At 39.6% G+C, this 221,119-nt stretch overlaps 6 protein-coding genes across 12 annotated transcripts; 5 read left to right on the forward strand and 1 right to left on the reverse strand.

The window, feature by feature from the left end:
- The first annotated feature begins 6,295 nt into the window (after nucleotides 1-6,295).
- atp2a2b (ATPase sarcoplasmic/endoplasmic reticulum Ca2+ transporting 2b) lies at nucleotides 6,296-33,976 on the forward strand. Its single transcript, XM_053339402.1, has 23 exons — nucleotides 6,296-6,875; nucleotides 7,342-7,359; nucleotides 7,498-7,580; nucleotides 10,255-10,359; nucleotides 13,930-14,068; nucleotides 20,741-20,821; nucleotides 21,887-21,972; nucleotides 22,438-22,593; nucleotides 23,823-23,964; nucleotides 24,261-24,427; nucleotides 27,794-27,882; nucleotides 28,096-28,198; nucleotides 28,318-28,449; nucleotides 28,607-28,726; nucleotides 28,848-29,066; nucleotides 29,272-29,395; nucleotides 29,536-29,747; nucleotides 29,981-30,201; nucleotides 30,751-30,953; nucleotides 31,065-31,150; nucleotides 31,325-31,458; nucleotides 31,872-31,989; nucleotides 32,161-33,976. Exons 1-23 carry the CDS (start codon nucleotides 6,758-6,760, stop codon nucleotides 32,428-32,430), a joined length of 3,126 nt encoding a protein of 1,041 aa, XP_053195377.1. The 5' UTR covers nucleotides 6,296-6,757; the 3' UTR covers nucleotides 32,431-33,976.
- Nucleotides 33,977-37,275: 3,299 nt separating this feature from the next.
- bcr (BCR activator of RhoGEF and GTPase) lies at nucleotides 37,276-122,871 on the forward strand. 7 transcript variants are annotated; one of them, XM_053339646.1, is made up of 25 exons: nucleotides 37,276-37,674; nucleotides 37,852-38,464; nucleotides 38,495-38,968; nucleotides 86,858-87,042; nucleotides 92,962-93,066; nucleotides 94,035-94,220; nucleotides 100,167-100,274; nucleotides 102,602-102,662; nucleotides 102,778-102,830; nucleotides 103,510-103,650; nucleotides 110,789-110,910; nucleotides 111,200-111,365; nucleotides 111,530-111,649; nucleotides 112,032-112,107; nucleotides 112,294-112,398; nucleotides 112,846-112,920; nucleotides 113,322-113,419; nucleotides 115,496-115,627; nucleotides 118,521-118,580; nucleotides 118,901-119,010; nucleotides 119,919-120,058; nucleotides 120,904-121,038; nucleotides 121,231-121,336; nucleotides 122,461-122,623; nucleotides 122,782-122,871. In XM_053339646.1, the coding sequence occupies exons 1-25, from the start codon at nucleotides 37,345-37,347 to the stop codon at nucleotides 122,869-122,871; spliced, it is 3,954 nt and encodes a 1,317-aa protein (XP_053195621.1). In that variant the 5' UTR covers nucleotides 37,276-37,344. The 7 variants fall into 7 exon arrangements, with proteins under 7 accessions (XP_053195621.1, XP_053195620.1, XP_053195622.1 ...); XM_053339645.1 differs by having other exon boundaries at nucleotides 37,276-37,628; nucleotides 37,770-38,485; nucleotides 38,519-38,968; XM_053339647.1 differs by having other exon boundaries at nucleotides 37,276-37,628; nucleotides 37,770-38,461; nucleotides 38,531-38,968.
- A 9,281-nt stretch (nucleotides 122,872-132,152) lies between these two features.
- On the forward strand, nucleotides 132,153-136,188 carry adora2ab (adenosine A2a receptor b). The gene is made up of 4 exons (XM_053340095.1): nucleotides 132,153-132,352; nucleotides 132,516-132,647; nucleotides 134,205-134,308; nucleotides 135,206-136,188. Exons 1-4 carry the CDS (start codon nucleotides 132,153-132,155, stop codon nucleotides 136,186-136,188), a joined length of 1,419 nt encoding a protein of 472 aa, XP_053196070.1.
- Nucleotides 136,189-139,282: 3,094 nt separating this feature from the next.
- Nucleotides 139,283-142,025, forward strand: snrpd3l (small nuclear ribonucleoprotein D3 polypeptide, like). Its single transcript, XM_053340448.1, has 4 exons — nucleotides 139,283-139,390; nucleotides 140,138-140,278; nucleotides 140,837-141,029; nucleotides 141,823-142,025. Exons 2-4 carry the CDS (start codon nucleotides 140,153-140,155, stop codon nucleotides 141,885-141,887), a joined length of 384 nt encoding a protein of 127 aa, XP_053196423.1. The 5' UTR covers nucleotides 139,283-139,390; nucleotides 140,138-140,152; the 3' UTR covers nucleotides 141,888-142,025.
- Nucleotides 142,026-143,213: 1,188 nt separating this feature from the next.
- LOC128380574 (calcium/calmodulin-dependent protein kinase kinase 2) lies at nucleotides 143,214-159,880 on the forward strand. The gene is made up of 18 exons (XM_053340441.1): nucleotides 143,214-143,260; nucleotides 147,997-148,301; nucleotides 148,727-149,056; nucleotides 150,563-150,610; nucleotides 151,513-151,566; nucleotides 154,079-154,130; nucleotides 154,296-154,429; nucleotides 154,629-154,665; nucleotides 154,845-154,866; nucleotides 154,998-155,086; nucleotides 156,252-156,451; nucleotides 156,670-156,723; nucleotides 156,829-156,902; nucleotides 157,069-157,156; nucleotides 157,630-157,761; nucleotides 158,411-158,514; nucleotides 158,717-158,770; nucleotides 159,572-159,880. The coding sequence occupies exons 2-18, from the start codon at nucleotides 148,071-148,073 to the stop codon at nucleotides 159,642-159,644; spliced, it is 1,776 nt and encodes a 591-aa protein (XP_053196416.1). The 5' UTR covers nucleotides 143,214-143,260; nucleotides 147,997-148,070; the 3' UTR covers nucleotides 159,645-159,880.
- Nucleotides 159,881-174,050: 14,170 nt separating this feature from the next.
- On the reverse strand, nucleotides 174,051-213,566 carry nsmfa (NMDA receptor synaptonuclear signaling and neuronal migration factor a). The gene is given in 16 exon segments (XM_053340442.1): nucleotides 174,051-174,148; nucleotides 175,077-175,152; nucleotides 179,390-179,492; nucleotides 180,151-180,230; nucleotides 180,422-180,492; nucleotides 181,482-181,515; nucleotides 181,607-181,690; nucleotides 182,119-182,252; nucleotides 186,747-186,836; nucleotides 189,899-189,951; nucleotides 194,301-194,369; nucleotides 198,109-198,181; nucleotides 200,099-200,548; nucleotides 200,612-200,992; nucleotides 201,285-201,346; nucleotides 213,496-213,566. Coding segments are annotated over 16 exon segments (1,929 nt in total).
- Nucleotides 213,567-221,119: the final 7,553 nt, after the last annotated feature.

Here is a 221,119-nt window from a genome sequence, read left to right on the forward strand (position 1 = left end):
TTTGCCTGAATGTGTATTCCATTGTTGTTTCAATAAAAATAAAACAAAAAATAAATTGAATCAAGGCAAGGCTGTAACACTATAGCCTACTATGGAAACAAAAAACAGAAAGTTTGACGGACTGTCAATTTATTTATTTTATTGAGAAAATTCCACATCCATAAATCAAAGTTCTAGTTTTGACCTTTTAACCTTTCATGATTCTATAGAAAGTAAGAGTCTGTCCAATTTATGAATAATAAGAAAGACAGTTAGAATGCTACAAGAATTGTTTTGAGGAAATCTGATTTTATTGCCTAACTTTTCTGTTATAATCTATTCTGTCCATGTATTTATTTATTTATTAGGCCTATTATCATATTTATATATATTTATTATATGTATTTATTATATGTAGTGTTACCATGTTGACTATATCAACCAACAGTGAAGTCACACCCTTTATGTTAACTTTATTTCATTATGATGCCTAACTGTTTTCTGTTATTATATTACATGTTTAAAGTGACGCTTTCAACAAATAAAATGAAGTGGAATAATAATAATAATAATAATAATAATAATAATAATCAAGCTGTACCGTGGACAAGATGCAAAATTGTAATGACCTCTTTTGATTATAGCGTTGTCACTATGATCTTTTTTTTAATGGGGTTTTGATCTTTAATGATCTCTTTTAATGTTGGCAAATCATTAATCTAAAACTGGTTTTGTACATGTTGGCAAACTGAACTACAGGACCGACGTATCACAGCCAAATTAAGTTTACATATAATTTAGAGATGCATCAACATGCAGTCATATTTTTGTCCACTTGAGTGCAGCAAAAGTACACAACTAGAAGACTCATCCAGTCAATCCAAAATATTTTTACTGTAGAAAACACAAAGAAGTTTCATTTTAGGTAATATACTTTGTGATCTTGTCCGATTCTCATAAAAAAAAACCTGTATAGTTTTATTCATGAAAAATGATCTTATATCCTTCTATCTAGTTGTAACTCTGATTAAATATTTCTCAAGTCTAAGGCTGCAGAGACAGGCAGCTGAGCTTTTATCTGACTTTATCATTTTTCAAATGGGCTTGACTACAATCATTGGTGGTAAAAGCTCAATACTCTTACTCTTTGTGTTTGATCAATCACCATATCATCATCATACCACGAACACTTGAACTCTTCATACAGTGCAAGCAGACATGATGTTAATCGAATCTGTGCCTTCCTTCATTATTTTTAGACTATAATAACTCATTTACAGTAGCCACTTATTACAGTGTGCTGTGACTCAGGAGCTACATGCATGTGAATCCATAGGAAGTTAAATGAGAGTGGCAAAGAAGTTTAGCACTTTCAGAGCGAGGTGTCTGTCTTATTCAAGGACAGCACAGACAACAAGGAGGGATACTGGTTGCCAAACACACAAACCTTTAACCTTCTCATCATGGGATGTCCTCAGTATTAACATTTCCACTTGTTCATAGCACCTTATAAGGTAGTCAACCACTTTTCTGCTGTAAATCCAGTGCCAAACATAGGCATGCAATGGGAAAAGGGTCTTTGTTGCTTATTGTACTTGAGGATGGTTGGTAGTGTGGGTGGAAAGGATGGACTAGCATACAGCGTTGATTTTTCAGAATTTATTTAGACTGTCCACAGAAAGGGGAAACAGGAACAATTGAATGAGGTTCATCATCTGCAAATAATTAGTGCAAAAAATCTGCACAGGCTACAAAACACTGGCATTTTTCTGGAGAGGGAAAACAGACCAACCATTCTGCTGTCTTCCAAAGCCTTTTATTCCCTGTCACCTGCTGTTTGTGGCCAATCGGGAGGGTCTCCGGAATCAGTCGACCTTGACCCAGGCGGCATTGATCTCCCCTCGTTTGGAGCTCAGTTGTATTCAATTGTATTTTGGCAAAAATACATGAATCTAATTTAAATCCTCGAGAGGCATAGTCAAAAAAATTTAATGAAGTTAATAAACAAATAAACATTCCTTTCTTTGGAACTGACTAACATAACAGCAGAAAAGCAAACCCACATACATTTTAAAGTTTACGGTCAGGCAGGAAATAAAAGTCTGTGAGCATTACTCAAACATCACTACTTCATGGCTGATATAAATGTTGGTCAGATGAGTGAGATGAATGCACCCTTTCCTCTCAGCACACCAACATTGACTCATTTACATATTGGATGGTAAAGATGGTAAACTCCATGACATTACCATAATCCCATATCACACAAGATATGGGCCCATTTTTTCCTACAAATTCAGATATTACTGCATTTGGTGAAACAAGGATTTTTTTTAATAGTCTTCATACTGTACTGCAGCTGATAAGGTTTTGCTGGATGATCAGAATAGACATATTGTATTTTTAATTAAATGATCATGTCACTGCTTTACCTACCCATCTCTATATACAGTAGTTGGCAAGCAAATAGGGGCATAAGGTAGCATTTTATCCTAATCACCATGCATTTTCTTGTTGGCCAACAAAACCTACACCTACACCACAGACCACACCTTTCTGCAAAGCTCACACTCACCTGTACTCCTACACAGTGTGAGCTGGCCACAGTCTTTGCTCACAAGAGAGCAGCCACCGCAGAACCTTCATCAGACTGAACTGGAACAACTCGCTGCCTTTGTACTGCCTCCACATATAACAAAAATAATTAATTAAAAACTCTCCTCGCTGTCAGCAGAGAAATTCACAGCTGAGTTATATAAGCTGTTGCTGAACACCACATATTTTTTTAAAGTTTAAAGGCAGTGGGGTAGCAAATTGGCTAATAATGACATAAGTTGCATACGAATGATTAATTCAGTGTGAATAGTCATTCTTAACAAATACATGTGTACAAATACATATGTATTTAATGCATGAAGCAACAATGCTGCAATTCTGCCAAATAATGACTGAATTAAAGCTTGAAAGAAGCGTAAGTTTTGCATATTTTAAGGCTTCAACTAGCACTGAACTGGAGACTACCTAGTGGTTACTGTTCATACTGTTTTAGACACTGATCAATTTTCAGCATTGCATGAAATGAGAAGCTCAAGTTGAATTAGCAAAATAAGACTTTGCTCAATTTTGTCGGTGGCCAAATTCCAAAATTAGTTAAACTTAGGGGTGGCTTTAAATGACTTAAGGATGGATTTAGATACTTAGGTATTTTTTACCCCCCACCATAAAAAGTGATTATGAGTCTAACTATAAGTAGACAATCAGATGCATCAATGAAGATCTGAAACACTTGTCAATGCTCCTCCAACAAACAATGTTTGGAGTCAAAAGGAAACTCAGGCCTATATTTACTGGAGGTGGAGTCCTGTAATTACTCTGTTAATGCAATAAGAGAATCTGCATCCTATATATTTACCCCCCCCCCACCCCCTTCATTATGCTTCAGTTACAACAGAAGAGGCCTTGACATTGCCTCTGTTTTGATGAGGTCATGTATTGTTACCTAAGGGGCATTGCAATAGCTACTTTTAGACCAGCAACAGTTAATTTTCTGTTTATGTGACAGCTTATAAAATGTGTGGAGTTTTTTAGATTTACAAACCTTTTTCATTATGTGTTGTAAAAAATACCGTATATTCTCACTTTTTAAGCAGTCAAATTTACGTTTTCGTCACTAAAATTTTAGTTTATGTTCTGCAATTCTATGTTATTACACCGAGGATCATTTATTTCAACATTTTGGAAGGTTTCCATGTGATAAGACTTTTTTTTTTTAAATCGCAGATTTAGTAGGCAGTCTTGTGTTAGTCAGTGTTATGTGCAACAATTTATATGGATACTTTGAGATTTGGTTCCAACCAATGTATCAGGAAAATGAAATGAACTACTACTTCAACTATATCATAGTAATGTTCTCGTTCATTGCACTTCTTCATTCTTATCTCATGATGTTGTGTGTCTAAATAGTTTCAGTTGAAATGTTCTCAAGCTTACCCAGCTGATTTAGTCTTTCCTTGTCAATGAGCAGGAGTCTGACAGTGGCAGCACACATTAATCAAAGTGTCTGAAAATAACTTGTCTCTCAGATAGACAGCAGATAGTGTAGGCTGCAAAAGACAGGAACCATCCATAGACTGTATCTCACACTGGCGCTATCTCACAGTGTTTATGTATTTTAACTGTTTAAATAATTGTTTTGGTTCCTTATCAGCTCTGTATTAAATTATTTATTTAATGTTCTATGTAGTCTTCAAAACCATCTGCAAAAAAGATAGACATGTCACTGCCCAATTTGACACTGTGGTATCATTTCAAAGACAAAATTTAGGACTGCTTAAAAAGATAAACTGTTTCTGACTCTGTGATAAAAGGCGTAGGAGCAAACGATAAGGTCGACTGTGTTGTATCACTGGCACTGCTGCTCTGTCAGTCTAACAGACAATGGGATTCTTCCCAGACAAGACAGATAATAAAACTGGTGTGTACAGTATTGCCAGGTCTCATGCTGGCAGCAGAGGAGAGCAGGGATTTATTAACATAAATGTAAAAATGTATCCTCATTTACATACCACTCACAGCCTCCATAGTTTGTTGTCAATGTAGGAAGTAGTTGATGCAATTTTAAGAATTTATAGCCTAATTAGACTTATTGTGTGGAAAACCAATTAAAGAATTGATATTGTTTTTTGTTTTAAAAAGATGTTATTAGAAATATTTATATATCTTAAAACATGTCTTAAGGGGATCTTCATATCTTTCAAGAACATCTATTCACAGGATGTAGTGCCTTCTTTGACCTTGTTATACAGTGCTTATCTTTAAATTTTTAAATTTACCGAAATGTGTAGAATATCACCATTATACCACCACCATAACACCATCATTTCCTACAAGTTATGACATAATTGGTTTGATGGGTATCTGAAATGCATGCAGAATATCACAAAAAAAAAGGGATCTGAATCTGAATCCGGTGTATTACCAAGTATGTTTGCACAAGTAAGTAATTTGTCTTGAGTGGTGTGTGGTACATAACACAAATATATACAAAAGCATGTAGTCCTACATAATGCATTCATTTTCATTCATCTCAACCACTGTTTTCCAGTCAGGTATTCTCAGTGTTTGTGAACTCAACCAACTATATATCACTTTATTTTTATCCAGTTCTTTGACAGTATTCCTAAAATCAGCAATTCCACAATTATTTCACTTGAAAAAACTATAAATTAAGGTCTCCTATATGTCGAACATCTCAATTATAGATTGGTTTAATTTACAGATGTTCAGTGATATTGAATGTTCTGCCATCTCATATTTTAAACAGAACAGCTGCACAATTTAAGAAAGCTGGTTTGTTTATTATCTCTGCAATGTTATAATGGATTAACTTAATTAACTGTCCACTAATAGACTGATTAGTCATTTCAATTTGATTTAATTACTTTGTGTACTTCTATATACCGATGTCTGCTAGTGTGTGCAGTCATATCTTTTGTCTTTTTTTCCATATCTCTCTCTCTCTCTCTGTTCTCTTTAATTAAATAAATGAACTGTAATATTTTAAAGTTACTGAGATAAAGATGTGTAATTACATTACCGTTACTTATGAAAATGTTGATGACAAAGGGGGGTTGCATCTGAAGTCAGGCCTTTTAAGAGTTGTTTCCTCATTTAAAAAAAGAATCTAACATGTTACTGAATACATACATTGCTGTTTTTAATTCTTTGAAAACTAGATAGATGAATTGTGTCACAGTACCAATATCTTTATTTTATATTCCAAAATCTACATGAATTGACGGATACATACAGAGAGATAAAGAGAAATACATTTTGCTTTATAAGAAGTTATCTTCCTTATATATCACGTCAGTGTCCATGAAAAACACCTGAACTTAGATTTTGGTGGGCTTAATGGGTACACTACAAAGCTTTTTCATGTAAAATTAGCAAACTAATCAAAATGTAATTCAAATGCAATACGTTACATTACTTTGATTAAGTAATTGAAACTGTTACATTACATATTACATTTCAAAAAGGGGTAACTAATAATGCGTAACGTAATTATATTTCCAGAATAATCTTCCCAACCCTAATGGTAATGTAGATGGCAGCACACACACACACACACACACACACACACACACACACACACACACTAATGACATATCCATGATACACACATACACACATCCATGACGCCCACCGACGTCGTTGGTTGGTCGAGAGAGAAGAAAGAGAGAGAGAGGAGGATTTCCGGTGTCTCCAACCAATGAGCTGATTCCACATGCGGACACTGAACGCCGCATTCGACGCAGCGGACAGACTCGACTGGTGATTCCGCGACACACAAGCAGAGCAGGCAAATGAGTTTAAATTATCTGTTTGGGCAGATTTATTCAGGATAAAAAGCAGAGCTGGACATCTATAACATTACTTGAGACTGCCATGTTGATATGAATTATTCGTTCGCAGATCTTTCGGGAACGCGGAGCACAGCCGGCGAGTTCAAGCAGAGCAGGGGGAGCACAACTAGCCTGTTAGCTTTGTTAGCTGTCCGTTAGCTCAGGAGCCGCTGATTCGTCCACTCTGTCCTATGTTAAAGCTAATTTACCCAGTAACAGTCAACACTTTGGGGTCCTGCTGAACTGTTTTCAAGTATTTTTTAAATCTATATCCCAATACCCAAAAGGAGGGAAGACAGAACCCTGTGACAGGTTGAGGGTTGGGAGCAGCAGGGCAAAACCGAGCGGTGTCCTCAAGTGGCCGTGTCACCATGGATAACGCACACACGAAGACGGTTGAAGAAGTTTACAGCTTTTTTAACGTCAATGAAAGCACGGGTCTGAGTTTAGAGGCAGTGAAGAAGCAGCGGGAACGATATGGACCAAACGGTAAGGAGCCCGTTAGCGTCAAGTTTTATCAAAAAAAGAAGTGCACTCTCTCTGGTGCCATGTATGGCCCGTGACTCCCGGTGTCATGTCGAAGTCTGCCCCCCTTCTGGTAAAATTGGGTTTCTCATGGCACCACATCCGCGGTTGGAGTTAGGTTATGGTTAGCTGGTTGGGTGTTACGGTAAACTTGGGTTAAGGTTTAGCCGCTCAGAAGACGACTGGTTGGGGTTTTATGGAGAAGACTTCGACATTACACCGGCTTGTAACGGGCGACATGCTTTAACACAGAGGTGGGCTGTTTGACGTCACGGTCCGCATGTTGAAATACTGGAAGAGGCATCACTTGTGTTGCTCAATGAAACATTACATCATCATCCATATATGTAATATTTTATTATTGTATATAAAAAGATCTAAACTAACGACGTGTCCATTTCTCTTTATTTGGTGTGATTTGGATCTGCAGAATTGCCAGCTGAGGAGGGTGAGTAGATCTTTGTTTATGAATGCAAGCAAAGAGTCACTTCTAGATGTTTAAAATCTGATTTTGCAAGGAAAGGAAAAGCTTGGCTTGCCTTTGTATGTATTTATTTGTTTTTGAATGAAATCTTTTGTTTTCAAGGTAAATCCCTGTGGGAGCTGGTGGTTGAGCAGTTTGAAGATTTGCTTGTGAGGATCCTTTTGCTCGCTGCCTGCATATCTTTTGTAAGTATAACACGTGTTTTGTCAACTATACAGGTGAAATTGTTTAGTGCCAAATATGGCTGACTTGGTAAAACAAATTCGACAGCTTGTATCTCACATGTGCACAGCCCACTGCCATGCCTCCTTTTACTGTTTTGTTATCAACATTAGTAGTAGTAAAAGTCTGAGCTGGTTGCGAAGATAAAATTGAGTAAAGTACATTAATGCCAGATTAGAGCCTGCTATTCAACATAGGGCTCGACAGTTTTTTCTCCAACTCTTTTTATTTGGATTTTCCAACAGAATGTTATACAGTGGTAACAGACAATGTGAAATAATGCATTAGAAAAACAGACAGGAGTGGATGACACAGTCACACTTACAGATGTAAGATGTAAAAATCCCAGGAAAGGGTTCCATGTATCTTGAGATATCATGGTAGAGACACTAGGTGAATACCTACATTTTTAAAGTTTTAGATTGTTAAGAACTTCTTGACCCAACAGTTGAATATCACAATATCTTTGATGAAATTGTGATAATATTGTAGAGATGACTATTTGTGTTTCAGAAAACATTTACAAAATGAGCTTTTTACTAAGTAATCACTATTAATATGGATATAATGACTAAGTGGGTAAATATAAATAATAAAAGAACTAGAACAGTGTGAGAAAGTTGCATCAAATGCAGCTTTTAAAACCAGGAAAAGACAATATATTCTGATGACAAAATCTTGTCTCATGAAATGGTGTTGATATAATATCGATATATTGCCCAGCTCTAATTTAATTTTGAGGGTAAAATAAAATGGTAAAACTTGGCAATCTGCCACTTGATCATTTCCTGTGTCTCTACCACTATCTTTTATTTTGGCCTTTTTAGTGATGAATACTGAGGGGGTTTTTTCTCAGCGCAGCTCCGTCACACTACAATGTGTATATAGTCCTTTTTGATTGATTCAGTGCAGATCACAGCTAAGCAAGAATGCTTTTCAAAGTGGAGAAGAAAGGAGCCCAGAATCTGTCTGACACAACCCAGACAAACATTTCTCATGATTCTTCCTTAAGTTGTTATTATATATTGGCGCTTACATGCGTTTGCTCTTGAAGCAAATCATAAGTCATTGCAGCTTCTTTGAGCCTGTGATGTTCCCTAGAGATCATGTTAACACATCAATAGTCAAGAATTCCTCCGTTAAAATGAAGCGCTGACATGTTAATGGAGCAACATGTTTGATTGTGTGGCATGTTGTTGACATGAACGACATACTTTGAATTTAAGAGTGAGACACCTGAGAAGTGCATATGTCTCTCTGATGTTGGAATTCCCTAGTGTTAATGTGCAATTACATACTGGCAATGACTACAACTCCTTTAATGAGTCTTAACACTACATTGATGTCCAGCATACATGTCGTCATCGTGATGACAGTGAGTGACAAGCCCCGGGGGAGTTTTATGTTGTACTCAGTGTTGGGTTCACTGTCCTGTGGCCCTGTATCTACTCCAGGATTGGCTGTTGGCCCACTGGCTGAAAATGTCATCAGTCACCACGGGATTGAGATGACAGCCAGCTATGGTTACAAAGCTTTTAAATCACCAGCTGTAGTGTGCTGCACTCTCACTGAAGCACATGCAGACACATTTATATTTATATCGGCATGACAACATTTTGACAACTAAGTTAAGTACAATTATTTGTTGGACTTGGCAATAAGTCGGGTAAGGAACTAAAAGATGCAACATAAACAACTTTGTGTGATATATGCTTAGAATTGAATTAGAAGTTTCACTGGCCTCGTTTAAATAGGTTGGAGTAGGAGATAGGGAGTTTCATTTGACACACTTCGCTCCTGGCACAGATTATAAAAGAGGAGAAGGTGGTTACTACGCTCACAATCTCTCTGACATGACTCTCTAACACACTTGGCCCAGTTTCTGCAATACTGGCAGAAGCTGGTTTGATTTTATTATTAATTATTAAAAGATTATTGGATTCTTTAAATGGCACAACTTCATCTACTAGCAAGCTATCAATGTCTATCCTGTGCAATAAAAACAATATATATATATATTAATAATTAATAATTTAAACAACTCTGCATTGCATTATGTGAACTACAGAATTACTAAAAAATAAACAATCCTTCAGAATAGCATTTTCCAGTGAATGCACAGTTGCCAGGGAAAATTTAATCAATATATAAAGTTATGTAATATATTTTGAATAAAAGGTCACTTAATTCTGGGAAATAATGTGAGACAAACTACACTTGGATAACTATTTGTCCCAGACTACTAAATACACAATTAACTGAAAATAGCCTTGACCTTTATTCCTTGCGATTGTTCCCTTCATGTTGATGACTTCAAGTAGTAGGCCAGCTGATATTATCTATGACCTATTGAGCTGAAAACATGTATTTTATTCAGTAGCCTTAGTATGCTTCCATGGAAATTGAACATCACAACTTCAAAGTCAAGCCTGTAAACATTTACCTTACTGAGGAGAGCAGTGTGTAAACAACCCATGGTGTGGTTATCCAGCATGCAGCAGTATTAATTTTATCTTCTTTGTTGGGAGGGGTGCATTTAATGTTATCACATTTAATATGTTCCCTCGGGTGCCTCATGCTTTAATATTGATATTTGCTGTGTATTAATGATTTTTTTGTCTTTTGTTTTGTGTGTAGGTGCTGGCCTGGTTTGAGGAGGGAGAGGAGACCGTTACAGCCTTTGTGGAGCCTTTTGTTATCCTGCTTATTCTCATAGCGAATGCTATTGTTGGAGTCTGGCAGGTAAATACGCATTAATTTCATAAAAGCTACAACATTAAAGACTGTATGGTTGTTGTAATCAAATGTGTGTTGGTAGTGATCCAAATTGTGGAATAAGGAGTCATAATTCAGTTTTATTATGAAAGTTTGAACCTCACCGTTTCCCATTCAGGTCAAGGATACAGTTCATATCCTATTGGACCCTCAGGGCAAAAACACACCAATCTCCTACATTTCTCTTCTCTAAATCAGTCTGGGGCCCTGGTCTGCTCCACTTAATCCTTACTTGATTATATTCTGGTCCTCATCCATTGACCTCCTTTTCCAGGGAACCCTTTGTTTTTACCCACTGAGTGAGCACGAAAACATTTAGTCTTTAGTTCTAGAGAAGAGAGAAAACAAATTCAATTCAAGATTTTATTTATTCTTGTAGGGGTAATTATATGCAGCTGCCCACCAACCAGATCAACAGATAGAAACAGTTGATAAGAAAGACAGTTATTTGATTATAAAATGCAGTTATTTGACATGGTGCATGCTGAAGAGATATTTTTATGTCCCTGTGTGTTTATACGTGTCTTGAGTCCTGGCTTTCCCCCATGATTTACAGTGTCAGGTCCTTTGAGAGGCGGTATTGATTTGTCAACATATACCTTAATTATAGGCAGGAAGCAAACACTGCAAGAGTGAATGGATGTACACAGAGAAAAACTAATTACTTTTTTTTTTCCACTGACGCGCTCTCCAATCAAATTCAGAATGGACCAACAAACAGCATGTTACCTTGGAGTCTGTTATGATAGATAGATGGACTGACTCCTTGCACCTGCCCTGTGGATGACTGGGTTAGATTAATACATATAAAAACAATACAGAAAAAAACCCACACATCTTAACTATTCTTTGATGTTTCTGTTGGAAGTGATGCGATCATTTCTTAATTTGGTGTGGTTTTATAAAAGGGTAATGTGGATCTTTAGATGATGCTACACAGTATAAGTGAAGCCAGATTTAAGTGGTAAAGTGTTTGTAATAATATGTGGTTTACATTCATCTTCTAGCTCAGGAAGCAACATGTCAACTCTGTAAATCAAATGATCAGATATTTTCCTGATCCCTACTTTGTATGTGTGTATTTTGGCACATGAGTATCTTTAGGGAGTAAAAATAATGATGATTTAAGGTTTGACGCTGTGGTTAATGTCTAGTCTACTTGATTAGAACTATGGAAAGATCATGGTTTGGGTTAAAATGATCACTGGAGACAAGTTTTCAAATTCCTTAAAGATATGCAACCTTTACTGTCATGGCAACGGTGAACACCACGATTAATTAACATGAGCAAGATTAGGTCGATTAGAGTTTCTAAATGTGGGTTTCGATTATTTTTGGATTAATTGCCCAGCCCTACTACCTTGCATTGAGTAATACCTGTGATTTTTTTTTTTTTTAAATTCTTGTTGCTTTGACATATCCCCGTATGGGTTTGCTGTAGAGTTTATAGTCAGGAGAAGTAAATCATAATTTGATGAAATAACTTACCCAAGATGCATATTAAAAGCAGGTGTGAACGGCGCATATTTTTCTAACATGTGGTCACATGTGTTTCTACTTATGCAAGTGTCTTTTACGATAAATGTCTAATATAGTAATCATCGTAAATCATGCCACAGTACTTGGTTAAAGCAGACATCTGTACTTGAGAGGTTGGGTGGGTCTCAACTCGATTATCTTGTAAAGTAATCTTGTTGAAGGCAGCCTGCTGTCGGGTTGGGTATGTTAGGTTTTATCCGATACTGTTGCCAAACCGGAACTTTTTTTTTTTTGTTGGCATAGACGCCTTTATTTATCAGTAGACCGACAGGAAACATGGGAGAGAGAGGGGGGTATGACATGCAGCAAAGGACCGCCGATCGGGATTTGAACCGGGGTCGGCTGCGTATATGGCATGCACTCTAACCACTCGACCACCTGTGCACCCAAACCGGAACTTTTGAAACGGTGCCGGTGCTTAAATGGTGCCCGAACTGGTGCTTAAAGAATGGAAAACATACATACCTTGTCCAAAAACGGTGCCTTTTTATTTTTAAGGCATTTTGTGAAGTGCAAGTTCAACAGAATATTAATTTAAATTCCTACATAATATAAATACAACTAAGACTAGGAAATAAATTAACCAATATAAAATAAAATTCACAACAGACTGTTATAATCATAATAAAAACAGCAGTGTATCAAAACTAGCAGCAATACAGAACACAGAGAACATGCAAAAAATGTGTTTGGTCTAATAAGCAGCAGCACAGAGCTATCAGGACGCTTTGCTCTCACACAAACACAAGCATGTGCAGACACACTCTAGCGTGCACTCTTACTGGCTCGCTGCAGATTCTGGGAGATTGTGTCTCATTTGTGGGAGTCAGGGTGAAAAACTGACGTCACGTGTAGCGCCGGCACGGCAATAGTGCTAAGGGTGGTAATTAAAGATTCAATCTACTTTGCTCTTCGGTCTGGTTACTACTGTTTACGTCAGCACCTGTGCCATTATGGTACCGAATATCAGTACCCATCCCTAGCCTGCTGAGTCTAGAGCAAATGTGGAGTTCTTAAGTGGCTGGTTGTTTGTCTTTGTTTATGCAAACAGAGCCATATGATTGATGTAGCAATGGAGGACGTTGTGCGGTCTGCTTTCTCTGCTGTTGGTTATACCTGTTTTTCTAACTGTGCTCTGAGCTCAGAGTACTTTTCACAACAAATGATGTTTTGTGTTAACCTTATAAACCCTCACCTTTTACAGGCAGCCATTTTAACGGCTGTGTGTCCCTGTTGTTACCCCATACAAAAGACCATGATGTCCCAGGGTTATGTGTCCCATCTTGCCATGTCCTGTTGACTGCTGCCTGCTCGCTGCCGCTAAAACTGTCTAATCTGAGAGCAATCAGTCAGACGAGGGAAAGTCAACACTAAGAGAACAAAAAGGGAAGGAAATGAGCTGGAAAAAGGAAGGGAAAAGTCTGAGAAATCCAAGAATGGTGTAATTTGTATCAGATACACTGTTAGTTATACCAGTACTTACTAAGTAACCTGTTCATATATTTAAAGTGTATTTTTTCACATCTGAAACCCAAGACAAAGGGCCACTGGTGATGTGCACTTGTTTTTTTGTATTCTTCATTTTTCACCTAGCTTATTGACAATAAAGCCAATTCCTTGAACTCAATGTAATAATTCACACTCAGTTTATTTTAAATAAATGTGCTTTAACCCTAACAGAATATCTCATCCAGGTCCTGTGTTTTGTTAGGAATTTACTAATTTTACAAAATATGCAATACATTTAGGCAGGCTGTATATACTGTACATCATCTACTTTATGCATATAAATTAACTTGTCACTTTTTAAACTATTTAATACTCTTAGTATGCTGTTTACAATGAAATGTGTCCTTATTTGTCTTTCTGCAGATTCTTGTGTTGTATTTGTATAAGTACATTGAGAACCATTAACTGGAGTCCTTGTATGCATAAATGTACAAACTAAACAATACAGATGATTCTCATCTTTAACTTTTTCCTATTTCTACTTTTTAGGAGCGAAATGCCGAAAATGCCATCGAAGCACTTAAGGAGTACGAGCCAGAGATGGGGAAGGTGTACCGCCAGGACAGAAAGAGTGTCCAGAGAATCAAGGCCAGGGACATCATGCCAGGAGACATTGTGGAGGTGGCAGGTAAGAGGAGAAATATTAGGTATACCTTCAGACTGGATCAATTCTGATACTCAGAATGTTCTCACCAGCTCGTAATAGATAGATAGATTCTCTTTGTTTCTCTACCATCTTCTACTTCTTTCCATGCAAAATGTTTAAAGGAGTCAAGACTATCAGCTACTTTGCCAAAGCGTTTAGCACGGTATCTAATTCACGGCATCCAGAAATTTAAATTTTAATCCTGTCTGCTCTTCCTGTGCTTATCAAACAGAGGACAGTGCCAGTGTTATTTGGTTGGTCTGTCTCAGTATCTGTCTGGCTGATAAAACTTGGCTGGGTTTAATTGAGCAAGGTTTCATTCCATTAGTCACGGATGTGCAGCATATATGTGTTGTACCAGTGTTTTAAAAAAAATCTATAATATACAATATATGTGATGGATGGTTGTAGTACATCATCTAGATATATTCAATGCCACATGTGTTAAACAGTTTGGGGGTAGGAGTTGAGGATGTTAAGACTTCAGTATTTCAATCAGCCCGGAGCAATCATGATAAATGCTACCTGTTCAGTGGGACAGGCCCTATTGATGAGACTGTAAGAACACGGATAGTATTCGTCATCAATTCTATAAACATCATCAGCACTGTTTTGATGTACATTTTACACAGTTTCAAACACGCACACACACACACAGCTGATCCCTCATCCTGTTCATCCCCCTCAACGACGCCAGCAAAATTATTGTAGCGAGTAAGTAAAGCAGTTATGCAATCCAAGAGAAGATGTTCAATCTGTTCCTGAAACATCATCTTTTCTTGGCTAACCTCGACTTTGATAGGGCTACATATGGTTTTGCTTTTTTTTCATCACTCCTCTTTTCTCTTTGTTGTTTTGTGTTTGTGTAGTAATCAGTCTATTTCAGTTCATCTCTTTCTGTCCTGTATGTTTCTTCTTGCCTGTTTCCTGTTTTCTTACTTTCATTTGTCCTCTCTCTTAATTATGTACCATCTCCTTTTGAAGATGTATTGTTTTCCCAAGAGAAGTTCAGAGGCGGAGAGTCACTGAAAAGATTCCTTTAGTGTGTTTTTTGTGTTTTATAATCTTCCCAGAAGCTAAAAGAAAGTGTCACAGTTCCTCCCAGCATCAACACTGTACCACACTGTGGCAACATTTTACTTCAACTTGTACTCGTATAATTAACTGTTTCAGTCTATCATGAGTCAGCTAAAATGATCAGCAGCATCAGTGCAGTCAAAACCATGATCAGCACTTACATAATTGCCTGGCACTGCATCATGGCTTATGGAGACAAATGCTTTGTATTGCAGGTAGGGAAATGTCTGTTTTGTGAAACAGTGTCTAAAATTAGGATGTGTTGAAAAAGATTAAAACAGGAAAATTGAAATCTACAGTTTGTGAGTGAATGTACAAAATCTACAATATAGCAAACTGAAGTGAGCACTTACAGTTAAGCATCATAAAATACAGTATACTGATGATACAGCAAAATGTAATGACTGCATGAATCTCCTGCAATGAAGGCATTGACATCAGCATGATTTAACATTACAGCATTATTGATGTGGTCGTTATCCATAATGACCCAGAATCAACTAATGTGAGCACTTTCAACTGAAGTAATAACAACTGTAAAGCGCTGAATACCAGAGAAAACGATGGAAATACACTGGAAATAACTCTTAATTGTTCTATTCCTGACAAAGACTGATATGCTGTATCTTATGAATGTTTCAGATTGTTTATGAATCAAACCAAAAAAGATCATTTGTGCTTGGTAAAATCATGCATTTCTGTGAGATCTTTTTTGCCAAAAAGACTTTTTTGCCAAAAAGACTTTTTGGGCAGGCTAAATTTACTCAAATTAAAGGATCTTTAAAAAAAAAAAAAAATAGTATATTTTGGGTCCAACAAAATTGCAATAATTTGAACCAGGGTTTGAAAAGTATTGGAAGTATCAATGAAATCATAATAGGAAGAATACCAAACCCCTTACTGTAAGCTCCTAACATCAGCTTCTGATGATGCTCAGTTTTTCATGTTTTAGCTAGTTTTTGTTGCCACGGCTATTGTCTTATTCAGAGTTGCATATATTATTCAACTTGCCAACTTTAATGTTTTAGTGGGAACCAAACAAGCCGGTGTGCATGCTTTACGTACACAGTTACATCCATGTGATTTTAGCATGAATATAGTCCTAACCCTAATAGATGGACCTCTGAGCATCACATAAGCAATCAAGGGTCAATTTGGTCCACAGGGATACGTTGTAGAGTATAGCCACAGTAAACTTTCTATAAGACCTGTCTTAGTTTAATTTCTTCAAAAAGCTGTGTGCGCATGTGGTTATGTTCACAAACACAAGTTGTCGGGAAGCCTAAGAGTCATCAGGCGAGTAGCAGTGTGTGGGTTGATGACAAATCAGTGTAATGCCAGCCCTGGTCAGACCAAGCATATGGTTTATATCCTTTGAGGAATTTTAGATCCCTAGCTGCGTTGGTTACAAACTCGGATGCTCCATCACTACAATTGTTGGAAGTTCTTAGTGTGAGTGAATTACTGAAGTTATGTGTCTTACTCTGTGTTGATAATATGCCCCCCCCCCATCTTTATATACACAGTGGAGGTAATTCCAACCTCTTCATTTAATCAGATCTTACAACAAAACAAAACACTGCTGTGTCAAATAACCAGAAGACGTCCACGCTCCTGTCTCCCAGGCTCGCGTAGACCTTCTTATGAAACTTGTTTTTCCCTCAGTGTTTGCTTACTTGTCACAGTTCAATTTATCGGCCGTGTTGTGTAAACAGTTTATTTGCTGCAGTATGAACAGAGTATCATTGAACACAGTTTGCTTTTGTCTTGTGACAACTGCCTCTTTTTGGCAACGGTGGCATTGATCTGTGTTAGTCATGGAGTCACTAACTGCAGTCACCTGTCAGAGGGAATATTTTTAGATGAGATGGTGGCCATTGGTGCATAGTTATTGTTCACTTTGAATGTAGCTATAATTCACGTATTTATACATTACAGCAGCACCGTTGGTGTAGTTTTTGTGTTAAATGAGCACAGGACGCAGAGTGTGTACAGGACACTTCACTTCATCTGTCAAAAAGGTTTCACAGCATTTCTGGATATCTTCAGTCAGGCTTTCAGTTTCTGGCTTATGTCGCCCACATCGTAATGACTCACTGTCCCCCATTCAAGCCATTCATACACTATTTGGTCTCATGAGTAATTCAGAATTTCATTTAAAACCCCAAGTGGTTTTATTTACTGCCAGCACTCCACTTAGGAAAGAAACATTTGCTTGATTCTTTGCTTTCTTTCACATTGCTATTCTTGTACGTCGCAATTCCTTATTGGGGCAAGAGGTGCTAAATCTGTTGCCTAAGCGATGACCTTGAACCATGCAATGCACAGCCTGTGCATAAGGAATAGATAGCACGTCCTTCCTTTTCCGCTTTCTTTTGTCCTCTCAGAGTAACGCTCGCTGGCTGTATGTATCTCGGATGTATATTTGTGATCACCTCTGTTCTTCCTGGCTTCTGGTGTTATCTTAACCACAATCTGAGGAAAGTGTTCACCGTTAATGTTGGGATGTCTGGGGAGGTGGGGGATGACGGCAAGACAGGATGTAACGTTTAGAAAGGGTACAGATTGATTTAGATAAATAATTTGTGCTCCAGATGGCCACTCTCTCCTCTCTTGTGTTTAAAGAGTGTACGATAGTCTGTCTATTGTCATCACCTCAAGCTATTAGTCTGTGCCTGTCCTCCGCTGCCTATCTAATCCACTTGTCTATGTTCTGTGCTCCCCCCCCCCCCCCGCCTTTCACTTTTTAAACGTATATCCCTTATTGGAACACACTGAAATCATATGGAGTGCCCTCTGCCACATGTTGCTTTGTAAAGGTTTGTTGCGATCTTTCTATTCATAAGAGGAGTGGAAGAGTCCTTCAAGGGTTGGAGGACTTGTGGAAGGTCCCTGAAGACTGTAAGCCTACGTGCTAACTTGACAGGAAGTATCGGTCACTGGGGGAGAAAATATACAACCCCCTTAAGACCTCTGAAGTTTCACTGGACCCACAGCGATGTATAGCTGGGTGTTATGTAAAAGCATTTGTACGATAACTTAAATATAACATTTTAAATGCAGTGTGATACTCCATGTTTTGATGTTGTCATTACCTGCAGGTCACATTTCCTTAGATTCTCACATGAGTGGAGATTTATACAGTCACACAGGACAGAGGTTTCAGAAGGGATTCAGGACATTGTTAGGATGAGGGCGACAAAAGTAGCGACTCTGAGTATGAGTATGAAAATGACTCGGGGAGTGTGTTATCACTCTAGTGTACGCTGCCTGACATTTGTGCCTCACTCCAGGGAGGCAGATAACTCCGATAAAAACCCTTTGTTCACATGGGAGGTGGAAAGGTCCCTATCCCAGAGGCTGGCCACTTGTTCCCAGACAATTATAAGAGCTAAAAAGAGCATATTCGGTAAGAAGGAAGGAAACATAATGTAACCCATAAGTTGAAACGGCTGCAAAGTTTGGGCCACTGCAGCAAATGTCTGAAGATAATTGCAAAAATAAATGTATTTATTGTGACATGTAGTAACATTTATTCACTGTAACAGTAATTCAGAGGCTTTGATAATTGCATCTTATATTAATCTATGGAGTCTTTGTTGACCAATGCATGAAAAGTCCTTTTATAGACTTCTAATTGCCTTGTTTGTCATCATGGTGAACGTAATGTACTTAAGTGAAGATGATCAACATGCTTGTTATTGTTAAGGGTTTAATTTTCAAAGCCTTAATGAACAGATCAATCTTCTTTCTCATTGCTTGTCAAAGTGGGTTATTCTACTGGCTGTGCCCTTATTCCCAGTATACACCACCAGTTGTTAAGTGGGGGCTATTTAAAGTGACTTTTTGTATGTATCTTTAATATTTCAAACGACTGCAGTTCCTCATCTTTGTGTCTTTTTTTTTTTGGGAGTTATCTCTCCTCTGTTGGGGGGGGGGGGTCTAGTTTGAAGGCAGGCAGGTAATGATAAAGTGGTTTTGACATCTCTAGTCAAGTAGAGGACCAAATTTGGTAGTGGAGCTGGTACGGTCTAGAAGCATCATCACTCAACATTAACTCAACATTACCATGTTACAGTAATAATATTGAGTTTTTAGAAATGATAGGTGCAGTGTTACTTTTTATAAGCTATTTATTTGAGTTGAATGTCCTGACTTAAGCCTCTGTGTTGATGGCTAAAAGCTGTGACAAACCCATGAGAATGGTGGGAATGAATGAAAGAGCCTGTACGCAAGGACACGTCATACTGTTTCTATTTTAGTCCACATGACGTGGAGCGGGTTCTCCTCGCTTAAAACACAAGTTTTTTGTTTTTTTTATATAATTCCCCTTCCCCCTCAAATCCAGCAGCACATGTTTGCAACTGATCAAAATAGTTTTCCCATTTTTGGACGTGTGTTTTGCAGGACTCATCTAATCCCTCTTCCCATTTTCTTCCTCCTCCCCCCTCTCTTGTCTTCCTCTGTGCTCTGAAGGGCACTGCAGAGGCCCAAGGGTTAGTTTACATGTGTGTCACCACTCTGCTGTCCATAGAGGGATCTCTTAAGAGCCTCTGGGTCAAAACTTGATATTGCTTTTACCTTCACCCTTTTTTCTTTTTTTAAGTTGTGAGATGTCTTACTGTAAGCTTGGAAGTAATATTTCACTTTGGTACAACAGTGGCATTTTTCCATTATACTTCAGAATTTCATTAAAATGTCAGCCATCCATTTTGGCAGCTATGGGGACCTGTAGCTGACCCATTGTATTACTTGACTAGTATAGTATAATATGGTAACAACATGATAATAAATGTGCTGACCCTAACACTTTAAAAACAGGTTTAAAAAAAAAAAAAGTAATTTATTAAGGATTTGACCTTTTTTAAGACATAATATATTGCGTGTTTGTATTTCCAGTCCCTTAGAAATTCTTTGTAATGGAAAGCTCAAAGAAAAACAGCACTTGAAAGCTGATGTGCAGTGCATCTGATGGTAGTGCGAGGTCTAACATTGTTCATCTTTAAACTGCAAAGCCAAAATGCATGTGAAACCATACAAAGGAGTCCAACTGTTTGATTCCCTTTTTAAGCAAAGCTAATAAACGTCAGCGACTTTAATTGTACTTATCCACTTTAGGCAGAGGAAACACTTGTTTGGAATTTGGTGTCTATTTACATTTTACATTTGTTTTACTGGGGATTGCTGAAAGGCTTGGGTTAGTGGAAAGAATGAGAAATGATCTATTTGCGTCCTGTGCGGGAGACGAGTGGAACATTAATAATGTTTGAACGCATGACTCTCCCGCAGCCTCTCGCACACAAATAACTTGGGTTTGATTATTTTACTTCTCCCGAGGAGAATGGGATGGGATAACATGGCAGATGATTGTGTTTCCGAGACTCGAGTGTGTGTGTGGGGGGTTATTTTTGTTTGTTTATTGAATGGCTGAATTTAGTCTTATCCAATCTGAGCTCCACTCCTTTGCTTTTATCACTTGTCAGAGTGTTTGTACATGTTTTATCCTTAATCCAGTTATACAAGCTGTCCATCCACTGTGACAGGGTGCTCAAGTATCTACTTTGTTTCTATCCACAGTTGGAGATAAAGTGCCTGCGGACATCAGGCTGACCTCGATCAAGTCGACCACGCTGAGGGTAGACCAATCAATTCTTACAGGTAAAACTATTCATAATTTATCTGGAGCGTTTTATCTGTGTGAGCTTGTATTGATTCATGTTTCTGCCTCTCTGCATCCTCATTCATTACATAGTTGTACATTTTGTATTTTTAAATAATACAAGTTTTCCTGTCTAGCTGACACATAATATATAAACAGGCATTACTTGTGCATCAGTTCTTCGCCTTCCACTGCAACAGACTCGAGACCCTTTTCCAGCCGAGGCACAGCAGAATAAGTAATTTCAGCCTCCCTTTGACGCACATGTCCTCATTACACCCCGCAGTCATGGCTGCACAATTAATACAAAACAAAAAGAAGCATGATGAGGATGAAAGGGAAGGTAAATGGTTGGGGCAGTGGATGGATTATTGGACACTGAGATATAGCTATGGAAAAGATAAGGAGGGGAGAATATTGGAGGATAGATAATGCAGGAGAGAGGAGGTTTATTCAAGGCCTTGAATCTCTTGTCTTGCACAACTGCCTTAATTGGTAGCAAATTCCATGGGATATTTTAGTGTTTCAGCTATTTTTCTCCCCTCTCCTCTTCCCCATTCATGGCCATACCGCTTGTCAAATGCTCACTGCCTTACTATATCAGAACAGCACAGACCTTGCACAGTTGATTACACACTCAGACACACACACACACACACAGTGCAACCCCACCATCAGATGTGGGGTTTGAAAGGCAGTGGCGGCGGCGGCGCAGCATTTGGTAATTGTCAGGCTGGCTCAGTCAGCTGCAAAGCCTTTTCCACACATCTGCCCAAAGTGTCAACCAAGCATCAGCTGGTAAAGCCAACCCTTTTAAGTTTTTGAGAGTTTGTCCTTATTTGAATCGAGGGTCTAAAGACAGAGGATGTCCTTAGACATTTTGTACAGCATTACCCTTGTGTTGGTGTACAGATTGTAAAGCCCACTGAGGCACATTTGTGATGTTGAACTAGACAAATAAGATTGGCTTGATTTCACTAAACAACTGCTTTTGCTCTGCTGTGTAGAAACTCTACCAATTCTTCCCTCACTCATGTTTTTTTTGTTTGTTTATTCTTCTACAGGAGAGTCTGTATCTGTGATCAAACACACAGACCCGGTGCCTGACCCACGTGCTGTCAACCAGGACAAGAAAAACATGCTCTTCTCTGTGAGTGACTCACAAGACCATTTTAGGCTGCTCGGTGTTACTTTACAATTTAAAAAAAATATCCTCACCCCTTTTCATCTTCTCTGTGTATCTGACTATACCTAGAAAAGGTATCATCCCTCTTTTTCTATTTTAGAGTGACAGTGCATTTGGAAATTTTACAATAACAGTGCCTGAACAGCTCAAGAATGCTCAGCAGTTTGTAAATGTAACTACCTGAAAGGATTTACATTATGTGCACATTCATATACAATAAGTGTTGACGTAACATTGCCACGGTAGCCTTAATGGTTTCTAAAAGTGGATTATTTCTGCATGTTGACTCTTGAATCTTCTGTGTCTGTTGCTGGGATGACACGCAACTCAAAATAGTCGTCAAACCAGTTTTTTTCTCCCCTTTTACCAGAAGCCTAATGCATAATTTGTTTGGTTTTCTGATGTTTACTTTTCTCCGCTTCTCCTCAGGGCACCAACATTGCAGCAGGTAAGGCTGTTGGTGTGGTGGTGGCTACAGGTGGCAACACGGAGATTGGCAAGATCAGAGATGAGATGGCAGCAACAGAACAGGAGCGAACACCACTGCAGCAAAAACTGGATGAGTTTGGACAGCAACTATCTAAGGTGCTGTCTCATTGTTTTTTGCCTTTTAACTTAATTATAAGATGTCAGTAAAACAGGCGCTATGTTATCAAAATCTACAGTGCTGGTTACAGACATAATTGATTGACTGATATGATCTTCAAAGTCTGTGTAAACTAAGAATAAATATGTGTTCTGAGTTTGACATACCACAGAAACGTATGTTGTTAACCACCCTGCCAAATGTGAATGATTAAAAAAATCGCCAAATATATGAAATTAGGCTTCAAAGTTGTGTAAAAAGCAGACTCTTTGTCTGCTCCCAAATGCTGTGGGCGTGTCCGTCGAGTTCGCTGAAACCCCGCCCCTACCAAGTGTCACCTGTCAATCAAAGTTACCACCTCTACCCGAAACATGGGGTCTGTTCGAAACCGCATACTTTCCTACTACTCATACTAACTCTGACGTCATTTGAAGTATGTAGTGTGTTTCAATGGCGTAATATGAGATTTAGAGTGTGTGAGAAGTTCCCGGATGGTTTACTAGATTCACCAGAAATGCGGAGTATGCATCAAGAGCTGACTACTCACACTCACATTACCCAAGATGCAACGTAACGTAAAACCCCAAAATACAAACGTCACAGATCACCACCTCGGTGGTCTCACCTGAAAAGGTTAGAAATGTGGATAAAGTGGTATATTTACAGAGTTAGAGCTAAAATGAAATCGGCGTCAGCCTGATGATTTCAGCTTGGGTAGGGACGAAATGCATTGTGGGTTATCGTGTAGTTTACTACAGTGTAAACCGTCTGCTTACTATCTGGTCGTTTAGTGTGCAGTGTGTAGTATAGAAGTATGTAGTATGTAGTATGTAGTATGCGGTTTCGAACACAGCCGTGGACACTACGTTTGAGAGCTTTCTGCTGCTAACTCAGCAGCTAGCTCGGCGGCTAATTCAGCTAACTGGCTACCTGTAGACTGTAGTAGTGGTACTAGTAGTAGTGTGCTCTGAATGTATTTATACCTCTACAGCAGCAGGGGCAGGTCACGCAGTGGTGATTTTCAGACCCGCCCACTAAATCCTGAACACAGAAATCTTGAAACACAGTTTGTGAAGCCTAGCTCCACAATTCAAATCTAAATGGTTGAAATGCTTTTTACACCTTTTTTTAGAAATACATTTATGACCTATTTAATGTGTTTAGAAGAAAATGTCTGAATTCACTTTACACGTTCTTTAAATTTAACACTAATATTGTATAATTGAAGGTTATTACTCTGATCTGCATTGCCGTGTGGATCATCAATATCGGACATTTCAATGATCCTGTCCATGGAGGCTCCTGGATCCGTGGAGCTGTCTACTACTTCAAGATCGCTGTGGCTCTGGCAGTTGCTGCTATCCCAGAAGGTGAGCCAAAGAGTTAAACAAATGCAGCCATGCGACATGTTAATTCCTCTGAGGCTCCCTTGCTGAGATATTATTCAGACTGCTGGAACTGTTGGTTGAAAAATATATTATATATTATGAGCAGTTTTTCAGTATTTTAGTGATAAAGGGACAAAGGATAATATTTTCATCACTTGAGTAAAAGACTATAAATAGAAATGTCTCCTTTCCTTTCTGTAACCGTTTATCACCTCTCCTACATGTCTTAATCCTCTTTTTTTTTGCCCCTCTGTGCTTCTGTTGCTGTTTCCCTCCAGGTCTGCCTGCTGTCATCACTACTTGCCTGGCTTTGGGAACAAGGCGCATGGCCAAGAAGAATGCCATTGTCCGCAGTTTACCCTCTGTGGAGACCCTCGGCTGTACATCTGTCATCTGCTCCGACAAGACCGGCACGTTGACCACCAATCAGATGTCTGTGTGCAGGGTAAGAGCAGCAGAGAGAGAGAGGGGAAAACATTAAGCTCTTTTTAATAATTACCTGAAAGGGAGATTGTGGATTTCATTTCATCATTTATTCATAAATCTTATATTGACACACACAACCTCATAGAGATGTATAGTAATCGCTTATGCCGGCTTTGCATGGAATAACAGTAATAGACATCTGCAGTTCAAAGCTGTGAAGCAGAGAAGACTCAAAGCTTAAAATGAAGGTAATATACACCTTTCCACAAAACAGACAAAACAATAATTCATCATGTAAACAATTATTTACTTTTTTTTCATTACTTCATCAATGTCATTTTAGTCCAAACGTAATTGATGTTTGAACCACAAAGAGCTGTGAGACTGGTCCGCTTTCTATTAAAACAATTGTATTGCACTATGCTGTTAAGATTTTCAAAACATAGATCTAATTTAACAGCATGAGTCAATTCACCGTGAATACATTATCCTATATTTACCCCATTATTTCACATATTTACCTTGTTGATTTTCAGAGAAGTGATTTTTAATCAGCTCGTTAACCTTCAACAGGCATGTCTGAGTTGGCTCAAATGAAACTGGCCTCGTTGGCTTATTGAACAACATTCACAATGGCGTTGTAGTAACCAGCATAAATGTTAGCATGCAGTTTGTAGAGTAGACGGAAAGAGATAGTTTATACTTAGTAAGCTCTCTCACCTCACAGTCCTAAGTATTAATTATACAAACAATAATCATTAAAGAAATTATGTGTCAGGCAAAAACTTATTGACCTATGCTTGGGAATTCTACATGTAAAGTGCATGTCATTACCCTTCATGCATCCATTATGCTGGCCTTCTTTACATGTGTAAGCAGTGTTAAGAAGACCTCAGACTACTGGGCTGCTGATAATTAGTCCATTTTGCAGAATACTATGTAAAATCCCTGCCAGCAAAGTGTGATAAATGAACCCAGGATGTGCTCGGTGTGTCCCACTGGAAGAGTTCATTGATTTACAGTTAATTGCAAATGGGGTGTCTAAAGTGAGTGAAGTTGTTTTGGGGAACTATTTAAGTAGCACACCATAATATTTAAACAGAATCAATGTACCCAAACGAACCTGTGGAGCTGAAGCAGGGTCCTAAACTCATTTTTCAAGTCCCAAAAACTCTGATGAACTAAAACTATTCAAGTGATGATGTGAATCTGAGTATTGCATACCCTTAGTGTCGACACAACTTGTCACGAATGCTGTGTATAGCTGTCTACATCCTCTCCAGGGAAACGGAGCAGTGAGCACGGATGAGGGCTGCACTGTATTTGGAGCTGGTAATTTCAAACGAGAAGACAAATGGGAGAAAAGTACAAAAATAAATACAATAAAAAAAAACAGTTGCCATACATGGAAAGAGCTTGGGCTCCCTACTTTCCTGACCTCTGAGAACCTCTCAAGTGTAAACTTTTCAAGGCTGACAGCAGGGATTTATTGAGCACGGAGCTCTGCTGACATTGAGTGTCTAATAACAGATAATGAAGGATTTAATAGTACACAGACTGCGATTAAATAAGATTCATTTTGTGTGTTTATTTTAGCTTTAGGCTATTTAAACTATTATCTATTTACAGTCTATTTTAGTTTAACAAAGTATGCATGATCTCTCAGCTCCTTTTGTTCTCATCAGTCTCTTCTTTGATACCATGACCAGAGGCATTATGTTTTTGAGTTGTGTCCGAATCTGTCCGTTTCATTCTTGTGAATCTCCTTTGAGGGAATTCCTTCAAATTTGGACTTAACAATGAACTGATTAGATTTTGGTGGTCAAAGATAATTCAATAATTCAAACGCTAATATGTAGCCTTCACACAAATGTTTAATATGATAAAATGAAGTGATTACATTTTAAATCTAAAAGGTCAACTTTACTGTAAGATCATGTTCTGCCAAAAAAAAAAACCCCTTCTGGCCATTCTTCAACACCGTAACTGATGAACAGAAGGGGAGATTGTGACCATATTTCACATTTGGTAAGATACTGAATTGATTACACTCATTTTGGGTGCTCACCTTGAAGTTAAATTAAATTCTTTCAAAATCTTGACTATAAATATTACTTAAGTCTGCACAAACATCAATATAAACTGCAACTTGACTATTTAGGCTTACAACCAGAAGGCAGTATTTCTACTTTTACATCTGTGTAATAATTTCTCCCTCCATCTTTCTCACTGCTTTATCCTCTGCACTTTATCTTGCTGCTCTTCTGTTTCCCTCCCTCTTTCTTCCCCTCCTCATTCCACTCTCCTCCCCCCTCTTGTTCCGGCAGCTTGCTGATCAGTATGCAGTAGTTAGTCACTTGCAGCAGAACCAGCAGTAGAGTTGCATAACTGACCTTGTCTTGAGAGATTCTGTCTCCTTCCTAGTGTCTTTCTCTTTTTTTTTTGTTCTCTCGCTCATCCTGCACAATTTGAAAGTGAAAATTGTGTTGAACTTGTTTGAAAAGCCTCACGGGATCCCACAGGATGCCATTAGCAGCTGTTTGATAGTCACTGTCAGGGAAACTTTTGCGTGATGCATCTGCAACATCCAGGCTACCCCTGTCCAAATAGGGCAGTACTAAAATTAGTTGCCCCTCAGTGACTTAATGTTTTTATTCAGCTCCTTGGGTTTTTGGGTAGCACCGCCATTGACATCACTGCTTTTTGTAGCCTGACTGGTGCCTGAGGGTACTGCAACCATAATGCCGGCTCATCATTTTATTCAGACATTTCTATTTTCATCCCTTGTTCATCTCTTTCCTACCACTCTCAAATTTGGGCAAATGTATTCGCTTTTGTTCTGATTTGGTCCTTGTGGTGGATTTCTCTCTCTCTGTCTTGTAAAACTTGCCTCTTATCTTTGGGGGGAATAAAATTTAATATGGATGTTTTTTTGTGCTAAATGAGCAAATTCCTGCTACTGTACTTCCAGTTTACAAAACAAATTGATGGCGAATAAACCATACACCATAAGCTGTCTCGTTACCCAAAGGTTTGGATACACAAGGTCAAACAGTTTCCTCCTTATCCAGAGTGTATTCATGTTGTGTGACGGCACACACAGGAATTCTGCGTCTGCCTTGCTGTAAGATGACATTTATGGACTCTTCCCACCGGAGTGCTCATTGTCTGCTTTGGCTCAGCATTTCAACATTGTGTGCTGTTCTATGTTCAAGTAGACTCATCACATGAAGGTTGATTTCCTGCAGATGTTGGTGTGCTGCTGCCACCTGCTGGATGTCTTAGTTAGCTTCTAGCTTCATTATATTCATTGTTGCTCCCGATAGATGTGGCCTATGACTGTGAAGGGATAATAATTTGTCTCTATGGTGTTTGTGTTTTCTAGATGTTTATCATTGACCAAGCAGAAGGGGATCATTGTTCCTTGAAGGAATTCACTGTTACTGGCTCTACGTATGCTCCAGATGGAGAAGTGTGAGTATTCAGTGTGTGTGTAAAATGAAAAAAACAAATCTAAAATGAACAAAATGAAGTTTCATACCACTTGGAAAGAAATCCCTCTAAGCTAATGTGAACATGTATCTTTAGTGCTAGGTGGTTTTTTTGACATGTTGACGCCCTGTTTGTAATGGCTTCTGCACCCTTGGCTCGCTAATTGTTTCCTGTCTGCCTCTGTGTTTTCTTTAGGTTCCATGATGGCAAAGGAGTCAAATGTTCCCAGTATGACGCCTTGGTGGAGCTGGCCTCTATCTGCGCTCTCTGTAATGATTCCTCATTGGACTATAACGAGGTTGGAAGTGAATCTTGTTTGCATGTTAACTGGCACATAACCCCTCAGCACCAATTTGCGTTTATGTGTGTATTTCATTTTCTCTTTGTGTTTTTTTTTTTTTTTTTTTTTTTGTCCAGACTAAAGGTGTGTATGAGAAGGTGGGAGAGGCCACAGAGACGGCTCTCACATGCCTGGTGGAGAAGATGAACGTGTTTGATACAGATGTTAAAGGCCTGTCCAAGATCGAGAGGGCCAACGCCTGCAATTCTGTACGTAACTTTCACTTCCTCAAAGACAATTCCTTTCAATACAAACAGGATTTTATGCACTTTATTTGAATGGGATAAAAACTAAATGCAGAAAGACTAATACAACTGTTTTAGAGAAGAAAGTGCTCATTGCAGTTGTGTTTTATCATATCTTTAGGTGATCAAGCAGCTGATGAAGAAAGAGTTTACCTTGGAATTCTCCAGAGACAGGAAGTCCATGTCTGTGTACTGTACCCCTAACAAAGCCCGCTCTTCTGTCGGCAAGATGTTTGTAAAGGTAAGGCATTAACATAGAACACTATTGCTGCCTTGTTGACCAGTTTTTTTCCTAAGTTTGGTTTTATCCTGCTACTCTGATCAAACCTGCATTTCAACTGTCTTGTCTGTGCTTGCTTCAGGGTGCCCCCGAGGGAGTGATTGACAGGTGCACGCACATTCGTGTTGGCAGTAACAAGGTGCCCTTGACCCCTGGCATCAAGGAAAAAGTCATGTCCGTGATCCGGGAGTACGGAACTGGCAGGGACACCCTGCGTTGTCTGGCCCTGGCCACCCGAGACAACCCCATGAACAAGGACGACCTGGTGTTGGAGGACTCCACCCGCTTTATTGAGTATGAGGTGAGAGCTGGGTGGGATTGATATAGTTATTGGTGTAGTATCTGGATTCCCCTAAAGCTTTATTCTCCTAGATTTTTGTTTTCCAGGTTCCTTAATCTGGCATGATTTTGTTATTTTTGTTAGTCAGTGTTTCACATGACATTTTACAGTTATACATGAGAACAAGAATCATAATACTGCATCTACTTTCTTTTTTATCATGTAGACTGATCTGACATTCGTCGGCTGCGTGGGCATGCTGGATCCCCCCAGGGCAGAGGTGGCAGCTTCTATCAGGCTCTGCCGACTTGCAGGCATCCGAGTAATTATGATCACCGGCGACAACAAGGGTACGTAAAGAGAGTAAACTGGACTGGCACAAATCGATCTAATAACATTCTATCACTACACACACAAGGTCAAATATAGTTCAGAATTTAATTTCTGGAAGCTTTGAAAAGTTAATAACGTGCTCTCATTTGTATTATAGGGACCGCTGTGGCGATCTGCAGACGTATTGGTATTTTTGGAGAGGACGATGATGTGTCCAGCATGGCTTACACTGGCCGAGAGTTTGATGATCTGTCACCTGCTGTACAAAGAGATGCTGTGATCAAGGCCCGCTGCTTTGCTCGTGTCGAGCCTTCCCATAAATCCAAGATTGTGGAATTTCTGCAGTCCTATGATGAGATTACAGCTATGGTAAGAAGAAAAGCCCTTTTTAATATCAAGTTGTTTTCAGGGCCTGTTAGTATCATGTGTCATTGTCACACTTTCCAGTTGTTAATTAGCTTTTTTGTTAAAAGAAATGATAGCCGATAAGATTGGATTATTTCCAAGTGGAAACTTTATCATACATTTTAAATCACTGAAAGTCATAATGAATTTTGATATTATTTCTAATTTCCTGCCCTGGTTTTCACCCTTCCCCCCAGACTGGTGACGGAGTAAACGATGCTCCCGCTCTAAAGAAGGCTGAGATTGGTATCGCCATGGGCTCAGGCACAGCTGTGGCAAAGACGGCCTCTGAGATGGTGCTAGCTGATGACAACTTTTCCACTATTGTAGCTGCCGTAGAGGAAGGCAGAGCTATTTATAACAATATGAAACAGTTCATCAGATACCTCATCTCCTCTAATGTGGGCGAAGTTGTCTGGTAAGTTTTAAATGTGCTCATGTTAGAGAATTTTCCATCTTTAGTTGACCCTAAAGATCTGGACCTTGATGTCACAGTTAAAACCACACTTTCATCTTGGCAGAGAGACATACTGTCTCTCTCCTTAAGACAGTGAGAGCAACTGTCTGTGGTGTTTTGGGTCATTTTAACTGTCTGACTCCCTAACCCCACAGATGGGTAATTGTTTCCTTGTTTGTGGAATAATCAACCAGTAGGCTAATTCCATTACTGTAGATGCATTGAGTATGACCATTTTTGGGAATAGAGTATTCGTAGTACTATCTGTGAAGGCTTAAAGACTCTCCATGGAGGACAGTTTCCTCAGAATCGTGGTGTCATCATGCATCAGAGGGGGGAATTGATAATACTTGGATTCTACTTGGCCAAGCTTCAATAAACATTTTCAGTGTAAGAAGTCTTGGACTCCTGTACACTTTTCTCTACTGCTGAGGTTAACCACTGACAAACAAATTCTCCATGACAACTTACATAAACACTATTTGATTTCCATGCTCCTTTTGTGTGCAGCATCTTCCTGACTGCAGCTCTGGGGTTCCCTGAAGCTCTCATCCCTGTTCAGCTGCTCTGGGTCAACCTGGTGACCGACGGTTTGCCCGCCACCGCTTTAGGCTTCAACCCTCCAGACTTGGACATCATGAACAAGCCTCCACGCAACGCTCGCGAGCCCCTCATCTCTGGATGGCTCTTCTTCAGATACCTAGCCATTGGATGTAAGAGAGGAAATAGTGTATTTGATTGTTGAGGGAGTTGTGTGTTCACAACGTGTTGTGTGCCGTTTGTGACACTATTTTTTTTATTTATTTTTTTACTTGTGTCACCAGGTTATGTGGGTGCTGCCACTGTTGGTGCTGCTGCCTGGTGGTTTGTTGCTGCTGAAGATGGTCCAAGGATCACCTTTTACCAGCTGGTATGAACAACAGGCAGATGACTACTATCATGTTCATTTAGTGCACAAACTTTCAGGCTTTTTTCCAAATAGTATATGACTGAATCATATTTTTACTACACACAAAAATGCAACATTATAATATCCATTCTGTACAATAATTGTTGTTTTTGTTTTTTTTACCACTCCCTACAGAGCCACTTCCTGCAGTGTGGTCCAGAGAATCCAGACTTCGAGGGTATGGACTGTAGGATCTTTGAGTCTCCTTACCCCATGACCATGGCCCTGTCGGTGCTGGTCACCATTGAGATGTGCAATGCCCTGAACAGGTTAGTTGGTGGCGTCCTCACAGCTGTGCAAATAATTGCCAATAAATACAAGGCATTTATACACATTTACAAGTGAATTTCATGCTTCAGAGACACAAGCGGCTCAGGCGAAAATACAGCTGATGCATAAAGATAAAGGAGGGAAAAGAGCTGCGTGTGAGCCAGCGGACACTGGCAGCCAAATGCTGTGTACATTGGCTGCGACCAACTCCAGATCTTTACATTTCCTGCTGTTATTTATTGTATGTGTGGCCCTTAATATATCTCCACTAGCGCTTTCACACGCAAACCCTGTGTTTTTCTGTAAAATGTAATGAGTCATGAACTCATGTTAAAATGTATCTAAGCAAGTATCTAACATATTTAAATATGTGAGATTTTAATAAACACGTCCACTTGTCCTTGTTGCTCAGTGTGTCAGAGAACCAGTCCCTGCTGCGTATGCCTCCCTGGGAGAATGTATGGCTGCTGGGAGCCATCTGCCTCTCCATGTCCCTTCACTTCCTCATCCTCTACGTGGAACCTCTTCCGGTAAGAAATATGCCGTTTAGTTCCCTGCAGCGATACCGTGGGGTTGGGACATGCAGGATAAAAAGAGGGTCATTGTGACATGAACATGAAGCTGAATAGGAGATTCAGCCTGATTTCAGTACTAGACTGTGCACCATATAACGTGACTTCTATCTTTTGCCTTTCTCACAGATCATCTTTCAGATCACCCCTCTCAATCTGACACAGTGGCTGATGGTGCTAAAGATCTCTCTTCCCGTCATCCTGCTGGATGAGATTCTCAAGTTTGCTGCCAGGAACTACCTGGAGCCGGGTAAAGACCTGGAGAAGCCTGCCAACTCCAAAGGCTGTGCCCTGTCTGCATGCATGGAGGGCATCTCCTGGCCCTTCGTGGCTGTTTCCCTCCCCTTGCTCCTCTGGATCTACAGCTCCGACACTAACATGGCCGACATGTGGTCCTGACTGACTTGAGCACAACCTCGACTTTCCAATTTGCATTCCTCCCCCCACCCCCCACCACCACCATCACTTCCCCATCCTCCATCCCCCATCCTCTCCCCTCTTCCCTCTCTGCCTTCCTTCATGTGCATAGCTAGCGTGTGTGCGCGTTTGTAGATTTAGCGTGTGTGCTTGTGTGTGCCTACTGTGAGTGTGAGAGTGTGTGTGTGTGCGTGTGTGTGTACGAGAAGGACCAACTGTAACACATGAAACGTAACAAATACTATCAAATGTTAACATTGAGAAGTCACCTGTTTTGAGTTGGGATCAGATTTGTGAACGGGTGAGGCTTTAAATGCGAGTGTTAGAAGACCATCACTCCCATAGCTGTGGACTTTGTTGCTGGTTTGAAAGAAAATATACTGTTGCCATTATTTTTTTTTTGTTATGTCAATATTGCCTTTAAGGTTTCTATTTTTTAATTATTTGGGAAATATCAGTTGTATTATGTCACTACAGTAACAAAAGCAAATTGTTTTGTTTAGCTTCCCTATTCATGGCAGGAAAATCTTAAGATATCAGAAATCCATTGATCTGTACAGAGATTGAACACTATTTTATGCAACTTTTTTTTTTTTAAATGGCTTTGTAAATTGTTTGACCAGCGTGGCTTAGACATACCGCCTTTCTAATGTTTACCATTGTGTCTTCAGTATAAACTCAGAACTCTTTCAGAGAGGAGAAGCTCCGTGTGGCAGACGAGGACTGGGGGAAAGGTTTGGGAGTGAACATTTGAATGCTCCGCTTTAAACAAAACGGGGAGGGGAAAAAAAATTATCAAAAAGCCGCATGTCCTGTGACCAAGCATGAACTGTATGTGGTTTCTCATTTCTAATTTAATTATGTATTGCCCCCCCCTCCCTTTCCCATGTCAGAATTTAAATTAACGTCATGGAATTTTTTTTTTTTTTTTTTTTTTTACTATTATGATTTGAAATAAGCCAGTTTTTCTGCACTGGGCAGAGCACAGCTACCTCAATATGATAAAGAAAGATCGTTTAGTTTTTTGCTCATCTCTAGATGCTTTTCCCTCACGGCTTCCCACAGTCTTGCTAAAGCGTAACATCTGAGGTGTGCCCCTATTTGCTTGTGCAGAAAACCGAGAACAAAAATCTCCCCCTCCCTCTAACATTTTTAAGGATTTATTTTGTTTGTATTGATTGTTGACATTTATTAACTTTATTTGTTGTTTTGCTTTAGAGACAGAACTGTTCGGGGATGATGTATTTTAATTACCATCTCCACAGCGTTTGATTCAAAGGACAGTTATTAAAATCGTTACAAAAAAATACTAATACAGCAAGTACTCCAAAATGAACTTGGATTGCAAATAAAACACCCAAAATATTGTTTTTTTTTTTACTTCAAGAAAAAAATACACTCTTGAACCCTTTGAATCAAAGTGTTTCTGTCTTTATTTATTACAACTGAGGCCGATGGTTAACATGATTCATATCCAGTGTTTTCTGTATGTGCACGTAATACTTGAATATAAATCATTTCAGACATATTGAATGCTTCAGTTTCCTTGGCGCAACATGACGGTGCAGGAGATATTCATGACACAGTGACACAAGTGAAGTGTATATTTAACTCTGGCGGGCTTTCATGTTTCGAGGTGTTAGTTTGTGCTGGGCGCACCACACATACAGTCAACTGCACTAACTTTAAGCATCATTCTGAATGGAAGTGTCCCCTGTGTAAAGCATGCTTTTTAGGGGTAGAAGCCTGGGTTTGTTTGCACTGTGTGTTTGTGATCACTTGACAACAACTGTGTGCTTTCTTCCTCAATGCCTTCCATTGGCTCCCCTGTCACTAGAGTGAGTACCCATTTGCATTTTCACACTCTTCACTACAGTAGAAGCTAAAAAAACAAGATGTGGAGATTCCACAATTAAATTAAGAAACATTTTGGGAAATGATGTCCAGGTAACTTTGTAGGCTTTACGGTCATTTTAGAGAAGTTGTAAATTGTTCCATTAGAGGTATGCAAGGGAGTGATCATGTGAGACCAAACTAGAGAAACATAGCATTCATATTGACCACATGCCACTATTGTGAATGTCACCGTGTGCTGTTCCTTTCACCGCTCTGACACTTGCTTATATCCACAAGTCCTACTGTTGAAAATATGGGTTTAAAAAAAGGACAATTTAATGATTTTAATGTCTTTGAATTGTGAAATGTTGTTCTAACGTACCTATTTTCTCCTTTCCAGGTTGGCTCTCATAAACACTTGGCATAACTTTCAGAGTGGGCTCAGAGGCTGGAGTCCTCTTACCGTCCAGCATGTGTGCTCACTCTTAACATCACACACCTCAGACATGATGACCAGCAGTGTGTGTATCCATGCACAGACAAGAACAACAACAACAACAACAAAAAAAGACATGTTTTAACAGTAAATATATGACCAAATACATATGGGTACACTTAAAAAAAAAAAAAGGTGGTTGGGCTTTGCTCCATGCGCCATAACACACCACCACACACACTTTTTAACACACTTATACCTCTGTGTGCAGACGCTATATCAACATGACACTATTCCAGTTTTGTGTGCAGGGAAGTTCAACACCCTCGACGTTCCTTCTTGCATGAAGAACTTGTTTCTGACTTTCCATGGTAGCTCGTCACGTAGAGAAATCTTTAAAAAAACACTGGGTTGATTGGTCTTAGCTGTACATCAATGTACAAATATCATGCATGCGTTTCAGCTGTATGTAGGCTTTGCGATTTGTATTTATAGATTCTAATGTATAATACTCAAATGATGGTTTTAAGATGGATATATCGTAAATATTGGGGAAATCACTGTTTTTATTGTAACGGTTTGGGTAATTTGCACAATATTAGACATGGAGAAATGACTCATGCTGAACTTGACTGCTCTACTTGAGTTAGATTTTTTTTTTTACTTAAACTTTGCCATTTTTGTTAACTACTATACTCTAATCACGGATCCATTTTCTTTCTGGTGAATTAGTCCTTTTACAATTAGGACAACGGACTCGTAACAATAATCCTGCAATACAACAGTGTTCTCCTGTTTTCTTATTGCCTCTGCATTACTCTTATTATTCTTCTTATTATGTATCTTTATCAACTGCTGTAAAACTGTGATCTAATGTGAGGGGGCCTTTGCAGCCTCCTCAGTGACACCTAGTCGAAGAACAATATTAACCATATGTAAAAAGATGATCATTATTGAAGACTAATAATGATTGTACATGCATTACTGAGGTTGTGATTTCAGGTAAATAAAAAATATAGTATTTGAACTGTGTCTTCATTTCATTGACTTAAGTTTGAAGGGAGCGATTCTTCTTGCATGGTCTTCCTGTATTTCCACCATTAGTCATTTATAGGATTTAAAAAAAAACAAAAAACACTTGTCTAAAGGTTTAGTAACGCTTTACAATGAAACCCTTAAATATTCACTTTCAAGGTTGCCGTCTGTAGTATTTTCAGTAGATGCAGTATAATGTTCCTCCACTGGGTGGCAGCATTGAGTTAAAGATGCCAAGACCAAGCTTTGTCGCACCTGTCTGAAAGGTAGACATAAGCTTTTTAAAGGGACCAAATAGGAGTAATTTGCTTGTAATAACTTTATTAATAATTGTTGTAAAGAATTTAGTAGCTTATTGTGTTTTAAGATATTTGGGGGCATATTTTCTGGCTTAATGCTTCAGTAAGAGTTAGTAAAACATATGTGGGTTATATGCTGTCTGAAAGTGCACAAGAGAAACAGTAATGCAACCATAGCACAATTTTTAAAAAGCAATTTTTTGTGTCATGTTTTCCTAGTTTTAACAAGCTTTTGTTGGCTTAGGCTACATGAAATAAATATGGTAGCCTATAATATATATCCTGGAGCTTCTCTCGTAAAACACTCAAACTTTTAAGTATGGAAATTTTAAAAAGAAGAAAAGAAACCCAGACTAATATTCAGGTGAGGGGTGACTGCATCCTTGCTCTGTCTCTTTAACCAGCAGGATCACTGTCACTCTGGTCCCTCCCATTCTTGCAGCCCCTTCAGTGTAGCTGGCCTGAGATGGGAGCGCACACAGCCGCACCATCACGGCCGAGGAGACGGGAGAAATCTGGAAAACAACATTTAGAAAAAAAAGCAACAATACCGAGTACGTGCCATGGGGGGGAAATGGGATTACGAAACAAATCGTTGACTTCTACCGGATCCCAACTGCTTAATCACGTCCTCTGAAAAACTCAGATGCTGCCGTCGCTTGTGTTTTGCGCTTTTTATCCATTCTCCTTGAGCGCTGCTGGTACAAAGGCGCTTGGTCCGGAGCAGCAGCAGCAGCAGCACTACCTGGGATTACTGCCGTATGAATGGACAAGAGTGAAAACACCAGCTACTATGTACAAAGCTTGACTGGTCGACACAGACAGTGAGTAAATCGAGGAGGATTTAAGCACTTTTCTTTTCCTCCCTGGGAGCCAGATCACCTCGTGAACACAGATGCTGTCATTGTAGGCTGAGATTTTTCTTTTTATTGTTATGAATTTGAAAGTGGCCTTTTCTGGAATAATGCATGAGAAAAACGAGCTCAATTATAGCATTTTATCCCTTTTTTCGTCTCACTCATTCCCAGCGAGTCCTCTGACTGAGCAGCCGGTTTCTCTTGTTGAGAATGGGATGTATTGTTGCGACTGCGCAACCCACGACAAGTGTCAGCAATTAGACTGTGTGTTTCTTAACGGGTTACCTAAAGGCCTGTTGTAAACAGCCACTGTTTTCTAATTGTAGATTCCCTTTGTTGATAAAGGCTTTGGTGAACTGGACAATAAAGGGACAAACTGTGCGCATTACCCCCCCTGAACTGGGGTTGGTCTCAAATATAAATTGGGCACAATATGGTGGAGCCGGTGGGATTCATTGAAGCGTGGAAAGCACAGTTCCCTGAGTCAGAGCCCCCCAAGATGGAGCTGCGGTCAGTTGGTGGTATTGAGCAAGAGCTGGAAAAGTGTAAAGCATCCATCAGACGCCTGGAGCAAGAGGTGAACAAGGAGCGCTTCCGCATGATCTATTTGCAGACCCTCCTGGCTAAGGAGAGGAAAAGCTATGACAAGCAGCGGTGGGGCTTCAGGAAGACCCCCCTGAACGAGGGGGTGGACCCTGCAGCCCCACAGGGTGCAGAGTCCCAGTCCCAGCAGCCACATATGCAGGAGACTGGTGGAGTTGGAGTAATAGTGGGAGGATGTGGTGGAGGTTACGCTGGTGTAAGTGGGGGTGTTGGGGACAGGAACCGTTATCAGCCACTTGGAGATGGAACCGGCAGGTCCAAACCTAGGCCTCCGCCTGCCAGGAAATCAGCCTCCCACGGAGATGGCCTGGAATCAGCCTTTGAGGTACCTCAGCAGGCTGAGTCAACATCCTGTGACAACCTCGATGGCCTCTCACCATCCAAGCAGAGAGGAGGCATCACTGTTTCACCCCGCAGACCCAACCTCCCACCCCCAGACAAAGAACTGCCCTCTGACCCAAAGGACAAGCTGGGGATGGGACTTGGTGTGGCAGCTCTTAGGTCCAACTTTGAGAGGATCAAGCGGGCCAACTCTCACTCTGCTGGTGATGTAGCTAAGGGCCAGGAGAAGCCACTGCCACCACCGCCCTTCTACACCAACATGGAATTTCACCATGAGAGAGGTCTGGTCAGGGTTAATGACCGCGACGTTTCCGACAAGATCAGCACCCTGGGCAGCCAGGCCATGCAGATGGAGCGAAAGAGATCTCTGCACTCCCTCCCAGGTAACCTGGCAACGGTAGCAGGAGAGCTCCGTGCCAGGCCAGTGTATAGAGGGCGCTCTACCGAGAGCACCTGTGGCTATGATGCAGAATATGAAGATGGAGATCCCAACCAGCGTCATTCAGGGAGGGCTAATGGGGGCAAACCTCCACCCCCACCTTGGCAGCCCTCCGAGTTCCAGGCATATTCCAGTGTCTATGTCGGCGGGGTGATGATGGGTGAAGGTGGTGGCGGAGATGGGAGAAGTGGTGGCGGAGGTGGTAGTGGAGTCACAATGAGAGACCACGGGGGAGGTGATGACCACCTCCTGACCTGGCCACGCCGTTCCTACTCCCCGGGGAGCTTTGAGGACGTTGGTGGAGGTGGCGGATACACGCCAGACTGCAGCTCCAACGAGAACCTGACGTCCAGTGAGGAGGACTTCTCCTCAGGCCAGTCCAGCCATGTCTCACCCAGCCCCACTACAGCCTTCCGCCGGCCCTTCAGGGAGAAGAGCCGCTCACCTTCCCAGAACTCCCAGAACTCCCAGCACTCCTTCGACAGCAGCAGCCCTCCGACGCCGCAGTCCCAGAAGCGTCACCACCGGCAGCAGGGAGGCCATGTGGTCATGTCTGAGGCCACTATTGTGAGTGTCCGCAAGACTGGTCAAATCTGGCCACCTGCTGCCCATCATGACCTTGTGCCCCATGGGAGAACATCACATGACAACAGTTTCCATGGAGACCACCTAGGTGAGTGGTGGCTGCTATATCTTAGCTTTGTTGTGCTGGAAAGCTGGTGGGCTGGAGTGCAAAGGACATTTCAGAGCCCACACAGAAACTGAGTATGCTTGGTTACGTGTAGCGAAAGGAAAAATGAATGAAAGCCTGAGTGAATGAGTGTTATTTACTCATCCAGGAATTATGTTGGTATCTATTATTGTGCATTTTTGTACTCCTCTTCACTTCATATGAATTTCCTTTTTAAAACCACAAACAATGCATCCAAGTGTTGATTTGATTGATAGAGAAATGAATGAGCGTGATTGTGTGTGTCTGCATGCAAACACACAGGACTGTGTGTTCTTTTGATGACTTTGTGTGGGAGACAGATAAAATATCCACCTTTGCTTATTCCTGTAATAAGTCAGTTGGGTGGGTGAATAAATGTGTTCAGTCTAGGTTGAATCTGCGGGTCTTTCTCAGACGACTCCTGCAGCTCAAAGTATGGAATTCTAATCACTGGGGTCTGTCTGGCTGCCTGTCTGTCTTTCTGACAGAGTAACAGACAATTCACCTGTATCTCAAGCTAAAACTCTTCACCAGCTCAGCACAGATCAGAACAAAGAAAGAAGCCCAATCTAATCTCTCCAAACAATTAGCCGCAGTATCCCTAACCACAAAATTACAGCCTTGAAGCCATGGCACCTGTAATAGAACAACTGTTAGCAGATAGATGTGCAGCCTGGAGCTACAGACACAGGCACCTGCTAACTCAGCTACCAGTCTGAAGCACAACAGTGGTGTGTGTTGCTTTGAGGAGCACATTAAAAGGCCTTAGTTTACTACTCCCCAGTAAAATTGCCATTGTAGATGTTGTGCCAGCATACTACACTGCACGAATGGTTCAAATATTTAACACAATGTTCACCAAAGTGTGTTAAGCTGCAGTAGTGCACATTTTGGTGTGTTTTCTCTATGGTTTTCTGCTGTGCAAGTAATAGTGTTTTAGTGGCCCTCTGTAGTGTAACAGCTTTGGGACTGGCACCCCACTGAACCAGACAGGCAGCAGGATGCTGGCATCTCATTGCTGCCCTAGTGCCAGGATAAAGTGGAACGAGAGAAAGAGGTAAGCAGGTAGATAGTGAAAGGGAGAGAAAGATAAAGAGAGGGAATGTATGAAAGCAGAAAATGAGTTCTGGCACAGAAGCAATCTTTATTTGTAAATGTGCTAGCCGCAATAATGTTACAGTTAATTTAAGTAATGCAAAGGCCTAGTATCATTAATATATGATTTTACAATAATGATTCAGTACTGAAGACATCACTGTCATCATTCTGGGTTGCATTACTGCCTGAAACCCGATGCTGCTCATTGCCTAAATATCTTGGATGGAGGACAGGCCTCTGTGCATCTATAATTCATTTATTTGAATTGAGCCACTGACACAGTGGCCTCGGTGGAATCGGCTAAAATGTTTTTTCCAGACAGGATGCAATTCTCGAAGTACAGGATCACATCCTGTACGGAAAAGCACCTCAGACATATTTGCAGTGAAAGTGAATCTAAAAAGGGACGTTTCCCCTCTTAATTACCACCCCCTCCCTTGTGACAAGTAATAGGCAAACATTTAGAACAATGCTAACATTGCAAACTCAGAAAGCAGGGACGCAGCAAATGGCTAGCTAATTCCCCAGCTGCTATGTTTGGGATTATCGCTGAACTGTCTGCTCTCTTTGTTTTAACATCTTTTCCACAACAATGAGCCCTGTAGGGAGTTAGGGGAGCCGGAAGAGCATGGACGGAGATAGAGGATGGGGGATGTGTTTGCAGACGGCGATGCATTTAGTGGGATAATCTGGAATTTGAGCATAAGAAGTGAAATGTTGGTTAGATGCACCCCGCAGAGTAGTCCTGTTTTCTATTTGGGGTTTAAGCTTAGGGGCAGAAAGGCGTAATGTTGACAGAGAAGGTGATGATAATGAGTTTCACATTGTTTTTGGGTTAGAACAGAGAGGATAGGAAGGGGAGTAAGAGGGTTTTTTGGTGGGCGGCTGACAATGATAATAATGAAGAGTTGGACAGTGTTGTGAGGAAGACTGAGGCAGGCAGAGTGCGAGGCAGAGCTGTCGTTTCTCGCTTCATTGGTCAGGGATGCGGGGGCTGCAGAGAGGCACAGATGGGAAGAACTCTCCTGTTGCGTAACAGAAACACCACAGACTCACACAGAGACACACACACACTCAATGTTTACTCTTATACCTTGAGGCTGCTTCGCCTTTAGAAATAGGTGTGCATGTATGTGTTCCTGCATTGCAACTTGAACTGATGTTCAGACTAAGTAGCAGTAGAGAGATGTTTCCTGCCAGTGCCTGACTTGAGTCTGGAGACGCAAGTGTCTCATGTTCAGATCTATTCGGATCTGTTCTGATCTATTGTGATTTGTTTTGACCTCTTCCTCTTTGTGTTCCTCTCTTCTCCATGCCTCCTGCATGCCAATGACAGTAGTAATTGCTTCATGGTGTGTTCCGTTTATTTAATGGAGGGGGTTTTCAGGATGAAAGGATGATCTCCATGCTGAGCAGAGATCAGCAGGTCTTTGTGACTATGATAGAAAACAGAGAATGAAAGATTAAAAAAAAAAGATATTTCCCTCGAGTCATCCAGTGGGAAAGCGGAGACGCCTGGCAAGTTAAAGCCGGTCTCATAAATAGGAGCAAAACATGTTTGGAGGCAAAACCTTCAGCTGCCAACATTTCATTTTTGAACTCTGTTGAACAAACACGAGTGCAGCATTGTTACATTAAATATTTGATCATTCATGCTGAGTTACATGACTGACAAGTCTCTTTTGCATCACCATGCCTCAATATTTCAGCTCTTTTGCATGTAAACCCTTAAAATAAGAAAGAAAAAGGGACAAAAGTTCAGAGTCTGTCCAGAAAATTAAAACAATGAAACCAACCGAACAATCAAAATAATACCCAAACACAGGACTGTTGGAAGAGTTATCATATCAGATTTGAACAGTGAATGATCATCATGGAGAACTAAATGATAAAGCTTTAATCTTAGGTTTAGCGGTGTTAGCAGGCCTGCCCAGAGTCATACCCCAAACATACCAGCTGCTTGACGTTTAAGTAAGGTTGGTTCATTGAATAAAGAGTACTTTCACTACCTTCTGTAATGAAATAGGTGGTAACTGAAAATGGCATACACTTTTTCCATTGATTCATTTGAAGTGAAATCTGCTGTGAATACCTGTGGGTTAGCGTCTGAGGGTGGGGATGCCATAGCAGGACAGGCATCAGAAAGCTTCAATGGTTGTATTGTCCACACCCTTCACCTCCCTTCAGGGTCCTGTAGGCGGTTACATTTTTTTAGGCAGGAACAACCTCTCATACTAACCCCTCTCTCTCAACTCTCTCGTCTCATTATCAGGGTGTCTGCATGTATCAGCAAATTAAATGTAAGACTTTTAAAGACTAAATTAATTAAACAGGGTCATGGTTAAAACAGCTACATTTGTTTGGCTTTTAGATGCAAAGGTTAAATTAGCCACAGATTCAACAGTATATAATTGACTGTTAGCATTTCCAAGGACCTTTAACCACTTGCACCAGCTCTTCATACATTCAAACTCATCCTAGCTATAAGTGTTATCTAAAGCAGAGATTTACACATCACAAAAATAATATCGGTTACTTCACACAAACTAGTTCTAACATAAGGATAAGTTGTCACAAAATATTTAAACCCACTAACTGCAAGGTATAACTGTTAGTTCGTTCACATAACTGACCAAACTAAAGTTAGCTTGCTAATGTGACCTGTTTACCATGAAGAGTAAAAGAGATAATATGGAATAATTGTCAACACACTTGACAATTGATAAAAGTTTTTTTTTTTAAATAACTGTATAAAAAGGGAAGATTTTAAGTTACATTTCAAAAAAATAGAATACCTCAAATTACCAAACGTGACCTAATACCATTAGCTACGTTAGCTTAATCTGATATCTCCCCATTCTCCCTAAACTGCATGGATGCTACAAACTCTGACAACACGCATTCCCCCATCAATATATTGACCCTGGTAAGACTATTATTTTTGAAAGTTATGTTGCAGCTTCTTATGCTACAATGACTTTGTGTTCATTAAAGCTACAGATATTTCCAACTGATTTAAACAAACACAACATATTCCTTAAATTTTTAGCTACAACTCAATTTAGTAAATCCTGAGTTTGTAAGTAGCTAGTGGCCACAAAAACTTCAGAAAGACTTCATGCAATGACTACATCATTGATTTTAAAACAGCTGGTTTTTAACTTATGCATTTTTTGACATGTAAAATATCAAATCACAGCTTGCTGGGGAGAGCAAGTGTATTATAGTATGTGCTGAAATAGATGAAAAACAGTTGCTGAGGAAAAAGCTTGGTGACCCTGATTGACCTCTCCAATTCAATCTAATGATGTCATCCGCTCTGTGTATGTTTCCAAGTACTTTTAAAAATATATTTGTTGTTTAACGTCATGACGTAAAACGCACTCGCTCTTACCTTCTAGAAAATCAGAGTTTGGGTTAGGGTTAGGGTTAGGGTTAGGGTTAGGGTTAGGGTTAGGGTTAGGGTTAGGGTTAGGGTTGGGTTAGGGTTAGGGTTAGGGTTAGGGTTAGGGTTAGGGTGTGTGTGTGTGTGTGTGTGTGTGTGTGTGTGTGTGTGTGTGTGTGTGTGTGTGTGTGTGTGTGTGTGTGTGTGTGTGTGTGTGTGTGTGTGTGTACACAATGCAATGTCTGTCTCAAGGGATTTTCTCAGCAAACGCAAATCCAGTAACAAGCGGGCGATCAGTGTAGATGACAGACTGTCGCTGAGATGCCAGAGTGTGAGCAGGCAGCCAGAGAGGATCTGAGACTGTGTATGTTTCTTCCTCTCTGAGCCTTTGTGTGCAGCTGTGTCCTTTGCACGTGATTCGCAGCATGTATCTCCATGTGTATGTGTGAGGGAAGACGGGGGGCAGAAGATGAAAAAGAACGATGGGTAGAGGCGGCTCACGAGACACTGAGAGAGATTTTGTCACTGGTAACTGCGGCCAACCCTGCATGCTTTACAGTAGTCCAGCATGGCACAATGACCCCCTTTTCACACTGAGGGAGGGTTGGGGGGGGGGGGGGGTGACTTCAGCTCTTAAAAAGGCTCGTTCAGTCTGTGCTGTCGAGTGAGCTTGGCAGTGAAAGCCTCGGTTACCTCAGCCGGCACACAGGAGCTGCAGGCTTACAGTCGTTGCCCTAAGAGGTGGAAAGGAGAGGAGGGAAGCATGGGAGGATAAGAAGAGGTGGAGGGTGGGGGTGGGCTGGTGAGCGGATCTGCCTTTCTTGCCAGCTGGGTGCTCAGCTCAGCTTTTCATTGGGCTAGTGCAACCTGCTCGGACCAATTATGCAGGCACAAAACGGCCTCTTTGTTCCCTTTGTTGGGATCAGTTATGGAGGAAGAAAACTTCCTTTCTGAGGAAAAAGTGAATGTTGGTTTAAAGCTTGTTCATTCATTCAAAAATTGAGTTCGTCAGCTTGTCTGCAGTTTTGGTGAAGCACTTAAGTCTTTTATATAAAAACATTTAACTGCATTCTGTTAGTAGACCAAATGTAAGGGGTTTTAACCTTTATTCAACACCCTTTCTATCACCAACACTGATCACAGAACAGCAGTTCTTTGTCTATATTATATCTGGACAGTGTAAAAGCACGTAGTAATACTGCTGTGTGTACTGTTTTATTTAGCTCCAGCTTTGATATAAGATTACAACATGCTCCTTGCAACAAGACTACTTTGTTAGTATTTAGTTTATTGACTTAATCATGACCAGAAAATCTAAAGTACAACTTTTGGTGGTCAAATAATTGTGTCACTATGAATAAAACTTTTAAGCTATGTGTTGAAAAAGTGAATAATCAAAATAATTCAAATATAAACACATGTTAGAGTGTGTAGTTAACATTATGAGCATGACATTACATTTTCTCTAGTGGTGTCCCGTGTTTCTGAAGTCCAGCCTGGCATTGAGGCTTGTGTGACGTTGCTGGGTTGGCAGCAGGCACAGGAGGGTGGAGCAGCTCCAGCAGCTCTCCAGTGAGAGTCAAACTGCCTGGCTTGGGTTTGTGTGGCAGAAGCCGCCAAATCAGTCCACCACTCAACTGCGCTCCTCTCTCTCTCTCTCTCTCTCTCTCTCTCTCTCTCTCTCTCTCTCTCTCTCTGTCTCTGTCTCTCTGTGTGTGTGTGTGTTTGATATTGGTGGAAAAAACTTTGTTAAAGACGGGGAGTGTTTGTGTGAGTGTGTCCACTCTCCATTACTTTAAGGCCTATAGGGCAAATATCAGACATCCAGGCTACGTGAGGGTGAATGGAAGCAGATTGGGTGATCATCTCTGTACACTGCTGACAGACATGCAGACACAAACACACATAAACACAAACTCACAACCCTCCAAAGGGTACTTTTCCTTGCTTCTGTTTATTTCTTCTTCTTTGTGTGTGTGCTTGTATATTTCCAATGCCAAGCATCCAGCCGCAATCTTTCCTCTGGTGACCGACAGCTCTTGTGAGGAAAAAGAAAAACTTGGAAAATCCCTTACATTAATTCTAGTGACTTGTTTCCCATACATAACTGCCTTCCCTTTTGAACAGCGGCCATCTTGGCTCCCTTTAACATAGCTTGTGTTGTCACAGTCGTCGAGCTTGTCATCTAGATTGGCCACAGTACAGGAAAAACTGCACTAGTTAGCGTCCACCACTAACCGCTCACCACAGGCCGTTGGCTTCATTGTGTAAGTGCTGTGTGTGTGTATGTAGTGTGTTTTCTGATGCTCTATGTATCCTAGGTTAGCTACACGGGTCGTTAATCACGGCCAGCTCTCTCCAAGGGTTAAGGCTGGGGGGTGGGATGGAAAGAAAAATCTGGTTTATGGTTTCAGGTTGAGACCACAAGGCAAAATGGCGACTAAATGAATATTCTAATGACCCAGAAAGCCCCCAGAGCTGTGCAGAGCTGCTTTATTCATCCAGATTTACTGGTTTGCTAGTCTAGACATTAAAGGGGCACTCCACCTATTTTACTAGTCACAGGGAGCACCACACAGCCTATGAAAACAGTCCTCTGTGGCTCTGGAGGAGCTTTGTCAAGTCTGAGAAAATGACTCATGTCACATCACATGAAAACCTCAGCTTGAAGTTGAAGACTACAAATTTTGGTGGGTGTGGATGTTGAAAGATGTGGGCCTCAGTCAGGTGGATCTAGCCAAATAGACCATCAAGTTGCATCATGGGAAGTGTAGGTACTAGTGTTTGTGGATCTTTTGACCCATATTTGTGACTACAGGTCAGGATATCTCAGTCTCTTGTGAGTCCCCCAACTTTTGCTGGTCACTGCTCACTGAAATGTATTATATTGTGGTTCATGTTGCTGCTTTCTGATTGAAAACATTGTGTTTAATAAGCCATAAAGCCATATTTTTAGACATGATCTTAGCCTAAGGGAGGATGAAAAATAACTGTCATACTGCAGAAAAATATCAAAATATGTACTACTGGACTAAAAGAGGTACATGTATACAAAACACCCAAGGAATAAACATTGTAAATCCCAGTGAGAGCTGCTTTTTCAACATTCTCTCTTAGCATGAACTCTGATTGACATCAGTCTTGTGGCACATATGTCTCACACATGTACAATGGAAAGCGTAGTGATATTCTTCTCCAGATCAGAGGGCTACTCAAACCTGTTTAGGTTGCAAACATGTAAGCCTTGTGGTAATCAGATTACCCGTATTTTTTATCTCCCTAACGTAACACATGATACTGCACTCATTGTAGCACTAATGCATAATGTCCCATATATTACGCACAGGATTATCATCACTCACCATCACTCAGCCAGCGCTGGCATGTATATGTTTAACTCACTTTTTTTGCTCAGAACAAAATAGCATCAGGATATACAAAAAAATATACTTCCTTCAGCCAAAAACCGTGTAGACATTTAGACTGATTACTTCCGCATAACAACACACAGATATTTCAGGCTTTTGGAAAATTAACATGTATCAAATGGAGCTTTTCTCTTATTTAATGAGGCATTCACTCTCTTATTTCCCACCTCATTTCTCCTTTTTCTCTCCATCTCTCCCTTCTTTTGCCCATTTCCCCTCTTAGTTCCCCCCTCTCTCTCCTTCCCTCTATCTTTGCCCCATTCAAACAGCTGTTTCTAGTTTTCTTTGCTCGGAGCCAATTAGAGGTGCATCACCTTCCCATCTTTGTTTCTGTGGGTTTTTTCGAGCAAGGGGAAAAGGCGGGAGAGATCAAAGTCTTGACCCCCCCCTGCAGTAGAGTACAGGCTCTCTCTGTAATTGTCCAATAGGGGTTTAACTGATGAATGCCTATAAAACAACACAATCAATGCCAAATGTCAGCAGCAGGCTTCCTTGTTACAGAGTATAGACTGCCGGATCTATTCCCCTGCGCCTGCACCACGGATTCGCTTCGTTTCAGTCTTTTCGTTTTCTCCTTTTACCTCCAGCTATTACTCTATGTATGCATGTCTTCTTTATTCTGTCTTTCAATATGTGTAGCTGTAGTGTTTGTATGTGGACAGACAGTTAAAAGCTTGCAATCTTCGGAAAATGGGTTTAGTTGACTATAATGGAGTTAACCTCAGATTACTGTCATTAAAGGATTGTGGGTCACTGTGGCTAAGCTATATGTAGGATGTAGTATTCCCTGTCTTGGTTGTTCTTGAATGTCCTTGAAATCAGGCGGTCTTTTGGATCTTTGCTCACTTGCTCACTCAAAAGAGTAAGATATGGAGGCTGATCATGGATGCATGTCCTTACAGATATACAGTGTAGAGAAATGTCTAATTGAAAATCTTTATTATTATTTATGTCATATAATTAAATTAAAAAAGATTATATAAAGATTATACTACGTGTATCTTGTCTTGCCTTCGTCCTGTATCATGATTTTAATCAAACATTGGAAAAACTTGATAAATGTGGCCTTTGAATGAACCCAGCTTCTAGAGGTTGAAGCAGAGATGTATAGTGAGCTAGGTGCAGATGCAGGACAAAATCCTTATGGAGACCTTGATGGTCAAAACATTGCCTCATTAAGTACGTTGGAGCTTGTAATATCCAGTGTGCGGACTGCCTCTGTTTTTCTTTGCTGGAAGAGAAGCACAGGAGTCATCAGCGTGCTCCTGCAGGGACAGAAAAATGCCTGAAGTCATTTCCACAGCAGAGCTGAAAAGCTGGAGAAGAGGGAGGAAGCGCTGCAGACCTTATTAGCTTTTTGTAGCTGCAGATGATGAAGAGCTATAGGAGACACCTTGTCCTCCTGGCCTCTGTTATACAGCAGGCATGCACACACATATTGTATACACTTTCAGACTCTCTGTTTCTATCAGACAAACACATACTGTGTATTTTGCCTAGACTTTGGTCAGGGTTCAGCAGCATTGTATTGCATCTGAAGTCCTTTTGTATTCCTTATCCTATCCAGTTTGCTTTCAACATGCGTAAGTAACTAAAGCCAAATCTCCTTTTGTTGGCTGGATAGGCTGAAACACAGATTTGCAAAATTCACTACCTGTAGCTACAGTCTTATAGGGGATTAGCAGCACAGAGTATGAAATGTTCATTAAATATCTGTATTACTTACTGGAATAACAGGTGTAGCCTGCTAACTTTTAGACAGTTTTCACAAGCTTCTTGCTTGAAAATACTGGAGTTCCAGATTCGTATTATAAGTGCACAAGTTTAACTGGGAGATCCAGCTAGATCTTTCCATTTGAGAAGACTTGCCACTCTGTTGGTCTTGTTAAACTACAAAAATCACATCGTCAACTTGATTATAAAATGCAAAGTGATATTTATTTCTTTAAAAAAGCTTCTTGCTGCCTGCAGAGAGCTCATTAACCAGACAAAAGAAGTTGGCCTCTCTGCAAGTTTGATACAGCATGAACCATAATTAGTTACAGCTGATATAATCTGCTGCCGGTGGCGTTTATTATTTTAACCGGAAAAAGTGACGACCTCAAGCTGGCTATGAATAAAAGGCCTGCTACCTGAGTGATTTGCAAAGCATTGGAGCGTAGTGAATCTGAGTATTTTAGAGGTACCAACTCCAAAGGGGAACTCACTATTGTAACTCAACCCTAGTTTGGATGCAGTGGAGAGGTGAGAGAAGCCGACACACACAACAAAGAACTCATTACAGCCAGCCACTCCTCCTTCTACCTTTACTGTTTCACTCTGGGCCTCCCTCCTCTCTCTTTCTGTGAATGTGTGTGTGTCCTTCTTTTTCCCTTCCCTCAGGCTCTTTGTTATTGGACTGTGTTTGCACTGGGCAGCTGGATGGGTTTGCTCAATAAATGGCAGTTGTTAAGAGCTGCTCAGGCTATTAGAGGTGGAGGTGTGTGTGGTTGTGAGGTTTTAGGGAGCCGACCCGCTGTGTGAGTGAGTTCGAGAGAGACACAGAGGTAGAGAGCCTGCGTGAAGGAGGAATGAGGTAGCTATGCTGTAAAAATAACACATTATCAAACTAATGAGGAAAGTGGCTGGCTGTGGATAAGAGTTGGAGCCGGCTGTGCTGTGGAGCATGGCCAGAGGAAACAGCTGGAGTGAAGAAGAACCGCACTGTAGAAGTCCATGCATTTGTCCGTCACAACGCATCTTTTGTCATTCTTTGGCTAATGAGTCAAGACTTTACTACACTTTTTGTGTAATGCTGAGGAACACAAGATTCGGTTGTGTTAAAAAATGACACTTTTGTAAGGGTGTGAATGACAGCATGGGTCAGTGAAAATGATTAAGAGCTTTGTATCCATGTTTTCTGGAAAATCTATGGAAACAGACTTGGTCCAAGAGAAAGAGGAGTGACAATGATAAATAGGACCCCAATTGAATTGAATATGGTTTCAAGATAGATACTATAAATGATGTTTGAAGGCAGTGTGCAGACATGAGGGGAGGAGGGAGGAGGCAGGACAATGTTGTAGCCCCATCGATTTTGAGAAGGAGCAGAAGAGACATTTGTTAAATGTCAGAAAACATGGGAAATAAAAGCATTTTACCACATTTGAAGAGAAGTTTGACTTTCAGTCATTTCATCTCTGCGCCGCTGACTGCCTTTATTGTCTGTTATTTGCTAAGCCGCTAGTTGCAGAGGGAGCGGATAACTGTAGGCTCCTGGGGAAGATCAGATTTCATATAGCGATCTGCCCCTCCTCCCCTTCCTCCATCTCTTCCCTGAATGCCCTTCGGTAACATCCCTCCTTCTGTGATATCTCTTTTATGTCACTTTATATCCTTTCTCTGCCCCCTCCCCTCCTCTCCTGACCATTCCTCTGTCTCTGTCTGCCTCTTTCACTCAGTGCTGTTTAGCCTGGATAGAACTATACAGCATAAAGGCTGATTTTAAGCCCAATTTGCCCACGACAACTGATTTTCAAGTTCATTTAGAGGCTGAACTTGTCTACAAAATACAAGACACATCGCCATAGACGGTCGGCAAACGTTATCTGTAGGATTTGAATTTGTTGCCACTCAGTCCGGTATCATGCCAGCCTGAAGCAATCATGATTATATCAACATTATAACTCAGTCCTGGTAAAAATCAAAATGTTATCTTGTAGTTTGAACTGAAATGTGAATGGAAATCACTAATCTGCAAAAATCTGTCATTAAATGTGCGATTCCGAGTCCTTTCACAGTCAGTTAGACATTTAAAAGCCTTTTTATCCCCCAGCTGTATTGTCCCTTTCTGTTTGTCTCTTTCAGTCCATTGTTAGCCCCTTTTTCTCCTCTGACAGGCGGTAGAATCCAAGCCAGTAGCTCTGGGGCTGATTCACCTCCTACAAACCTACCCGGGAGCCAAATGGAGACAAGAAATCTAACTCTCCAGCTTTTCCAGCTCGCCCCTCGCCCCCAGCAAAGCACTTAAACACACACACAGACACACTGTCAAGTTACAGATCATTTACATAACTCTCAATGGTGCAGAGGCTCAACATGGCTTAAGAACTAGCCTGCTTAGTTACCTGTTGTGGCAGTCATGCAATTTTCTGGTTAGGTCCCAATCTGTAACTCTTCCATAGAAAGCTTGTACAAATAACCCTGACTACAAGATAAAAAGGCCATTCTGTAAGCGTGTGATGTTTGCTCTGGGCTGATACTCTGTTGAAGACGGCTGGTGATTTGACTTAAACACAAATATATGCTTATGTTACTAACACATCAAAAATGCCACCAAGAGCGTCAGCCACTCAGGTATGTAAAATGTCCAAAACACTTTAAACTCTACAGTTGACAGGGATCTTGGTTCACCTTACATTAACTTTAAACCTAACAGAACAAAATGGATCAAGCTGTTTATGAATGTAGGAGGAAGAGAATAAGAAGTGATTCCGCATGTGCTTCTTTGTTGTGGGATTTGGAGCTTCCTGTGTAGTGTCCACATGGTCTCCACATGGTCAAAACAGTCTCATTTTACTAAGCTTTTTTCTCCGTTTTCTGCTTCTTTCTTTCATTCTTTGTCAGCTCTGTTTCCTCTTTTTTTCCTTTTTCTCTGAGTGCTCCAGTTTTACATATCTTCCTGTGTCATTGTCACTGCAGCTCTCATTCATTTGGCCCACTTTATGGACCTATAAATGGCAGAGTATGCTCAGGGCAAAGCGGTAGTGATTGGCTCAGAGTGACAACTCAAGAAGTATTTTCTCTGTCACATCTTTAAGGAGAGCATACAGTGTCTTGCCTTGTCCAATTTGCTTTGTGTGTGTGTGGACTGTCCAGCATTGTAAAGCCTGAGGAAGGTTATAGACATTAGACTTCAGACTGAGCGCAGGCAGCCTCCTCAGTCCTCACCTGCACATTTAAATAATCTACACATTTCCCCAAAGTAAGCATTTCTAATTACTGCTCTGCACTGTTACTGTATGTCTCCATTGTATCACTTCTCCTCCACTGCCTCCAACACATGAATACACAAAAATGCTAACATGGATATTTAGGAACAAACTTAGCTCTACTTGTGTATGAGATGATGAGTACACACCCAACTGACTGTTGAATTTTGATGAAGGGGGAACATTTGCACGCATGCGTTCACCAGCCTGCCTCCCTGCCTAATGCCTTTCTCTGTCATTCATTATTGATAGTGCAGCCCACTTGTTGCAGAACTAGAAACTGACTGTCACTGGGTGTCATATTGCCACCTCCCCACCTTGTGAGCAACAACTCTTTGTGGGTCACATTAACACTGCAGCAAGCCTACTATGTCAACACAACCTCAATCATACTCAGACAAACATGCATATGTATTCACAGTCACACACACACACCCTAATCTGATGGGTAAAGCGATATCTACACAGAGAAATGAAAATGTTGGTAGCAAGCTGAGAAATGCTGACTTTCTCTCCCAGAGCTGCTCAGCACGACAGCATGGTGTGATCCTGCAGCAGAAACATCTCATCAACAAACAGCGCTGACTTTTTACCTTCTAAAGTCGAGGTATTCAAAGTGCTCAGTATATGGAAATGAAAAAGGAGATCACGTAGAATAGCCTAAATGTGCGTGATCTGGTTAAAGACATAGTTTGTGGATACTAAAGTTTTTGGGGAATTTTACAGTTTTTTCCATTTTCCCAGAGTCAGAAACTAATAAATACCTTCAGACAGACTTTGTATGTATTGGTGTTGTTTGAAATATGTCAAACAGCAAGGGCAGGCTATCTTCGCTCAATTGTTTAGTTTCTATGGGATCAAATAACATAATCGTGGTCCCACAGTCATCCAGGGATTGTGTGAAACCAAACATGTAAACTATGAGGTGGGGGCAGAGGCTTTTTCAAAGCTTTCTCTGAGGAGAGGCCCACAGTCTCAGACTTGGAAATCCCTTTTCTACAGTAAAGTCTGCACGATTTTTAAACTGTAACAAATATGCCACAATTGTCCCAAAGCAGTTTCAGATGAAAGTTTTAAACATGTTAACTTGTTGAGTGAGTGTCTTTGAGCGTTTCACCCCTTGATCCAGGTAATTGGGGGTTATTTAAATTCCAAGTTGTATTGCCAGTTCCTTTTTCTTTGCATTAAGTGTTTGCCAGTGTTAAGTATACATTGTGGCTGTCCACCTCAGAGTGTGGATTGGAAGCTTAGTTTTGATTTGAAAATTAGCTTGGAATTCTCAAGCATACTTTAGATCAATAATATAGTATCGTAATGTATTTCAGTCACATTTCAGCTGTAGTTTTACAGATTTTGAAAGAAAGAAATAGACAAGTCTATTAATTTGGAAGGCCTTTCTAAACCTTACAATGGAAATACTGATATACATCACCAAAGCTTAGGAGAATATTAAACTAAAACGTCCATGTGTCTGTATGGGATGTTAAAATGGTATTCAGTCAGTTCTTACCTTCACAATTGATCATGTTAACAATTTATAAAATGTGATATTTACCAAGCAAACAGGGGATCCTGTTCTTCCAGTGGAGTCTTAACAACTTGACATTCACCACAGAGGAGAGAGAAACACTGTAGCAGCTGAGTTGTGGCTCTGCCTATGCTGCAAAACACAAGCTTGAAAGTAAAGCTATGCTGTAAATGTGCTTTTGTGTGCTTTTCTTTTCTTTTTATTTTACATACATGGGTTCCACTTTGGATTTATCTCTGACTCTGAACTTTAGAAATAGTCTTGTAGCTGTACAACTCATCTTCCCTGAACAGTCTTGTATAAGCATCTTCTAGTAGCAGCAGATGATGATGAACAGTGTACACAGCAGTGTAAACAACACTACAGTCGGCCAGGATGTATATGCTTAGTCACATGGTTCCATCTGAAAATTAGGTCAGTCACCTATCATGTGAAGCAGAGGTGAACTAATTGACTAGGTCTGGGTTTTTTTGTATATTTTGCCTCATCACAAAAATAATCCAGTATAGTTTAATCTAACACTCTGTTGCTTTTACCTTGATGTTTTATTTTAGAAGTTATAAGTTTCTGTTTGAACAAGTGAGAAGAAGTGAAACCAATCTGATGTCCATAGAAAGCATCACGGTCACCATGTGAATATACTCAAAGGGATAAAGAGCAGCCGCAGTGCTGTGACAAATGATTGACATGGCGTTGTCCCCGCCCCCTCTCTGCAGTGGATTGGACGGTGGCCAGAGGACAAGGTGTCTCAAAGGAATCCCTGTGTCACCAGAGAAGGCCTGGCATAGCACACACACACTGCAGATAACCTCACACCCAAGATATTTACTCTAGACACACAATTCCTCTTGCTTCAGGCCTGGTCATGGGATCTTGACTCAAATGCAGTGAAAGAGGATTCTGCTCTTTAGATGCTGGTAGTACAAACACACCTAATGTAAACAGCACACCTCAGCGGAAATGCTGTTCTTTCTGTGAACACGTCATCTCTCATATGCACCGTGTTAGAGGCCACAGAGTGATTCCTATCCCTGCTGTGAGTGTGTGTCTATGCGTTGGCATACAAGTGTTCTTCTATGTTTTCTATTTGTTTGTCTGCCTTGAGAGTGACCTTGTGTTGAAAGCAGAAAGTGACCTACACGAGAACCTGCAGTGCCTATTGTCTGCTTTCCAGGCCACAGGAGAGTGGGATAATTTTATTACAGTTGCACCACGCCAAGAGATATTCATAAATCTATTGATTACTTAAGTGAATCCATGGTGAGGACGCCCATCAGAAGATCTCTATAAAGCTATCAGCAAAAGATGGCTGAGCTTTTGTCTGTGGATGTCATGTTGCCTGCTGCTGGTGACTGAGACTGTCCTCTGCTCAGACAAGCAGCTCTGCAGACAGTATTACAGCTCTGCAGGTGAGCTGAGCTGCAGAAAAGAAATTACTTCATGGAAATAAGGGGTTCATGAAATAAGAAGTAAAGATGTTTGCATACCATTTTTCCTTCCCAATACCTATTTTGATACCTGAGTACTGATCCTTTGCCACTGCATAAAAATATATATGTACTACCACTACTACTACTGTATACTACCAAGCATGTATGGATGTGATATGATTGCTGTCGTTCACATGATGCATCTTCAAATGCTTCATTAAAGATATTTAAGATTGCTGGTGTTGAAATTTGCAATACTAGTGCCAACCCTCAAAACTAAAGCCTTGCATACTATACATGATATATTTTTCCTGGTGGGACTTTCCAGTATAAAATATTGCCAAATTATTAATATTTTCCTAACAGCTACCATTACAATATTTACCAGAGATCAATTGTTCTTCATAAAACAGTAGTTTCCAGCAGTCTACCCAGCAAGTAGAAAGCATGTAGACTGCTGTTTTGGAGCAGTGAAGAAGAATTGATTTTGGGGGAAGCTTGTGTTTTTTCTGGGTGTAAAACTACTTTAAAGTTTATTAACAAACACAATTCTCAACTCATGAAGACTTTTATACTTTTAACCACTTAACACACGCCCCTGTTTTTTATGCTGTTAGCCTAAACGACATGCCCAAGTTGTGAGCAGCACAGATCCCATATAGTTTGAGACTCAGAGATGTGTCTGGTATCATTGGAAAGGAAACACTCTCAGGATTCTTGTAAAAGTGTCTGTGTGATTCTGTGACTTACTGACAAAGAGTGGCAGAGGTTACAATGATGGGGTTGTTTACTCGCCCATAGGTTTGCCTTTACAATGACATGTGTAGGCCTACAGACATTCAGGGACCTCTGAGCAGGATATAGACACAATGCCAGACATGATAGCTTAGTGTCATAAACACCGATTGGCTTGTGTGTGGTGTGGTCAGAAGCAGGAGAGGCTCACGGCTATGGCTCACGGTCGTAAACATCTAGTCACGTGTACTCTGAGATGGACGTGCAGGTCAGGAAATGACGTAAACGGACCGTATATGGTTTGTTATTTGTGTTATTACGTTACGCGTTGGACTAAATACATGGACATATTGAGGAAAGTATTCCGGTTTTATGGAAACGGATTTCATATTTCACAAGAATGGATACTTGGCGAGCTGTACAGAAAGTCCTGAGTCATAAGATGAACGTTGTGGATAAAGGGAAGACTTTGAAGGTATGTAGCATTATAGCTTTTCTTACTTAGCTCAGGGGCTAGTCGAGCTAATCGCTAATACTATTACGGCTGTGAGCAACCATATAAGTCGTGAGTGGTCTTGAATGAATCAGGACAATCTAAGCTTTCCAACGATGTACGGCATGAATATATATGTTTAAGGGTTGGTGTTTAAAACATTCAGAAGAACTTGTGGCTACCTCCTAACATCCGTCCCGTCCCATAGACGGAACAGCGTGCGTTAAGTGGTTAACTTAGACTTGGTCTGCAGTCATGAATCAGTGACTCGATTTATTTCAACATTAGGAGGTCTATTTATTTACTTTTGTTAATTCTGACTAGCTTCTGCTATGTTTACCCCTGTAGCATGTGTTAACCCAACTAGCTGTAGAAGCTGCTGCACAGGTTCTTCATTGTCGTTTGTCTTATCAGCATAATCACCTGCAGTGCATTCATGGTACCTTTCTTTTGTCTTGTGGCAGTTGAAAATACAAGACAAAAGCTCTGCAAATTTTCCTCAAGCACTTGAATGAATAGTTCAATAATAATTTGCAGGTGCTTCAGTCAGGAGAGTGATCTCTGGGGTGGTTGTGTCTGGTTGTTTAAATCCAGCACAAAAAAGCATCCAGCTACCTGCCATCTTTGCTCTGTCTTCTGAACAGAGAAGGCTCCCAGAAACCAAACAGATGGCTTGACTGTGAGAAGGAGACATAGTTCTCGGCACAGTGGAAACTTTCAGTGTTTTACACTGACACAATTAACTGTAATGAATTGAATTAGCCTGCCAAGGTAGCAATGGCGTTGGTGAGAAACACAACACAGAGAAAATCACATTCACCTCTGGCATCTCTCCTCCAGGCCTCTGTTGTTCCAGTGGGAGAAACAGCTGTGTTAGTTTTATTGTGTGTGTGTGTGTGTGTGTGTGTGTGTGTGTGTGTGTGCGTGTGTGTGTTTGGATGAGGGCTCAAGCAAGATTTTGGATCAGAACATTAATGTGCACATATGTGTATGTTTCAAAGATATTGTGACTGTCCAAACCTTCATACAGCTGCTGCTGAATCCACAGGGGTGTCTCCCTATCTCACACGCTTAGTGTAAACAAATGTCTTGTGACTGATAATTGTATAATTGACACTTATCGCTTCACAGTTACCACGGTTACACACCATACATTAGGTCTAGAAGACATTCTGATCTCAAAGGGCGCTCTCTGTCCTATAGACACCAAAGTCTGCTTAATTCTGCTGTAATTCTCCCATTTCGATTAGATAGGAAGCAAACTTCCACTCACATTATTCACACAAATCTGACAGCTGGACTGTTTGTGCAGTCTGTGTTTATTCACCACAAATAGCCCACTTACCAACTGTACAGACATTAGCTCCAGCTAGCTCACAACATGTGCCTTAGTGTGTGTGTGTTTGTGTGTTTGTGTGACAGCTCTGATCTCTAAACTCAACAAGAACTTAAGTCATTTTCCTCCAGGCTACTCTCCTGTTTTAAATTTGCCTCTGTATGGTAATGATTGGATGTCATAAAGCTTCAATCATATCCACACAGATTTTTCAGTCAATTTACAGCAGATGCATTTTTGCATCAATTCACACCATCCAGCATAAATTTGGTTCCATTCAGTCCCACATGTTTTTCCTTTGACTTTACAAACAGTCTGCACCAATAAATGAAGTCCTTTTCAACATTGTAAAACTAGAAAGTGTTTTCACAGTGAGTTTGTGTTGTCCTATCAGCAGGATTATTATTTAATGGCTAAAGTAGGGAGCTTGTGACCAGAGGATTGTTCTTGGTGTGTGTGTGTGTGTGTGTGTGTGTGTGTGTAGCCTTGTTTCACACACATTCATCCAAGGCTCTGCTGAGACTGTATACTGTTGGCAAATGATGAAGTTTGTGTTTGTTCATCAGTCAATAAGCTCCAGGTTCAGGTTGTTCCCAGCAAACATGTAAACATGGATTATAGGGGAGACTTTGGAAGAAGTAGAAGTCTTTTCTCACTCTGTACTGTGTGTGTGTGTGTGTGTGTGTGTGCCTGCCTGCGTGTGCACTTCAGTGGAAAGGAAATGTTTTTGTTAGCATTGTATATCTATCGAATTGCCCTCCAGTCGATGCCGTTTGCCCTGCTGTCAGTTGGCCTGTCAGTCAGTCTGATAATAGGCCAGTCAGAGGAAAGCAATGCTGGAGTACTGACAGTCAGTCACAGAGGAAAAAAGACAGAGTTCTTCAATGTCATTTAGGACAAATCACATGCTCACTGATTAGAAAAATGCACACATCCACACATGCTGGAAACTATTGTGATGCATCTGTATTGTAAAGAGGAAGTGGACAACAGCCTGGCTCTGTCTCGACTCAAGATTGAAAAACTAAAGTTGACTGTTTCAAGAAATATTGCAAGAGAATTATAGTCTTTCTCTTGACAGCTGGTGGTTGATCATAGTTACTAAATCTCAGCCGCCTGTGAGTGCGTCTGTGTGTGTTAAAGACTTTTGACTGCAAGATGATTTGTGGGCCATCTGAGAATACTGTGAGAACACTGATTTAAAAAAATGAGTATATATTAAAATAATTGCAGTGTAGTTTACGTTTTATGTCTTTATAATGTACTGTAGTTTTTTGGCTGGAATACAAAAGACAATTTAAAGTGCACAAGCTTGTAATAGATGAACCTATTCGCCTTTCTTTGTCTCCCTCCTTACCCAGATGCTTCTCTTCTTTTCTGTATATTTCTCTCTGTCACTGTACTTTTAAATTCATGTCTCAGTTGAAGCTCTTATGTAAGTGAATTAGCAGGCAATGTAGCATTTCCTTTTTCATGTGCTGTGTTGGCAATCAGGGGACTAGTTGGCTTATGTCATCTCTCTCTAGCTGAGGAGGAAGATTTAAACATGAAGCTTAGTGACAAATCTGGAAAGCTTTCATGCTACTTCTGTTTGTCTGTGGCAGTGCTTTGGTCTGAATCTTTGAACATTTTTCCACTGTTTCATCATCAAGGTAAACAATGAATTTAGATATAGTCACTATATGACTAAAAGTAAGCATGTATAGTATGTGCCCATATATATCTATTTTGTACTTTGGTCTTTTTTTATGGTTTGGACCCCTTAGTTCCAATAAAAGGATAATATGTCCAACCTCATGAAGTCTCTTGTGGTTGGATAATGTGTGCTCATGTCTCAAACTAAAAGACACAGTAAAATGATTAAGTATTAAGCATTGAAGAAAAATCCACTTACTGCAGCACTTTTAAGAATAACACCTTTGAAACATATCAATCAATCAGACTGAATTGCTGGTGTGTTTTAGAACAGCAGAGGTTAAACTGAATGCACTAGTGGCTATATCCAGGTTAAAGGGTGTTATCTTGTTCAGGTGAATAGACTGGTATTGACCGTGGGCCATTTTCTGTTGCCATTTTAGTCTCAAGGCCAGACCTCTTGAGAAAAAGAGCTTTCTGCCAGTAAAAAGCCATTATCTCCTCCTTCCATAAAACAAAAGTGCCATCTCACTGCTTCGGCTTATTTTTAACTCACTTTAAAAGTGGAAACAGGGCATGATTTGAAGGAAGATGATAAGCAGAAATTGTAAAGGAATTCTAGGTTATGAAAATATTTTCAAATATTGGGGGGCAAACAAACATGTTAGAAAGGATCAAGCACATTAAATTTGCAGGCAATTTATAAGGCAGCAGATACGGACTAATATTAGCATTCATTTATAGTTGTCTACTGCAAAATGTATGGCCAATATTCATTTTCTGACTGTCTGTCTTTTAGTCTCCTCCAACTCTTGAGGCAAGGCATATATTTTGCTTGTAAGATGCTGAAACCTCCATAATGCCATCATTTGTACTCTTCCCAGTATTTGGTCCTGGGCAGGTTGTGCACCCTGGATTTTTTTAGAGCTTTTTGACTAAAACCAGGTTGAAAATCAGAGTATGAGAGTGATGACACAGAATCAAAACAGTAAGGTTGCAGGCCAACCAAAACAATGTACTGAAAGACACTATAAAGCTCTATAGAGCTGAGAGTTGCAGAATTGGACAAATGACTCCTTTAACATTACAAATTTGATTTTTTTTATTGTAACACTACAGATTATAACAACTTTTCTCAGATTTTTTTGTTTCATGCTTAGTGTCTAAATTCTGGTATTTTATGAAGAGGTAGTTAGCTAATAAAAAAGCTAGCTTGACTAGGTGGCAGGTTTTCCAGTGAGTAGATCCCTTTTGTAGTTAACTACTATAGCTAATCCATTTCTATTTTAATATTGTATAGACTCTCGTTTTAAATTACTTATGTAAGCAGAGCAGAAGCAAAATAGAATATGTGGCTCGTGGATTCATAATCTGTGACCTTGTAGTACAAAATGGGAAGTCGCCCATTACATTTTTTATTGCCAAGAATATGTGGCCAAAGATTTTCAATATGAAATTGTCTGTCTTAAAATATAGTCTTCCCCAATATTGAGTCACATCATCCAGTAAACCACTCCTGTGTGTGTGTGTGTGTGTGTGTGTGTGTGTGTGTGTGTGTGTGTGTGTGTGAGAGAGTGAAAGGGGTGACTCATTTTGAAATAAATTACGGTTTTGTAATGGGTAACACACAGTGGACTGGCTTAGTCTCCATAGCAATGGTGGCTGAGAATTATGGGTAATGTAGCCTTTCTGCTACCTAAAACTGACCAAAAATAGTCTGTAGGCATGGATTTGTAATTTGAGGGCAAGGATAATGAATCTGAGAGCACAGTTTATAAACCATGTGCACAGATTTCTAAAGCGAAAGTATACATTTTGTCTACACTTGGATCTTTTTTTTCTCAGTTGACCCCAGAGGGGCTCGGTATAAATGTTCTGGTTTCACAGTGAAAAGCTGGACCAGTGCAGCAAATAATGAAATATGGTATATACCAGTATATGAATGAGTATGACTAGATTTATCACTAGATATAATGAATTTCATGGAGAAAGCCAACAGTGCTAGTCTGGCCAATATACACTTTGTGCATTACTTTTGATATGTTTTCTATGTGTGTTTATTTATGGTTGAGACTGGGCGATAATAGAAATGCTTCTGCTAATGTTTTGTCAGACGCAGGCAGCGCTGCTATATTTTGACACTGAAGTCACAGTCACTCAGTTTGTTTTTGCAAGGCTGATTCACTGGTCTTAGGCAGAACATCTGACTAGGGGACAGCAGGGGTGGGACATCACATATAAGTGTGTGTGTGTGTGTGTGTGTCTTCTTGCACGTCTTCATCTGCATTCACTGCGACTCTTACCTTTCTTGTATTTCACACAGCACTTTGAAATAACTTAAACAGCAACAACCTCCCTCCTATGCCCACCCCCCTTATCAATCTGGTAGTGTAATTTCAAGATATGGAACATCAGCTGAGAAATAGTAAAATGGGGAAAAACACACTTTTAAATAAACTCAATGGATGAGTAATGAAAGCTCACAGACATAAGATCTACCGCCTCAAGAACAAGTGCTATGAAGTGTTTTCAGACTGGAGCACAACATAAGCAGAGTCAATCCTGCTCTGGTGGCAAAGCATGTTAAAGCATATTCAAGACGTGCCTTTTGGTGACTTAAAAGAAACAAGCCTGGGTCCCATATGGTTGTTAAAGAAACAATCTGGATAATGCAGGTACTAATTTTCATCCCAGTCACATCTGTTGGAGTGCAGTAGTGGACCTATTCATATTCCTCTTGATGATAAAATCCCATCTTGTCCTGTTAAAGTGCTCTTTTATTGACTTTTCTGTCAAGTTCAAGCGAGCTTTAGTGTACAACAATGAAGCTCCAGCTGCAACTTCAATTAGCTGCTTTTATGAAAACATATCAAATACAGAAGCATCAAACATGCAGATTGCAAGAAAGTTAATAAATAAAGGAAATAAGAAAATTGAGCTGAGTTGAGAACTGTAGTAGTTGTAAAAAAAAAGATATGCAACTATTTAAACATAATATTGAAAAAGAGATTTATCTTTATCTGAAAGAACACTGAAACAGGTTTTTCTCTCTGTAATCCTTTTTTTCTGTTCATACTGACTATTAGAAGATCCTCTCCAAATGTGTAATCTATATAAGTGATGGGCTCCCAAAAAAAGTCCAGTCTTTGTTTTAAGAAAAAAATTATCAGTTTATCAGTTTATATGAGCCTTCAGCCATCTGAGCTAGTCAAATAAAGTGGAAATCTTCCATAGTTAGTCTTTTTTAAGTTAAAAAAGCTCTTTGTATCGCATTTTGGTAGCTGAAGCTTTATATGATCTTCCAATAAACTTATCTTAAACCTATCTTTTAAGCCTGAGTTGTTAAACAGAGATAATAATCCTTCATGCTAAATTTATCGCTTTCTAAAATGGACACGACCCTTACAGGGCCGAATGCAGCTGATAACAGCTGGCCTGAGAATGCAACAAGGTTATCACAGAGTTGACAAAGTTGTACATTTTACAGGCCTCAGAGAGAGAGAGAGAGAGAGAGTGTGTATATGTGTCTACATGTGTGATAAAAGAACATTTGTGGACCACAGACAGCTTGACAGCCCCCCCCCGATCACCATGAGACCTAAAGTGCTGTGTTATTGATGACTTCAATTAGAGACCCCGAAAAAGCACTCGCCCTGCCTCACTGTACCTGTTTATTATTTTCTCCTCCACATCATTTTTTTTCATGGGTTTTATACTCAAAGCTCTCAGGTCATTCCCAGGGTACACAGATAAATGCAAAATATTGCTGAGTAAGCAGAAAACCAACCAGTCTTGATTGGGCTAAAGTGACAGTTTTATTTTGAGCAAGGACTGTGAAGAGGATATCTGTTTAACCTTCATGAGAACAGATTTTTGACTGTGTGCCACCATCTGGGTATTAATTTAGCATTGAAACAATTAGTCAATCCATCATTTATCAAGCAATAATGAAACTGATCATTAGTTACAGCTGTAGATCATTTCCAGCAACTGATGCTGCAGTGATTAGAGAGATAGAAGAGGGGAAAGGGCACAGCGGACAGAGAGAAAGAGATACCGAGAAGATGAACTGAAGCACATGCTGCTCTCCGACGCCCCTCCCTATCTCTGCCAACACACACACACAAACACACACACACACATGGCTTTCTCCTCTTTTTCTCTTTCTCTCTCTTTCTCACACTCACACACCTATAGCCTGACACAGTTATGGGAGACTTGCTGATCAATCCGGATGTTTCTGGTATGCAATTGGAGTATCATTGGTCCACTAACGGTAAAAAGTGGGTCACTCAAGGGTCTTGTCCCATTTTTTTGGGAGCTATTATTTGTTCTCACTCGAGTGTGGCGTGACCCCCGCTGTCCTTTGTGTCACTTTTCAATGGATAATAGTTTCCCTCTCTTTCTCTCTCTCTCTCTCTGTCTCTCTCGCTCTCTCTCTCTCTGTCTCTCTCTCTCTCTCTCTCTCCTTCCCTCTCAGTCCGCCCTTGACCGCGGGTTGACTCAGTATTGCCTCAGGCTCATTGCCAAGAGCTCACAGTTCAGTGCTAAAAGGTTACTTACTTGGGCCAGTGCAGGTGATGAGGGTGTGAGATCATTCAGAGGTTTGCTGTAGCTGAGTCCACTGACTGTTGATTTACGCGTGTTCATTCTCCAATTTTACTGCCAAATAGTAGTAAGCAAGAAAGATGGAGTTTTTTTATAATGAAGATAAAAACCTTTATTTACTCAAGCATTGAATCAAAGTACAATTTTTCAAAAATACAAGTTACTTCACTTTGTATTTCTAATCCAGTCTGACAGCCATAATGACATGTTACTTTCCAGATTAAAGATATCCTCCAGACAGGTTTGCAGATGTATATTAAACATTCTACTTTAATTGGTGTCTGTTTTCCTTTTTAAGGTCTATTCTCAGTATTTATGTACTGAAGGCTTTAACTTTCCACATCACACTTGTGTAAATTAAATGTTGGACCAGAATTGGCTCCAAACTAGTTGTGATGTCACAAATCATGCTCGTTAGTACACATCTTAAAGTCAGATTTTCAGTGAGCACAGAGAAATCAGCCTTCTTTCATTTTCTAAAAATATGATGCAATTTTGTAAGTGTAACTATCTACCAGTATATTGAATCCATCTAATTATATAATGCTAATAATCTAACAGCCATTCAATACTTTTAACAATCAGAATTATTTTGCATTTTTACATTTTGGTATGGTCACTTTTAGTTAAGTAAAGAATGTACATACTTATTTAACCACTGGATACTTAATGTGTATGGTTGACAAGAAAGATGCTTCCATGTAGCAAGACTACAAGTCTACAGTCATACTCGTGGCTCTGTGAGGCTGTATTTAGGCACAGTGGTGCTTTAAACTAAATGTAAACATACATGCTTACACTGACATTGCTCACATGTTGAAGTTTAGCAGGTAGCCTGTAATGTTTACCATGATTGCCATCTTAAAATGCAGCTCAGGGAATGTAATTGGTTTTGCTGGTATGTCATAAAGTGTCAGAATATGCAGGGGAAGAATTTGTTGATTTAACTGTGTGCCAGCTAAACACAGATGTACAGTTGTCAGTTCTCATTCCGATTAAAATGGATGCCTTTCTAGTGAGCTGGTCTGATGGAAGCTCTTTTGTGGCTTGCTGATCTGTTGTTCTGTAAATCTTTTTGTCCTGCCGTGGAGTCGTGGAAACTGTTTATCTTCTCTTTGTATCACTCCGAGACAGAAGCGTTACTCACAAAAACCGCAAGTGTAAATATTGCATGTCCTTACACTTCTGTCACTAATTTGGGTTAATTGTTTCCATGCACACAGTTGAACTGCAGCTTCCACATATTTCTTCTTCTTCTTCTTCTTCTTCTTCTTCTTCTTCTTCTTCTTCTTCTTCTTCTTCTTCTTCTTCTTCTTCTTCTTCTTCTTCTTCTTCTTCTTCTTCTTCTTCTTCTTCTTCTTCTTCTTCTTCTTCTTCTTCTTCTTCTTCTTCTTCTTCTTCTTCTTCTTCTTCTTCTTCTTCTTCCCCCTCCCAGTCACACATTCTGTGAGCTGGATTTGGGTCACATTGACTTGGGTGTGTTTGTGTGTATGTGTGTTTAAGGGGCCCTGGCCTCTGTATCCCACTGATATCTCAACAGTAGCACAGTGCTATCAGTTTCTGCTTATTGTCAGCGAGGCAGTTCTCCAGTAGCGCTACATGAAGGCTGCTTTTGTTGGCTGATAGGAGATAATTCTTTAGGAACACACACACACACACACACACACACACACACACACACACACACACACACACACACACACACACACACACATAAATGACACTCTGAGGAATAAGTCATCAAGGAGTGTCTGTGGTTTTGGGCTCACATGCCTGCTTTTCTGGAAGAATATTTACCTGCAAACTGAACCAAACCCTTCATTTTTTTTTTGGGCTTTCCATCATGAAAAATTAATGTAGAGCAGTCTGCCTTTGTTTGCTTCTGTTGGTGCGTCTACCTTATTTAATGACTACTGGAAGCCACCTCAGTCAGTTTGATGTAGTGACTTTGTGTCTGGTGATTAAGATGTGTGTCTTCAGTCTTGATGTGTGTGTATTTCTATCGTGCATAGTGGTCTAACTGTCTAAATTGCTCTACATTGTCCACATGGTTGTCATTGAGTTATGTTGCTCCTTCTTTCTTATTATAATGAAGTGTTGCCTTATAGATTTTGGTGTAAACACATGTTAACATCAGCAGTTTTGTAATAGATTCACTAGAGCACAAGCACGCAGTTTACTTGGTGGCGTTTTATTTTTTGAGGGGAGTCAATAATTGTAACCAATTCTATCAGAACATTTTAGACAGCATGTACTAACAGGGAAAATAAAACTCAATTACAACTCCCCCCTAATCTCAAACCCAAACCCAGACAGAGAGAGGAGACTGACAAGAGCTACATGAAAATAATCATCCTAAAACTATTCCAACACCCAGAAAGCAGACAGATCAAATGTGTTTGTGTGGCTGGAGTTGTGGTTCATGGTTGACTGTGTGTGTGTGTGTGTGTGTGTGTGTGTGTGTGTGTGTGTGTAGGAGTAATATTAACACAGTACATATTGTGTGACTCATTGTATCTGTCTGGTGACGGTTTATCTTATTCATTTCAGCAGCGGTTAATAACTACAGCTACAGCTACAGATGGAAGTTGTTGTTTATGATTTGGATATTTTAAAGGGCAAATTGTCTTTTTCACAGTGTTCATATCCTCTCTTATTAATTTAATGAATTTCTTTCTCCACAAGACAATGACATAGTTTCTTAGGGCTAAACCTGCATGGTCTCTTATGGTTCAGGCACACTGAATCCGTTGATGGATGTTAAGTCGACATATCCCATTCATTTTCTATGGAGAGCATTGGCATACATCAGCTGTGCGGTGCATGATTGATATGACACGGCAAGTTGATGGACTGACCGCCGTATCAGACATTTGCATAATCACAACTCGGCCTCAACTTTATGCAAATGAGGTTCATCTAGCACAACACCAACAGCTCACGAGTAACTCAGAATAAACTGCCAAACTAGACGTATGTATCAAGATGCTGTTACTGTATTGCTTATTTCTCACCTCAAATGTTTACAGTAATGTGTTTTTTTAGTGTATTATTTAGCTGTACAATAAAATAGTTTATAACACTGCATCACACCATGTTAACATCACCTTACTGGCAGTGCCTGACTCACCAGTGGGAGTTTTGAATGATCTAGTGTATCTAGATCCATGGCTGCCAGATTCTGTGTGCCTGCACTATTACAAGTTGGCCTCCTATTTACTGTAAATTGTTCACATTCAATCTCAGTTATATCTTTTGTTGCATCAACTAGACAGTTCCTAGGATTTATTGTTTGGTGTGCTCATTAAAAAATACACAAACATACAGTGTGTGTGACAGACTGAAGACACTGAATACTCGTGTGGAGGACATACAGTACAAAGTAAAAACAATCAAAGATCTAAATAGCAAGTTAAATGTGTGTGTGTTTTCTTGTGTGTTTTCTTGTTCCTTGACGGTGTAATGCGATTCATAACATATTCCACTCGGCACTGCAAGTGTCTAGAGACAGCAGCATTGCTTACCACCTAGAGAGCCTCATCTGTGTGTGTGTGTGTGTGTGTTGTGGGTGTGGGTGTGTGTGCTGACTGTGTTTATTCCAGCAGCATGCTGATGTGAACGCTCATTGGAACAGAACAACATGGCTGACAACAGCTTAGTAACCTAGAGGACAACACATACTAACAAACACATACCTACAGTCACACATGCTGAGGTACTGCAGCAAATTTACAGAGAAACAAGATGCAGACATTCACGCACAAACTCCTGCCATCTACCCTCTTCCTCTTCCGTCTCCTTCCTCTTTTCCATCGTTCAGATGCTCCAGCAGGCAGATTAGTGGAGCGCACAACGCCCACAAGGGAATAGTTGCATTTGTGGCTCTGCAGAGCAGATCTGAGAACCTCTGGGAGACTCATGCTTTAATTTGATTTTTGTTCTTGAGGTCGTAGCTCTATTTCAAGCAGATTCACAGTTTATTTTGCTTGTATGACAGTTGGGGATCTGCGTGTATACAGTACAAACTGTGCATCACAAATCCTGGAAAAACAACTGAACAAAGTTAAATTGAAAAAAATATATAAGCACTGTCTTTTTGTATTTAGTTTAGTTATTTGTATGTCTGTGTTAGATAACAAAAGTGTCAAAATCTATCATTGAAAGCTTGTTCACTCATTTTTTGATCATATATTTCCAGACTTAAATCATAATTTTGCTAATTTTAGGATATTTTTTAAGGGAAAGTTCTTCCATGACTACTTCTGATGCATTTGAGAAGTTTGGCTGGCTTTTAAAGAATAAACCAAAAAGGGATTTGTAGAAAAACATGTCTATATATCTGAAAAACAACTGTTTGGTAAAAATGTGCTCCATAAGTGTTTTGTCCTTGCGCTGCCTCTTTATTGTCTGAGCATGAACTGAAATCAGCAGACCTAATAGTGTCAGTAAGGGTTAGTTAGGGTTAGCTCAGTGTGCTTCTTCTGTGATTTTAAGTCTAAATAAGCTCCCACTGTGTTTGGAGACCTGTCAGATGCATTTGACAGCCTCCATCCTTTCTTGAGTGAGCTGTGAGAGTGTGTTCGGTCAGAAGGTACAAGATGTCAAGTACAAAAGTAAAAGTACAAATAAAAGAGTGAATGCTGTAAACAGTTAATAGGCTCTTGTGCTGGTGCTCCAAGATTATAGTTGAAAGTAACATTTGAAGAATAATTTCTGCATCAGACAAAATAAAATGATGAATCAGAGAGTCAGATTCTCAGACAGATCTTTCGTATAGCCCCAAGCAGAGAAGACACTGTAGTGGTGTTAGCTTCTCTTCTTTTTATGTTGTATCCCCCTGTCTCTGTGTGTAATCTGTTTTTTTTATTTATTTTTTTGCATCAGCACGTGTTAGTGTGTAGCTGTTATATGTTTGCCTCTGTGTCATGCATGTATACTATATATATCTTAAATGGTTATCTGTGATTGGATTTCATCATGGCTGAAAAATACAGTCATAAGATGATGAGCTAAAGTTATCTCTTTTAAGGCTTAGCATATCACTAAAGGAAAAATGTCCATCTTAAAGCTTTTAGAATCACATAGTTCATGAAGATGGGCAGATGAATTTCGGCTGTGACAGGGTTTTATAAGAGATTTTAGTAGGAAAAAGTCATCCCACTATGTCACCCCCCCCCCCCCCTCTGCCAATTAACCTTGTTTTTAATTCCTAAAGTGTATATAACACATTCTGAATCACCATCCATCCATTTGTGCATCTGTCCATCCATCCGTTCCTTATACGTGAACCAGTCATATTCTCTTCAGTGTGAGCTTTACCCTCTCGCTCAAGTGCTGCTAAAAACAACATGAGGTTGAGCTGAGTCCAGCTTCTCTTTAATTAACAGCTGGCTAGTCTAATCATAGTAATGTGATGCTGTGCTTCGGTTGCATAATGACTTTCCTATCACCATCGTCATCATCATTATCATTCACTCTCACACACACACACACACACACACACACACACACACACACACACACACACACACACACACACACACACACACACACACACACACACACACACACACACAGCGGTAAGGCAGGACAAGCAGAAAGCCCTGTACTTTAAAGATCTTGATTACTAATGAACTAATAGTCACATTTTTTGCATTTAAAGACAGAAGCTGCTTTTAACATGTGATGTGTATTTGGAGAGTGAGAAACACACACAGCAACCACACAGCATTGGAATGTGATCCTATCTGCCAGACCACTTCCAGGGTTGATCTGGATCACATTATGACCAGGATATCAGTCTGATTCTGCCAGAAATAAATGTAAAGTGTGTGTGTGTGTGTGTGTGTGTGTGTGTGTGTGTGTGTGTGTGTGTGTGTGTGTGTGTGTGTTTATATGGGTGAGTAATTATCAGCACACAGGGTTTCTGCATCACAGCTCTGCTTGCTGAAATCATGTACTAAATACAATCAGTTGCCAGTTTGATTAGGCACACCTCTCTAAAATAAACACAGTCTGATACCACTGCCCTAAAATAAATTCTGTATTTAAGGAGGTTGTATTAGTTATATTTGTTAGTTTGTTTGTTTTTTCATACCTTTTATAATATCAGTTGTCTATGTTAATCATGGTGAAAGGTCCAAAACTTGAGGGGAAAGTATATAAAAATGCTCCTTGTAAGTGAAAAGTTTCAGCCTGCTCTGAACACTTAGGGCCTGATTTACTAAGATCTCAAATAGTGGGTACTAAATTGTGTGCACGGTGCAATATATTGCGCGTTTCGTTTGCGTGTGTTTTGCAGGTGATCTACTAAGAATAACTGCGTAAATGAAAACAGGTGCAACAGGGTGGAGACAGCAGTATTTAAATGAGGGTTTTGCGTATCTTAATGGAGAGTTTGGACGAGCAGAAAGCTGCAAGTGCAAAAGAAATGTGATCAGGCTCTAGTGGAAGAGGTTAACTAATATATTGAGTTATAACAAAAACAAATATTACCAGAAAAAACGACATATGGGAGATTATTTGTGACGAAGTTGATGCTGTTAGTAAAACCAAAAATATTCCACTCCAAAATATTAATGCAGGTGGAAAAACTCCATCCTGTGTGTATTCTGTCATTGTGCCTCCGTCTCCTCCTCTCCACAGTGACAAAAGTCATCTGAGCGCAGTGAGCAGTCGGTTAATACCTGCCCTTCAAAGGTTTTATTTATAGACGCAGTTTCCATCAGAAAAATTACCTTCAGGTTTGGTAAATCACAATCCACATGCTAAATAACATATTTGCATTTTCTCCTCCCTGTATTTTGCACACTGGGGTTGAAACGCCCCATATTACATATTCATTATGGCAAACGTACTAAATGGACAGCGCGTACTATCTTGCACAGTTGCAAGACGCAAACCTTAGTGCGCTGCGTTAGTAGATCAGCTTGTACATTTTTTGCAGGTGATGTCAAGTTTGCACACGTTTTTGCACACGCAGACCTTTAGTATCAGGCCCTTAATTGCAAAGTTACCTCTACTTCTTCCTTGTGATGACGTCAGACTGTCCAGTGATGCCCACAAATGCTCCATAGTCTTTGTTGCTTAGGCTATTCCACCCGTTACCACATATTTCAGATCAGATTCAGGCTGAAAAATCTATAGATGTATTTGAAAAGTTTTTATTTCAAGTAAGAGTAAGAAAAATAAATAGAATTTGGCTAGTCCGAACTGAGTCTGCTCATTGGAAAGGGAGAGCTTAAAGAGACAGGCAGAGGCTGAACTGCAGGACTGCATAAAGGGCCAGTATAAGATAAATAGGGAGGTTTTTGAACTGTAAATCATGCAAAGATATTCCAGTGGAGTTGCAGAATATAAACATAGACCTGGAAATGTGCAGGATATGTCCCCTTTTAAAGCTAAATCAAGTGTTCCCAGGCAGAAAGTGTTTGGACTCAAGGGCAGCGGGACATTTTGGGCTTTAGTTAAGAAGCAACATTTTTAGTTTGCTTCACTGCATAGCTGGACTGCTCAACATGAGAGCACATACACACACATACACATACACTCATTGAGTGGTGAGACAGGCCTGATTCATGATCACACACACGCCTCACAGGGACGATGACAAAAATGACTCTTTTGTTCTTCCACTGTCGTTCCATACACTGTCTGTCTTTCTTTTGGGTCATACAGAGTGTAATGTTCTGTATGTACTGTGCATTAATGAGGAAGTTTGTATCTGTCGTTGGGCTAGCACAAAACATGTACATCTTTCCCATGTGTGTGTATGTGTGTGCAGAGTATTGTTGTACACAAATATGCTTCACTGTTGATAGATGGCATTCATGTGTCCTTGTGATGCATTCTGCACTGTATGAGGTCATGTTAGCGCAGATGCGCACATGTGTGTGTGTGTGTGTGTGTGTGTGTGGCTCCCCTGCTTTGTCCTTGGTATGTAATAAGCATGTGGGACTGCGGCTCTTTGCACATCTGTCTGGTGGTCGAGAAAGCGTGCAGTGCTGCTGTGCACCATTTCCAAGAGCAGCTGCCCCACCCCCCACCTGCTCTGCCCTCCCAGTCACTACACACACACACATACACACACACAGACACACACACCAAAGGAGGTCGTTTCCACAGAGTTTGAGGACGCCCACACTCCATGGGGAAATCTGCCTTTGTCTGAATGAGTACAAGGGACCTGATGTGCTTTCATCATCATCTGTAACACACTCATATCCTGATATGTATTTTTAGTTTGGCTTCAGTTCTGCTTTTATTGCTTTTCTTCACTTTTCTTCCATCAGATGTGTCTGTCTCTTGGTCCCAAAAGGTTACTTTACTTCCTTGGGTCCTGTTGGAGACTTTTATTCAGGCTTCTGGGTTTTAATGCCAGGCTTGATACCCCCTTAAGGGCCTGTAACTCAATTAAATCTCTCAGTGAGGATTTCTTTTATCAGTCTTAGATGAATAGAAGTATGAAGTATTTGCTACACCACTAGAACAAACCAACAATGAACTCATCCTACTTGCAGGTATTGTGTGTGTATCCAAAGACTGACATATCATATTCCTCTGTGCTGTAGACCTCTTTTGTCATCCAGAAACTATGAAAAAATCATCAATGAGCCACACTGAGCACTGGGTGACATGCTCCTTCAATGGTTATGGTAGTTTGTTTAGTAACGGCTCCAAAGACTAAACAGCGATCAAATTTTCAGTCTTAGGAAAGTAGTTCTGTGTAAGGCAGACGCCACTGCGAATCCGCAGGAATGTGGTTCAGTTTATAGAGCTTCACTAGCTTCTTGTGCTACATATCACAACTTGAAGATTTCTTCAGCAAGTCGAATGGTTAAAAACCGATATACTAAGTACATAACAGCATTACATAATTTTTTTAAATGTACTATTCCTGGCTTGACAGATACTCTGCAAGACATGCTATTGAGAAAAGTTATGTCATAGGGGGGTATTTTTGTAATTTCATTGTGATTTTGAATGAATTTCCTTACAACTGCAACAGATCTGAGACACTGCTCTTGAATAGTTACATGTAGAACCATGAGTTTGCATCTTATCACAAAGTATTGTTTAGTCGAGTAAAACCAATATTTGCTTTCTTGCCTGCAGGAATGGAAGCTCTGAAAGAACTTATATGGTCGACTGCTCTCTCATAATGTACTGTAGTTCAATGACAGCCGTGGGCGTACACCCGTGGCCCTACAACCTGCGGTGCCACGCTCTCCTCTGCTTGTAGTGTCTGGTTACATAAGCAGACTAATGTTACCCTAGCAGGCCGTGTAACTGGCACCTCAATATCTGTCATCGCTCCGGAGGGAGAGAGGCTGGAGGCGAAAGAGGAGTCGAGGCAGAAGAGAGCAATGAAATGATTAGTAGAAAGTTTGAGATGTGAGAATAGGAGCTTCGAGAAAGAGAAGAGTTGTGAATTGAAAAGGTAAAAGAGAGAAGTGAGTCTATAAAGAACAGAATGATGATGATGATGTTTTGTTTAGCAGACTTTGTTTTACACAGTTTTGAGTGGCAGTCAGCTGCCCTCGTGGACATGTTTGTAGTTTCCAGTGACAGCTCACAGCCTTGATCTGACTCAGTTGAAGATCCTCTCCTGAATCTCTCAATTTACCATCCAGTAGAAAAACACAGAAGAGGCATTAATCCTCCGATCCATGTCTGGCATGCACTCCAGGCCCGTTTTCGCTGTGTTTCCTTTCTAAACACATTCTTTTAACCCAAATTGAATATATCATCCCTCCCTTGAGGCGCCAGAGAAGAAAGACTCTGCCTCCCTCGCTGTCTCTCTCTAAGTTTGCAGTTAATGCTTCTGAGAGCCTCCTATCTCGTCTCATCTCTCTGTTTCCCTCTCGTTCACTTTCTGTCATCCTTTTATTTTATTTTTTTTTTTAGTTTGTTTGCTTCTGTCACTTTTTCTGTCTCAATTTATGCTCAGATTAGCACTGGACATCATGTAATAAACAACATGTTTCAGATTTTTCCACAACTGCGCATAGAGTATCAGAAAATACCACTATGACCACTCAAAAAAACCTGCTGTAAGCATGGTGAAACATCAGTCTTCTTACGTCTCCTCTTACACACTTTATTCAGGAAATTCAATGCGGCTAGAGCAATTTATCTCTATTTTGATAATGTTTAGTAAAGCATCCGATCATTTGATTACATTACGTGGATAGATGGATAGTTGATGGCAGGTTGGATTGATGGAAAGTGATGCTCTTCTCTTTAAGGAATCTACTACTGTAGTGTTAACTGGGCACTTTCCCAAAGAGTATGTGCTTTTTATATCAATGCGTTTATTACATAACATACTGCTCTACTCTAGTTCTGTGTTGGTAGGAGTGTGTTTTATTTCAAGTTGTCATGTATGTACTGTATGTGTGTGTACTTGCCAAATAGAGCTTTTCTTTCTTTCTTCTTTTTCTTTGTTTTTCTATATTAGCTTGTGTTTGTTTGTAGGTGTTAACTAACCAGATGACATTGGGTTATTATGAGTCGTGTCCTTGCAGCACAGCCATGGAGGCCAGTGTGTCTGTGCGTGTTTCCAGAGGGAACCAGATAAAGAACACACACACACACACACACATACACACACACACACACACACACACACTCGCACAGGTCTACCCAGAGCTTCCTGTGTCTCTCTGCTAGGTCCTGTTGCCAAGGAGACCAGGGCCTGGGCTGAACACATACAATAAATACCTGGGAGTGGGAGTTAGGGGTGGAGAGGAGAGTGGAGGAGAGGAGAGGAAAAGAGAGAAGAGAAAAGTGGAGGGGAGGAGAGGGGAGGAGGTTGCTTCATTCAGACATCCCTGTTTATCATATCACTATGAAGCCATAAACAGACTAGCAATGCCATGCAGTTGTCTTGGCCATTTGCCATTGTTGGTTTTAACATCAATCCATCAAATTTCCTTTGTAAGACTTGAGGGGGAAAAATGTTGTATAATATAATAGACAGGCTGGATAGAGCTGCAGTGGTTCTTCACGACACTGATGAGATCCAGCATGTAATCCTGCATTGAGGAGAATCAAATAGCAAACTGGCTCCTCATGACTAAAAGTCCCAGAGGAAACTGTGGCAAGCTGAGCCCATCACCTTCAAGAGACAGCAGCCAGACAGCCAGAGGAATAGAGATAATTGAAATGACTGTCTGTGTAGGCACTGAATCTGTGTTTTTTTCACTCTCCTAATTATTCACTGTCCTCATTTTGTGATAATGTGTGTGTACGCATGCAAAGAAAGAGAGGATTGTGAAAGTGTGGATATGTTCTAGTATCTCATGAGTGTGTATTTGATCAGGCATTGTGTGGGGGCGAGGCATTTACAGTATGGTGTGTGTGTGTGTGTGTGTGTGTGTGTGTGTGTGTGTGTGTGTGTGCGTGTGTGTGTGTGGAGGTTTTTAGAGCCATTATGGGAATATTTGAGTGCTGGGTTCAGGTAATTGATGCTGGGACGCTTAACACTGGCAGACAGTCAGACTGGCGCAGTGCCAATGTAAAGAGGAGGGGGCGGGGGGGGCAGAAAAAAGGAGGAGGAGAAGATTAGAGAGGAACAGATACAGGCCACAGAAATTCCATGGCAACCAGATTGGGTGAGAAGTACATTAAAAGGATGATAAAATGACAGCTTACCTTATGGTGGAATGTAATTTAGCAGTTTTTTTCCCTCTTGTTCTCTATTACAAATGTAGCACGCTTGTTAGTACATTTCAGTTTTAGTCAGACTTTTTTCTTCACAGAGCTGCTTATATAGATTTTTAAGAAACACATCTAAGAGTTGGTAGTTTGTTTAAGAAGTGTCCATGAGCAAATATTAGCATTTTTCGGGCTGTTTGCTAATTTGAACAAATAATAAATTAAATAGATATTCACTGATGCTTAGTTTTTTCTGGTTATGCTTCCTCAGCAGCATCAATAAAAGTATGTTCTGTAGCCTGACAGGTTACCTAATCAGAAATGAAATGCTCTTCCTGTTGGCTGTGGTAACCCAGGCAACAGTTCCCCTGGAGACGAGCTTTGGCAAATCTCTACGGTCCGTTTAGCAAAGTCCTAATGCGTGTCCCCTGAACAGCTCCGGCATAAAGCAGCAGTTTATTGCCCTGAGCAGCGATGATGCTGAGGCTTGTGTTTGACCAGAGATTAGGCAGATTGAGGCCTTTTGTGCTGGTTCTGCTGTTTGTCGATGATAAGCGCCAATGCAGGCCGTAGTGTCTGAGCCGGGAGCGGTAAGAGAGGGGACGGGGTTGAGGTAAATTGAAGGGAGCCTTTTTTAGTTTGTTTTCAGGTTGGATCAGGCATAGATCTTTATTCGATGTTTTTCAAGGAAATGAGAAGTTGCGTTTTCAGCTTGTTAGCGGGTCATCCACATCATACACAAGTAACTTCTGTGGATATGTCCTACTGTACCAGTGAGCTTAAAGGATATGTTCACACTTTTTCAAGTCTATTTTAAAACAACAGTCAGGTGCCTAATGAATGAATCTGCTCACTGTAATCACTGCTCCTGTTCACACTGATCACTAGACAGTTCCCTCCAAGTGATGAAGGACAGAATTCACTGTAAAAAGTCCCTCTTTGTGTCTCGACAGTGTTTTTCTGTTCAGCTGCAGTGGAAGGATAGTAACAAAAAGAGGGAATTTGGTGCTAAAAGGATTTACTTTAAAAGATATTGACTTGATTTGACAGCTAAATCCTAATACCTTCACATATACCCTGTATAAATATTTGCAGGGTAGGAGGGCTGTGCATTTTATCTCTCATGACTTACATTACATTAAGAGCAGTATGAACAGGAGGAATGATCAAAGCAAGAAAAAACTGTTTCAGTGTTCATTTTGGCACCTGAATTTGTTTTTAGACAGATTTGAAAAATTGTGATTTTGCACTTACCATATTAATGATGAATCTGAATACCTGTAAACTATTTGTATTGACTAAATGAAACTAACTGCAGTGTATTAGACTGTAGACTGGCATAAATGCAGTTGTTTGGCAGAAAGGCCTAGCAGGGGTCTGATGGTTTGAGTCTCACCACCAGCAGCAGCAGCAGCAGTAGCAGCAGCAGCAGGAGGAGGAGGAGGAGGAGGAGGGAGAGAAGAAGGAGGAGGAAGGGGAGGACAACATTACCTGCATTACAGGACTCTTGGGAATGTTGTGCCTCAAAGATGAAATAATGCCAGGAACTCACACTCCCTGAATGCTAACTTGATTGGATGCAGTTTCAAACTGCATGGGTGGATAAACATTTGAGCTATGTGCACTTTTTCTTCACCATTTTTTTTAAATAAAAGAGTTTATTTCTTAATCCGGAGAGAAAGTGTTGGCACATCATGCAGATGGGCTATACATGACACTTCACCTCTTTACACTGTATTATGCTGAGACAGCATGCTCCTCAGATTTAAAAAAAAATAAGTGATTACATTGATATTTAGTAAGTCTGATTCTGACAGTGTCAGCCTCCAGCTGACTGACTGTGGTTTGGCATCTTGTGCTGCCAGACTTTGTTTCCATTGTTCCATTGTAAAGCTCTGCACCACCTAAACGGTACATACCATAATGCTATAACCATAAAACTCACAACCCCTGCACATTATAGTAAGTTACACATGAGCGCACACAGCAAACAGCTCTTGAATTGCTTCTTCTTGGCTTCTAACGAAGCATACTGTTGTGATCTTTTGTTTTGCTGCTTTTCCCATTCATGTTGCCAAAGTTACTGACAAAAGTAATAGTTGTAGTCACTGTAGTGTTCGTCATCTCTTTTTTTAGAAGTGTCAATAGTAATTAGACCCCTGCTGAACATCTGCCTGTCAGACACATAATCTGTCTTCATTTCTTGCCTGTCAGAGATTATTGGTCATTAATTCATATTTGCCAGCTGTCAACAGACACTAGTGTCTCAAAGCAGGTAAGAGCAGTGCAGTCTTCACTCATCAGTGATACATTTCAAATGTCACCTTTTGTGGAACAATCATCAGTATGATTTACTTCAGTTTTTGTATCAGACTGGCTGAAATGTACCAAGATCATCTATCAGCTGAGACGCTCTCAGACTTTGTCCTTTCATTTGATTTAAGTTGTATATTTTTATTTACAGTAGGGCTACAACTAAAGATAGTACTCATCATTGATTAATCTACTGATTATTTTCTCAATTCTTTGTTATTTTCTGTTCAGTGTCTGAAAACACCAGCAGCTATAATTCACAGGCTCACACATATTTCACGACTGATTGGTTGGTCAGTCAGGTGTGTTAAGCCTTGTTGGTCCAGTTGAGTGAAAGGAGCAGAGCATGTTTTGGGGACTAGTGTTACTCTCAGACTCTCTCATGACCTCAAGACAATACAACATCTTTAAACGGAGGTATGTGTTGCCAATAGCAGATAATGCTCAGTGTGCATTTTCTAGCAGATGGTTTTATTGATTGAGGTTTAGTAATTGGATTTAACCCACCCCCCCCCCCCCCCCCCCCCAGGTATGGATACACAAACACACCACATGAAGACACATAGTAACAAAACCCACCTGACCTTTGATCCTGCTCCTCGCATTAACCTCTGACCTTTTTCCTCTGCTGTAGGCCTTGAGCGCCTCCAGCAACAGACGCATGAAAACATTTGATTGTGTGATAGTATTTTGTTATACTGTATATTCATATCTTGTTTCACAATATGTAAAAAGACAGATGTGCAAAACTGGCCTTAATAAAATCATCATGATTTTTAAGGCCAGTTTTTGGCCAATTGGTTAAACTGTTTCAGTCAAACTTTAGACTATTGGCTAAAAGATGCTAAAAAGTACCTCAAGCTGAACATCTTCATCCATGATTAAGACAATTTGGGCATGCGTAATTAGCATTTGTTGGTGACGTTCACTCTATTTTTATCGAGCACAAGAGAGCATTTAAAACCCACACATTACTTATGACGGGCCGCAGAATGTTTTGCAGATAGTCATGGAGATTTAAGTGCCAGCTTCACTGTAGCTAAATTAATGAGTCTGCTCTCCGCCCACACAGAAACACACGCAATCGCTGTGGTGCTCATGATGCATTAAGCAGAGTGTCAGAGGGCTGAGCTCTGCCCTCGAGATTTACCGTCGCGGTGAGATCGCAGACTGGCTCCTGCAAAGGCCAACTCGGAAAGGAAATGGGAGAAAAGCAGACAGGCGCAACAAGAGACCAAGAGATGCCTTGGAAAGATAGTATTCAGGGAGAAGAGAGAGAGCAGGAGAAAGAAAGCTCTCCTGTTGTGTAATGTGAAAGAGTGGAGTGGCAATAAGAATGTGTTATTATCTTGATTAGCTTCCATAGATGCAAAGAGCAAAGCAACATACAGTACATGCAGTAAATATGACCACTTTAAGACCAATCATCCACCCGTCTTCACTAAAATTCCCAAAGTGTACTATTTGCTGACTTAACCCAAAAGCCAAGCATCTTCTATTTTTCATTACACATTACCGTCTTTGCTTGTAGAAACCGCAGTATAATGAGCGCAGACCGTGTTCCCGAGCCATGCTGGTAATTTAGCACGCTGTATTATTAATCAGAGTCTCTGTGTGATTTTGCAGCAATTTGAACGCTTATTTCCCCCATAATGCTTCAGGGGTCGGGGTAATGAGTCTCCTTCCTAATGACTTTGGTAGTTGACAGGGGAAGACACGACAGGCTCTTTATGGAATCAAAGGTTTGTCTGGCAGGATGAGTGTAGAGTAGTGTGTGAGTGTGTGTGTGTGTGTGTGTGTGTGTGTGTGTGTGTGGGCATGGGTCCACCGAGACAGGAGAGCCTTCTCCTCGAAAGTATTGTGTGATCAAAGCATCAGCAGCAGGAAGGAGAGTGAATATGAAAAATTGTAGCTAGACTGAAGCAGAGAGGAGAGACGGAGGATGTAGGATGCAGCACAGAGGGACGCTGACAGAACACACAACGCAACATATGGCTGTTTGTCATTCTGTCAGACAAATTTGTGACAGGCCATGTGATTAGTAGTGCAATTGTCTTTATGTCCGTGTCTTTATTTCTGTCTGTGATTATGTTTATTTCTGTGTTCTCATTTCTATACCTGTCTGCCTGTCAACCTTTATCTCTGTCTTCTGTCCTATTCCCTGTTTGTATACTTTCCCATATTTTATATACTTGACTTATGACTCATAGTTCAGTATCTCCTGGCAGCAAACTCTTGAAACTGTAAGGATGAGGCTCAAGAAATTCAACATTTAAGTGTCTAAAGGTGCTTCTTTTTTGAATACACAAAATGTATAATTTTGATTAATTGGTTATAAGTAATTGAAGACACCGGAATTGGAAAAAATCCATAACCCAAAAAAATAAGTGTCTGCACTAGGTTGACTGCTTTAGGGTGGCAGTGGTAGGGGGTACAGTTAAGAGACTCGACAGCCACACTTTTCTTTGTTCTCTATTTAGAAGTGGCTGAGATTGACACTAAAATGAGAATAGCTTGTCCAATTTAAAGGTCAGTTGAAGTGAGTCTGGTCAGGTGAGGCTAACCCCCTTCAATTTGCCAGCAGTTGGGGAAACTTTTCTTAGTCTTGAGAGGCTGCAGTATTGATTAACACGCTGTTATCTGTACTGTACATTTACTGCCAGATTTACAATTTACTGCAAACCCTTTCCTCTGCTCATTTTTGTACCACTCACTCAACTTGCTAAACACTATGCACACTCATTTCATGTTTAGTGTCTTGTAGCCAAGTGCGTCATCAGCGCTAGGACCTGGTTAGCACTCATGCTAACACGAGCAAACACTTAAAAGGATAAAGATATTTTTGTTTTCTAAACATTTAACCACTTTTTTTCTATCATATTAGAATTGAAACTGGGAATTGATAAAAACCAGTAACAATTAGCTAGGAATTTAAAAGTGTTTCAGTCTTAGTGCCACAGTTGAAACAATCTGATCAGCGCTAGCAGCCTGGCTGTCAGTGTTTCTCTGTGGCAGAAATTTATGACATGGATGGATTGTATTGCATCTGTTCCCACGAGCAGTTTAGGAAACCACACAAAACCACACAAATATTTAAAAATATAAAAACAGCTCATGGCACAAACTGTAGCATTGTGATCCCACACAGTAAACAAGGCACCACAAATATCCTTGTTCCTCTGCTCATCTCTCTGTTCTGTTTTCCACCAATGACATGATTTCAGGCTATGCTCTTTCCTCTGTTGCTTTTTTTCCCTTCCATCTACTGTTTTGCCTCTCATCCATCCATCAAGAGACAAAGGGGTGATTACCTCACCGCAGGGGGCGCTGTTTGTTTTTTTTTTTCATTGTTTTTGTTGTGTCTTGATGCCTGATTTGGCGAGTGTCCCGGCTTTATAACTGAAACCTACTGTTGCTGAGGGAAACATGAACACTGAGGCAAAGAGATTACCTCCAGGAAACAAAAAGGTTTATTATGATTTCTCAACTCAAGTAATGTTAATATTTCAAGGAAGTGGGTACGAGGAATTCACTAGTAAGTAGGCATCAGGTAGATTACTGGTTTGATTGGTGTATGATAAATAAACTGCAATTGGGAAATGAGATGAAGAAAGTTGAGTGTGTGTGGTCCACTTGGGTCCTCTTGGTCTTCTCTAAAGAGCAGCAACAAGAAAATAGCTTTTTATGTAGCCAAATACACATTTTAGATGTTGAATGTGGAATCCAAGGCAGTCGTATCTTTTACAATGATTCTGCAAAGAATGCCTTTAAGATTAATCTTTATCCTGTGAGAGTCATTTGCTTCTCCAATGTAGTCGTTCTGTGGTTTCTATGAGGGATGCAAAGTGGCCACTGTGTGACCTCAAATGAAAGCTGTTTTCTGAGTATAGCTGAAAGATTGTCATGCCTAAATTGCAGATATTCTGGACTTTAAGAATAGATACCACCCATGCAATTTATGGCACTATGTCTGCCCCTAATGACAAGATACCGACATTTATCAAATTAACTGCTGTCAAGTGCCTGTGCTGTCGCGGGAGGATTACCACAGAAACGCTGTGTTCAAGTTCATTTGACGGCATGTCTGTCCCCCCCAGCGATGCTGTAGCTAAGGCTTCACTTTAATTTCCACAGCTTTCCACTATCACTCGTCTACCAGCCCCCCTCTCCTCTGTGCTAAATTGTCTCTAAATTGGATATTCATGCGATGGAGAAACTCAAGGGAAAGGGTGCCCTCTCTCCCTCTTCTCCTCTCTTCCATCATAGTTTACAGTACAGTACTGCATATGTATTTGACACCATTTTAGAGGGACAGAAATGAAAATTACAGCATAATTCAGATATTAAATTGCCAGAGCTTACATACACATGTAGACTACATCTTATTTATCTCCAGAATCCAGACCTGGCCTATTCAATAAGCTTAGCCGTACTGGCCCACTGTAGGCTGCATCAGTCAGATTAAAACACACTATTCGATCTCTGATTACATTCTCCTGTCAACAAATACCTTAAGAAAGAGGGCTGTAATGTTGTAATGTAACATTAGGACCCTATGAGGCTGAGGGATAAGTAAGTAAGACTGAGTAAGGTAAGTGTGAATGTATTTGTAAGTGTGTGTGTGTGTGTGTGTGTGTGTGTGTGTGTGTGTGTGTGTGTGTGTGTTTTAGAAGAGAAAGAGCCAGAGGTGGGGTTATATAGGCAGTGTTAGGATGACAGGCTAATAAAGGCGTCAGCAGCCAGGGCAAATTTATGACGGCCGGGCTGAGTGGAAAGAGAGATGGGGGGATGGAGAGACAGCTCTTACCATCCAGGATATCTTATGCCCCCTTGGAGAGTCACTCCTTCTGTCTCTACAATTTCATGGCTCTCAGTCTGTCGCATTGTCTCTGTCCTGTCGCTCTTTATTGTTATTTATCTTTTCCTTTCTTATTGTAGTAGTCTTCATGATTATTTCTGTCCTAACAGTGGTTTGTTTCCTCCCCTCTCTCTCTCTCTCTTTCTCTCTTTCTCTCTCTCTCTCTTCTTTCCTCCGGCGCCACACAGAGCACTGAAGGGCTTCAGGCAACAATTGTTTCCTTTGTCTGTAGGCCACAGCGCTCTTTATCTCAATTTAACTCAGACAAGCCTTTTAATTTCTCATATGTGTTAGCAAGAGTGAAGCAAATAGATAGTTAGCTCAGTCAAGCTATTGCATTTTTGTGCTGCAACAATGCTGTGTGTCGAGACTTTGTATCTGAGCTGAGAGCAAGAAAAAGAAAAGATAGTCCAAATCAATCTTATTAGAGAGGTACGAGACTTGAGAGAGAATAAACTTGACTAGCATTAGACAAAGACACTGAGAGGGTGAAAAAGAGTGGGTTGAGCGCCCTATTAAAATGACCTCTTATCATAGTAACACTTACTGTATACAGACTGTATGCTAAAGACAACTAATAGGGTGATGAACACACATCATAGAAGATCTTTTTCACAGGTCTCCTTCAGGGTATAGTTACATATTTTTCAATACTATAGTTAGTTTGATACTGTCAAGTGTCTATTCCAATATGGGAAAGATACTGTACTGCACTTCTTTTGACACCTCATATACATATACAGGAAAGGAAGGAGGGAGGAAGGGAGGAAGAAGGAACGAAGGGAGGGAGGAGTTATCCAGTTTCAGTCTCATCAGGCTTGAGTGTTATACAAATAAAAACAACACACCCAGATGAACAATCCATTCTTGTCCAGATATGTCTGGCTCCAAAACATATCTGAGTGATGCATCATGTGCAACATACAGAAGAAGTTGCAAACAGCTCCCATGTGTAGTATTTGAAGCCTATGTCTTATATTATACAGGACGTCCCATCAACAGACCAGTGTCACATGACACCCAGATACCCTGATACCCCTACCCTGCCCTGCCCTGCTTGTGATACTGTTATGGAAAGACCCATGTGTTGCCATGGCAGCGGCGCACCAGCTATTCCCAGCATGATTGCAATTTCCACCTGCAGCAGGAAAAAGACCTGTTCCCCTCCCATACACTGTTTCCATATAAACATTTTTACAGGAATGTGTGTGCGCATGTATGTTTGTGTGGGGTTTTTTGTCTGTGGTTTGAATCAGAGTTTGGTTGTTTCGTTTTTCCAATAGCTTCAGGAGGAAATCAATGGTCGTACATTTTTTTCTTTTCGGGGGGGGGGGTTTCTGTATGTGCCTATGCTGCTCTCCAGGTATTTGTATTAGCCTTTCTGTCATATCTGCAGTTTATTCTTTTCCTGAGGGGGAATTGTACAGGAGACAAGAGAGGAGAGGGAAAGTGAAGCAGGAAGAGGAAGATGCTCATCTGTGAGCAGCATGAGGATGAAGAGGCCAGCTGTGAATCTGTGGAAACACAAGCGATCTGTTAACAAGAAGGCGAGAAAGAAGAGAAGAGATAAAGACAGAGGCGGTTAGATGTATGAGATACACGGGTCATCCAGACAAAGAGCGTGAGAGAGAGAGAGAGAGAGACTGACTCGGGGCAGGGTTAGGAGCAGCGTCTGGGCCGAGATGAGGTCAGACGTGGACAGACTGTAGCCTACTGTTTGACCACCACAGGCTACGGTGACCCATTAACAGACTTGTAAAGTGCACATACATTACAGGTAGTAATATACTAATACATAGCAATGGTCTTAACCAATCTGATGTATTAATAGCTTTATTATTTTGAGTCCATTATTTATTTTTAAAAGAAAACATCTGGATTGCCTTTGTAAGAAGCAGATAGGCTGGAATTATTTAAAATGTTGCTTTTGTACCCTAGAGAGACATAGCCTACATTCCCCAGAAGACCTTCTGTTTAGTCAGAGTCAGAGCTGCTGTGATTCATTTGGCATTTCATGTTTCCTGCTTTAATCTACCGTTAACACATTATTATTCATGGTTTTAGGTCTTTGACTATGCCCCCTTTTAACCAAGAGGTGGTTACGGCCTAAAACATGTTGTCTGGATACTCAGTATTGTTGGCCTCAGGGCTGTGTGCACACTTAAAGCTTTCCCTACACACACACACACACACACACATATGCATGCACACACCCTCAGTATGTTTCTAGTGACAACATTTTTCCAAAGCCAGGTGGTAGGAATATTAAAATGAGTTATTTTAGTGATCTAGAGAAACAGCTAAAAAAAATCCCGGCCCGAAAAACAGAAACATGCCAGGATGGTATTCATTCAGTTCCCACTTGGTGTTTTTCCCATCCACACCCTGTATTTTTAGACAAGTAATGAATCAGCTCAGCATATTCTTCTTCTTCTGAATTATATGAAGTTTTTGTTGTTAACAAACTGCAAAAACATTTTATTTCAAACCGACATAATGACATACATTTTACCTCAATGATAGTACAGTGAAATCTGGTCAGTGTACTGCCAGTTATGGGAGCATACAGCAAATAACAGAAAGAAAAATACAATGAATATCATGTGTCCAACAGTTACAGTACAAGACTATAAGATACACCCACAGAAGGAACACATGAGTTATGAAATATATGAGAATGCAGGGTTTGCAAAGTAACAGCAGCAGCGCATATGAGATTTTAAAAAGTGAATGAAGAATCGGTTGTACACTACTCAGTTTGGTTTGCTGCATGGTTTGGCATTGTGGGAAGAGGCTGTTTGCACACAAACACACACACACTCACACAGTCTCTATGTTGCCTGGCAGGATGCCGTTGGTCAAAGCAGTCGCAGTGGGCAGCGTTCGCCCACAGGCAGTAGCGAGTACACGGAGCAAGTGGTGGGTGGGCTGAAGGTCAGATCAGCCCTGGACACACTGGCATTGTTCTTTCTGTCTCATTCTCTCTTTTTTTCCCCTTCACTTTATGACCTGTGACTTGAAAAGCATATGTCTGTGTATATGCGAGTGTAAGCTAGAAAAAAATCATAAAACACAATGAAAGGCACAAGAAAGGTATAAGTACTATAAATGCTACTTAAATGTGTTTTAAAGCTACAGAGTGCTTATTATTTATGTGACCTGGAGAGTATTCAGTGTGTGCATGTTTGTGTTTTTCTCTGGAAAGAGCTGTGGCATGTTATTAGTGTGAGTCAGCACAGAAGAGGCCTGGCCAGCTCTCTGAGAGCTCTGTTGAATGTAGAGAAGTGGGTGGAGATGAGCAAAAGGTCTTCTTAGACACTCAGAGATGCATGATGTCTTCCTCTCAGCTGTTACACACCAGATTCCCCGAACTGCTGACTGTACTCTCTCCTCCTGGAAGCTGAACCTTTTGAACTCCAAAGCATTTAAAGTGGAACCACAAAAAGTCACACCATGAGCTTCCTTGCTGAGTGTGACATCATTAAACAAGGCATCCAGATTGTAGTTTGTTTGCATCCATCTCTCTGACCTTTATTTCTTGTTCTTTGTGTCTCTCCCACCTCTTTTTGTAAAGGGCAGCACACATAATCATCAAAATCACGTTGTGGTGGCTGAACTCTTAATTTCCCACAGAGAAAGTGATAGCGCCCACCGCGGAAGCAGTTCAGAAGGAGATTGCAGGAAATTTCCCTTGAGATGCTGTGCTCAGTGTTCAAATTATTTGAACCTTGACCCAGTTTATAGTTGGGCCATTTCAAGTGCTTCCTCCCGAGCTTTTATGTTTTTGTATAAATGCATGAACAAAGATGCAGGGGAAACTAATTTTGTGTGCCCCAGTTTCCGAAACTGCATTAATTAGTGTTAGAAATTAACTCTGCAAAACATGACAACCTGCTGTGAATATGAGGCCCATCAGCAAATGTAACACACAATTCCACCAGCATGCATTACAAAGGCACAGGTAACATGAAAAGGATTTTGGTCAGGTTAAAGCTTACTAAAGTTATGTTTTACAAAAGATATTAAATTATGGTGTTATGAGATTGTTTGGCAACACCAAGTGGCAGTGCATCTCGCAACATTTGCCTTTGACTTAATACTAAATGCAGGGCTGACAGCTTCACTAGAAGCACAACGTTGATCATTTGGAGGTAAAGATGTCTAGATAGATGTCTGCATTAAAAGTGGTGCTGAAATGAAATAACTGAAATGCAGTTGAAATAATTACTAGACATCTAAATAACACTTTCCCACTTCTTTTTAAAAAAACTGGAATGTGCTTTCTTTCTCCACTACAAACTCTCTTACATAAACCTCAAAAACATAGAAAAATCTAAAATATACTGACACAAGGTTTGCTTCTTTTCAATCACAGATGGTCATTTCACCGGGACCCCTCCCTCATATGGGTACGATGCAGACCGTGCAGAAGAACAGCGGAGGCACCACGACATCCTACCTTACATCGATGACTCACCGTCATCTTCACCGCACCTCAGCTCCAAGAGCCGCAGCAGTCGGGACACCCTCTCCTCTGGATCTTTGGAGTCCTCCAAATCGGTCAGTACACCACCTCACAATCTCCTACTGCTCGTATGAACAGATATATAATGATACAGTGGTGAAACCACGAACTCTTCATCAAACTTCCCTTAACTGTCTTTTTTTCACTAATGTAAGATACAAACATAACACCATATGAATTTACAATTCTAGAAACATGGGTGAAATCACTCTTCTATGGCAATAGGTGCCAATACTTCCTTTGACCTCAATACAGAGCAGGAAGTGGGCTAATCTATTCTCAGAGCAATCCCGCCTCATCAAAAAGCTGTAAATTGATGAGAAATCAAATCTGCCATTTGAGAGGATTGGTAAAGGACAATATCTCCTGTCTCATAACCTCCAAAGCCATCATCCGGTGAAGAAACTCATCCCCCTTAAGAGACTGGCTTTGTCTCGTCCATGGTATTAGGCAGAATTACCTATTACCTCCATCACCCCATTGCTACATTCATCCTCTTACCCTCTGCTCTTTCTTTCTTGTCTGCGGAGAGAAAACCCAGCGATCTATGACGTCTGGTGCTCTTTAGAGGTTACCATGGAGAGGATACACACATGCACGTGCGCACACAAGCACGTACACAAGCCCGGAGACAGCAAAGATGAACAAATAACGCAATCTATTTTAAGCTGCCTTTCTTTTTTTCATCTCTTTTCTACAATTCATATTTATTTGTATTTTAGGAGGTCTCGTCATCATAGTGAGGATTTGTTGTTAGCAGATGAACATTCCAGGGCCAAATGTTCCATTAGGATAGAGGGGTATCGTGGGAGAAAGTAATAGGCTAATACTGCCCCTCTCCAGTGTGCCCTTGGAGGAAGTAATCGCATCAGTGGTCATGAAGCAATATCAGCAACGACGCCCCCCTCATTCTTTGCTCACTGTCTGAGCCAGCGAGATGTGTGTCTGTCAATCTGATTGATGGCTTGATTCTTCCAATAAATGATGAGTCCCCCGTCTGCATCCAACCTTTGACCTGCAAGCTTGGACCTCTACATTTATACACTTACACATATGCACACACACACACACACACACACACACACACACACCCTTCACGGCTGCTTGAGGTTGCCTCCTCTGAAGCACACATATGCTTGATTTTCATGCATAAAAGAGATTGAAGAGGATTTGCTGTGTAAACTTTCATGTTTAGTGTCAGAATCCCTGAGCAAACCTGAAGCTATGGGTGTGTGTTTGTTAAATGTGTGTTTAGGGTTGGCAGCGGCAGTGCCAAATCGTTAGTTAAATATATTATGCAGCCATACAACAAATATCCATCAACAAATCCTATGAGCAGCAAGACATGCTTTCAATAACTGTCATGAAAATAGAGTTACCATCGTCCTTGATTTGCCCTTGGCCAGTCCTTCTTCAAACAACATCCCAGTCTGCTTCTCTAATTGATGAGTCACAGCCCAGACAGGCTCTGATTGGCTCGGCAGGAGCTGATGGTTTTATGATGTCATTATGATGAGTCATCACCATCAGCAAATACTGCTGATTTAATTTTCCACAGTGTCTCTCGTTCACTTATAATCGGACTGTTGGCTGCACTGCAGAGGGAAAAGACGGGGGTCACTGATCAGAAGTCTGCTGACGCATGAGGGCTATTTCTAAACATTTTCAGTTGTTTTGCCAAAAACACTGATGACATCTTTCACAAATACCGCGTCATATCTTGGTACGTACTTGTAGGTCAGTCAAGGACAATTACAGCTTATTTTTATTGGATTCTTTTTCCATACAAAGTTTGCTCAACCAAGACAAACGAAATTCCTGTAAACTTTCTTGGACAGAGGAAGATGACAGGAAATGCAGTAGAGAGATAGAGAGATTGGGAATGACATGCAATAAACAGTCTTTAACTGGATTCAAACCAGGGTCCTTGCAGTTGATGATCAGTTCCTTTACCAAATTGGCCAGATTTCCTCTTAATTCATAAACCTTTGTTCTTCTCCTCACTGTATACTGTATGATAAAAACTAATTTCTTCATTCTCTTATCTTATCTGACATAACACCCTGAGGCCAGGACCTGAGGGAGAGATCACTTCTTCTCCTGCTCAGGACTAAATCTCTAGATGGCCAACTTGAGTGGATTAGGAGGCTTGGAAAGATTAAAATCTCCCCTTGTTATAATGCATCACATCTGTAATGAACACGACTCGTTTTCTTGCAGTTATAGTCCCAGCGTAATGTGGCATCGCTCACATCATTATCTAGAAAACCACTACAAACACCAACTCTGTCAGTGTCTGTCACGTCTTGCTGAAGTGCATTTTGAGTAAAGAGAAGTAATTCTGCATGTCTTCCTCCCGCAGCATAGGATAATTCTGAGACGTCTCCATTACACAGCAGACACGTGGAGATAGGAAGCAATCTCATTAGGCATTTCAGAAAAGCGAGGGATGGCAGAACAGGATGCTAAACATATTAGGATGTGAAAAATGAAAATTGAAAAGGGTTAATAAAGTGTGGAACAGGCCACGCATTGCCGTTCACTTCTTTCCTTCCCTCTTGAGTGTTTATATGAGCTGACAGTCTCCTGCACTCCAAAAGGGAACGAGAGACAGAAATGGAGAATAATGTCATTACAATTGCTGCTGCCCTGCTTCTATCTGTGCCTCCTGAGCTACATCTACGCGCTTGTCAAATAAACACTGTTTGTATTGATTCTCATGCATCTCCCATGAACATTATCCGTGCATAAGCAAATCAGAATTCCTAAATTACGTTAGGTAGAACCGCCGCTAAGCAGTGTGTGTGAGCAGGAGGAGGATTGGTTTAAGTGTGAGTTTAATAGGAAAATATTAGCTTTTGTTGCACATGCCGTTCACAAAAACATAGACACAAACCCAAATATACCCCAAGCAAGGCAAATGTGTTTTATTTTTACTTTATGATGACCAAACATGTAAAGCAGACACCCCTTCAGTCTGAACCCAGAGATGGGCTCATTAGCTGCCAGGGCGATGAATAAAAGATGATATGTCTGGAGATGTGGGTACATCCTAGGGGAGGCGTCTGGGGTCTGTAACGATGAACAAACACTTTAAGGATCCCGTCTGCCCTCTACTAGTTCAGTAACACGTGGTTGGATGTTTCAAGTTCCCTGCTTGTGATTTTTCTTTGAATGTTCATGATGCATCAGATGGACTCTGGTGTTTCCCATGTTCTCTTACCAGCAGGCATGTTCTGGGTATGTGGATACTTGTAGCTCAGCAAGGCTTTACATTCATTTTTCATTCATTCACAAACGTTCAGGGGGCTCAATTCCTGCCCCAGGCTTTCCCTTTTACCTCAGTGGAGACAGACAGATTCAAATCCACTACAATGCAATTTAATGCATTTAAGGACAATCCTATATCACAGTTATATTACCAATTTACTTTTTAATACCTTCTACTTCAAACTTTTTTATTCACAAAGAGAAGACTTTCCCACTTTTGGTTGTCTTAGAATCTATACATAATAACCAATTAGAGCTTTTTCAAGAGACGCTGATACAGCTCAGATCCCCAGACAGCTCTGCATGATGCATAATACATGTCTGTCACAATCATTTCCTTTACCCTTCACTTAAGAAAGAGACACAAAGAAAGAGAGACTGAAAGACATAAGGGAAGAGAGAAGGTAATGTATATTTACAGTAGAAACAAACTTTTGAAGTCAAGAAAAAAAGTCCAATAATGAAGAGAGTGCATATAATCAATCATGATTTCTACAAACTTAATGAATCAACTTTGTCTCATTCAAAGCTTTTACACAAGTACATACAAGTGTGTTAAAGGCTAAGATGCTAAGAAACTGGAGCAAAGTGCAACATACTGTAGTGCCTTTAAATCCTGGTGACACCTGTGTCATTCATTGCATTACATAAACTGGTCAGACCAGCACAGAGCTGCCACCATAAAGGATTAATGGTTATTGATTTTAAATAGAAATGCAACCACATTTATACAGCAGCACTGTATAAATGCCTTGCAGCTTTTAACAGTTTGCAATACATGCATCCAAGTTACTGTTAATTAAATCAAACTTTCTTGTGCGCTGGATGTTTTTGTCACTTTTTTAAATGATGTTTTTCTGTGGCTAACTGATTTACTAATCAATAGAAATGCATGCCAAACCAAAGTACGTCTAGCCCTGCGGTAACTGTGCTGATAATGGACTCCTAGGTAATGGAGTCCATAATAATTCTGGATCATTTCATAATCTTCTGGGCTATAGCAGTCCCCTGAGATCTAGGTTAGCATCTGCTTATGCGGTGGCCATGGAAACGGTTTTCAGACCCATTTACCCCTCCATTTAAATAAATGCATGTACACCCACAGAGATCCAAGTGCTCGCAGCACATGTTGAAATGCAGCTAACATGAATACTGTGCATCATTTTAGCTTGCATATTTATGCACACGTGAGCTCTGATGTGTAGATATAATATGTAGAATTACTGTACAGGTGGCTTGACATATAGAAACAGATAAAGTCAGAAGTTGTGCTGAAATAAATAGTCAATTAATTAATTAGTCAACACAGAAGGACAATTTTGATAATCTATTAAGTGTTTAAGTCATTTATATGGGCAAAACAGGCTATCTGATGAAGTAACCTTAGGCTCTGGGAAACTGTAATGCTTACACTTTAGGCTAAATGTTCAATGAATTGATTTGGGAAAAAAACAGATGAAACCTTCAACCAATCATTTATTTGAAATCTGACGCATAACTGTAGGAATATGGCAAATATACACCAAAATAATAAAATACACTTAGATTGTCTGGCTGTTATCATGTCTACCAGATGGATTTTATCCTGTGGCCCCCTGTACCTGTACAAATACACACACAATATTTTCTGTGTCACTGAGGTCTGTGAAGCCAGGTAGCTTAAGTCCAGCAGGCTGATTCAGCTGAAGTTACAGCAACCAGACCTGAATGTGCTTTTCCTTAGATCACTTTGCCATCCTTGTGTACTTGATCTTGACCTTCATTTAGTCTCTCTTTTACACCTACAACCCATATGATTGCTGTATAAACATAGAAGGTAGCATTAGCATGTGTTTGTAGAATTTCCATACAGGCAAGGGAGGCTTAACAATTTGTTAGATGCTCTTGGTTCAGGAATCTTCTGGCTTCTGTTCACACTGCCAATGCACAGAATGAATCCCAGTATTTTTTCACTATTTTCTAGATCTATAAAGCTTTTCTTTGTTTTATGTCCCTCTTTCTCTCCTTCCTTTGGCCAGTCTCTTCTCACCGTGACCCTCACTCATGTTTCTCTCATCTCACATACATCATACAACATGTAGCTGTTGTTTTTGGGTAGCTGCTTACTACTACACTCTCAAAAATGTAGTCCTACCCTCTTGTTCTCCTCTTCATCATGTCATATCTTTTACTCTTCCTTTCCTGACCTCTTTCTATTCTTGTTCTCTCTCTTCTCTCCTCCTCGTAGCCTGAGGGACAGGATGCTTCCACGTCCCAACCTGAGCTCAGTGTGTGTGCACTTGCGCATTGTCTCACACACACATATTTTTACGCCAACCTTTGTCCCATGGGAGACCCTGCCTGTTTGAGTTATTTCAGAGTTTGTGGTTAAACAAGACAGCCTGAGGAATCTCTTTCTCTGCCTCTCTGTTTTCTTTCATGTCCATACTCCTCCTTTGACTGGGCAGAAGGGAATGAGGAGTTAACCAGGGAGGATTTCTAGGAAGTACATGTGTACCTTGGAGATCCTTTTACCAGCTGATATTGTATATACTTTTAAAAAATCAAATTGTATGCCTTACAGTGTGAAAATAAAGAACAGGCATGCACAAGATTGAATTTATTTATTTATATATTTATTATTTATGCATCTTTATTTGATATTGATGTAACTTCATTAATGAATGTCTGTGTTTTTGTTGCAGACTGAATGTGACCTGGAAAAAGGTTTGGAGATGAGGAAGTGGGTCCTGTCTGGGATTTTGGCCAGCGAGGAAACATACCTCAGCCACCTGGAAGCACTGCTTCTGGTGAGAACTCATATGCACGCACACACACACACGCATGCACTTCTGCCATTGTGTTATGATACATTGTTTACTTGTTAAATTTGGTGCCACGGATATATCTACTGTATCTAAATGAAAATAAAACATGCTAATAAGATGGATCCTTTCCTGGCTTTGATAATACAAAAACGACAATGTACAAGTTATAAATAGCCAAATAAAAAACTAATTGCAACAAAGAAAGATACATAAAACGTTCCAGGGTTGAGTTGTATGGTTCGACAGGATCATAAGGAAATAGAAAGTTGCCAGCCTTTCTCTAATTGTCAGGGTTTGCCATACTGTTTTTACCATGCAATATCCCAGGGCTGTATGAGCAATCTTTCAAAGCAAAACCATGTGTTTTCTAAGCCACTATGGCTTAAAGTGGAAATTACTGGATAATAGCACATTAAATTTCCCTTAATTTCCCAAGAATTTTTTGTGTTTAAAGCTATTTAATTATATGTAATTTAAAGCTACCCTAATCCAATTTTTTATACTAACAGTGGAATAAATGATTAAGCGTAATGTGAAAGGTGTCGCTCTTCATGTGAAACCCAGAGAGAATGATCACTCGCCTGCAGTTCCCCTCAGCTCTGTGGAGCATATTAGCATCTTTGAACTCATTGTGTTGATTTCACAGCCACTAACTTTACAGTTTTGGTTCAGTCCTGCAGCTCTCTTCAACCTAATTTCCAGCAGACGCAGGCGGCTGTTTTCAGTGAAAGATATAAACCGACAGTATGCTAAGCTATGTTGGCTGCTAATGTTATGCTCTTAATTAGATTATATGCTAATAGTTCTCAAGCTTTCTTTAAAGATACATATCAGATTTCGTATCAGTAAAAATGGGCCCAACCTTTTTAGTAATTTACTAATAGGTGCTCACAGAGATGCACTGCAAAGCATGTTTCACACCTGTTGTCTCCACTGTTCGTCCCTCTCAGCCCATGAAGCCTTTGAAGGCTGCAGCTACAACATCGCAGCCTGTGCTCACTGTGGCCCAGATAGAAACCATCTTCTTCAAAGTGCCTGAGCTATATGAGGTCCACAAGGAGTTCTACGACGGACTTCTGCCCCGCGTCCAGCAGTGGAGCCACCACCAGAGAGTGGGGGATCTCTTCCAGAAACTGGTAAGGAAAAAGAAAGAGATACGTCAAGAGGTTTGGGGCTTGTGTGTGTGTGTGTGTGTGTGTGTGTGTGTGTGTGTGTGTGTGTGTGTGTGTGTGTGCCTGATGATTTTTCCTAATCCAAGTGACAACACTGAGCACCCTACAATGTTGGAAGTACTAGAAAAGACATTCAGGGTCTCATTTTTCCTGACCTGTGAATGCAGTGACCCAAAGCAACCCCACTGTGTCAAAGTGACATTATTCATAGTAATGTGCCTCAAACTGGGAAGCTTCCAGAAGAAGAATCCTTCAATGTAACTCAATAAACCAATAAAAAAAATGTAGATTAGATTTTTGCATTGATGCCCTTCTTTATCATTTTAAATTTAGACAAATTGAATCTGAATCAAGCCACTCGCTCTCTGTCTGTCCTCTCTAGTAGTTTCGGCCAAGGATGTAAGGGCCAAATGTACACTGGGTCTACTTAATCATTTTCACAATGGGTCAATTAACCCACAATGAATCAGTTGTTAATTCTCTTCGAAATGCTTCTCTTCTCCCACTGCCTCACTCTCCGTGTTCTCTCTCTCTCTCCCCCTCAGACTCACTCATGCTCGAGCGCACACACGCTTACACACACACACACACACACACACACACATGCACGCACACATAGAGGGAGGTGCAGGCGTGTTTCACAATGCCGCCTTTCTGCCTCAGGCAGCTGAGGCCATCACTGCTCTGTGTGCTTTGTGTCTCAAAAGAAGCTGCTATAAATAGGAGCCTCTCTCTTTCTGTTGGCCTGTCTTCCCCTCTCTCTTTCCCTCTCACACACATTCACCAAAATCCATGTTTTTATCAAGTAGTTTGTTTAAAAGGTCATCTATGATTTTTTGGTGTAGTAGTAGAGTATGGTCACATTAGCATCCACTCCTCTGTGTTGTAGGTGATAAATAGATATTGATTGATTGTAGACTATGAACAGTGTATGAGAGCTACGCTGCACATTATAGACTTCACTATTGGCCCACCTTGCAATTTTGGAGGGCAAAGTTTAAAGGATGATGTTGGGGATTTTCTATATTTTTGTTAACGTCAACAAATCTCATGTAGAGTGAAACCAACGATGAACTCCACTTCCAAATATTGTGTGTGTATCCAAAGCCTGATGTATTGTATTCCTCTGTGCCGTAGACCTCTGTTGTTGTCCAAAAACTATTAAAAACACATCACTGAGCCACACTGCTTCACTGTGTGACGTGTTCCTTCACCCCAAAGGCAAAGGTTACTGGGTTTGTTTAGAAACGGCTCCAAAGAGTAATAACAGTGGTCACATTTTCAGTCTCCGGAGAGTAGTCCTGTGTACGGCAGACTACTCATGACTTTGTACTGAAATTCTTTGAGAAAGTCAAGAGGTTGTGATACAATATGTAGCACAACAAGCTAGCAAAGCTCTGTAAACGGAGCCACGTTCATATCTGCCAAATTCTTTCCTGGGACTGAAAATGTTATTGCTGTTCTTACTCTTTGGAGCCATTTCTAAACAAACTATGGTAACCCTTGACTTTGGGGCTAAGGAACATGTCACCCAGTGCAGCAGTGTGGCTTATATCTGGCTTTTGATACACACACAATACTTAGAAGTAGGTATCAAATGAAATCAACGCAAATCAAATCTGTTTATTGTCATTTTTATCATATATTTCTGCAAGGCATGATAAAACATAACTTAAGCAACACTTAAAAAACAGACATTTCAGTTCAAGTTTGGCTCTGTATATGAGATTTGTTGGCAATAAGAAAAACTGAAAATCACAAACCTTATCCTTCAACAAAGGTGAACTTTCACCTACAAGTCTACCAGAGCCAGACAAGAGATCACACCAAAACAGGAAACACATTCTTGAGTTTTTCAGCCGTATGGTCTTCAACTTGGAGATGGAGCAAATATTCACCTAGACTATTGTTAGTGTGACCACATACCTTTACCTAATTTCTTTGTCTGTTCTCAACTGTGACTGAAAGAGCATTACGTCAGCCTGTTTTTTCACACTGTATTTTTTTTATCAATCTCGATAGTCTGGAGTCTGCTTGTCTTTGTCACTCTTCCTCTCCAGCAGGTGCACACACACACACACACACACACACACACACACACACACGAACACACACACGAACACACACACACACACAGTTTCTGGCCCATTCCCTCCCTCCAGACAGTAGTTAATAAAAGTCAAGAGGAGAAGACGCTGAGCCTACAAAAAAAAAAAAAAGGGAAAAATGCTACATGACAGCCGTTCCGTTAGGAGGTGGAGAGGGAGGGAGGAAGAGATTAGATGAGAGTGGAGGAGGTGAAGCAGGCGAGGAAAGAGGGGGAGGGAGGTTTTAGATAGAAGGAGAGAGGATGAGAGCCGAGTAGGGATGGCAAGTAGATTTAGGCAACTCTGATAGAGCTGTCTCACCATTACTCTGAAATCTGTGAGGGGAGCAGACGGGCTTAGGAATCATAAAACATCAGAACAAGGAAGGCGAGGGATGGGAATGAAAAGAGGAAGAGGCAAAGCGTCAGTGGCAGGTTATGAGCATGAGTGTTTGAAGGCTGAAAATAAGGCTAAATCACACTCGTGCTTCTGCTCCGCCTGAACACACACTTCATACACTGCAGCAAAGTGAAGGTTTTACACCGTGAAGACAGACAATCAGACACAGCAGAAAAGTTTTTTATGGGGTAAACTGATAAACTGGCTTTGAATGTTTCTCCTCTGATTCTGTAAATGTATACAGTAGAAGAAGAATACCCTCCCAAATTGTTCTTTGCTCTGCTGAAGTTTGTCTGAGGTTGCGTGTAGTGAATGTATGTGAGAAGATAAGCAACATCTGCATTTCATATGGGAAAGTATGGATTCTTTTATTATCTTAACAGACTATTTTCTGCATTTTCGTTGACTTACTGACAAATTCTCTTTGTTGCTTCATTGCTTGCTAACACAAACCTCTTGCTGGGCTGTGTTCAGGTTCTTGGTCGAGTTTACCTAATTTCATCACAACTATAACAAAATCAGCTTTTAGCTAAATCCAGGGTGAGAAATAAACGACGCAGACGCCAATTCATTAATTTGTTAAATTTTAGATCTGCAACACCTTATCTAAGTTGTTCCTCAAAAGGTTTAAGAGTTGAATGGAGGTGCTTCATTTAATCATCAACACAATCATCAACATAGCCGATAGGTGTGGTGGAAATCTAACCACAGCTGGTTTGATCAAACCACAGCTGAGATCATTATCTGATTCAGTGATTGCTCCATCAGCAGAAAATTAATCTGCAACTATTTTGATAATAATAATAATAATAATAGATAATAAAATATGAGGATTTTCTGCTTTTCTTTGCCATATGTAAAAGTAAACAAAAGTTGACCAATACAGTACAAGCTCATCAGAAGAGGGGTCTTAAAGAGACAGGTGCTACAATGACCTGTTTCAGATAGAGGCAGAACTGAGGGGCTGCATAAAGGTCCAGTATACGTTTTTTATTTAACTTTTCTAATTCTGTCAAGTCATATAATTATCATCAAGTGATGCTTCGTCCTTCTGTAAGAACATATTTCAGTCTGTTGGAACTACCTTATAAACCAAGTGGCTAAATCCAGCCTTCTCGTATAATGGCCGTGGTCTGTCATGAGGCTGTTTCCTTAATGTTGTTTTCCGCTGTGGATTACACACATACTCTCATGCAGGACAAATCCCAAACTGAGAAATCCAAACGCCCAAGCAGTTTCTTTCATCACCCAAAGCCATTTTCTGCTGTGATACTGTAGCTGCAGCCGTACACTCAGTAAGCCTTCACGCCGTTGTCTGCAGCTCTGTGGATGTGGCTGGCAGACATTCGGGTTCTCTGTTCTCGCCGCAGTGAAACTGTCACGCTCTGAATGGCCTCCACTGTGGCGCAGATTGTGTGGCCCAGGGCAGGACACAGGATTGCAGGATTGTGAAAATTGCCTTATTCCTCCTCGCTTTCTTCCACCTTACCTTTTCTTCCTGGTGTGCAGATGTATGTGTAAAGCACAATACTGTAGAGCCATTTACAAACTACCTTTGCTGCCTGAAATCCATCACTGTGCACTTAAACACACAAGTAAGGAAATCCATCCATTTGTCAGGAAATGGAGGTTCTAATTTCACTCTTGTGTTTTCGCTGTGTTTTTTCATTCATGGTGACGTGCAGCCTTAAAACTGTAGCTGTTTTTTGGACAAACATACATACAATGAAACTGGTGGTGATAATATAATCAGTGCAAACTATGTTTAAAGAACTTGTGACCCCCCACCCCGTGACACTAAAGATCAGGTCATGTCAGGAAGGTCAGAGTCATGGCTAAATATAGGATGTACGACGATGAATGAGCTCTGTTTGAGACAGCAGTAGTTTAATGGTGTACAGATGTGAGTTTTAAAGTGGCTTACACAAGGTGACAATTTACAAATCAACCATCCCAAAAGCTTTGAAGAATCTACAGTTAGATAAAAGACTTGGTGTCTAGAAGTTTTAAAGGATCATTTGGGTGCATATTTGGCATAATTTTATCACCCACTGGGTAAGAGACTCGAGCATGATGATCATACAGATTTTAAGCAAAAAACTCTCAGGTTAGCCAAATCTTATGCCTGACTGCTCACATTTCTTGCCCGGTCAGACTTTGATCTCAGAAATGACTTTGGTACCGATAGAAACGATAACCACAGTTAAAATAAACTGGAATGATCCTTTAAGCCTCTGAAACAGACAAAAGAGCTCTGCCCAAGGTATGAGTTACAGGCGTGTTTGGTATTCTTTTCAGAAGTGTGTGTGTGTGTGTGTGTGTGTGTGTGTGTGTGTGTCTGTGTGTGTGTGTCTGTGTGTGTCTGTGAGACACTTTCGATATTACACAAAGCCCTTCTGCACTGTCTTTCTCCTGCTTTTGCTTTTGTTCAGGAGAATTGATTGTTCTTTTGTCGAGATAGATCGCAGCGCTGGCAGGCAGGCAGAGTTTTGGTGTCGTTTTATTCAGCCATCCAGCTCCATAAATGTGTTTTCATAGCCTCCGTTACACCAATCATTAATTACTCACCCCGGTACAGTGCAGGGGGCTCACTGGTCGCTATGGCAACAACCCGGGTGTGTGGAGCACCGTGGTTACGTGCTGTTGTTGTGACGGTGATCTGTGTCTTTGGTTTGCTGTTTGTTTCTTCCAGCAGTCTGCAAGTCATACACAGTGTCTCAAACATGTGTTTCGAGGATTTTTCACTTGTTGCAATTTAGGTTTTTGCAAAGTTAGACAGAGAAGATCAAAGTGGGCTCGTCTATTATACATATTTGTCTATTTGTGACTTCAGGGTGTGAAGTGGCTCCTTTTGTGCTCTCCATCATTTTTACACAATCGACACTTACAGTAGACAAATGTATTTTACCAGACTACTCTCTGTTGTTGTGTCTCCATCTGTATGACTGTGTGCATCTAGTGTTGTGTTTTTTAATGTTTCTTTCATTAGTTTGTTGTGTTTACATGCCAAAAAAATAAGACTTGACAACTACAGTAACAACCTTGTTAAGACTGCTCCCCTTCGCACGCTGCAGTCACTCTGTCATTTAGAAATGAAGTGGTTTTGGTGAAGAAAAGGAAGTAGTGAAGAGGACTGACAAGTGTGTTTGGATTTGTCTTTGTGTGTCTGAGCATCTGACTGAAAGACTGTTTTGTGGGTTTCATTGCCTTAGTGTTTCTGTTTGAGAGCACAGAGCAATGAGGTTTGCCAGCTATTTATTTCTCCCTTATAGAAACCTTGAGCTTGACAAATTTAAATATTTTTATTTGGATTTAGAGGATGGATTGCAGGCTGAATAATCTCTTCACTTACAGTACAAACATTTCATTAAAATGTGACCCTCACATCACTTCTCTGTTTCCCCCTGTTCTCCCTCTCCTTCAGGCCAGCCAGTTAGGAGTTTACCGGGCGTTCGTAGACAACTACGAGCTGGCCGTGGAGACAGCAGAGAAGTGCTGCCAGGCTAACACGCAGTTTGCTGAAATCTCTGAGGTAAGTAGAGGAAGGAAAAGAATGGATGACGATGCCAAGCAGGGACTCTAACATGTGGTTGTATTGAAAGCTATAAATGTGGGGGAAGGGATGAACAAAGGCAAGACCAGAAGTTTAAAAAAGTGTAGAAATGTCAGGAATTAGAGGTAAAGATAATCCCACTGCTTTATTTTCTGTTAGATTCTTGTATTTTTCCTTTAAGTGGTTTAATATTTGACATTGACACATTTTCAAAACATTGGTTGATTCTGTTTTTTCTCAACATGAAAGCAACATCTGTCATCGAAAAAGTTGTATTACTGTTATTAGTTGAGGTATTAATACACTGTTCCTCTTTTAGATATAAAGTGATTATCAACAGAGCCTCTTCTGGCTTAGTCATGTTATATTACTCAGCAATGAGCTTCTCTTGTGTTGCTTAGTTAGAAGAAAAGCACACGTTCTCTTTTTATATGTCAGGAAATCCAAGAGAAGGCACATAACCAAACATTTAACTGATTCCTCTTGATTTACACTTGTTACTCAATCTTCATATTCATTCAGTATTCATCCACACACACACACACACACACACACACACACAGTGCAGTAGACATTGCTTTGCGCTTGTAGGCAAAAGTTACTGGTTTAGTTTCTGTCTTAATGTCAAAGCTGTGGCGAAGGTTGAAGCTGTGATCACTGAGTTATGGGGTCGTTTTACCAGTGTGTAAAATCAGTCAGTCAGACACTTAACCCCCACATACCAGCAAATTATCCAATTTGCACAACTTGTCCTTTTTTCTTTGATGTATGGAGCAATGCTGCATCTAATTAAGATAAAAGGAAGTTAATGTTCAGTCAAACATTTATCACAGGAGCCAATTTTCACCAAAACATTGTACTGAATTGTTTGTTGAACCATGTGCAAATGTGCCTTCTCCAAATGTAATAAAGCAACATTCATGCTATTGAAAAACACCAATCTCTGTCTGATTGGTTGAAGAAATAATTAATTTAACATAATCCACTCTCACTGACTGTGATTGTCCTGCATTCATTCAGCATTTATTTTTCTTTACAGTACATTAGTGAGTAATGTGGTAGCTCTGATGAGTACAATTTCAGGAGAGTGTTAACATAAAACAGTTGGCCTTATGTTGTGCTGTTGCCACATGCAGCTGGATAGTTTGTGAGAGAATGGCCTAGTCACACAAAATGGCAAAGAAGATGACAGCACAGTGTTAAATTATGTGTGATTATGGAAAGGAACAGTTTCCATGAGGTGTTGCATACAGAGAGTCTATTTTGCACCTGTTTAACAGTTTTACCCTTGATGTACTTCACTTGCAAAATGCTTTCCCATTTTCACCCACACAGCTTTTATCATTTCCCTGCATTTAAATTTCAATGTTCTGCTGAATATATATCTGTACAAATGCAACCAGAGGCAATTTTGTGGGTATGTGGGTATCCCTGACCGTGTGTACTTTTCTGCCTGTTTCAGATGTGTTTATCAGGTAAATGATTGGTGTTTCCAGTCGTTTTGGCTTAAAGAACCCACTGCTTGGTCTTAGTCTCATCCCTGACCAGGAAATATGAGCTTGGTATCACCTTCACAGACTATGGATGAGTCTTGACAGCTTAATACATTTATACATTTATCTTTTCCCCAAACACAGATTTCCAACAGCCTCGACGGCTCAGAACAATTTCCTTTATCGTAGAACAAACTAGATTTGAAAACGCTCGTCCTCATGACTCAAATGTCGTTGTGGAAACTATTTCTGAGGTTAATGTAGCAAGATTGACCCATGTTTAGTGGCTTAAACTTGGGTCAGCCAAGTATAACATGGATGGGAATTGTGGAAGCTCTGACAGTTTTACAGCTTCCCTCATACATTTTGGGATTTCTTTCAGTTCCTCTGGTGGCCATGAAAATGAGTTCAGACAGAGCCTTTAAAAATAATTTTGCATCGCTATAACTATAAACCGTTGTGGGATATCTTCTTCTTCTATTTGCATGTAAGCATGTGGTGGTTTTTGATGAGGCTACCAGTTAGTGTTGAAGCTGGTGTCTACATGCAGGATGGGGAATTCATCATCGAGGGTTGTTAATGGCCTACGTAATGATGCATGACTCCCAGCCATCTGAGCAAGATGATGGGGGGAAAAGCTGCTGAGGATGGCATAATTAATTTGAAATTGGGTGACCTCAGAGCTGTAGTAAGGATAATAACCTTATCATGCATTCATATTACTGTAACTGTGCTAAAGTGGTTCCTAAAGGTGTTTTCTTGAAAAGGGTTTTCCCGCCTCACTGTCTGCTTCTGAATTGTGCCTCCACACAGAACCTGAGGGTGAGGAGCCCCAAGGACTGTAAGGACCAGACGGCCAAGAACTCTCTAGAAGGTCAGTTGCTTTATTTTGGGTTTTACTTAATTCTATTCTAATATTAAAATGTAATATAAATACATATAAAATATTATATTCATTCTGTCTGATTGCTCTTCTTTCTGATTTATAGCTCTCCTATATAAACCAGTGGACAGAGTGACACGCAGTACATTGGTGCTTCATGTAAGTAAGAGAGAGCCCTGAGGCAGCGACCCTCTTTAATAACGTCACATCACAATTGTGTTCTGTTGTGTTTTGGTAATTGTCTCTATTGCTCACACATTAACATGAGAAACCATGACATGAACAAACAAAACACAACCTTCAGTTTGTTTGCTGACATTTTGAGACTAAAAGTATGTTGTACTAATTTGTTTTGTCGCCATCTTCAGTACCCAGCTTAATCCCCTATAAAGATAGTGAAAATAAATGGTGATCATTATTAGATACTGTATATAACAGATTTCAGATTAGATATATGACTTTTAATGTAATCATTGGATGTCTTTGATGACTTTGGAAAGAGAGAGAGATGCAGAAAGGCATAAACTTTTTGCCTTTATTTATCACTGCACTGTTAGTTTTGTGTTTAGTAGAGGTGGCATGGCTCAAAACTTCACTTTATATTTCACTTTTTCATTTACTGTTAGGATTCAGGGCTTTGTTCATTGCACATATGCAAAAGCAATAACCTTGAGCACACCATGAAAGAGCTAAATAAGAAAAGAGCAGCACAGCATGTTTGAATGACATTATGCACTCTGAGGTAACTGTTGTATTTGCATGTCTTTGTGTGCATAAATGTACCTGGAGATGTTTGCTTTTGAAAGTGAACGTTCCTGTGTCTCCTGCTGTACTCTAGGACTTGCTCAAACACACGCCCACCAGCCACCCGGACCATCCGCTCCTGCAGGACGCCTTGCGAATCTCCCAGAACTTTCTGTCCAGCATCAACGAGGAGACCACGCCCCGACGCCAGTCCATGACTGTCAAGAAGGGAGAGGTGAGTGTTCAAAGACTTGTAACAGGCTATGATGTATATGAGTCACACTGCAGGCCTGGTTGTATCCCCCACTGGCAGTAACTCAGTGTATATTGATTCACTGGTCAAAAACAAGTAAGTTTGGAGTTATTTGAGAGTTAAGCAGCTGATAGAAATGAAAGTTTTTGCATTAAATTAATTTCTGGTCGCATTGCTATGAAATCAATCAAATACCAAGGCATCAATATGTGATTCATTCAGACAATACTGTATGTCACAAAATCAGTACTATTGCTTTCATACATTTTGGCTATTTTCTGAATTTGCAACTTTGAACCCAACACTAGCAATTCTGCAGTAGGAAATATTTTTGTAGGTTTTAACCCTACAGGTTTAGATTACATTTTGAGCTCAATTAAACTCCAAATGAGCTTCGAAATAATCTATTTCCTCCTCTTTTGCACAGACTGGTGATAGTAGAAATGTAGGTTCCAATCTATATAGTTCTGTTGTACATCGTTCAGCATGATGATGTCATGACCCCGCCCTCCAAATGGCCTTGAAGTCACTGTCAAATGAGTGTACAGCGGTACAGGGAGGAGGCCACCAATCTGCAGCCTAAAGCAGAGCCCACGCCCTTATATGGTCATACCAGGGTTGGCTAGTTGAGGTTGATTCTCCATTTGCTCTGTGTCTCTCCTGAGGTTTTTCCCATCTCCCACTAATGCAAACACACACACACACACACACACACACACACACAACCTAACCCCTGCTGTCTCTCTCATCCCCGGAGATGACTTGACACACATGAATGGATGCCTCTTGATTGATAGCTTGCGTGACACTACCGCACATAATGCCTTGTAATGAGCCACTGGTCCGCTCTGACTGGCAGATTCAGAGTTAATTATTCATAAATGGAGGGTGGGAGAGAGTGGGCAATAAGGCTATGTCGGCTCCTCCCTCTGCTCACAGGGGGGTCATTACCGCACCCTTTCCATACACACACACACACACACACACACACACACACACACTTTTCTACTCTCTGTTCCATTCGCTCTTTCTTTCTTTTGCCGTTGTTTGCCTTTGAACATATACACACACATACTTTCCTGCTCCTCCTCCCTTCCTATTCCCGCAGGCCCCCAATTCCATCCCAGTCTGTCCAGACTACCACACCAGTCATCAAATATTTATGATGGATACATGAAAGCAGCTCATGGAAATCAATGGGGTTCATTATATTGTTCTGTTGATAGGATATATAATACGCCTGAGGTTTTTTGTCTGCCTTTCACTGACTCAGTCACTGAAAATCTGTTGTTAACCGGAGAAAAGGTTTTGCGGGACAAATGTCTCAGTAAGAATAATACAACACTTTTTAAAGCTGTTTTAATACCTATAATAACATGAATTTATCAAATAATTGTAGTTACCTGGTTTAAATCACCAACTCAGCACATCTTCACCCTCCTGAATTGAACTTGTGCTTTGACCTGTCCACATTGTCACTATTACAATGTTGATAACTAAACTTTTCTTTGTCTGTATAGATGCAAAGAGGGTGTAAGACCTCTGATAACAGTGAAAGCTGATGTTAGTAAAGGTGTTTCTTTTTTATTCTCCTTTGTCCATGGGTTCATATATTTTCCAGTTAATAAGCATTCATTTTGACTTTCCTTTTTGTAAATTTACAACTGCTAATAATTATTAGACTGCACATAGAGCTATGTAGTAGCTGTTAAAACAATGAGTCCATAAACACTGATAATTGCAGTTACATTTTACATTACACTCTTGCAACACGCCAGGCAGAAATTTTCAATACATCTATTTAGGATGATAATTTGTGTCTAATATGGTTTTCCACAAAAAAGGGTCAATTATCTTTATTATCTAAAATATCTTAAAATGACACCTATATCTTCTCCCTCATTTAAAATCCCAGAATATATGGATACGCAAATATATGTTCACTGTAGAGTCAATTCTTAGTGTATGTGTACTGGATGTTTCAAGTATCCACATCAGTAGTTTTGATATTACAAATCATGCTTGTAGGCACACAGCTTTTTGGTGAGCACAGAGAATGTTTGCCTCATAGGGAAGATGAATGTGAAAACAGCCTTCTAGTGTCAAACTTTTAAAATGCGCAGATTCCTGATTCCTCCACCTTTCCATTTAATTGTAATTATGTTTATTTGATTTAAGGAGGCAAAAACAATCAAGTAGCACTAGTGACAGAAGAAGAAGAAAAAGGCCACAGTGCACAGTGCATTTATGATGTGTGGCTTGAAATCTCTGAATTCTCACTCTTGCTTTAACATGCATACAGTAACCTGTGGTTTGTTCAGTGGAGGCACGCAGCAGCAGAAGAGTACAAGTGGCCCCCAGAGGCCCTGGCCTGGCCAGATGGGGGGGATGGGGGGAGCACAAACAGAGGCTGCTTAATTAAAAGGCGCTGTCTAAATCTCAATTCACCTCCTCGTTCTGCTTTGTTTGCCTTTGGGAAAGATATGCACATGATGAAGATGATGATGATGTGTGTGTGTGTCTGTGTGTGTCTGTGTCTCTGGTATAAGTGCACACACTCATCAACACCTCTTTCATCTGTCTGTGCGTCTCTCTCTCACTCTATCGTTACACAAACACGTCCCAGTATACACACAGTTTTACACACACCCAGTAAGCACAGAGATGCCCCTTCAAGCATGTACTACATTCTAAAAATAAACATGGATCTTTTGTATATTCATGCGATTGCTCACGCGCACGCTTTCAGTGAGGCTCCTCCACGAGATGGTCAATATTTAATCTGCATGTGCTGTCAGCGTGCTCTGCATTGCCTCGTTCTCTCTCTCTACGTTGGTGCTGCAGATGCTCCAGTCAGCTATTACGATAAATACAAAAAGTCACCGTAGCTGTTCGATATTATGAAAATGTCATCTGATGCGCTGAGACAGCTGCTTTGTTAAGTATGTTTTTCCCCCAGTAGCAGAGCAAAGCAGCAACATAAGCACATTTATAAATTCATCAGATCATTGTTTTACAAAAGGAGCCTTAACTGGAATATGTGTCTGCAAAGATTAAACTCTAGACCCTAAACAAGAAAAAGAAACATTTGCAGACATTCAGAGAGTAAACTTTCCATTCAGTATTAAATGAATAAAACACACAAGAACAGCATTATTTAATCTATTATCAGTGTTTTTCAGTCTTGATCCTAGGGCACCCCTGCCCTGTATGTTTGAGATGCGTCTCTCTTCCAACAAACCTGATTCAAATGATCAGCTCGTCATCAAGCTCTGCAGAAGCCTGATAACAAGCCATTCATTCGAATCAGGTGTATTAAGCTAAATTCACACCGTAGGCCTTAATGCTCAATTCCGATTTATTGCTCAAATCCGATTTTTTTGTTTGGCTGTTATTACACTTTTAAATGTGGCCTCCTGAAGTGACCTGCATGCTCAGTTGGTCATTAATGATGTCACGCACAGAACGGTGTTTACGGAAGCGAACATGACAACAGCAACAGCCGGTAAAGGTACTGGAAGTCTCATTTGTGGTCTAATGTTAAAAACAGTGTGTGGCGGCAAATTTGTGAGCGGGTGATGATGAGACCTGACTGTTCAGATTGCGCTCACATTCAAAAAAATCCGATATGTATCTGATTCAGTACCACATTTGAAAGTGGCCTGAATCGGATTTGAAAATGTCAGATTCAGTGCGACTTGTGCTATTCACATTGTCAGAACCAAATCAGATATGGGTCACATTTGAGCGAACAAATCGGATTCAGGTCACTTTTATCTGCAGTGTGAACGTAGCCTTAGAGCCAAGAAACAACATGCAGGACGGGATGCCCCAAGATCAGGATTTAAAAAGACTGTGTTAGATGAATTGCTGTAGATCAAAGATTTTCTTCTTTTCAATTTCTGATTCAAAAAAATTAATACGATTTCATTAATGCTGATGATTTAATAGGGACTAAAACCTTTGTTCCAGATTGCTAATAGCAGGCTTGAATGTACAGGTTAAACAGACGCTTATGTGTCCCAGTGTTGTGTTATCCCCCCCACATGATTCACATTCACTCGCACACAGTCAGAAGCCTGTAAATCCTCGATCTGGCTGTTATCCCTCCTTTTATCTTATCTCTTTATCATGAGATCAATGGACTAGAGGATTACCCGTGAGGCGTGATGGGCAGTGTACTTCCTCAGTCCAGTTTGAGACAAATCTCATAGCTCCTGCTTAACACGAAAGAGTGTCATCACTTTTCTGCTGAACCTTCCTGAGTAGGTGGACAGTTAAAGTGCTTTGTGGATAGTATACCTAATCTACTGTTGTATGTTTTGTTTGGTTATTCAATCAATAATCCAGTCCAGTGTATGTATTTGCTCGTTATGATTATCACAGGAGATACTAGCTGTGAAAACCAGTTGACTTGCACACTAGAATTCGTACTGTCCTCTCTGGTAGATGTCCATAGAGAAAAAAATGCTTAAAAAGTAAAAATTGCAACATCAATGCAAAAATCAACCCTTATTTTAAGGTTTATTAATAATCTGCTAAGAACTGGATGCACTAATTGGCATGAGGAAAGACATCATAAGCAGGAGAATTTGGTTCCATATCTATTTTTCCTAGTTTACTTATGATAGTTTAATCCTTGTTTATATATGCTATAATCTGCATGTAATTGGCAATGGATTAAATGCTCTTTAAACCTCAAATCCATGACCATATAACAGATATGTGATATAAGGATCAGACTGACGGTGTGTTGTGTTCATGTATAGCTTCACAGTATGACTCCAGTATTCTTCATTCTTCTCTATACAGTTTAATGATGTGTTTGAGGAACATGCTAAAAATGAAGAGCAGCATTGTGACCCGTGTCTCGTTCTGATTATTGTACACGTCCTATATATAGACCGATGTGACAGCGTGAAGACAGCCAGAAGCAAGGGAAGATGGAGCTTTTCTTTTATATTCTTCTCAGAAAATATCCTCAAGGGATTATAAATTACATGTGGGATGACTTCATAGATGTGGCATCAAGGTACCCAAAAATAAAGGATGGAGACTGAATGATGAACGTGTAAACTTAATGATGAGCAGTTTCAAAATATATGTAGTCTGTGTTACAGCACAAAATGGATCAGGAAGTTATATCTGGACAATGGTGAAGAGGGAAGGAATGAGATGTTTTGTGTTGACTGATAGATCTTTGTTGCCACTAGAGACAAATGCCAAAAAGACACAAAGCAACCCCATCTGGAAGTTATCTATCGCTAGCCGTCACCATCGCATGCTTCATTATCTAGCTAGAAACTAATAATTACATCCACTATTGGGAATTCAACTTTTATTAGATCCTTATTTGTGTCACATGGTTTGGTGTCTATAGTGAGAAACAGTGGCATTACATCACTTCCATCGGTAGCTACCCTGTCTCTCTTTCTCTGGCTTCTTCTTCTCTCAGTTCCCTCTCTCACTTTCCTGCTCTTATTTCTCTCTAGCTTTTCGTCACCCTCCCTCCTTTCACCCTCTTTATTGTAAGCAGTGATACAGCATGGTCCTCCTCTTTACCAGCAGATGTCCGGTCAGATTTTGTGAGCACATCAGTCTCTCCAACAGTAGCATCAGCTCCACTTCAGCATGGTCTGGTGGTGACAGTGACTGTGTGTTCTTGATGGAGGGGGGAGGAAAAGGAGAGTCACACCAAGATAGGGATGGGATTGGTTCTGAGCAGACATGATGTCACGCTTGAAGGCTTTTTACTGGCAGGGTGTCGTGTGATTGACCGGGTCTGGAGAAGGGGGTGCTAGTGTGAAGCAATATGAAAGTGAGAGAGAAGCTGTAAGAAGCTAAGGTGTCTTGATGAGAAAAACAGAAATAGTAAAATGTGCATTTAAGTTTTTCAAACCTACTTTCTGATTTGCTTGGTTCGGTGAGCAGCAGTGCATGGACCATTATGTCTGCATGTCGGTAATGGCATAGCTTATTAGCTCTCATTCTTCCTGTCAATGTTTCTTACTGGAAGAAAATATTCATCCCAAGTTTTGTCAGCTGACAGAACTTCGATAAGTCACATTCTAATGTTTTAACTTTAGTTAAATTGGATTACATGCATTTCTGCCTATTGTATATTTGCAAAGGTTTGAATACACTGAATGTGTCTGTTAAAAAAATCTGATTATTACCCCTAAAACAATTGATGTAATCAAGAAAAATAACAATTACTGGTGGAGGAAATCAGCTGGAAACTTGCAGAATGATCAAAACTGAGCACTTACAACACACGTTTACAAAAAGGATGAGCATAAAGGCACAACTGAATTAATATTTGCAAGTTTTCCTGCTGATCTCAAATACAGAAATCCATTTTATTCTCTCCTCTTTTTTTGCAGTAGTCACAAGTAAAGCTAACATTACACACATGATGAGGTGGACGGTTTACTACTGACTTGTGGTTTGACATCTGTCTGCTGCCTGTGTTGTCCACACTTGTAAATGTCTTCTCTTACTTGGAAAATTACATCACTGCCCCCTTTTGGTATATGACAGTATTACATACCTCATTACATAGTCTGACATCAGTGACTAGTCCCAGTAGCTCCTAATATCACTGTTCATTTCCTGCATAGCTCATTCATTCATTCCTTTGTGACCAGAAAATGGATGATTGTTCCTCTCCCGGAATATGAAAAAAATAATTTACTTGGCAATCAGTACAAATGATGCATCCACACGTTTGGATAATTGCAGGTTTCTTATGTAATGAACATCATTATGTTGGGTGTTAAACCTTTGTTTGGGTGCAAGGTGTGTTTTGATGATGATGGAGCTGCAAGTAAAAGCTTTGTCTTGCTGATTTTTTTTTTTAACCACGACTCACAGAAATGGCCTTGAAACTGATTATTACCAAGCAGCCCCCCCCCCTCTAATATTACAGAATGTATATTGAATTTTCATTTGAGAACAATGTCAATGCTTATTCCATTGGCCAAAAAATCCTAAACAGCAACAGTTTTCTGTTACATACTGTAGATCTGTCTGTCACCTGAGCTAATTGCACACAGTTTGGTTATTGACATGATCAGCTTCATGTCACTAATATACCTAATCACTGTTGTTGTCCCTGCAGAATCGGCAGCTGTTGAGAGATAGTTTCATGGTAGAGTTGGTGGAGGGAGCCAGGAAGCTGCGGCATGTCTTCCTCTTCAGTGACCTGCTGCTCTGCGCCAAACTGAAGAAACAGATCGGAGGGTAAGAATTGAACGATGAGTGTGGTGAATTATTGCAACTTGTAAAATCAGATTAAATTCCTTTAAAATATTAATGCCATTTTTATTCTTTTCTCCATTAGCACAATGAACCTTTCCGTGTTCTCTAATAACAGATGACTCTCAGATAAAGAATTCTTGGCTTTTGGTTTTTTCTTACTTAACTTTATATTTTTCTCCCCTTTCCTCTGCCCCCCCCCTTTCCCCCAACTCATCATCTTTATCCTCCTTTATTACTCCACTTCCTCCTTTACATCCCTCTTCCTCTGCAGTAAAAACCAACAGTATGACAGTAAGTGGTACATCCCCCTAACCGAGCTGACCTTCCAGGGCCCCGAAGAGGCCGAACCACTTACTATCCCCCAGGTCCCTGATGAAGAGCTGGATGCCATGAAGGTTAAGATCTCACACCTTCGCAGTGAGATCCAGAGAGAGAAGGTAATGTGGATACACACCGGTGCAAATTAGATTTAGATTTACTATAACTGTGACAAGATCCTTTATATCATTTGAAGCATAAAAATGTAGTGATTTGCTTCAAGGTTTCCCACAGAAACATGTATAGTTGCTTTTGAATCATGTTTTCACACCTGTGATTTCAGAGAGCCAACAAGGGTTCTAAAGTCATCGACCGTCTCAGGAAGAAGCTGTCTGAGCAGGAGTCTCTGCTCCTCCTCATGTCTCCAAGCACGCCCCTCCGACTCTACAACAAGAACGGCAAGGTGATGACATTCTCCAACTCTTTTTCTTCAATCAGATTTTTTATCATAATTTCTGCCCCCTCCTCCTCTTCCTCATCCTCCTCTCACTGCTCCTTTTGTGCTCTTCTTCTCCACATTTGATCTTTTCTCCCAACCACCTCTCCTCATTTTGCTTCTTTTTTTGTTCTCCTCCAGCTTCATACCCAGCACAATATTCCCCGATCTTCCATAAAATTAATTCACCTTGATCTGTCTCATGCACAGACTTCCTCGTAGCACTGTATATGATGTTTTACATCTGTGAAAGCAGGTGGAATGAGAAAACGCCACAGAACAGTCAGATTTGTTTCATTCAGCTTCTGAAATAATAGTCATTTTTTGTATCTGTGTGTTTGTGTTTCAGAGTTACAGTTTTCTGATTTCATCTGACTATGAACGTGCAGAGTGGAAGGAGATAATTAAGGAACACCAGAAGAAATGTACGTGTCTCAGAGTCAAAACCAAATATTATTGATCACACATACATTGATAACTTTACTTATCCAGGAAACTTTTGATGGAGTAACAGATCCAAGTTGTTTATCATTTGTTATTCTCATTATCAGTTTCAATAAGATAGATGCTCCTTTTGATAAGCACTAATTGTTCTCATAACTTCCCTTTAGGTTTGAAAACTTCCTCCTTGACTTCTATGGAGCTGCAGATGTTGACCAGCTCCTGTTTAAAACTGCAGACTGTCCACCACATTCCACTTAGTGTCAATAAAGAGGGTAAGATACTTATTTTTGTATTCGAAAGTATTTGTTTTTAGCCCTCATGCAGATGCTGTTTACACTTGAAGTTTTCTGAAACTGTCAAATGAATGATTTTGTAGATTCTGCTGTGTTACATTATAAAGTATTTGTTGCAGAAGTGTAGCTACGCTTTCATGCTTTCTTGGCTTCTTGGCTCCTTACTTGAGTCCATGTCTTGGATGGAAGCTTTGTTGTAAACTATGAAGAAGTTAAAAAAAATATTAAAAGCCTGTCAAAAGAAATGGTTATGATTAATAATTGTGGGTGAGATGAGGATAAAAAGTACAGAGAGGTTTAAGCCAAATGTTTTACACTGTATGATTCTGCTCCAAAACAAACAGAGATCTGCATGTTTTTCTAATCCCTCCTCACTCTCTTTCTTTTTTTTTTCTCTGCCTGCTGACTGTTTGACTGTTTTTCCAGAGGATGAATCCCCCGGTCTCTACGGGTTCCTGAATGTAATCGTCCACTCTGCCTCCGGCCTCAAACAGAGCTTGAGTGAGTCACTTTCAGCCTCTATGCAAGCATCCAAAAATACAGATAATCAGACAAAACGAGCTGAAAGTTTTATACTACTGAGAAAACTCAACTGTCGCATGATTATGGAGCAGTGGAAAGACAGTTTTGTGTGTTTATTTTGTTGTTGTAGTTGTTGTCATGGTGGAATGGAAAGAAATGCAGGAATTCTTTGTTTCCTTCATAAATTACGTTCATTTTTAGAACAAAGTTTCACCCGCTGGTTTGTTCTATTCACCACTTTTCACAATATGAAAATATACTGTTGAAGCGTTTGACACAGTGATTCTGAGTCATTTTGCTATTTCAGTTGCTAACGTAATTCACAAAGAACACCTCAACAGCCTTGTGACTTTCTGTTCCAACCCTTTCTTCTCTGTCAGATCTCTACTGCACATTGGAGGTGGACTCCTTTGGTTTCTTTTCAAATAAAGCCAAGACGAGAGTATATCGATATACCACTGAACCCAAATGGAATGAGGTAAGAGATCAGTCCAATACATGCTTATATTACTGCCTGGCCAAAAAAAAGGTCACACAATCTAATATTTCGTTGGACCACCTTTAGCTTTGATTATGGCACGCTGTGGCATTGTTTCGGTAAGATTCTGCAATGTCACAAGATTTATTTCCGTCCAGTGTTGCATACATTTTTCACCAAGATCTTATTGATGATGGGAGAGTCGAACCACTGCGCAAAGCCTTCTCCAGCACATCCCAAAGATTCTCAATGGGGTGAAGGTCTGGATTCTGTGGTGGACAAGCCATGTGTGAAAATGATGTCTCATGCTCCCTGAACCACTATTTCACAATTTGAGCCAGATGAATCATGGCATTGTCATCTTGAAATATTCCTGTGCATTAAACATAGCCCTGAGTTCTACTGTTGTTCTACTGTTCGCACAATGTGAAGGGAACTCAAGGGATTGGAACTGAACAGCTGTGTAGCCTTAAGAAAACCACTAATCAGTGAGGCTAATCGGGAAAAAAGGCTTCAATTTGCTAGGGAGCATAAAGATTGGACTCTGGAGCAATGGAAGAAGGTCATGTGGTCTGATGAGTCCAGATTGACCCTGTCCCAGAGTGATGGGCGCAGGGTAAGACGAGAGGCAGATGAAGTGATGCACCCATCATGCCTAGTGTCTACTGTACAAGCCTGTTGGGGCAGTGCTATGATCTGGGGTTGCTGCAGTTGGTCAGGTCTAGGTTCAGCAACATTATGTGCCCAAAGAATGAGGTCAGCTGACTACCTGAATATACTGAATGACCAGGTTATTCCATCAATGGAATTTTTCTTCCCTGATGGTACGGGCATATTCCAAGATGACAATGCCAGGATTCATCAGGCTCAAATTATGAAAGAGTGGTTCAGGGAGCATGAGACATCATTTTCACACGTGGCTTGTCCACCACAGAGTCCAGACCTTAACCCCATTGAGAATCTTTGGGATGTGCTGGAGAAGGCTTTGCGCAGTGGTTCAACTCTCCCATCATCTATACAAGATCTTGGTGAAAAATGAGTGCAACACTGGACGGAAATAAATCTTGTTACATTGCAGAAGCTTATCGAAACAATGCCACAGTGAATGCATGCCGTAATCAAAGCTAAAGGCAGTCCAACAAAAAATTTTTGCACATATCCCCAGTGCCTGGATCAGTTATAGGTTGATGCTGAAATTCTGGACATTTTAAACATGTTTTATTAATCACACATGACACCGGCTTTTTGAATGAAGACAGTCAAATTGGTATCTGCGCAGTTTAGTTCTTAAGCTGTTGAATCAAATTGACATTGACAGATGATTATAAATAAATGTACACTGTGCAAATGTCAACAAACATATCAAATACAATATAACAAAGGGCCTTTCTTTGTTGTTTTTTGTGTGTGGAAGACCAATTCACAAAGACGTCCATGACAGCATCTCGGTCATGTATCCTATCTGACATCTGCTTCTGTAATCACTTTCAGCTTTCCATCTTTGGGTAATGTAAATATGAATGTAAAAGAAAAAAAACACTCAGAGCATCTGCAGCCCCTGTAAACGTACAGCCAACACACAAACATGTATGCATTAATGACACAGCTGGATGTCGGAGGTTATCAGTACAGAGGAACAAGAGCTTTGAGACACAATCAGTAGATAATTCATCTGCAGAGCAATTTTTCTATCGTGGGCCCAAAGACTCTTTGAGGATTCTGCTCAGCAAAGTGGAAATAATATCAGTTAATGAGGAGCTGCTGGTGATGACTCACATCTGTCCAAATGTTAAGTGAACCAACACAATGTGGGCCTCGGAACGATGTGCAGACCATATGCAGAGTGCTCCCTTACATAATTACAGGGAATGTTGGTCAGCTCTGTTTTATGTGGTTAGATGTATGCAGACAAAATATAGTGGGTTTTCACATTTTTCTTGGTCTATAATTTCTCTGTTTCTCATCATCTTTGTCATTCTTGTTCTGCCTTTATTTTTGTCATTGTTTTTCAGTCAATGCAAGCTTTGATGTTTTTACCTTTCTTTGCAACAAAAAGTTGTTTTTTTTCCTCCTCAGGAGTTTGAGATTGAGCTGGAGGGCTCTCAGACCCTGAGGCTCCTCTGCTATGAGAAGTGTTACAACAAGACCAAGCAGAACAAAGAGGATGGAGAGAGCACAGACCGCATCATGGGGAAAGGACAGATCCCGGTATGACATCACCCCCCTTTCAGCAGACCCACCGTGACTCATTACTGATAGGCGGTTATGTCACCACCACTGCTATGAAGCATGAAATCCATATTGTTGCTCAATGAATGGACTTAAACAGAGCATGACGTTGCAAGTGGCTGGATTAGATGAATTACCTTAATATGTAATGGATGGGTAGAGGTCGGTTGAATTGATAGAAATGGTTGTTCAGAACATGGGTGTGTAATTTAAATAATTTTTTTAAATGGTCACTCTGCTCCGTTAGGATTTACAATGAAGCAAAAGAATGAGCAGCATCTCTGACAGAATGACAAAAAACCCTTGGAGCAATCATAGTGCTGCCACGTTTAACTGTTTAAAACATTCGTCACACTCTGAGGTCTATAATGGTTATTGAATAACAGCGTCCTGCACAGGTGGAATTTGCATCGATGAAATTAAGTGCTCTGCCTATAAAAATACCAAAATCCTGAGCAACACTCCTGAAAAAAACCAACAACTCAGACACTGTCCTGACAGTCTGGCCATGAGACTGACTGATTCCAAGTTGATAGCAGATCTAAATAGCAGGTATTTAGGTTGACACGACGACACCAAACTGCAAGATAAGCCAGATGTCACTCAGGAGATAAACAGAGAGAAAGATACAGCAGGGAGAGAAAAAAAGATTTGGAAACATGAGTCACTGCTTTGATTCACTGGCACTAAATTCCTTCTGTACTCACTCCTCCACCCACAAACAGGTCAAGTATGTGTGTGTCAGTGTACACGTGTGCGATTGGACACAGCTGAACACTGGTGTCTGGGTATTTGAAAGATGTGTAACGGGTTATTTTCTTGCTTTCTTCACCAAACTTTCGGACAATAGGACAAGTCTCTATGTGTGTGCACTCTGCCAAAACAGCGAATTATAGTCACATGCTCCACCTAGTGGTTCCCTTCATAATCCTGAGATATGATCGCTTCTTGACTGATGATGTCATTCAAAACAAACCATCCAGAGTGGTGAGAAAGTTGCTCAGCAGGGTTGTAAATCTAAGGGCGAGAAATTGCTGCTCCTGTCTTCAGCACGGGCCTCAGATTACTGCTCAGTTTTATTGTTTTACCAACCATTTACTTGCCAGAGCAGCTGGTAGCCAAACATACCACCCATTTGTTGGTAATTTACTATTAACCTACTTAAAAATGTCTCTGACACATGTAAATATAATATAGTAGTGCATTTAAAATGTTTACTTATTCATTTGCTTTGTCAACATCTGCTGTATGTGCTTATTGTTGACTTATGAATATGTGGCTCTAATAGAAACCTACACACCCACTGTATGACTGTGAAGGTATGCAGGAAATTGAAAATGAAATGTATTTGAGTCCGTAAATCATTATACTAACAACAAAAAACAGTAACTCCCAGCAAAACAGTACAGCAAAGTTAAGATATAGTAAAGTATGCAATGCAAAATGATTGCTGTTACTGGCTGAAAGGTTTGGACAGGACACTTTTTACAATTCGGAATCAATTTATTCTCTGTGAACAAAACTTGTAACTTGTTCATTATTTCTTCTTTTACGCAACTCACTAATCATACATATCACAAGTCATATTAGATGTTTTCAGGTACTAAATAATTTTTAACTAAACATTGCAGGCCTCATCAGCTATTTGCAGAACTGCATAGTATTTATGTGTTTATCATATTATTGTTATTTATTCTTTCATTAGTGCCCCGGCTCATACTTTCATTTCAGCTTTTAATATGGTGTAGTGTTACAGATCTGTGATTTATTGAAAATAGTTTTGTTGGGAAACAGCACAGACTTCGCTAAACCTTTCACCACTAAAGGTTTGAGAAGATAAAACTGCATTTGATCACAAAAAAACAAATATGAGCTTTTAAAACATTTTTATCAGAAAGCAAGTGGAGCCCTTATGACTTTGCTGTTTTTTAGTGGGATGTATTCTTTCTAGATAAATGGCTCAAACCAAAGAGTGCTCTCAGCAGTGAAAGATTCAGTTATGGGAACCATGATTAAGCTTTGCACGCAACCAGATGGGGTTTAGTCTAGGTAAACATACAGCATACGATATAGTATATTGCGTGTGTTTATTTCCTCACGTTAGATATGTGTGTGTGTGTGTGTGTACTCAGCTTTTATTGCCCCAGATGGCCGTGGCCCTGTCAGATCTGAATGTGTGTGTGTGTGTTTGTGTGTGCATGCATATTTGGGTGTGAATTTAGTCCCTCTAAACAAATTGTATTTGTGTCATCATGTTTCTAAAAATACAACAAAACCACCTTTAAAACATTCCACTGTCATAGAGGGAAGATTTGTACTGTTGATGCACTTATAATTTAATGCACTGTGATGTTGACATAGCTGAGCAGTACATAAGTAGGGCGAGAGTATGTAGAGACAGTTTAATCTCAACAAAGCAAATAAACATTAAAAATTCATGTAACTACAGTGGTTCATGAGAAAATAGATTGTGTCTTGGCAAATCATATAAAACATTCTTTTGTCGTCTTTAATTTTTCGATCTACATGTATCTGGATCTGTATCAAAATCTAATTCCACTGCCAAAAATGTTATTGAAATTTGTTTGCAAGAATTTTTTTGTATATATCCTTCTACCACCAAGCATACAAGTAACTGAAAGTAAAGCAAACCTTTTTGATTGATGTAGCCAGTTAACACTCTTATACCAGCATGAGCTCAAACATTATAACACATCAAACACTGCAACTTACACTTCAAAAAGAGTTTAAAATGCTGAGTCAGGAGACCTTTTTCACACATGTGCCATGGTTTTGGATATACAGGAATATCATAGTTCAAATAAAGTGTCACTATGAAATGTATTAAAACTTTTCTCGTCTCCTCACTCAGCTTGACCCTCAGACTCTTCAAGGCAAAGACTGGCAGAGAACAGTTATTCCCATGAACGGGGTGAGTGGATCACATCGACTTTCTACTTTATACTATTAGTTTGATGCAGTCTTTTTCTGTTAAGCAGTTGTCAAATCTGAAAGTACTCATATTATTAGGTGTCAGAGTCAGTGATGATACAACCTCATATCATAGTAGCACTTACCAGTAAGGGATCAACGATGTCTCCAGGAGGTGGTGCAGCAGTGCAGTATACATCTGGTTTTAACATGGCAGGATTTCCTCAAGATCTCAGAAAGCCATTGTAGATTGCAGGCTTGTAGATCGGCTTCTTGCTCTGTAAACCTGCATAACTTTAAGTCCTTTTTTCCGCATATCAGATCGAGGTCAAACTATCCATGAAGTTCACCAGCCGAGAGTTCAGCCTGAAGAGGATGCCCTCGCGGAAACCCATGGGTGTGTTTGGAGTCAAGATTTCCACTGTGACCAAGTGAGTTGACACAGAAGCTGTTTGATTACAGAATAACTATCTGTACTATTTAAGTACCAACCACGCCCCCATGTTCAGTTGGATGGATGCTTGTCCTCCACCTGAAGTGTCTTATTCCAGTCCAGAGGTCAGCAATTGGGTTCAACCCTTGGCCAGTTTTTTTTCATACAGAGCTCACACATTAATATTTATTTACTTGTAAGTTTGACCTAATTTTATTACCAGCACTGTTCCAATAACATGGTTGTCCTCACTTGGGGGCAGTATTTTATGCAACAAGGTTATATTCATTACAATTTACCCAAGCAATTTTTTTGGGGGGGTTTGTTGTAAATTTAAAAAAAAAAAGTAAAAGTGTTGATGGAAACTGTAATTCAAGACTGTAGCTTTAATTATGGAGCCAGATGTTAGGGATAGTCTGTAGGAAGCTATCTGCAAACACTTAAACCAGACTTTGGCATGTTTTAGCCCATTAATTAAAAATCATGTATATTTTACAGTATTGCTGACTATTTTCTAAAGCATAGCACATGATTTACAGCCTTTGGTTTCTATTTGTTTCCTTATTCTATGAAAGTAAACCTGCAGGCATTTCACACTTTCTTGACATTGTGAACACTTGGTTGGTGATAACTGACATTAATGAGGATTAAAGGTAACAACTGGGTTAACTAAATTTACCCGCAATAATCAATTAGCATTGTAGGTAAAACATTTCAATAGAAACACCTGAGGCATTGCTAGCCCCTCAGTAATTAAAATAATACAAAACACAGCTATTAGTCTTGTTCGTTTTGTCCCTTTATAACTACAAAGAAAACATTTTACACCTCATCATGTATTCAGTATTTTTGCTAATATGTTTTAACTAATTGGATGATAAAAATGTTGTGTTTCTCTCTGCCCAGGCGAGAACGCTCTAAGGTGCCCTACATTGTCCGGCAGTGCCTAGAGGAGATTGAAAGGAGGGGTATGGAGGAAGTGGGCATCTACCGAGTATCAGGAGTGGCCACAGACATTCAGGCCCTGAAGACTGCCTTTGACACCAGTGAGTGCAGCCTTTATCCATTTATCTGTTGTGCACAAAAAGGCATTCAAGAGGCTTTAAATGGACAAATTACAAAATGTTTTTTATAAGAAATAGCAGTCAACACATAAATTTGTGTACTGTACTGGTTTCACAAGATCAGTTTATATATAATGAAGCCTTTAAATCAAACTTTAATTCACTTCTGGCACACATAGCCATGTAGATGTCACCATATTCCAGTTAAAATCATCCACATCTCTCCTTAATGATCTTTCCAAGTTTATTCTGTATGTGGTAACTCTAAAATTATTTATTACATGTAGTAGACATGAGAAAAATGGGGAAAGGAACATATTTTAGAGACACAATAAACCATTTACAGAAGCTACTTGTACTGCAGGTAAACAGAACATGTGATATTACAGAAAGTGGGTATTGTATTCACAAATATGTTTGCTTTGCATTTTCCATATTTCAGTACATCTATCAGCAAATTATAATACTGTAACTGCGATGCATTTCTAGGAAAGAAAGCTGAGAGGATTTATTGACCGTCACCTGAAGGAAATCCTTTTTCTAATCTTTCTGTCTCTGTTAATCAGGTGATCATTATCGTAGCTCTGCATTTGAGGCATTTTCCATTGTGTGAAATGAGTAACCAGACTAACTCTTTATAAGCATTTTGTGTGCGTGTATGTGCACTAATTGTGAAAGTTTCTTACATGGGGTGGAGTTAATTTACTTCTGATGAGATACTGGAGAAATGAGATGCATGGCGACTGCCTGCTTGTGCCAAGATGCTTCCGTTTTGTCAGTGCAAGCCTCCTGTCTTCATGTTGGTCTCATCTTGCTGTCTCCTGCAGATCATAAAGACGTGTCAGTGATGATGAGCGAGATGGACGTCAACGCCATCGCTGGGACCTTGAAGCTATACTTCAGAGAGCTGCCAGAGCCGCTCTTCACTGATGAGCTCTACCCCAATTTTGCAGGCGGCATCAGTAAGTCGACACATCACACAGTTAACTATCTGTCAATCAATCAAGCACACTAAGTATTAGAGATGTAGGTTTTCCACAGTTGCAATATATAAATGTACACCAACGGTTGCTTCATTCACAATAAATTTAAAATGTCAATTTCCATTGTTTTTTATAAATAATGAGCATATCTTGTCCTTTACTTCTGTGTAGCCCTGTCTGATAGTGTTGCCAAAGAGAGCTGTATGCTGAACTTGCTACTGTCACTGCCAGAACCAAACCTGGTCACATTCCTGTTCCTTCTGGATCACCTGAAGAGGTAAGAAAGAACAACTAAAACTAATGCAGATACATTCACAGAATTGCCTTCAATTGCAATAACACAAAAGCATATTAACATAGATCTCAATTTCATTTTTATGTTCCAGTATTATTGAAATTAAGATATAACATTCAAAATGTGCAACTGGGAGAACTACAACTCATATCACTTCACTTACTTGCTGTGGATTATTAAAACAAGAGCAGTCAGTACTTTGGGATGTTTTTCAACTGCAAAATGTCCTCTGGTTACCATGGGGACTTTGACTAATAAGAGGCTCAACTGTTACATGAGCATTAGTACATTGCAGATGCAACTATTCAGTAGCACTGCATGAGTGTCTAATGTGTGGTCCAAGGGTATAGTTTGGCTAGATTAACAAGTGAAGTTTCCATTTTTTATATAATAAAGCAAATAGTAGGCTTTGTTTCAAAACCAAAATAAAAATTAAAATAGTAATGAAAAAAGCAGTAAATCCTCATGTTGGAGAAAGCTTAAAGTCTGTGTAAAGTCAATTCATTGATTTACTTCTAAACATATTATACATGTTGGAAAATGGTTACAGAAAATATGTGAAAAGACTGATAACTATGCATGGACGTAGGGTCCATGTTTCGGGTAGAGGTGGTGACTTTGATTGACAGGGGACACTTGGTAGGGGGCGGGGTTTCAGCGAACTCGGCGGGCACGCCCACAGCATTTGGTAGCAGAGACAGAGGCTGATTTTTACACAACTTTGAAGCCTAATTTCATATATTTGGCAATTTTTTTTATCATTCAAATTTGGCAGGGTGGTTAACAACATACTTTTCTGTGGTATGTAAATCTCAGAACACATATTTATTCTTACTTTACATGGACTTTAAAGTGGCAAATATTTGTGATTCTTGATTAATAAATGACTTAAATGATAAATCAGTCATCAACATGAATAGCAATAGCAATTATTTTTCCATTCTCCAACTAATCGATTAATTCTTTCACCACTAATAAATGACAGAAGCCGTCACATACTCGCACACACAACATACACATCCATCTTGGCACAGTAAGGTCACCTTGTGTGTGGTCTCGTCCTCTATCTACATCACTAATGGACTTGTCCATCTTCCTCTCCCTAGGGTGGCAGAGAAGGAGAGTATCAACAAGATGTCTCTCCACAACCTGGCAACGGTGTTTGGGCCAACCTTGTTGAGGCCCTCTGAGAAGGACAGCAAGATCCCTGCTAACCCCACACAACCCATCAGCATGGGGGACAGCTGGTCCCTGGAAGTTATGGCTCAGGTGAAATTTGTATAGATGACTTCTATCATCTGTTTGTTCCCTCTGGTCTTTTATCTTAGGATTTTGGGATGTTTTTCTGAAAAATATGCTCTGTTAAGATTTAAGGACTTCTTCAGAGCAAGATCCTTTTTAACATATCCTTTCTTACTTCCTTGCAGGTCCAGGTGTTGCTGTATTTCCTGCAGCTGGAGACGATCCCCACACCAGACAGTAAACGACAGAGCATCCTCTTCTCCACTGAAGTATAGAGTGAACATTTGGCTCTGCCTACTTAAGACTTAAAGGAGTGAAAAAGAGAAGGACCTTGGCTCAAAGTGAGCCTGTAGTAGTATGTTTTTGAATTGACTGACCTCTTGCAGCTGTGGAAGGGATTGTCTCCTTGGCTATGCCTGGTGCCCCTCAAACACAAGAGGGCGCCATTGGGCCTCTAAAGCTCAGAGGATGCAAGTCATCTGGTTCATATCTCTCACTACTGTGCATCACACCTGATATTTAGTATAATTCCTCTTACCTTCAGTGATACTGTGGGTAAGCCTGCCATCTGCATTTCTCCACTTTGCTCTTTGTTTGTCTTAACATTGAACCTTTTCAAGCTTGAAGACAGTTGTGGTTCATAAGTCAAAAATTTAAAAATCATGTCCAAATGAGAACGAAATTCTTGATACTTGGAATTAATTCACAAATCAGACATTTGTGTTGGGCATTGTTCTCTATCTGTGTTTATTTTGGACAATCATCAAGACTCTTTTAAAATGTGTTTATCCATCACAAATGTTGCTTGTTGAGGAAAGTTTTAACCACATCTTACACAATTCCTTCGTATCATTTCTAAGAAGACAAGAGGAAGCATCTGTGCTGACCGTGGGAGTTAAACATGAACATCCAGAGCTGCCACTAGATTGACTTTATTGTCCCTCTGTATCATGAAAGCCACTGGAAACCGGCACCTGTACGTTAAAGTGTTTACAACGTAAACAAACCCCCGGTTGGAGTCAGAGACAAACGGCTTGAAGACGGACTTTAAGAGGAAAAAAACAAAGTGATGAAACCTGATGTTTAGTAACACTTCAATTTGACTTCCTGTGGTTTTTCTGACAACGAAAGCAAAAATTCCTCAAATTGTGTTGTTTGTTGTCTCAAGGTAGTCTTCAGCTTAAATATCCAGGAAGCAATATATTTTCTAACATAGGAATCGTCTGTGTTCATACCTTTGCTGACGAAATGTCCTTCTTATTGTAACATAGGACATCTTGCCAAATTACTATGTTGTTTGTTTGTTTGTAGGAAAAAACGAAGCCGTTGTATTTACAGATACAGTATGTACATAATCTTAAAGTTGTTTTTTGGGGTTTTTTTCTTTTTTTGTTCTTTTTGTTTGAACTGATAGAGCAGATAGATCTAAGTGTGTGGAAATCTCCTCTATCAGTTTGGACTCATTGATGCTTCCAGCACCTTAGCAAAGATTTAGCCAGGTGGAGCGGTGGTCATCCTGCATTGTTCTTTTTTGTTTAACAGTATAATCATTGTTGCTATTATTGTAATTTATTTTGGGGGTCCTGGGGGGGAAAATCAGTCTTTGTTTTTTCTATGTGTACTTCTTGGGTTCTATTAAGAAAAGTGGTAGATGTTAGCCTTTGACTTCAAGTCTTGCGGTAAATAAGCAGGATTTAGCCTTGTTCTTATAGAAACTACTCAGCTGTTCTGTCCAGCCTATTGAAATATTGGTTTAGATATTATGAAGGTGACACACATACATTTGTAGTTACAGACTGTATGCTGCTGTGGAGGGAAAAAAAGGCACAAGCTCTTTAACTGCGGGGTGTTCCTCAGCAGTCCATCTCACATCCAGAGACCATCACCTGTCTAGTGTAGACATTATGCAATGTCATAATACAGCACACACACACACACACACACACACATACATACATACATACATACAAACATACATATGACATTGTTGTTTTTGTACCATTGAGTCTGTGGCTGCAGAAGTGCACTCTTGCAATGTTAGAACTACTGTATTACAATTCAAGTGACCTGAGCACTCAGCATTTATGTCTATTGAAGAGAATATCTGTCGGTTTAAATGAAGGAGTATGATTTTGTGTATTTTTCTTCTGTCTGTTTTTTGTTCTCTCATGCTTATGGCAACATGTCCTCCATTTTCCAGTGTTCTCCTTCCTGTTAAGCCTCCAGTTAAGTCTCTTAAAGCTCTAAAGATATTTTGTCAATACTAAATTGACATATCTCTGCGTCCTTGATTTAACATGCAGGCATATTTTCTGTCTGTCTTTTTTTATTATTATTGCTGTCTTGTCAACAAATGTGGGAAGTTGGTTTGAGGATCTGGTTTACATTATTACAGATTGTCCTTTTCTTGCCCATTTAAGGATAAATATCAAGTCTGGTTTGTAAGAAGCTGGTTAATACTAGCTCTGCAGTTAAATGCATGTCTGTGCTGGGCCTTCAATATATGTATCATAGGCATAAAACTATAACCAATTGATCAGTTTAATGGATCTGATAAGGGCTTGTGTGTGGTTGTGACTACATTTAATAACATAGGAAGGCAGATATGAGTAAAAGATATCAATAACAATGTTTGGTTTTTTTAAAACATAAAAGACTTTAGACTTTTGAAGTGTTCTTAAGTGAAGTCTCTTCTTTTGGATACATATCTCTAAATGTTAAGAAACATATACTCACTTTGCTCATTATTCAGCACTATAGCGTCATCATCTTTCTCTTTTCAACATCACTTATAATTGAACAAAAAGGAAATATCAAAATTCATTGTTTGAATGACTACTTAGTCTGTAGATTTTAGGTAAACACATTACTGTATCAACCCAATACACAGTACTGTCAAGATTTTATCCAGAAAGACCTTTAGTCCCATCTCAGTAATAATTTTTTACTGTCATTGTTTACTTCCACTAAGTTTGGCCTACTGTAGCATGCACACATTCTTTCAATATCTATAATCCACCATTCACCCATTCTTTCATTCATCCATCACCTTTATAACAAGTCCCGATTGCCTACACTCTTCTACCCTATCGTGCCTCGACACTTTTGCTTTTGTTTGGCTCTTGTGGTACTCGAAGCCGAGTGGAAACGTTCAGTCTCCCGTTGCCTTTGCTGAGGACAGCCACACAGCTTTCATCTCTCTTATAAACTAAGACAGGACCTTAAACTCAAGCACGGTCTTAGCTCATACTGTAATGCCCGACCTACTCGCCACCTTCATCTGACTGTGATGCTGTAAATCAAACTGTGTAAAAGGACAGAATTTCTCTCCCATGTCCTTATTTTAGCTCTTAAAACTTTAGCTCCTTGTATGCCTTTTATTTGTATTTATTTATGCTTTGTTCCAGTTTGGTAAAGGAAAGTGTACTGGATCTATTTATTTATGATATAATATCATCTAAGGCTAAATTAATGTTGGAAAAATGGTCTTATATGGTGTACTTTCTTTGGGAAGATGTTATGTCGCAGCTTGCTTGTCATCTTCAGGATCGTCGTTATGGATCGTCCTGTTTTTAAATTCCAAATGTGTCTCACTCTTTTGTCCCACAATCATCACCTTTATGTAAACATCTTTGTACCCCAAACTCTTGCAGTTAATCTCTGTAGTTATGTGTGTTGTACAACAGACTGGCCACTGTGATTGTTCAGCTATCTGATTTTGGATAACTGAATAGCAGGCGCAGGTTCTTGTCAGTTTAACAGGTAGATTCTGCGAGTTTACATAACTCAAATGTCTCTTATCTTTGTTTCCATAAAGTTGTATAATATGTATTATACTAGAGAGTACATCATTTGGTTTTCATTTTTATTTATTGTGGCGTCCACTGACATATGAAGCATTGGGGATTGATCGAGCTGGTACACCTTTAGTCTCTTTGAGAAGACAAGCTGTCAGTATGTGGTAGAGGAGAAAAGAGTCTTCTGCATTGTTTTGGTCTGTTGATTGTCAGTGTATCTGCATGTACCCTCTACAATACAGTTCCTTCCATAAACTCAGTCTTTAATTTCTGTACATGGGGTAAAAAAAAGTCAATACCACAAAAAGGTTTCATTTTCTGTATGAACAGGCTGGAGATAACATAGGAGGAACATATTGCTCCATTATGAAAGTTTCAAATTTCCTCCATTTATTGCAAATGACCCTGGTAACATTTCCTTTCTACCCTATGCGGCAACTTCTCTGACATCATGCTGACATTGAATTACACAATTTTGACATTTGGCGTCAACAATGGCAGTTTTGTTTCTTTCAACATGTAATGTGATGCTGAGGATGAGATTTGTCGACCAACCACAAACACTTTCTCTTTTATCTCTCTGGATTTTTTGACTCTCGTTCCTGTTCAATATTCAGTGTTCTGCTTGTAGAACTGTAAAAAGGAATACTGTATTCTGAGGGCAAACATGTTTGGAAGGCATTTGCAGCCTATGTTTGTACACAAAAATGTTAAATAAAATCTCCTGTATCTACATAAAATGATATGTTTGACTATTTATTTTAATTAAAGAGTAAGCTGTAGGGTTTGATGCAAAAACTCTGATATTCTTAAACTAAATTTTTTCATCTATCATGTCTTTTATTGAGGCAGAAATAACTGGGTTCATTAAACATGGCTATCAGTGTTTTTCCTACCCTGGTGTCTCAGCTGACTGACATCATTTTGTGGTTCTTCTGAATGTGCAACTGAAACTAATGATGTACAAACCTTTACAACCACAGTCATTCTTTATAGCGCAAGAACTTACTTCCATTATTTGCTGTGTGCTTGACAATTGTCATGAATAAATCTAATATCCATTTTTCTTTGCCAATTCCAGTCCTGTCGATACTTTTCACAAGTCTGAGTTTTGAAATCTTCTATCAAATACATAACAGCCAAAACAGTTATGCCCATAATTGGAGTAAATTATTTAGAAGGAATGAATCATGAGTCTCACTGATAAACAGTAAGCCTCATGTTTACACTATATAAATGAATCCTCAGAATATGATTGTTGGCTGAGGCAGTTTTATCTTGATGAATTTGTTTAATCTGACCCTTGCATTTGAGTGAGTTAGGCTTTTGAGTGAGTTAGGCTTTATAGTTTAAATGAAGTGTTGTACAGTATATACATGTTTATGTGATGATTACACTTCATGTTTTGAGAATTTTATCAGTTAAGTAGCCTATAATTAATTGAATGGATGAAAATGCATCTCGTTACATGAAAATGGTTTAATTATAATTGTTATGGCTTAAATGATAGGCATGATGAATACTGCCACATGTACAGAAGTTCAATCATTGGCTTTTCACTTCTTACTACAGTAGTCCTGTACTGTACATATAGCAGTGAACATGTGAACTAAACCAGAGTTGTTTTTGCAGTTAAACTGAGTTAATGGCACATGCTACTCTACTGGGAACCGTCTTGTCTGTGCAGTATTGGATATCACTTGAGGTAAAATGTTGAATTTGATTAAACACGTGTGATGGCATCAGCTGATGCAAATGGTTGCAGTGCATTTGGTGAAAGACTTCCTGTTTTATCAGTGCGTGTTTTTCTAAATAACTTGTTGCATGTACAGTCACTTATGAAGATATTGTCCAGCAGGGGTGATTGTAGGATCAGACCTTTAAGGGGGGGGGGGGGGGGGGGGGGGTCAGCTCCTAATGAGAATTTGACATACAATGCCCTGCAAGTGTGAAAAAATACAATAATAATTTATCCATTTTTAGGGGTGCTGAGATCAAATTTAAGGGTCTAAAATCGCCCCCTACTGCCCAGCATGGTTCTTCTTAATTATTTTACACACTGTCCTGTGTGACTTTCATGCACTGTCTCATTTGCAGCAACCCCCAGCAGCCCCCCACCCCCCACACTCTCACATACACCAATAGAGGCGGCGGGGCGGCAGGACAGCGGTTTCCTGTTGCAGCGTTTTCAGAGCGCACCTTGACACTTCTCCTGACAAGCCGAACACACGCAGCCGACCATGTCACAGGGTTTACACCGGTTTTATTTATTGTCTTTCAGGGTTAAACCAAACAGACTACAGTGTTCTTTTACTTTTTAATGTGCTCAGAGATCATCTGAACACGGATGGATGGAAAATAAAGACCGGTTAACATGTATCCACCTTTATGAGGTAAGAAAGTAATTACTGTTTCCTTCGTATTCAGATTATGTTTTAAATATGTTTGAACTGTTTTGTAACAGGAGTACTTTCCTTACCATTCCTACTGTGTTTAAATAGTGAATAAAAGCAAACTCAAAATATAACTAACTATAAAGCCATTTGTTAAAGTCTATGGTTTAAAAAAAGTAGATTATTTTATAGTAAATAAACCCACAACAATCAGTAAGTAGTTGTGATAATGATTGAAGGTTTATCTGCAGACATTTATAAGGCTGACAAATGGAAATGAACATTTGGGATCAGTGCTGAAACCTTTTTTCCACCACTGGACATCTGTGACATCAAACACATAACTTTCAGTGCTGTGATTGTTGGAATCAGCTGGCTGCCTTGGATGTTTGTGTGTCTCCATTGTGCACATAGTGTTTTAGCAAATAGTAAAAGTTTCTATGTCTTTGTTTTTCTTTGACATTGATGGAGCTGAGCTAATTGACAGGGCAGTGACAGTTCCCTTCCAACAGGATGTGCATTTTTCTTATCACTTCCTCCAAGGCCCCTGTTTAGAGCCATTTTTAATATAATAGGGAGTAGGTTTTTTTCTTACCAAAACAGACAAATGGAAGAAGGAAAAACATGAAGGCTCCCTTGTGATCACATATGTTGTCACCTATAAACTTCAGAGTTTGGGGAAAAGTAAGTCATTTTTTCTTACTATGTGGGATTAGAAACTTTTGCAGTCACTTGAGGTCTTAAAGAAACCCAGAAGCAAATTTTTGTTGAAGCTTTCCCAACCCACTGGATAAACTGTGGTTTTGAAATTCCTCCAGGCTGTGAGAAGGTTTCAGTAGCAGAACAATAGAGGTAAAGTTGGACTTTGGTCCCATGCGCTGCCAATCAGGATCACTGGTGGGTTAACAGAGGCAGCTTAATGAAATAACAATGTATGAAAACTTCCATGAATGTGAAATGAGTGGAAGGGAATGGTTTGTTTTACTTCTGTTCCTGTTACATTGTCAACACTAGCACATGCAGTGTGTTTTTACATTTCCATAAAAGGACAATTAAGTGCAAGTATAGGAGCATTTCAGACCAGCTTTCTTCCTGTACTGGTGAGTACTGGTGCACGTAGTTTATATGAAGAGAGTTTGCATCTGTGTGGTAAACTATCTATTTCTAATCACGTATAAGCCTGAACCACCACACGCAGGACAATTAAATGACACCTTATACATTCATATCACTAACCAAATACAAATTTATCTGAGCAGTTAAAAGTTAAATGTCAGTTGCTATTCTCAATGTGTTTGTAGTTGAATGGGGACTTCCGTTCAACTGAATTGAATGAAACACTTAATATAGCTAATATTTTGTTGTCTCATCTTTCACAATGCAAAGGGGAATGAAATTCAGACAGGTGTTAAAACATGAGTGAAATTATCTGACATCTATCAGATCAGAGCCTCTTCACTGGCTTCAAGGACTGGCTGAAAATGGTCAAATTAATTTTGTAGTAAGATTACACTGATGCCTCATCAGCATATCACTTCTGTGCTTACATTTCTGACACAGTAGGAGATAAAATGAATTAGGTAACAGGGTGATTAAATCCCAAAATGCATGGGGAATTCCTATTTACTGAAAAACTGCTGACATAAGTATCTAGGTCAGAATGGTCCCAACATTGCTCCTATAGCAACCAAATGCCTCCCTTTGTCATTCATATAATCACTTGTTTGTCATATATTCAATCTTGTTGAATCTTATCTCTTACTAAATGCATAGACCTTGCCAGGAATTAGGTCATTTACAGATGGCTTTTTCACTGCAGAATAGCTTTCACCTTCAGATTCTGTCCATTGAGTAATAGCAGCAGCTTCTGTATGTGTGCTTTGTTTTAACCAACAGGATAAATTGTGTGTCATAGGTGTGGATGAACTGACATACAGAAGCTTATTTAAGACATTAATGCAGGTATTATATTGGTACTTGTGAGTTTTTACTCTTTTGATTTGGACCTCTTAAAGGAATAGTTTGATATTTTGGGAAGTGTGATTTTTAACGTTTTCAGATGAGAATTCGGTGAGACTCCTGTTAGTAACAATGGAGATAGAGGGGCACGCCATAACTCCCTGTTGAACCGCAACTTATCATCTTTACATTTTGGTTTGAAACAGGTTGGTTTGAAACCAGACTTCCAGGCTAGCTGTCTTCCCTTGCTTCTAGTCTTTATAGTAAGCTAAGCAAAACAGCTCCTGGTTTAGCTCCGTTAACATGCAATCATTAGAGTGGCATTGACTTTTCTGTCCTAACTTGCAGCAAGAAACCAAATAATAATGTTCAAAACAGAGCAAATCCAAGTTAAGCAGAGTAAACACAAACTTCCACAAACTTCCAGACTCTTCGCTATAGTTTTATTTCAACAATTTCATCAATTCCTCTTCAGTTATTATTATCTGACATGATCTGGAGAGTTGTCTCTCTTACATCACTGAATAGTTGTACCCTAGTAGATAACCTCAGTGAATAACTTGGCCTACATTTCCTGAAGGTTATCTGAGGTTGTACCATGTTTGTAGTAATGTACTGTAATCTGTTTACAGTGCGGTGGAATTTAGCTGAAATCTTTGAAAAAAGGCACACCAAACATTGTTCAACACAGTAACAATGACTTTGAAATTTATAGGGGGTTTATTTAGTGTAATTATCAGTGATCGTAGGGGGAAGCATGTCACCGGCTGGAATGATTAGTGTGTCAAAGGGTTTCGGGAAACTATTCCTGAAATAAAAGGTGCATTGTTGAACTGTCTACTCTGGCCCTGTATGGAAAACAAACTGTCCCGCTGTCTTCCAGAGATAGATGGCTTTTCTGACCTGTGTGTGTGTGTGTGTGTGTGTGTGTGTGTGTGTGTGTGTGTGTGTGTGTGTGTGTGTGTGTGTGTGTGTGTGTGGTAACCTACAATCTGTTTGTACAGGCTCTGAGATTGTGTTTTCTCTCCCTCTCTCTCCCTATCTCTCTCTCTGTGTCTCTCTGTGTCTCTCTCTCTCTCTCTCTCCCCACCCAGACCACCACTCTTAACTTGGCAGCTTTTGGGAAAAACCACATGCTCTCTTCTCAGTAGTCTGCTGTTGTCTTTGACAAAGTTGAGTGGAGAACAAAGAGACTGAAAAGCCTGAAAGTAAGATCTACGAGTCAAGTCTAGCATCTCAAGTGTTCTTTGCACCTGCAGCTTCCAGCTCTAAGAGTTTTCAGGCATCACTCCTCCTTTAAGTCATAACATGCTGTATGGCAAGCAGGTACTTTTTCTAAAAACATGCCAATCAACTGAGTGTGTGGGATGAGAGCACGAAGGAAGCAAAAAAAACGAAAAAATAACCATGGTGAAGAATGACCAGCTGGTCTACATCGGCCTGGAGATGGTGATTGCCTGCTTGGCTGTGGCTGGGAACATCCTGGTGTGCTGGGCTGTCTGCCTCAACTCCAACCTGCAGAGCATCACCAACTTCTTTGTTGTATCGCTCGCAGTGGCTGACATTGCTGTGGGGTTGTTGGCCATCCCATTTGCTATCACTATTAGGTGTGATTTCCTTTTGATCATCTTTTTATATGACTCAAAAATTCAGTTTACTCCTGAATCAAAGTGTGATTAATCACATTTTGAGAGAGGGACAGATTTCATGTTTATGTCATCACATCTGTCTTTTTCTAAACCTGTGTGTTTTCTTGCAAACCAACATCAGTATTGGCTTCTGTGCCAACTTCCATGGCTGCCTGTTCATCGCCTGCTTCGTCCTGGTGCTCACCCAGAGCTCTATCTTCAGCCTGCTTGCTATCGCTGTGGACCGTTATATTGCTATCAAGAACCCACTCAGGTGAGAGGAAACAACACGGTTACATCAAATGTACTGACAACTCAAACTGAGACAGCTCTCCATTTCTAACACACATGTCAAGTAGCAAGTCAGAGGAAAAACATTAAATCTGAGAGGCGTCCAAAGCACACATGCCATGGTGTAGCAAAACACATTGAATTATAGTGAGATATTATTCAGTTAAAGCTAATCTGGCCGGCTGCAGGGCAGACAGTGATATATGTGTGCACAGGCTTTATTAAGTTATTGTTTGTGTCCTGATGGAAGTATTAAACCTGCTGAATGCTTTGATCATGATCATCAACATAAATCAACACCAGTCAGGTACTATTTCTTTAAAGTGCCTCACTTATTTTGCAGCTTACTCCCTGTTCAGTCCTTTTGCAACAGATATTTTCACACCCATATTGTAACGAAACCCGAGCTGCAGTCTTTGCTTCCATCACGAGTGGATTTTTCACTGAGTAAGCCACAGCAGGTGATGCATTTGCATAAGTAGTTACATAACAGCTTGGTCTTGCCTGTGTATGTGTGTTTATGTGGTTACACTGGTGCCACAACCCTGGCACCAACAATCAGAGAGCTAATAATTCATCAGTTTTAGGAGGCTTAATATAGCATACTGGCTGCCATCCTGGCTGTGAAAGACCTCAGTCACGTGGGATAATGGTTACAAAACACAGGGACAATTTTAAGTCAATGTGACGCTACCAGGAACACTGAGCCAAATCTGTCCACTGATTAGCTCTGCATGAGGCAACGTGCACTTTTCAAAGTCTTAACAAATACCTGAATAACCTGAATATATATGGATAGTTTGTTTGTTTGCTAATATAATATAATATACTTCATTGTCATTGTATGACAATAAAAGATATCAGCAGCTTTTAAAAAATCAAAATAGTGCATGGGGTTATTGAACATATTTGTTCATGTTGCAGTGCCTTTAAAGTGCAAACTAGAGCAAAGATAGGATAGTGTGAAACAGGTAGGTATCGTATTTAGCCAATATCTATCTATAAAATCATCAGATATCAATAAATGTCATTTTTACATTTCACAGCATTGCTCAGAGGCTTTTATGTGACGAGATTACATTCTTCAGAGCTAATTTCAGAAATGACAAAGGAGTATGATGATAATTTACAAAGAAGGAAGGAAATGTCCTTTAGAGCAGATTTATGCACACTCATACAGCTGTTTGCAGAGTCATGTAGCGGCATGTAACAGGATTTCACAGTGTCTCTTCTAGCAGTTAAAATGTAAACAGAAGAGAAGGCAGACTGAAAAACTGGAAAATTGAACAGAAGGTATTAACAGACATTTGCTAAAACAATTTCTAAAAATAGTTGGTTTAGTTGTGGCAGGCCTCAATGTCCTCAGTTTCAGAAAGGCAGCAATGCAGCAATATAAAAATCCTCAGCGGGACAATTGAAATCTTGTCCTGGCTTATTAAATAAATAATCCAATCAGGCTTAAATACACAGCCATTACTACCACAATGAGATTAGATAAAACCATGTATTATCATAAATGTACTTCTGCTCAACCTTACAGGTACAACAGCCTGGTGACAGGGCAGAGGGCAAAGAGCATCATTGCACTGTGCTGGCTGCTCTCAGTGAGCATCGGCCTAACACCGATGCTGGGCTGGAACGAAGGTGAGAGATTTATTTTTTATTTGATGTCATGCAAATATGCGCTTTCAATATTATTACCAAACATGCACGAGACATCTGTTACATCATCCATTAATCTCTATGACGATGTTTTATGTAAACTATATATCTACTATACATAGTTTTATGTAAACTATACCCCTCATACTATATATGAGGGGAAGTAAGAAACAAATGAAAAAGACACATACAAAAGAAAGGTTCCCTGTGGAGTTTTTGACTTCTATTAGCACTATGGAGTGTTTTTTTATGAGTGGATTCCCATTTTGTTTGTGTCATACATACACATTATGACGTGGGTGACACAATACACAGTCGTTTCACTCTATTACATCAATCTACTGCTCGCTGTGGTGCTGAGAAACACAGCAATGTATCAACAAAGGCAGAGAAGAAGACTGCATCTCAGTAAACATAGGTTTAAGCAATGCAGGATCTTAAATAAACAAATAAATCTGACTAAATTGCTTCAACGCATTCCATGTTCGATCACAAGGATACATGCAAAGAGTTCTGATGAGGAACAGTCAAAGTAATCATAATTTGTTTACGAGAAAACTCCACAGAGCATCTTGGAACAATGCATCGGTATCATCTTTCTAGAGATAAGTGCTTCAATTCACTTCAATTGGTGCAATTATCGGAAATCCATCTGACTGCCCACAATGACTTCAATTCAGCTAAGTGGTTAGATTCGTTTAGGAAACCTGATGCCTAATGTTAGATTTAAAATCTGATGCCCAAACCATGCTCATTATCTTGTCATAATTTCTTGAAAAAAGACTTAAGTATGTAAGATATTGTCTGCTGTGTAAACAGTGTTGCATATGGTTTAGATGATCAACGGGGATGATATATAATTCTGACTCTGTTGTACAGGTTTGAACTCCACCATTACCAACAGCAGCAACAAGAGGAGCTGTCCTGAAGGCATGATAGAGTGCCTGTTTGAAAGAGTGGTTGGTCTGGATTACATGGTCTATTTCAATTTCTTTGGCTGTGTGCTGGTGCCCCTGATGGTCATGCTGGTCATCTATGCCCACATCTTCATGGCAGCACGGCGCCAACTCCGATTGATGAGGCTCAAAGTTGCGCACACACCTGCTCCACAAGACATAACCTCACGCTCAAGCTCGTCACGTACGACCCTGCAGAAGGAAGTGCAGGCTGCAAAACCACTGGCCATCATCGTAGGTTTGTTTGCTCTTTGCTGGCTTCCTGTGCACCTACTGAACTGTTTCAACTACCTATGTCAAAACTGTGAACGGCCACATATCTGGGTGATGAATATTGCTATCATCCTCTCTCACGCTAACTCCGTTGTGAATCCCTTCATCTATGCCTACCGCATTCGGGAGTTCAGACAGACCTTTCGGAGAATCCTGTATCAGCACTTGTTAGGGCAGAGGGATGGACACGGGTTTAGTGTGAGGAATAATGATGGCAGAGCTGTTGCATGCGGTAGTATCACGCGGAGCTCTTCTCGTACTAGTAAAGAAGGCTCATCATGTATCACAGTGGTGAATAGTTATGCCATGGACCCAAGTCTTGATAGAACCCCTCCAAAAGCTACTTGTAAACCCTCTAGCCATTGGACATCAATGTTAGATGCTGCACCAAGCAGCTACTTACCCAATGGAAACCAAATAAAGGGTAGTACTGCTTCAGCAACACAGCAGGAACCATGCATCACAGGATTTTCTGTGGGGGATGGAGTCGAGTCAATCACATATCTTGGGGGGACAACAGATGTTTTGGAGGTGAGAGAAAGTGGAAGTTGTATTTCTTTTGTGAATGTTCAGGCTCTCTCCCTACAACAGACTGGCCTCACACACTGCACAGAACTTCCAGAATTCTCATGACAAAATATAAAAAATATATTTGTCTCTGTAAAACATAGCATTGAGAAAATGTGACAACATGAGTTGGGATCAATGCTCGTTATTTGAGCTAAAATATTATAAGTTCTTGGTGTAGAAATCAGTTTTCCTCTTTCTGGAGTCAAACATAAACTTGGAAGGCAATATTTTTGCCTAGTGTAACATTTTGTTATCCTCAACCGCCTCTTGGCCAAATCAGATATACAAGCACACAATAAAAAAGTAATAAAGCAAGTTGATGTTTAATACAGGCATTTTCTTTTTCATGCAGTACAATAAGGGGTTTGGCAGTATGTCCTTGAGTTCTAAAGGTGATGGGTTTTTTTTAGGTTGCATATCTTTAACACAATGTGCATTTAGAAAACACTACCTTCTCAATTGTACTGTATTTGCCACAAACTAAACTTTGAAAGGCTTGAGCTGCATTATTTGTCATTGTTGCATAATGTCACCCTTTGTAATCTAAAAAAATATGAATTGTTTTTACTTACTGAAGAATTAAAAGTCTTAAATGCTCGCCAGTTCACTGTTTTTCATCAGCTGTGGTCACTTTCTGCTTTAAAACTTACACCCAGAATTATTATTACTAGTTTTAGTATGACCCCGCTTGTAAGATAGACTCTGTATTACACATAAAGCACATGTTGGCTGATCTATGTCTTACTGATGGTCCATGAAACACTCTGTCTCTCTGACAACTTGTGGAAAAACAATGATATTGTTTGAAGGCAAGCATCAAGAGCTTACTTTCTTTTGTGTAAAGATCTGTTAGAAAGTAATTTTTCAGTGTGCCGGATGGCTACAGAACATTTGATATTGCCAGTTTGATCAGTGATTTGATAAATGCCAGGCAACACCTGTCTGTTGCTGGTTCAACAAGTAATTGACATATTTGTCAAATGGGCCGATGTATACAGTGTCCATTCAAATGTATTCAAAACAAAGAGCTTGGTTTATCAAGTCAAATATCACTTCATATGCCTGTAGTTTGGCTACATTCAGAATCAGGCTCATACACATAGACAGCATGAAAAAAAGCACACACACACACACACACATAGTAAATACACATCTCCAGACTACTCAGCAAGAGGTGTTTACAGAGTAGCCTGGCTGCTGACGCCAGTCAGTGAACCTAATGCAATGGAAATCAAATGAAGGTTCATTTGATGATGTCTTTTATTATGCCATTATGCTTTCCCTTTCCTCATTAAAAAGCCCTTCCACTGTAGAAGAGACCCGCATTAAGCAACATTTACATGCCTTAAAACAATACCAGAGACATGTCTATAGAGATAAACGCACATGGGTATGTATCTAGCTCTTGTGTGATATTTTAAAACCATATGTATCAGTTGTTTATTGCTCTTTGTGCTCAATTACAAGGACAAAACAAAGGAAACCATTGCATTTTAAAAAATGTTGCAGTATCATGATAAGCATGAGATAAGGATTATGAAAATTATGTGTTTATGGGTGATTCAAAATCTAATTCATTCTACTTCAATTAAAATACAAAATCCTTGATAAACAAGGTACTGTTGGAGTCTGTTGACTTGTAATGACAGACAAGGCTCCAACATAATTATGCCAGGAAAATAATCCAGTGGGCATCTTTATAGTATGCCATACAGTCATAAAAAATATATGGGAAAGAAGAGAACAGCATACAAATTTTTAGTCTGCCTTTTTAGAAAGAAAGGCAAATTAACAGAGACTCTAACACATTTATTCGACAACAACTGCAAAGTGTGGGTTTGTCTTTCCATTCAGGCTGGTGTGGTAGAGACATGGAGACCCAATATAGATAAATGATCTAGTTTTGCATATCTGATTGCTCTGGAAAATGTCCAAATGTCTAGACTAGTTCAGGCTTTGTGAAGTTAGTAGGACATTGTTTGGTTGGCATGGCTACCAAAATGCATACACTTTTGCAAGTTTAACTTTGACACTAGACTTGATTCATCCATTTGCAGATTTATATCAATCAGATTTTAAGAATTATTAGCTTTTATCTGCAACCCATGTGGTTTTGAGATATTATGGTTCAAAGTTTTTACATCCTATTTAGCAAAATTGATATACAACACAGTTCTCTTTTATTAGTCCAAAAAACAGCCACCATTAATTTACTGTAACATCAAAATCACATTTTTCTACATCAGGTGATTTTCAGACAGAATCTTTTTGCTTGGAGTTATACATTGCTATCTGCTGAGCTTCAGCGAAGGTGAGGATTTTTTAAATAAAAGTAGACAGATTAGTCTTACTTTGTTGTAATACACAAAATCAATGTATTAACTGCTGAAGGGAATTATGATTTGAATGAATATGTGGGCACAGACAACAATTTAGCTGTATGTTTTAAAATTACACATAACTACATTTGGTTTTCAGTGACAGATGTGAATTGATGATAAAGATCATAAAGTCTGACCAACAAAAAAATTGACACATAGTAAAGAGTGTGATGGAAATCTGGAAAATAAAAAGTTGGCTCAATTACCAAGTTTATGTTTTTGTGCTTTGCAAAGGTTCAGTGTACATTCACAACAGGAACTATCCCTCAGTTGCATGAAACACATTAGTTCTCCTATGGAGGAACAGCTCTGTGTATTCAAGAACAGGTTACCAATGAATCCATGTCAGTCAACATCAAAGGAGAAGTAAGCATATGAGCATATGAGGATACATTTTTCAGGCTAACACCTACATATATATATAAACAAAGTATAGAATATAATCTTTCGACTACAAGAGGCAGAGCCTGATTGGTCCTCTCTCCAACACTCTGAGCAATGACGGGGGCCTTGTAGAGGTAACCAGAGACAGAACACATTTCTCAAATTTAAGGCCCATGAATGCAGAAATAATAAAATAAACCCATACATAATATTAAAATCTATCATGTGAATAACCCACTTTTGTCAAACAGAGATAGAATAGTAAACATACAGTTCAAAACAGCTTTTTTCATCACTGGGTGTAAGAACTACATGAAAAACCACAAGTCCCACAATGCACCGCGGGACTCCACCGGAAGCACTTCAATGAACCATAGACGCATTGTGGGTAGGCGGAAAAAGGCTCAAAAGAGACGCGAAATCGACGAACGCACGTTGCACAGTCGATTCAGAAAACCAACAATACCAAGAAAGAAACCAGTTTTCAAGACAGAATCAAGGTAAGAGCCTTAACAAAATGTATAAAAAAGCATTTTCACACCAGCGTTGTTTGTACGTTTGTGTGCATTGGAGTTACACCACTGCTAATTCATTCAGACTGCTAACTGGCTGCCTTTTATGTCCAAGCTAAAGTCAATACCTTACTAATACACGTTCATATTTAAAGTACCTTTTAAGTCGCATGAGACATTAGTTTGTTATATGTTGAACACATTACTAAAAAAATATGTCTAAAGGACTTTTTTCGTGATATACTATTGTGTCTTCAGCAAACGCTAGCTAGCTATTGCGGCTAATTTAGCTAGGTTGTTAGCAGTGAAGTTGCAGTCAGTTTGGTCATATTTGTGAAGGATATTAACTTAGGTTTTTACGCTTTTTGCATCGCATCCTCCCAAAATGTCAGTGCTGGCTCATATGTGAAGTAAATGTAGGCCTTTTAAAAGTTATGTGTTCGTTTCAGGCTAGCCACTGCTAGTGTTTAATGAGAGGTTAACGCTATTTATCTGCTGTATATTAACATTTTCCCATTTAGAGCAATACATTGAGAGCTTTCAATGTAAAACATATCCAACCCGAGTGAGGTCCTACCAGCTTAATTATCAAACACTACATAAACGTTGTAGAATATAATGTAAACATCTTGATTGTGTAAAATGAACAACATTATATTAATGTAAATCCCATTGTTGCATGATTTTGTTATGGGGCAACACGTAACATGTCCCGCCATACATATTGTGTTTCAGTGAAACGGTTGAAAAATGTCCATCGGAGTACCCATCAAGGTCCTGCATGAGGCCGAGGGTCACATCGTGACCTGTGAGACCAACACTGGAGAGGTGTACAGAGGCAAGCTCATCGAGGCTGAGGACAACATGAACTGCCAGGTCGGGCCTTACTAAACCAATGATAATCACAAATAAACTCCTCCGGAAAACCCTGATCTCTGTAATGCTATGACTTGTGTTTCATTATGTTTCTGTGTCTACCTGCAACTAAATGTGTAGAGCTGCAGAACTTGATCCTCACGCTCTGCAACTCTGTTGCCAAATTCTACTAGATACTTAGTATTTGCATTAACTTATGTCCTTGGAGTAAATCCCTTTTTAACAAACATTTTGACTTCTCACAGAATGAAAAGCACAGTTGTAAAGACAATTAATGATAGCTGAATTCCATTTAGCTGCCTCAATTTCAGGCTCCTGCTCTTGTGCTTTAAAATAATATCATTGCTTATTGGGACACTTGAAGAGAACAAAGACATCATTAATGTTATTAGTAATGTTTGCTTTTCAATCTATGATTAGTACAAACATCTGCTTGGAAAATATGTTTAACAAATGTGCATTTTGCACAAATTAGTCATCTGAAACTGAATACTATATAAGCATTGCACTTTTTTTGTTCAGTTTTTAACATGTAGCTTTTTCCCCCTCTCTTTACAGATGTCCAATATCACTGTGACTTACCGTGATGGCCGGGTGGCACAGTTGGAGCAAGTGTACATCCGTGGCAGCAAGATCCGCTTCCTTATCTTACCTGACATGTTAAAGAATGCTCCGATGTTAAAGAGTATGAAGAACAAGAACCAGGGATCAGGTGCAGGAAGGGGCAAGGCGGCTATTCTCAAAGCACAAGGTGAGTGGGACAGTCTTGAACCAGTGTCTCTGAATATTTCAAAGGACAGGTGTTTTTTGTTGGCGCAGCATAATTGCAGTTTATCATATGAGAAAGCTTTTATGGAAACATGGCGTAATCCCTGCATTAAACACAAGATGAAGGCAGTAAAATGGTTAAAATAGGGGATCTTCTCTCTACTTCAACATGTTTGTATTACTGTGTAGAACCACAATAGTTCCCCAGCATCATGTGTATACAATTTAATTGTGCGGTTGATGTTAGACATGTAGAAGTTAGTGTATACATTTCATTCTTCTAAAATGTATTTTTGATACTTTCATATCCTATTAGTAATGATACTTTGACTAATGTTAGGTTGGAGACCTAATTTACCATTTGCTTGAATTAATCCAAAACTAGCAGTTGGTCTGACCAGCAGTGAGATATCACTGTTGGGTAGATCTAGTTTATTAAAGATGCTAGCAAAGCAACGTGGTCAGTCTTGTATTTAGATGTTTATCAATATATCTTTTAAATGTTATCAATATATCTTTTTAAATGTTAGTTATTTCTGAAAATGACATCAGAAATGAGTTTTTATTATCATCCTAATTCAATGTTAGTTGTCTACTTGGAAGTGGCTATTGTAGTTAGACTGAATCACTGACATCACACTATCATCTTGTATATGTTCATTTACTAGATCATCTCTGTAGCCGTTTCATCCAATGAGATCAACCTAATACTATTTGATTCATACATTGTTTGTTTTTTGTTAAACATCTGTTTTTCTTTTTGTTTTTCTCTGAAGTGGCTGCAAGGGGCCGAGGCCGTGGTGGAATGGGACGAGGCAACATCTTCCAGAAGAGGCGATAACTTTTCCAGCCATGTTAAAATTGTCCATTGTATAGTCTTGTTTTTTCTTTTTTGATTTGTCTTTTGGATTGGATATGTTTTGTGTCCAGTCTTATGCTTTGCAGTTTTTTAATGAAAATAAACATATTTTCAATTTGCTTATTTGTTTTGTGTCCTAAATCTTTGGTACTACAGTTGTTTTTTTCTTCTACTACTTTGTACTCAAGTTTATCGAATCTAGAAATTGATTCCAATGAATTTTTTTGCCTAATACTTGAGTCTGTTTGCAGCCTTTGTGCTAACTGTTACACTGAGTTGTAAATGTGTCAGTCTGTGAAACACTCAACATGAGGTCGCCATAAACTGAAGAGGATCTTGAGCTTAAAATGCAGTTTTTAAAGGTACAGCTGTCCATGTAACATGCTTGATATAATATGTTGTGTGGTCAAGGATATTTTTTTAGTTGGCCAACTGACTACAGATGAAAATTGGTTTACTTAGTATACTACTCACCCTTTGAAAATGGTATACAATATTCTGTGTGGCTTTGAAGTCCTTTGGATTGTTTCATAATTGGCTTGAGACTTAATATCTTTAACTGACCCTCTTGTCCTTACCCCGTAAAACAAACTTTTAATGGGGAAAAAATTGGAAGAAACATCAAGAGCAACAGGAGAGAATCCCTCTCCCAGAACGGACAGACATGCAATAGATTTCTAAAGAATAGAAAAACAGATTGGAGATATACAGCAATAACCTACAAGATGACAGTTATAATGGATTTATAATTCCTATTGGGGAGTGACAGCATTTTGTAATTACAAAATAAATGTAACCGTCATCTGTTACAATTACTGACAAGCTTCTCAACTCAGTGGAAGTGCCTCATACCAAATTGACCAATCAAACCTTGAAATTAAGCTGTTTTCAAGAAATATACCAACAGAACATTTCAACGACGAAAAAAAAAACAAGGATGCTTTGTGTTTTACTCTCAGGGTGCAACTCTCCAAGACACCACAGGGGGGAGCCAGCTCGCTACAAAGTGCTCGTAGTAGAAACTCCCAAGAACCGTGAAGTGTTTTATTTCGAGCCCGTCAGATAAACTCAAAAGAGGCACAAAGGCAGCTTGTATCTGCTTAGCGGCGGTCGGTTGTTGCTAAAACGACTACATGAGCACACTCGCTCGTTTTCCAACACTTCCTCGACGTGAAGCACGGGACCTGCGTGTTCAGCTGGATTGGTTCATCATCACAACATCGACTATCATCAGTCTGCTGTCTGCCTGCTGTCCGTGCCACCACCAGCTAGCTAGCTGTCGTACCCACCGCGGCTGAAGCAGGAGAGAAGGAGCCCCACAATTTCTGACTTATAGGCCTGAGCAACACGTTAAGGTACGCTTATATTTCTCACAGCAGGTATTTGTGTCTTGGGTTTTGTTTCGGGTATCTTTTGGCGCTTTCCCAGCCTCACCACATAGCATCCTTGACTCCTGCCCAACATCTGTATCTTGACAGATGCTGCTAACGCTAGCTGGGACCTCACACGACGGCAACACTCGTTTCTTGTGTGAAATGTGGGATAACGTGAATAATGAAGGCGTTTGACATTTTTGGACGTTAACAGACAAAAAGTCACCGCTTTCTCCAGTTATGAGTGAAGGTTAGCAGTTGCTGTAAAGGGGGAAAACCTGGAACTTCAAGATTGTTATGACAGATAAGCGTAACAGAGTAACGATATGTTGATGTTAAAGGTCTGTAACGTGTATTTATGGTGAGATAAGGTCAGAAAACGAGGCGATAACGAGTCCTGGTCTGATAGTGTGATTGCATCAGCTTTGGGGACAGCTGCTCATACCAGTGTTGTTGTAATGGACATTAATTCAATTGTTATTCTGTGTTGCTTTTTAGGAATCCAAAGTTGTCCCTTTTATTCTTTTTAAACATATCACCCAATATCAGCCTGTAGGCACCCGTAATATTATTTATTTTGCAGTAATTTGAAGCTTTTGAAATGTAATTGGACCACAGTTAAAATCATAAGTGAATATCCATATATATATAAAAGCAGATGAATGGCAAAATTCTTGATTAAAAATGATCATAAGGCTTGTATGGTTTATCATACTGTAATAAACTTGATTGAAATGCACCATCCTTTTATTTTTCTGGTGATCACAGTCCTAAAAAAAGCAAACTAAGGAATCAATTATGTCAAATAGAGCTGTAATGATGAGTCTGTGAATCAATATGTCAGTAAACAGAATTACTTTGATAACAGATTGATTATTCAAATCATTATTTTAGCAAGATGGCCAAACATTTGACGGTTCCAGCTTGTCAGATGTGTGGATTTGCTACTTTTCTCTGTTCTCTTTTAAAGCAAATTGAAGTCATCTTTTAATGTTCTGAGATACTGAGATACTGAGATGGACATTTTGTTGACGATTAATGGAGAAGATAATCCGTACTTGCAGCCCTAATATCAGCTGTGTTTTTGCAGTTGAATCAGAGTTGATAATGGATGAACCAAACCCAACTGTGGTGTATTTTGGAATTAAATATCATGGCCGCCACTAGATATATTTCAATTTCTCATTAATATTTGGCCTTGATTGTGCAGTAACCCTACAGTAAAGTTGGTCCACGATGCTCATCCCTCCATATACAGCAGCTTATCTCTTACACGGCTCCGCAGATCGCTGTCAGGGTTGCCCTGTTGATCTTTTAATGAAGCCTGGGAGACTCCTCTGTTCCAGATGGCCCTGTGTTGTACTCTATGTCTGTAGGACTGTGTCTGTGTTGTTATTAATGCTGTACATGACTCGGACCACCCGCAGGCTCTTATAAGTCCTCCCCCTCCTGTCCTGCCCGGATAGTAAAGGTCAAGTAATGTGACTTTTGTCATGATAAGAGGGACAGTGCAGCATCCGGAGCTCGGCAGCATCTGTTGGTCTTTCACGAGACTCAAATCTAACAGCTTGTTCTTCATCGAGCTGCTGTGATCAGTAGGGATCAGGGAAACTGAGGGCTTTAGCCAGCAGTTCATTTATACATCACATGTAGACCACAGAGACCACCAATGGCAGAAGAGTGTTTTTTTGAGGCTTAGCTGTGTTAGCATGAATATCTAGCACGGACAGGATATTTCATGTCTTTTGCTTGAATAAGGCCATAGCTTGTGTCCAGTCCCCGTTAATTCGGAGTGGTGGGTGAGTTATGTTTATTGGTTAACATTACCTTAGTCTCAGATGAGTGCTAGTCTAACAGTAGTTTCAGAAACTCACTTCCCAAATAACAGCTGTTGACACTAAAACATCAACAAACACCAACTCATCTGGCTTTTGTCTTCTTTTTACAATTTCTCATGCTGCTGCAAATCCCACCAGCCAGACAATGATTGCTGGCATTACACCGCCAAAGACACAACGAACCAGTGGCTAATTTCCAAACCCTGTTGGGTGGCAAATTAGATTTTCAATGATATTGTGTTTGTTATTATTAATGGTGACGGCGTAGAGAATAGTGGAAACAGCCTTTTGATATGTGCATTACCATTTATCTGAGATCAAAGTAGGTCAGGTTTGGTAAGTTGCCTCTCTTCTCTGGATATAAAAAGCTGAAGGTGGTGCATTGCGAGTTTCTTCCAGGGTCACGTCTCAATTTATTATGTGAAGGCTGAGTCTACTTATCAGGGCACATTGTGGTACTTTGATGGCAGTGACACTGTGTGTTGAAAGGGAAATAGAATCTCAAGAGCTTCTTTTTTTAGCCAATTTGAAACAAGGATCATTTGACTTGGACAGTAAAAGCCATAACTGTCTGCTTTCAGGAATGATCAGGGAATATGAAAGGTCACACAGGGCAGCTACGTTAGACTTTGAGGAGGAGAACATTCTCAATGCTCGGCCTTTGCAATGTATGCTCCTTTCTTCCTGTTGTGAGTTTACATCACTATATATAGTTTGGGGATGGAGGGAGAGAGGCCACCCGGAGTGGGTGTCTTTTCGCACACACCGTCCTCCTTCTGAACTTGGCTGGAGCTCCCACCCACTGTCTTGTTTTCTCATGGCGTCCCTTTGTTTTCCTGTATCTGTAAGATTTTCTCCCACACACGGACAGTGCCACAATCCTGTCAAAACCATGACGGGAATCAAGAAACTCTCTCTCCCCTCCTTGCCTCCTTTCCATTCCTCTCGCAGATAATAAGCAGATAATGCGCTGAGTGGACTTGGAGATGGAAATGGCCTTCTTGAAAACACGTAGAAAGGATTTTGGTTAGATGCGAGGCAGATAATAATTAACTGTGTTGTATAACCAACATCAAAAGCAGACTGAACTGTCGCTTTTATAGAGGCATCAAATCTGTCCACTTAGAGATGAAGTTCACGATACAAGACGTGTTTGCATGCATTAATTAGCACTTAACAGAATGTGAGGGAAGAAGTCCCGGCTCTGTGCATGTTTCATACGGAGAGAGCTGTTTCTACTTATGTTTTAAGAGTGAGTGAACAGCATCTCTGATTATTTCTCCCAACACCCTTTCATTACACCCACAACTTGTTTCACGCTGGCCAGTCAAACACTGCGCTCCAGCTGTGTGAAAAGGTAATTAAACGTTAGTTAGACGTACATATAAATATGTGTATAAGATTTTGTCACAGGATTTATGCCACTCACAAGTTATTCTTGGCTTAAACAGAACAGTTTGATGGAGTTGTTGTTTGTTTTTTGGTTCATCTCAACTTGTACTGGACTGTTACATTTAGTCAAATCAGTTTTCAACATGGTCACAAAAAAAAAAAAAAGAAAGAAACTAAACGGGGGATTTAACAAAACAGTGTTGAAGCTATTTGGTAGATCTTATGTTACTACAACTGATATTTGTTATATTCAAGATTCAAGGATATGTTGTGGGAAGCAACTCCATCAAGGTTATCCACATTATGTTGTTATGTGTAAGTAGTTTCTACTGTATGTTTTTAGGTTTACTGATTTGGCAGATGGTTTTGCACAATGAAATGTACAAATGAGAAACAGTCCAAGCAGCAATAGATGAAGAAAGAGCCTTCAAGTAAATGTCACAACACTCATTTCCTTCAGGGGTTTAGAATCAGCTTTTTTTGGCTACAGGGTAACTTAAGCCTGGTTAAACATTGTAGAGATTAAACACAAAGCCAAAAAGCATGAAGCGCATGCATGATGATGATGATGCATGGTTTGTTGCTGAGATGGCTTGATATTAGCATTTAGAAAATAGAGTGTCGGGACAGCTCAAAAGTAGATATTTGGACACATCTTCCTCAGTAGAAACTAAGAAAGTGACAGAGAAGATAGACTTCTGTTGGGTGGTTCTGTGAACTGGCCATTGATTAGAGCTAGCATGTCAAAGCGCACTGTAAAAGATGTTTGCAGAGGCGTCAGCTGTGAGAGACGTGGCTGTCAGAGGAGGCTCTTAAAGGTGGAAAATAATTTACAGTTGTCTGTAGCAGCGCAGATCTTTGGCAGTTGTTACACTGAAAGCAAAGGATGATGGAAAAGACTGATCTACCCACTAAAGTCTGTGAGTTCTCTGATTTACGCCATTTTCTCTCAGCACCTCCGAGACTGGTGGTATGGTAGACTGGTATAAGACTGCATCAGATAACTAGGGTCAGAATGAGAGGAGGAGGAGGGGCGGGAGAGAGATCAGAGACTATCCAGACAAGAGCTTAGTGTTATTTCATCATTTACCATCAGTAAGTGTTTGGGGTTGGTAGACTGGAAACGACCAATGTGATGAAATGAGTGAGAAAAAAAATAGCCTTGTAACATTTATTAGCAGACAAAGTAAAGAGCTTTGGTTGTTTAGTTGACTGATTCAAATCAAAATCACTGATTGATTCCTATAAAAGGAAATATTGCTGTCATTATTAGAAGATTTCATAAGTTACAACAGTTGTAATCTTCAACTTATTTCAGAGCAGTCGTTTAAGAGGAGTGCAGTCCACATAAATCAGAAAGTCTCTTTCTGTCAGTTATCTCTGTAGCAGTTTGTACTCCTTAGACTCCACTTGTTAACAGATCATTAGATGTCTGAAAGGCCAGCATGTGTTCCCTACATGTGTTCTTATGTTACGGTTTGCTTTTAGGCACCATCCCTCCCTCCCCCCCGGAGGTTCCCGTCTGATGGAGCAGTGGTTGTCAGTCTTTGTGAAGAGGCACCATGTTTCCCTGTCATGTAACCCCCTGGCCCTCTGCTGAGCCGCCGGCCTCCTGCAGTAGCCATGCACCCCCAGCGCAGCCCTCACAACCCCTTCCTGATCTACTGTGCAGCTGTCCAGCTCCACCTTTGAACACCCACTCTGAGACGCCCTCCCCAGACCCCATGGAGTCCCTCATTGTGGTCACGGAGTACGAACCCAGCAGGCCACCCGGGGAGGCTGGGGAGGAAGAGGTAAGATGAAACACACCCAGGTAAACACTATGTGCCAGAGATGCAACCTAATTAGACATTTGGGTGTATACTGAATGAAATTACTTTTTTATTATCCATAAAATAATTTAGAGATCAAGAGAATGAATGAAATAAATGCACGTTTTTCCAGAAATATTTTTTGTCCATCTGTATTATTGGATTTTATTATTTTATATATTGCTCTTTTATTGTATCTAATACAAAAAGGAGAGGAAGTAAAATTACATTAAATACAACTAGTGGCTTGAATTGAAGTGTTATATGTGGGGAAAATAGGCACAAACTGCATTGTCTTATATTGTTATGCAAAGTTGATACAAACAAACAGTATAATACCACATATTGGCCATTATGTGAACATGCAGTAGGGGAAATAAATCTGATTTAAATATGTCACATCTCAGGTAGAAGAAATGGACAGCTCAGACACACCCGAGCCATCGTCCTTTGTGGCGGCATCCTTCCGTCCTCCATCCTGCGACCTACTGTCTCACACAGTTAGCCGGCAAGAGGCTCTGCTACCTGAAAGGGGGAGATTAAGTCTGTCGGACAGGAAACTGTCTCTGCAGGAACGCTCTCAAACCGCAACCTCACCCTGCAGCTCCCCAGGACTCAACGGGCGTTATATTTATCCGTCATTACCCTACTCCCCCATCACGTCACCACACTCCTCTCCACGCTTGCCCCGCCGGCCGACTGTGGAGTCCCACAGTGTGTCCATCACCGACCTCCAGGTATGGTCAAGATGGACAATAACAAGGTTCTAGTAGGTGTCTGAAATATTTTAAAGCCTTCTTTGGAGTTGATTGTGTGGCTTGCAGCTATTAGTCTGAACAAAATCAATGCTGCTAACACAAAATAATGCTAAAATTACTCTTTGAACTAGAAGAACCTCATCAGTTTTGTTTGTCAGTCATCAATCAGATGACCGACAAATTCCAGGAAATCAACTAATATGAGGTTACAGCTGGTGTAATTAAAATGATGATTATATAATTTATTTTCTCTGCACCATCTGAGCAGTGTATTCCCTTAAGGACTTTGCATTGCATAAGGCATTTACACATGAACAAACTAACACAGAGCCAGGCTCTTATAGATGTGCCCCTGTTTAACATCTGTTAGGTATCAAAATATCACACGTACCTGAAAGTAAGCAGAACTACATGTGCATTTCTCTTAAAAGCAGCAGCACACTGGTAAAGACTGAGCTTTGTGGATGCATAGGTAAGGTTTCATAGTCGCAGTAGATGTAGGTAATAGCTGTGATCCCTGTTACACGTATAGTAGATGCAGAAACCTGTAGATATTATGTACTGTGTCTAAAAAAACAACAGACTTAGAGCCCATTTTGTTTTTACAATATCAAACATTGTATATATATATATAAATAAAAATTGATGTAACAGTTAATTAAGTTGAAATTTCTGAGATGTATTCATTGTGGAGACTTCCTTGTCAGGTGATTGACACAACTGTAAATTAAGCATGATGCAACTAGTCCTTGTAATGCCACTTTTCCCAAACTGTCAAACCTGTGACTACACTTTTTGAACTCACAGAGAATTTTGAATTTTTACCTCATGTGGTTAGCTCCTATGATCTTCCAGTTCAGATACAAACCCAGTACACTACACTTAGAAGTGTATATTCTTGAGGGGCTGGTTAGTCAGCATGTCTCTTGTTGGTTGTATGAATCATTTTCCGTAGGTTGGGTTCAGTTTGTTCACAGCAGTGTCTGTGTTCCCTTCAGTCATTGTTTTTAAAATCCACACTGCTGTTTTTCAAAGTACAAAGGAGGCTAGAATGCACCTACCTGTACTGGGCACTTCCTTTAAAAGACTACTGTATATTATATACTTCATGCCTGTCATAGCTGGGACACACATCCTACCTCTAAAATCCCAGGCAGGCTGCAAGATTAGTATATAGGATTACTGCCAAAAAATTAGATAAGGTGCCAGTGGATGTATGCACATTTACCTTTGATGAGTTGTGCTCTGATTAACTGCAAGCCTTGATTTGTTAAGGTACATCTTTTACTTCTTAATCTAGTGTACAAGATGACAAACTGAATTGGTGCTAAGTGGGCAGAGCAATGGAAAAAATGGAAAATCAAAAAAAGCAATAGCAGATTTTGTCAGAATGCTTATGATGTATCTGGAGTATCTAACTGCTGAAATAACAGATGTGATTTCATTCTAAAAGAAACCGTTTTCTCTTTCTTCCCTCTCTACAAGGACTGTGTTCAACTCAACCAGTACAAGCTGAAAGATGAGATTGGAAAGGTACCATCACAGACAACTCGCTGATTGCTCCCTTTCACTGACTCTTCCATTTTCCTTCTCCCTTCCGCCTACTGCATGTCTGTCAAGTAGCGCACACCATCAAGGACACGCAGTAACAGCCTCTGATATCCTCTCTCCCGGCTGTCCTCATTTCCCAAACTCTGTATAAACTACCAGGCCATGGGAGAGTTGGAAGATGGATGAGAGGCTGGTATAAATAGCGCTCTCTAAGGGTTGAGTGAGGCTTAGTGGATATGAGTGTGTGTGTGTGTGAGAGAGTGAGAGTGAGCGTATTTGTATCCACGTTTTTTTCAGTGTGGGTTTATTCAAGAGAAAATATGCATGTCTGTGTGTATTTTCTGCAAGTAGGTAGACACGTTAATATGTTTGGTCGACGCAGGATTGTTGGAGAGGCTCCTGTGATCAGATCATCTTTGGGACTGTAGGAAGAGCTCTGTGCTGCCTCTCCAATCTGCTCCCCCAGCAGGAGCTGATCCTGCTTACTCTCCCTCTCTCACGCTCTGTTTGTTTTTGTGCATGAATTTGTGCACACAGGCAACTAATTGGGCCTAAATTTTTTTATTCTGAATTTCCTGTGTGTGGGCAAGGGAGCTTGATGGCATAAACCAGATCCAGTTTCCTTAATTAGCCTGAAATCAAAAATGAAAGAGCGAGAGGGAGAGATGATTTGAATTTCTCTGTTCTCACTTTGAAGCAGCTGGTACTCTTTCAGTGTACACTGTCAGCCCACTTGCTCTCCTCGCGTGTGTTTGTGTATTTGTTCCTGTGTGGATTTGTATGTATTTCATTTGCTTTGCACAGTGTGATGTTTTTTTCCCACAAATGGTAGAATGGTAAACTGCTTGATTCCACTTTATTAGCTCCTGTTCTCTTTTACTTAGGGCTCCTATGGTGTTGTGAAGCTGGCTTACAATGAAGATGACAACACATACTATGTGAGTCCTTCATGCAGACACACTCAAATACATTACCCCTTTCTCTGTTTCTCTCACTTCACTCTCATTCCTCACCACTTACATACACACCCCACATGCACACAGACAAGCAGCATAATAATAAAGCTCCCTTGTCACATTTACTATTGTGACTTTATGTACAAGCTCCATATATGATAATGTCTCCAGTTAATTATGCCTCGCCGAGCCCTGTAATAACACATCAGCTCAAGCTTTTCTGTTTGCTGTTCACGATTATTGCCGCACTTCTCATCAAGCTTTATGATACTGACAGACATTGACATGGAGATTATTTTAATAATTCTCCCAAGTGACAAAACCCACGTCACATCCAGCGATTATATCATTGTTATAATAACTGAGGGCATCATTTGAATTATTATTTGAATATTATTCGATATTTTAATAATTTCAGCGATTTTATACAGTCTATGTTTTAAAGCCATGTGCAGAAACAGCTAAACTTGTGTAACTGCACACAGCAAACATCCTACAAAAAGTGAATGTAATAATGTAACTAATAACTAATACGCTACAATATATTGCAATCCATTTTTTTCAACTGCAAATTATGTCCCCAAAGGAAAGCTGTGTAAACATCTGTAGTATGCACCTAAAATGTTTTTATTACAGTCTAACTTAATTAAATGCAAACATGAACATGCATTGACTGCTGTACTAATCCAGGGATTTTGAAGAATGCAACTTGCACAAAAGAAATTGTGCCGGCCCAGTAATGGGGGAATTTGAAAGTAAATTACTGTTCAATTGGAAGTGAAATAGAATAAAACATGCCTTACATTCTGTTACACTCTGTTAGATAATGCACTGTTATAGTCATGTATGAATCCACTGCCCGTGACGTCCACATATCAAGTTAATGCAACCATTTCTGCTATTCTCAAACTTTCCTTAACTTTAAGCTTCACTGCTCTGCAGATCTTGGGTACAGCTGTGTCTGAAAAAATGTTGCAACAGAGTCACATACTTTAGTTCCAGTGTCTTAAGCATGTAACAAAAGCCCTCGTTTCCCACAATGTTGTATGGATGCAAGTCTTTGCACATGAAGAAGGTGATGGACTATGTTATTTTCTTCGCTCGCTCTGAATTAGGAGGTAGCTTTGTCAGGCTAAGTGTGATTTAATATTAGCTTTGACGTCCTCAGCTAACGCTATGTCTCGATAGTAGTGTGAGAGATGAGCCCTTATGTTCGTAGTATTCCCAAATATTTTCATACGACACTCCTTGTAAATCCCGTTTGTCATGTCCATCTCCTTCATCCCCTCCTTGTTAAAAAATCCAAAATAAGTCCATACGTGATTAAACACGAACAGTGCGCTCTTGGTTTCTTTTTCTGTTGCTGCCATTATTTTACCAACTTCCTCCTGCATGCTGACTGTCATCTATGCTGACCTCACCAGGAAACAGACTAGAGCCATCTAGTGGAGTGAAAAAGCAATTGATTTTAATATACTAGTACCAAAAACTTAAATTTTCATTTGCCATTTATATTGTAAAAGATACTTGGCGTATGTGTATCGATATAATATTGCCACACAAAATATCGCGATACTATACTGTAGTGATTTTATTTTCCCCCACTGCTAAAAAAGATCTGTTATGATGAGAAGTTTAATGGTCTACTTTATTTTGTGCTCATCCCTTTTTTCCAGTTTACCAGTTAAATGGTTTAGATAAAGGTAATGGTAAGAATCGAAAAATGCAATTTCACTTAGCAACTGTCATCCCTTAAAAGTGCCAATATGTAAGATTTACTTGCATCTAGCAGTGAGGTTGGACATTTCAACCAACTGAATAAGCCCCCACCCTCCCCTTCCAAGCATGTAAGATAGCCTTCAGTGTCCATGAAAGTCACGAAAAATGCAGAAGCCCCTCTCTAGAGCCACTGTGCAATTTTGTCCATTTTGGGCTACTATAGAAACAACATGGTACTCTCCGTGGAAGAGGTCCATATGTAGAATATAAAAGGCTCATTCTATGGTAATAAAAACACAGTGTTTCTTATTTTGAGGTGATTATACACTAATTAAGACATACTTATGAATATTATATTCCATTTCTATAATTTGTGCATTAAGATAATATGAAGACAACGATGAGTCAAGGTAGATTACTTGCATTACTTTGCACCAGGTTTGGCAGCATGAAAAGCCATTGTGTTCTTTTGTAAGTCGAGCTTCTATAATCTTTTGTCCTGATGATACTGATCTGTGTTAGTAATCACATATGCACACACAGTGGATGATCAAGGTGAGGGGAGGTCTTTATAGATGCCAGGATAGGTATGTGAGTGGGTGTATTGTCAGATATGCATCATCCCATTTGCTATATCCTTCTCTTGTCTTTCTTATCTTTCTCTCTTTTTGTCTACTTTTCTGTTTCTATCATCTATTCTCTGGATCTTTTGCCCACTTGGCTCTCCTGCTTTCTGTAATCCTCCATGTCCTTCATCTTGTTTTCTCTCCTGCAGGCGATGAAGGTGTTGTCCAAGAAGAGGCTCATGAGGCAAGCAGGTTTCCCACGTAAGTCTGCAGCCAGGCACAGATGGTTAACACAGCAGAGAGCACAGAATCTCATAATGCTCAAGGACTAAAACTGATCCTCCTTGTGTTTGGTCCCCTCCTGTACCTTCCCCCCCTTCCCTCACCTGTCATGCCCACCTACAATGTTCCTTTTTCCGCTTTCAGGGAGACCTCCCCCTCGTGGAGCCAGAGCCGCCCCAGAAGGACCCCCTCAGCCCAAAGGACCTCTGGAGCGGGTCTATCAAGAGATTGCCATTCTGAAAAAGCTAGACCATCCTAATGTAGTGAAACTAGTAGAGGTGAGTGCTGGTCACACTTTTCTTTTGGTTATTTTAATGAATTTAGTTCTAACCTGAGATTTCCCTGAAGACATTTTAAACAGAGATGTGTGTTATGATACCTGTGATGTCAAATGGTTTTCAATGGCTTTACACTTCACATAAAATGCAGTGTTTTTGTGCTCACACTCATTTCCATCTCTTTGTGATTTGGTTCCAGGTTTTGGATGATCCCAGCGAGGACCATCTGTACATGGGTATGTTGTGGCCAGACAGTCAGCCTTCAGTACACACACACACACACACACACACACACACATACACACAGTTATACATAAAGTAGCCATAAAAGAAGGACATTTTAAGATGTATTGGTTATTTATTTTGTTTGTATCTTGGTAAGTGAAATGTTTCATCTTCTGTGTTTCTGTCACAGTGTTTGAGCTGGTCAAGCAAGGGTAAGCTAAGCCTCTTTTATAGTTGTAATTGTGACACTGAAACCATCTTATTAAAGTTATGATAGCTAATAGAATATATGTGTGTGTGTGTGTTTGTGTGTTCCTATTTATGCGCCCTTGTGTGTATTCAGGGCTGTGATGGAGGTGCCGACAGATAAACCTTTCAGCGAGGACCAGGCTCGCTTTTTCTTCCAGGATCTGCTCAGGGGAATCGAGTATTGTGAGTCCTCCAAAAACCTCCCTGTTATCGTTCATCCCAGCATGTGACTGCATTATATAATGTTAAGAATGGCGCAAGTAGAGACCCTCTTAGATAATTTGTTTCATATCTCGTATCTACATGGTCTACAACCAGATGTAGAAATGATACAGATATATTTGTAACAATATAATACACTGTGTTTCAAAACTGATTCAGCTGCAGTTTAATTCCCCTCCATTTGTATTTCAAGTATTGAGTCTGAAATGTGGCATATAATTATAGTAGTATTTTGTCTAGTTTAAAAATAAATCCATGATACAGTATTATGCCTGACACTTCTCAATTCAGCCTTAACCCTCTTGTAAAAAAGACCAGACTGATAGTGCTTTTTAGCAGTAGAGATAATTGCCTCTTAAAAATGAAAACCATTTGTTGTGTTATTTAGTGAGCTTTGAGTGTCTAGATTTATAGTTTTATATAATTATGGTTCAAGGTGAAGCTCTTATGTATCTAGATCTGTCCTCATCCTACAATTCTACCATTTACACAAGTCCTTTGTGCCGTTCTTGACTCGAGCCACCCACAAGGCTCATTTCACATCGTCTCAGCTCTTAATGCATTTCAGCACAGGAGAGGAGGTTTTGCAGTGTTGTCTAGGAGACTAGCACTGAGGAAGGGAAAGGGAGGGCTCTGTACCAGGGACGCTGAAATAGTCAGAACCAAATTTTTTCTCATTATAAGTAATCATAACTGTAGAGAGACTTGCCTGTTTGAAGTCACAGTGCAGGTAGCATGGTTAAGAAATACATTTCAAACAGAAAAATACAGCACACATTGTTTTTCATGTTTTTCATATCTTAAGCAGGAACTGTGGGTGTGATCCTTTCTGTTGACGGCAGTAACTGTTGACATGTTTATCCAATTTCCTGTCCAAGTACATTGCTAGAGATTCCTTCATGTGGGTCCAAGCTGTTTTTAATGTATTGCATCAAGCAGCTCGCTGCTTTGATCATTATTAAAAATTCAAATACTCAGAAGATGAAATTGTTATTTTAAGACCCCCTGTCTCAATCCAGACTTTGTTGTAGTGTACTAGAGAAAATTCATCATCTCTTGTACATGAGCAGAATTGCACACATACTACCTTTGTTGCTGTAACAGGAAATGTTTTCTATTTCAACAGTACACTACCAGAGGATCATCCACAGAGACGTCAAACCGTCTAATCTGTTGGTGGGAGAAGACGGACACATCAAGATAGCAGACTTTGGAGTCAGTAACCAGTTTGAGGGGGCTGATGCTCTCCTGACTAGCACGGTGGGAACACCTGCTTTCCTTGCCCCCGAAGCACTGTGTGAGACCAGAAAGAACTTCTCTGGAAAGGTGAAGGAACAGTTGGCGAAGTAGTGCCATCTGGAGGGGATTTTCAGAAATGCAAGAACTGTGGCTTTAAGTATTTTAATAGTTTTGCTAGTATTCCTTTGTAGTTTAAACACGTTTTGGGAGCGTTTTTGTCCCCTGTACAATGGCAGATTTCAACTACTATATACTGAAGAAACAATTCCAAAACCTAACATACTGTATCATATTTAATCATGTAGGCTTTGGATGTATGGGCCATGGGAGTGACACTTTACTGCTTTGTTTTCGGAGTGGTGAGTCTGTTCTATGGCCAAAAAAAAATCTTTGTTTTATTGTTTTAGAGTTTCTCCTGGATGACAATCTGCTAATCATCTTTATTTGATATCTATGATTCACAGTGTCCATTTATGGATGAGCGCATCCTTGCTCTTCATCAGAAAATCAAGACACAACCAGTGGAGTTACCTGAACAGTCAGTTCAATCATCCTATGTCAAAATATATAAAAAACTTAAATCTACACATGGAACATGCATTTTGCTTGTTACGTGTTTAGTTTTCAGTATTATTTTCCTGTTTTACAGGCTGTAAAATTAAATGTAATTTAATCTGTAGCTGTGATCCTTCTTGTCTTGCCAGTGCTGACATATCAGATGATCTCAAAGATTTGTTGCTGAAAATGCTGGACAAGAATCCAGAGACAAGAATATCAATCCCACAGATTAAGGTAAACACTCTCTTTCAGTTCAACTGCTGGTTTCTATTATATTAAAAATATTACTTAGAGAAAATAAAGCACCTACATACAGACCCTCACTAAGAGTAAATAAGTATGTGTGTATTGGTCAGTTGTTGCTATAAAGTACACAAAGCTGTCTGCATGGTGATACTGAAATAAGATGAGCTGTGGTGCAAACTAAACCTTTTTTGTGCCCAGATGTTGAAATCATCAATTTATATTTTCTATAAATGTATGATTAAGTATTGTGATTGTGTAGTCAGTACATGATGATTATATACAGTATATAGCTGTAAATAATGCTCTGTTTTATTATTGTAGTATAATAGGCCAGTGTACAGAATAAATAGTTAAACTAACCTCTTTAAATGGTGTATCAGTTCTATAAAATATGTCTCGGGAATCAGAATGAAAAATGTGAAAAACTCCTTTGTTCTCTGCTCTCTTCTGCTCGTGTCTAGGTGCACCCATGGGTGACAAGACATGGTGCTGAGCCCCTCCCTCCAGAAGATGACAACTGTTGTATGCTGATTGAGGTGACGGAGGAGGAAGTAGAGAACTCTGTTAAACACATCCCGAGCCTGGCGACAGTGGTGAGTTTACAAATGAATGAACAGCACAGACATGCTGAAGTCTCATTTGTTTTTGCTTCTGCTATCTACAGTTCATTGTCAATTCAGCCTCCTGAGAGAGGCATGAAAACACTTTCAAATGGAACCTATCAAGACATGACAAGGCGTGAAAATGAATGCTCTATCAGGAGAGAATGAGGACTAATTCTTAGTACATTTGTATTTGTACAAAAGATATTGCCACTCTGCACTTTGCCCTAGAGCTGATGCATGCAATTTATTTTCATTACTTTAATTAATGAATTCCCAATATTACAAAATACATTTAAATTTAATTTGAAGCTGTCTTTCTTGTGTGGAGTTTTCTTACTAGCACTTAAATACTTAAGTTGTAAGGACACACACAACATGAATTTAGACCTCCAAATGCACCAGATCTGCCATTACTGTCATTCATAGATTTATAGGTACAGTACAGCCTGTATGCTGCCTGTTGTTTTGTAGGCTGTAAAATGTTTGTAATGTACTTTCATCAAGTGTTTATGTTACTTTAACCCCATAATTGATTTACAATACAATATAATTGAGAATGAACATTAAGCTTTTCCTCTTAATATTTCTGAGTATAATGTTTTGGTTTGGTGTATTCTTGTTCACTATTCTTCTACAGATCCTGGTGAGAACCATGCTGAGGAAGCGCTCTTTTGGAAACCCCTTCGATTGGAGCCGTAAAGACGACCGCAGCAGTTTGTGCACTCCAGGACAAACACTCACGTAAGGATTGTTTACAGTCATGCTACAGATCTAAACCCAAGTTTATATGTAGTAACTGGCGTAATAGGTGTCGAAGTATGCTGTCACTATCATATTCTCACTTGCTGGCTACTCTAATACTCTGTTGACATCTGTATAGCCAGCTAATGTTCGTCAAGTAGACAAGTGTTATTATTGCTCTCCTCCTGCTTCTTCCCTGCAGGGAAGGCAGAGCAGGCAGTGTGAGACACTGCTACATTCATTGTAACTACAGAAGGTAAATGAGTTTATGACTGTGGCAGCTCTTAAGCGGTACAGCGTTGACTATAGTGGTAGCGAGTGTACATTTAGACCCCTGGTGTGATATAAGCAACTGTGTCTCACTATGACTCTAATGGCCAACTGCTTGAGTTTATAAATTAGCCTGTGCTAGTTTATGGGTCTTTGGACAAGCCATTTTCAGGAATGTTCTCTGCTCCTGAGTTTACAGGACATGCAAACAGACATTTAATTGTATATTCGATGTCTGAGGGTGCTTTTGATTTGTAATTATTATAAAAGGCGGACAAAATATCATGAACAACTGCACAGTCTAATGCAATCCAGTTTTATTCAACGCTGTGTCAAAGAGGTGCTGATTGAAGTAATACTTAAGGCTGCAGTTTGTATTGTTTTGTTGATTGGTATTATATCATAATGTTCTCTTGTATCTCTCTGTATCAATGCCTCTCTGACACATTCAAAAGTATCCACACTCATGGATAGCCCAGACCATACGTTTTTATTCCTGTGCATGAAACACAAATATTAGACTCTCTCTATAACTACACCCCCCCCCCCTTTCTTTATTTCTTAGGTTTCTCTTTTTGTATGATTTTTGCTATATAAATAAAAATAGCCCCAAAACCCCCAACAGCTTACTTGGTCTTTATAGCGCTCACAGCTTTGCTTGACAAGGCATGCTTCAGTTCCTAAACTGAGCTCAACAGTGGCTTGTTTCTCTGCACAGTGATATAGGATTGACAGCAGGCCCACAGCAGTGCTTTAACTAATGCTGTGTCTGTGGTGTGTTACTTAGGAAACAGCAGAGTGGTGATGGCATGAGGAATATGGACCTGCCCTACGTGGGAGAGGATGAGGCTCTTTCCTGATGCAAAGGGTTTATTATGCACGCTGGTATCTGCCTGCCTGCAACCACACAGCACGACACCCCTTTACTCACAGTTTTCTACTGTCAGCCTACACCTATGTACATTTCCTGGGAGGTGGAGAAGTTTGGCATACACAGGCGAAATAAAAGGGAGAAATTAAAGACCTAATGCACTTTGACAACCATTTTAAAGCTTTTACTGCATTCTCTCTTCTTACAAGCCCCAGCTTGGGGTTGTGGGACCTTCCAGAAGTGGATCCTCCTGAATCTTGAACCTGTCTTCAGCCCTTTTTACCCAACACACTCTCCTCCTCCTCCTTTATCTTGCATGCACTTATAGTCCTAGCATGCTCTGTCTCAGGCTTCAATTGTACATTTTTATGTTTTATTGTAGTTTAGCCAATTGTGTTTCTCTTTTGTCTTTACTTGACAATTCTTTCAGGTATACAGGGCATGGGAACCGACAATGGTGGTGGTGCATGTGGAGGGGTGGTTGCGCAGTCTCCACCATTGCCTCGACATTCTCTTTAGTAGAACAGGTTTCTTGACGATGATTGTCTGGTTCACTCTGCGTCTGAGTGACAGTGCCCAGTTTTGTAACATAATCTCGAGTGAAGAGTCTGTACAGTTTTCCTCGAAATGTAAAAAAGGGGAGTGATAAAATGTTTACTTCATTGAATGCATGTGTTTACTTTCCCAGTGGAAACACTGTATAAGCTATTTAAACATCTGCATGCTCATAGACAGATCTGTTTGATGCAATTTTACTTTTTTCAGTCTTGAACCACTGGCATTTTTATTAAGTCTCCCATTTAATATTACAATAGAAACCTTTAAAACAGTCGATATGGTGATTTGTGAACAATCATACAACTCATTACTGCATACAAGATAGCATAGAAAAAAATTGGGATTTAATTATTTTGCAACGCTAGTGCTTCTGGTGAATCCTTGTTAAGTGAACAATAATATAATTTTATGTGTGCGTTATAATAAATTCACAAATTCATTACAATTGTTATAATGGAGGTACTGATCTACTAAATGCGTATATAATGAAAACAGAAAGTCTTGGTGCAAAATTATTCTGTAGCCATCGGCCAGTGCTTAAAATAGTTTAATTTTTTTGTTTTTCTTATTGTATGAAGTGCAAATCGACAAACAAGATTATGTGTCGCGATTATGAGGAATTTGTTTTAAATGTCAGGGTTTTTTTTCCCCTTCTCAGAGTGTATGTTCATATGTAGACTGAAAACAGAAAATGATGACTATTGAACCTCAAATTGAAAAAATTGTGAATGTTCTTATTTGTTTTACTTGTTTTTTTTATTGTTATTGTTGAGGCACTGATGTTCTTTTAAAACCGCACATTTTAAACACACCAAAAACTTAATGATGTGTAATTTTGTAAAGTATAGGAATTTTAAAGAAAACAAACCTTTAATCTCTTTGTCCATTGTTGAACTATTAGAGCTGGCTACCGAAGTAAGGTTGATGATGGAAGCATAGTGCAGCTGCAGACTTTTTTGTACAAATCTATGCATGACATATCTGTAGGAGTGTTGAAATGAAAGAAACGTGTCATCTTTCGAGAGGAATAGGCCACTCTGCAAATATTTCTAATGAGTTATAAAGTACTTTAGCTTTTGTATTTGTTCTAGTGTCTCGTTTTAAATAAGATCCCAAAGCAGATTAGCATTTTACCTCTTTTGTTCCTTTTGTTTACCCTTCATTTGTTTTCTTCCATGTTCTCACAGATGTTAGTATAAATATAGATATAGTTACAGGATGTGTCTCTGGTTAACATAGAATAGTGACACAATATTGATTATAACATGTAATGCTTCCACACACTAAGTACTTCAGCACTTAAGTGTTGAATGTATGAGAAAGAGACTTTTTTTATGAGAAAGGGACTTTTTTTACTTACTACTTGCATGTCACTCTGAATTTTACATACTGTACGTCTGTTTTTTTAAGACTAGTACTATGCATATTTGTGTTTTTCTTTATATAGTGAAATGGTACACCCTGTCAGATTGTCACATACAGTTTGCACACTCAGTGGCTGGATGATGAGGGCTGTATGTGTTTGACTTTCTAATTTATTTTTGCTTGCCCACTGTGTTTTTTTAATTTTTTTTTCTTTCTAAAAGATGTAATTCAGTTGTGCTGTGCAGGGTAGAGCACAGCATTTATACAGACCCTCTGGCTTTAGTTTCCATGAAATTATTGTAATTTACTTTTGAAGGATATTTCCTTTCTTTAAAAACTCAATGATAAAAGCCAATAATATTCTAATATCCCATGATTTTAAACAGGGAATTAATGGCAGAAATGGCCTCAATGTGTGTTATACTGTAAAATGTTAAACATGCTTTTCACATATTCGTGACATATTTCGCATTCTGGCATACTGTAAGTTGCTATAGACTAATTGTTATTTAAGTTGAAGTAAAAATCTAACAAACAATAACATACTTCCCCTTTAGTGTGAGTATTTTGCCCTCTGTGACCAACAAGGATGAAATGAAGGACAGTTTGTATCTGATGGCAGGGTGACAGTGCAAGCCACAGAAATGCTGTATGATAAATATTTTATACTTACAATATTTAAACTGGTTTGTTTCAAAACAGTCTTTGTCCATTCTTTTCAGGAGGACCATGCTAAGTGATTAAGCTTTATTGTTCACATGATTTTGCATTGCATAGTGTAATTTATTTTTATTAAGAGCTTTTTGGGGCTCTTTTCCTCTTAATGCATGCCAATTTACTGAACACATACCACTGTATTGTCATAGCATGAGAGGTCCCTGAAGACAAAGTGGGACCTTTAAATGAATTATTCTATACATAATGTATCTAGCTCATCATTTGAATAAAATATTATTGCCTTTCTTTAATGCTTTTGGTCTGCATGTTTTTATAGTCAGAGCTTTGTGTCTACAGTTACAGAAAAAGACCACTAGTGAGTGCTGTGCACCATAAGATCTCTGAACAGGCTGCTCTTGAGAGCATCAACATCACATTTTGTTACTTTATTGTACAGCAGGAATTTATCATTTTCTACATCTGCCACATATTTCAACAATTACAGATATAATGCTCTTAAAATGTCTTCTGTTTTCCACTGTTTGTAGAACATTTCCCACTTTGAAACATTTATGCATGACATGCATAACTGATTTGAAAAGGTATGTTGTGCTTTTTATTTTAGTTGTATTCATGTTTTATTTAGCATAACTTAAGTTTGAGCTAAGCTAATACTCTGATACTACTGATAAGTCAATCAGTCATTTGCCAACTATTACATTTTATCAGCAGTTACTGTCAACTATTTAAAAATGGTTTGGAGTCACTATTTAGAAAAAAAGGCCAAATTATCTTGATTCCACCTTCTTAAATGTGAATATTTTCTAGTTGGGACAAATAAAGACATTTGAGGATGTGTTGTGAGCTTTAGAAAACATTGATCAACATTTTTCACCAAATAAAGAAAAAAAGGTTTGATCTTATCGTGTTCTAATAAAGGAGAAAGGCTGTTGAAATGCTGATTAAAGGTCACTTACCCAGACATGCTTTGGGAGTGTGGGGGCATGAAATGTTTGAAAATCTGCTTGAAAAAACCAGAACAAAACAGTCCATATTACCAATTTTTATGTAGAAAATATTTCTGTATGAAAAGGACATTGCAAATCTGTCATTCATATAAAAATAATAAAGATGTTAATACATCAATATAGGGCCTGGGTTATGCCCAGCGAGTAAGCTCTCTTTTTCAATGACAACCTGATTATAATACAAATATAAAATAAGTTCACCTCTGATGTTGCACTGAAGCTTAGTAAGAACATAACATTATTTTACTTCAACCCTCATGGCCTTTGTGTTGCCTTAGTTCCACACTGACATATTTTAAAATATGTCAATTTAAGAGAATTTGGCCTTCAGCCTCCAAACATCAGTGTTGGTTTCACACATCTTGAGAGAAACACTGACCTCTTGTGCCTATTATATGACATTACAGTTAATCTGCCCATGTGAGAATACTCAGATTGAAATGACTGGTAAATCTCTGGTTCTCAATTCATTTGAAAGCTTTCATGTTCCTTTATTATGTTAATATCATCTTGATAAAAAAACAGAAAAAACAGGGCAAAATCATGTCTGTGTGACTGCACTGTTAACACATTTTGAACGCTGATACTGAAATCCAAATGGAAACACCATTATCAGGATCAAAAATTGAGCTAAAAAAGAAACATATAAATGAACATAAAAATAGCATGCAAGGGCCAGTTTGTAACTGGACAGATCTCTGGGGCTGAAACCTGCAACAAATAAGGCTCACTATATAAGATCAAGTGTAAACGCAGTTCAGAGGCTATTTCAGGTGCTGAACTGGTATGTTATGCCCCCCCCCCCCGCTGGAGATCATAAGGGAGCCTAATGCCCCACATCAGCAAATGAGAAGTGCTGATTGTGAAGGATCTGAGCCTTCACTCATCACTCTGAGTTAATTGTTTACCTGCTGGAGGCTGCCAGAGGTATGAAAAGAACAATAAATAAAACAAAGGGCTTACTCAGCATTCTGTAAAACTGCATGCTTCTGCAGGTGAGATTTTTTTGTTTTGTTTTGTGGTATCCCTTTTTTCTATTAACAGCCTTTTCCCTTCTTCAGTATTTGTACTCTGCTCATTAAAGTTGGTTGCAATCTCTGGCTTCCAAAGAGAGAGATCATACCACCAAAGGTTTGTGGAGACAAAGATACACAATGAAGTTTAAAAGAACCTTTCAATTAGTAGCAGAGTGAAACAAACTGATGTTACTGCCAATTCTGTACTTGGAGATTTTGAAGGACTATGTGAATTATGCTACCAAAAAAAGCCTTTAAAGTGAGAAAGAACTCAAATGAGACTTGAAAATAGCTATATAAGGGGTATAGAGTATATTTTTTGTATTTCTATAGCAAAATAAGACTCAAATCAACATAATTTTAATAAATAAATCATTTCACAAAATAGTTATTCATTAAAAAATCATTATATAACTCCACAGATAATCCATCTGCCATATGATGTGGAAGATGTTGAATCCCTTAGGGTTGAGTTGGAGGACACTACGGTTTGTGTGGTTGTTGGCAGATCGAATGTCAGCTTTGAAGATGGAAACATGGAGACTTTACAAAAGGAATGACCAACATATACTTACTATATTAGTACCAGATAGGGAATTCTTTCGGCTTGGCTAAATCATATTTGAAATATTAAATCTTATCCATTATGGGGATGTGATTTACAATAGTAGAACACAATCTTGATTGAGATGAACTGCACAATATTTAGGTCCCTGAATTCAGACCATGTGGTTCTTCTAAATGGAGGTCAGTCATGTTGTGGGGTTTGGTATTCTGGAAATGTTAATCACATATTTGAAGGATGTGAACAATGCCTGTAATATTAAAAACACCCTTTGCAATTAGTCATATGCGTATTAATATGCGGCCTTGCTGAACTGTAAATGAGCTGCTGTGAAACTTGTTTTCCCTGCTTTTCAATTGACCTGTGTGTTGACCCCTCGCTGACCACAGGCTGAGTTCATTTCATCACCTGTCATGTTAAATGAAAATATCAGCAGGAAGCACAGAGACTCAGACCACCTTCAGAATAATTGTAGTGTCATTTCTAGACCTCTACTCATCTAAGACTGAATTTAGTTCTGCTAATATTTTTCAGTAGAGTAGTTCTGTCAGTAGAAATTAGTTTACATAGGCAAGTACTTATAGTAAATTATGCACTGACATTTTCTCAGGAGATGTAGCCTGTATTGCCTGATGTAGTGTCTCCATTTATTTCTTTTGTCCAGTGCTGAGTACATTTAATACTGCACTTAAGTACAATTTTGAGGTACTTTATTTGAGTAGGGCCTATTTTTATTTCATGATACTTGTGCTCTCTCCACTACATTTATGGGACAACTTTAGTTACTTTTCAAATAAAGATTTCACACAATGGATAATATAGCAAGCTTTTGAAATACAACTTATTGTTAAAGATAAAAGTACTACTTTCCAACCTTTTTGGCTTTTGATGTTTAACAAAAAGCAGTGTGTAGTTACATTTCAGAGCCTGAGTTGTTAACAGCTCAACCAAAGAGTGATTTTCCTTCTAAAGTTTCATTTCTAAAAAAAAAAAAATAAATAAATAAAAATCTGAATTTCATCAAAATCATCAAAAATTAAAGGTTTCATAAAAAGTCCAAAAACTGAAAACAGATTTTTGTAACAGGACTTCATTTTATTTTTTCTCTCTCTCTCTGTCATCTCATTGTGCCTCAGATTTTATCTGTTGACCCTTTGGAGGAGCCCCACCCCTAGATTGGAAACCAATGGATTTAACCAAAGTCCTTCTAAGGCTTATTATAATGTCTCTGATTTAACTAGCTAATTGTAAACTAGTTGAAACTGTAGCTCCACCTCCAGCAGATACAACAATAACATGCTGTTTACGCACTGATGCTTCAGTATAATCTAATGATGTCATATATAATAATATATCAGAGGGACCAAACCTCCACTTTTACTGCTATACTTTAGCTACATTTTACTTGTATTTTTATTTTTTTTACTTGTAATGCAGTATTTTTTACATTGTTAGTACTTTACTTCCACATTGTAAAATGTCAAATGGGTACTTGAATTTAGACCATGTGGAGTTTTTTCTACATGGACTTCTGGGCTGGTTTATGTTAATCTTCTTGGCTTCAGTATTCTGAAAAGTCACATCGACATCACATAATAGTATAATATATAGGCTACAGAATAGTTGAACAGCCTGAACAAGCCTGCGCGCTTTTTTCAGGCAAGAAACCTTCACTAACACTTTCACACGTGACACACTCATCTCAGCCCCCTAACAATATCAAACGCACCCTTCGTTTGGGCGGGCTATTTCAACGTACGTTACCCTGCTTACCCCTTTGGTCTGATTTGGGCATGTTAGCAAAGTCCGAGTTAGCTAACTGTGCTTTGGCATCGCTAGAAAAACACTTGCTGCTAATACTCATAATATTGCAGTGCAGTTAATACTTAAACTAGCTTTCCTATGGACAGTCATATTTTCCCCACTGTCATTGACTCGTTTTGGACGGCTCCTGCTGAAGAGTTAGCTTTTTATGCTAATTTCAATTTGCTACAGTAAGTTGGCGAGCAAGTTGACTTATTGGTTGGCATGTTTTGTTGGCCTGTCTGTGCTGGGCTGGTTGGCTGGTCGGCTGGTTTTACTACCATATGCTTGTTTGGCAATGTTTTGTCTGCTTTCTAATAATTTCTACTTTTATATGCTGCTGTCTTAAAGCTGTGTAGAACATTTGCAATTGTTATTATTGTAAATTATGACTTCTTGTTGTGGCTTAGCCTGTTTTGTGGTGGTTGTTAAGCAGCTGTGTTATCATGTTTTATGTTGTTGGTTTGCATTGGTGTGAATTATGAAAATGAATGTGTATGTTTCATTATTGTTTGGATGTTGGCTGGTTTTATGGCATGTTCCCCCCCTTGATTGTTGCCTTCTTGATGTCAAGGATTCACACAAGTCATCATGGCTTCAAGGGAAATTCAGCATTTCTCTCATCCAGGCTACAGGTAATCGAATACATGATCTATGCTTTTTTTTATGCTGCTATTATACTCATCTGCACTCATTGCCAATGTTATATACAGCTGCTTATCACATTGCATAACGTTTCACAAGAGGAAACTGTCTGCTCCAAGCCATAAATTCTTGTGGTTTTAATGGTCAATAATTATCTGATGTGTCTTCGCCTGCTGCATATCAGATAAATTTATGCATCTAGTATATTGCAGTGTGGTTAAACATGCTTTATTGGTGAATGGGCCCACACCACATTGGAGCTGTCAGACCACATATATTAGATTGCTCTGTTATCTTATGGTGTCAGGGAATTCATTCATGCTACTCTCTAAGCTCTGACATGAGTACAGTATATACTTGTGGGACTCACTTGGTCACTGCTGTATTTATGTGAATACTCGGCTCCTTGAAATTTCCATTTTTGCCATTTTTTACTTGTCATTAACCCCCCACTAGGAGTCATGTTTGCCCCAAGTGTTATATTATCTGTCTGTTTTAGTAGTGCATTTACTTTATGGAGTTTATGTGGAACATTTAAGCACTTGTCAAATGAAAGTAACACATGCACTTTTCTTCTTCTACTGTATGTACACCTGTGATTTTACCTGACTCACTTCTGAACATAGTTAAGAAACATAATAAATCAAATACTACACTGCTAGATAAAGAATTACACGGGGCAGTGTGATGACATCATTTAGGATATTGTTAAAGAACTACTTACTTACTTATTTCAGACAAGCTAGATATCAAATTTATATGTTTTAAGTCATTACTTTCCTGGTGTATAGCTGCTCATCACATAATTGCTTCGCTGCTTAACAAGTTATGAATGAATGAACTAACCCTAACCAGGCTGCAGTCAGGGGCTTCTCCATGCTAAAGGACAGTATTGTGAACAATGAAGTCAAAGCGCGCTCTGCTGGACAAACTACGTAAAGACACCATGTCTAAATCACCCTAAGCATCAATTTCTGCATAAAAGGTTTTCATATTGGCGCATATCGGAAAACTTGTACACCGATACTGTTATGAATATATTTTAAATGGAACAGAATGACAAATGTATGATAAATCCTTTGTTTTCTCTTCTTTAGATCCTGCGCATTACTTTCCCTTTCTTTGAAAATAACCCACAAGAACTCTACAGCTCCCCCAATTCTCTGTATTTCTGGTTTTGCTCTGACCACTCCACCATCAGCAGTCGTTTCACAGTTGTTTGGCAATCTCAGCATCCAGGGCATTTAATCTATTCTGGTTTGGTTAGGGAGATATCATTGGCTCCTCCAGTTTACATGTCAAAGTGTCCCGATGGCTGTGCCAGTAGTGTATTAATGTTAGTTCCCCCCTGATGAGTAGGTTGGCACTCAGTGTGGCAGCCTCTGCCACCGGTGGGTGAATGTGACTTGTAGTGTAAAAGCACTTTGAGTAGTCAGAAGACTAGAAAAGCACCAGATAAATTGGAAGCAGAGAGTGAGAACACTTCTCACTCCATTTACATATAAAATACATGATGTGTTTCCCCACTCCTCATTTCAAACTCTCCTCTTCTTACCATCATTCTCGATTCTGCAAGTCCTTTGCATTTATGTCTACAGGAGAGAGTCACACTCAGGTGTGTGTGTGTGTGTGTGTGTGGTTTCCCAAGCTTTTCATTTGACCTTTGTATTGACTCCTTGCTGACCACAGGCTGAGTTCATTTCATCACCTGCCATTATGAAATGAAAATATGAGCAGGAAGCACAGAGACTCAAACTGCCTTCACAATGAATGTAGTGTAGTTTCTAAAGCTCTCATCTCTGATTGGCTTCTGTTCTTCAGTTCTTTTCTTCTTAAAAATATTTATTTAAACTGTTAAATATGTTGTGATTTCAGTAGATTATGTACTGAAATCAACTCAGTAGACCTATTGTTTGTACATTCATCATCAGACTAGAGTGGCATGGTTTGGTTGATTTATCGATTGATAAAAAAATAATTGGCAACTACTTTGATAATTAAAAAATGTAAATCTTTCCAAGAAAAGATGACCCTAACTTAACTGGTTTTAGCTTCTCAAAGTTGAGGATTTGATGCTGTTCTGTGTCATGCATGATTGTAAACTGAATAACTGGATATTGGACAATTTGAAGACATCTCCGTCTCAAAGAAAGTAAAATGGCATTGTCACTATTTTCTGACATTAAGATACATACAAAAAAATCAAACATAATGGGCAGATGAATCAATAATAATAAAAAAGTAATTACATCACCATATAAAACTATGGCTGCAACTAATGACTATTTTTGTTATCAACTAATCTGTCAAATACTCAATTAATCGATTACCTTTTGGTCTATCAATTTCTTTTTAAATGTTGACGTAGCTGCAACCTCAAATTTGAAGTAGAGTAGTTTTGACCCAACCAAAGATCAGAGAAGAATTAAGAAAACAGAAAATATATATATATTTTTTTTTATTTAAAAAAAGACAAAATGATTAATCAAATGTCAAAATAGTTGGTGAATTAATTTTCTTTTGAGTGTCTAATCAATTTATCATATAATTGTCTCAATTCAACTCTAAACCACACCAACAAAGTGTGGGAAAAAAACAGTTACAACTGAAGAATAATGGCAGTAATTTAGAAGCTTGAGTTTGACACATCCTTGACAGAAACATGCATCTTTGTGGACAGTTTTCTCTTTTTTTTCAGCTTTTGACAAAATTACCTCACAACTCTCAAGGTGTGGACCCGTGTTCAGCCCCATCATGAGTCATGTGATACAGAGAAGATGCGAAGGACTGACAGTTTCATCTTCACTCTGTTGGATAACTGGGTAGGTGAAAGTCACTGAAATGAGCTTAAACATTATTATTTCTCTGCAGTCACATCAAACTACACTTTTCAATCCCCCGTGTCTTTTAAGCTTAAGTGTGTTTTTCACACATTTTCATCTAACAAAAGCTCAGAGTTCTGGCTGTTCAACTTACTCTGGGCTCTCCTCTAATTTGTTACAGAGTAAAAGTCATTTAATCTTGTCCCCAATTCTTGTTTTCCAAGTTTGTCAATTGAAATAAGGCAAAAAATGGCAACATACTGAAAGAGACAAAAGGACATGTTTGCATCTTTTTAATTAGATTTCCGGTGAAATTTAGGTTTTTTTTGCTGAAGAAGAAAACAAAGAAGCTCTCTCAAACTCCTGAGTCAGAGTGCTCTTTACATCATGGTCAGTTTAGCCTAATTTATTCAAACAGAACATTAATTACCAGGCATTTCTTTACAGCCTCTGTTTTGCTATGGCACAAGAACAACACTTCCTGAATCGATTTGAATCCCTCTCATCTCTGCTTTGCTTTAAATTAACCAGTGTCCATGTTTCTGATATGAAAGCATTTAAAATTCAGAAAAATATTCCATTAAACCTAGCAGCTGGTGAGGGCAACGTCTTTGAGGATTCGATAATGTGACAGATTGAACGCTGCTGAATTTTGAATCTGTAGTGAAAACATGTGCTGTGTGACTCAGGCTGGGAGAGCACTTGTCTGTGCCAGACAAACTGTAGACCAGCACTGCAAAGTCAGAGAGAGGGCACACACAAATCAAAACAAATACTGTTCTGCCAGTCAAGAGATAAAGAGCACTCCAGTGAGACAAAAACATTCTGCACGTAATGCACCAAATATCAACACATCCGCACAATTGATGACAAATGGAAACATATTTATCATACACAGATGGAGACAATCTTTGCCTGTGTGTTTGTGGTGTGTGTTATGCTGAGATCTACTAAATAACTCAAATCTTTTTTCTCCATCTGCTCTGTAAACGTCCTGCTAAGCAAACAGTCAATAGCAGGTTTGAAATAACTCTCACTGCCACATTTGAAAAGCTGGAGGATTGCAAGTGTGACATTTGAGAATAGCGTAAGGAGAAAGTGCCGTTTTCAGCCAAAGCAACCAATTTGTAAGATCATTTGACAAGATGGTACCATTTACAGTATAATCCCCTCATCAAGAAAGACGCTTTTAGGTTAATTGCTCTCAAAACTATGGATATATAAAAACTAATATTGGCACAAAAAATCTCAGTACTCTCACCTTGTTTCTTAAGTCCTTAGGTTTTCAACTTAAGAAGTAAAATAGCAAGCTAAAGACAGAGGTTTGAGAGTATTTATAGTTCTGTATTTATAACTTGACAAACGTGATTTATCTGTTCTGTTGACTACAGTTGAAAAAACAGATGGTTGATATTTATTGTCAAAGAGGTATACTCTATTGATTTACTACCGTACTTCCATAAAGTTGAGAAGCTTGTCAGAGATGGATTCAATTACAGTCAAAGTCATAACAGCAGAAGCCAAGATATCCTGACTTTGTGCCTCGCATGAGTCGATCCGTGAAAATCCTGTTTCCTTCACTTCTCGTAATACAACTTGATATCGTCTTTCATTATACCTTTACCGCCTGGTAAGCACCCACATCTTTGTAAAGCAGCTTTTCTGTTAGGGGTTTGCAGTCTGAAGCTGAGATAACCCTGATGATATCATCAGGTCATACATCAAGGATGAAGTGACCTTCATTTGTAAAAATCCCCCTTTATTTACTGATTTCTTAAAGGGGATATATCATGATTTTTGTGATTTTCTGTCTTTTATATACTGTTATGATGTTGGATGTCTATGTTAAACATGTCCAAAGTTTCAAAACATACTTCCCCATCAAACTGACATCAGATTATTCATGCCTGCCCACAAATGTCTGTCTTTTCTATAGTGTTTATTGCTATATAAGGTTGTTCCATGGGTTGTTTGCGCTATCCACTCAAATATTTTGAATCAGATTTGTGCTTGAACATGTATGGGTGTATTTGAGAAGTTGACATTGTGTGTAACTAACAAGAAAAATAAATGAAATATGCTATAGTTTGTTAAAGTAGCCTCCAGAGCTGGCTGAGGGGCAGCTTCCAGGAGCTAGCCAACCAGAAAAGAGTAGGTTCATTGGAGGGTGGGGCTGAGACAATAGGTAATACAGCATGTTCTAGATGGAGGCTGAACTGAGGGCCATTATAAGATGAATTAGGAATATTTTTAACTGTATATCATAGAAAGAAGTTCCAGTACAATTCCAAAATATAACTATGGACCTGGAAACATGAAAGACAAATCCTCTTTTTAAAATTTCCTCTGGTCCCAGCCCTTCTGTTTTGTGTGTGTGTGCACTGTGCATTATTTTAATTTTCTGTCCAGCAGTAGACTCAGCTTTTGCTCTCCACATTTGACCATCCTTAGGATGTTTGAGACAGCCCAGGTCACTCGGTTGGGGCGACTGTCTCAGACGCAGACGTACACTTAGCGCATATTTGTGGCCTTTTAACTAGCTGACACCTGGCAGGGGCAGCAGATGGCTGTTAACAGCTTAAAGTCCTGGCGGATCTGTTTAATTCAGAGAGCTCCGTCCTCATACTGGATCACAGCCCAGTGAAGTGAGAGGTGGCGGAAGCTCGTTTGGCTGCCATTAAGAGAAGCCAAGAGTGTTTGGCAGATAGCAAGAGCAGCCGGCCCTGTTGACAGGTAGCCTGGACCTTCTGCGAGAGAGCAGGATGGATCAATAGGGCAACTCTTACATTACTGGGGCAGGAGCACTTGGATGGCTGTTACATCCCTCTAGACATCATGAATTATACTAGGCTGTCTTTGTGTACGAGAGATATGTGACAGAAAGTGAGAAATGGTAGATATGAAAGTCATGAACAATTATTTTTGCTTTAACTGAGGAGCAGAAAAAAATACACACATCTGCATGTTTTCTTTTTTGCATGGAAGCAGCTGCACTCGCACATACATACACACACACACACATATATCAGCACATTGTACTTTTTTTTCTTTTCTTTTTTTTTTTTAACCAAAACATGAAGCTGAATTCCTCAAAGATACATTCTCGTAAGAGATAATACATTCATTCCAAGCGATGATGGTGATGAAGATTACAATATTTTGATAGAATAGACGAACAGATTAATTACTTCATGGCTAAAACCTGAGTTATTCCAAATATGTCCATATGAAACTGCACAAAAATGCACATCAAAAATAAATGATGCATCATTATTCTCATATAGAGTATTATTTGCATGACTAAAGCTATGCTAGATATTTATGTGATATATATGTATATATATACACACATCAACACATGGACTATTTATGTATATGTATGTCTCCGGGGTCTGAGATTATCTGAGAAGTCCGCTCAAAACAAAGAGCCACATTATGCCAGAATGACTTTCAGTCTTTTTTGTTTTTTTTCTGAAGCACTTCGGCCTCAAAAAAAGTCATTATAATAGACATGTAACTAAAATTGTGTTTTGTTTTTTACACGTTTAAATTTTCTCTTTTTGCTTTCCGACTCAAGAAGCAGAGCGAGTCGGCGACAATGACGTAGTCCACCTGCCTCTGCTTTTTCCTCATTTTCCTCTTTTATTTGTATTTTTTCTGCCCTTTTTTATTAGTCTTTGACCCTTACTCTGGGAGCGAGGAAGAGTAGAGGCACAGCATAGTAATAGTTGGTCTTCAGCCTCCTTGTCCTGCCATCATCCTTTTTCCTCCTGTCCCAGTCCTCTCCAGGACGAAAGCAGGTTTGACTGTTTTATATTGAGCAGACGGGTCTAGCACTACAGTTGAGCAATGTCTTGTCATTGGGTCAGTTATAACAGGTTCCTCGTAGCACTGGAGGGCTCTGCCACATTTATGATTATTGACTGGATTTCTTTGTCACAAAAAATCCTCATAGTCCAAGAGTTTGGAGTGCTGGCGTGTCTTCCAAAGTCGGTATAGGCGGAAGTCGAAGTACATCTCAATCATCTCTTTGCCTTGATTGGAAAATGAGATAGAAAAAGTTTGAATTACGCATTCAGTTCAAGTATAGATTATTTTCTTTGATCATGTTTTTTTTCTGTATCAAAAATAATAACAAAAATTTTGTATAGCGCCTTTCATGAAACCCAAGGTCGCTTCACAATAACAAGAACGCAGACAAAAACACATATTTAGCTGGCAAAAGCCTGCTGGAACAAGTGCCTTTTCAACATTGATTTAAAAGAGCCCAGAGTTGGTGCTTGGCGAATGTTTGGAGTGAGTGAGTTCCACTGTAAGCACACTGTAATTTCCATGCTCAGATATAGTAGAAAGCAATTATTTGAAAAACATTGGCATTGTATGGCTGCGATGATGTTGATTAATCAATTAGCGAATTGACAGAATCGCCAACTGTTTTGATAAGCAATTCATCATTTTGAGGCATTTCTTAAGAAAAATGTCCAGAAGTGGAAGTGTGGATCTGGGTGGAGCAGACAAGAGTTTTCAGTTGTTGCTGGAACAAGAGTAGCTTTTTGAGTTGAATAGAGAGAACTGTGTGTACCCACTTTCACAGTCACAGAGGAGTGGGTCTCAAGACCACTTTCTCCTCATCATTTGCATTAAAAACTAATTCACACTAAAACAAACACCATTATCAAAACCTCACCCACATGCAGAGGATAGAGAGTGGGAGAGTTTACAGGAGAGGAATGAAGATATTTGAGGTGAGAAAGAAACAGGAGGTGACAGACTGTTAAAATAAATTTGATTTTTTTAAATAAGGGAACAGCTGCTCGAGTAAATTCCTCCTCAGACATCAATGCTGGACATATGGGTTTGTGTGCGTCATTTCAGACATACTGGATTACTGCGTCCTGATATATGTGTGTTTATGTGTGTGTGTCCCTGCGTGTTTGTGTGTGTTTGTTTGTTCATACTCACCCTGTGCGGACAGCTCCAACGGTGACTCGAACTCAACAGAATAAGGCCTCATCAGATTCTTCAGTTTCTGAAACAGCTGTTGGGTTGAGATAAGAAAGCAAACACCAATTAATCCTACTTCACTTGGATATGCTCACAGCAGGGGAGCCTGCATCTTCAGACACAACACACACACACTCACAAATAGGGTTCGACATAACCGATGGCCTGATGGCCCAGGGCCAGTAAAACTTTATTCAATCAATCAATCAATCATTATTTATATAGCGCCAAATCACAACAAAAGTCATCTCAAGGCACTTTACACATGGAGCAGGTCTAAACCCTACTCATCAGGTTTAATTTCAGGGCAAGTTGACAGGCCAGTGACAGTCAATCATGGGTCTACAGTTTAGGACGTAGGGAAGAAATTTCTCTTCATTTGAACTGGTTAAAGGTAAAGTTAGGCTTTGCTGTCAGCTTCCTGACTTATTTTAAAAAAGAATAGAGGAAAAGAGAGAGAGGGCTTCGGTGGTCATGCGAGGAGAGGGAGCAATGGATTTGAGAACAAATCACTGAATGAGAGAAATGAAACATTATTTTCTTATTTTTCCGCGGCTGTTAAGTTCTAACGCACATTACAGTTCAACCCCATGGCTGTAGTGGGCAGGCGGCTTATGGAAGCAGACAGAAGGAGTTTGGAGTGAACACAAACAAACAGCATTAGTTATCATCTTTCTCTCGCTGTTCCATCTTAACGAGTACATTTCTGCAGATATCTTAGCATTGTCTCAGTTCTTTTCTCATGAGTTTATTATCATGGTCCCTTTGTACTCCAGACTCTCTGGCTTTACACAAAATATATACCAGTCATTTATTTATCCAATATGTACATATTATATTTTGCATATCCATATAATATGACATATCCGTACTTAAAGGTAAACAAAAGGAGAAAGGCGCTATAGATATGTAGTCTATTGACCATTTAAAACTCTGATCTACTGGTCAAATGACGAGTGAACACTGGAAACAATGACGGCTACGAATCTAGCTCATTACTGCCACAGAGACGTGTGCACATTCTTCTTGAGAAGATAAGGAGGAGAGTAAATGAGGCGTACAAGTTGCAAATGTGTTATGACCTTTCTGTCTTTTCATGAAACAACAGAACTTGTCAAAGGTTTACAGTAGGTCCTCTGGTGGGTAAATGAAAAAAGAAGGTTAGAGGGATTGCTAGCTTGTATTAATAGCCCTGTAAATGTTTTTTTCTAATAGCACAAGACATTAAGAGTCAAAGTCAGGCTATAAAAAATGTAGTGCTACACTGAACTTTTGTAATGAAAATGTCAAACATGATCAAGTTCCAGCTTTCAAATGTGAGAATTTACTGGTTTTCCTCATCATATTGTGGAATATGTTTGTATTTTGGAAGGTTGGTCAGACATAACTGTACTTTTCTCGCCTTACTAATGACACTGCTTTGATTTCTCTGTCACAGAAATCAAAGCCGAAGACGCCTTTTTTTTCATGTTATGTTAAAATGGAGGTGATTAAGAAAAAGCTGCTTTCATTCCTTGTGTGTTTGCAATCCTCTGGGGAAAAGGAAAAAAAAAGATAAAAGAAGATGGCTGGATGCCAGATTTGGAAGAGGGAGTGGCTGGGAGGAGATGCAGACTGTGTGGCTTGTCTGTAGTGTAGAGAGAGCTGGAGGCAAATAACAAATCTCCAGTAATGTGCTCCATGTTGGGTAGTTTTCTCTCTGTCCTGGGTGGCTGTGGTTGCCAAGATTGGTGCAGATTTTGTGCTGACAGAAAATCAAAATGTCCGTGAAAATTTTCTAGATCTCACACCGCCTCTCTGACCTGCTCACCTGCTGTTCTCCATCCTCCAGCCTTTTTCATTCTGTATCCTCCACACTGTGTTTGCAAACAACAGCTATTATATTTCCTCAGTGCTGCTCACTTTGGTAATGACAGGCAGCCAAGACAATATTTCAAAGGGCATTGCCACCTGTATTTTCCATCACATTCACTTTATAGAAAAAGCAAAAGATTTTCAGTTCTTCATTGTGATAACAGCATGGTAGATGCATTTCAATAAAAACCCATCAGAGACAATATTAGAATGAGAAATGACAGCAAAATTATATTTTTTATTGTGCTTATGGAGCCACATCCCTTTTGATAAAATAAGTTTTTTTTTTCTTACGTAACACTTCCTGAGTGATTTTATTAGTCATGAATTAACCATTATGTTTTTACTTTTCAAACAGAGAGGGGGTGGTTTAATTTACCTCTCAGTTGAATTCAACCCACTCTGCCATGGCTGCACGCTCATGTCAATATTTATAAGCTTGAATATACAACCCGATCACTTTTTATATCAGGGTTTAAGTTCCCAGAGGCACAGATGCACAAATATGTGCACGGTATATGAACAGCCATCAGGGTGTGAGTATCAGAGTATGTGGCTGAAGAGACTGTTGGTGTCTCACTCTCAAATCTGCATCTGTCGAGAAGCTTTGGCTCTGCAAGTGCTGTGACATTCAAAATCACTTCCTGGCTGTTGTGAATTTAAGTCCTCTTTGTTACTTTTGTGTTTACCAGTGTTTGTTTTATGCTGCCTGTTTACAATGGATTGAACAAGGATTTAAGCTGATTGCATTTAAAATGAGAAGCGGGTTGGGAGTGGTGATGTGTGTTTCTGGATGGAGGATGTTTTATATTTTATAGTAGTTGTCCAAGATGAAAATTACTAGCAGTAAGGTCACAGCTGGAAAAACTTCCACATCCCCTAGTCTGCAACTAAGGATTATTTTATTAGTGATTAATCTGATCTTATTTTCACAATAAATTAACAAATCAATTCAGAAAATGGTGCAAAAAAAGCACATCACAATATCCTGGAGTCAAAGTTGAATCCTTAAATGTCTTATTTTGTCCAACCAACAGTCCAAAACCCCCAAAATGTTAAGTTTAAAGTTTAATTAGACAAAGAAGAACAACAAATTCTAACAATTTATTTTACAGCCTTGAACCAGGAAATTACCAATTAAGTTGACAATTAATTTCTGTTAATCAATTTATTGTTGCACCTCTAACCAGAAAGTGCACATGTGTACACATTGATTTGTAAAGGTCCAAGTTAAGTTAATCCTGCTTTCTTACTGTACCTCCACTTCTGAACACTTCTTCAGATAAAGTGTAAAAATAATAGTTTGGGAACTTGGGACTTTGAAAAAAAGTCTTGGTTTCAGGCTCTGTTGAAACAAGTATGTGTGTATGTGTGTCTGTAGGGGTGGAGATATCAGTGATGTGCAGTCTGTTCTGAATACTGCCAGACTGTCCATCAACCCGGGGGAGATCCACTTTATGTAACAGAGCATTTTGGCAGACATGACTGGAACAAACAGTTAGGTCAGATAAACACATTGGCTGTAACTTCTGTGTGTGTGCTTCTGCATGTGTGTGTGTGTGTGTGCATGCGTCAATATGTCTGTGTGCTTGTTTTTTGTGTGTGTGTGTGTGTGTGTGTGTGTGTGTGTGTGTGTCAGGTAGAAAAAGGTGGAGCATCATTCAGCATATTTTTCCCTGCTTTATAAAGTAACATTACTCAGTATGAGATGATATGGTCTCACAGTTGGAGACAGAGAGAGGGGGGGCAAACAGCTAAGACGCTGATATGGTGATTATCAGACCAACGGAGATGGAAACACAGTGAGAATGAATATAAAAGCAGAGGGTAGCAAACAGGGAAATTGGCACCAAGGGAGGTAGAGACAAAATTGGGCACATGTGAGCACCAGGAAGCGCTGACTGTAATGATAAGAGATGGGGAACCAAAACTCTCTATAAACCTTGGGCATCCTAATTTACTCAGTTTGTGTGGCACATAAATCGTAGGATGTAATTCAGCAGTGACCTTGTTATAAATTATGGTGGAATTATATCTGTGCAGCATGGTGTACAGTCACCCCGCTGTAGGTGCCTTTTGATGTAGGAATTGATTGAATGTTCAATGTTCAATTTCAGCCGTTGATAGCACCACCACCAAAAACGTGTCACACATATCATACTTTAATAATATAGCTCAAAGTAATGGCGTTTGCATTCTTTTATGTACTTTCTGGTCGAGAGCGATTAGAGAAGGTTTGCCTTGTATTATTTATAGCTGAATAGTTTACCCTCTTTCATTCCCTGTGATAATAGAGGTGATTGCAGTGTCCAGATGGCTTACTTTGTTAGTTGTTACTGAAAATGATTTTCGACTTTTCAAGGTTTTCTGTTTAAGTGTGTCTCTGTGTGCATTAGTGTCTGTACAGTCTACAGTACCTTCTCTCCATTGGGGTTGCCCAGGACGTAACATCCCATTATGTGGATGAGGTTGGGTTCTGGGTTGACTTTACTCATGAAGCGGCTGAGCCTCCTCCAGAACCTGAACAAACACAAAGGCAGCAGTTACATGAACCAGCTTTCTTCCTTCAAAATATAATATATGTATATATAACTTTTATACTAGTACTAGAATCATGGAACAGAAGGTGAGCCTTGAAAACATAACCTTAAACATCACCTATTCAAAGATGACTAAGTGAGAGAGATGCATCACTCAGAAAAGTAGTACCGCTCACTCCCAGTGGGAGAGCATTCACAGGAAGAGTACACATATGTTAAGAATAGATTAAAGAACATCTACATGACAAATTAGTTTCATGGTGTGTGTGATCCTTTCAACACGTAATTAAAAGGTGTAAAGCACAATTTTCAAATGAAATTAGATTTCTATTCATTTCATCCCTTATTCTGATTGTTTGAATAAAAGGTTCAGTGAAAATGCAGCTTAAGTATCTTCATGATTATTTTTGTTTCACCTTAAAAAAACATGAGGGTTAGCTAGGTTAGCAAATGAAATTGTTTCTGCTTGTTCTCCGTCACATTTTCCATGTTTTTGAAAAGCATCACTTGCTAATATTGTAAAGTTCATGTACAAGTACATGTAAAGTCGTTATGATATTTGACAGTGCGAAGCTGTATGGAATATAATCTAATGTTCATTAAACAGAGATTGTCCCAGTAGTGTAGCAGTAACTCACTGGCTCATGTCCTCCTCCTTTTCCACCTTAGCAAAGGTCGCCACTTTGTTCTTCAGTAGGTACAGATGACCTGGACCTCCCTATGACACACACACACACACAAACCAAATGTAGATTCATGTAATGCCTCCTCCCATTTTCACACTTTATCCTAGATGCGTTCATGCAGTACCACTCATTGTTAGAGTATTTCAGAGGGGTAGGAGGGTTAACAAGGACACCCTATAAGGAATACAGTATTAGTTCATATTTTTGTCTCCTAGTCCCTCACCTGACAAAAGATGAGCATCCTCCAGAACTTGCACCCTCTCCTGTAAGCTGTGAGCTTCTTCTCTATTTCCTCTGTGAGAGAGAAGAAGGGTGAGTTTGATGTGAACAATGCGGATCAAGAGATTAAAAAAGGGAAAGGAATATGAAAAGTAAAAAACGGATCGAGACAGGGAGAAATGTGAGCACAAAGGAGCATCTCTGGAGGGTGAGTCTAACTACAGGAGTAATAATAGACAGCAGAGACGCTAATAGAAGATGATGTTGTAAATTAAATTCACCAGTCTGAACTTGAGGCAGCATGAAATGTCATGGCAAAATAAAACGGACACTAAAATGGAAACCTGAAATCTGTTAGTGTAAATTATTCATCTCCATTCTTCCAATGACTCTGCGTGAGCATTGTGCCATGCAGAGTTCATTAACTGGGAAACTCTTGGGACCATTTATTAAGTGCTTCTAGTATGAGCAACAGGATTTTTTTATTTAATTTTTTTAGAAAATACAGAAACCAATTTGTTTTGGAAATATTGAATTACTTTTGGATTAGCCAGATGTACTTTTTGGGAGATTGGACTGCAGACGAGGTTTAGCCACTAGCTATTTTTCTGATCAATTAAGTTCCACAGTATGAGTCAGTATGAGTTCCAACTCCAATCTTCAGGTAAACTATTGCACACTCCAGATTAAAGGTGAGTTATTTTCTCTTGATATCATCTTTTAAATCTCATATAGACAGCATGTAAGGTACACTTTCAAATCTATGGCTGTATTTTAATAGTGATTGTTTCTTTTTACGTGTTACTTGTTTTACTAATGCCTTCTTTATGTGTTCACTGCCATGAGCTGAACACTAGTGTTGCATTTACTTACTTGAAACATTTTCAGTTGTTGCAATTTTAATTTTTCAGTATTTTTATCCTCCATTGATCATTTTCTAGTGTAATTTATTCATTGTTTTGTATAATGACTTATTGAGTAAGAATAAAATTTAACAAAGTTGAAAAACAGGTGAAAACTAACAAATACTGTAGAAAAATACACAGGAATAGTGCTATACTCACCCAAAATATCATCAAAAGTTGCGTGTTCATGGTCCTGCGTACAGAAGACATCCACATTAAAACATCATTTAATACAGTTAAATGTTACAGTGCATAATGTCTGTGTCTCAGTGTCATAGACTCACATAGAGTATAGGGATGATGGAGGGGTCATCCCTGCGGAGTATGGTGGGAACGTACTCTGCCTTGGGGACCTTAGAGGAGATCAGCTGAGACCAGAGGGAGAGGAAAGATTGATTTAGTAGGATGTGGGAAAAGGCCGAGGGAGGGAGGAGGGTTAAAAAATGGAGGGAATGGTAGTGTTTCATAGAAAAGAAGAAATTGTGAACACATACTGAGACCATCAGAAAAACAAAACATTACAATGATTAGCAGGACAATACACCAGCAAGGATTTATCATCACATCAAGCAGCATCTGTGCAGGTTAATCCAAGGTGGTGCTGTTTTAGATTTTACAAAATAAGATGATAATTGACTGAAGTTGATTGTTAATACTTTAATTAATTTAGTATTGATTGATTTTGTATTTCAAGGTCCCTGCTGAGTCTTGGCTCCTCATCCGGTGGCCCAATAATCAAAATACAGGCGTTGGGATTTGATTAAATAATCTGCAGATCATTATAATCATCTCTTACCATGATTTTGGGAGGTACAAAGTCGTCTCCCTCACAGGCCAGCCTCTCCATCTCTCTCTCCTCCTCCCAGTCTAGTCTAGTGTCATCGAGGCCACCGTCATCAAGAGTACCACAGGAAGCCTGCAGGTCTCCACCTAGAAGAAAGTATAATATACTGCTGAGAAAACTGACTCCAACTAATATGGTGTTTACAGAGGCGTAAGGGGTAGGAGGCAAGAAAGGTGACATAGAGAGAGAAAAACTGGGGGTGGAGAAAGGGTGTGACCATGAAGTAGAAAAAAAGTGTGTGCGGAGGAGGGGAAAAATGTTAATAATTGTGGTGACATAAGAAAATGACAGACGGAACAGGGAGAAGAAGAGACAGCTGGTAGAAGCAGAAAAAGAGTGATTGATAGTGAGTGTGGCAGCAGGATTTCAGGCATCAGCTAAACAAGAAGAGCTATGAAAACTTAACTGGGATCAGAGGGTGGCTATTTTAAGCAGGAAGGTGGTGCTTCTTTAACATCAATCATTATATTTAACACACTACATTTATCTATGAACATGTTATAAAAACTAAATAGTATCTGTTATAAAGGAACATTAGTGTTTTAAGTTGCATCACTCAAAAATCATGTATAATAATTAATGTTAGCTAACACTCTGTCTATCTTCATTCTAGTCCACTCTTGTGAACCATTTACCTCGGCCTTGATAGTTATTTTTTCAGCAATTGAATGCGCCTGTGGCTCACTATCAGTGGCAAAGCACAGCTGTTTAATTATTTCACACCTGGAGGAGGATTTAGTATCAAACTCATTTGTTCTATAGAAGCAACAATCATTCTAAGAGGTGCTATAAAACTTAGCATAAGAAGAGACTAAAGCTTATTCACAGCTAAGGTTTTGACTTAATATGGCAGAGTTAATATAATTAACTGCATGCTTACTTGTGCCTACTGGGACACTTAAATGGACTGGAGCCGTCATTAATGTGTTTCCTACTTTGAGACATCAAAATATCTGCTGTGAAACACATCTATAGTTGTTAATGCATTACCACAATGACTACAGAACCACTGAAGAACTAATTACGGAACCACCACAAGGTATACAGTGGAAAAACATCCAGTGGCATAAAGCCAAATCTGATCTGTACGTCAACTTGTCTGATATGTCGATTTTTGGATGAGAAAGCCTGTCTGCCCTCTTGTGATTCAACTGAGACATCTTAAATTATTTATTTGGCTGGAGAGTGGCAGTGTGGAGTGGACATAGTAAGATCATGGAGATAATGTTCATGTTGATACATGTATATTGTGTAATTCAGATTTTGCTTATTTATTTCATTTAATGTTCTTGTAACTGGTTTTAATCCTTGTTATGTTTCACACTTTTATAGTCAATTGTTATAATTGCTAGTATTGTTATTCCTGATTTGACTGTTAATAATCTTAAGTGCCGGTTCCCAATAGTTTAATTACAATGTTAGTCAAAAGATAGCAGGATGGTTCCATCATTATTACTTTATATGTGTTTGCCTTAATCTTTTTGTACAATAGATCTTTTAGCATGCTACAATAGGAAAAGCACAGGAGTGACTGGGACTCTTAAATAGAACAGAGCCATTGTTATTGTTATTAGTAGCACCTGTGATTTCCTGATGATAACTCAAAATTGAGAGGCTTATAGTCCAGAACACTATTCTTACTGTAAATGATGAGGTTACTATGAAGCCATTCTGCTGTAGAGAGATGCCGAAATATGTTTGTCATTTAGAAACTGAGTTGCTATAGTTTGTCCACCAGAAAGCAGTGACAAGTTTAATTAACTATTATAAAATACATGTTTTAAAATTTAAAAATGTTTAAATATTAAAAAATAAACGTTGGATATGTCATAAGCTGATTTAAAAAAATAACTCTCAAATATCTATGTTGGTATCAGCTGCAAAAATCTAGTATCAGTTGAGCTCTAGTTGAAAGACTTTGTCAAAATGCTTTTCTAACGATCTAATAACATCACTGTAGGTGTCTGGGGGGAAACTCTGCAGTTGAAAAGGAGAGAAAAGAGAAAATGACAAGCAAAATTGACAATTACGTTGCTCCTCCAGAGAACAACACCTTTTCTTCAGGAAAGAGGGACTATGTGGCATCAACCACACCATTACACTGTCGTCAACAGTTGATTTATCTTTCATCACACTCTGAACCACAGAAACATTGAAGATGGAGGTGGAGAAAAAACATAAAACCACAGATATTCCAACTTCAGACATCTATGTAGACAAACGGCACATGCAACCAGTGTATGTTGATTCATCCATTCAAAGCCTCTTAGAAACACTGAACACACACCTCACACACACATTGTCGCATTAACCTCTGTACCAGCGGACATACTCGGACTGAGACGCACACTCCGTTTTGGAAGACATACTCACAGAGAGAGAGACCATCACAAAGTTGAAGAAAGACCCACGGTCAGAGGGAGACAGATGGACAGGGTCAGAGTCAACAGCAGAGACAGTCAGTTTGTAAGTGTGATGGTGTGATTTATGTGCAAGTGTCCTGCAAGTTTAGTTGTGCTGGGAAAGCATGATGACAAAATTTCACCATTATGCAACAGATGTGTTGTATTTTGTCATATTTATTTGAGTCCTATTTGGTCTGTTGTTACAGGTTGCAGACAAAATGGTCTAAGTGTCCAACTTTCAAGTAACAAAATCATCATTTCAAGCACTGATAAAAAGGTAGGAAATATTAAGTTGCCTTCCTAAAATAGTTAAATTGTCAATATCACAATAGGAAAATAATAAAGTAGTTGGTTAGATAGTTAAACTTTTCAACAGATCTTTGAATACTTTTAAAGTGCTCTGTGAATAAAATGCATTATTACTATGGGATTAAAACGCTGACATAAATCGCGCACATGAATGAGACCCGTGCACGCATATTGTTTTTGCCAGCGCTTTCAGAGCACTATATTGTATCCTTCTTCTCTGCTCCCTCCAGTAATATTTTAGCTTGCAAGGAGAAAAACATGCTTGAGCACGCACAGAATACGCTCGTATGTCCCCTGCTCGCTTGCGTGGGTTTCTTTTAGTGGGCGGTTTTTGTTAGTAAGGGGGCGGGCCTGGGGGCAATATAATTGGTTGAGCGACTTCGCCAATTGGACAGCCACGTACGGCAACGCCACTAGGACAAACGGCACAAACCACACAGTCCTGAATGCCTGAATAACTTAGAATTGTGACATATTAATTAAATTGTCTTGACTTGAATGTCTGCAAAATGTCACACAGAAGAGTAATGTACTTCAATATGTTCGTCTGAGTGCTGTCTTTTGTTCCCTCCATCGTTGACATTATCTGATAAAATGATAATCATTTTTTGTAACTTGGATCCTGTTATACACATAGACTGTACATTTTTTATTTTTTGCCCCCAGGCCCGCCCCCTTAATGACAAAAACCGCCCACTAATGAAACCCACTCCAGCAAGCAGGGGAAAGTTTTAGTTAGTATGTTTGTCACATCTCTGTTCTCAGTTAATGCTTTCTGTGCTTGTTATGTGATTTTTAAACATGTTTTTTAAATACAGTACCAGTCAAAAGTTTGGACACATTTCCTTATTCAAAATAATGGGAAGGTGTGTCCAAACTTTTGACTCATACTTTACATGTTTTTATTTAATATGTTTAGTTTTTTTAATGATGGACCTTAATTAAGGCTGCAGATGATTTGGCTTCATTGCAGCTGTACTGCAAGTCAGCTCATGCTTATATATCAAAGTGTTGATTAGCAGACATATTTTTATGACTGAGTATGTTATGAAGACACTTTCGACTCCGTCTGAGCCACTTGTGTATGGAAATTAATTTATGACAAAAATAGAGAGCGAGCACAAAGAAAAACTTGAGCTGTCATCAATCAGCCAGTCAAGACCTGACGACACAAAGGGACAGGTTCCTAATTTATGATCACATGCTTGGGCATTGTTCAAAATGTACGCTCACAATTTTCTCTGCAGCTGTTTTGTCAGATGATAAGTACTTGAAAACATGAGAGGGCACTTCAACAATTTTTGATCAGCATTTTCAAAAGGACATATCTGGCTGATTATATTCCATTTACAGCACATTACTGTTTGTAGATAAAGGAGATCACAGTGGGAAGTAGTTCAATGTGTAGTAAGAGTATATTAGGATATACATGTAACAGATTCAGGTCAAATTTTACTTTTAAGTTTGCATGCTGGTATACAAAAGTACAAAACTTACCAAGCAGAAAACCTCAATGCTTGCTGTCATTTAAAATAAAACTTGCAGGCTTAAAGCCAAATATTTAACAAGATTGTCCTTGCATACTGTCTGAGTTTGTTCTATGCTCATGAATCTGTTCTTGATTTCAGTGCTAATTTGTTTTGCAAATTTAGTAGCACAAATATGGACATAATGTATGTCCATGTTCGAGTAGCAAAATTAGTAAATGGTTCGCTTACTTCAGAATTACTTCAGAAAAACTTCTTTCACGTTCATGTTTTGCGCACCATTCATGTCTATACACTGTGTGTGTGTGTGTGTGTGTGTGTGTGTGTGTGTGTGTGTGTGTGTGTGTGTGTATGTACGCATGAATATGTGTCCACTCACTGTCTCTGGGTTCATGAGGAGAGTCAGGCTTGACAGGGGTGGGGTCACTCCAGGAACGGCTGAAACTCTTCGATCTACATTCAGCGAATGCTAGTGCAGGCGGGGAGAGATAGTCACACACACACACCGCGGCACATACACACATACTAACAAGACCATAGACCGGCTGTTTTCCTCTGCACACAGACAAGTGCAAAGGCGGATGCAGCTACAAGTGCACAGATATACTGTACATACAATGCCATCCCTCCTCTGCACAAACTCACACGCCAATGTCTGCATGTAGAAATACACATTCACACAGTTTGTACACGCACACCATAGAAGCTAACATTCAGTACAACAACAATATAAAGCATCCTGCGGCTCATATTCTTTTCTGTATGATCATCAGCTTGGATTTAAAAAGACAGTTCTTGTTTCACAGACAGAGCTGAACTACAACTTCCTGATAAAATCAGTTCTGCTTCGAACAGTAATCACTGTTCTCACAGAATATTTTTAGACTACTTGAAAGTGTTTGACACAGTTAATCAACAATGTCCCTCAAGGCCTCATATTTTTTGGCCTCTGTAGTTTCTAGGCTGGTGGGTCCTCGCTAATGCTTTAATATTCATGATGCTGCTGATATCAGCGTGTTCTTTTCAAGCAACATTTCATTTCATTTATATCAAAAGCATTCATAAAGTTACTCTTTTGTTGATGATCACAGGGACTTTATTTTATGATACTGGCATTACAAGGTTGTTTTCTAGAAATAAAAAATAATGCTTAAAGTGAAGAACCTGATTGATGGTTTCTCGTTCACCCCAGGCTTGATTAGGCAGCTTCACTTTATACACCGTTTATTTTATTTGACGTAACCCAACACATGAAACACTGCAACCTTTTCACCATGTTCTGTGGCGATATGGAGAAAATCAGTTTGCCCAAAGCTATGTTTGATCTGCTAGAAAACAAGTTCCTCCCGCAGCAAGGAGAGTCTGAGGTGAGGAACAACTTTGACATTACTGTCAGCAGCATTGACTGTGTGTTAATATGGAAGTCAGCACACCTCCCCAGAAGTGAAGCAAAACATCTCGATTGCCCCCTAGTGGCTGGCTGAAGTATATGTCATGAGTTCCGTCCCTTTCAAGTTAGCGGATGACACATGAGCCAAACTGAACAATCAAAGTACATAGCAAATCTTTTTTTTTTTCTTCTTCTTCATAAAGACATTTCTGTCATTTTAGGTTCCTCTTTGATGTAAGTGCTCATTTTTCTGCTAAGTTTTTTTAAAATTAGTTATTTGACAATATAAAAAGGGGGTGTGACTTCAAGATTGTCATCTGTGACTGATGCCCTCAAACTATCTATCAGGGATTGGGGTGACTGAGAGGGCGTGTCCCCTGGCCTGTCATCCCCCCATCCAACCATACTGCACAGACTGTGGCTCCAAATGACGTCACACAAGCAAGATGGCAGCTCCCGCAAACTAGATATTTTGGCTGTGTCTCAAATGGCGCACTTGCACACTTCAAGCACTACGTTTTAGGGCATAGTGCGTTCACACTGAAGAACAAGCGAAAACTCAGTGCTCTGAAAGTACCCGGATGGTGCACTTATAACGGACAAAAAATCCAGTGTGAGATGATGGACACTACTCACACTAAACGGACGCCATTTTGCCTACGTAGCGGAAGGGGAGGGACTTTTTGCCCAGTTTTCTGATTTCAGTTTTCTGCAAATGTTAGCCCGTCACTTCCGCTAAGTGCAAAACGCCAGTGCTCCATTTGAGACAATACTTACCCACGACAGTGTGCACTACAGAGGTAAGTGCTCAGTGCGCACTACGCACTACATTCTGGTGCACTCACGTAAGTGCTCCATTTGAGACACAGCCCATGACTTCACTTTTGCATAGCAGCAGGAAGTAGAGCTGTATCTTTATATACAGTCAATGGTCAGTATAAACAAGATTTTGGGATTTTAGTAAATGTTACAACATTTGGACAGTTGATGTCTGTAATGATAGATGACACATTTGTATTTTATTGAGTTCAGGCTTGTCTGGTTAAAACAAAATCAGCATCCTTTGATCATTTTGATATTCTTTCTTAAATGAAAAATGTATAATAATGTTAATAATGTGAACATTTACTAATCATAAACCTTTTTTACACTTTCCATTCTGACTTCATAGTACTGCTACAGAAAGTAATGGCTTCAACAAAAACTTACTAAATTCCACAATTTTCACTACAAAATGTCAAGTAAATTTGCAATCCAGTTGCCCATTTTTGTGTTACTAGTACTCATTGCATATAGAACAAATAGCTATGTTTATCCATTTTACTATTCTTTGTCCTTCACCATTTGGTCTCCATTACATTTTCCAGGTCATGGCACGTAGGTAGTCAAGTGGTTAAGAGCACATGCTACGTATGCAGCGGACCCCGATTTGATTCCCGGCTGGGGGACCTGTGCTGCATGTCACACCCCCCTCTCTCCCATGATTTCCTGTCTCTCTACTGTCAATAAAGGTGTCTATGCTGAGAAAAACAAAATTTTCAAGGTCAAAACTGTTAATAGATAGCTTCGTCACATAACAAGGTTACACTCCATTGTCAGTAAATCTGCATCTAATCCTGACAACAGAATCCATAACATTTGACACTCTGTTGAGCATGTGCGTACACGCACATACGGACACACATCCTCTCATTAAGAAAAAAGATTACTTTGCTTTATTCCCCCTTTAAAAATATACTATAGAGTATTTTCTTTAAACTTTTGCAACTGACCAGACTTAAAAACAAACTCAACAACAAACAAGTTCATAGCGAAGCAACAGGAAATGACCTACAGTTTACACACACATTCATTCACACATGCACACACACACGCACACATACACACATGCACAGAGTCATACTGCTGTCTAATCCAACACACACTGATAAACATTTGACTCTCAAGAAATTGCCACAGAGCATTTATAAATCCCAGAAAAGCAGTAGCAGCAGCATTTAAGGGCCACACACATGCAGAAAAAAACGCAGAAAACAGAAAAACAATCACACGGATGATGGCGTGGTGAACAACATCACAGTCAATTAGAGCAAACACATCCACCACACACACACAAACACACACACACATCTCTGACTCACTCTGTGCTTTAATCCTTCTGCTGCCCACCATCCGAAGATGCTTCCGGAAGTTCCTGTGGGTAGAGAAGTCACAGTGGAGGAGGGAAAACGGAGGACAGAGGAGGAAGCAAAATGTAAAGAAGAGAAAGAGGAAGGGGTGGGTGGGAAATAAAACAATGCAAGACAATAAGATAAAGGTTTAGTCTCAAGCATCTTTTTATAAAAAAGAAGAAGAGATAATTATAGATAAATCTGGTAAATATACACATTTCCTTGTCAGTGTGAGTAAAAAAACCACTGATCACAAGAGCAATGTGGGTGTAATGTACTACATGATGAAAATAACTTCCCTCATGGGCGTTAATAGTGTAGATATGAGACATGGGAGATTCACTCAGCCAAAGGGAAACCTTACATTATTATTCTGTAGCTTTGATTAGTCTACTCTGAGCGGATACAAATCAGAAGCAAATTTAGAGAATTAGTTTCATCAAACTGATGCACATTAGTGTCTGTATCTGTACTTTTTACAAGAAAATTAGATGTTCAACACAGCTGTGAAATGGCCAAGTGCATTCTTGATGGTTCTTATTTGTATTAAGGATGCACCTCAGGGTATCTAACCCACATTAACCTGAATTTTAAATCTGTATACCTCACTGCATAGAACTTGCTGTAATCATTTTTATATAAGTAACAGAGAGCCAGAGAGGCTATAGAGTTAAAAACTGAATGAATGTAACTGCTAGCGGAAACACTTTTATAACTGACAAAATTACATTTAATGTGCATTAGTCATGTCTAGCCAACACTGGATCTGCTTTTTAAGGTCAGTATCAGGGGCCCATAATGATCCAGTTTGGGTAATTGGTGCAACCCTAATTTTTCTGGAGTTAAAAGCCCTACTATATACAGGATTTATTTCTTAAGGCGATACAATATCAATATTCGATGGTGATAATTTGGTCAATATTTTAAATAAACATAAAACCAAAACATTTTGGTATTGATCACTGATATTGCTATTTAAGAATAGTAAGCAAGATATGTGCTTCTCATTACTGGCATGCATCAATACAGATATGATGTTTTTTTTTGTTCCAGTACTGGTTGCATGATCATAGAAGAATCACTTTCCATCCGTGGTTGACTTCCTTAGTAAAATGTACTTTTAAAGAACAGTAGTTTTTAAACACTTAAAGACAGAAGAAATCAACCTGTCAAAGAAAGCACGTTTTAGTTGACATGGTTGGCTACAAAAATGTTGAGGCAGTCTCTCTTATAATAATAATTTTCTTGCCACTTATTAAACCTTCTAAGAGTCGTCAAGGGTTTTCATATCTCCTATAGCAACATTTAAGCGTGACGAAACCATATGGAGTCTGTAATTTATTAAATATAAAGACTGCACATTAGCATGTTCCTCTTGAACACCATTTAGTGCCTTTCAGAACAACAAAGCAGCTTTGTGTACTTCTTCTGTGACTTGCTGCCTGATCCTGACATGATGTTCTATGCAAGAGCCCCAGATAAACATCCTTTTATCTTCCTGCCTCCCTCCCATGTAACATTTTGAGTTTCACCATGAATGAAAAGTGTGGTACAAATGAAATGTATTATTATTTACACACAGTATCAGCACACCAAGCTTCCAGGCAGTACTCATGATTAATGATGTCTGTGTATGTGTGTTGAGAAATATATTCATATTTATCTGAGGGTAGAGAAGCAGATAAAAATAGAACACAAAATGGGGGGGGGGGGATAATCTTTGGAGTTTTTTTGTCCTTGGTTTGCCTCCATTTGAAAACTCCAGCAGTGCAACAGTTCACTTGCAACATCAAACAATGAATTTCACTGCTAATTTCATGGGCAAAACAAATGGTGTCATGCCCTAATATGGTCTAATATGGAGCAAATATAATGCAATACTAATTACAGATAAGTGACATCACTGTTAACTTTGATGAAGGGATCTTAAACACAGTCAGACAGATCTTTCCACCCTGTGTTCAAACCTTAGGTGCCCACAAAGGAGAGGTGTGGAGACAGTTAATGAGATTTGGACAGAAAGGGAGGAAATGTAAGAAAACCGTGTCCACCTCCACGTCCAGCTGAAGACAATCTGACAGGTCCTTCCTCTTTCCTCTGAGACTCTTCCTCTATCTCTATACCATACTTAAATGTATTATATGTTCCTTATTTTCACCCATAATTTGCATATTTTACTTTAGCTGACTGAATTCCGTGTATTACTTTTCTGGGCTCCAATATCTGCTATCCATCAACCAATATAATACAATTTGAAATAAGTGAACTCTCCCCTAAAATAATGTTCATATTTGGACTCCACAGAAAAATTGCTTTTCAGTATAATTAACACAAAATGGTGATTATTCATTAAAATATAACTGTAATATTTGAAGACTGTATCTTTTTTATTATAAATGTGCACTTATCATTGTATCTCCTTTTCCTTGCCTCTTTAATATTGAAATGATCTTAATTTGAAGGAGAAACACTGGTCACACCTGCATTGGTTCAATGTTGTTCCTCTTTCTCTCCTCACTGTCTCCATCTCTTTGTTTTAATCAGCTATATGGTTTGGTCTTTGTCTGGCCAAGAACTTTTTTATGATGCAGTCAACGCTCAGTTTATGAAACAGTAGTGATACTGTATAACAGAGTATAAACAGGGTACTGAATGATGCATTTAGTTTTGGAAAACATGAACAATAAGAGGAATGGCATGGGAAGCAACATCTAAAATGGCTGATCAGACAAAGGTAGAGGTGCTACAAACCCAGACTTCTGAAAAATCGGAAGAAAAGAATCAGGTCCGTTGTTCAGAGATGGTTATGCATGATAAAACAGGGAAGTGAATATCTAAAATCAAAGAGCGTTGAGGGGAAAATCTTTTTCCATGATAAAAAGCACTCTGAGATAACATGGGGGTGATTAAGAGCGATGCTAAAATGTCTCTTTGACTTTTTTCTTGGCATTGCTGTTGTTTATAACTGTGGTTTAAATTGGATTTACACCAACAAGTGCATTCAGTCCACCAGTACACACACACACACACACACACACACACAGTAACAGCTGTCTATGAGAGGATGAGGATCATCCTCTGTCTTCACTGGGACTTGACAGAAGTGCTGCCTAAATACCGCTACTCTATGAAACTAATATCTTCAGCACCGCTCTGTGGCTTATAGGCCATGTCTTTACTAATGTAGATGCATTAGAAAACTCTGTTTATGTGTCAAAAGTTTTCCATCCATGCTGATGTTTTCATTACTTTCTTGAAGTCATCCAGATAGAAATGACAAAAAAAAGTTTAAATCCTGAGCAAGCAGGAACCCAAGGTGTCTGCAAAGAGGCTTTTTGTTGTCATTTGTTGGTGACAGAGTAATAAGGGTAAAAAATCTCTTTCATCAGGATTACACCACATACTATCACCTATAAATGTCGAATTATTTATTACGAATAATTTTCCGTGAAACCCAAAAGCAGCATTTTCAAATTCATCTACTTGAAGCAGTTTTTTTTGGTTTAATCTTTTTTCAATGGTCAAATACCCAGTTTAATATGGATAAAAGACCAAAGTTGCTAATTTATGAACATGCATTCTAAATTTTACTGCTTTAGCTTCATAAAATATAACCCACATCTGATGGTTTCAGGTAAACATAGGATTTTTATGTCCCAGACAGTGGATTTAAGAACAAGGAGGCAAAGTGTTTCTAAAAGTTGGCACTGCTATTTTTTCCTCATGTTCAATCACTCATTTTGATGAAATAACACAACGATGACTTTGCACATAGATGACACCGAGATGTCAAAGTAATTGAGATGTACTGCTTGGTGTCACATTCACCATCTGCCCTGTGTGACAGAGCATCCGGGCCTCAGTGGGACAGCTGAACTGTTTTGGTACTGAACTTGTTACTGATGTCATCACCTCTCCAACTCTTACAGAATCTCACTCTGTTTCCTAGTATTAATATATTTATTCATTAATTTTTGATACCATTACAGCTAAAAACCCAATTTCCTTACAGATTAGGTGTGAGTTTGCAAACAATCCAGGAGTGCCAGAGTAGATCTGAACCACCCATATGCACCCCTTTTGATGTTTTTAGTTATTGTATAACAATAAAAATCAGCTTCACTTTTGCTGATACTGGCAGTACAAATCTGGCTTAGAAACTGGGGGCACTGTAGCGGGGCATCCAGTAAGCAGATCCTTTTTGGTCCTTTTTGAGAGCTGCTGACGTCCTCACACCTTCAAGTGCTGTGTTCTGACTGTTTGGCTTAGTCAGATTAGACACGGCTGTAAATAAGCGACAACGGCGCTATAGGCAGAAACGAGTGCAAACAGCACTCAAGCAAAGCACAGCCTGGCAGGAGATGCTTCGTACCTCTGGATGACTTCTGCCGAATCCTGCTCTCTCTCTCTCCTCTTTCTCCGAACAAATCCCCGGAAAGCCCTGCCAGGACGTGGCACAGTATTAAAGGGATGAGAGAGGGGAATGCTGGTGTAGCGAGGGGTTGGGCAGTGCGGGGAGGCTGATGCCAGTGTTTTTAGCTGCGGGGTTTATTTGGCTGTGAAGGGGGGGCTGTTGTAGGTAGGCAGCAGCTAGACCAGACCAGAAAGTCAAATGACATCACCAGCTTAAATCATGTTTTCTATTCACCCCTGCAACAAATCTGCCAGTCTGCATGTGATATAATCCGTCTTCCAACAGAACCGCTAATCTTCTGACCTCTTGCCTTTTCACTCGTTCCACTTGAGATGTAATTCTAACTGGAATTATTCATTTTGGGGGAATTTTCACATTCCTCATACTTTCCTCATACCCAGATTTAGATATAAATGTTTGCTATACATTTTTATCTGCAATTTAAATGTATGTTGAGGTTTACCTAGTTGCAACTCTACTCAAAAAAGTGTGCATTTTCCAATGTTGGGCGTTTCCTACTTCCTATTCAAAACCTGGTGTTAATTTATCATGGCTACATTTTGTATTGTAAAGCTACAATCCACTAACAAGAAGTCTACAATGAAGTTGTCATTCATTAATAATCAGCCACTGTGAAACTTTGGAAATGTTTCGGCTAGAATGAAATGATGCCACTCGGGCATCATGGCGGACTCTTATGTGTCAAAATACAAACATGGTGTGAAATGCATCACTTTTAATGAGTGGCTACATCTTCAACAGACTTAACTGTTAATCAGAAAAGGTGCGACCTGACAAATCGTGTGAAGGTGATGAACATTTGTCCATAGCACAGACAGAGCTAGGGATGCAGCATTTCCAAGCGTGCTCAACATCAAGGTTGTTGTATTTTATAATATTACTCAAATAAGGGTACATTTTGATTCTGGGTAAGTAGTGGAAAGTAGCTGGTACAAACTTCCCCAAAAATAAAATATCCTTTTTAAGGATAAGGCTGGCATTATTCTATATTTTCCTGGTGTGAACAAATCCCATTAAACACCAAAAACCACTGTGCGTTAGTCTGTGCTACTCACCCTCCATCTGTACAAACTGAAGACATAAATATAAAGAACATGTCACAAATATATAGTATAAAAGGGGGAACCTTTTACTGAAATTGCAGCACTTTGTAATTTGTAACAGTCAGTTTCAACCATGGACTAATACGCATTTGATGCGCTTGTGAGTATTTACACCACCGTGATAGTGTTACATGGGATTGACTCATAATAAACCTACGCTACACATGTGCATTGAAATGAAGATAAATAGATAAAACAACCCAGGCAAAACCTGTTAGCAGGATTTAGCACGTTTTTTGGTCTTTTCATGGAATACATTGACACTAAGAAAAATGTAGAATATTGCCAGCCTTAAATCTGTTAATTATTGCAAGTATTTGAAGTAAGGACTGAACATTTATTTTAAGCTAGCAGCCAGAGGTTTGCTTGGTCAGCAGAACAAAGAAGTTGAAAAAAGTTAGCCTTTAAGAGCAGCTTGGGTTAGTTGGGTTTAGTTAAGCAAGGTGTGGTTGGAGCAGGTGGTGTGAAGTATGAAATGCCAAGGTTTTGTTTTAGTCATAATACATGATTGCTATTATTAATGTTAGGACTTCTTTAACAGTAGTTGTGATCCGCATTCAACACATTTCATATTGGATGTTTAACCACTAAAGTTTTCTGGAACTTATTGAATCCATATCTGAAAACTGACTGATAGTTCACTTCTTTTTAAACTACAGACTGATTAAATAGTTGTACCAGGGCAGAAGGCACTAGAGATCATGTTAGCACTATAAATACATGTTCTTAACAAAACTCTCCAGAGTCGCAGTTGCCACAATCAGTTCCAAACACTGCTACTGTAAAGTCGGCCAGCACAGATTCAGTGATAATTAGCGACGGCTGTGCAGCAGGATTAGAGAGCTGACATGACTGCCACAAAAAGTGGGTGGGTGGGTGTGTGTGCGAAACCGATAGAGCTGCTGGGTGCGTGTGAGCTGACAGGGTGCAGGTCAGCCAACGCACAGACAGTGTGGCAGATTTACTCTGCTGCAGTGGATTACACTGGACTTTATCCCTGCGGTTGCATGAAAATCCTATAACTCAACCACCCCCCCCCCCTTTTTTTTTTACTTGAATTAAAAAACATTATTTGTGGTTAAAACAGCAGCACTCTACCTGACTGTCCATATCTATCAATCAAAGAATTGCTTTGGTCCAAACAAGAAAAGCTTTCAACTTGATACACCACAGACACACATATACACTCTCTCTCTCACTCACACACACACACACACAGATAGACCTGTACTATACTGTATACTGCCTGGATATTGTTGTTATGCTCAGTTTATTTTCGACAGTGAGTCAACCACCCAGCCCAGAGATGAAGGTTAAATGGTGGACATCAAAGTTAAGGAACAGCAGTTAAGGAAAAGAGGTAAAGCCAGCTAAGAAAAAGAGTTCAAGCAGGAAAGTATACTCACGATATCCTGTTTTGAGTGTCCCAAGATTAATTTGCATGCAAGAAGAGTGGAAAGAGAGAGAAAAAAACAGTTTAGAGTTCAAAATACAAAGAGGAAGACCTGGGAAAGGCATAATGAGAATAGACAAAAAGAGCGTGTCATTGTTTGACCTCCATTAATAACAGTCTACTCATAATGCCACTTAATCGCTAGCTGCCAGTAATTATTTAATGGGTCAAATGAACATCATTATATATTTACCGAATAGTGCTTTGTGCTCTAAACATGGTTTATCCAAGATGAAAAGTGAAAAACACCAAGAGAATAAAAATAGGTTTGAAAAAAAAACAGATTGCAGGAAACTGACGGAAAGAAATGGAAAGCGGTTTTGAGTGGTTGTGAAACCTAAGATATATTTTACAGCTACAGGTCATCATAAAACAGAGTCTCTGATCACTGTCATGCTCACATAGATGCTCAGAACTTTTACAGCTTTTAAAGAAAAAAGGATGTTGGCTTTTGCATCTTTTAGCCCATAAACTTCAAGTTCCATTACTGCCAAGCATTTTTCAAAGTATGCACTTTTGTTTGAAGGGGATAATTGGTTTGTTTCAACACTCTAAACACTATTTAAATGCAGATGCTTGAAGCTCCCTGGTCGACAACTTATCACCTGTATTTCAATTACAAACAACATTTTTGTAAAAGTGTACTTCTAAAAACTAAACATCGAAAATTGGACATTGCTGAAGTGATGATTAGAATTGGCTCATGTGTCGCAGCTCCTTGAATTTCAAATTGCCCTCAAATGCACCAACAAGGAGAGCTTTAAAAAGTAACCCTGCTTGCAACTGCATTGCTATGCATCAATAATTTAAATGTAAAAAAACAAAACAAAACAAAAAAAACGGAAAAACAGGAACTGACAAAGTATTCCCTCTGATGGACTGTCCTCTTTGAGCAAGCTTTCAGGATGTGCAAGCTGATGATTTTTATAGCTTACTGAAGTGAAAATCAATAGCAGATTGTAAGGTGAAATCAATCTAAAAGCCTATAGCATGCTTGTACAGTAAAATAGGTGGCATTAATGTAAATCATGAAATGAGTAGTTAATGGACTAAAACATGCAAAACCATTAGTATGGTCCGTTAACTTTAGTAGTAAACACAACAACTTGACCTTTCAGACAGTAGATGTACCATGTGTGACTGTGTGCATGTTTGTTTGTTTGTGTACATGTGTGTTTGAAGGTAGGACACTCACGCTTGCATGGTTGTGGTGGCAGTTTGAAAGGAGAACATATTTTCCTTGGGGAACCAGTTGGTGTCCTCTGCAATTAGAGGGAAAAATTATGATTCCAAGGTTAATTAAGGAAAAAAGAAGAAGAAAAATATATGCGTCATATCAGCAAATGTCGTAATAAATATTTTAGAAATATGAAAGCACAAAGCTAGTGACAGCACCAGCACTTCACAGTGCACCACTCCACAAATGGAGAGAGGGAGACATACAGGAAGAGACAGCAGAGGGGAGAGACGGGGAGACGAAGAGTCAGAAATACAGACCACCACGTCACATCCAACATAAAACCCTACCAGACCTGAGAAGAAATAGATTTGAAAAAGTTTTTTAAACAGTTTAATTCATCGAAGGCTAAATTAAACTGGCTTCACAGTGGTTTCAGTTTTTGAAATATTTTGAATTTGTTTTTCTGACTCATATCGTAAAATGAAAAATTAACTATTGAATATTAAATAAGCATTTAGGAGAGACTGAGTGATTTGTTAGTAGTTTTTTGATGAATTGATACCTAGAGTTATTAACTGCAAACACATAATTAAACTGTGGCAAACAGTGGACTAATGAGGAAGCAAGTTTAAATGGAGTCTAAATATTTAATTAAAATACACTCAGGAAATGGTGAAAAGAACAAGAACACCTCACAGTGTACACTCCAACACCATTACCTTTCAATAAATACTACTACTATTTTTGTGAAGCCTAAAATGTTCCATTTCTGTTGGTCTAGCTGGTGTGTTGTTTCAACTCTGTCTCGTTTTTTGAACTGAAGTCTGTGGTGTTTTGTAGGGATAGAAATATCGATCGGTTGGTTGGTCAGACTATTGGATGGATTGCCATGAAATTTGGTTCAGATATCCATGGTGCCCAGAGGATTGATCCTACTGACTCTGGTGACAACCTAACTCTTCTTCTAGCGTCGGCAGCAGGTCAAAACCTTCATTTATCCAGTTAAACATCAACAACTTTTGTATGTTCATGGTTCCCAGGCAATGTATACTTGTGACTTTGGTGATCCCTTGACTTTTTCTGTTAAAATTCAGTGAAAAACTATTAATGATATATAAGTAATAATGTAATGTTTATCTTAATATTATTTCTTTCTAATTTTTTCCTTTTTATTATGCTTTGCTAAGTTGTTGACCTGCCCAGGGAATACGGATGAAAACTAGCCTCTTAGCTAACTCTGTTACATTTACATTGTGGTGTAAACTACAATGTTGATTGATGTGTATTGTCCCTGCCAAATAAACCTTAAAATAAAAATAATAAGATAAACCAAAGACATAGTTTTTTCATTTTTTCATTTTTGAAGGCCATCATGGGGCAGAATCCTTTGTAGAATAATATACATTTCTGTAAAACTCGTGACATACTCATCTTCCTCAGCTCTACTAATATGTTGAATATAGTTAACCTTATACCTGCTAAACATCAGCATTTATAATTTTCACTGTGAGCATGTTAGCATGCTGATGTTTGCATTTTGCTCAAGGAAAGTCAAGTCTCAAAAAAGAAAAACATTAGCAACACTGTTGATGCTTAGTCTATTGTCTACTACTGTTTGTCTTCATTAATCGAGCTTTCCTGTGTTTTGGCATTTATTATCATGATTTGTGAATTATTGTAAGGGGTCCTTGTTATTTTGTCCATACACTGAAGCTAATATACTTTAAACTGAAAGAATGCTCCCGTCAAAATATGAAAGGCAACTAGTATTTAAAAAAAACTGGATTTCACTTCCCAAATGCTCCCTGTGTGTATTTTTGTATGAAAAATTTTAAAATATTCAAATGCTATTTCATCTGTGGTCTGATACCAAAATCGCCAATCCCAGCCACAGGGTTTTATGAACCCTCCGCTGCCCACCCCCATCCCCACCGCACTCAGTGGCTTCCCTTTGGATTTCAGTGGCTCTCCCTTTTCTCTGTGTCCTCCGCCCTCTCACCTCTCTCCAGCCCAGTCACCCGGTCCACACTGCACATCTGCTCTAGGCGTCGGTGCTGCTTGCCTGCCTCTCGAGATGTGCTCTCGAGGTCCAGGGAGCCTTGGCTCCGTGAAGGGGCGCCGCTGCATGCGTCACAGGCCAGCCCACTGCACTCTGCCTCTCCTTTTCCACCCTCACCCCAGCCGCGGATGTTGTGGGCACTGACGGAAGTCTGCAGTGGGACGTGAGACAGGTGGTGGTGAGAGTGGTGGTGTGATGTATGGTGGGAGCTGCTGCTTCCACTTGCGCCGCTACTCCCTCCACTGCCTGAAGGTGCATTGGTGCCCATGACAGAGTGGTGGTGGTGGTGGTTACTGTGGTGGTGGCTGGTGCCACGGCCGCCGCTGTGGTGGTACTGGGTTGGAGACGATGAGGTGGAGGAAGGGGAAGTGGAGGGTTGGATCAAGGTAGCTTGGAGGTGTTGGTCACCGCCACCAACACCTACACCACCACCCCTGGATCTTACCCCTCCACTCCCCGACTTCTCCTTGAGGACGTCCAGTTCTAGGCTCTCCTTGCTGCCTCGGCCACCACTCATCAGCATACCGTGCTGGGTGGTGATGGTGTACACGCGGGCGGGCTGCAGGGTGCACTCAACACACTTTTGTTTGTCTTCCTCCGCTGAGAAGCTGCGCTCAAGGGACAACCGTGCTGGCTTAGTAGAAATGGTGATGGCAGGGGGAGGTGGCTGGAGTAAGCCCAACTGGGATTTCACCAGGCCGGGCTCCGGGTTGTCCTCAGAGCCCTTAGTGTTGTTGGAGCACGGATGAAGGTGGTTGTTGTTGTTGTTGGGGCCAACCGTGTCACTTGGTGACTCCGGGTCAGGACCCGCCAAGGTTTCACACAGAAGATGAGCTAGAACATAACAGAGGGAAATGGAGATAAATAGAAATACTGAGAAATTCACCAGGGTGCTGAAAAGCAAGGAAAGCACAGAGGTGGGAAAAGGGAAGAGGACAGATGACACAGGATATTATCATCATCTGTCTTCAGTTATCAGCTGCTGGAGTGATACAGTGATGATTGCAGCCTGGCATTTTAACAGAGGATGAAGTGAAGCAGGTGGAGGGACGCTTAAAAACCACAAAAGAGCAAGCAGACCAGCATAAATGGATGGACAAAATGGCCGGATGGCAGAGACGCTGACCTGATCCGTTTCGGTTTTCAGGGTGTGTGTGGGACAGGTACTCTCCAAATGCTCGTGCTGCTCTGTGGGGACACACACATGACACACATAAAGACACTAATTTATGGGTGGAAAGGAGGGGTAAGTGAGAAAGGAGGAAAAGAAAGGGTAGAAGAGATAGGAGGGCCAGGGAATTGTAAATTATAAACCTAATTGCCTTCTTTGTAGGCTTATGCCACCCACAGATTAAGATGCAGCTGTTTTATCTCCATACTTCAGGCAGCCTCGCACAAGGAGAGAGAGACAGAGTATGGGACAGCAGGAGGAGATAGAGTGAAGGATTGTTTTAGGTAGAACTTAATTTCTCAGTGTGACCTCAGTTTGCGTTGGTGAATGTCAGTGCATTCAGCAGCCCACACGCATGTTTGTTTTCTTGTTTGTCACACACACAAACACATGTATATTTGGTATCTTTGAGTCAAGGAAACTCTTAACCTTCACAGCAAGTGAAGAAGACTGCTTGGAGATGTGCCGAAAATAAATTCAGTGAGCTCAATAGCATCTGGTGCTTAACTCATGCTCTTTCTTGGTCTCCCTTTTTACTTACACACAGAAATAGACACAGTAGCACTCCACACACACCCATTCAGCCACATAGAGATAAAACTCATAAAAAAAATATCATAAAGGACTTGTCCTTTTTTAATAAAATAGCCGCAGGTATTGCAATTGAATGACACTGACCTCCTAACGTTTCTCTAGTCAATGTGTGACAGTAATGGAAAAGGAGCAAAGCGAGACTGGGTAAAGAAAGATGTGTTTTTAATGTCAATCTAGGCACTAACTGAGAGGAAATGTACCAAAGCAATAACTATTAGCAATAACGATTCATTATAGTAATGACGAATGAAAGAGAGGAGAGGAAAGGGGACAATGTGAATAAGTCTGATACTGTATGCTAAAGCTATTAATATTAATTAATTCCTCTAATGGATCATGATGAGATACTTTCCTTTCACCATTTACATACTACATGTAAGGCATTTGTATTTATTTTCATGTTTTATCCTTGTACTCTCCTGACAGACTGCAACTTTTATATATTATTTAAGAATTAGAAGACTGCAGCCACACTAGCAGCTCTTTGAGGCACATCAGCATGCTACATGCTCAAAATGATAACGCTAACATACTCATGCTTAGAAGATGTTGACTGTGTCGGTCGACTCACAAACACTTAACACAGTTTTGCAGGCTTTTCATAATTAAACCCAAGTAGAAATTTTAACAAGATCACACTAGCTGTCAGGAGATCAAAATGATCACAATTCATTCTCTGGGGACCATGCATGATCTACTTGCACATGTTGATCTGTGGTTGATGTGGATCTGTTATTGTGAGTCAGCATTCATTTTTGAAAACCTGGCGTAAAAATCATTACGTGTAATTTATTACGTTTATATCGATGATCCTGGAAATAACTTGATGTGTCCACAGCTGCAGAGGATCAAGGGATAAATAACTTTAACTTTATCTTTCAGTATATTAAGGAAAATAACGTGATTCCTCCTGGCTGTTCTGGTTTCCCAGCTGATGTCAGAAGGGATTGCTGATACACACGCGTGCACACACACACAAACACGCACACACACACACAGACACACATACATGTGTGCAGAAGAATCCCTTGTATACAGGGGAATCTGTGGGTGTACGCCTCCTCCCTGGCAGCTCTGTCAATTATTAAAGCCTGTCCAACGCAGCAGGCAAATAGACACACATACACACACACACACACACACACAGGAGGAGCAGGAGTGCAGTGAAAACAGTCTCTCTTTTTTTCAAAGATTTCTCTGTGCCCCATCTTTCCCTATCTCTTACACTGAATTTCATATTTAAACTCAGCCGTATATTCTTGCTTCCCACCCACCAGTCTCCCTCTCTCCTGTCTCTCTCCTCTCTCACTTCTGCCAAACAGGATTCCTCTGGAGACATCTTGTATGAACAAAGCTCTTTTACATGTTTAAAGGAAACATCTTCAGAGAGAGGACACAAATGACCTTATGTAACAAGTCAATCAATATTAAATATACACTTTAGAAACATAAATTAGTCATCTCAAATGCACCAGGCAGTCAAGGACAAGTTAAGACATCAAGAGTACCTTGTAACAAAAGCACAGCTATGACAGGACACAAAACCTGATGAGGTGTTATAAATTAAACTACGACTATATTTTTCAACTTAATTTAAGTCCTCTACCAATACTAATCCTTTGTGAACACTCTAATCAGCGAATAAACATCATAATATTAGTTGTAGCAGTATTACTTCATTCTCTATCAATACAAAGGTTGAAGCAGATACTTTTTGCATTAAGGCTGGTTTAAAAAAACAAAAGAAAACAACCAAGCACATGAGCAATAATCAGGTGTTCAGCCTGAATAACAGCATAGGGTCAAAATACTGGGTTGTAACATTTCTGCCCAAGGCCCACATGCAGGTCCTGGGGCAAAAAATCGTAGTGTCCATCATCAGGTACAGTTCACACAGCAGACTATCAAACCAACCACCACTCATATGCTGGAATACTACTGAGCCCCAGGTTTGCTGTAGGCTAATTATTTTGTGGTGCTCTTATTAAATACACACTTCATTACTGTAATAACAAGCAGCATGTTTGTGCACCAAGACCCTGATTAATTCAGTTGAAATTTACTTACTGTAATGTATATTCCTTAATAAAATGTATCAAGTTACCAAAGGGATTTGGAGATGCAGTTTCCCCTTTTAGCCAGGGTGGGGAAAAAGTGGGGGATACCCTATGGGACAGTCTCTTGTTAAAGGGATTCATTGCACATAGGAAAAAGTAAAATGTGAGAAAAAAACACCCTGCCCAATTCCTTACCTCCTCACATCCAGTCAATCACTGTGTGAAGTGGGCTGGTTTGTTGGATTGTCTTTTAAGTACATTGAAAAAGGCATTTGACCCTTTAAGGCCTTCATTGATATTTTACTTTAGTTTTGTGTATCTCCAAACAAAATTAATCAAATGAACCAATTTACATTTACTGTATTATAGAAGGGGCTTTTAGTGCTCTTGAAAGTCTTGGTAGTTTACCCAGACCAGTGAGTCAGCCTTGTGCATTTGACAGGAGTACTCTTGTGTTAAGTGTTCATTACACAACACTAATAGCCATGTTCTTATTTTAGAACAAACACCTATAATCCGAATTTGGAGGGTTCTCATTTGCTGCACTGGACAACAACAACCACCTCATGTAAAACTTGAAAGTTATCATATCAAAATGAGGCTAATCGGATGAAAATCTCCCTCCGGAGTGACTCCGGCTCCTGCATTGTTTACTTTCAAACAGTGAACACTACAGCCGAAGTAAACCAGACCCCCTCTGAGTTCTGGGGTGTTATTGAGGGCTGAGAGTCTCGGCACGTGCAACGACACCATCCAGCTCCCTCCACTGCACTACTAAAAATAGCTCAGCATGCATGTCACTGCAATTCTGGTGTACTGCATCTTCCTCTCTGGCAATAGTCCTCTTCTTCTGTAAGTGTGTGTGTGTGTGTGTGTGTGTGTGTGTGTGCATTTGTGTCTATGATTTTGTGTGGAGTCTCATGGGCAAAGGGACAGGAAAAGGGGGGAAAAAAGATGTGTGCGCACACATATGTGGTAATACAACCAACCTCATAAAGCACAGTCATGATAAATGTAAACACTGCTCTAATCAGCAGGTGTCCCTCTGAAGCTCTTGGACATTTTCATTTTGCCCTCCTGTTTTATTATTCAACAGGCTGGGGCACTCTGATTAGAATCCGCAAACAATGGTGCAAGAGACTCGCATCATCCATTATACATGAGAGGAAAGTGAGTTGGAAATGGATAGAGCAAAACGCCTCTCAATCCATCCATGAAACAAATCCTCTCTCTGTTCTGGGTTCTTTCATCTTGCTGTTTTTTTTACCCACTTCATATATGATCCTGTATGTGATGGTGATCAGGATTTGAGGTGGTAGGGCATAGATGCAGTTTTAAAAAAAAATGATAAGGGAGAAGTTGGAGGAGATAGAGGAAGAACTTGACAAGCAGATGTGAAATATGTCCTGCATGCTTTCAGACATGTGACAAGGCTTTGGGGAGAGAAACAAGTTAGGGAGGGGAGTTTCTGAGGAGGAGAGATTACAGCAGAGAGGAAGAGGAGTATATGAGGGGAAAATGGTAGCATATTAAAAATGAAAGGTGGAGTAAATCTGAGGAAACGGGCAGACGGAAAGAGCACAGTCAGTCCAATAAGGAAGTAAGAGATAAAACTGACAACAGGCTTTATTTGCTCCATGGGGCAAACTGCATCTTTTAAAAATCAACCCTAGGCCTAAAATGATTTGTGTCATTTAACTTTTAATTCCACAGGCCCATTAAGTGCAATATTTATAGTATGAAACATGTTAGTTACCATGTATGCAGGTAAAAAGCTTGCTAATGGATTTTAATTTTACACATTTTCATTAGGGATGTATAATGTAAGCACTCAAATCCAACAGGACTGATAACGATGGCACGGGTTCAAATTCGGTGTCCTGGATTCAGATTAGATCAGATTAGATATTCTGACGGTTTTGGAGCTCTTGAGAAGATAAACAGAGTGAAATCTATATACTCTTAAAGGTACAGTATACTTATGGTTGTTTCTGAGATGACTATATCAGTGATTCTGAATTTAAAATATACTGTATTACCTGTATTTTACATTACTGTAAAATAAACTTTGGTTTCTGACCTTGGAAACAGCACCAGAAAAGGCAATCTCAACACACAGTCCATTTAGTTTAAGGGACCATTTGGAGCTTTCTATCCTATCACACGATCTTTCTGAGCTGTCTAGTTTGCCTAGTTATCATGAAATTGTAGATGTTAAAGTTTCAAGTTTTTCGGAGAACTATGAACCACAGTTTTGAACCAACCCAGATGAAAGGTTCTTAAACTGCTCAGAAGGAAATGAAAATTTAAACATCTACCATGTCAAGCTCCTGTACAGCTACTAAATTAACTTTGTGGTGATGTTTTCTCAGATGAAGTTTTACACTGTATGAAAAGTTTACAACTTTTTAAGGTTCCAGTTGTACACTCCATTGTGCCTTGTACTTGTATTACTTTTACAACAGGGTGTTCATCTTGAAAGTGACCCCAAGTTCCAATGTGTGTGTTTTCTTCTACAAAGAGCTAGCATCCAGCAAACTAAACACTTAAATGCAAGAAATAGCCAAATTCACAGAATCCATTTCATGACATCTCTGTCATGCTTGTTGCTTGCCTTCCGTAAAGATGAGATTTACTGACAACATCACAGGTGAATACAATACCTTTGTGCTGCCAACTCGGATGTCGCAGTGTCCTTGAACACAACAATCAGTAGTTTTGGAAACAGGTCCCTCAATAGTACACAAGTCCCAAAAAATAAAGAATATATACCTTTCTAAGTGCCCTTCAGAATCACACACAAGTATTTTCTGATCTGACACTCCAATAGACAATTCCAAAAGTGTTACCATCTATTTTTTGTGACCTGACGAAGCATTTGTTTAGGTTTAGGAACAACTCAGTTATGGAAAGGAGATGGTTTGGGTTGAAATAAGTACTTGAATAAGGCTATGGTCAACAGATGCCAATGTTGGCTGTGGGCAGGAAATGGGAAACAAACAGCTGTCTCTTGTCTTAAAATACAAAATCTGACTTCATCTCTCTGTTAACTTTATAGCTTCACATTAACGTCACCTGACTTCCTCCTTACTTGAAAATTGTTTTTGATAATTTCATCTTTCTTGAGAGGACGTTCTCCAACTACAATGCCACACAAACAGATTACTATATGGCGCAATGCCTTGGACATAGCGGTTACATAAACTACTTTTGGTACATTGTGAAACCTGAAGCTTCTGCTCAGTGTCTGGTCATCTGTTCTTCTTCTGAGTGAGTGAGTAAGAGTGAATATGAGCATATTCTGCATATAGCCTTTGTCCAGCGTTTGCAGTTTAGCGTTTCACAAGCAGAATGAGTCAGACACAATTGCACACACTCGGTTTCTTCAACACATTCTGCCACAAACTCAACTAACCACTTCACAGGCACATAAAAGGATCCTCAACAACAGGAATATGCACCTCAGCACTTCAATTATTTTAATGTATTGAGGCAGAGCAATGCACTTGGCAGATCAGACAGAATGTTACAAAACTGTTAATATGCCCTTTCTTCACCTTGGTTTATTAATGAATACAGATGGTTTATTAATGAATATATATATATATTACACTTACATAGGAACCCAACTTTTTAAAGATAATTTTTCTATTGTGGATTGTTTGACTATTTAATAATCTGATTTCATGGGGAACAAACCAGAATTCGTTTCATTTTTTCATTTTTGGCGGTCTGTAGCATGAGCCTGAAGGCAGAACAGTGAACTCTGGGAGGAGAGGATTATTAACAAACTAATTGTTGCAGCTCTAAGTCAAAAAACACAAGAACAGAACATGAAAACAGCACAGATACACACTAACACCACACATTTTACTAATCTTTACAAATCCCATCCAAGAATCCCATCCATATTCATTACATGTAACCATGTTCAAACCTGTCATCTATCACATCTCACTAGTCCTCTCATCATCACACCTATGCTGTTGGTCTAACAACTTAAAAATAAGAAAATAGAAATAAGAATAAGAAAATAAGAAATAATAGAAAGGATCTTTCACTGAAACAATGTGGTTCTCCTTAATGTTAAGCTGTAAATGTGTCCAACAAATGATCTCTGTGGCTACAAAAATGGATCCTGAAGACTTTTATATTGAAAGGCTCTTATTCTACAGTACAAAAATTGACCCTGAGGACTTTTATATTGAATGGCACTAATTCTACAGTAAGCTGCTACATATAATGTTTCATCCCAATATTGACCCATATCCAATCTTCCCATGGCTTTTCCCTGTGGATTCTGATGCTCTTTAATACTGTGACCATATATCTTTAGAGGATAAGCGGTCTTATGGATGAAAACAGGCCCATCACTCCCCTGACAGTGTTCCCATTGGTCTGAATATCATCAGCGCTAATGTCTCCCCGGGCGTCTCTCCACTGTAAACAATTGGCTGCCAAGCAAAGAGATTCCTCACTCTTAATGCTCCTTAATCGAATCCTCCTCTCAGATGGACTAATTGAATTGTGTTTCCTACAAATACACACACACACGAGCACACACAAAAATGCACATCTGGGGTGATGAGAATCTGTTGAGATGCTTGTTGCGTGTGCTGAGGGCCAAAGGGACTTTTGAAAATTGCACTTGTATAAGTGCAATGCACTATGGGACATGTGGGAACAAAGCACCTGATTGGAGAGCTGATTAAAATGTCAGTACGCTCGTGCTTCACGGCAACCATCCAAGCGTTGAGTGATAAAACTCACTCAGATGCACTTATGCACTTGTTTTTATCTGGAGCAGCCAATATGTTTTTGACATATTTTTAAGGATTTGTCATAGTAGGAAAAGCACTAATGACATTAACCTTGGCTTAATAATAAGTCTATAAGTCCATGTTACGATTTCCTCGTGTGCTTTTATGACTTTGACATGTCAAAACATTTTCCCTGATTGTCTGCAATTGTGTGACAACTGAGAAAAACCTTGAGTTAAGATAGACAAATAATCACATAACGCTGCTGGAGTCCTAATCATCCTTCAGGCTGTAATCAATAAGAATCTGCCTCATTCAGCATATAATTTAAACGTCTGATTGATCAAAGATAGAGGGAAAAAGATGGTTGCGATGGGTAAAGATGTACTTTTCATCAATGACAATGCATCAAACACATTACTGAATTAAAAAAAAATATACAGTGTATATACAATATCAGCCAAAAAGCCTTCCCATTTTCTTGAATGAAAAAGTGTGTTCAAGCCTTTGAGTGAAATATATGCGTTTCTAAATATATGTGTGAAAGAATAAATAAGAAAGTGCAATGAAGCAATATTTTAACCAAAAATGACGAGATTCTCAGAACGTAAGAGGAAAGATGGTCTTTTCCTGTTTGAGTAAATCTACATATTATTTCAAGAAACAATTATGTAACATCCCTGTACTCTGTGAACAGAGCGACTGCAGACCCACAAATGAAGCTGCACCTGTCGACTGTCCCAAATAAACTAAGCCACAATATTTCATTTGCATCCGTCTCTAAAAACCAATCCTTTCATCTTTCATGCCATCGTTTACACCCCCACAGCTCTGCGAATGCTGTTGTCCAATGCCCTTCAGCCGATCCGCAGCAGACCACTTCTCTGGCTGATGGAAAGATCAAAGCATTCGCTTTTTCACTCAATGTCGCAGAATTCTGGTGTGTAAATTGGAGGTAATCTCTCCTCTCTCTTTTTTTTTCTCTCCTTCTCTCTCAGTCGCTCGCTACTTCTCATGAGCTGCTGGAGGGGAGAGTGTGACCTGTTTCATAACCAGCAATCCATAAACATGCAAGAGATGACACTCGCACAGACGAACACTGGGTACAAGGAGCCAGAGTCTCTTTAGTCTTTCTTATGTATTGTTTGGATGTATTCCTATGAATTCAGTCATTCACACATGTATTGTGCCCTCCAACAAGTCCTCAAACTTCACTGAGATGGATTGCTATAAAATGTGATACAGACATTCGTGGTGCCCAGAGGATGAACTTAAGTTTGGTGATCCCTTGCCTTTTCCTCAAGGTTCACATTTGTGGCTTTAAGTGAAATGTCTTTATAAGTATTTAATGCATTATTCTGAATAGTGATAACTTTCCTACTAGTGACATCATAAGGATCCAAAACTGACATTCACTTTATGTTTAGTGAAAAATTATTAAATGATTGCACACTTTTATGCTAAACAAAGATGATGAACATGGTTCAAATTTTACCTGCTAAACATCAGAATTAGCAAATATTTTCATTATTGATTAATCAGTCAGTCACCTTGTCTGTCTAAATGCCACAAAAATGTCGACCACAAGTCCAAGATGCAACCAGAAGTCCACAAACCAAAAACAATATATTACATTAAGTTTACTGTCATAGTTGACTTCAATTAATCGTTGCAGCTCTAACTCTAACCCTAATACTGGACAATTAAAAACACCTAGTTAAGTGGGAGAATGATTTTTTTAATGATAAAATGGGTATGTTTTGATAATAAAAACATCTTGGTTAGTGAAAAGTCATCTTTATGGTTAAGGTTAAAAGTTAAAGAAAGAAAACTGTTTGGTATCAAAGTTAGATGATTTGATGGACCGTTTGTTTGACTGCAAGAGACCAGCAGGATGACACACCGTGAACGAGTTATTTTAGCCATTAACTCGTTCACATTGATGGCCAAAACGCAAAACCTCCTATCTGACGAAGGGCGGGATTATCTTGCATACAGACTGAATATAAACATCCTTCTCTGTTCTCATCATCCAAAGTGAAATCCACCAATCAGAAAATCCTGCAGATAGGAGGTTTTGCATTTCGGCCATCGCATTGCTTTTGTTGCTCTGGTGAGGACGGCCTTCGTCCTTCAGATAATTCACAGCACGCTGCGCTCCGACTGGTTTTTAGATTCATGTCTCTTTCAGACAATTCAAGTGTAACAAAACCAGTCTTTGCCAGGAACTCAACAAACGGGTCAGCTTGAAAAGTTGAAAGGAATAATAAATCAGTTCTTGTTTGGTGCAGATTCCTGTGTTCTTATTTCTGTTTGTGTGAGTCAGTGTGAGATTTACACCTGCGGAATAAGGACGTTTCCTCAAGATGTAATTTTAGGATCAGGATTTGGGTTCAGGTTTAAGGTTAGAGTTGGGTGGTGTTGGGTATGTGCTGCTTATGGTTGAGGGCAAAATTGGTATTTATCCAGTTAGTCCTGCTAGGAAATTTAATACTGTAATTAATACTGTAAGGTCAGTGATCTTCACGATAAAGTGTGTGTGTGTGTGTGTGTGTGTGTGTGTGTGTTAGTTTGTGTTGGAGGGAGAAAAAACGAAGTATGAGTATGTTCTCTGTTACTTGTTTAGATGAGTTGGCTAAGGACGATGACTCATACTTACATAGCTACTATATAGGCATGTACATCTGCTGTCAGTTGCCTTTAGCTTATACTGTAAATACAAGGGAAAGTGTGGAAGTGACACTATTGTGATTAAGCTGTTCAAATCGAAGTACTTAAGTGTATTCTGGTATGACACATGACACAAGATCTGAAAAAAAGTTCATATAAGTGCAAAACAGATCTATAGGTAAATGCATTGAAAATGAGATTGTAGTATAGATGTACAAAGCCACACTGATGCATGCAATTGAAAAAAAATTAGACTCCAGAGATATGACGCTGCAGACTGAAAGCTCTAATATTTAAAACCTGCAGAGAGTCCAGCCTGCCTCTCACACAGAATAGAGGAGAGAAACAAGCATGTAGATAAAATGGAGTGCAATGCCAGCTCACGTGCCTGGTTGTGTAAATGAAGATTACTGTTGCGTATATCTGTGTGTGTGTGTGTGTGTGTGTGTGTGTGTGTGTGTGTGTGTGTGTGTGTGTGTGTGTGTGTGTGTGTGTGTGTGTGTGTGTGTGTGTGTGTTTGAGGTGGAGAGAAATCACTTGTGCTTCCACATTCATAATGGGTCATGTGTAGGTGAGAGGCTGATAAATATTGGATGTGAGTCCGCTGCATTTCCCATCGATGGGAAAATGCCATTAACTCCAAAAAATTAAACACTAAATTGTGTGTTTTTGTTGTCTGTGTGTGAAAAAGAGCAGAGAATGTGAGGAGAGGAGGAAACCAAGATAAGACTATAATTACTAAATAACTGCACGTTTTTGAGTGTGCGTGTATTTTCAGTAGCTCTGTTACACACACACACACACACACATATTATATTCTTACTGTAAGCTACCTGCCCAGGACTCTCTCTGTAGTCATGCCACTGTAGCCTATGTGCAACAAATTTTAATCTCCCTTTCAAGGTTGAGCACAGGCACACACATGCTGCATGCAAAGAAGGCTCACACTCTATAGGCTGTGTAACATAAAGAAAGCATACATACACACTGACCAAGAGAGAGAGAAAATGACGTAATAGCACATCAGCCCACATCTGTGGCTGTTGGAAGTCTGCACAGCCAAGTCAAGGTCATTCATTGATTGAATTGAAGTCACACACCAGGGCCTGCAGCTGGGCGACTGCTGAAACGCAGAGATGTTGAATTTGTATTCTGATCTCAGTGAAGATAGTAGCCGCCTGTCTGCACTTCATGTGTAGACACATGAACACAGTCACACACGTGCTCATTGGTGAGCTGCAGCTTCAGCTCAGCCTCAGAGACGCGCAGCCAACACAGGAGGGAGATGGGCTGGTTATTACTCCGCCTTGGATGGGGACCTGACTGTTTGAAAAATTCATACTGTCTCTTAAGAGTGAGTCGTTAACAGCTTGGACTCCAGGCTGACTCCCGCTGCTTCTGTTTTTTTCCAGGCTGAATATAGCTGCTGCCCTCTGCCGGGCCCAATAACTGACCGTGATTGGAGATTCCTGCAAACGACCGAATCGATTGCTGTGATTGATTAATTGACAGCTGGATCATTTGCCCGCCAGGATGTGAAGGCAGCAGCCTCATCACTGAGCTGTCCGACTAGATCGATGCGGCCAGACAAAAAGCCGTTTTTGTTTAAATTAGTATTTTTTTAAAAATATATCAAACGACAGACTATTTTTTAGAGCAGGTGGTGGACTGTTGTAGGTGATGGAGAAATGTATCGGGGTTACTGTGAGTCGCAGCAGCCCTCGCTTTGCCTCTGCATGACTTTCATTACACAATGATGCTTCATTCACAACACCAGTTCAGTCCAAATAAAGCACAGTCTAGGCTACACATCCTATACTGCACAAACAAGCAACATTTGCGCAAAATAGGTGCAGACTTGAGAGAATACAGCCTAATTTAAGCGCATATTTGTGCCCAGACTAAACGGGACAATCGGCAGATGTGAAAAGCGCAGAGCCTCTGCGCATTATACCCGGGATAGCACACAACTGTCACACACTGTAACTTCACAGGGTCGCACCTGAAGGATAAAATACCTGTCGACACTTCCCTGACGCTGCTGTATAACCGGTGTAAAGCCGGAGAGCTCCGGGTGTCACTCACCTAACTTTTGCTGCCACAGAAGATATCGCATCGTTTCTTAAATTCTTCCTTTTGGACACGGCAGTTCCCATGCTGACATGGAAACGACGCAGGCAGGAAAACAGTTCATTCCAAACACTGGAAGGATGGAGGAATGCGACAATGAAAAGAGTAGAAAAACCGAAGGGAAAAATTGAAAAAGTTGAAGGGAAATCCGGGGGTAGATAGATGCATGGAGAGGGACGTCAGCCTCTCTCTGTCTCTGTGGATGTGCGCACGTACTGTAGGATAGGTGAGGACTGCACAGCAGTCAGCGTGTGGCTGAAGACACAGACCTCTCTCTCTCTCTCTCTCTCTCTCTCTCTTTCTTTCTCTCTCACTTTCTCTCTTTCTCTCCCCGTCCGTGGGTCCCATTGATCTGAAAATGCAATGGGAGGATGGTAAGGCTGGTGATATCACCATCATCATCATCATCATCAGAAAAGGGGAGAGGGGGCGTGGAGGTACTGTATGAGGGACACTGGTACCATCCATGTAGCCCATCTCTGCTTTTCATCTCATCCCATCATTTTTGGACTATTATATGTGTATTTCTATATTTCTATTGAGTTATTTTGGAAAAAGGATTCCCTCTCTCCCTCTCTCACAACCGCCCCCGCCCCCCCACACACACACATACAAACGTCAAAATGGAGAGACTCTCATCCAAAGCCAAGGACGTCGGAGGGAGCAGTGAGGTTGAGAGGCGCTGCAGTGCTCTGTCAGTATCACTTAAAAACTAGGGCTTGGCAATATATCAATATTATACTGATATCGAGATATGAGACTATATATCGTCTTGGATATTGGATATCATGATAAAGAGTGTTGTCTTTCCCTGGTTTTAAAGGCTGCATTACACTAAAGTGATGTAATTTTCTGAACTTACCAGACTGGTAGCTGCCAGCTGTTATTTCCTTTTACCCACTTAGTCATTATATCCACTACACTGACCACTATTTATCAAAAATCTCATTGTATAAATATTTTGTGAATGCACAAATAGTCATCCCTATAATATTGACACAATATTGATATTGAAGTATTTGGCCCAATATATTGTGATATTTGACATATCACCCAGCCCTACTTCAAGTAGTAGCATGTTCACAATAGTTTTGGACTGTGCTGTTTTGTTTTGGGGTGTGTTATCCGTATTCAAATGAGCACTGATGTACATTTTGTGTTTCTTTAGTGGTGAAGAAAAGATGCCGTGACTCTTACTTAAGCTGCTGATGGTCTATGTCTCAGGCAGTGGTGGAAAAAGTGTTCAAAACCCTCATTTCAGCGGTCACACCAGCAACTCACAAGAGATATAATCAAAGCAGCAGAGGGCAAGATAGATATCCTGACTTTTAGTCTCTTCAAAACCACATAATCCTACAATTTCGCCAAATCATCACATTCATTAGACCTCCTCTGCCTCATACATACTTACTTCTTTTAAGTCCCAGACTCCCAGTTTGGAACGCCTGCTTTCTCTTATTTTTTTCAACTTTTTTCAACTTTGAAAAGAAATACCCTCCACAAAAGCCACGAAAAAAATCAAACAACAGTTTTCTCAAGCTGAGAAATACTTCTCATGTCAAATGAAGTGAACTTTATGTTTGAAGTGCTTCTTTAAATCAATATAGCAATACATGAGTATGGTACAAATACTTCAAAGTACATAATGTAGGTGGACGTTGTCATTTTTCACCTCTAAATGCCTCCCAGTCCTCAGTGACTTATAATCTAGTGATGTAGTGGTCACAAGATTATTAATGTGATCTGAAAGGAGTCTGTGATTGTGATGCATTAAAACATCCTATCCTAAAAATAATTAATAGTTCAGATAAATACTACATGCCTTTAATGCCCTTAATTGTTTAATGCTATGCTATATGGTTTGATTTTCTTCTATTTGAAGAAATCGATCTTGGCAAAAGTCCCGGTAGTAAAGAAAATTTGTTAACTCACACTGCTCAGAGCCAATTAATCACTATAGTCAATGGTAGAAGACAGTGTTGGTTGCAGTGGTACATACACGCACGCACGCACACACACACACACACATGCATGCACACACGGGCTCAAGCGCAAATCATAAAAACAGACAGAGGCACAGACAGCAGACGAATCACCCAGTAACAGCTGATTAGCCTTCAAACATCAAATCAATCAATCTTTCAGTCCGCAGGTCATTTCAGCAGCAGCTCAAATGTGCAGGACGTCCTTGGGCTTTATATCTCTTGGTATGTGCTTCTCCTGCACAAACACACACACAGTCACACACACGCACACAGTCTCACACACACTAAGACAAAAGGAATGAAAATCAATAAATAAAGCAAAGCACCGCTGGGCTGGTGTGAGTTGCTGTAGGCCATTAAGCAGTAAATAATTCCAGGCAGCTCTGACGAGACCGAGGGAGTGTGTGTGGATGGACTGCAGATGAGCATGAGAGAGGGAGGGATGAATGAACGGAGCCTGAAAAGAGAGGATGAGGAAGATGATGGAAAGAGGAGGCATGAATGGAAGCATGAATGGATGGCAGGGATCCAAAAACAGAAGTCAGGGCAGAGAAGGGACAGCATGGAGAAGAATGACCAAGAGAAAAAGAGATGCACAGATCAGTGAAAGAAGAGATTCATGCTTCCCATTCTATAAAACGAGGGCATGCTATGTGTATGTTATCAGCAAACACGGTGGGATACTGCTGTGCTGAAATATGCTAAAGGGGGTGGGGGAAAAAAACAGATGAAAGGCAGTGAAAAGACACATGCAGCCATAAATCCACATCTGCCCAAGATATTAGTGTCTCCTCTGACCCTGACAAACACTCACCATTTGACTGATTGCATAAGAGATCGATATTTGAGTCTGCAACGCTTACAATGGCAGCCAGCCATGTGGTTTGGGAGTCAATCAGAAGGGGCTGCATTTATAGATTTATTATAGGAAACACAATGTATTCTTAATTAACAATAAAACCGAGCTGACTATAGTATTGTATATATGGACAGTGAGTGTAATTTAAAGGGGATGTATGCAGTTTTACAAGTCCATATATTAAATCTAGTGCTCCACTGGAATATCTTTGCATAATTTACAGTTCAAAAAACTCCTTATCTATCTTATACTGGCCTTATTTTGGCCTTTTATGTAATCCCTCAATTCAGCCTCTGTCTGAAATGGGTTAATTTAGCTCCCATCTCTTTAAGGCCCCCCACCCAATGAGTGCAATCTGTTCTGATTGGTCTGCTCCAAGCATTATGTATCAGCCAACTTACAGCAGTTTGGGAGGCTACATTAAGAAACCATGAAACAAACTATTTTCTCATGCTTTACTCAAATACATCCGTGCAAATCTAATCTGAAAAACATAAGGCTGGACAACACATGCAACACATGAAAAAAACCTTAGCAACAAAGGCTATGGGTTTTGACTTGCAGGGAGTATTTTTATATACTTTAACGTTTTGATCATGTTTATAGCTTCTGACTCACTGACCCACTGATTAAAAGTGTTAAATATACTAGTAATACATTTTTGGCCATGTTAGCTTCGTGGCTCCTGAGAAAGCTATGTCAGATGGTCGGTCAGTCAGTCACCACTGTGGTCCTGCAAAACTAATGAGCCTCAGCTGTACTTTTAAGTTTGATTTAGTTAAATGAAATGGTGTAGGGTAAATGTAGTGCAATATAGTAAATAGAGAGTTATTTCGGACACATCCATTGTAATTACGATCATTTTACAGTAGCATGTTGACATGAGCATGCAACTCAAAGCCTCACAGAGCTGCTGTATAATCTTATAGGGTCTGTATAGGGTTTTTTAAATAATGGAATTAATATGTTTTAGTAACAAAAAGTCTTGGTTGGGTAAGTTAAACATAAACTTGTATGGTTAAAGATAGAAAACATTGTGTAAAAGAAAGCATGGTAGCATGGCTGTAGAAACTTTCCAAGTAATAAAATGATCTGCTTTTTTTCAGCATTGTACAGTCCCAACACATTTACCATCACACACACCTATACATCAGAGCTTTTATCTTAAACTTAATCAACCCATACAGTGATAAGAATGTGTGCAAACCTACTGTTAAGAAATACCATTAAAGCAAGAACTTGGGCAATAGGACTAAAGAAGTGTGAGGTACTTGTGATAATGAATAACTTTACCTCCTGGACAGTTCAGATATAACACATTAAACAAACTGTGAAGCAGGCCCTGCTTTTGGAGACTTTCTGGGAAATTTTAAAATCAGGGTGGGGGAATGTGGATGATGAATGTGTGTGTGTTTGTGTGTGTGTGTGTAGATAGCATGGCAGGGGGGTAATAACGCTTAATGAGTGGTTTAAGACTCTTAAAGCTTGGAAAAGCTTCAAGTAAGACAATATTAAACTCTGATACCTACCCAAGGCAATGGTAATAACACTGAACTCTTAAAATCTTTGTTTCTTTAAATATACTGTTTTAATTTAGGGATGGTGATTTAAAGTGTCTAACCCTCATTAATGAATGATACTTCCCGATGCTAATGAACTTTGATATTGCATTATAATCTCATTTGCTATATTTGGCCGCTTAATTAAGCCAAACACTCATGACCATAAGAGGACAGTTGTACAAAGTTTCATTGTCAAGTACTTTACAACCTTTATTTTTAAGAGTCCATGTTACAAGATATGAAATGATGATATAAAATATGAACTATTAATCTTTTGGAAATGTCTCATGAGGTACAGAATTGTGTATCAGTTGTACTCTATTCAGATTGTAGTGATGTACAGTAGTTGTCAATTTTACTAAAATGTTGCTCTACTGGTAGCAGGATAAAGGTGTAAAAGCTTATATTCTGACTTTTATATTCTCGAATATAATCACTATCAAATTTATGTTTTGTTTACATCTCACAGACGCAGTATAATGTTGTAATAATCTAAATTGATTAGGGTTTTGTCTTGTCTGGAACTGAACAGGCTTTAGTTCACTTGTGGTGTGAGAGAAGACTTTATTAGCTGGTCAGAGTTTAATAACCTTTCTCTGACCGAGATGATGACACAGGTTTCACTCCTTTATATATGTTAATGTTGTTTTTCTACTTCTTAGAGCTTCATGTGATTTAATACATTTTATTACAAATACCAGGCCTTTCTGCCTTTCATTACAAATATCAGGCCTTTTAATTATTGTATTACAAATACCAGGCATTTCTCTCTACTTTATAATGGAAATTATGTGTCAATATGTGATCTTAAAATTCTACTAACAACAGGTACAGTACTTTGAATATACCTTATACTTGATGCAGACAGATTTCAAATTTTAAAAGAATATGGTATGTTACAGCTTCTCAAAATTTGACTGGCTAAGGAGTCTTTATAGCTACTTTCAGAGTGATCTAAACATGCAGGCAAGCTGTTTGAATGAGTGGGATGTTCGCATTTTTCATCATTGTGCACTTTTTAGCCATGCTGGCCTAGCAGATGCTGCTGGCCTAGCAGATGCTGCTAGCAACATCAGTCAGTCTGCCAGTCAACCACTTTGGTCCAGACTGAAGTATTTGAACAACCATATGATAGATTGCTATGAAATTTTGTACCAATGATAATTTTCTGCAGTGCCATCTAGCCCTGCTCCCTTGACGCTGGTAGGCTGTCTAGGGATGAGGGACAATAGGAAGAAAGTAAAGATAAATAGTGCTTGGAGGGCAAATGGTGGTTAAAGGACCAGTGTGTACGATTTAGTGGCATCTAGTGGTGAGATTGCAAATTTCAACCAATTGAATAGACCTCCCCTGATCTCTCCTTTGTAGAAGAATCTATGTCTATGTTGACTGCAAAACTCACAAAAAACTCCAAAGGCCCTTTCTAGAACCAGTGTTAGGTTTGTCCGTTCTGGGCTACTGCAGAAACATGGCAGTGCAAAATTGCAGATGCGGTATAAGAGCACTCAGGCGCTATTTAAATATAAAGGGCTCATTCTTAGGTAACAAAAACACAATGATTTATATCGTCATGGGAGTATACACTTATTGAAATATAATTATATATATTATATTTCATTTCTGCCAAGTCTGTTTCACTAGATGCCACTAAATTCTCCACACTGCACCAGTTTCACTGCTAGCATGACTTGATGAGAATGAATATGAAATTTAATAGAAGAAAAAGTTGCATCATTGTTGTGGCTCATTTGCGGAGAATCAATTTCTTTCCTTGTCTGTATTCAAAGAGAGAGAATCAAAAAGCTGCTGCATTTCATGGTGTAAGTGAGGATGCTGCTCACCTGACAAATCAGGGAGGGAGTGAGAGGAGATGGATGACAGCAGTAAAGTGACAGAAAGCACAGCATAGAAATGAAGTGCACTGGTGGAGGAGGAGAGATTTGCTTGGGCAGATGATGGATAGTGCAATCCATGGACGGGCAAAGAGAAAGTCGGTTGAGTGTGTGTGTGTTTCTGCGTGTGTGTCTCGAGCCCCAATTTAGATTGGCTACTAGAATATATTACAAAATAATTTTACATCCCATTATTGCAACTATAATTTAGATGAAGTTTAACATGTAGACTCAAAAGACAAAGTGGTGAGAACATGTATTTAAACTCTGAGGAAATGGTTTTATTTCCACCCTGCAGCGTGCCAGATCCAAACACTTTTCTTGTCAGGACGTGTCCTTGTAAAGACCCTGAGTAAGACTGAGCAGTGGTCATTATTCCTCCCGACAACAAGGGCCTCCTTCTGGAAAAATTCAGAACTAAGTATTTTTGCAGGTACAGTGATTCTGTTTTCAGCCCTTTTCACCGCTCCTCTATATGCTGGAGACAGCATGCCAGAGCCAAACAGAGCTTGTGGCAAGTAAACTAACAAACAAGGTCATCCAAGAGACATTCATCCACTCTGCATACATGGAGTAGCCACCACATCAATCTCACCCTAAGAAGCTTGTGTGAATACAATTACAATGGCACACTCACTGTAGCTGATAAACGAACCATGAGCACTTCCATGGGCAAGCAGGCGGGGCATGGAAAAAGCTGCCATACAAGCAGATCCCTATCAAAGGCTGCAACTGTAGCATGAACCCGAATTTTCACTTGATGTCGGTGCCTTGTAGCTTGTTAAACAGAGTCGACAAGCTGCTGGCAGCAGCTTAAATTAGTTGTTTGGTGTATCTAAATAAGTAATTGGGAATTATGTTAATGTAACTTCTGACAATTTGCTCAATTTAGAATGACAATATCACTTTAACATAATTTCATATTCATTGTCAGGCAGGGGAGGTGCGCTTTTCATTTGAACTTCAATCAATCATGTCCGCATGCAAGAGATAGACAATATAATGCAAATGCATCATCAAAAGGACTAAACTATGAAGTAAACACTGCTTCTAAGGTGGATGGATCATATTTGTTTCCTGGTTTGCGTTAAATTGTGACTGCTGTTCACCTGTTTTGACGGAGTTTGTCTGTTCGGCAGGTGTTTTTGAGAGTGTCTCCTTTTATGTTTTTAATGACTTTGCAAGTTTGTGTACCGATGCACCTGCAATTGCAGCCACAGATCATTCAGACCTCTCTGGAGCTCTCTTCATTGTTGCTTTGAAAACTACATATGAAAATGG

This window comes from Scomber japonicus, chromosome 19 (genome assembly GCF_027409825.1).
Source record: "Scomber japonicus isolate fScoJap1 chromosome 19, fScoJap1.pri, whole genome shotgun sequence".
In the NCBI taxonomy this organism is placed as follows: Eukaryota; Metazoa; Chordata; class Actinopteri; order Scombriformes; family Scombridae; genus Scomber; species Scomber japonicus.

What these genes read in the sequence shown, in the direction of transcription:
- atp2a2b (XM_053339402.1), top strand. Translation starts at nt 6,758, where the DNA reads ATGGATAACGCACACACGAAGACGGTTGAAGAAGTTTACAGCTTTTTT. An exon ending in CCCGCTTTATTGAGTATGAG is followed by an intron (nt 29,067 to 29,271) that starts GTGAGAGCTGGG and finishes TTTATCATGTAG; the next exon opens with ACTGATCTGACATTCGTCGG. An exon ending in TCTACGTGGAACCTCTTCCG is followed by an intron (nt 31,990 to 32,160) that starts GTAAGAAATATG and finishes CCTTTCTCACAG; the next exon opens with ATCATCTTTCAGATCACCCC.
- bcr (XM_053339643.1), top strand. Translation starts at nt 37,345, where the DNA reads ATGGTGGAGCCGGTGGGATTCATTGAAGCGTGGAAAGCACAGTTCCCT. An exon ending in TTTCCATGGAGACCACCTAG is followed by an intron (nt 38,969 to 86,857) that starts GTGAGTGGTGGC and finishes TTTCAATCACAG; the next exon opens with ATGGTCATTTCACCGGGACC. An exon ending in CTTCTGGATCACCTGAAGAG is followed by an intron (nt 121,337 to 122,460) that starts GTAAGAAAGAAC and finishes TCCTCTCCCTAG; the next exon opens with GGTGGCAGAGAAGGAGAGTA.
- adora2ab (XM_053340095.1), top strand. Translation starts at nt 132,153, where the DNA reads ATGGTGAAGAATGACCAGCTGGTCTACATCGGCCTGGAGATGGTGATT. An exon ending in CCATTTGCTATCACTATTAG is followed by an intron (nt 132,353 to 132,515) that starts GTGTGATTTCCT and finishes AACCAACATCAG; the next exon opens with TATTGGCTTCTGTGCCAACT. An exon ending in GCTATCAAGAACCCACTCAG is followed by an intron (nt 132,648 to 134,204) that starts GTGAGAGGAAAC and finishes TCAACCTTACAG; the next exon opens with GTACAACAGCCTGGTGACAG.
- snrpd3l (XM_053340448.1), top strand. Translation starts at nt 140,153, where the DNA reads ATGTCCATCGGAGTACCCATCAAGGTCCTGCATGAGGCCGAGGGTCAC. An exon ending in AGGACAACATGAACTGCCAG is followed by an intron (nt 140,279 to 140,836) that starts GTCGGGCCTTAC and finishes CTCTCTTTACAG; the next exon opens with ATGTCCAATATCACTGTGAC. An exon ending in GGCTATTCTCAAAGCACAAG is followed by an intron (nt 141,030 to 141,822) that starts GTGAGTGGGACA and finishes TTTTCTCTGAAG; the next exon opens with TGGCTGCAAGGGGCCGAGGC.
- LOC128380574 (XM_053340441.1), top strand. Translation starts at nt 148,071, where the DNA reads ATGTTTCCCTGTCATGTAACCCCCTGGCCCTCTGCTGAGCCGCCGGCC. An exon ending in GGGAGGCTGGGGAGGAAGAG is followed by an intron (nt 148,302 to 148,726) that starts GTAAGATGAAAC and finishes GTCACATCTCAG; the next exon opens with GTAGAAGAAATGGACAGCTC. An exon ending in TCCCGAGCCTGGCGACAGTG is followed by an intron (nt 157,762 to 158,410) that starts GTGAGTTTACAA and finishes ATTCTTCTACAG; the next exon opens with ATCCTGGTGAGAACCATGCT.